At 42.6% G+C, this 288,358-nt stretch overlaps 1 protein-coding gene across 1 annotated transcript; it reads right to left on the bottom strand.

The window, feature by feature from the left end:
* Positions 1-41,374: 41,374 nt before the first annotated feature.
* LOC124607136 (leucine-rich repeat and fibronectin type-III domain-containing protein 5-like) lies at positions 41,375-239,215 on the bottom strand. The gene is made up of 4 exons (XM_047139344.1): positions 239,146-239,215; positions 157,223-157,523; positions 122,962-124,986; positions 41,375-41,750 (listed from the first exon to the last, which is right to left on the bottom strand). The coding sequence occupies exons 2-3, from the start codon at positions 157,505-157,507 to the stop codon at positions 123,040-123,042; spliced, it is 2,232 nt and encodes a 743-aa protein (XP_046995300.1). The 5' UTR covers positions 157,508-157,523; positions 239,146-239,215; the 3' UTR covers positions 41,375-41,750; positions 122,962-123,039.
* Between the last annotated feature and the right edge of the window lie 49,143 nt (positions 239,216-288,358).

Here is a 288,358-nt window from a genome sequence, read left to right on the forward strand (position 1 = left end):
GGCTGTCTAAACACCGGAGAGAAGTCCATTTCAAATTTCGAGGATGTCAGTGGCTTTTAATTGTAAATAAAAAGGATATAGCAGATAAGGTCACAAACTGGTAATAAAAGAAACGATGAAAGATCGACAACAGAATCACACGTTATACTGTTAACAGTTAACAAACCTGATACAATTAAAAAAAAACTTTGTATACAGCACGGAATGAAGTAACTATATTTCATAGAATTTGCTCTGCATTGTAAGCAGAATAACAGTACAAACGTGATGAACAAAGATATTATCCATGCGGCACTGCCTGCATCAAGACGTTTAGTCGCGTTCAACGGCCCATGTACCACGCTGGACTCCAGATATATTACATCCAGGAAAACTTCATTCGGCTCTCATTATTGGAGTACCGAACGTCAGCGTTCTAATAAATGAAAGTTGTCCGTACTTCACTCTGTCACATACGTCATATCAGCTAAAATTAACATTTAGATATCCTTAACTCGATCAGTGGGCCTGGTGGAGATCAGCCGGCGGCGTCTGATCGTGAACTTGAGTCAGCCGACTGTAGCGTGACGTTGCATGGCGTAATATCAAACTTCTCCAAGTTGTGATATGAATAAATACTGTTCCTCTTTCCTCTCTTTTCCATCGAGAGTATACAGGCACATGTTTACCTGAAAATTCAAAAAGAGGCACTAAATTAGCAGTCTAGTTTACACACTCAAAATCTGGAATAAATCATAATACGAGGGTTGGAACTTAAATAGTGGCAACTATTTATTCGCAACCGATAAAAAGATTTACATGTTTACACCTATTACTGTCTTTCAGAGTAGTCACCAGCGTTGTGTAGAACCCGTTGCCAACGATGTGGAAGGCACAGTATACTGTTAGCAGAGCCTGTTCTGTTGATGGTGCGAACGAGGCGGTCTACTGCCTGTCGAATCTCTGGAACAGTTCTGAAGCGAATGCCAAGAAGTGATTCCTTCATCTTCGGAATCAAACCAAAGTCAAAAGGATTTAAGTCCGGGGAGTGTAGTGGATGGTACAGTACTTTCCAGTTCCATCGACCGAACAGAGCAGCCACAGCTTGCGCTGTATGCTCCTGCGCGTTGTGCAAAATGATGGGTGGGTTGTGCAGAAAGTGTCGCCGCTTGTTTCACAAAGCTGGTAGCAGGTGATGCTCCAAAACGAACAGTAATACTGTGCATTGACGGTCTGCCGTGGAGGAACGTAATTCGTTAGGATAACACCATCACAGTCGTACACGAGAATCACCATAACTTTAGACCGCTCCACTCGCACCATCAACAGAAGAGGCTCTGCCAACGGCATACTACGCCTTACACATCGCTGGCAACGGGTTCTACACAACGTTGATGACTACTCTGAACGCCAGTAACAGGTGCAAACATGTAAATCTTTTGAATCGGTTGTGAATAATACTCGTCGGTCTCTGTCAGTCAACAAACAAGGTCGGGCCGGCCGCGGTGGTCTCGCGGTTAAGGCGCTCAGTCCAGACGGTCGCAGGTTCGAATCCTGCCTCGGGCATGGATGTGTGTGATGTTCTTAGGTTAGTTAGGTTTAAGTAGTTCTAAGTTCTAGGGGACTGATGACCACAGTAGTTAAGTCCCATAGTGCTCAGAGCCATTTGAACCATTTGAAACAACGTCGGCCTGTAGGCTTTTGTGTTGTACGTGTTCCTTCACGTTTCAAATTCACTATCACATCGGAAATAGCGCACCTAGGAATGTTTAGGAACGTGGAAATTTCGCGTACAGGCGTATGACAAGTGACACCCAACCACCTGACCACGTTCGAAGTCCGTGAGTTCTGCAGAACGCCCCATTCTGCTCTCTTACGATGTCTAATGACTACGGAAGTCGCTGATATGGAGTACCTGACAGTAGGTGGCAGCACAATGCACCTAATATGAAAAACGTATACTTTTGGGGGTGTCCGGATACTTTTGATCACATAGTGTATGTAGGTCTCCCAGTCGCTGGTTATCAGCGTTCATTTCGAAGCGGGACGCATCACTGAAGGCAACTGTACTCCAGTCAACAAGATTCCAGGTCGGGGACGTTTCTGGAGATGCCCTGGACAATGCTGGGATACCAACCTGACTGTCGCTCGTCATTCGTTTCGACAACCAGGAACGACGGTTTGTGGTGCCATTTCTTTCATCACCTCTTTGGTTGTCATCCGCGCACCTTGCAGCACAGCAGTACATCGACGATACTCCACGCCCCGTTTTGTTGACCTTCATGGTAAGTCATCCTAGGCTTACATTTCAGCAAGATAAGGACCGCCTGAACACGGAAAGAGTTGCCCTTGCTTGTGTTAGTGCTTGCCAAACCCTTCCTTGGCCAGCCAGGTCGCCGGGTCTCTTCCCAATTGAGAACTTTTGAACCATTACGGGCAGGGCCCTCCGGTTATCTCGGAATTTTCCCGATCTAAAGCGCTTGTTGGACAGAATTTGACACGATATCCGTCAGGAGGACACACAACAACTCAGGTCGAATAGCTGCGTGCATAAGGGCCAAAGCTGACCTACACGCTGTTGAGCTGCTCAATTTGTGAAGCTCTTTCTCTTGATCAAAACGTCCATTTTTTCTGAAATTGTAATCATTTGTTTGTCTGTACATGTTCATCACACCTACCGATTTCCGTCACATTCGTATAATTCCATCGTTGTGCTTCGTTTTTATGCCTCAGAGCGTATTACGGCAATTCACACTTGCAAGCAGTGGTCTCACTATACATTCCTGCATGTTGCAGCATAGAAATGTCCATCAAAATGAAATATAAAAGTCTTCGAATTAGTGCAGGCAGTGTGACTATTCAAGCTTCCCCGGCGGATGTGTTGTAAATAGTCTTCACGGGTTTGCCGCCGCCGGTCCTGGAACACCATGTGGTTTGTTTCGCAGTCTATTCGAGCACACTGCTCAAAGCTATGTCACGCTGACGCCAGACTGGTCAGACAGCTTCTCCTCCAAAGTGCAGCGCATAGACATACCTCCTATATGCAACTAAGACTTCGGTGTTTGTAGCAGACGAAATCCCTGTGCAGTGAGTCTTTGCATCTCGCCAGTGACCAACAAATGGCTAATGATAAATGATCTGTACAGTGTTTTCTAACGCACGGCTTTCAGTATTACCGTTTATAAAGTACATTTTTTATTTTTTGTTATTGACTACTTGTCTAAACTAGACTAAGTGCTTCGCTTTAGAATGAAGAGTATGCTGTTATGAAGCTCCTAACACGTCATACCTCTCTGTCAGGTCTGAGTACCTGTCTGCTATACATTTCCACTCTTATCTTCTCGCTCTTTACGTTCAGAAAGACCGATTACCATATAATCGCTTATATACTGAAATCGGTACTAACTATCCATTGCGAATTGTTCGCTTACTGTTGTTCAGTGGATGGGTTTGTTTGAATTCCTTTGTGCTCCTGTCAGACTAATTAAATTTCATTTCAGTGTGTTGTCGCATTATTACGCGAGATTTTTCAAAGTGTTTTTCATTGGCCTGTCACTACCAGCCCTGAATAGTTTCTAGGAATCGAAAAAGGTTGCTACTCTGGGATGACTGTTACAGGGTGACATGTTTTACCGTATGCAAACAAAAACGGCTGTAAGCAAATACACGAAATACTACATATGTTTGAAGTTCTGTAGCAGTATCGCCCCAGGCTTCCCACTTTATAATTTGCGGGTTCGTAGTGCCGAAGGGTAGTGGAGTTCTCTGCTCAGCACGTTGTCTCGCAACATCTCGCGAACGTTGAACGAGATTCACGTCCGCCTAATACACAGGCCACTCCATTTTCGCGAACTCCTCTCTCCCCAGTGTCTCAGCAACTTTGGCAGGAATGTGTCTAGGGACACCGTCTTCTATTAGAAGTACCAAGTGAAGTGGCGTAGTGATTGTGAGACGGGAATCCTATCCTGGAAAATTTGGAAATTTTTGGTAAGTTCCTTTGGAACCAAACTGCTGAGGTCATCGGTCCCTACGCTTACACACTATTTAATCTAACTGAAACTAATTTACTCTAAAGACAACACACACACCCATGCCCGAGGGAGGACTCGAACCTCCGATGAGGGGAGCCGCGCGAACCGTGGCAAGGCGCCTGAGACCGCTCGGCTACCCCGCACGGCCCTATCCTGGAGGCGCAGGATCCAGATCCCTGTCCGGCTGTTCAGATTTAGATTTTCGTAGTTTCTCTGGCTCAATGGTTCCTTTGTAAAGACTGCAATTAACTTCCCCATCCTTATGCAATCCGAGCTGGTACTCTGTCTCTAATGACCATTCTGTCGACAGAACCTCAAAACCCTAATCTTTCTTTTTCTATGAAAATGAGTAAAGGTTCACTGTATCCAGATAAAATCGAACTTTCCATCCTATGATGTCGTTACAGCACATTTCCTCTGTGACCATCCATGCGAAAAAGGTATTTCTTTGAGAAATACGCGGGGACGGGGGTTCCAGCTGTTAAATTTATCCATACCTCATGCCTTTGTTGTGCCCAGTGCCATGGACACTGACTCGCAGACCCGTAAACAGGGAAGTAATTGAGGAAGTCATTACATATGTTCATAATCGATTAATGAAGAGGATTTATTCTTTTACTAAATGCAGTTTTTATATTTTCCTTGTTACTGATTTTCGTCGTCGCTTCCCATTCCGAAAATTCCTTAACAATTTTAAAGTCTCAGGGGGAGGAGTTTTTGTAGCGTTATGTGAGAGGGAGGGTAGGTTGCTATGGAAAACGGTTCTTAAACGATTTAATCAGTCACATTACGTCAATAGCAATGGTCGCCATTGGCATACATCTGATAATGGGAACACTGTCTGGAAGCATACATTTAGTGAGATGATCAGTAACAAATTGTTACATTACACAAATAAACAAATCTGTGGACTAAAGACGCTCTCAAACTGAGTATACTATAAGCTGAACATCCTAAAGGCGACTTATATTACTATACTCAGTAATTTAATGAAAATAAGATCAACATGACAAACCGTCAGCTGTGATTATTAAAAATTTGAAATGAGAGAATATACTTTATCCTTCAGCGTCAGCCTGGAATACATACTTGAGCAAGTCATGTTACCATTTCTGCCGTTCGAAACGATCTTCCTCCGTCCCCTAAGAAAGGCGGTGTCAGCTGGAAAATAAACTACCCCGCCTCCCTCCGCCTCCCCAAGCTATCTGTCTACTGTTTCTTTCTTAGTCACAGCTATTTTCATTATTTAACTGAAGTACTTTCGATCAGTTACGAGTTCAACATTTGAAAACCATACTGCATCCTTTCTCCATCGTCGTTTCTATCTTTATTACTGACTAGCTTAGCATCCACTGCTTCGCTCGCGTGGACTGTATGGTCTGGTCTGCACATATTTTTTTGTTTTTTTCTTGTTTTTCCTTAATCGAATTTTGTTGTTGTTCACAAATTGGAACATCTAAACTTTTCAATCTGCATTGTCTTTTCCAAATGTACTTCTGACCAAAAAGCGACATTTGCAGCTGGAGTCAGCGACCTTTGTAGATCCTGCCTTTTGAGTTCTTGTGGTGATATTTCCGTTGAAAATTTCATCCCTAACACATATTTCTTTAGAAGTCAAATACAAATTTTCACAGATTTAGCTTTAAAAATGTTTTAATATAACGAAATATTCTAATAAAATTTTTTTTACCCTATTTGACCCCTTTAGGACTCGAATTTCCAAAAGAACTGCGCAGGTATTTTTTATTTCCAAACGAGAAGCCAACAACAGTTTTCATGGATCTAGCTTCGAAAATGCTTCTATAATGAAACATTTCTATAAAAACTTTCATTCCCTGTTCCACCCCCTTAGGAACTGAATTTTCCAAAAACACTGAAACACACGCATTTTATTTCCAACTGAGAAGTCAAATGCCAGTTTTGATAGATGTAGCTTTAAAAATGGTTAGTAATTCTTTAATAAAGATTTATTGTAAAAAATCTATCACAGACTGTTTCATATCCTTAAAGATTAAATTTCTAAAAATGCTGAAACACATTTTTTTTGAGCTTTTCGTAGGCAATTGTCTACTGTTGTTAAATAATTTGGAAAAGGCGTACTTGTGCCATTAGCTGAAGAATTTTATGTTTAATCTCTACCGGCTTCCATTCTTAGAATTACTTTCAAGGAGAAAAAACATTGTACATCAAAGGATCAACCGTACATTCCCGTCATATATGAGCTGTACGAATGTAGAACATATATAACTGTCATAATAGTGTGTCTTAACATAGTCCATATAAACACACTGTGTTTTGGCAAAGTTACAATAGTGCACATTTGGTGATAACTCCACACTTAATTATTGTGTTATCACCAAATATGCACTACTGTAATTGTGCCACGGCACAGCGTTTTTGTATGGACTGTGTTAAGACAGACTATTACGACAATTATATATGTTCTACATTTGTATGGCACATATATGAGGGAAATCTATGGTTGATCCATTAATGTACAATGTTTTTCTCCTTGAAGATGATTGTAACAATCGAAATCGGTACGGAATAATCATAAATTGTACAGCCGACGGAACAAATATGCCTTTTCCGAACGTAATTCTGACAGAGAAACCGAATACTAATTTTCGTAGTTCTAGCTTCAAAATTGTCTTAATAGCGACATACTTTCAAAAAGCTTTCATCAGCTATTTCATCCTTCAGGGGTCGAATTTCGATAATTCCCTTCTTAAACGATGCCTACAGTATAAGATCAGCACCCTCTTCAAATTTCATGTTTCAGTCCTTAGCAAGTTTGGGCTGGGCACTGATGAGTCCGTCAGTCAGTAGGAATTTTCCATTTATATATGGAGATTACATTACACTTTTGATCAGTGCCTCATAGCCAAATACAGGCCATAGAGGTCAACGACATGTCTCCTGTTCCACCCTGGCCGGCGCTGCTGGGGGAGGGGAGGTGGGGGTGGGGTGTGAATCACTCTCGCTACGGCACCGTTAAAAACATGAAAGCGGCCCCACACTCTGTCGCACGCAGCCGCTGCTTCCACCGTATAGGTCACCGACTTTGATCCACCCTGGCTGAAAGCAGCTTGCAGCGCTGCGAACGGGTCGCCTTACATTAAACTATTACGCGATACGCCACACCATGCTCTACCATACAGTCTATCGACTTCGTAACTGTGTTATTACGAGTGCTCGTTCTCAGAACATAATGTTACTGCTTATGAATCACAGTTTACAATACCTTTCTTTGCAAACTATCCGATGTTGCACCTACCCAGCAGCAAGAAATCGCTAACTGAAGTGTCCATACTCTGCTCTGGAGGCTGTCTAACCGAAAGGCGTGAACGTTGAAATGATTTCGCGGAGCGGATTTGGAGCTCTCGAAATCGGGAATCAGCCGGCATCCCTCGCGACGGCAGGATGTGAGTAGTCGGCGCTCTGGGATTGGGCTGAGGTTTCAAAAGTGTTGCGTGTATTGATCCTCACTGATAAATAGTGCTCTTCTTCTGCTACGGGAAACTGATACGATTGGCAAGTGCGTTTCACATATTGAGGTGTAAAGTGCTCAGCTGCTTTCCGACTTTTGTGAGAAAAGGGTGCGACTCGATGAGTGAGCTCTTGTTTGGTCGACAGAAGGTCCCATTTGAGAAGGTGGAGTCATCAGCGCCTCACATAAAATGCTTCGATTCCCTTTTGTTCCGGTTTTCCCACACTCCATGTTTCACTGTTGTGCAATGATGTGCTGAAAACGTACATTCTTAGAAATTTCTTCCTCAAATTAAGGTCTATGTTTGATACTAGAAGACTTCTTTCAACCAGGAATGCTCTTTTTGCCAGTGCTAGTCTGCCTTTTATGTACTTCTTGCTTCGTCTATCATGGTCTGTTTTGCTACCTAGGTAGCAGAATTCCTTAGCTTCTCCTAATTAATGCTAATCAATTCAAGTTTCTCTCTGTCTCTCATTTTTGCTACTTCTCATTACTTTCATTTTTCTTCTATTTACTCTCAACCCGTATTCTGTACTCATTAGACCGTTCATTCCATTCAACAGATACTGTAATTGTTCTTCACTTTCACTGAGGATAGAAATCTTATCAGCGAATCTTATCACTGATATCCTTTCATCTTGAATTTAAATCTCGCTCTTGACCTTATAGAATAAAATAGATTCCATTTGTTCCAGTGAAAACTTGTGGTGTTTTAAAGTGTGTTATCCTTTTTAACTTTAGAGTGTTACCCTGTTTTTCCGACTGATAAGATACTAGCAACCGGTTGGAGACAGTGTAGTAACCGTTTGCAGTTCTCGTGTTCCAACCCAATGGTCACAGCTGCGAATTTTTTGAAAGCAACTGGATAGCTGCAGGGCATTGACTATTGTTATTGGAGTAGTGACTATTTTAACCCTGTCTCTCAGGTGAGAGAGAGGCTGCCGACCGTAATTTAGATTGATTGTGTAGCAGTGCAGATAATTAACCCGCGTCCTCTAATGTTCCCAAGTAAGTGTGAGGAGTAAGAGCGTGACTCGTCGGACGTCACGGAAGCTCCGTGCAGTAGACGGGAAGCGGCGTTCCAGGCCACCACGACGTCGGCAATAATTACTGCGAGCTCCACTGGCGACAGGTTCGGAAGTTCTGTCATTAACACAAACCACCGGGGAAGAAATGTTCGTTTCCTAATCGGCACAAGGGTTCAAATTTCTTTGACGTGATGCCGTACAGAAGAAAGTTCGTGATAGCCAAGGTCTGTAATTGAGACGTTGGTTGGCAACCGAGTATGCAGTTACAGACACGTTTTGATTGATTTCGTATAAGTCTAAGATAGATACACGGTCGGAATTCCACTGATAAGGCGTGAAGAAAGACGTGACGAATGTGTATCAAAGTCAGCTTTCCTTATTCCTACCCCATCCTTAGAGCAATATAGACAAAGGAGGACTTCTTTTGGGTCGTAACAGTTATGGCTGTGAAGCTAATTCTAAAAGTCATATTCAAAGTGGCGTTGAAGTAATGTGCGAATCAAGTAGGTACGCAGTCATATCGTTCGAAGTTGAAGACTATTTGACTGAATCTGAATGTGAATACAATACACCCCCCCTCCCCCCTCTCCTCTGACAGGGGCAGTGAAAACTACGTCAAAATATTCCAACTATAAGATAATTGTTCTGAACACAGCTATCATCAAATGGAATTAATACATCTGAGACATCGTTATGTAGCAGTGTGATTGACGAAACGTTCAACGGAATGTTGTGCGTTCCAGTGAGTATTGCTATCATGGGTGAGCCATGGCGGCTATCTGGATATCGACCCTGGCAACCTGTTTTGATCTTCGGTCGTGTGTTGTAACTCGAGCGCGAGGTGGCGCGCTCTGGTGGGAAGTGAAGGCGTCGCTGGAGAGAGGTGAGGGCAGTGTCTCGCGCTGTGGTCATCAATTTAGCCGGCGTTGGCAGAGCTTGCAGGGTGTTGTGTTTGCTAGCCGGGGAGACTAGGCGCTTGGAGATCTTTGACAGCTGTTGCTATGTGGACCTGGCTCTCTTATCTACCAGTTGGAGAATTTATGCTCTAGAACGTGGACTCTTGGAAATGATTTAAGGTGATTTTCCTGTGCTTACGTCGTTTTATTCGAACATGTTTTCTGGCCTCTAAATCTACAGGTGTGTTTACCCTGTAATTGTTTTAAGTGCAGTTTGCTGTTTGGTCCTGAACTCTGCGTTCGTATTCATGATATATTGCGCGGATCGGTGCTACGATCCGTTAAGTTCAGAGTGGTTCTGAGTAATAATTCAGGTTACCCGCGCCTGTGTTCGATTTGTTACACTGACATTGTTACCTTGAATATCTGTGAACATTGTGGTTATTTTTTGTTTCACCCTCTCTCACAAGGGAAGCTCCCTATCGCACGCCTCTCAGAGTTAGTGGTAAGGTGGCTCAGTGGAAAGCCCCTCAAAAACTGTACACAGCTCTAGGATGAAAACAAGAAGAAGGTGTACTGAACTGTGAGAAAAAGCAAAATAGAAACAGTGAGTGGTTGAAGGACAAGAAGTCCAATATAGAGTTGCGTAAAACATCAACGGCGTCGTGGTTAAGTGGTCACGGTGTTCGACTGCCATGCGGGCGAACCGTGTTACCTCGTGCTAGTTCCTTTTTTTTTTTTTCTTCCTCTGTTCACTGTATTCAGATTTGTGTCTGTGTCGTTCTTTAACGTCTGTTTGCAACAGCGAGGTGTAAGGAAGGGACTTATAATGACAGTTGATTCTGCAGAGCTACTCTATCAGCAGCAGAACGGAAATGGGCTTCGAATGGGAAACGCAAACGTTTGATGACAAGGCGTCAAGTCAACCGAATCTTCCATCGGAAAACACGTCTGGTATGCCATTCACGGCATTAATGACAGTATATGTGTCATGTACTGAAGAACCAAAGAAACTGGTACACCTGCCTAATATCGTGTAGGGCCCCAGCGAGCACGCAGAGGTGCCGCAACACGACGTGGCATGGACTCGACTAACGCCTGAAGTAGTGGTAGAGGTAATTGACACCATGAATCCTGCAGGGCTGTCCATAAATCCGTAAGAGTACGAGGAGAGGGAGGTCTCTTCTGAACAGCACGTTGCAAGGCACCGCAGATGTGCTCAATAATGTTCATGTCTGGGGAGTTTGGTGGCCAGCGAAGTGTTTAAGCTCAGAAGACAGGTTATCACCTGAGCCTCTTACCACTAAATCTAGGGGGTGCGATGGGGAATTTTCTTTTGCAGTACTGGCATTTAGTCGTTTTCAGGCAGCACTGTGTGTTACCGAGCATAAGTCGTATTCGGCAGCATTGTTATTGCGCCAGATATTTCCAGGGGAGCTTTGGGTGTTGCCTCTGCAGCGGAAAGCAATGATTGTAAGGCAGATTTATAACTGGATATTTAGTGAATTAGTTTTTTGGCAATATTGATGTGGCTTTCACCCGAGCGTTTTAAGATTTAAATTTCTTGTTACCTTGCTTTGAATTTTGTCTCCTGTTTGTTCGTGATTTACATTTTGTACACTCAGTTGAAATTGTGTCACCGCATATGGGTTCCTTGGGTTTTTCTTGGCTTAGGTGTGTTAAAATAAATTGATTGCATGAAGTTGGGCTGTCCGTAATTTAATATTTACAAATGCATGTTCTGTACTCCGGGTATCTACGATAAAGTTGAATGATTGTGGGCCTTGTACTGCACTGCGCGGGTCTGAGTGTATGAGCCTGGCTGCGGTTTGTGATCCTTGTTTCGCACGCCCGCAGTCTGTTGGTACAGTCTTTGCCCCCACGGCGGCTGCCGAGCGGTTGCGCTAGCGTGGCATTAACCTGCGTCTGCCGTCGTGCGCGACGGTGTTATCGGAGCCCACTCTGTGCACGGAATTTATATACAAGAAGCTGTATTCGCTTTGTACTACCCCTCAAAGTCTTCGACACAGATTTGGAGTGTCTGCTTTAATAGCTTGTGCTCTCCAGTCAGTCATTAAATTCTGTGTTAAACGAAAGAGTTTTAATTCAGTGGATTTCCATACGTTCGGATTGTATATTGAGATTGGTATTTTTTTTACAATTGTTGTATTTTTGTATTTCTAAAAGAAAAAAGTTCATATATTAATGCTTTTCTAAAAACGATTGGCATGAAGAATTTCGCCTGTGGTAGTCACCAAGAGTATGGGTGTCTGTTGTCGCCGCTAATAGCGATTATCACGATTGTTCAAAATTATTTTAATAAGCAGCGGTTGTGAGTCCCTCATTTTCCTAGATCGAGTTCTTGCCCTTTATTGCCATCATCTTATTCTTTCTAGGGCCAAATTATTATTTGTATGGTTGCCACCGCTTGGGGCTTGTTATCTGTTGTAAATAAATTTTGGAATTGTCATTATTTGTTCAACCTTTTATTAATTGCTAAAATTGTTATTAATTGGTTCATGTGAAATGAAATGTCACTTAATGATCTCTTGCCCACTAAGGGGTTGTTGCTGAAGTCATTCAAACAAAGTTCATAACCCTCTACTCAGCGGTCCAGCTGCCACCGTTTTTCACTTAGCGATCCCCTCTTACTTGTTTTTGCCACCAAGGAACGCCACCATTGGTTTCCGATAGTCGTTTCAAAATTAATAGGCAGAGCCATGAAAGAGGTGACGCTTCAGGATGGCATACAGTGCCACAACTTGTCAGCTAGCTATGACCTTGCTGTAGTCCTTCTCTTGACATCACGAAACTACCACTTTCGTTTTTTCAGAGACAGAGTCATCCACTGTCCTCACCCCTGAAATCGACAGGCCATTGCAGCCGCTGCAGGCAACCAGCTCACTGGAGTCCCACAGTTCCATCTGGACATCATCGTCCCAACTGCCCCGGCCACCAGTGCAGGACCTGTCTCCTCCAGGGTATTCGAGAGATTAGTTCATGAGCCCACGCGAATAGTAAACGGTTGTGAAAGCACACTTGACCTCTTAGCAACAAATAGTCCTGAGTCAATAACGAGCATCAAAACGGATACAGAGATTAGTGAGCACAGGGTTGTCGTAGTGAGACTGAATATTGTAACCCCCAAATCCTCCAAAAATAAACGAAAAATTTACCTATTCAAAAAAGCAGATAAAAATTCACTTGACGCCTTCTTGAGAGACAATTTACACTCCTTCCAAATTAACAATGTAAGTGCAGACCAGATATGGCTTGAATTCAAAGAAATAGTATCGGCAACAATTGAAAGATTTATACTAAATACATTAACGAACGACGGAGCTGATGCTCCTTGGTATACAAGACGGGCCAGAACATAGTTGCAGAAACAACGAAAAAAACATGGCAAATTTAAACAGGCGCAAAATCTCCATGACTGGCGATCTTTTACAGAAGTTCGAAATTTAACGGACTTCAATGCGAGATGCTTTGTCTCGAAACCTGGCAGAAAATCCAAAGTGATTCTGGTCGTATGTGAAGTATGCTACCGGCAAGACACAATCAGTGCTTCCCTGCGCGGTAGCAATGGAGGTACTATCGAAGACAGTGCTGGTAAAGCAGAGTTACTAAATACAGCCTTCCGAAATGCCTTCACAAAAGAAGACGAAGTAAATATTCCAGAAATCGAATCAAGAACAAGTGCCAACATGAGTAACGTAGAAGCAGATATCCTCGGAGTAGTGAAGCAACTTAAATCACTTAATAAAAGCAAGTCTTCTGGTCCACACTGTACACCAATTACGTTCGTTTCAGAGTATGCTGATGCAATAGCTCCATATTTAACAATCGTTTGCAAGACGAAAGATCCGTACCCAAAGACGGGAAAGTTGCTCAGGCCACACCAATATTCAAGAAAGGTAGTAGCAGTAATCCAATAAATTACAGACTCATATCATTAACGTCGATATGCAGTAGGATTTTGGACTAAAGCGCCTAGAACCGCTCGGCCACACTGGCCGGCAAGACAGTCTATCGACACGCAGCCAACACAGATTTAGAAAACATCGTTTATGTGAAACACAACCAACTCTATGGGTAGATCACATAACTAATGAGGAAGTATTGAACAGGATTGGGGAGAAGAGGAGTTTGTGGCACAACTAGACCAGAAGACGGGATCGGTTGGTAGGACATGTTCTGAGGCATCAAGGGATCACCAATTTAGTATTGGAGGGCAGCGTGGAGGGTAAAAATCGTAGGGGGAGACCAAGAGATGAATACACTAAGCAGATTCAGAAGGATGTAGATTGCAGTAGGTACTGGGAGATGAAGAAGCTTGCACCGGATAGAGTAGCATGGAGAGCTGCATCAAACCAGTCTCAGGACTGAAGACCACAACAACAACAACAACAACTAACTCTTTACTCACATGAAATGTTGAGTGCTATGATAGGGATTTTAAATTGACTCCGTATTTCTGGATTTCCGGAAGGCTTTTGACACTGTACCACACAAGCGGTTTGTAGTGAAATTGCGTGCTTATGGAATATCGTCTCTGTTATGTGATTGGATTCGTGATTTCCTGTCAGAGAGGCCACAGTTCGCAGTAACTAACGGTAAGTCATCGAGTAAAACAGAAGTGATTTCTGGCGTTCCTCAAGGTAGTGTTAAAGGCCCTTTGCTGTTCCTTATCAATATAAATGATTTGTGAGACAATCTGAGCAGCCTTCTTAAATTGTTTGCAGACGACGCTGTCGTTTATCGACTAGTCATCAGACGATCAAAACAAATTGCAAAACGATTTAGAAAAGATAGCTGTATCATTCGAGAGCCGTCTCTACGAAGTCGCTGCCGTGCTTGTCTGACTTACGGCACTTGGAAATACTATCCGTGGACTAAAAATGTTCATGGTTCCTTACTGTTGTTGTGGCTGACTTGTGAACTTGTAAAATTTTTCCTTTTGAACTTTTCAAACATCTGCACACCAGACTTAGCGATATTTGCTCCCCACAGGACTGAAACTTTATTCATTCGGTATATATAAAAATTCTGAGCGTCCTGTGAGACTCTGAGTTTGATAATGTGTCTGTTTAAGGAGCGTAGACCTCGTTGACAATCTATCCGGCCTTGAGAAGTACTCGTGGCTATTCCAAGAAGTGACTTATTTTATGTCTTGTTTTCACCACGTCGGAGTAGAAAAATGGTTCAAATGGCTCTGAGCACTATGGGACTAAACATCTGAGGTCATCAGTCCCCTAGAACTTAGAACTACTTAAACCTAACTAACCTAAGGACACCACACACATCCATGCCCGAGGCAGGATTCGAACCTGCGACCGTAGCGGTCATGCGGTTCCAGACTGTAGTGCCTAGAACCGCTCGGCCACCGCGGCCGGTCGTCGGAATAGACGTGCCACTTGCTTTTGGCCAATACAGCTGTTCCATTATTGCTACCTGAGTATTTTTGTTTGCTTCTCTTTGGCGGACTTATCACAATCCCCATCAGCTTCTGATTTCTGCACCTAATTTGCGGCTGAGGTATCCCCTCTTTTAATCATAAAATTCCGTAGATCCCTCGAACAGAAAATGGTACCGATTGGTGGGAAGATAGCAAATCTGCCTACAGATAGAGTAGCAGAAGTGATCCACAAAACTACATTCTTGACATCCATTTGTTGTAGACTCTTAGAACCTATCCTGACCTCAAACATAATGAGGTATCTGCAATAAAATGATCCCCACCACCACCGAGCGTGGATTCCTAGTCACTGATTATATCAAATCCAGCTGTTCTCACATAACATCCTGAAAGCCGCCGATCTAGGGTTCAGGTAGATGCAGTATTTCTGGATTACTCAAAATCATTTAACACAATACCACACCTATACTTATTATCGAAAGTACGATTTTGTGAAGTATAAACCGCATTTGTGACAGGATTGAGGATTTATCTTTAGGAATGAGGCAGGATGCTATCTTTGATTGAGAGTTTTACACACGCGCGCCCCAGTGAAATGTACTGGGACTCGTTTTGTTCATACTGTATCTTAAGTACTTGTCAGACAGTATTAACAGTAACTAACCCCAAACTTTTAGCGGTTGATTCAGTTATCTACAAGGAAGTACCGGAAAAAACGAGGACAAATATACAGTCAGATCTTGACAACGTTTCATTGTGGAGCAAAGATTGGCAGCTTGTTTTAAATGTTCAGAAATGTAAAACTGTGCACTTCACAAACCACAGGAAAGTTGAATTCTACGATCACATCAGTGAGTTGCAAATGGAATCATTCAACTCATACAAATACCTATATGTATCATTTTGTGGATATGTGAAATGGAATGATCACTTAAGCACAGTTTTAGATACGGCAGCTAGTAGAGGTTGGTTCAGTGAGAAAATGTACTGGGAAAATGTGCGTCCCAGCTTAGAATACAGCTCAAGTGTGTGGGACCCACATCAAACAGGAATAATAGGCGATATTGAACTTATACAGAGAAGGGCAGTTTTGTTTGACCCAGGGGAGAGCGGCTCTGAGAGGCTGGAAGAACTGAAACAGCGACAGAATATAGACAAAAATTATTTCGTCAAGGCCTACTTACAGACTAACATAATGGAATTTTAAGCTATGTTCCCGTGCTTAAAGTAAATAATGATGGACTGAAAAGGAACCGCCTTGTTGCAAAAGAACTTACGAAGTTTCAAGAACCAACTTTAAGGGTGAAACTAGGAATATACTGTTACCCCCTACGTATCGATCCCGTGGGTATCACGAAGACAAGATTAGATAATGTCAGCGCGCTCACAGGCTTTTAAGTAGTCATTCTTCCTACGTCCCATACTTGAATGGAATGAGAAGAATCCCAAATAACTGTCACAGTGAGGGGCATCCTCTGCCATCCTTGTCACAGTGCTTTACAGAGTGCGGGTATAGATGAAGGCTAGGGTGCTACAGTATTCCTCGGTTTCCGAAACACGTCCGAAACATATCCGGATTGTCGCTTGCTGAATAACATACAAGTTTATAGAATGTAGGGCCAGCTTTGTGAATGAACTGGAGACTACCTGTTACATAGGTCTCCGTACGATCTGCAGTAGTTTTAATTATCACCTGGAAAAAAATGACGTTACGTATGTCCTGGTACACATTGTTATCCCTGCGCCACAGTACTGTAGCACACCGCTAGTGAGGCAAAATAACATGGCCGAGGCCATTGGTAAAACGGAGATATTGTAGAAATTCGTCTGCAGCATTTGAAAGGAGACATCGCTGCAACAATCGACGCTGGACTGATGCAAATGGACGTCAACAACGCATCATATGACAAAGTGGTTAGGCTACGCAGACGCTTCCAGCAGCGTCAAATGATTCTGAATGACGAAGAACATCTGCCTGTGAAGAGGCAGCAATCGCAAGAGGCGTCACTGGTGCCAGAACGCTGGCTTATCACTATTGAGGCGATGGGATGAGTTTTTAACATTTTGCGCTACTTGTTGAACTTGACAAATGTTTAACGAATGCTGGGTGTATATTAAGACACAAGATCAGAGGAAGCAGTTGAAACATGTGGATTCACTACCACCGAAAACGGCGAAGATCCAACCATCATATAAAAAGGTGATTCTGAGAATTTTTTTTGGACTGGCGTGGGTTAGCAGATAATCATCGAATCTCAATGTGAAAGTCCACTAATATCGATAGAAGGGCTTTCTAGAATGAAATCAGGTCGGAGGTATACGTGTTTGAAGAAGGTTCCTTTGAAGTTGAAATATAGTTCGGTAAATGAGAATGCACTGGGTGCAGTGAGCTTAATTCATTGAAAAGTGAGGGCAATTAAAGGCAAAATAGACGAATTGCTAATACATCTTGACACTGACTTTATTTATATCTCAGAGCATCATTAACGTAACAAAGGAGTACAGGATGTTCCAACGACCGCACGCGCGGGTGGTGTTTGCAGGCTACCGGATCCACGATGGCCAATCGAATGGGTCCCGCGTCAACGCGTTAAATGCCCCGCTACGCGCCTTTTCGGCCAGTGTCATTCGAACAGTGAAACAAGCATCACGAGTGTAAGTGTGAAGTCTGCGGACGCAACAACAGCAGCAACGAATTATTCCATTCCATAACGATTGTTCCTTTACGATTCTTATGTGCGTCCAGAGTCTGCTCATACACTTCAGCGATTGTTTAACGGATGTTTCGAGGTGTTCGAATTACGAGTCGTGATGGAATACACAAATAAGTGAACAGTTTCGTGAAACGGGAAGTTTTTCATGACGAGAAGAGTAAATGACGATGTACAGTGCTCATAGAAGCTCATTTCGACGATATCGCCTACTGTCTGCAAAATTCCCCTAAAAATTTTCGTGGATGTCTTGCACAGCAAAGGTAAATTTCAAGCACATCTGCACAAAGAGCTGCTAAGTTACTTGGGCTAAGGTCCTATAAAGCAACAGTAGCGTAAGAAGTTAAACCTGGTTATCCTGTGCACAGGGTCAGGTTTTGCGGATTGGCATGCCGGTGAAATGGATCCTTATCTCATTCTGTTTTCAGACGAGGCTTGGTTCCCTTTACATAGGTATGTTAATTTCCAAAACTGTCGAAATTGGATCGCCGATAGACATACTTTACTTCATGAAGACTGTCTTCACGATCAGAAAATAGGAGTGTAGCGCGCAGTTAGTGGTGACAGAATAATAAGTCCAACTATTTTAATGGCACATTTAACAGTGTAAGATATATGCAAAACGTTTGGCAAGCGTTTTTTAATAAATTGAGTTAAATAGAGCGAAGCTTACCGTGGGCTGATACGACCAATGTTTCTTTGCAAGCAGTTCACGATATGTTCCAGGACAGAGTCACTGGTAACAATATTTGGCCTTGTCGAAGTCCAAATTTAGCCCCGTGCTATTTCTATTTGTGGCGAGCACTAAAGGGTAAAGTGTACGCAATACATCCGCATACGTTACATCGTGTGACGAATAATTTCTTGAGTAGATGACAGAAGTGCGGGGAAAACAATGACAGACAGTTCCAGCATCTCGTTACATGTCAGGGGCGAGTATAAAATTCATTTGCATGTATTTTAAATTTAGTACTGCGGTAGTAGATGGGCGATACGGCGTCTGATTTGCTGCACAACGAAGCGCTCACCGATTGCCATCTACTACGCTGTGCGTTCGGTCATCAGATAAATGGATCACTAAGTACTAAGGATTCCTCTCGAGGAATCTATGAAAGGAGGATGTCTTACTCAAAATTGTTGACACATCAAAACACTGCAAAGATCGAATATTTGAATTTTCAAGGAATAAAAATTTTCATTATAGGGTCCTATATACCACCCAGTTCAGACTACAGAATTTTCCTCTCCAGATTTGACGCTGTACTAGGCTCAGTTATTAAGAAAGACGTGAGGATGATTTTGTGTGGTGATTTCAGTACAAATTCTCTGACATTCTTCAGAGAAAAAGAGTGTTAATGGGTTTACTTGAATCTTAAAACCTATTAGAGACAGAATGTTTTGCAAACAGAGTTCACGGAAGTGGTACAATCATAGACAATATATTTATAGATTGTTCTCTAGTCCATGGCCACAGTGTGAGAAAAATATAGTAATGACCTATCAGATCAAGATGCACATATAGTAAAACCGAAAGGAATCAAGGCCGAATTGTATCCCAAAGTAGTAAACAAAAGATTTAGAAATATGAGTCTACTTCCAACGCAGACAATCTCAAAGGTTTAACTTGGCTAGAAATCTACATTACCGGCGACTTGAACGATAAATACATTTCTTCAAATCTTTATCAGCTTCTTTAATAGCACTTTCCCAATTAACAAAGTGCGGGCTCATATGAAGGGCAGTCATAGCCCTGTAAAAGAATGTTACTACAGAGAGTCCTGCTAAGTTCTAAGGAATCTTATCAGACAGGCTAAAACAATACGTTACACCAAAATTCTTAGAACAAAATTGAAACTATATGGTTTATTGCGAAAGAGATATTGGGGCAGAATGTTGGTTTGAGAATATAACTGTTGTGGAAGATATTTGATAATCGCTTCTTGTCAACAGTCAGTGAGTTGAATCAGTATCGTATTGGTACAGTTAACTATGCAGAACACTTGAAAGCTGGAATTCCGAGACAGGAAACAAACAAAAATGATGTTAAATCAATTATTTCATCACTGAAGAGTAAAGAAAGTAGAATTATGCAGATCAGTGCAAGATGCATTAGTTGTGTACACAGTCACCCATTCAATGTGTCTTTCAGGAGTCGTAAATTTCCTGGCACACTGATATACTCGGTAGTGAAACCACTACATAAAAAAGGTGAAAGAGATAATGTAGAAAACTGCCGGCCAATTCCTTTGCTACCACTGTTTTCAAAGTTTTCAAGAAATAAATGTGCAGGAGAGTAGTAATACATCTCAGAGCACAAAATCTGCTGTTAAACTATTAGCTTGGCTTCAGAAAGGGACTATCCACAGGAAATACTATTTGCACTGTGTACCACTTAGGTTACTTTCAGAACATGCTAATACAATAGCTCTATAATTAACAATCATATAGAACCGTTCGCTCAACGAAATATCAGTACCAAAAGACTGGAAACTTGCACAGGTCAAACCAATACTCAAGAAAGGTAGTAGGAGTAATCAACTAAATTATATGATTCTTGAGTTTCTCCTGGCGTATTTGATAATCAAAATATCCACGGGTGTGCTGCCGGTCTATAGTGTCCAACGGGCACAATATTTCGGCGATCAAACATGTCGCCATCATCAGGTGAACTGGGTTAATCAAGAGTAAATCGAGCAAACGTATAGTTGTGACGACCACGGCGGACAGAGCCATCACACCGACGTCATCTCAGACGTCGTCGCAATCTGTTCCACCGCGCGACCGTGGCGCGGGGCGCGGACGACGGAGGGAGCGCGCCGCGGGCGGAGGGTATTTAAATCGGCCGCCGCCGCGATCGAACCTAGTTCCCTCTGAGCAGCCATAGCGTACGGATCTCCGTGCCGGCACGTTCACAGGAGCTCAGTCCGTCAGTTCACCTGATGATGGCGACATGTTTGATCGCCGAAATATTGTGCCCGTTGGACACTATAGACCGGCAGCACACCCGTGGATATTTTGATTAACTAAATTATAGGTATATATCGTTAACGTCCATATGCAGCGGTATTTTGGAACATATATTGTGTTCGAACATCATGAATTATCGGGAAGAGAATGGACTATTGAATCACGGTCAACACGGATTTAGAACACAACACAACTAGCTCTTTACTCATATGAAGTGTCGAGTGATATTGACAGAGGATCTCAAATTGATTCCGTATTTCTACATTGTTGACAAAATTCCCTTAGAACTACTGACAGCCTTGGGAGAGCCAGTCCTGACAAAACACTACCATCTGCTGAGCAAGATGTACGAGACAAGCGAAATACCCTCAGACTTCAAGAAGAATATAATAATTCCAATCCCAAAGAAAGCAGGTGTAGACAGATGTGAAAATTACCGAACTATCAGTTTAATAAGTCACGGCTGCAAAATACTAACGCGAATTCCTTACAGACGAATGGAAAAACTGGTAGAAGCTGACCTCGGGGAAGATCAGTTTGGATTCCGTAGAAATATTGTAACACGGGAGGCAATACTGACCCTTCGACTTATCTTAGATGATAGATTAAGGACAGGCAAACCTACGTTTCTAGCATTTGTAGTCTTAGAGAAAGCTTTTGACAATGTTGACTGGAATACTCGCTTTCAAATTCTCAAGGTTGCAGGGGTAAAATACAGGGAGCGAAAGGCTGTTTACAATTTGTACAGAAACCAGAAGGCAGTTTTAAGAGTCGAGGGGCATGAGAGGGAAGCAGTGGATGGGAAGGGAGTGAGACAGGGTTGTAGCCTATCCACGATGTTATTCAATCTGTATATTGAGCAAGCAGTAAAGGAAACAAAGGAAAAATTCGGAGTAGGTATTAAAATCCATGGAGGAGAAACAAAAACTTTGAGGTTCGCCGATGACATTGTAATTCAGTCAGAGACAGCGAAGGATCTAAAAGAGCAGTTGAACGGAATGCACAGTGTCTCGAATGGAGGATAAAAGATGAACTTCAACAAAAGCCAAACGAGGATAATGGACTGTAGTCGAATTAAGTCGGGTGATGCTGAGCGAATTAGATTAGGAAATGAGACACTTAAAGTAGTAAAGGAGTTTTGCTGTTTGGCTAGCAAAATAACTGATGATGGTCGAAGTAGAGAGGATATAAAATGTAGACTGGCAATTACATGGAAAGCGTTTCTGAAGAAGAGAAGTTTGTTAATATCGACTACAGATTTAAATCTCAGGAAGTCGTTTCTGAAAGTACACTCCTGGAAATAGAAATAAGAACACCGTGAATTCATTGTCCCAGGAAGGAGAAACTTTATTGACACATTCCTGGGGTCAGATACATCACATGATCACACTGACAGAACCACAGGCACATAGACACAGGCAACAGAGCATGCACAATGTCGGCACTAGTACAGTGTATATCCACCTTTCGCAGCAATGCAGGCTGCTATTCTCCCATGGAGACGATCGTAGAGATGCTGGATGTAGTCCTGTGGAACGGCTTGCCATGCCATTTCCACCTGGCGCCTCAGTTGGACCAGCGTTCGTGCTGGACGTGCAGACCGCGTGAGACGACGCTTCATCCAGTCCCAAACATGCTCAATGGGGGACAGATCCGGCGATCTTGCTGGCCAGGGTAGTTGACTTACACCTTCTAGAGCACGTTGGGTGGCACGGGATACATGCGGACGTGCATTGTCCTGTTGGAACAGCAAGTTCCCTTGCCGGTCTAGGAATGGTAGAACGATGGGTTCGATGACGGTTTGGATGTACCGTGCACTATTCAGTGTCCCCTCGACGATCACCAGTGATGTACGGCCAGTGTAGGAGATCGCTCCCCACACCATGATGCCGGGTGTTGGCCCTGTGTGCCTAGGTCGTATGCAGTCCTGATTGTGGCGCTCACCTGCATGGCGCCAAACACGCATACGACCATCATTGGCACCAAGGCAGAAGCGACTCTCATCGCTGAAGACGACACGTCTCCATTCGTCCCTCCATTCACGCCTGTCGCGACACCGCTGGAGGCGGGCTGCACGATGTTGGGGCGTGAGCGGAAGACGGCCTAACGGTGTGCGGGACCGTAGCCCAGCTTCATGGAGACGGTTGCGAATGGTCCTCGCCGATACCCCAGGAGCAACAGTGTCCCTAATTTGCTGGGAAGTGGCGGTGCGGTCCCCTACGGCACTGCGTAGGATCCTACGGTCTTGGCGTGCATCCGTGCGTCGCTGCGGTCCGATCCCAGGTCGACGGGCGCGTGCACCTTCCGCCGACCACTGGCGACAACATCGATGTACTGTGGAGACCTCACGCCCCACGTGTTGAGCAATTCGGCGGTACGTCCACCCGGCCTCCCGCATGCCCACTATACGCCCTCGCTCAAAGTCCGTCAACTGCACATACGGTTCACGTCCACGCTGTCGCGGCATGCTACCAGTGTTAAAGACTGCGGTGGAGCTCCGTATGCCACGGCAAACTGGCTGACACTGACGGCGGCGGTGCACAAATGCTGCGCAGCTAGCGCCATTCGACGGCCAACACCGCGGTTCCTGGTGTGTCCGCTGTGCCGTGCGTGTGATCATTGCTTGTACAGCCCTCTCGCAGTGTCCGGAGCAAGTATGGTGGGTCTGACACACCAGTGTCAATGTGTTCTTTTTTACATTTCCAGGAGTGTATTTGTATGGAAGTGAAACATGGACGATAAATAATTTAGACAAGAAGAGAATAGAAGCTTTCGAAATGTGGTGCTACAGAAGAATGCTGAAGATTAGATGTATAGATCACATAACTAATGAGGAGGTATTGAATAGAATTGGGGAGAAGAGAAATTTGTGGCACAACTTGACTAGAAGAAGGGATCGGTTGGTAGGACATGTTCAGAGGCTCAATGGATCACCAATTTAGTATTGGAGGGCAGCGTGGAGGGTAAAAATCGTAGAGATAGACCAAGAGATGAATACACTAAGCGGATTCAGAAGGATGTAGGTTGCAGTAGGTACTGGGAGATGAAGAAGCTTGCACAGGATAGAGCAGCATGGAGAGCTGCATCAAACCAGTCTCTGGACTGAAGATAACAACAACAACAACATTTCTACATTTCCAGATGGCTTTTGACACTGTACCACGCAAGCATCTTGTAATGAAATTGCGTGCTTATGGAATATCGTCTCAGGTATGTTACTGGATTTGTGATTTTCTGTCAAAAAGGTCACAGTTCGTACTAATGACGGAAAGTCATCGAGTAATACAGATGTGATTTCTTGCGTTCTCCAAAGTAGTGTTAAAGGCCCTTAGCTGTTCCTTATCTATATAAACGATTTAGGAGCTAATCTGAGCAGCCGTCTTAGTTTGTTTGCATATGATGCTGTCTTTATTGACTAGTAAAGGCATTAGAAGATCAAAACAAATTGCAAACCGATTTAGAAAAGATGTCTGCATCTTGTAAAAGTTGGCAATTGGCCATAGTTTATGGAAAGTGTGAGGTCATCCACATGAGTGCTGGAAGGATTCCGTTAATTTTCGGTTACACGATAAATCAGTCATATCTGAAGGCCTTAAATTCAACTAATACCTAGGAATTACAATTAAGAACAACTTAAATTGGAAGGAACATATAGAAAATATTGTGGGGTAGGCTAACCAAAGACTGCGTTTCATTGGCAGGACAGGGCCCCGATAGCTGAATGGTCAGCGTGATGGACTGCCGTCCTAAGGGGCCCGTGTTCGATTCCCGGCTGGGTCGGGGATTTTATCCGCCCACGGACTGGGTGTTATGTTGTCTTCAGCATTATTTCATCCCTATCCGTCGCGCAGTTCGCTCAATGTGGCGTCGAATGTAATAAGACCTACACCAAGGCGGCCGGATCTGCTCCGTAACGGGCCTCCCTGCCAATGATACCAAACGTTCATTCCCATTGGCAGGACACTTAAAAAATGTAACAGATCTAAGGAGACTGCCCACACTAACCTTGTCCGTCCTCTTTGAGATTACTGCTGCGCGGTGTGGGATCCTTACCGGATAGGATTGACGGAATACATTGAGAAAGTTCAAAGAAGGGTAGCACGTTTTGTATTATCGCGAAACAGGGGACAGTGTGTCACTGAAATGATACAGGATTTGGGGTGGACCTCATTAATACAAAGGCGTTTTTCGTTGCGGTAGAATCGTCTCACGAAATTTCAATCACCAATTTTCTCCTCCGAATGCGAAAATATTTTGTTGACGCCGTCCTACATAGGGAGTAACGACGTCATAACAAAATAAGGGAAATCAGAGCTCGCACGGAAAAATATAGGTGTTCGTTTGTTCCGCGCTGCTCGATGTTGGAGTAAGAGAGAATTATTGTGAAGGTGGTTCGATGAACCTTCTGCCAGGCACTTAAATGTGATTTGCAGAATATCCATGTAGCTGTAGGTGTTCTTTAGTATATATTAGGCATTAACGAGGCTGCACTATAACTTGAGAATAGTAGTTATTTTGTACGATTTGAGAAAAGCATTTGATTGTGTAGACCATACAATACTTTTGCAAACATCGGAAAGTTATGGGATTGGGGGAAAAGCTCACAATAGTTAACTTCATAAGCAGAAGATTTTCCTCCAGTATCAACAAATAGGGAAGAGGTCCGATCCCGACTAGGGTCATGTAAGGTGGGAGAGGGAGTGCTACAGGCATCTGTTCTGGTCCCATTGTTTTTCTCGATATACCGGATGCCTCTCCTATGAGCTGTCAGGCGCATTTAGTGTGGTGTTTCGCAGATGTTTCCAATTTCGTTTTTGCATTGAATAGCTGGAGTCAACCCAAACAATTACAGCTCGTCACGTTTTTCATGTTACGCCTGGTACCACCAGAAACCGTAATTTTACGTGCCCATTCGATAGATCGCTCGCAAATTATTCTAGTCTGATATTCGTTTTAGCGCTGTGTAATAATAGGGAGAGCAAAACACGGAGAATGAACAGCAATCCAGCAGCGAATCAGTAGTGCGGCATACTTGGCAGTAGCAGTCAGCACCAGCCAGGGCATTGCCGTCACTGGTGGAGTGCCGGTTATTCTTCGAATTTTACTGTCCCTGTTAATACATATCGATAAAATAAATATCACACTAGACTAATTTGGGACCGCTCTATCGAATGGGCCCTTAAAATTCTGCTTCAAAGATCATTTTGCTTGTAACAGGAAACAAACCTACACCTTACGTTGACATTGGCCGTTGAATGAAAGAAGTTATGAGCAGTATTTTTTTGGGCTGACTCCAGGTACACAATGAAAAAGCAAAATTGCAAATATCTGCCAAAACACCAGAGAAAATTCGCCTGACGACTCTTGGGAAAGACACCCTCATATGTGACGATCGACAAATAACTAAAAACAAAATTCTTTGCAGATGACACAAGTGTTTCTGTGAAAGATTTAGGACGTAATATAAATTGTATAGCTAACAGGGTGGACTGTAATATCAGCACGTGTTTTTCAGAAAATAGATTAACACTTAAATGTAACAAAACGAAATGCATGCAGTTTCTGACATGGAACTGTTATAAAAGAGAAGGCTTTCTTGGAAGTATCATGTTCTAGATCTTGTGGAAAAACTCAGTGCTGCTACCTTCACCATACGAATAATCTCCACTGTCTCTGACGCTGAAACGCCAAGGCCCGTTGCCTTGTTTGCATTCACTCTGTTATCGCGCATGGTGCTATATTTTGGAGCAACTCTGTACACTTACCAAAAATTTTCTCATCCCATACACGGCCGGTCAGATTGATCTGCAGCGTCATTTCGCTAACTTATTGTAATGAAATCCAGACCATTAGCTGCTTACGGGCGTTGACAATTAGCAACGGGGACAGTTGAAAATGTGTGCCTCGACCGGGGCTCGAACCCGGGATCTCCTGCTTACAGGGCAGACGATCTATCCGACTTTTTTTTTGTTCTTTGTATTTAGAAGAAAGGTTAAGGAAAGTAAAACCTAAGTTTCTAGCATTTGTAGACTTAGAGAAAGCTTTTGACAATGTTGATTGGAATACTCTCTTTCAAATTCTGAAGGGGGTAGGGGTAAAATACAGGGAGCGAAAGGCTTTGTACAGAAAGCAGATGGCAGTTTTAAGAGTCGAGGGGCATGAGAGGGAAGCAGTGGTTGGGAAGGGAGTGAGACAGGGTTGTAGCTTATCCCCGATGTTATTCAATCTGTATATTGAGCAAGGAATAAAGGAAACAAAAGAAAAGTTCGGAGTAGGTATTAAAATCCATGGAGAAGAAATAAAAACTTTGAGGTTTGCCGATGACATTGTAATTCTGTCAGAGACAGCAAAGGACTTGGAAGAGCAGCTGAACGGAATGGACAGTGTCTTGAAAGAAGGATATAAGATGAACATCAACAAAAGCAAAACGAGGATAATGGAATGTAGTCGTCTTAAGTCGGGTGATGCTGCGGGAATTAGATTAGGAAATGAGACACTTAAAGTAGTAAAGCAGTTTTGCTATTTGTGGAGCAAAATAACTGATGATGGTCGAAGTAGAGAGGGTATAAAATGTAGACTGGCAATGGCAAGGAAAGCGTTTCTGAAGAAGAAAAATTTGTTAACAGCGAGTATAGATTTAAATGTCAGGAAGTCGTTTCTGAAAGTATTTGTATGGAGTGTAGCCATGTATGGAAGTGAAACGTGGACGATAAATAGCTTAGACAAAAAGAGAATAGAAGCTTTCGAAATGTGGTGCTGCAGAAGAATGCTGAAGATTAGATGGGTAGATCACATAACTAATGAGGAGGTATTGAATAGAATTGGGGAGAAGAGAAGTTTGTGGCACAACTTGACTAGAAGAAGGGATCGGTTGGTAGGACATGTTCTGAGGCATCAAGGGATCACCAATTTATTACTGGAGGGCAGCGTGGAGGGTAAAAATCGTAGAGATAGACCAAGAGATGAATACACTAAACAGATTCAGAAGGATATAGTTTGCAGTAGGTACTGGGAGATGAAGGAGCATGCACAGGATAGAGTAGCATGGAGAGCTGCATCAAACCAGTCTTAGGACTGAAGACCACAACAACAACAACAACATTTTGTCGTAGCGGATGTCATATGACATTCGTTGTTCATCCTTTTACTCAGTCTTTTTATTACAGAGAGCAGCCAGCTTTCTGACCGAGCACGCTGAGCTACCGTGCCGGCCCGGACTGAGCCATCGAGGACACAGAGCGTGTGACTGCAGGGACTATCTCTGGCACGCTCCCCGTGTGACCCACATTTCCAACTTTACTGTTCACACACTTCATTTGCGTAAGTCGTTGTTCAGGTGTCTCGGAATTCTAACCCTGCCGTCCCTATACATATATTACATAACAGGATATGATGCTAGTACTGATTCATTAATAGTTTGCATCCGGATGTGCTGCAGAGTTGTTGTTTCCATTTTATGCACAATGTTTCTCCAGGTGCTGCGAGTTTTGCTGTTATTTGTATTCATTGCCTGGATCCCAATCGGACTGTGTGTTAGCCTCACGCCGATATTTAGAGCCGAGTTCGATTCCCGAAGCCCACAAGTCCCTCTGATCCTCTTTTGTTTATCATAGCTCGTTCTGAGATTCCGTGAAACTCAAATTCTTTCCGCATTTTCCAACTCTGGCGGCTGTGATGGTTTTCGACATTTTAATAAAGTAAGTACCGGACCCCAAGCGTTATTTAAATTGAAAACGCCGTCTTTGTTTATTAGGTTTCCTGATTTCTTTATTTCAGTAGACTCCTCAGTTGTGGTGTTCCATAAACTTGGAGTTTACACCACGATACTGGTCTCATCGTATGTGATTTCATGACTATATTCGAGGCAGTGGTCGGCGACATCTGACAGCTTGCTTGATTTAGTCGACTGTGTCGCTCCTTGCGTCTCTCCTCGACTGTTCTGGTAGTCTGCCCCACGTAAGACACGCAGCATTCGCATGGAATGCGATACAGTCCCGGTCTTCTGACACCTACATCTTCTTTAACATTACCAAGAATACTTTTTATCTTAGTTGGTCACACTGGATGCCATGTTTCCGTAGGAGCCTACCGATCTTTCCGGATATTCCAGCATAAGGCAGGTAAGAGATTTTTGACTTCTCTTCTTCGGTTTCTGTGTTACATCTCCCTCAGGCGCTCTTGACTTTGACTGCATCGCTCGTTCAATTTGATGATCTGAGTACACATTCCCTTGAAACACTATTCGTAGGTGTTGCAGTTCTTCCATAATGCTCTATGGACCAGAGTCTTCACAACCGAATTTCTTTGTGACGGATGGTGATAGCTAGGTGCTTGGAAACATAGGTCAGTGTCTTAACCAATACGCCGAGGAAAGGTAGCCGACACTTTTTTTCAAGTCCCATCACAAATTTTATATTATGGAGGACGTACTTTAAATGTTTCAGGAACTCTTGAAGCCTTTCCGTTTCATGTGGCCACACTACAACGTGTCGTCCACGTACCAGTAAGAACAAGTTAGTTTTAAGTTGGCGGATTCTAGGGCCCTTTCTTCAAAGCGTTCCGTGTATAGGTTCGCTAAGACAGGTGGTGACGAAGTACTCATAGCAACGCCATCGGTTTGTTCATAATATTTTCAGTCGAACGGGTAGGTGTCAGAACGTTTCCACAATGTTGTTTGAAACAATCGTCGAATTTTTCCTCGGTTGTTTACAAGAATGAGAAGTTGAACTCTCCTAAAGAGGGATATTACATCGAAACTCACCACAGTATCCGCATTCTGGAGACGCAGTTGACTGAGGTGATGTACATATTCAGCGGAGTTGCGGATGTGGTATTCGCACTTCCGCCACATATTCGCTGAGAATGCATTTAGGGTATTTTGCCAGCTGGTACATAGGTCGCCAATATTGCAGACTATGGGTCTTAAAAGAATTGTGTCCTTGTGTACCTTAGGAAGGCCATATTGTTATGCTGGCGCTACTGCTCGTGTTTTAGGATCCTTAATGATATTACCTCGCAAAGCTGACAGAACGTATGGGAGCACAGCATTAATGAATTGCACCGAGAAAACCTGAGACATCGCAGTACTGATTCATTCAGGAGAAACTGCAAGATTCATTCATTGAACACATGACAGAAAAAACGATGTATACTTGGATAACACTTCTTTAATTATTGTGCGGAAGTGGTGTGCACTCTTCAATAGGTTTAATTTACAAAACGCTTTCAGCAGAACTGAAAATTATTGAGTGATAAACGCTAAATATTCAAATCCAAGTTGATAGGTTTCCTGATGGTTGACTTCTTTTATTCTGTATTGGAGTTCCTAGCCACAGTTTAGAACTTTTTTCTGTTATATGTTATTATTCATACTATATCTTCTCTGTTTTTTGTGTTGCAATTCCAGAAATAGTAGATACATTTGGAGAAGACGTATGTAATGAAAACGGAAAAATACTCAAAGATTTTTTTACCTTTAATCATTTAAAAATTACCAATAGGACCTTTAGAAAGAAAGACGTACACAAATTTCCCTCGTCAGCAAGAGGATATGGATCTGTTATAGATTATATTATAATAAATGAGAAATTTCCTGGACGAGTTAGAGATACCAGAGTTTATCGAGGAGTGGATATTGGATCACATCACTTCTTACTGGTATCAGAAATTGACATCTATACAAAATGGAGAAAACCGAAAAAACCATTAAGGTATAAAAGGAAGAACAAATTTTTAAAGTTTACCTTGTGGAAGATAGCAGCATCAGAGATCTCCATCAAAACCGGATGACAAAAACATCAGCAAATTTAGAAACGGTTCAAAACTTGGAACAAGAATGGAAAAAACTTAAAAACAGCCACATCGAACATAACTAATTGCTTACTGGAGAAGAACAGGAAATACAGGAAACGTAGAGGAGTCAGGATTTGGACGCCAGAGATGGAAAAAGCAATTAAAGAAAAACAAGAAATTTTCAAGACCAACATAAATAATCTAACTAATGATAAGATGATGGATATAAGGAGAAGAGAAATAATGCAAAATGCATAGCTCGGAAAGCACACGCAGAATCATGGGAATGCTTTATTAGCGATATAGAGCATGAGTTACATGACAGACCAACTATTGCTTATAAAGTGATGAAATCACTCAACAGACAACAAAATGATCGTACACGTGTTAATAATACAGGAGAGTTCGAATGGATAGCTCATTATAAAAAAATTGTGGTATGATGATACTTTGATTGAGACATTACCTGAACTAAATGCCACAAAATGCCAAGACGTTGTTCTGTGAGAGAGCTAACAGAAGCTCTAAAAGTTACAAAAAATAGGAAAGCCCCTGGTTTAGATGGTACTAATAAGGAACACTGGAAATATGGGGGGTTATTTCTGCACCTAAGACTTCTTCAGAAGTTTAATCAATGTTGCAGAAATAAGAAGAGAGCAAAAGATTGCCTGAGAGCCAAAGTAATATCTATCTTTAAAAGGGGCCATGAAAATAAATGTAGTGACTGTCGAGTTGTAGGCCTTCTGGATTCAGCCTATAAATTATATGCCCAAATCCTGAATTCAAGACTTAAAAATATCTGAAGAGCGATCAAGTTTTAGAAACAGACGATCAACTATTGACAATGTTTTTACATTTGAATAAGTTATAGAAAGGACACGAGCAATGGGGCACCCATGTCACTTTTGCGGATTTTGAGAAAGCTTTCGATAGCGCAAATAGTGAAATGCTATGGAATATCGTGGCTGAACGAGGTTATCCGTCTCACCTCACAAAATGCTGTTAAGAGTCTATACACAAACACGGAAAGTGTTACAGATGTGGGAAATATAACAACATAACCAATGGACATAAACAGATGAGTACGACAAGGACGCCGTGATTCTCCAAGATTCTTCAGCATATAGATATAGATGAAGCTATCAGCAAATGGAAAATGCTGAGTTCTTTTAGATCGTGACACTAGATTAAATGTAATTTTATTTGCAAATGACTTAGCTCTGATACAGAGAATGAAGAAGACCTTCAGATGGGAGTCTGTAAATTGCAGCATATAGCGTCAAATTACAATCTAACATTGTCGATAGATAAAACGAAAGCGATGGCATCTCAGGGCAGACAACCAGAAATATCTAAAATAGTCCTGAATGATAAAATCTTGGAGTAACTAAAACATTTTAAATATCTAGGATGCATCACTTATGATTATAACCATGATGTGGGCTGAAAATCAAATAAGTTTGCAGAAGAAAGCCAGGAAAGAAACCCAGCTGAAGTTATAAAACAGTAGCAGTGTCAGCTCTTACTTAAGGGAGTGAAGCATGGGCAACAACAAGATACCGAGAAAGTAGAATAAAGGCTCAAGTAATGAGATATCTAAGAAGCGTGGAAGGATGTACAAGGGGAGATCGGAAAAGAAATGAAGATTTAAGGAAAGATGTTGTAGGAATATATAAGCTAAACGGGAAAATAAAGGGAAATAGGAGAAAATGGAAGGAACATGTAGACCGTATGAGTGGAGAAACGTCCTCAGTAAAGGATCTAAATTATAAATGCACTGGAAGAAGAAATGTAGGAAGACCATGCAAGAGACATATATCGTAACAGGCGATGTACGCAATACATTAAGTGACGAAGAAGAAGAGGAAGAACATTAATTCTTTAATTGTGTGTCTATAAACTTTGTAATCATTATTCTGTAATATATGTACAGACTAGTTCCAGGACCAACCAGCTTTGGCTCGAATGGTCCACAGAACCTGATAAATAATAAAATGAAAGGGATGTGTTTGCTCCATCCAACGTTCCCAGTTTACAGGGGACAGTCGCACATGTTACATCTCCGAAATACCCCCCCCCCCCCAACCAAATCTATCTGATATGGCACCCACTGACTTGTTCCTCATTCCTCAGATGAAGAATCCATTACGTGACTGGCATTTCCAGAATGACATCTGTGATATTGCCTGGGTATCGCGGTGGCAGACCAAAGTCGGCAATGCGAATCGATACCACAGACATTGGGACTCACTGCAATCCACGACAACCAATGGGAGACACTCCAGAAGACACAGCATAGCAGTGCCATCACGCTGAGGTCAGTACACTGTTGAGCACCCAAGAGCTCAGGTCCAGTTCGAGACCTCAGCTAAAACAATCAACATCAGCATGTAAGACACTGGCAGTTAAAATCTTTGATCAAATGTACTTTCGTAAATGTTGCATTTTGTACTGCAACAGAATAGCTTGTTAATCTGTGCGTCAGTGATGCTTCCATTGTCAATGACTATTGTACACTCATGTGACAAAAACCATGTGATAGCGATATGCACATATACAGATGACAGTAGTATCGCATACACTATGTATAAAGGGCCAGTGCTTGGTACAGATGTTATTTATACTCAGGTGATTCATGTGAAAAGGTTTCCAACGTGATTATGGACGCACGTTGGAAATTAACAGACTTTGAATGCGGAATGGTACTTGGAGCTAGACGCATCGGACATTCTATTCCAGAAGTCGTTAGAGAATTTAATATTTAGTGATCCTCAGAGTCAAGAGTATGCTGAGGATACCAAATTTCAGGCATCACGGACAACGCAATGGCCGACGGCTTCCACTCAACACCCGAAAGCAGCGACGTTTGCGTAGACTTGTCTGTGCTAACAGACAAGCAACAGTGCGTGAAACAACCGCAGAAATCAATGTGGGACGTACGACGAACGTATCTGTTAGGACAGTGCGCTGAAATTTGGCGATAATCGGCTATGGTAGCAGACGATCAACGCGAGTGCCTTTGGTAACAGCACGACGCCACGTGCAGCGCCTCTCCTCGGTTCGTGGCCATATCGGTTGGACCATAGACGCCGGGAGAACGTGGGCTGGTCAGATGAGTCCCGATTTCGGTTGGTAAGAGCAAATGGTAGTGTTAAGAGTATGGTGCAAATCACACAAAGCCATGGACCCAAGTTGTCAACAAGGCACTGTGCAAGCTGGTGGTGGCTCCATAGTAGTATGCGCTGTGTTTACATGGAATGGAGAAGATCTCCTGGTCGATCTGTACCGATCACTGACGGGAATTGCTTATGTTTGGTCACTTTGAGACCATTTGCAACCCAGCCAAAGATGGATTTTTATGGATCACAATGCGCCGAGCCACAATATTCGCGACTGGTTTGAAGAACATTCGAGAGAATTATTTGGTCACTGTAATCGCCCGATATGAAACCCCTGGAACAGTTATGGGACATAATCTAGAGGTTAGATCGTGCACAAAATCATGCACCGGAAACGCTTTCGCAATTATGAACAGCTGTAGAGACATTATGGACCAATATTTCTGCAGGGGACTTCCAATGACTTGTTGAGTCGAGGTACAGCACTATTCCAGACAAAAGGAGATCCGACAAGATATTAGGAGGCATCCTTTGACATCTGTCAACTCAGTATAAGTCATCAAGAAATCTTTTAGCAAAGTATTGTGTCAAATTTAAGTAACTCTTTTATTCAGTTACATTAAAAAGTGAGCTGATACACTGACGGAAAAAAATCGCAGCACCAAGAACTGGTTATACAACATAAACGAAATTTGTCAGGCGTGTTTCTGCATCTGAAAGAAGATATCTGTTCAAATTTCGCGCCAGTCGCTTAAGAGTGGCGGTCGTAGCGCTCTATGAGGATACAAATTAGGTTTGTTTTAACGCTATAGCGGTCCTGAGCATTAGTTACCTTTGAGATTGCACTTGGTGAGTTGATGTTAGTCACGACTGCCTTTAAGGCGACAAAGACGCCATTATCAACATATCATTGAGTTTGAACGGGACTGTGTAATAGCGCTACGAGAAGCTGGGGGTTCCTTTTGCTATAGTGCAGAAAGACTTTGGAGGAATGTAGCCACTGTACATGATTGCTGGTAGCGGTGTCCACGAGAATCTACGGTCGCAAGAAGATGGGGCTCCAGACGGCGACGTGGCACTACCGGAGGAAAGACCATCGTGCTCGGCATATTGTACAGCATCTGGCTGAAACCAGTCTGTCTGGGTGCTAGACGCTCTGGACCTTCACCTGCAGTTATGGTGCGGAGTGCGGTTTCATACGACAGCAGGAGTACTCTTGTGGTTATCCCGCTCACCCTGATTGTGCGTCACTCTGGTGGTTGGGGCTGTTGTGCTACCGTTCATGAACAGCATTCCAGGGTGTTTTCCATCATGCTCTACAGAACGTCGATATGTTGGCTTGGCCTGCTCGATCTCCAAGTTTGTCTGGAATCGAGCACATATGGAACATCATCGGACCACAACTCCAGCGTCATCCACAAACAGCATTAACCGTTCCCGTATTAACCGACCAAGAGCTACGGACATGGAGTTCCATACCACAAATTGACATCCGTCACCTATTCAACACAATGCATGCATGTTTGCATGCTGGTACTTAACATTCTGGCGATTACACTGGTTGTTATTGTACCAGCATTTCACACTTGCAATAGCTTATCTCGCGCTTACATTAACCCGTGATCTTGCAGCTTTAATGACTTGATTATGTTATCTAGACAAATGTATTTCAGGAACTTCCCTACATTAATTATTTTTTGTTGTTTTAACTTTGTTCGGTGAGTGTATTTCATGTGCTCTAGTTTGATGAACTTTCTCCGGGAGCAATCAAAGAACTCACATTTATTGCCGGACGAAAAAGCTTCGCCTGGTCACAACAACGTCCATTTGATTTTCGAGGGGAAAAGTTTTCCGAACAGCCAAAATGCAGACTGTTACAACCAAGATCTGCACCAAGTCAATGATCTTCGAGAAAAAAAAATGACATTGAAGGGTCGACATGCATAGAAGTACTGACACCACTGGAGGTAGCTTGATTCTTTCGAGGTGATGATTGGAACCTTATGACCAGTTTCGTCCATCGTTCTCAACGGAATGAAATCGTCAGACAAGAAAGTAGGGCGTGCCACAAACTAGCGTTCTGGAATTGTTACTGTTTACGAGATATATAAACAAACTCGTGAGTAGTTTTGCGAACGCCGTGAGGCAGTTCGATGGAAACTGGCTAAGAACATGTGTAACCTGACAGGGTGAAGTCTGAGGAATTCAGTCTCTCGAAACATGAGCTCTGCGAGGATGTGTCGGTGGCAGTGCTTACCTATGAGCACTGGTAAGTGGTTTTACAGCTCTTGGCCAGTTGCCATCTTCGCAGAGGGCGACGTTTAATACAGTGATTTTTCCGAACTTGTTTTCAGGGCGTAATGTAAAACTAGTAGTGACCATCCGTGATCAGAATAGCGATGGAATGATTGAAGGCTGACTGATAAGACTCTTTTCGACTACAGGCAGTTTAACTTCTAGGTTCATTTCGAGATGATCTAAGGCACACAGAAATACACACATCAAAAAAAGTTTTTCATAACCTCGGTTCCGAGAGTTCCGGAACCTGTGCAGAAAATTGGAATAGAGATCAACATAAATATCATTTCCGTCCTTGTTATTGCTCATGAAAACTACACATTGCATTTTGTACCACCATACAGCGAGACCTTCAGAGGTGGTGATCCAGATTTCTGTACACACCGGTAACTCTAATACCCAGTAGCACGTCCTCTTGCATTGATTCATGCCTGTATTCGTCGCAGCATACTATTCACAATTTCATCAAGGTACTGTTGGTCCAGATTGTCCTACTCCTGAAATGCGACTCGGCATAGATCCCTCAGAATGGTTGGTGGGTCACGTCGTTCATAAACAGCCCTTTTTAATCTATCCTAGGCATGTTCGATAGGGTTCATGTCTACAGAATATGCTAGCTACTCTAGTCGAGCGATGTCGTTATCCTGAAGGAACTCATTCACAAGATGTGAACGATGGGGGCGCGAATTGTCGTTCATGAAGACGAATGCCTCGCCAATATGCTGCCGATATGGTTGAACTATCGGTCGGAGGATGGCATTCACGTATCGCACAGCTGTTACGGTGCCTTCCATGACCACCAGCGGTGTACGTCGGCCCCACATAATGCTACCCCAAGCAGCAGGGAACCTCCAACTTGCTGCATCCTGAGTGGTCCATTCGACATGTTGTTGGACCCATCTGTACCGCGCTGCATGGTGTCGTGGTTTCAAAGATGGGCCTCGCTATGCACGTCGGGAGTGAAGTTGCGCATCGTGCAGCCTATTGCTCACTTTTTGAGTCTTAACACGAAGTCCTGTGGCTGCACGAAAAGCATTATTCAACATGGTGGTGTTGCTGTCAGGGTTCCTCCGAGCCATAATCCATAGGTGGCGGTCATCCACTGCAGGAGTAGCCCTTGGGCTGCCTGAGCGAGGCATGTCATCGACAGTTCCTGTCTCTCTGTATCTCCTCCATGTCCGAGCAACATCGCTTTGGTTCACTCGGAGACGTCTGGACACTTCCTTCGTTGAGAGCCCTTCTTGGCACAAAGTAACAATGCGAACGCGATCGAACCGCGGTATTGACCGTCTAGGTATGGTTGAACTACAGACAACACGAGCCGTGTACCTCCTTCCTTGTGGAATGTCTGGAACTGATCGGCTCTCGGACCCCCTGCGTAGAATAGGGGTTGCTCATGCATGGTTGTTCAGATCTTTGGGCGTGTTTAGTGACAACTCAGGACAGTTAAAGGCACCGTGTCTGTGATACAATATCGATAGTCAACGTCTATGTTCAGGAGTTCTGCGAACCGGGGTGACGCAAAACAATTTTGATGTGTGTAGAAAAAAAAAGTCCGCAGATAATGCTCTTGTATTTTTAGGTTTTGCAACGCCAGAAGAATATAGCAAAATGGAGGAAGATCTGAAGATAGCCTTTAAAATGTGCAAGGATTCGCAGTGAAACTTCTAACACCCAGAAATGTAACATATTGTACGTAAATAAATGAACTGTTACTCGATTGCAAAGTTGGCCAGCGATCGCTGCAAAACAGTCACAACCGTAAACTGTGTAAGATCATGCGTCTGAATTAATTTAAGTTGTATCCAGGACGAAAAACAAATTGTGGAAAGTGTAGGATCAAGACCTAGACGCATTGTAAGACTGCAAAGGAAATGTAATTCATCCATGAATGAGGTAATTTTAAAAACCACCTTTCAATCGATTCTTGAATATTGACTACAAGTCAAATTAACAAAGGGCACAGGGAAGAGTCAACACGGGGTCGTTTAGTGTGCGTGAGATGTCACGGAGACAGCAGACGCTAAAAACAGAAGCGTTGCGAATGTTCGAGAGGGTTAATGTAACGTTTCCGGAAACACACGTCCACGGAGAGCCAGGGATCATACTACTTCCTCCTTCACCCTCTTACATTCAACCCTTCCCTCCCTTCCCAAATTTCATTTCATTTCTTGGCTCTCACCTTTCTCCTTCAACTCACTCTCCATCACTCTACTATGCTCTTTGCCCACTCATACTTGCTTCTCCCTCTCCTATCTACTCATAAAAAAGCAGTTCCATCATTATTCCTTCATTAATTTTACACACTATATAAATACAGAGCAAAATAATCAAACAGAATAGCATACTCGCGATGAATTACAGAGAAAAGAAAGAAAAAAAAGAACAAAAAATATAGGTCAAAGACAACTAATGGGAATGTTAGCAACACTGCAAAACACAATACACACTTGGAGTATACAAATAAACAGTGAACAGTGGTATAAGGAAAAGTATGCTGTGTGAAACGTAAGAAATGCATAGTTCTGCAAAGCAGCGTAAAATTAGACCACATGTATCAGTGTCTAACGTAGAAAGGAACGAAAGACGTGTTAGAAGACGACATTTCCTGATGTAGGCGAAAAACCAAGCAGAAAAGACCATAAGTTAAAACCAACAGTTTGTTGACGAACTAGGAAACAAATTAGACTGTAAATATGTTTAATTACAGACCACTGACGACAATTTGCTTCAATGAAGTGAAACGTGTCTGGTAAGAAAAACACCCTTTTTCTTTTAGTAGTAACAAAAATACCCTAAGGAATCTCAAGAAATAACCTTGGCGACAAAATCAGAGAAAATCAATCTTGACTAGTGACTTGACGACAGTTGTTGTTCTCTCACATAATTTGTGAAAAGAAGGGGGAGGGAGGGGCGAGGAGGGGGGGGGGGCAGTGGTACACAGTTTATTCTCTGTTATGCACCCCAAGGTGGCTTGCTTAATTCAATCGTTGATGTAGATATAAAATGGAACGGTCGCTTTCATTTGTTAGTTCACTAGCAGTTCCTGTATGAGTGACTCTAATTCAATGTGTCTGCTATTATTGAAATACTATCTTACTCCCCGCGGTGTTACCCTAGGTAAAACACAATGTTCGAATTTATAAAGAAATGTTAATGCCGAAACTTACTATGCACACATATGTACGAGGGCAGTTCAATAAGTAATGCAACACATTTTTTTTCTGAAACAGGGGTTGTTTTATTCAGCATTGAAATACACCAGGTTATTCCCCAATCTTTTAGCTACATAACACTATTTTTCAACGTAATCTCCATTCAATGCTACGCCCTTACGCCACCTTGAAATGAGGGCCTGTATGCCTGCACGGTACCATTCCACTGGTCGATGTCGGAGCCAACGTCGTACTGCATCAATAACTTCTTCATCATCCGCCTAATGCCTCCCACGGATTGCGTCCTTCATTGGGCCAAACATATGGAAATCCGACGGTGCGAGATCAGGGCTGTAGGGTGCATGAGGAAGAACAGTCCACTGAAGTTTTGTGAGCTCCTCTCGGGTGCGAAGACTTGTGTGAGGTCTTGCGTTGTCATGAAGAAGGAGAAGTTCGTTCAGATTTTTGTGCCTACGAACACGCTGAAGTCGTTTCTTCAATTTCTGAAGAGTAGCACAATACACTTCAGAGTTGATCGTTTGACCATGGGGAAGGACATCGAACAGAATAACCCCTTCAGCGTCCCAGAAGACTGTAACCATGACTTTACCGGCTGAGGGTATGGCTTTAAACTTTTTCTTGGTAGGGGAGTGGGTGTGGCGCCACTCCATTGATTGCCGTTTTGTTTCAGGTTCGAAGTGATGAACCCATGTTTCATCGCCTGTAACAATCTTTGACAAGAAATTGTCACCCTCAGCCACATGACGAGCAAGCAATTCCGCACAGATGGTTCTCCTTTGCTCTTTATGGTGTTCGGTTAGACAACGAGGGACCCAGCGGGAACAAACCTTTGAATATCCCAACTGGTGAACAATTGTGACAGCACTACCAACAGAGATGTCAAGTTGAGCACTGAGTTGTTTGATGGTGATCCGTCGATCATCTCGAACGAGTGTGTTCGCACGCTCCGCCATTGCAGGAGTCACAGCTGTGCACGGTCGGCCCGCGCGCGGGAGATCAGACAGTCTTGCTTGACCTTGCGGCGGTGATGACACACGCTTTGCCCAACAACTCACCGTGCTTTTGTCCACTGCCAGATCACCGTAGACATTCTGCAAGCGCCTATGAATATCTGAGATGCCCTGGTTTTCCGCCAAAAGAAACTCGATCACTGCCCGTTGTTTGCAACGCACATCCGTTACAGACGCCATTTTAACAGATCCATACAGCGCTGCCACCTGTCGGAAGTCAATGAAACTATACGAGACAAAGCGGGAATGTTTGAAAATATTCCACAAGAAATTTCCGGTTTTTTCAACCAAAATTGGCCGAGAAAAAAAATGTGTTGCATTACTTATTGAACTGCCCTCGTACCATCACAAAAGTTACTTCTTGGAGTTAATGAGGCGCGAACAACTTGCGGTCCAGTAAATCTCAAGATATGAAAAAGAAAAAGAGCCTCACCAGATGTTAGGTGATGGAATAAACTGACAGAACACATGTCGCTCAAAATTCTCTCGTTTACTTATGGAAAAAAACCTAATCCCTATGCTAAACTTAATGTTTTTATTTGATAATTAACTTTCATGGATGACTTTTTAGCGACGCTACCCATTGCACGGGAACGACGTTTTCTTTCGGAATCAAAGGTAGCCTACGTATTAATTCATGATATAGGCTACCTCCATTTACAAGTTCATCCAAATCCGTCCAGTCCCTTCAGCGTGAAGCATTAACAAACATACTAACTCGACGAAGAAAGGAAACAAGCAGTTTCTACTTTGGTGCACCGTAAATTATATGATGTCTGTATTTGTAACAACGTCGCCTGGCCTCACGTGTATGCCTGTTACCAGTGGATAAGCTCGCATATCATAAATAAATCCAGCTCAGCGGCTAAACTGCAACGGGCTTGTGTGCAAGTATGGGTTAAACACTTTGAGGATTGTATAAGCATTGTATTCATTACGTTGAATCGTATTGTGTAGAACATATTAAACAATAAAAGCATTTTCACAAGTACGGCACAGTTAGAAAATAAAAGAGTGAACAGCTTCTTCTAAGAATAACTGTTGTTCCACTGGTAAATACTTTTACAACTCTTGGCCAGTTGCTGACAATTCTCTTCTTCGGAGAAGCTGACATTTACTAAAGTGATTTTCCGGAACTTGTTTCCAGTGCGGTATGTAAGCATTCCAAATTTCTTCCAAAGCCGTGCAGCCGTTTCAGCGAGAAGGAGCAACAAACATACTCACTTACGAACTTTCGAATTTATAATATATATGGAAATATTAGGCAGGTTTTTGGAACAAAAATTTTGTCGACTGGATGAAGGATTATACCAGTAATAGTCGTTTCAACTCACAGTTCACATACATCGGGCTGTTCTGGTCCACTATTGGTAGTCAATTTTTTCTTTGCAGGCAAGTATATATTCAATTAATTCGCTGTTTTTTAGCTTAAAGTATCCAGTAAGTTGTTACAAGCCATTAGTATGAAACACATTTATTGACATTTATAAAAAAATCAACTGCCGAGTTACTCGCGCATACTGAGTTCAAAAAAAGACCTTGTAACTTCAATACTACATCGCTGTCACTGTCCAGACGAGCCCCTGCACATTATGACACTGAAAGTAAACAAGTTCAGTCCTATGACCAGTCGAAGACTGACTACAGTTTGAATACGTGGAAGCCAGATTTCCCCCTCCGTGGGTGCCTCCGTTTGCTCGCAAAGTGAGCTCTCTCTTGCACGTTCTGCGAAGAGAGAGCGAGTAACGCCACGGTGACAGAAGGGACAGCCATCCTTCTTCCTGGCAGTCGCCGCATCGGCGAAGAACTGCGTTCCACAACGGTGCCTTGTCTGCTGAAAAAGAACAATTATTTCTGTATCACCCAGGTTTCAGTAGTAATACAATAATACATCCAGAAAGAATGTTCACTCTGCATCGGAGTGTGCGCTGATGTGAAACTTCCTGGCTGATGAAGACTGTGCTGGACCGAGACTCGAACTCGGGACCTTTGCCTTTCGCAGGCAAGTGCTCTACCATCTGAGCTACCCGAGGACGATTCACGACGTGGTAGTAGCGGAATCAAAGCTATGCGGTCGGGTCTGAGTCGTGGTAGCTCACATGGAGCCGGTACGGTGGCTTAACGTTTTCGGTCAGAGGGTTCGCTGCACTCTGTAATAAAAAAAAACTGAGTGAGCGGATCAACAATGGACTTGAACAGGTGTCATGGGACGTCCGCCCCGGACATATGCAACGAACATTAATAAAAAAAAAACCTAGATCAGAAGAAAAAGATGGAAGAACACTTGTTTGCGAAAGGCAAGGGTCTCGAGTTCGAATCTCGGTCCGACACACAGTTTTAATCTACCAGAAAGTTAAAATTTTTTGCTGTGCATGCAATAAAACTGTCGCATGCAGCACCGACTTTTTAATTTATTTTTTCTTTACTATCAACTGTATTTGTGACACATTTTGTAGATAGTATTCACATATGCCACTGAATGGACCAAAAAATTAGATCACTGTATGACAGTTCAGAACATAGTGAGACGCGTGAAAAACTAATGCACCACGCAAGATGTTTAAATTTATTACTTCGTTGCTACTAACTTTATTCGCAACACTTTTCACAGACAGTATACAAATCCGCCGCTGAATCTACCTATAAAAATATGTCATTGTATGACACATAATTCAGAAGATATGACGTCATAAACACTGAGAAGCGCATGATGCATTACGTTTCAATTTCTTACTTTTTTACTACTATTTCTACAGTAGTCATAGCACATTTATCAGATAGTAGGCACATGTAACACTGGATGTACCTGCAAAATTATGTCATTTTACAACACATATTTCAAGACATACGATTTGATATCCACTGAACTGTGTGAAAATGGCGGCGAAATTAGCTAGAGATACATGTGAAATGTGTGTGTGAAATACAGGGTGTTTCAAAAAGAATATACTTATTTCGAGTGCAGATATTTATTAAAGTTTAAGACATACGAATATGAAACTTTACAAACATATTTACGAACCTCTCAAGTTCAGATTACGGATGTTCAATATGTCCTCCATTAGCGACACGAACAATATCACATCGATACTAAAATTCCTCCCATACACGAGCAAGCGTGCCCATCGTCACTGATGTTATGACAGTACGGATTCGGTTCTTCAACTCTTCCAGGTTCTATGGGAGTGGTGGAACATAAACGTTGTCTTTAACAAAACCCCACAGGAAGAAGTCAGAGGGTGTCAAATCTGGTGACTGTGGAGCCCAGCTGAGACATGTTAAGTACCAGCTCCTTGACGACCAATCCAATGGCTGGGTAGAGTTTCATTCAGATATTCACACATTTCGTGACTCCAGTGAAGGGGTGTCCCGTCTTGTTCAAAAATGAAGTTGTCTTCGTGGGGCCTCGGAAACAACCAGTTTTGTAACATAACCGAGACCAGTAACCATGTTTCAACCAAAGAAGAATGGGTCGTAAACAGATAATAGGGATATCACACAAAACACATTGACTTTGGGAGAATCTCGTACATCTTCAATGGCTACGTGTGGGTTCTGTAGGCCCCAAACTCGAACATTGTGTTTGTTTACCTGACCACTTAGGAAAGTCGCTTCATTACTGAACACCATGCATTGTGCGAAAGTGTTATCATTGTCAATAGCATCAAGAATCTCGATACAAAATGTCACACGTTTGCGTTTGTCATGAGGACGCAGAACTTGTAACAGCTGCAAATTGTACGGCTTCGTAACCACCCGACGTCTCAAAACACGCCAAATTGTTGTGTTAGACAGTTGTAACTCCCGACTGGCACGACGAGACGACGAGTTGATTTTGAAGGACTACGTAGGAAGGCAGTTTTAATTCGTGCATCATTTTCTTCAGGAACACGAGGGCGGCCAGTTCTCTTTCCTTTACATACACATCCTGTGTCTAGAAACTGTCGATACCATCTGCGAATGTTCCACCCATTCGGTGGATCAATTTGGTACCTCAATCTGAAACGTCTTTGCACTGTAATCGTGGAATTGCACTTCGAAGACTCGAGAACATAAAGTGATTTCTGTTGCGGCATAGCCATTTGAAACATATGACGGTTACCTAGTGAAACAGAAGACAACTGACAGCTAGCGGCTATTAATATAAACTAGACTATGTATTCTTTCTCCAATAGCCGAGCCGAGGCGCAGCGATCGATAATTTGGACAAAATTATACTTTGTAATACGTATATTCTTTTTGAAACATCCTGTATGTTAAACGTATGTGAAATAAACAGAAGAGGGAAGCCATCGCTGAACGCCACAGAAAGCCACTCAATGTCCCATGCAGGTCTCTGTTTTCTGTGGTTTGGTGTCAGCGGTAAGCGGCACATGGCAACTCGAGATCTCAATCCAACTCATTGTAACCAATTATCCGACAGTTCGTGGTGACACCATGTCTGTAACGCATGCCTGGATTTCTGCTATTTTCACCCACCTATACCTCAGAGCCAGGTGAACAATCCTACGGTCCGCCTGCGGTGTAATGATGGGGGGATTATAGCTTAGTCGTCTTGCCACACTGCTGTCTTGAGCCCATCTCGACACCACTGTTCCACAATCAATTCGCTTCAGCCAAGTGTCTTTGCGATATGTTAGCATGACGGTGTTATGTCCTCTTGCCAATGATCTGATTTATCTCAGAGTCCAAAAGATGAGAAAATGCTGCTCTCGGCGTGCTATGTTGCGATCTCCATCTGAAAAGTTCCAATAACGCTAGACAGTAATCGCACCCAATAGCCTCCATGTACTCACCCCATTCTCCATCTGTAGGAGTAGCTTTCTTCTGCACTGAAGATAGAGGAAAAATACTTGCATAACAATGAAATTTTGATGAACATATGTTGCGCACATGGAAATACTGGAGTATTAGTTTGGTAGCGATCATAATGCGGTGTCGTCCAGAGATCGCAGTGTCACACCAAAGTCGGCAATGCACATCGATACCAGACAAATTAGCGAGGTCTGGCTGCATGAGCAACAACGAATGAGAGACACTCATGAAGATCATGGCCTCTCTCTTAACATAGCAGCACACTCGCACAGAGGTCAATATCGAGTTGAGCATGAAAGCGCTCTGCTCCAGTTTGAGTCCTCAGATGAAGCAGTCCACACCATCGAGTAGGACTAAAGAGTTAATGAAAATGAACTTCTGTAAATGTTGAACATTGTACTTCAAGTTATGCTTTACTACTCAGTGAGGGTTGTAAATTATCAAGCACTCTCCTCCGGCGAATATTTTTATCATTCACACAATAAAGTGAATAAATATTTCATATGTTTATGTTCCAATAACCCATGTCCCAGAGCAGTCAAAGGACCCACAATTATGGTCGGGCGATTGTAATGTCATCTGGTTATAACACATCACGTAAAATATTCCGTTTCCGTCAATGTAGCGAGATCGGAGTTGTGAATTCCTAATCTTAATACTAGGGCTAAACCAAGACTGAAAAATCTACTAAAACAATTTCACGAGTATAGTTCCTCCAGCTATACGGAGTGATGTTTCCTTCACCGAACGTGTCACATACGTAGGTCCATAGCGTTTAGAGAACACGGACGTTGACAGAGGGTCTCTCTTCTTCGACCACGCGCAGCAGAAGAAGCAATATTTCTGGTTTAGTCATTAAAATTCGATGTATGTACTATTTACAGTGCGACTGTGACATCTAAACAATGTTTTTTTATCCTTTGCTCGCAGGAGTAACACCAGTTTTCATTCCCCTTTGGCTCATAAGATTTAAGTAATGAAAAAAAATAAATCGAATAAAAAATGTTTTTAGCCCGGATCCACAAAAAAGAATTGTAATTCTATAAGACTTAGACGTCGAAATTTTTGCACTATTTGTTCTCCGCTATAAATCTATCTTGGAGAAATTGCGTTTAATACGTTTCACATTTCTATATTGATGTGCCATGACATGATAACTGGTCGTATTTTGTACGAGAGAGTGTTGTACCTAGACGACAGTGTACCTAGGAACTCACAATCTTTTATGGTCGGTACTTCGGTCTGCTGACTGATTTTAGAATCACATGGAGCAATACTCTCAAGAGACAGCCATAAGCAGTTACCGCCATTTTCTACAATTTTTGTTCTTGTTGTTTTGGGCAGTATGTGTAAATATTTCGAGTTCTACTTGTTTAAATGCTGTATGGTTTATTAAAGCTATTTGGAAGAGATAATTAATTCTTCATTTACAGAATTTTGTGTAAAACAAGTTATATAACTTGATGACGATGAAACCATACTTCATCGGTCGTACACTACGTTTTACCTTGAAACGGCATAAAGTCTTTTACCATGGATCAAGTGATATTTGCAAATGAACTGAGTTTCTTTAATTTATTAACAATTTTACCTGTCTCTAAAACTGAAGTTTGTGTTAGTTTCCAGTAGCTTCTATTTCAAAACGTGTTTAACATGGAACTGGTATTTGATAGTATTACTGCACAATTTGATTTCACTTATTGATTCTTGGTCTGTAGTAGAGTAATAATGTAACATACGGTCGACTAAATACATTATTGACAAGATTTTTCTCGACTGAAAAGCTTTTAAATTTCAATCGACTATTTGTTGCTAGGTACATGACCACATAGCACCTTGAAACATGTTTTCACATATTCCGGAGCAATTTTTGGAATTTCAGAAAAAGACTGCAGCACATAAAAGGTGATTGCCATCAATTAAAAGTAGAATAAGAAATTATTTTACACTTCCATTACAGGAACGGCCAGAGCAAAAGTCTGAAAATTGTTCCAACCTACAACATTCTCCCATATCAGTTCGTAAAGAATATCCTCGACAGCATGAGTAGATAGTTAGCACACCTCAAAGTTTTTCAGCAAACTGAGGGAATTCCGTAACATCTTATAACTTATTTTTCTCACTAATGCACGATGGGCTCTTTATAATCACGTTCAACTATTGTGTTTGAAGAAATCAAACCTCAACTGTAATAGAACACTGAGGTGACGAAAGTCATGGGATAGCCATGTACACATATACAGATCACAGTAGAATTGTGTACGCAAGGTATAAAAGATCTGTGCATGGGTGGAGCTGTCATCAATACTCAGGTGATTCATGCAAAAATGTTTACGACGTGATTATGGTCGCACGACAAGATTTAACAGACTTTAAGCGTGGAATAGTAGTTGGAGCTAGACGTATGGGACATTAAAGTTTGGAAATCGTTAGGGAATTCAATATTCCGAGATCCACAGTGTCAAGAGTGTGCCGAGAATACCAAATTTCAGGCATTATCTCTGATCACGGATAACGCCGTGGCCGAGGGCGTTCACTTAACCAGAGCAGCAGCGTTTGCGTAGAGATGTCAGACAAGCAACCGCAGAAATCAATGTGGGACGTGCAACTAATGTATCCGTTGGGAAAGTGTGGTGAAATTTGGCGTTAATGGGCGATGAGAGCAGAAGAGCGACACGAATGCCTTTGTTAACAGCACGACATCGCCTGCAGCGTCTATCCTGGGCTCTTTACCACATCGGTTGGACCCTAGACGACTGGAAAACCGTGGTCTGGACAGATTAGTTACGATTTAAGCTGGTAAGAGCTTATGGTAAGGTTCGAGTGTGGAACAAACCACACAAAGCCACACAAGTCGCCAACAAGGCACTGTGCAAAGTGGTGGTGGCACCATAAAAGTGTAGGCTGTGTTACATGAAAATGCACGGATCACTGACTGAAAATGGTTATGTTCTGCTATTTGGAGACCATTTGTAGCTGTTCATGAGCTTCATGTTGCCAAACAACAAAGCAATTTTTATGGGTGACAATGCGCCATGTAAACGGGCCATAATTGTTCGCGATGCTTGAAGAACATTCTGGACAATTCGAGTGAATGATTTGGCCGCCCAAATCACCTGACATGAATCCTACCGAACTATTACAGACCTAACTGAGAGGTAACGCGTGTGTGGTGTACTTCCTTTCAGCCCCATCGACGGGACGAGGTTCTCCTCCCTCGGCTTCGAATAGGCCACAGCCCTATGACGCATGGCTTCCTGCTCCGGCGAGAAGACCCTCCAATGTGTGGTGCTTGCGGCGTCCAGGTCACTGTGCGCCACGTTTTATTGGATTGCGTTTTATTTTCTGACCAGCGGGCCGCGGCTGTATTGCCAGCGGACCTGCCAACTCTTTTAGGACACACTCGGACGAATGTGGCTAAAGTTTTAAAGTTCTGTGCCATGTCAAATGTTTTTACAAAGATTTTAGGGAGAGGATTTTAATTTGCTCACTGTGTGACAAGCTCGCCCATATTTTATGTCAGTAGCCAGCCAGTGACAATTTCAGTGGCATTCTTGTTGCTCTGTTTTCCCTTTCCTTCGGTTTTACTTTCTTATATAGCATTTTCTTTCTTTTCGTGCTTTCTTTGCGTGTGTGCTTCAGTTTTCTTAGGTCTGATCACATTCGTTCCTTTTAATGTGTGTCAGGGCGCTGATGACCTCGATGTTGAGCGCCCATAAACTCCAACACACACAAACACACACGTTTCGTGCACAAAATCCTGCACCGGGGTGACTTTCGCAATTATGGCCTGCTATAGCGGCAGCAAGGCTCAATATTTCTGCAGGGGACTTCCAACGATTTATTGAGTCCATGCCACGTCGAGCTGGTGCACTACACCGGGCAAATGGTAGTCCGACGCGTTATTAGGAAATATCCCATGACCTCTGTCACCTCAGTGTGCATCCATTGGCTGAAAGACTTCTCCTCTAAGAAATTCATTGGTTCCAACAACTTTTTACCAGCATTCATCTTTCGTCGTATTCATTTGTAAGCGTGACATGTTAATTTTTGCACGGACGCTATAATGATATCCTACTAGCGAACTACAACCACAATGTTTCATGTGTAACAAGTATTGCCATTTGGACACCATTTTAAATTTTAAGGATTCTCTAAGTTTTCTGAGTCTCACATTTAATTTGACGCTGTAATGGCAACCCTACCAAACATACTTGAGGGAAGGTCCTTCAGTCCACTAAACATCTTGGGGTGCCATAGTCACAGGTCTTGGGGAGCAAACAGGTCACGTCTGCTCAAATTTTTTGAAGGTATTGTACGATGGACTATGGACGCGTGGTTTATGGATCACTGCGAACTTCCCCAGCGTAGTCGAAACAACCTTGGCAACATGTGAAGACACCATTTATCGTCACCAGTAACGATACGGGATAGAAATGGTCGGTGTTGTTCAATTGACCACGAACAAGCAGAGCTGCACATATGGACACCCGCTGATTTTTCTGGTTTGGGCTTAGAGCATGCGGTACACATACATCCGATTTTTGAACTTTTCCCACTGCATACAAATGTCGCGTGATAGTGGAATGATCACAACATCCAGTACTCGAGTACACTGACGTTGATAATTGTGGATTAATGCGTGTAAATGAACTTCATCAAACCGTGAAGATCTTCCCGAATGTGAAGGTTCACTAATGTCAAAACGATCCTCTTTAAAACTAGAAAACTATTTTCTTTCCGTGCTCTATCAGGTGACATTATCTCAATAAATGGTGCAAATGTTTCTACCTGCTTCCGCTGACGTCAAGTCTCTACTGAACACAAACAGGAGAATATGTCGGAAATGTTCCGACTTCTCCACTTGGCACTTCATTTTCTAGCGTCCACAACTCTACTCACTATCTCAAAATTATAAAATGACAAAATGTAAACATACAGCAACAGTGAACTACAAATAAAAAATGACAATCGATGAATAAACCCATAGTAACCGGAATACCGACATGCAAAACAAAAACACTACGAACTAATGCACCAACATAATAGTAAACAAAAGGTTTAGAGATAGGAGTCTACTCTTAATGCAGCCAATCTCGAACGGCTATCTTGGCAAGGAGCCTAGAAAACAGACGACTTGAACGACAAATGTAATCCATTTCTTTTAATCTTTATTAATTTCTTTAATAACTCCTTCCTATCGCAAAAATGCAGGCACATATGCAGTACTAATAAACAACCGATTTCGATAACTCATGGCTAAGGAATGTTATCAGACAGGCTAAAACAATACATTACATCAAAGGTCTCGGAGCATGGGCCAGCACATGTTTCGAATACGTTGCAGAAGTTCCGCTGGGAAGCCCGTACATATCTTCCATACAGACCCAATCTGTCCCGATGCGAATTCCATATTTTCGGAGCCGTGAATGAAGTATTCGTGGCCGTAGATTTTCTTCAGACAAAGAGGTGCTCGCTTAGGTACAGCCATGGTTCCCTAGGCGACCGTAAAAATTTTTCCATGAAGACATCGACTGTCTCTATTCTACATTAGGACATGGAATGAATGGTTAGGCAAGCAGGGTCGTAACTTGTGGTGACCTGATTGTGTTACCATTGCCGCTTTCACCTGGTCTCATTATTTTTCATAATTGTTGTCAGATATATTGAAGCAATTCCCATTATATATTCTCCAACTGATGTTTTACATTTGAAAATGGCAACGTAGTTCGTTGAAACCGGTAACGGAACCCCTTTTTTTAAAAGAAAAATTTCACTATCGTAATGTCAAATAAGCATTTAACTTATATATGACCATATTGCATAAACTGCCCATTTGCTAGACTTTGTCGTAGTGCGTCACTTGCAAGTTAGATAAATACTTTCTGTTGCAGATATGGCCCTTCCATTTCATATAATCTCTCGTCCCCAGTAGCATATATCTCCAAACGAATGTCGTGATTTGTTTTCTTCAAGGCCATAGCTTTATTTATTTTATATATTCAGACAATTTATATTAAAAAATCTAGAACACATGTTTAATTTTTAATTTATTTTATTTATTTAGATTTTTCATTTAACTGTTTGGACCATGTGGGAGAAAATGTTATTCAGAAGGTAATCTACTGTAGGATGTATGAAAATTTCATTTCAATCATGATAGTCAACTTGGTTCAACTGTAATTTGCTGAGCTTATGTCTCACTTTTATAAATATTCTGCAGTCACATAAAATATATGTGAGGTTATGTTTCATGATTCTAGATTTAAGAAAACGATTCCTTAGTAATCTGCAGTTCCGCTGGGAAGCCCGTACATATCCTCCATACAGACCCAATCTGTCCCGATGCGAATTCCATATTTTCGGAGCCGTGAATGAAGTATTCGTGGCCGTAGATTTTCTTCAGACAAAGAGGTGCTCGCTTAGGCACAGCCATGGTTCCCTAGGCGACCGTAAAAAATTTTCCATGAAGACATCGACTGTCTCGTCTCACAGTGAGATACATACAGTAAGAGATATGGCGATTGATTATGAAATGTCCGCCCCTGGTAGCTGAGTGATCTGCGCGACGGAACGTCATACCTAACGGGCCGGTTTCAATTCCCGGCTGGGGTCGGAGTTTTTCTCCGCTCAGGGACTGGGTGTTGTGTTGTCCTTATCATCATCGTTTCATATCCATCGACACGCAAGAATCCCAAGTGGCGTCAACACGAAAGACTTGCACCAGGCGTACTGTCTACCCGACGGGAGGCCCTATCCACACGGCATTTCCATTTCCATATTATGAAATAATAAACGGTTTAATTACTCTTTTTCCGCCTTTCTCGTTTTCATTTGACTGCCCCGTATACTAAACCGTGGCGTTTCTCATTTCGACCACTGAGTGAAATGGAGTCTTTCTAACTTGACTGCTGAAATAACACAGTTTATGACAGGACCATTCAATGTTTGTTGCTTGTAGGGTGAAGACTTAAGTTTAGCACATTTTCATTGTGTGTGTTTTACGAGGGCAGTTCAATAAGTAATGCAACACATTTTTTTTTCTCGGCCAATTTTGGTTGAAAAAACCGGAAATTTCTTGTGGAATATTTTCAAACATTCCTGCTTCGTCTCGTATAGTTTCATTGACTTCCGACAGGTGGCAGCGCTGTATGGAGCTGTTAAAATGGCGTCTGTAACGGATGTGCGTTGCAAACAACGGGCAGTGATCGAGTTTCTTTTGGCAGAAAACCAGGGCATCTCAGATATTCATAGGCTCTTGCAGAATGTCTACGGTGATCTGGCAGTGGACAAAAGCACGGTGAGTCGTTGGGCAAAACGTGTGTTATCATCGCCGCAAGGTCAAGCAAGACTGTCTGATCTCCCACGTGCGGGCCGGCCGTGCACAGCTGTGACTCCTGCAATGGCGGAGCGTGCGAACACACTCGTTCGAGATGATCGACGGATCACCATCAAACAACTCAGTGCTCAACTTGACATCTCTGTTGGTAGTGCTGTCACAATTGTTCACCAGTTGGGATATTCAAAGGTTTGTTCCCGCTGGGTCCCTCGTTGTCTAACCGAACACCATAAAGAGCAAAGGAGAACCATCTGTGCGGAATTGCTTGCTCGTCATGTGGCTGAGGGTGACAATTTCTTGTCAAAGATTGTTACAGGCGATGAAACATGGGTTCATCACTTCGAACCTGAAACAAAACGGCAATCAATGGAGTGGCGCCACACCCACTCCCCTACCAAGAAAAAGTTTAAAGCCATACCCTCAGCCGGTAAAGTCATGGTTACAGTCTTCTGGGACGCTGAAGGGGTTATTCTGTTCGATGTCCTTCCCCATGGTCAAACGATCAACTCTGAAGTGTATTGTGCTACTCTTCAGAAATTGAAGAAACGACTTCAGCGTGTTCGTAGGCACAAAAATCTGAACGAACTTCTCCTTCTTCATGACAACGCAAGACCTCACACAAGTCTTCGCACCCGAGAGGAGCTCACAAAACTTCAGTGGACTGTTCTTCCTCATGCACCCTACAGCCCTGATCTCGCACCGTCGGATTTCCATATGTTTGGCCCAATGAAGGACGCAATCCGTGGGAGGCATTAGGCGGATGATGAAGAAGTTATTGATGCAGTACGACGTTGGCTCCGACATCGACCAGTGGAATGGTACCGTGCAGGCATACAGGCCCTCATTTCAAGGTGGCGTAAGGCCGTAGCATTGAATGGAGATTACGTTGAAAAATAGTGTTATGTAGCTAAAAGATTGGGGAATAACCTGGTGTATTTCAATGCTGAATAAAACAACCCCTGTTTCAGAAAAAAAATGTTGCATTACTTATTGAACTGCCCTCGTATATTAAGACAAGAGGGGAGAACCCACTTCAGCAACTGATCCTCTGTTCTAGCAGACAAATGTGATACGGTGCTTAAGATTATGTTAATTGCCCTTAAATTATCTAGGAGAAGGTTTTAATAAGTTCTTAGCCGTATTAGCCCTATTAGCTGTGTAAGTAGGCTGTTTAGGTTTTTATGTTGGTAACGCCACGTAGCGCTCTGTATGAAAATCACCGACTGTGCTGTGTGCAATCTGTGGCTGGGTGGACTCATTGTTGGAATATTCGCTATTGTAGTGTTGGGCAGTTGGATGTGAACAGTGCGTAGCGTTTTGCAGTTGGAGGTGAGCCACCAGCAGTGGTGGGTGTGGAGAGAGAGATGCCAGAGTTTTGAAAGCGGACGATCTGGACGTTTGCCCGTCAGAAAAAGGAAATTTGTAAGACCGAATGTCATGAACTGATATATACATTATGACTTTTGAACACTATTAAGGTAAATACATTGTTTGTTCTCTATGAAAATCTTTCATTTGCTAACTATGCCTATCAGTAGTTGTGCCTTCAGTAGTTAGAATCTTTTATTTACCTGGCAGCATTGGCGCTCGCTGTATTGCAGTAGTTCGAGTAACGAAGATTTTTGTGAGGTAAGTGATTCATGAAAGGTATAGGTTATTGTTGATCAGGGCCATTCTTTTGTAGAGATTGTTGAAAGTCAGATTGCGTTGCGCTAAAAATATTGTGTGTCAGTTTAGTGATGATCAGAATAAGTAAAGAGAGAAATGTCTGAGTTCGTCCAGTTTTGCTCAGCCGTTTGAAAATCAAATAATGTAAGAGGTTTTCCAGGACAGTCACGCTTAATTTTTCCAAGGGGACGTTTCAGCTGGTTCATTCTCGATTTTTTTTTGAAAGTGACCAGATAGACAAACTGTCCTGATTTATTATTTTAGCCTTTATTTTGTTGATTGGTTCCGAACGCATATTTTAAAATTGAGAAAGCAGACTATCTTACATTCTGCGGGACTTGGTATTATTGGGTAGATGAAGGAGAATGTAAATGGAAAAAGTCTGATGGAATTTTTAGGTGAGGATACATTCGATGAATATTTAGTCTTATGATTTTTAACAACATTCGTATCATATTAATTTAACAAAGGTGCTAATAACCTTGCTGTTAGGCGCCCTAAACACACACGCGCGCGCGCTCACACACACACAGACACACACACACACACACACAAACACACACACACACACACACACACACACACACACACACACCTATATGTCTGCATGATTGCATGATTTCACAAGGTTCAGTAATGACGCACAAACACATTAATTCGTTTATTTATTGCCGTAAGTGTTTATACTATCGATACTCTTTTTGGGAAACCCCGCGGAATTAAAATTATGGTCGTGTACATTTCCTCAGCACCTAATACATGATAGAATTTTCAGCTGACCCGTGCAATTCCCACATCCAACCAAACATTTTATGTTAAGTAGGTGCAATAACACTCTGTGACGGAGACATATTGTCGAACATTCATGTTTAAAGTTAAGAAATGGAACTACCGATATTTTATTACAGAGTCGCATTTAATCATTTGTTATTTTGCACCACTTACTGTTGGTGTTTCCACTGCGATCACAAGTAGTCATGTAATGTTGATTGGCCTGCGATATCCTCTTTATACATGGTTTTCCCGTTGTCAGAAGTTATCAGTGTGTACACAACTGTGGACACTGCACGTGTAACGCCAGTGATATAAATATATTGTAGCAAAAAATTGATCAAACTGATCCGTGCGATCCCATCATGCAGGTATAGATGAACAAGGGAGCGGTCTCAGACGCCGTTAAATTTCGGTTCTGTGTCCATATTTTTCCCCACTTCGGTGTGTAAGAAAATATATATCTTCGCGAAATACATTAGAAGTTATCCAGTTAAAGTAACAGTTCTGTGAATTTAGATCGCAAATATTGTGAAACACTGAAAAAACAATGGAAAGTATAGCGCAGAGGTCTGTGATTTAGGACTGTTCAAAGAAAAGAAATATTTTTCGGGCTCGGAGACCGGCATGTCGGATCATGCTGCTTTCTGACGTTTCGTCGGTAGCTCTTCTGAAAACTGCTGGAACGCTCTGGGGGTGTCCACCTGAGGCATTACCGAAATATCAGGAATCACTGCGGTCAATATTTCTTCACGTACGATAAAATTATACAAAAGCACTAATTTCATTTACTACATTAGTTAGTTCTAAAATTCTGAACCCTCTCTAATGTTGTTGTAGGCTGAGTTACCGGAATAAGTAGTCGCTGGCCTCTTGATGCAGCATAAATCTGGAGACGCTCAGTAGCTCGGTACGGGCTTTTGTTGAAGTTTCGAGAACATACCTTCACCGAGGAGTCGAGCAGTATATTGCTCCCTCCTACGTATATCTCGCGAAGAGACCATGAGGAAAAAATCAGAGAGATTAGAGCCCCCACAGAGGCATACCGACAATCCTTCTTTCCACGAACAATACGAGACTGGAATAGAAGGGAGAAGCGATAGAGGTACTCAAGGTACACTCCGCCACACGCAGTCAGGTGGCTTGCGGAGTAGGGATGTAGATGTAGATGTAGAGTACCTATGTGACAGAACGCAAGGTCTCTCTCACAATTGTACACTAGTTCTGTGAGACTGGTGTGGTCTACAGTTCGTTAGTTCGTACGGTTTTATTATTGGCTCTCGTTTTGGATTTATGGCTAGGAAGGCTGAAGAAGAACCTGTTGCAGTTTCACAACTATTGAATCTCACACAAGGAACTTATGAACAAAGATACAAAAGTAAGATACACTTCCGAAATGAAAAATAGTACACTCTTTTAGAACTTTCCCGTTCACTCAAGATTTATTGTTGCAACAGTGGAGTATATGAAATGCGTATGTATACAGATCAATAGCAGAAGCAGTTATGAGGTGGCAGATATCGAACATGCTGAAAAACCCATATTAGTGCGTGGTGTAGTCTCCACGGGCGGCAATGCAGTCGCTAACTCTAGCATCCACTCGATCGTACAGACGGCGAATATTGTCCTGGGATACGTTACGCCACGCCTGCTCGACCTGTTCACTTGGTTCTGTAAAGTTGGGGGTTGACGAGTCACACAAGTAACTTCTTGTCCAATCATATCCCACACGTACTCGACTGGAGCCAAGTTCGGAGATTGTGCTGGCCAGGAGAGCTGCTGGGCCTCTTGCGAAGCACGTAGAGTTTCACGGGGTGTGTGGGCGAGCATTACCCTGTTGGAAAAGGATATCACCTTCCTATTGCAATAATGGCACAAGAACAACGTTCTGCACGTACCGAGCGCTGTTTAGCGAAGCCTTCAGAAACACCAAAGCTAAACGAGAGTTATAGCCTATCGCACCCCAGACCATAAGGCCTGAGGTGGGACCAGTGAGTCTTGAACGAATGCACTTTAAGAGACAGCGCTGAATAGGTCTTCATCGTACGCTCAAACGACCATCACTTGTGCGTAGGCAGAATCTGCATTCATCGCTGAAAACCACTGCGCGCTATGTTATCCTCTGACGACACCTGTCGAGCCGTGCACGTCGATGCTGTGGCGTGAGAGGAGAACGGTTAGAGGTGTGGGTGCCGTAGTCCTACCGCTAACAAACAGATTTCAACAGTTAGTGTTGACATGTCTGGGCTCACTATCCCTGTTATCTGTGATGTGGTAGCTGTACGGTCTGCCACTGTTGCCCTTACAATACGACGATCCTAGCGGGAATCTGTGCTGCGTGGACGTCCAGAATCTTGTCTGTGGATGTGAGAATGTTCGCGTAACCACTGATACCAACACCGTTGCACAGCAGACTCTCACGTCCGACTTGTATGACTGTTTCAGAAAGAGCCATCCCGCCACTTGGAAGGCCACAATTTGCCCCTTTCAAACTCGCTCAGTGGACTGTACGAAGCGCGAGTGCCTCTCCGTGGTGTGCTTCTCTGCCTGCTACATACGTTTCCACTACACTGAGCTTTCCGGCTGTGAGCATTCTCCATTGAAGGATAGACACAGATAGTGCTTTGGTAGCTATGCGACTACGCTATGTGTTGGCGGACGACTTTGAAACCATTACCAGTATATCTTCTGTTTCCCAGGTGGCACATCCGTCATAGAATCAAAACTGACATTATCTTTCTAGGTGCACTAATTTTTTTTTCCTGCAGTGTAACCCCGAAAACCTGAATAACCACTGGAGGCCTGCACTCAACACTTTTACGTGGCATAGCACTACTGTATTTTTTCCATCGTTACATATCAACTGAGGACCATGTCAAGATAACCATTTATTTCTCTTTTCCTTCCTCCGATTCTCTTTCATTTTCTCAGAATGGGCTCTTTTCATCTCATTTGACCCTTTGACACCAGTTGTTCTTCGTTTCTTTTAGCTTACAGAAAACCTTTGTATTTCTTCACCTCTAGTCTGATTCTTTATATAGTAAGGTCTCCTATTCAACCTGCATTTCTTCTAAGTTCTTTTTAATTTTGCCTCCCCACCCAGTTTCTTTGTCTGTTTAACTGTTCTGGAAGAATACTTGGGTAGTCTTTGTTAATTTGTCTTCCTCCATTCTCTCTAGATGTCCATAAACTGTAACACATCTTTTCCACGTCATGTCTGTTATTTTAAGGCAGAATGACTGTATTTCTTTATTTGGACCAAAAAACCAATTGGCATCCTTGTTCTTTGTTGAACCTAACATTTTTCGCTGGATTCTTCTTTGTATCTTTTCCAGATCTTCTAATACCCTTTTGCATCTGGATAAAATTAGTGCTTCCGATCCATAGAGGACTACTGGTTTTACAACTGTATTATAATGCCTTAATTTAATATCTTTAGAAAAACATTTTTGTTGTACGTATTTGTTACATCATGCCTGCTCTTTTCATTTTTTAGTCTTGATTTTACCTGCTTCTTTTTCACTTTTCATATTCATATTTTCTCCCATATATTTAAAGTTGTCTGTTTTCTTGTTGTTACCATACTTGATTTTTAAAATTCTTGTTGCTGTCTTTTCATATGATATCTGTAGATCTGTCATCTCCGTTATCTCCTTCAGAAGTTCTGGTCCTTTCCTTGCATTCTCTGAGTTCCCTCTATTATTATCAGATCATCTGCGAAGACCAAACAGTTTATTTTTTCTTTCCATTTAACTAACTTTACATAGTTATAAACATTTTGTTCTTATTCCTCTGTTTTACATTCACTTACAAAAAAATAACACTGAAAAGCTGTCTTCTTGTCTGACTTCTAATACAATTTGGTGGGGACTAAGTTGTTTCGAGAAGTTTAACTTTAGATACTTTCAGAGTTTTCCTGTCTACTGCAAATTCCTTCAGGGTTTGAAGGAGGGAGTCACTGTCTATTGAAACACATGCCTTTTTAAAATTAAGAAATATTGGCACAGTCTTTTAATATGATATTTTCATATAAGTAATTATTTGTTTAAAATATAGAATTTTTCTCTGGACAGGATCCGTTACTTCTAAATCAAGTTTCATACCCTCAGATTTGTTCATCTAACTGAGGATATGAAATGTCCAGAAGAGCTTTCAACAAGATTGTGTATTCAAAGGGTAGCAGTGAAATTCCTCATAATTATTGATATCTGTTTTGTTCCCCATTTTATAAAGAGGGTGAATTAATGTGACTTTCTAGTTTTCTGGAATTGTTTCATTGTTCTGAACAATGCATAGCACTGCTATTATAACAGCACTACTATTATTATTGTTAAATGCATAACTTTTTGAGATCTTCATTGAAATCCTACCATCTTATCACTGCTTTTCTCTGCCTATTTATACTTCTTTGTGTCCATTTTCTGTTGTCTCCTGCCTCAGAATCCTTGAATTCTGTTGCTCTCTGATGCTGTTTCTGCAATTTTCGTTGTCCCTCTTGGTACACAGAATGTTATATGTTGATGACCACTGATTTAATGTACTGTACCTCATATAATATTACAATTTCTGGTGTGTTGTATCATTTGTTTCTTATTTACAAAATTTTGTAGTTGTTAATGAACTTAATATATTTATTGTATTTAATCCTTCTAGTATTATCAGTACTCATAAATGATATAATCTGACATAATTACCATAAAGGATTGTGACTATAATATAAGTTAAATGTTTATTTGACATTACAATAGTGAAGCCATAGTCACAATACATACAACCAAGAAACCACCTCCCCCTCTTCCCTTTCCATACAGTAAGTATAGTTTACTCACCACCCCTTTCCCTTACATTCTCCCCCATCCTCCTCTCCCCCTTCCTACCTCCTTCAGATATACAACACATCCAGCACTATATGCTTCTATATATAGTGTTCTGATGTGATACATAGTTATTATATCTAGTAAATAGGATTTTAATTTGTTCTTATAATTGTCTGTGTGAAAGACTGTAACAAATGACAGCTTAATGGGAAGCATGGCACTGGCATTTTGTAATTTGTGTACAACAATATATTAGTTGATATAATGCTGTATTGAGAAGAAACTTAGTTTCTTTGGTATAATACCAATGTATACCAGAATTTCGGTTTTTATACCAGTGTTTGTACTAAACATCAGTGAAAATAGCAAAAAATAGCTACAGGTTTTAACAAGAAATATCTTTTGCATAAAATAGTCCCAAAGTATGCAAAAATCAGTATAATAATAAAAATAAATTAGCACAGTCAGTTAAAGCTAGAAGTGAAAACTTTTGGTTAACTTGCAGATAACAGAATTTTATAAACAGCACTGTATTTTAACAAAGAAAGTCAGTAAATGTAGGAATACTTTTAAAAAATTATCTATCACAAGAACATTTCATTGCAATACAATGTGTTATATGCATGAAAGTGAATAAGTCTCTCAGACCAATACAGAAAAGACATGATAACAAAATTAAGTCTTTGTTGTTAGTAAATAATTGTATGTATGAAATACAGCAAGCAAATAAGAATAAGTTTGAAGATAGAATGATTAACCTTACTGACATCACTTTTACTGAAGAAGAGTTGAAGCTGATTGATAAAGGTTTACAATATAATATCCCAAAGAATTGGGCAGAAACAGTATTAAAGAGACCATTGCAGAGGTAAAAATAGCAACAGAAATGACTAAATAGAAAAATCTGGAAACAACTAATATTGGTGTACAGGTAGCTACAGCAATCAATGCTGAAAGTAAGAATTCCCTAAGTTGAAATACAGAATAAACTGTTTTAAAAACTAATAATAAAAAGCTTCATGAGAATAAAATATTAGCAACCAAGGCAGACAAAAGCAACACCATTGTTTTGATTAGTGATCATTATTACACTAAAAAAACAGAATAATTCTTTTCAAGTAATGACATTATAGAAGTTAACAAAGAACCAACTAATAAGTTTCATACAATGCTTAAAAAGCATTACTTTTTACTGATGGAGAGAAGAAAATACATGATTGTGTCACTCCCTAAGTTAAGATCACAGGTTAAAGCATGTAAATTAGACAAAATGATCAGGCCGATTGTGAATAATATGACATCACTGAACTATGAGTTAGATAAAATACTGAATAAAAAATTAAAAGAGTTGTATACCATACAACATCATACTAATGTGAAAAACAGTTTAGAATTAATACAAGCTTTGAATAATATTAAAACTTTTCAGCAGTCATGTCTTGCATCTCATGATATTACCAATTTATATACTAACTTTCCAATTGCAGAGACAGTTGCAGTTATTAAGGAAAATAAGAAAGCAGCACCTGAGGAGATTATTGAATTAACTGAATTTCTACAAAAGTCATTATAGTACAATTATTTTCAATTTAATAAGAAAATTTGTATCAAAAATAATGATTAGAAATGGGTAACTGTCTGGCTGGAACACTTGCCGATATTTTTGTAAACCATGTGGAAAATGCCTTTTTTGAGCAACATAAAGAAATAGCACAAAAAGTAGTGTACTATAAAAGATATGTAGATGATATTATAATCAGGGTAAATGGCACAGAGCAAGACATGGTAAGTGTTAAGCACAGTATTAATAAAATGCACAAAAATATGCAGTTTATTCTAGAGTTACAAGAAGGCAATTCTTTGGATTTTCTTGATCTAAGTATTAAGAAAGTAGGTGATTCCCATTTGTACAGCATCTACAGGTAACCGACAAATAGTGGCGTGATTATAAATGGAACATCCTTTCACCCTGCAAATTACAAAAGAATCTTTTTTTAATTCTATGAGTTACAGGTTAATAAGAACACCACTTCCAGAAGTAAAGATTAAAAAAGAATTACAAATTTTGAGACAGATTGCCAGTAATAATGGATATGAAAGAGTTCTAGTAGATAAAATATATAATAAAAATAAAGATTTAATTGAAAGTAAATAGGAAGAGGGAAATAAACAGAACAATAAAGATAAATGTTCTTATGTTTCAATGACTTACAGAGGCAAGGTTCCTGAAAAAATTGATAGGCAGCTTAGAAAGAATAAAATCAAAATAGCTCTCAAGACAGATAATTTATTAAAACACAAGTTACAACATAGTATTAGCAGTAATGGAGACAAGTATGATAGGTCAGGAATACATAAATTGGAACATTCAGATTGCAATTCACTGTATATATGACATATGGGTAGAGCATTTAAAATTTGGTTTAGGGAGCATCTGTATGGGCGAAACAACACTGGGTTGCATTTAAAAAGTACTAAACTCACGGTGGGTGACATCAGGCAAAATATGGCAATATTACATAGGGAAAAAAGGGGCATGGACTGGACTTACTGGAGAATATTAATATATACAATTTCCACAAGAAAGAGTGTGATAAAATTTTAAATGAACAGGCTGATTGCAAATATAAGAACATTTTACATTTCTTGATGAGGTTATATAGCAATATGTACTAAGCACTAATTTGCTATAACTTTGAAAATGGTTAATGAAATGTCCTTCTTCATTTTGGGTAAATTAAAAAGGGCAAATAGTCTGAATTAAGCAGTAATTAGTTTACCACTTTGTATATCCTTAACATTATATATTTGCTCATCAGTACATATACACCATGTTATGGCATAATATAAAAAAAATTTTGGTTGCTTACTTTGTATATTTAGGATCAGGTTGTCTTTGTGTATGGCAAAGTTAGATAAAATGCACTTTGCAGTTACGTGATAGTTGGACTTTTAATTGCTTTCAATACTTACGTTTTTATGGTGTTTATCCCATTACATAAGGTAAAGAGTCGTGCGGGTTACATAGCCTACCATGTTAGATGCTGTGATTGTCTACTACACATAAATAGCGTTGTGATAAATTACTTTTATATGTACCTGTTGTGTTAATTAATATCTTGTACATACTCTGTACCTATTTTCGTAGGTTGCTTTTATCATTATTTAAGATTGCTGGAATGTAGTATCTAGAATGTAGCTTCAGGTTTGCAGTAACTATGATGTTGTTGTCTACTGTTACTGCCCTCTCATGCCTCGGGGGCTCATATAAAAAAAAGCTATTTTACAATTGTATACGTACAATTACATACTAATAGTATAGTCTTTTAGTTTCTTAATATTAATTTTGATGGATATATATATATATATATATATATATATATATATATATTAATATAAAAAATACACATTTCTGTAACTCTCCTCCTCTTCCCCCCTCATGTTTTTTATACAATCAAGAAACCTCCCTTCCCTTTCCATGCAATAAGTATAGATTACTCGCTGCCCCTTCCCCTTACATTCTTCCCCCATTCTCCCCTCCTCTCCTCCCCTCCCACCTCCCCCATTCAAATACACAACATATGCAGCCCTTTATGCTTGTGATATATAGTGTTTTGCTGCGATATATAGTAATTATACCTGGTAAATAGGATTTTAATTTGTTTTTGTAATTGTCTGTGTGGAAGATTGTAACAAACGACATCTTAATGGGAAGCAAGGGACTGGCATTTTGTAACGTGTGTACAACAATATTTTGGTTGTTATAATGCTGTATTCAGACGAAACTTCGTTTCTTTGATATCATACCTTATCGACTATGCTTTGCTATCCAATTTGAAACTGTGAACAATGTATACCAGTGTTTTGGTTTGAATACCAGTGTTTGGTTTGTGTTTATATTTCAACTAGAGGCTAGTTTCGTCAACACTTGATAGTGGCGCCATCTAGCGCCCGTTATTGTACATTATGTAGGTCCTACTTTTTTTCTTTTGTTTCTTTACTACGTTCATACCTTCTACTGAAGGAATGGGTTACCAGGCAAATGGAGCAATGTTATTATAGCAAGTTAGTAGTGTGTCAGTCTTACATGAGAATAAAGTGTGTTTTGAGATTTTTTTTGGAACGTAGTAAAATCATGTGCTGCAATCTATATGGAAGCTTGCTGTGCTTGATACAATTAAAGCGAGGTTATTATAAGTGTTTATCTCATGGGAGTTTGCGCCATGATAATGATTAAATATACATATATGTGTGTAATTTTCAGACTTGGAATTTATATCAGCCATACGATTGTTGTGTCACAGCAGGACGCATTGCAGAACCGCTTTGAAATTTTCACCCTGGTTTAGTTTTTATCTATTCTACACTAGGACATGGAATGAATGGTTAAGCAAGCATGGTCGTAACTTGTGGTGACCTGATTGCCGCTTTCACCTGGTCTCATTATTTTTCGTAATTGTTGTCAGATATATTGACGCAATTCCCATTATATATTCTCCAACTGATGTTTTACATTTGAAAATGGCAACGTAGTTCGTTGAAACCGGTAACGGAACCCCTTTTTTTAAAAGAAAAATTTTATGTAATGTATCTATGGCTTCACTATCGTAATGTCAAATAAACATTTAACTTCTATATGACCATATTGCATAAACTGCACTTTTGTTAGACTTTATCGTAGTGTGTCACTTAAGCAAGTTAGATAAATACTATCTGTTGCAGATATGGCTCTTCCATTTCATATAATCTCTCGTCTCCAGTAGCATATATCTCCAAACGAATGTCGTGATTTGTTTTCTTCAAGGCCATAACTTTATTTATTTTATACATTCAGACAATTTATATAAAAAAATCTAGAACACATGTTTAATTTTTAATTTATTTTATTTATTTAGATTTTTCATTTAACTGTTTGGACCATGTGTGAAACAATGTTATTCTGAAGGTAATCTACTGTAGGATGTATGAAAATTTCATTTCAATCATGATAGTCAACTTGGTTCAACTGTAATTTGCTGAGCTTATGACTTACTTTTATAAATATTCTGCAGTCACATAAAATATATGTGAGGTTATGTTTTATGATTCTAGATTTAAGAAAACGATTCCTTAGTAATCTGCAGTTGCCATGTGCGAAAACGTCGCAAGGGAATTTCTTCTCTACGTGACATGTCTGGCATATTTTAAAGTATGAGCGATAAGGAGATCATCTCAACTTATAAGTCTAAATGAGATGCATATAGCAGTGATAAATGGAGGCGGGAGACATCTCTCAGGATCCGACAGAAGCGAGCAAACGCACAGTGTCTAAAACGTTTGATGACATAGAAAGATAATGTGGTTTCGTAAGCAGAGTATCTGTTGACTTGGGCTCCTTCACCGTTCAGTTATTCCAAGATCAGTATCACCAGACAACTGAAACGCATTCTTGTGCTCTATCGGCTTTTGATGACTTTCACTGTTCGTCAGTACGAATTTTCTAACCTCTTGCTTTATTCCAATTTCTACAGGGGTCGCATACGGTGGGTACTCGCCCACCTTGCATTTATTATTTATTGTTCGTATGGGTGGATGTCATTCCTGTAGCCACTACGTCATATAAACTGAAGATACGAGAAAAAGCTGTGTGTGCACACTGCCTGCGAATTATGTAAGTTTGCATGGATCTGTTTTCGATTGTGCATTATGTCACTAAAGCGGAGATGATGTGAGAAACCGTTGCCAGCAATCGTTAATCCAGGGCAACGTTTCCGATCTGGTCTCGCTCAGCTCCCTGTCTCGCAAGCTAGTGCTCTAGGTGTTACGTTACACGTGGATCTCCTGCGTGCCAATCCGACTGTAGCCTTCACTTTCAAATTCTTGTTCTCTGTCCGTGAACATGTTCATACTTGACCTGTATCTCAAAAAAAGTCAATCGATTCCTTCACTTTGAAGAACATGTAAAAAGGTTGTACATAAATGCTGAGAATAATGACGTCAGGCCCCGGTGCTCTCTCCTCGCTGTTGTCATCGCCATTTGGTTTATTTTCCTCTCTCTGCATGTATTCAGATTCCTGTCTTCCTCTACAGTTTTTACCGTGTATAGCTCCCCCTAGTGCCATGAAAGTTATTCCCTAATTCATACCTCTGGCATGGGTGTGTGTGTTGTCCTTAGCGTAAGTTAGCTTAAATTAGATTAAGTAGTGCGTAAGCTTAAGGACGGATGACTTCGGTAGTTTGGTCCCATAAGACCTTATCACAAATTTCCAATTTTTCCTGATATCATAACACATTTCCTATCATCCATCCCTTCTTCTTGCGAGTGTTTCCCATATATTCCTTTCCTCGCCGATTCTGCGGAGAACCTCCTCATTCCTTACCTTATCAGTCCATCAAATTTTGAACATTTTTCTGTAGCACCAAATCTAAAGTCCTTCGATTCTTTTCTGTTCCGATTTTCCCACAGTCCATGTCTCACTACCATACAATGATGTGTTCCAAACGTACATTCTCAGAAACTTCTTTCTCAAATTAAGACGTATGTTTAATACTAGTAGACTTCTCTTGGCCCGGAATGCCCTTTTTGCAAGTGCAAATCTGCATTTTATGTCCTTAGAATGCCTTAACGCAATCTACTTGGTGATCATCAGTTAAGAGGTTTTGTATGCCCATCCTATTAGCAGGGCGTCTCTGGGATAACTGCTGTTTACTATCTTGACAAAAAATAAAAACACCTACAGCCGTCCTTATGATTTTATTTCATTTTGTCGCTACCAGTTTCGACGATTCATTGCGTCATCTCTAGGCTGTTTTGATGCGGTACAGGTGGATACGACCCCATGCATAACCCATCAGTTGCCAACCTTACTGGATTCGCAGATAATCTGAAACTGACGTGGCAGCACTCAAACCATCAACTGTCACCTGGGGACAGTTAGCATACTAGGGATCAAGAATTGCAACTGTTTTTCGCCTGCTATCGTTCGTATCCACGAAATGGACCGTCGCTGGCGGAATTGCTTCACGGTCGCCGCCATCGGACACGGCTCCATCTACTCCACCCTCCTCAACATCCGGCGCCGAAGGAAGGCCACAAGTATCGCTACGCGCCGCATGATATTGTGTTTTTCAGAGTTTTTGGGGGCAGCAGACGGTGGGCGCGAGGCGTGATCCTTCGTCGACTTGGAGCATGCATGTATCTTATTACCGGCCCAGACGGATTGCAGCGCCGATATCACAATGAAACTCGCCACTTTCGAGCACGGTGATCCTTCCGTGTCACCTCCCTTAGATTCACGGATCCCGTGGACCGCCCGGCCACAGCAGCCGCCAGAGGGTGTCATCACAACACCGCGGGACGACCCGATGGAGAAGGAGTGTTCGCCTCCTCCACCTCCTCTCGTCCTACTGATGGAATTGGGTCCGCCCAAGCCTCAGGAGGTGTATGCGTACCCTTCTGGTCGTCTTCCGGGGGACGTTTCCGCCAAAGTGAAGACCGGATGGAGGAGTATGACTCGAAGCCTGACGTCCACTGCAGCCACAGCTTCCAGTCCCTCAGAGCATCCACACTCCTGCCTCCCCCGCCGTTGACGAGCTCCCTTTACGACGACGGTCCGTCGCTTTGGGGGGGGGGAGGGGGGTAGGGGGGGGGGTAGGAATGTTACAGCGTGAAGGCAAGCGCCGGCACGTCGGTCGGGAACGTTAGAGCAAAGAGGGCTGTGAAGATGACGTCAGCCAATAGCACGCTGACCGATCCCTCTCTAGGACGACAACGCGACAACAGCGGCCTCTAGGCGAAGAGAACATAAGCACCGCTAATGACTGGTCGCGCCCACTTCTGCACATACATCAAGATCAGCGACCTGGATTCTTCACTTGTACTGGAATCGTCATACTGAAGGACACTGATTATTTTGCAAGTCGCCTTTTGCTTGCGACACAACTGTATTTCCCAAAGTTAAGTATTGTCATTTATTTTCTGTAATAAAATTCATTAATACGATTTGCTTAAATTGTTGTTAAGCGATCCGAGAAAGCAGGTTTCCTAGGCACCCCATATTTGACGAGTAGGCAGGATACAACAGAAGAGGTATTTCATACACCTCAAGATACAACCAAACTTACACCATCCACTTCCAGTGCAGATGATGTACAAGGGGCAGTCAAAAGATGACGAGGCAGATAGAAAAAAGTAAGTAAACTGTTTATAATTTCAGAAGTAATCGCCAGAACTGTTAGTACGTTTATCCCACTATGAGATAAGGCGGTAAACGCCTTCATGGAGAAAAGTTTGTGTTTGTATACGGAAACATGATTGTGAGCAACCATGCACGGGGAGAGATCAGGGCTGTATGGAGGATGTGTAAGGGCTTCCTGGTGAAACTTTTGCAGTGTATTCGGAACAGCCTTGGCAACTTCAGTTCTGTTTCAGGATAATGCACGCCCACATGCTACGTCGGTTGATTTGAGTACACTGCGGAAATTTCGCAGTGAAGCCGTTCACATGCTCCATACAGTCCCAATTCTACCCCTTGCGACTCACATGTTCGTGGAGCCCCGAAGAAGACGTTCGTGGCTGTCGATTTGCTTCGGACAAAGAGGTGCACGCCTGCTTACGATCATGGTTCCTTATGCAACCGGAAACGTTTTTCTATGTAGCACCGATCGTCTTGTGTCTCATCAAATCAATTGCAGTTGCGAATAAGGACAACTATCAGCTGTAGAGCCGAATCACGACAACGAAAATTTGTGCCGTAACGAGATTCGAACCCGGATTTCCCTCTTGTCGCGAGTGGTCGACGTTGTACTTGAAAGTCGTTTGCCAGATATTGGCAGATAAATACGATATTGTAGTGCCCGTGTTATTCTGAGTACGACGCTAAGTTGCCTTGGAAAGGCATTCATGCACTGCAATATCGTATTTATCTGCTGGGCAAGCGCCTTTCAAGTACAGTGTTTGATCTGTACCGGAATATACACAATGGATGTACGAGTACAGGTCGTAGACGCATGGTTGACGACATATGGAAGTTGGGGTGTGGTAGTGAGTCGTGCACGGAGAGCCAAATGGTCAGGCGACCGCTCACGATAAGCGGGACATCCGGGTTCGAGTCCCGGTCCGGCACAAATTTCATTGTCGTCATTCCATTCTACAGCCGATCAATGTCCTTATTCGCAATTGCGAATTCATTTGATGTGTTTCATAACGGCTGCAGTTGCCGCAGTGCCTGTTCCTTTGGACATGCATCCATGTTCAAATGGTTCAAATGGCTCTGAGCACTATGGGACTTAACTTCTGAGGTCATCAGTCCCCTAGAACTTAGAACTACTTAAACCTAACTAACCTAAGGACATCACACATAGCCATGCCCGAGGTAGGATTCGACCCTGCGACCGTAGCGGTCACGCGGTTCCAGACCATAGCGCCTAGAACCGCTTTGCCACCCCGGCCGGCTGCATGCATGTCCAAAAGAACTTTGCATCGTAATCAGAATAACGCAGGGACTGCAATATCGTCTTGGCTCACAGTGGGATAAAGGTATTAACAGTTCTGGCGAGTACTTCTGAAATTATAAACAGTTTACTAACTTCCAGAATGAGATTTTCACTCAGCAGCGGCGTGTGCGCTGATATGAAACTCCCTGGCAGATTAAAACTGTGTGCCGGACCGAGACTCGAACTCGGGACCTTTGCTGTGAGGACTGGGAGTGAATCGTTCTTGGGTAGTTCAGTTGGTAGAGCAGTTGCCCACGAAAGGCAAAGTTCCCGAGTTCGAGGCTCGGTCCGGCACACAGTTTTAATCTGCCAGGAAGTTTCATATCAGCGCACACTCCGCTGCAGAGTGAAAATCTCATTCTGGAAACTCCCCCCAGGCTGAGGCTAAGCCATGTCTCCGCAGTATTCTTTCTTTCAGGAGTGCTAGTTCTGCAAGATTCGCAGGAGAGCGTCTGTGAAGTTTGGAAGGTAGGAGACGAGGTACTGGCAGAAGTAAAGCTGTCAGGAAGGGGCGGGAGTCGTGCTTGGGTACCTACAAGGATTCACTACACGCGGCCGTAGGATTGTCTGCAGAGCATATGCCGATGACGTTGCATTTATTGTCAAAGACAACGACGAGATAGAGAAAGCACTCGACATAATAAACAAATATGAACAAGTATCTGGTGCGAAAATGAATAGGAATAAGTCTGGCATAATGAATATTGGAAGCGGATTAGGAGTTCCCATTCATGGGCCAATAAAGGAAATTGTCACCTTGACATGTCTTGGAGTGGAGTACACAAGAAGTATTCGGCAGACCATCGCAGTTAATTACAGAAGAATCCTCAACACCATCCGTGCCTGTATACGTCAGCACAATCTCCGTACTCTTGATGAGATACAAAGAGTGGCTCTCGTCAACATCTATTTGTCCTTTAAATTAAATTACGTGGCTCAAGCCCTGCCAATACCGAGGGAAGTGGCGAACAGGATTTTGGCTGCTTTTGGCCATTTCGTCAGCCGCGGCCACATCTTCAAAGTCAAGTACCAAACATTGACTCTACCGACTGGGAATGGTGGATTGAATCTCACAGACGTGTACAATAAAGCAGTGTCACCGCATTCTTGTTAAATGAAATAGCGCCGGTCAGCCAGGACGCCCCAATAGACGTTCACCACATCCCAAATGAACTTTACCACCTAAAACATTTCTTCGTAGAATATAGCTACATTGGACTGGGAACACCCGAGAAAGATGTCATCAAAGTCAAGAAAATATACCAAAACTTAATGAACTTTCAGACCAAGAACATCATAGAACAAAAATACGTCGGTCACTCTTGGCATGATATCTGGAGGAACATACACCACCCGTATTTACCAACAAAAGTGCGGTCATTGTGATACTACTTTGTGAATAGGAAATTTCCAACGAACTCCAGACTACATTCCATTCACCTGGCTGATTCCCCTTTGTGCACCATTTGCAACCTGATTGATACAGATGATCATCAATTTGTCTGTGGAAATGCGAATAATATATGGTTGTCAATCAGAAAAAAATTAGCAACTATGCAGAGAAAACCGCCGTATTTGATAACGCCAGCGTGCCTTTTATACACGGAAGAGGAGCTATACCCCACCTGGAAGAAAAATGCCGTCAACTGGTTGAAGGGACACGCGGTATTTTACCTGCTGTCCAGTAAAGAAAGGAGCGAAGGAGATTTTTGGACGTACATTTCCGACCAGCATCACAAGCTACTACGCATGAATAATTATTATGATACATACGCCAACTTCCTCAGAAGAACAGTCATGTGAACTCCATTTTCGATGATGCGATTCAGAACATGAAGAAACGAGAGACAATTTGATCTTTGAAAAACAAATACGATCAAGTGACGAACATCACTATCTGGTTTAGACTTGGATTTTTTTTTCTAAAATGCCAAGGAACCTTTGTTTTATTACTTTTAAATGTCAGTTGAAAAATATGTACTACTGTGGAATGTTATGACTAATAAAAAAAAATGGTAGAGAAAAAAAAAAAAGTTGGTAGAGCAGTTGCCCGCGGAAGGCAAAGGTCCCGAGTTCGAGTCTCGTTCCGGCACACAGTTTTAATCTGCCAGGAAGTTTCAGTTTGCTAACTATTTTTTCGATCTGGTTCCTTTTGGCTTGACTACCCCTTGTTAGTGGCGTTGCCTTCTTAACGTGCATGATATATTTTATGGGACATTTTTGTCCACCCTATATATATTCTTTGTCGTTGTATCTTTGGTTCCTTGATGTTGCCCGCTCCGTTTATTTGTAAAACGCACGTTTTTAACGTCCGATGCCTGATTTTGGAGCAATAAGAAATGCTTTTAGTCTTGTGAAGGGACTAAACAGGCAGTGAATGAAACAGTTCGTTAGGATAAATTACTTTTGACGGGAATTTGGAGTCATAGTGCACCCACAAGACAAAAACGAGGAGCAAAAAGTGTAGACATTTCAAAACAATAAGCCTGATGACTCATCTCTTGAAAATATTTCTAAAAATTACTCACAAAGAATGTATAAAGTCTGTAAAGAAAAAACGGCACCTACACAGTTCGGCTTCAAAAACGGTGTCGAAGAATTTTAAGAGTGCTACGGACACACAAAATTATTGACAAAGTAATTCTACACAAAATGAAGAAAGGAAAGGAAGTCCTAAACACACTATAATGCAGGTAACGACAATGTCTCGCCCACGTAATGAGGGATGTGAACACGAGGAAGAAACAGGACATCTTGACTCGGAAACTTAAGGACAGAGACTTTACACACGAAGGAAGAACTTTTTCGAATAAATTGAATTGATATAGCTGTGATGGTCACTAGCATCCGAAACGGATAGGCACTTCAAGAGGAATAAGAATGGGAAAGGAGTCCGCGTGCCATTGTTCCCGTTTGTGGTCACCGTAAGCCTACTGAAACCCTGTACATTTAAGTTTTTCCTGCGAGCAGTAGTGTCAGTTGCTGTGTGGAGTCACACTAGAAAGCAGAGGCCTGGCTAAGCCTAAGACAAATGAGTTTCCGCAGGTGCGGCAGGGTTTGCAATCTCATTACTTTTCCTGCTCAACGCTCGCTGATCTCCTCGGCTTACAGCTTCCTCTCCCCTCTCAAAGCGCTCCTCCCACAGTGGGGTGAGAGGTTTTACTGAGGTCCGCGTCTCTCAGGATACAGACGGGCGAAGGCGAGGTGCCGCCCCTCAGACAAACAACATTTTAAAGTCGTCCACGATGGTTTTCGCCTACGTAAGCAGGGAATATTACCGTGGCAGGAGGCTAGTTACTCCACATCTGGAGAAACGTTTAACGTGTTGGGAGACCCTTAAGGCTAACGGATTTAAAACCACCAATGGCTGCAGTAAGGTACGAACCCAATGAGTATTGCCTTCTAAGTTATTGCAGTTTTTTTCCTATGAGTGAAATGATTTATAGTCTGATTAGAATTGCTTGATAGTTGATATCTAACGCGTTGGTGCTGGTTTTATCCAGGCAGAGCGCTCAATGTCACGCACAAGCTCCTCGCTGTTGCAAAATTACCACAACGGTTGGTCACTTCACTTCCAGTTCCTTGTCCGGCATTCTTTTTTGACGTGTTTGAATCTCCAATCATTGGTCTGGCACTGTTATTTCATCACACACGAATAACAGAAGTCCGCAGTTCGTGGTCGTGCGGTAGCATTCTCGCTTCCCGCGCCCTGGTTCCCGGGTTCGATTCCCGGCGGGGTCAGGGATTTTCTCTGCCTCGTGATGACTGGGTGTTGTGTGATGTCCTTAGGTTAGTTAGGTTTAAGTAGTTCTAAGTTCTAGGGGACTGATGACCATAGATGTTAAGTCCCATAGTGCTCAGAGCCATTTGAATAACAGAACCCCCCCCCCCCCCCCCCCCCCCGCCCCCACACACACAAACACACAAAACGATGCTATGAAATACACTCGCTTCATATACAGCACTAGCCAAACACTGCTGGATGCTTCCGCACAAGACACGATTCAGCGTCACGTATACATTTATAATCACAGTTATCTGCTTACAGTAGATAAGCTTAGAGCGACGTTGGGTGAAAAAAAAATGATGGGCCATATGACTCTGAAAACTATGGGACTCAACTGCTGAGATCATCAGTCCCCTAGAACTTAGAACTACTTAAACCTAACTAACCTAAGGACATCACACACATCCATGCCCGACGCAGGATTCGAACCTGGGACCGTAGCAGTCGCGCGGTTCCGGACTGTAGCACCTAGAACCGCTCGGCCACCACTGCCGGCTTGACACTTGGTAACACCGCCCTTTTGAAGGCTGGACTGCGACTGGATCTCCACGTTCCTAAGTATGGATTGGAACCAAGTGTTGTAGCGTAGCGCAATGGATAGCAACAAATCTCCCGTGTAGAAAGTTATAGGTTCGAATCTCGTCAAAGATAGGGAAATTAGTCGGTCGATGTGGCCGAGCGGTTCTAGACGCTTCAGTCTGGAACCTCGCGACCGCTACGGTCGCAAGTTCGAATCCTGCCTCGGGCATGGATGTGTGTGATGTCCCTTTGTGCTCAGAGCCATTTGAAGCCATAGGGAAATTATTTTTATTTCCAAAGCTAATCAAAAAAATTTGATTATTATTTTTATTCAGTTAATTGGTTTAAATACAGTTTTTTGTTTCTAATTCCTTGCCACACCATTTTCATCATTGTCTTAACTTTTTTGATTTGCTCTTATTTTCCTTCCTATCACCTTTTCTTCGTCTGGAATCTGTCTGTATCGCCTATAATCTGCATCCAAGCGCCAACCAGGAGTCCTCATCAGTCGATAATGCGTCATCCTGTGCAGCCGGCGTGAGGTTAGTTTTTTGTAGCCGATGCCAGCGAGAAATTACAGTTTACTTTTAGCGCTGAAACCGATTTTTTTCTGTCTTGACTTTGCTCGTAGAGGTTAGCTTTAATCGCCGTGAACAAAGCGATCTGATTTTAGTTCTGCCGCAGATTGGCGACTGTCGTTTTCTCGGGTACATTGCACATGTCGAGGTTGTGTTAGGTTAGGGCACGAGTTTAAATTCAGGGCTGCAAAAAGCGTCGTTTGCCGCAGTTGCCATTGGTCATTTAAAATCAGCTGCCACAGAGCATCTCGCATTTTCAACAAACCTCGCGGCGGCCACGGCAACATTGCTCGGGGCTGCACATTAACAGCATTTGTGAGGTGGCCCGCTGTGTTTGTGCGTCACCAATAACCGAGCGGTAGCCGATGTGGCAACACTGTAGCGACAAATGACAGATGTTCACTATCAAGTAATTTTAATTGGACTCTACGGGCACCATTTGGACGATGTTTCAGTAACATAAATGGCTACAGTCCCACTATAAAAGAGGTTTGAAAGAAATCGTATCCGTCGCAAGAGAGATGTGTGACATATACAATTTCCACTGTGGAATCCATTCACGCCTCCTACGACTTTTTTGATGCTATGCAAAGTCGCTTGACTAGAAAAGATTGTAGGTCACACCTGTTCACGGTAAGGTGCACTACAACGGATGCAGAGACCTGCAGACGAGTATCGTCAATGTCATTGTGTTACTAGTTTCTACTGCACATTATAAGATCGAGGATTTTTATTTCGCTGAAGAAACCGAAGCTTCTCTCAAAGAATGGGCGTGTGTTGGAGAAAAATCATTTGTTTTAAACAAAGTTGGAGTTTTTCAGCGCAGTGCCTAGCAAATGGTCGATGCCAGTTAATAGCTACATCACGTTTTCCTAGATTTCAGTAAGGTGTTGGATGTTTTACCATATTGTTGACCAGTAAGCCCGATGCCATCCTATGGAGTGCTCTCTCTAATTCCTACATATGTCTATATATAAAAGGCAATGTCTCAACTGACTCACTCACTCACCGACTCATCATTGCCCTGCCCAAACCACTAAGGAAAGAAAATTTGCAAAGGGTGTTTATTTTATACTATAATTTTTCAAAAATTCCTTCCATAAGGGGTTGAAACAAGGGATGAAATGTTTCTTCAAAAACAGCGTTATCAATGCAATTTTGAAGCTAGAGCTACGAAAATTGGTATTTGGTTTCTCTGTCAGAAATAAAGAAATACGTCTTTCAGCATTTTTCGAAATTTGACCATTATGGGGGTGAAACAGACGGTGATTTTATTAAACAAATAGTTATTTAAGCCCTACTAAAGTATTTTAAAGCTACATATATGTATACTGGTATTTGTCTTCAAGGTTATAAATAAAAAAAATACGTGCTTCAGCGTTTCTGGAAATTCAACCCCAAAGAGAGTGAAACAGGGGATGAACGTTTTTATGAGAATATTTGATTATATTAAAACAAAGCTAAATCTTTGAAAATTAATATATGACATCTAAATATGTATGTGTTAGAGGACGAATGTTTCTCTGAAAATATCAGTACGAGAACTCAAAAGGCAGGATTAACACACATCTCCGACTCTAGCTACCAGAATCCCTTTTTGGTCAGAAGTAAATTCCGAAAAGACCATGCTTTTATGCCCTTAATTAGCGTGAAAAGTTTAGAAGATGCTACAATTTTTGAGCAACATAAAGATTCGATTAAGGGAAAAAAAATCAATGCAGACCATACAGTACACGCGAACGAACCAGTGGGCGCTAAGCTAGTACGTCCATAAGACCCTCTCTTGCATCTAACCATACGTTCTCGATGTTTTGTGATTATCTGGGTCTTATGTTTAGTATGGACTGTATGGACACTCAGAAATTATAAAGACAGAAATCGTAAAAAAGTAGTTGCATTACCAGAAAAAACATCAATACTTATTTGTGAAAAATAGACTGACAAAGATAATTTACAAGGAGGTTGTTGTTGTTGTTGTGGTCTTCAGCCCTGAGACTGGTTTGATGCAGCTCTCCATGCTACCCTATCCTGTGCAAGTTTCTTCATCTCCCAGTACCTACTGCAACCTACATCCTTCTGAATCTGCTTAATGTATTCATCTCTTGGTCTCCCTCTACGATTTTTACCCTCCACGCTGCCCTCCAATGCTAAATTTGTGATCCCTTGATGCCTCAGAACATGTCCTACCAACCGGTCCCTTCTTCTCGTCAAGTTGTGCCACAAACTCCTCTTCTCCCCAATTCTATTCAGTACCTCATCATTAGTTATGTGATCTACCCATCTAACCTTCAGCATTTTCTGTAGCACCACATTTCGAAAGCTTCTATTCTCTTTCTGTCCAAACTATTTATCGTCCATGTTTCACATCCATACATGGCTACACTCCATACAAATACTTTCAGAAACAACTTCCTGACACTTAAATCTATACTCGATGTTAACAACTTTCTCTTCTTTAGAAACGCTTTCCTTGCCATTGCCAGTCTACATTTTATATCTTCTCTACTTCGACCATCATCAGTTATTTTGCTCCCCAAATAGCAAAATTCGTTTACCACTTTAATTGTCTCATTTCCTAATCTAATTCCCGCAGCATCACCCTACTTAATTCGACTACATTCCATTATCCTCGTTTTGCTTTTGTTGATGTTCATCTTATATCCTCCTTTCACGACACTGTCCATTCTGTTCAACTGCTCTTCCAAGTCCTTTGCTGTCTCTGACAGAATTACAATGACATCGGCGAACCTCAAAGTTTTTATTTCTTCTCCATGGATTTTAATACCTACTCCGAATTTTTCTTTTGTTTCCTTTACTGCTTGCTCAGTATACAGATTGAATAACACTGGGGAGAGGCTACAACCCTGTCTCACTCCCTTCCCAACCACTGCTTCCCTTTCATGTCCCTCGACTCTTATAACTGCCATCTGGTTTCTGTACGAATTGTAAATAGCCTTTCGTTCCCTGTATTTTACCCCTGCCACCTTTAGAATTTGGAAGAGAGTACTCCAGCCAAATTGTCAAAAGCTTTCTCTAAGTCTACAAATGCCAGAAACGTAGGTTTGCCTTTCGTTAATCTTTCTTCTAAGATAAGTGGTAAGGTCAGTATTGCCTCACGTGTTCCAATATTTCTACGGAATCCAAACTGATATTCCCTGAGGTCCGCTTCTACCAGTTTTTCCATTCGTCTGTACAGAATTCGCGGTAGTATTTTGCAGCTGTGACTTATTAAACTGATAGTTCGGTAATTTTCACATCTGTCAACACCTGCTTTCTTTGGGATTGGAGTTATTATATTCTTCTTGAAGTCTGAGGGTACTTCTCCCGTCTCATACATCTTCCTCACCAGATGGTAGATTTTTATCAGGACTGGCTCTCCCAAGGCTGTCAGTAGTTCTAATGGAATGTTCTCTACTCCTGGGGCCTTGTTTCGGCTCAGGTCTTTCAGTGCTCTGTCAAACTCTTCACGCATTATCGCATCTCCCATTTCATCTTCATCTACATTCTATTCCATTTCTATAATATTGTCCTCAAGTACATCGTCCTTGTATAGACCCTCTATATACTCCTTCCACCTTTCTGCTTTCCCTTCTTTGGTTAGAACTGGGTTTCCATCTGAGCTCTTGATATTCATACAAGTGGTTCTCTTTTCTCCAAAGGTCTCTTTAATTTTCCTGTAGGCAGTATCTATCTTACCCCTAGTGAGATAAGCCTCTACATCCTTACATTTGTCCTCTAGCCATCCCCGCTTAGCCATTTTCCACTTCCTGTCGATCTCATTTTTGAGACGTGTGTATTCCATTTTGCCTGCTTCATTTACTGCATTTTTATATTTTCTCCTTTAATCAATTAAATTCAATATTTCTTCTGTTACCCAAATATTTCTACTAGCCCTCGTCTTTTTACCTACTTGATCCTCTGCTGCCTTCACTACTTCATCCCACAGAGCTACCCATTCTTCTTCTACTGTACTTCTTTCCCCCACTGCTGTCAATTGTTCCCTTATGCTCTTCCTGAAACTCTGTACAACCTCTGGTTTAGTCAGCTTATCCAGGTCCCAACTCCTTAAATTCCCACCTTTTTGCAGTTTCTTCAGTTTTAATCTGCAGTTCATAACCAATAGATTGTGGTCAGAGTCCACATCTGCCCCTGGAAGTGTCTTACAATTTAAAACCTGGTTCCTAAATCTCTGTCTTACCATTATATAATCTATCTGATACCTTTTAGTGTCTCCGGGATTCTTCCATGTATACAACCTTCTTTTATGATTTTTGAACCAAGTGTTAGCTATGATTAAGTTATGCTCTGTGCAAAATTCTACCAGACGGCTTCCTCTTTCATTTCTTAGCCCCAATCCATATTCACCTACTATGTTTCCTTCTCTCCCTTTTCCTACACTCGAATTCCAGTCACCCATGACTATTAAATTTTTGTCTCCCTTCACTATCGGAATAATTTCTTTTATCTCATCATACATTTCATCAATTTCTTCATCATCTGCAGAGCTAGTTGGCATATAAACTTGTACTGCTGTAGTAGGCGTGGGCTTCGTGTCTATCTTGGCCACAATAATGCGTTCACTATGCTGTTTGTAGTAGCTTACCCGCACGCCTATTTTTTTATTCATTATTAAACCTACTCCTGCATTACTTCTATTTGATTTTGTATTTGTAACCCTGTATTCACCTGACCAAAAGTATTGTTCCTCCTGCCACCGAACTTCACTAATTCCCACTATATCTAACTTTAACCTATCCATTTCCCTTTGTAAAATTTCTAACCTACCTGCTCGATTAAGGGATCTGACATTCCACGCTCCGATCCGTAGAACGCCAGTTTTCTTTCTCCTGATAACAACGTCCTTCTGAGTAGTCCCCTCCCGGAGATCCGAATGGGGGACTATTTTACCTCCGGGATATTTTACCCAAGAGGACGCCATCATCATTTAACCATACAGTAAAGCTGCATGCCCTCGGGAAAAATTACGGCTGTAGTTTCCCCTTGCTTTCAGCCGTTCGCAGTACCAGCACAGCAAGGTCGTTTTGGTTATTGTTACAAGGCTAGATCATTCAATTATCCAGTCTGTTGCCCCTGCAACTACTGAAAAGGCTGCTGCCCCTCTTCAGGAACGATACGTTTGTCTGGCCTCTCAACAGATACCCCTCCGTTGTGGTTGCACCTACGGTACGGCCATCTGTATCGCTGAGGCACGCAAACCTCCCCACCAATGGCAAGGTCCATGGTTCATGGGGGGGGGGGGGGTACAAGGAGGTAGGTTTGGATTTTTGGCCTGGCAGTAGAGACTCAGGAACATGGGGAAGTGCTGGAATACCAGTAACTACTAGAGGAGTAAGAAAGAATATGAAGTTATCATCAGATAATCAAAAAGAGAAAGGATCAGAAATGGCAGTAGGAGTGAGCATTTGATTTGCTGTTTCTCGCAGAGATATGGCTATACATTTAAATTGTTTCCTGAAAGCTTTACAACATATCCTACATTTGATGATTCCATGAACAGACATGCGTCTGAATGGTGTCAATGTTTCGACAAATTGTGGTTAGATTTTAAATTATGACAAGTGCCAAGGCGCTTCGAAATTTATCCAATAATAAGTTGACATCACGTTCGTTAGACACATCTGAAAAAAACTTGCAATTTCTCGCCTGGAATTGTGTGTAGGATGCAAGGTACCTGGTCTCTGATGCACACAGCAGCAATGGAAAAATGTCTGAGAGTGCATATTTAAGGCAACAGTTAAGTGAGATATGTATTTCGATTATGATAAAATGATAGGTACTTGAAGGGTGGCGAGCGAATGAGGGGCATACAAAAGTGACTGGTTTCAAGAATTTTTGACTACAAGAAATCCGTTTGTTGTACCGGATGTGGAATAATCGACAGAAACGAGCGGAACATTAAGTGTGTTCCAAAGAAGTGCGAGAGAGTCGCTTTTTAAGGGGACCAAAAATGGCGTAATCACAGGGATAGAGGTGCGGACTGTATGGAGGGTGGCTGAGAGCCTCCCATGTGAATTTCTGCAAGAGCAACGCGACTGTGTTGGCAGCATGAGGCTTTGCAGGGTCGTGGAGCAGAATGACCCCATGGGTGAGATTGCCTGGTCGTTTTGATATGATCGATTGGCGAAGGATGGTCAAGGTTTGCGAGTAACGCTGGGCATCCACTATTATCTCTTGCTGCAGGAAGTGAATCAAAAGAGGGTTCATCTTGGTCCCCTTAAAAAGACTCTGAGGGGCAAACGATTCACCTCGGACGACGACGTCCAGTAGTACGTGCGGAACTGGTTAACTTCGCAGCCCTGGGAATTTTATGAGACAGCCATTTACCGCCTTGTGTCACAGTGGGTTAAGTGTCACAACAGCCAGGGTCAATACATCTAACATACAGCTACTGGTTTCGATAATTATGCCTCCAGCTCGTTTCTTTTCAAACGCCCCTTATAGAATTAATTGACTTTTGTGAAAGTTATTATTTCGTTTTTCAAAAGAGAGTTCTATATCATCTTTGAAAAGACGCTACTCATTCTGTTTAATATTGTAAGAAGTACAGGTGGTTAATAAATATAATATACCAACAGGAGAAATTATATTGAATAGAAAGCTCCATGTTTCTGGTACCCAATCTGTAAGAAGAATCCGTAAGAATCCCATACTGGATCTGTTGAAGTAACTACATACCATTAATTCTGTCAGGTAGACGTTAAAGGCATAGATACCATCAGTGGGAACATATTTTGCACTTTTTGTTGGTACGAGATAAGCAATGGGGTGGCTACCCGCTTACGGAAAAAATACTAATTGTACAAAATAATTTGATTAGAATTTTAGAATTATGAAAGAGGTACACACAAGAACATCTTGTGAATTTTGTTCAGACACATTAGCTACCACCGGAATTTCACACTACATTAATACTCTGATCAATCGGAATCCTGTCCAGGTAAAGCATAATAACTGCTTTCAAGAAGACCATATTAGACGGAGAGGAAAGAACGGATACGTGGGACGATTACAATGAATGCCTCTACCAGGGGAAGAAACTGTCTGGTGACGTGATAGAAGAAGAGCTGAGTCGATACTTAAGTGTATGGAAGGTAAGTCACTATTATAGCCATAGTTTGTCTTTGAAAGGCTTGCGTACTAATAAGGCGGAAGGCATAGATAACATTGCTCCGCAATTACTGAAATCAACGAGGTATCAGACATTCGGAAAAAAATCAGCACAATCCCGAAGATAGCAATGACAGATAAGTTTCACACAATCCGCTTGACACCTCATACACTCCATTTGCTAAGAAGGATAATGTACAGAAGAATGGAAAAGAAAACTGACGATCAGTTAGATGGCGATCAGTTTCACTTTAGGAAAGGTAAACGGACCAGAGAGGCAATCCTGACGTTGTGCTCGATAACGGAAGCAAGACTGAAGAAAAATCAAGACACATTCACAGAATTTGTCGATCTGAAGAAGTGTTCGACAGTATACAATAGTGCAAGATGTTCGAAATTTTGAGAAAAGTAAGCTTAAGTTGTAGGGAAAGACGCGTAATGTACAGGGTGACTCAAATGAATGGGAGATTTTGGAATGTGTTGTGGCAATGTTGGGTGGCAGGTGGCGCCGAATGAGACATAGAATGCTGCTCGCACGATTTTGCCATTTAGGAAACAGTAAACACGGAGCCTTTGCGGGAAAAGTCTATTATCAGAATGGAAGTGTTGAGACCGCGCCTCGACATTTTCGGCGTCATTTCAACATCGGACGGCGTGGTCCTGGCAAACAACACCTGGATTCTCAGTTTTAAAGCAACGAGTTCGGCACTGAAGAAGTAATCTACAGGGAGACCCCGAAATACTCGTACGGGAGACAGCATCGAGGCTGTGCCAACTGCTTTCGTAACAATCCTACAGCGTTCTGTGTGACGTCACGCAGAGTCTCTACAGTTGCATCGTAATGGCATATCCTGTAATGGCATATCCTGTACTATATATTGACATAAAAATATTTGTAAAGTAACTACGCTCATCCATTAGAATCCATTCCAGTATTTCTTGTTCTTTTGAGTCACCCTGTACAGTTTGTAGAAGAACCGTGAGGGAACAATAATATTGAAAGATCGAGAAGGAAGTACTCTGACTAAAAAATGTGCAGGACAAGGATGCATTCTTTCGCCCCCACCGTTCAATCCATACATCGAGGAAGCTACAGGGGACGTAAAACAAAGGTTCAAGAGGGGGGTTCAAATTCAGGGAGAAAGGTTATTAGTAACAAGATACGTCGATGCCATTGCTATCCTCGGTGAAAGTGATGAAGAATTACAGGACCTGTTAAATGGCATGAATAGCCGAATGAGTACAGAACACGGATTGAGAATAGTCGGAAAAACACAAAAGTAGCGAGAAGTATCAGAAATGATAATGGTAAGAATCTTAACACCAAAATCGATGTCACGAAGGAGACGAAGTTAAGGAATTCTGCTACTTTGGAAACAAAATAACCCATGACAGACGAAGCAAGCAAGACAAAAATGCAGACTAGTACTGGCAAAAAGGGCATTCATACCGAAAAGAAATTCACTAGCATCAAACATCAATTTTCATTCGAGGAAGAAATTTACGAGAATGTACATTTGTAGCAAGAGAAATGAAGAAAATCAAAATATTTGAGATGTGATGATGTTGAAGGGTGCTGAAAATGAGATTCACTGGTACGAAATGAAGGTACTCTCCGCAGAATCGTTGAGGAGAGGATCACACGGAAAAGACAAGAAAGAGAGACAGGATGATAGGACATGTTCTAAGACATCAAGGAATAACTTCCGTAGTTCTAGAGGGAGCTGTAGCGGGTAAAAAATGTAGGCGGTGTTGGAGAATGCAGTACATATAACAACTAATCGAGGATGTGGGTGCAAGTGTCACTCTCGAATGAAGAGGCTGGTACAGCAGAGAAATTCGTGGTGGGTCGAATTAAACGTCAGAAATGTGATGAACACCTCCTCCTCCCCCCCCCCAAGAAAAAAATGTGACAAGATAGCTACACCCACATCACGTCAGAAAATGCATACACCAGATCTGTCGCCACGGGGCCAAGTGTTGTGGTTCGTGACGCTTTAAAAGTGATCAACCACGTCTTTACGAATCTCCTTCAGCAGTGTTTCAACAAAACACTAGCTGTTTGAGTGCTGAAGGTGGAAATAATGACCCATCACTATTAAAAAAATGTACTACGACTAAAGCTACTTAGCCCATCCGGTTAGGCGTGCGCTCTAACGCACTGCTTTCCGGATAGTTAGGCGTGCCGGTCCCCGGCACGAATCCGCCCGGCGGATCAGTGTCGAGGTCCGGTGTGCTGGCCAGTCTGTGGATGGTTTGTAGGCGGTTTTCCATCTGCCTCGGCGAATACGGGCTGGTTACCCTTATTCCTTCTCAGTTATACTATGTCGGCGATTGCTGCGCAAACACTGTCTCCACGCATGCGTACACCAAAATACTCTTCCACGCAAACCTTTGGGGTTACATTCGTCTGGTGTGAGACTGGGGGCCGAACCGCACAATAACCTTGGGTTCGGTGTGGGGCGGCGATGAGGTGAGTGGACTGCTGTAACTTGTTGTGGGGTTGTGAACCACTGAGGCGGTATGAAACGCTTCGGCAACGTGAAATGAGCACGGACGAAGCCTCTCCGTCCTTTGTAGGTCCCCAGTTCAATACAATACAACATACTTAAATTTAACGTCTTATAGTCATTTAGATCACTAGAGAAAGAACTAGATGTTCCCATTTCCTAGTTACTTACATGATATAATCTGTTAGTTTGCACTTTATCACTCCTTTCTAATTTCTCCACATCACGTGTGCGCAACTCTTGTACAAGTGACGAGTTTATCAAGAATATGGATTGAAGACCATGTATGTAGCACTCTTGTACAAGTGATGAGTTTATAAGAATATGATTTGAAGAACACGTGTCTAACAGACCATTTTATTTAGAGTAGCAATTTTTCTTCCGAAAGTCACACTTCTGCAGAGAGTGAACACTGACCTTTTGTATAGCTGTGTCTCTGTGACGTTTCATTGTAAAAGTGGGTCGTTTTGTTTTCTATAGGTCAGCCGCTGCCAAATTCGCTTTTTAAATATTAACAATAGTAGCAATTTACCTGGAATTCTATACTTTCATTTATTGAGGCTATCAATTAATTTACCTATGCCTGCAACAGGTCTTACAAACGCATTTTGCAATGGTGTTATATAAGTACAATGTATGAGTTTACGATATTTTAAGCTTCATGAGGCGATATGAAACGCTACGGCAACGTGAAATGAGCAGTAGAGAAGGTGAAGGAAACACTTTTTCAGAAGATTCTGGGATAGCGAGGTGCATCTGTAAAGAAAATCGTGTCGTGGATGCTGCTAGTATTAACTATTGTGGAGTACTCCTCCGGTATTTGGAGTCCTCACCGTTTAGGCTTGACAGAATACAACGAACAAATTCAGAAACCCGAGGATAGGATCATAATAAGTCGGTACATACTTTACTGGAGCGCAACGGAAGCGTTCACGTTGCTTAACTGGGAATCTATTGAAGAAGTACGATGTTCTTCTAGTGAAACCCTATTTGGTAAATTTAGGTAAACGGCATTCGGGAAGGTTTGTGCAATAGTATTGCTGTCTCCATTGTATATCTCGCTTAAGATCCATGATAATTGGATAAAAGGCATGTAAAACAATTTTCCCCTGACCATTTGCGAATAGTGTAGGACACAAAGTGGCTGATATCGGCAAGAAGGAACCTCCATCACACTCTGTGCAATGACTTGTGGATTGTATGTATAGATGTATAGGGCAATTACAAAAATCAAGCTCGGACTGGCCGGACGAAAATCTGAACTTTGTCCCTTGCGAGGCCATGCTGGGCCTCCCATCTTTTATGTAGTTGTATGCCAAGCTACAAGAAATTCGCTTTCAGCTAATAATTTCGCTTCTTCTTATCCGCCTTATCTGACAGATGTTTATGTAAATACAATTAAATTTGCTGGCCACTGCACTAATTCTCATTTCACGTAAGACAGCCAGGTAACGAACTAGAGAGATTGTGGTTTGTAACATGCACGCTAACACTAGTTGAACACTTTATGAAGTCCGCTAACTGATACTGACGTGATAATTTTATCATCACACAATTTACCGTTACAGGGCTGAAAACCACTAGCTGTATAACCTTTTTCAATCTACATCGTCTTTCTACCAGTCACTTGAAACATGCAGCCGTCTTGGATGGTTTTCCAGTTTACGGTGGAGATAACTATGACTCGAAAATAAACAGCCACCACACGGCACTTCTTATTCCCCCAAGTTGTGCCTCATAATAGAGTTCGAACACTGAGACAGAAATTGAAAACTAATTTTAATTATAACAATGTAACAATAACTGCAAATAATGAACCAAAAGATTGTGCACCCTTAACTGTTTTGTCAGAAGCATTGACACATAGATAAAATTATATTTTATGAAGATAATTGCTCCGTTTTCCACAACAAGGTTCTAAATAATGTGAAGACACTGCTCATTCTGTCTCGTAGTGTGAGACATACATGTGTAAGTAGGCTGTTTATGTTTAGGCTGTTTATGTTTTCTTATTGGCAATGTTACGTAGCGCTCAATATGAAAATCACTGGCTGTGCTGTGTGCAGTCTGTGGCTGCTTTGCATTGTTGTAATACTCGCCATTGTAGTGTTAGGCAGCTGGCTGTGAACAGCGCGTAGCGTTGCGCAGTTGGAGGTGAGCCGCCAGCAGTGGTGGATGTGGGGAGAGAGATGGCGGAGGTTTGTAATTTGTCATGAACTGCTATATTTATATATGATGATATCAAGGTAAATACATTGTTCGTTCTCTATTAATATCTCTCATTTGCTAACTATCCCTATCAGTAGTTAGTGCCTTCCATAGTTTGAATCTTTTATTTAGCTGGCAGTAGTGGCGTTCGCTGTATTGCAGTAGCTTGAGCAGCGAAGATTTTTGTGAGGTAAGTGATTTGTGAAAGGTATAGTTCAATGTTAGTCAGGCCCATTCTTTTGTAGGGAATTGTGAAAGTCAGATTGCGTTGCGCTAACAAAGTATTGTGTGTCAGGTTAAGCACAGTCTCGTGTAGAATTGTTCAAAGGGGACGTTTCATATCGACTGACTCTGCAGTGGGTTTGCTCTGTTGTGACCCAATACTTGTCTGCATGTCGAGAGTCAGCACTGTCTTTCCGTTGGAAGGACAACACTACTTCTTCAAGACTGCATGGAAATCCACTACTTCCGTGTGCATTTTCTTTTACTGCTCAGACTTTGAGAAAAACACTGATATTCTACTGTAATGAATGATCAGGACTATCTTTATGGACTGTGAGAAAATTTTAGCATTTGACCAACATTGTATCAATAAGTGTGTGCATTTGATTTCTTTGTTATTGTAATTATGAAAAATTTTATCAAATCATTATTGACCACTGCCCAAAAAAAATTTTGTAAAATTTTTTGTGGGGAGCATGGGGGCTATGTAAGTAGGCTGTTTATGTTTAGGCTGTTTATGTTTTCTTATTGGCAATGTTACGTAGCGCTCAATATGAAAATCACTGGCTGTGCTGTGTGCAGTCTGTGGCTGCTTTGCATTGTTGTAATACTCGCCATTGTAGTGTTAGGCAGCTGGCTGTGAACAGCGTGTAGCGTTGCGCAGTTGGAGGTGAGCCGCCAGCAGTGGTGGATGTGGGGAGAGAGATGGCGGAGGTTTGTAATTTGTCATGAACTGCTATATTTATATATGATGATATCAAGGTAAATACATTGTTCGTTCTCTATTAATATCTCTCATTTGCTAACTATCCCTATCAGTAGTTAGTGCCTTCCATAGTTTGAATCTTTTATTTAGCTGGCAGTAGTGGCGTTCGCTGTATTGCAGTAGCTTGAGCAGCGAAGATTTTTGTGAGGTAAGTGATTTGTGAAAGGTATAGTTCAATGTTAGTCAGGCCCATTCTTTTGTAGGGAATTGTGAAAGTCAGATTGCGTTGCGCTAACAAAGTATTGTGTGTCAGGTTAAGCACAGTCTCGTGTAGAATTGTTCAAAGGGGACGTTTCACATGTGAACGGTGAATGCAGTGTAACATCAAGAAGAGTTACATATAACGGAAAACTCACGTTTCTGGGAACCAGCGATAAAACCGTAACGTGGAAAAATAATATAGTGAACCTACTGAAACGATCACGTCTGTAGCTACATTTGCATATACTCTGCAACCTTAGCGGAGGGTACTCTACACCAATTTTAGTCATTTCCTTTCTTCTTCCTGTTGCAAATACAGCGATGAATAAAAGATGGTCTACATGATTCAGTAAGAGCTACAATTCTCTCATATCATATATTTGTGGTTCAAATGGTTCTAAGCATTATGGGAGTTAATATCTGAGGTCATCAGTCCCACAGACTTAGAACTACTTAAACCTAACGTAACCTAAGGACATCACACACATCCATGCCCGAGGCAGGATTTGAACCTGCGACCTTAGCAGCAGTGCGGTTCCGGACTGAAGCCCCTAGAACCTCTCGGCCACAGCGGCCGGCTATCTTTGTGGTCTTGACGCCAAAGTTACTTTGACGACAGTTGATTCGGCCAGCTTCAAATGCCGGTTCTCTAAAGATTCCCAACAGTGTTCCTCGAGATATACGTCACCTTCCCTCCAGCGACTCCTATTCGACTTCCCGAAGCATCTCCGCAATACAGTACTTGCGTGTTGTTCGAACCCACCGGTAACAAATCTGGCAGCCCGTCTCTGAATTGATGTTGTCCGTCAATCCGACCTGGTTCAGATCCCAAACACTCGAACAATACTCGAGAATGTGTCGCACTGGCGTCCTATATGCGGTCTCTTTTACAGATGAAGCACAGTTTCCCAAAATTCTCCCAATTTAAGTCGACCAGTCGCCTCCCCTACTGCAATCCTTATCTACTCGTTCCGTTTAGTACTACTTTCAGTGTTACACCTACGTATTTAATCGACATGACAGTCAGGCAGCACATTACTCACATTACTGATACTGTATTAGAACATTCGCATTAACTTACATTTTTCTGCATTTAGACCTACGTGCCATTCATCAAAGGAACTAGAAATTTCGTTTAGCTCATCTTGTATCCTCCTACAGCCACTCAGCGACGACACCCTCCCGTACACCACAGCATCGTCAGCAGACAACCGCAGACTGCTGCCCACCCTGTCCGCCAACTCATTTATGTATACCGAAAATTACAACGGTCCTTTCACATTTCACTGGGACGCTTCTGACGATACCTTTGTCTCTGATAAACAGTCACCGTTGAGGTCAACGTACTGGGTTCTGTTACTTAAGAAGTCGTCGAGCCACTGACGTATCTGGGAATCTTGTCTGTGCTCGCAGCTTCATTAACATTCTGCAGTGGGACACTGTGTCAAATGCTTTTCGGAACTGTAGAAACATGAAATCTGACTGTTGCCCTTCATCCATGGTTCGCAGCATATCTTGTGAGAAAAAGACGAGCTGATTTGTGCACGAGCGATGCTTTCTAGAACCGTGCTGATCCGTGGACAAAAACTGTTTCATCTCAAGGAACTAAATTATATTCGAACTAAGAATATGTTCAAGAGTTCTGCAGCAAATCAGTGTTAACGATATGGTAATTTTTCGAGTCCGTTCTATTCCCTTCTGATATACAGGAGTCACCAACGCTTTTTTCCAATCGCTTGGGACTTTGCACAAGGCGAGAGATTTCCGATAAATGCTAGCTTGCCGTTTACGGCCCATACACCACCCATTTTGCTGGCTGCAAACCATCCCGTCTCAGTTTGATATTAAATGCTCTCATAATCACTCTTTCCACTTCAGCTTTTCCATTGACCGTGCTTTGAATTTTTTTTTTTTTTTTTTTTTTTTTTGCAGCTCTCCACTGCTCATTGTGCAACCCTCAGTTGTGAATGGTTTTCTCGTTAAGAACCCATATCCCCATTGTCTTAAGTCGAAACCTTTAATACACACTGACTGTAAAAGTCTCGTTTCAGGAATGTCTCAATACGAGTTAAATACATTTACTTTATCTTTGCGCAACAGGATACTTTTATTATTTTTTGCCGTTCCTTCGTTGTCCAGCTAACTTAAAATATAAAGCTCATTAGCTGTTTCCATGATTTTATTGTTAATTTGTTCTACTCTCTTTCGGATACGTTAGTCAAAAGAATTTTATTTATATTGTAACTGATTTTGAGGTCTACTTTCTAACCTGTTGTACTGTGTTCTTCCAGTCGCTGTGGAAGCTTTCCTGCTATACAAGTGAAGAGTAAAATGTGATCAACAAGTGGAAGGTGGCTTACGTGTGTTCCATTAACATGTACCCCTTTTTCATTTACCCACTTTAAGAAAATGCAGTCTCCTTGCTGGGATCCACTTTCAGTTTTAAATGCCCTCTTTCGGTGAAGGCCAAAGGGAGGCGTAGTAAATAACGTATATACTGAGCTGACAAAAGTTATGGGACGATGACATTAGATTAGAATAAATATACTTTTCTTTCCAATTCATCCAAAACAAAATTTTGAAGAAAATTTTCGGAGCAAAAAGGGATGACATTAGCGGAGAGTGGCGAAAACTGCATAACGAAGAGGTTCACGAACTCTATTCAAGCCCTGACATAAACGTGTTATTAAATCACGTAGGCTGCGATGGGCGGGTCACGTAGCTCGAATGGATGAGGGCAGGGCAGCGCGCAGAGTACTGGTAGAACGGACCTATCGAAAGTCCCATAAATTGCAGGGGATTGATGTCGAACGGTAAGAGTGCTCTTCAAATCAGTCGCGAACAATTACGGCCCAGTGACATGAAATCGTTGTTTGGAAACATGAAGCCCATGAAGGGCCTCAGATGGTCTTCAAGTAGCCGAACGTAACCGTTTCCAGTCAATGATCGGTTCAGCTGGTCCAGAGGGCAGAGTCCATTTCATCTGAACACAGTCCACACCATGTGCAACCACCACCATCATAAACAGTGCCTTGTTGTCCACTTGGGTCGATGGCTTCCATCGGCTCTTACCAACTGGAATCGGGACTCATCTGACCAGACCACGGTTTTCCAGTCGTCTAGGGTACAACCGATATGGTCACGAGCCCAGGAGAGGCGCTGCAAGCGATGCAGTGCTGTTAGCAAAGGTACTCGCGTCGGTCGTCTGCTGCCATAGCCCATTAACGACATTTTTGCCGCACTGTCCTAACGGATACGTTCGTCGAACGTCCCACATCGATTTCTGCGGTTATTTCACGCAGTGTTGCTTGTCTGTTAGCACCGACAACTCTACGCAAACGCCGTCGCCCTCCGTCGTTAAGTGAAGGCCGTCGGCCACTGCGTTTTCCGTGGTGGGAGGTAATGCTTGAAGTGTGGTATTGTCAGCACACTCTTGACGCTGTGGATCTCGATTCCGATTTCCGAATTGTAATGTTCCATGCGTCTAGCTCCAACTACAATCAGGGTTCCAAAGCCCGTTGATTCCCGTTGTGCGACGATAATCACGTGGTAAATATCTTTCGTGAATCACTTGAGTAGCGGGCCGCTGTGAGCGAGCGGTTCTAGGCGCTTCAGTCCGGAACCGCGCTGCTGCTACGGTCGCAGGTTCGAATCCTGCCTCGGACATGGATGTGTGTGATGTCCTTAGATTAGTTAGCTTTAAGTACTTCTAAGTCTAGGGGACTGATGAACTCAGATGTTAAGTCCCATAGTGCTCAGAGACATTTGAACCAAGATCGTTGCTGATCTGATCAATCATGCACAGAATATTGGTTCAGGCCTATGTGACTGTTAAAATCAGTCGTACCTTTAGCAGAATATTCAATAACGTTCTTTTATCCATTATCGTTTTCCTAAACTGGACAACACTTGGTAGCCAATGAAGTCAACAGCCGTTGGTAATAACAAATTCGTAATTATTCCGCATCGGTTCTAGTGGAGGCCTACGATTACTGAGAGGTCATTTCTTCAGTATTGTAAGTTTTCATCTGCGATATTTTTGCGTTATTAAATATAACATACAACGGATTACGTACCTAATATGCTACAAAACACTGCGCAAAACAACAGTATTTTTCGGTGCTCATGCCTTGGGTTCTGTTCGTGATAAAAACTTAGGGTCAAGTTTTTGGATGGCCTTTGGACTAGAGACCATTTGTATACTTAACAGAAGGGTCATCTTAATGTCACTATCCTACAGTACAGCGTTATTACACAGCGTTATATTACACAGTTCCTCCTGCTTAGGTAAATGGAGCAAATCGGTTGGTTCTTTTTGCATTTTATGTGATCTACGGTGAGACTGATGGACGTATAGAGGCGCCATTAGTTCATGGGCAGTTTCTCCGTAAACCCCAAAAAACATTTTTTCTTAACCATATTTTCGCCGTTACCAGCAGACCAAAACCCATTCGAGGATTCCAAGGGTAATGGATAGAAAATGGTTTAATTTTTACGATATATTCATAAGATCCCGATCTCGAACCACCTTGAAATTTTTTTTGATATTTGCATCCGTTTTCCAGAAACAGAGATTCTGAGTTGCCCTACTTCTACATGTAATATCCGGTATGAGGCGAAATATAAATAATAAATAACAGCAGAAAATTGCTCCAATTTTATCGATATATATCTGGGATCTAGAAAAATCACATCCCCGTTTTCAAAAATATTTATCCAATAACCAAAAACGGATTCCGAGACGGCTATGCACAGCAAATGACTGTAATTTTTATGACGTATTCAGTACTCCTAAGATCTTGCTCTCAGATTAACTTGAAAATTTTCTTCATATCTTTATTCGTTTCCGAGATACAGAGATTCAAAGTTTCTAGACGTAAAATACACATAGAAAACTTGATGTAAGGCGAAAATATAGTTCATAAAGTGACGTAGAACGGAGAAATATGCTGTAAAGTGTATCCGTTATTATCTAGGAACCCCATGTTGTAGCACTGATGCACATGGAAAAAATGTTTGTGCGTGAAACCTGGTCTGAGGTGTAAAATTAGTCTTGCGTTAATTCAGTTCCACATAAGTAAACTGTCTAAATTTTTCTGATCAGTACATTTCTTTTCGTATGTGTTACACGCCCTGATGTATCAGCGAAAAGTAGAGAACCAAAGGTAAAATGCCCCTATCGTAACACAAAAAAAAGCGAATATGTTCTTGTTTATTTATTAAAAGATTTAGAGTGGGGTACAAGCTGGCTCATTCTGCCTTCCTTAGCACCTTTAATAATTTTCCTAATAATTTTGGCATGCAAACATATTCGCGCTTTTTTATGCCCGAGAGAAGAAGACAATGGCAGTGGGAAAGGGATGGAAAAGTAATAAATACTGGGAGATAGTAGAAAGTATTTGTGTTAGAGAATGAGCGAAGGAGACAATGGCAGTGTGAGAGAAAATGTTTGTGCGCCGTGGAACATAGTTGACAATGACAGAACAATGCTAGGAACAGAATGAAGGAAACAGTGGCACGGGCGGAGGAATAAAGAGAAAGTGGTAGGGGTGAGAACCAGTGATAATGAGAGACTGATTGCAACTACGAAGAGAGGTAGTGATAGTGAGAAGAGACAGCAGCTGTGGGAAGGAAGAACAAGAGAGAACAAGAGGCAGACGGTGACAGGAGATTGTAGCAGAAGGACAGAACGAAGGGGACTGTTGGTGTGACATAGGAAAATATGAGACACAAAGAGATAATGACAATGAGTCAAGGCTGAATGAGTGAGAGAGAATGCGCAACTGGGAATGGATGCGTATGAGTGACTTACAGCTATCGACTATTGAGTGTGAGTGAGTTACAATTAGGGGTGCTCTTGGGAGGTTGAGGTGAGCTGCATAAAGGTGCTGATGGAGGTAAAATGAGGCAGCTAATATCCCACTTTTCTGTCAGAGTCTTTTAATTGTTCGGCAGGAACATATTCGCGTTTTTGGTGCTCCGATAGGAGCACATTTCAGCTCGTATGTTCTTTATGTCTTTAAATGTTGTGAAATCTTTGGTTTCAACCGATGTTCGTTACCTAATATACTGAAGCACCAAAGAAACGGGTATAGGCATGCTTATTCAAGTACAGAGATATGTAAACTGGCAGAATACGCCGGTGCGGTCGGCAACGCCATTATAAGACAACTAATGTCTTGCGCAGTTGTTAGATCGGTTACTACTGCTGAAATGGCAGGTTATCGAGATTTAAGTGAGTTTGAACGTGGGGTTATAGTCGGCGCACAAGCTATGGGACACAACAACTCCGAGGTAGCAATGAAGTGGGGATTTTCCCGTACGGATATTTCACGGCTGTGCTGAGAATATCAGGAATCCGGTAAAACAACAAATCTCCGACATCACTACGGCCGCAAAAAGATCCTGCAAGAAGGGGACCAACGATGACTGAAGAAAATCGTTCAGTGTGACAGAAGCGCAAACCTTCCCCAGATTGCTGCAGATTTCAATGCTGGGCCATCAACAAAATCCAGCGTGCGAACCATTCAACGAAATGGGCTTTCGCGGCCGAAGGCCCACTCCTGTACCCTTGATGACTGCACGACACAAAGCTTTACGCCTCGCCTGGGCCCGTCAACACCGACATTGGACTGTTGATGACTGGAAACATGTTGTCTGGTCGGACGAGCCACATTTTTGAATTGTATCGAGCGGATGGACGTGTACTGGTATGGAGACAATCTCATGAATCCATGGACCCTCCATGTCTGTAGGGGACTGTCCAAGCTGGTGGAGGCTCTGTAATGGTGTGGGTCGTGTGCAGATGGAGTGATATAAGACCCCTGAAAGGTCTAGATACAACTCTGACAGGTGACACGCACGTAAGCATCCTGTCTGATCACCTGCATCCATTTATGTCCATTGTAAATTCCACCGGACTTGGGCAATTCCAGCAGGCGCCTTGTCACGGTTGGCACGGCTGCCCCGCGAAGGGTGGTTCGAGTCCGCCCTCGGGCATGGGTGTGTGTGTTGTCCCTAGCGTAAGTTAGGTTCAGTGAGATTAAGTAATGTGTAAGCCGAGGGACCGATGACTTCAGCAGTTCGGCCCCATAGGAATTTACCACCAAATGCTACCAGCAGGACAATGCGACACCCCACACGTCCAGAATTGCCACAGAGTTTGGCTCCAGAAACACTCTTCTGAGTTTAGACGCTTCCGCTGGCCGCCAAACTTTCCAGACATGAACATTATTGACCATACCTGGGATGCTTTGCAACGTGCTGTTCAGAAGAGATCTACACCCCCTCGTACTCTTGCGGATTTATGGCCAGCCCTGCAGGATTCATGGTTTCATTCTCTCCGGCAGTACTTCATACATTAGTCGAGTGTATGCTACGTCGTGTTGAGCTACTGCTGCGTGCTCGCTGGGGCCCTACACGATATTAGGCAGGTGTACCAGTTTCTTTGACCTTTCAGTGTAATGGAAGCGCACAAAACTACGCAGACATTAATTTGAATTTCGAAAAATAATATTTGTTTGTATTTGTTAATTTTTGTTATAAAATAAGACAAAAATGCATAAAGTATTATAGTGTTGGAGCATAAAACGGAAGACACAAGAGTCATTGCAATTATGATGTAGGAGTATTACCACGTAAACTTTCACGGACGGAAATGTCACAAATAATAAAATCTTCCAGGCTGTTATGCCGTGGTCGAATATCCCCGCACATTTTAGTAATTGTAATAGTATTACAGCCGTTGAAATCCAGTAAAGAGACCACTGTCTGGTATTATGACAACACAACAGAAGCTGGATTTCGTGGAGAGGAGTTTTGAGATCTGCAGGTCAGTAAAACGAATAGGTTTTAAGCTAGGTCTTATTTTACGTGAATAATATGATGACAAAATGTGAACAGTCCGATTTCGGCAAGAATAAAATAATTGCTGGGGTAAAAACTTAAAAAAGTTCGGTCTCACGGTCAGTAAACAGGTTAAAATTAAAGAGAGCTATGAAGGTCAATGATGGAATTGAACAAATAGAACACTTTCTGTATGACAGTCTGTTGTTACAGTCTAACAGATGTGTTAGAGTGAAACATTGTTCTCCTCCGTAGGTGTGTGTCAGAATCTTAAGGAGTACAGGAGCTCTAGTGGAAATGTTTACGAGCAGGTCGTACTATCGGGCGACGGCTGTTAGCCGCTCGTGGTTGGCACAACAACAAATAATGCATCAGCAGTGCGCCCTGGTCGTTGTCGACCTGAGAGCCCAATCGATGGGGTGGAAGCCTGTCGGTGCGCCAGCGACGGAACAATCAGCTGCAAGTACCGCACGTCGTATTATCAGCGCTTTCGATCGACGGCGATTCCCCTGCTGTTTTGCTCACTCCGTTGTGCGGAACGAGTGAGGGGTGACTGGGTTGGCTTTCAGAGTAATTGCGGCTGCGTCGTCACGCTCATTGCCAGGCGAGAACAAACCTGACGTATTGTGGTAGGCGACTGCACTCCTGCCAGGGCCTGCTTCATCACGTTGTCGCACCCTTGTACACGTCAGGCAAGTCATCGACTACGCACTCTGACACACGCAAACAGATGCACGCACCAGAAGCGTACTGAGATGACCCTGTGCTAGGGATGGGAAAAACCGACCGGTTAAAATCGGTGCCGGTATTTCAGTTCAGAATAACCGGTATTTTTCGGTTTTCGTTTGGTCTCGGTTATAACAGGTACTTTTATTTTTGCCTGGTAACTGGGTACAAAAACGATATATCAGTTCACCTCAGCAGAGGTGCTAAAATTTTGTTTTTTAGAAAAAACTTTTTTGTAAACTAGTTTGGAAGGAAGTTATGTGGTTTCTGAAAGAATGGTGTCGCCCTTGAATGATGCCGATGAAAGGAATCAACGTGCAGATCAAAATATTATATAACGATTATTTATGAAGACACAGGACAATAGCCGGCCAGTGTGGCCGAGCGGTTCTAGGCACTTCAGTCTGGAACCGCGCGACCGCTACGGTCGCAGGTTCGAATCCTGCCTCGGGCATGGATGTGTGTGATGTCCTTAGGTTAGTTAGGTTTAAGTAGTTCTAAGTTCTAGGGAACTTATGACCTCAGCTGTTAAGTCTCATAGTGCTCAAAGCCATTTTGAACCACAGGACAATAAATGTTGGCCGGTGGATTAATTCATTATTGAAATTTTAACTATTGCCATGTTATTTTTCCAGGTAAATGCTATATTTCATCAGAATTTTTTGAAAGAACCTTTTCGGTTTTGTCAGGAAAAACTCAATCATATTCAAATTCCCACTAAAAAGCAAAGATAATATTTGACTAAAAACGGATTTTTTATTCGAGATAATTAAAGGGAAAGAAAAATACAAATTTTACACAAAAACTTATTATTTACCCGTCATATCTATGAAATAATAAAATGGAAAAGAAATTTTGGCAACACTAATAAATTAAAAACCTAACAAGTAACTTAAAAACCTAACAATTCGTTGACAGTTTACAATAAAAATAGAAAGTAGCTGATCAACTGCCTAATGCTTTTATCTGCTTGTAGCTTTTGAATGCAGACAACTCAACATGAAACATAGAATTCTCCAATCTCAGTTTTTACCCTTTCGCACTGAGTAATCGCCGGCCGCTGCGGCCGAGTGGCTCTAGGAGCTTAAATCCGGAACCGTGCGACCGCTACTGTCGCATGTTCGAATCCTGCCTGGGGCATGGATGTGTGTAATGTCCGTAGGTTAGTTAGGTTTAAGTAGTTCTAAGTTCTAGGGAACTGATGACCTCAGGTGTTAAGTCCCATAGTGCTCAGAGCCATTTGAACTGAGTATTCGTAATTTTCGTAATTGCGAAAGTAGTATGATTCCTCACTGCAATATTATTTTTGAGCGGAGGTTTAAAAAAATTAGACCCAGTAGGAGAATACTTGTGAATTTTTTGTAGTATTGAAACCCTCTTTACTTTTCGAGAAAAAGAGCGAATGGTGAATGGACTAAATTTTCTTCAGTTTATCTACTTTATCTGGTATTGTGAGTCTATGTATCTTGGAAAGTATATTGAAAAAGTCTGAGGAAGGCAAAATTTTTCAATCTTTGCTCGATGTCTGCATTTATTGCTGAAAAATTAGCAATAAAAAGCCGAAAATCGATTATTTCAGAAACCGGTTATTTTGTGTGGTTTTAACAGTGAGGTTAAAATGGAAATGAAAAAAAAGGTATAACCGATAACCGATTGTTTCAGCGATGACCGCCATCCGTACCCTGCACCTCTGCTGGAACTGTATCCCCCCCCCCCCTCTCCTACACCTACATCCACTGTCCTGCGTCCTTTCTGCACTTTTTTCTAGTGGATTTGGCAAATTTTGTAATTTTTAAGCAGATTTACTAAAAATGTGACTTTTTTTAATAATATTATTTATATCTAAACCTTCATATATACTCCACAAGACACGGTATGGTGTATGACGGACAGTACCTACCACTAACAGTCATTCTCGTTCCTGTTCCACTCGCAAATGCAACAAAGGAAAAACGACTGTCTGTATGCCTCGATAAGAGCCCAAATTTTTCTTATCTTGGACCTTACGCGAAATGTTCGTTGGCACCGGCCGTGGTGGTCTCGCGGTTCTAGGCGCGCAGTCCGGAACCGCGCGACTGCTACGGTCGCAGGTTCGAATCCTGCCTCGGGCATGGATGTGCGTGATGTCCTTAGGTTAGTTAGGTTTAAGTAGTTCTAAGTTCTAGGGGACTGATGACCACAGCTGTTAAGTCCCATAGTGCTCAGAGCCATTTGAACCATTTTTGTTCGTTGGCGACAGTAGAATCGTTCTGCACTCAACTTCAAACACCTATTCTCTATATTTTCTCAATGGTGTTTCGAGAAAAGAACTTCATCTTCCTTCCAGGGACTCCTACTTGAGCTCAGGAAGCATCTCCGTAATGCTCGCGTGTTGATCGAAAGTACCAGTAGCAAATCCAGCAGCTCGCCTCTGACATGCTATGATGTCGTCCTTTTATTCTACATGGTGGGGATCCCAAATACTCGAGCAATACTCGAGAATAGGTCACGCTAGTGATCTATATGCGGTCTCCTTTGCAGATGAATCACACACTCCTGAAACTCTCCTAGCAAACCCAAGTCGTTATTCGCCTTCCCTACTATCGTTCTTAAGTGCCTGTTCCAATTCGTATCACTTTGCAACGTATTCGAACGCCAAAGGGTTTCTTTTCCTACTCATACGCATTAACTTACAGTTTTCTACATTTAGTGCAAACTGCCATTCACAAACCGGAAATTTTGTCTGAGTCACCTTGAATACTCCTACAGTCACTCAACGACTACACTTTCCCGTACGCCACAACATCAGCAGCCAAGAGTCACAGATTGCTGTTCGCCCTGGTAGTCAGGTGACTTACGCACACAGAGAACAAAAGCTGTCCTTCTCCACTGGGTCAATCCTGACGATAGCCTTGTCATTGATGAACTGTATTGATGAAAATTCTGCATACAACAAATTAAATGTAACACTATAGTATTTTTATTAAAAATTGAAAGAAAAATAAAATTATATGTTATACTATATGCCAGCTGCCGTACATTCATTTTAGTATGTATATGATATAGACCAGCTTCTATTTGCTCTTTGTAAATTATTAATAGTGCATAAGTAATTAATAGAAATAAACGAAGAAGGGCTCTAATTAAAAGCTGAAAAAGTTTTCGTGCTCAGGAATTATAATTTTAGTTTTCATTTTCATATTCTTAGCGAAGCAAACTATTGATAATATCACTGAAATCAAGATTAGCAGCTATATCGCGCTCTATTGACAAAGAGGATAGTCGGCTTTCACACGTACTCGAACTTAAGTAGTTTTTTATCATCTTTAATTTGTTGAAACTGTGTTCACATTACGCTGCAATCAGAGGTATTGCCATAACTATCATCGAAGCTATTTCGACGTTTGGATAAGCATCTGTTACACTATTCCTTGAAAAATAAATAAATAAATACTTTGCTTCAGCAGCCGCTCGACGAACTTTGGGATCCTGCTGTATAGTATAGAAGCAGCAGCAAGCGTTGTTAAACATTGCCGAGCCGTTTGAACGAAGTGCACTGTTTCCACATAACCATGTTAGCGATAAACGTCTATTCGCTAGTAGTCTTTCCTTTTCGATTCTGCTTGGACGAAATGACTGTACAAGTGACACTGTGACATCAGCGTGCGTTTGCAGTCGCGTGCCAAGGGGGAGGGTCCCTCTCCTAGGCACAACACGGGAAAACGAGGGCTTAATTATTAACCGATCTCTCGTTCTTGTTTTATTTTTCTTCGGCCAGTTTTTGCGCCCACTCTGTGCCTGCGTCCTAGGCGGAGCACTACTCGCTTCTCCCTCGGTATGGCCGTGGCACATATACATAGCAAGCTCATATTTTTAATTCGGACGAAAGATTTCCCATCTGAAGATTAAAATTAGTTTCAGACTTCAGATTCAATCCCAGGTTTTCGGGAAGTTTCCTTGTTTGCAAAGCAGATGCAGGAAGAGTTGGGATTGACTGAAAAAAAAAGTATAGTTCTGCACGTGACAGAATTCTAAAATAGCTCGTCGTGCTCTATTGTGTAGGGAAGTCTATTGAAAAAGAAGATAATTCATGAACAAGGAAAGATCTAAACCACCTCAATAATACTATGTTTGAAAAAGTAACCTTTACTTTACTGACTTTTTCTATTACACAGATCTATCAGTCCTACCTTGCAAGGATCTCAGATTGATGAATCGGTTGAATAAGCGCATTGTAAGTCGATTCTTTTGTGGATGAATTACATTTGCTTCAGATTCTTCCTATGAATCTCAGTCAGGCATCTATTTTTCCTACTATTCGCTTTATGCGGTAATTCTACTTAAAGACACTTTGGATAGATACTCCTAGATATTTTACGATAGTTACTCTTTCCAGCAATTTGTCATCAGCGTTGTAGTTGTACATTAGCGGATTTCTTTCCCAATGTGTGCGCGATATTTTACATTTATCTACGTTGTGGGTCATCTGCCACAATCTGCACCATTCATCAGTCTTCTGTCGGTCCTTCTGAAAATAGTTACTGTCACACTGCCTTAAGTTAACCCCGAAATTACCTTGACATTTTGTTCCGTTAAGAGCAACGTGTTGAGCTCTGTCTGCAAGGAACGCTTAAATCCAGTCGTAAATTTGGCCCGATACTCGGTAAACTCGTGTGTTTTTCACTAATCTGCATCAACCTGGGCGCCTATGTCTACAGCACTGTGGAACTAATGGAAAAACAGAGTGAGCTTAGTTTGGCAAGATCTCCGTTTGCGAAATCCATGTTGATTTCTTTAGAGGGGAAATTCGTTCTCCAAAAATGTCATAACATATGGGCATAGAACATACTCCATAACTCTACAACAGAGTGACATCAACAATATAGGTCTATAATTATCACCGACCGATCTTGGAGATGATTGTACGGATATCGGTCGAAATATTGGATGAAGAAATACTGTTGTACGCCTGAAAGGTGATGGAATATTCCATCTGCTCGGAAGCTTCAAGAAATACAACTTCTGATATGTTTATACGAACTGCAGACTACAAATCAGCACATGTAACATGGTTCGACGACCGACGAATTGACGATTTTGATTGTATATGACTTAGCATCCAGTTACTGCAGGTCATTTGCGGAGAAAGGAGAAATTGACAACAACATTAAGAAGTGATACAAACGTAAAAACATTGATACGCATAAACTTTGCAACGATCAGCACTCTAACGCTTGTACTGCACAAGTAAATTTTCATGGAAAGTTTGTGATAGTAGTCACAATACACAAAAATTCGTTTGGTGATTCTGAATTAATTATTAAACAACTTAATGCATTATTAAACTTCTTGACTTCCTATTGGAATGACGTAATATTAAGTTAAGATTTAAATTTAAATTTTGTAGAGCATATATGTAGTCTTGATAGGATCCCCAAATCTTTTCCTCTGACGGAACACTTCGAGAATCCCGATGGACCACCTCTTTTATTTTGAAGGTTATTAAAATTTTTAAAAAAATATGACAAAACTTTCTTATTCATCGATGATTTCAATTTTAAATCATAACATAGAAATCATGTTAAGATAAAAAAGTTGTCGAAATGCCGAAAAATATCCATGTTATTAACAGTTTTTCGTAGAGTACCTATTCACTTCCTGCGGAAGTGTTCCATGGGGCACTGTTTGGGAAACCCTACTGTACAGCTGAGCTTACTTCTTTTGTCATTTCATATAGTCTAGCTGAACGCATAAGATTTTCAACAAGTTTTATGAAAACAAGCGACACTGCTAATGACAGCATTTTATAGGCGTGTCATTTCATATAGTCTAGCTCACCACATAAGATTTTCAAGTTTTATGGAAACAAGCAACGCTGCTAATGACAACATTTTATAGACGACAAAATCATGGCGTAATATCCATTGTTAATGTTCTCTGAGAAACGATTGTCAACAGCTGATGTCTAAGATCAGGCTGCATGACATAAAAAAATGGAAAACGGCAAGAGTAATAAAAGAGCAACCGAAGAATTTTAGAAATACAAAGTGAAAAGATGTACACAGCACCAGGGGGCTTCCTAATAAATTAACCATTGAAAGCAAATTAAAAGCTCCTGAGTGGGGTTACAAATGAAATCAGAATGTCATCAAAAAGTAAGAGAAGGCTCAATCAACTAGCACACGTGGTGGCAGGGTTAAATCGCATTGCAGACGGTACAGTAAAATTCTAAATAAATTCATCAGAGTACCAAAATGTAGGAACTGTCATAAAAAATAACCTCCTTCAGAAAAAAAATGAGAGAGGGAAACGAAGAAATTTCTTTAAAAGTAGATAATGAACTAATCAAAAGTTGAGCAAATATTGCAGACATTTTTAGTAACTTTCTTATGTCAATAACTGATAATTTAGGTTTGAACACTTTCTAAGAAGACAATCCACAGTTTCTAAGCAAAGACTTTGAAAACAAATTTGGTAAAATTCAACTTCATCCCACATTTCCAAAAATAAGTTTACAGTGTAAGCGAGTCGCTGAAAAATAAATGTTTTTGTCGTTACGATGAAACCAGTAGTAAAATAATGAAATGATATTCAGCTCAACTTAATAATATGTTGATTTGCTTAGATAACGAACTTTTTCACAGTAGAAATTTCCCAGAGAGGCTTACGCGTACCAGGCACTTCATGGAAAAAGAGGCCGAACATTAGTAAGGAATTACTGCAACCATTACTGCAACCTTCTCCGAAAAATTTCGAAATCTTCACAGCAGACTACGTAAACACTTAGTGAAGGAAAACGTACTCAGTTGTAAACAGTTCGGATTTAGAGAATGATCGTCGACCAAAGAGGCTATATTTATTTTAATAGATGATCTATAGTACACAACAAATGATAAGTTAATACTATCGAGAATATTTTGTGACTTGTTTAAGGTTTTCGATTTTGTGAGCCATGATATCCTAAAAAAAAATTGAAGTATTGTGGAATAGCAGATACGGTAGGTTCATGGATTTTATTTATGTGAATGATAGAAAGCAAAGTGTTTCAGCTCGTAATTCGCTAAAAAATTCATAGTGATTCCGATTGCCCGAGCAAAATGCAGACGATGCACAGCTTCGGTGACATCGTAATTAAAACTAGGAGTACTATGGTAGTTTTGTTGTTATTGTACAAAGTAACTTGCCTCCAATGACTATGTAATAACTAACTGAGAAACCTGGCGATACCAAGACAACTATTTGAAGCTATGTCTGAGACATCGTACGCTTGAAATTTATTTTTAACTGAGAAAGTTTCTTTGCATACAACGTAGGAAGTAGTATGTTTGGGGACATGAATGAAGAGTGTGTATGCTTCGCTAACTCAGGAGAGAGCTATGTAGAGCTGGCATGCTAAAAGCAACTGATCCTAAGATCCACGCCAGAACCATTCAGACTTTAGTTTTGCTCAAGGTCATGGGGAATTTTACTTGTTTAAAATGAACAGGCACCAAAATTACAAAGTAAACTTAATAAATTCGTTTCTCCCAGCAAGGAATATAAATAAAACCTGTCGAAAGTCTAGGGTCATCTAAAAAACGAGGTCTCATGTCAAAGCTGGTACCTCACGACAGTACCACAAGTAAGGACAATTGATGCCTGACACAGCAACGAATGACAGACATCGGCAGAGACACAGCCTCAAGAGTTTCCGCACGCCACCACTGCTGGAAAAGTACTTACATCTGTCACTCAGTAAAAAAAAAAACTAACAACGTCATCTGTTGATTCTTTGGTGTACACCGAAACTAACAACGCCATCAGTTGGTTCTTTCCTGTACTACGCCTTGATGATTAAACAGCTGAACTAATAAACTGAGCAGACAATTTTAGATAACACTTTAAAATACGATAACTCGTTTTCTGTGTTCTGATTTTTAAGAAATAAAACCTGTACGTCTCCCAAAGCTACACTCAAGTTGTTTGTGAAAACCTCATCAAAATTCATCTAGTTGTCTTGGAGATCAGCGTGTTCAAACAGACAGACAGAAAGGCACGTTTTTACAGTTTTTTTGTTAGTGTAGTATAGATAGTCGTAGAAAAGTAAAATATCCATTGTGAACAGTTTTGAAACTGGTTAATATCCGGTGAAAATAATTACAATTGCAATCAGATAAATTTAAATTGTGAAACCACTTATATGAATAAGACGGAAAAGCGTCAGTCAATAATGTATAAAGATTATTAAAATTGTGTTGTGACGTACAGTATTTCCATGTCATGTTATTTATCAAAATACATATGACACTACTGATGTATTCTACAGGTTAACCTCCACTAGAAAACGGTCAAACTGCTATCTTGGTACGACATTTGGTTCAAGGCAAAATGGAAGCCTAAATTAAATATTTACCGTCTAGATTATCTGTATTATTGTTCTACAACAGCACAAAACTCGAGTGGCTAAAATAACAGGCTAAGTAAGCTGTGCAGTATTAATGGACACCTTCTTATGCATGAATGAAGCTATGTTACAAGTGGTGCAAAACAGAAATCACCTCGCCAGGAACCAGTTTAGAGGGAAAGAATATTTTACTTTCGATCTTGGATTATTACTTTTGATCTTGGATTTACCTCTGGTTTTGGTCCACAGGTGTACAAAGGAATCTTTCGAGGAAAGCTGCTACAGTACTAGTCGGAACCATGGTGCTCAGGCTCACTAAAAAAGTTTGCACACTGTATCTCCATAATCAACTACTAAATAATACCAATTTCTGTTCCAAGTTTCTCCACTAACGTCATATTTTCTGAACACAACTAACCATACCAATAATGGCGCAGTTTGGCGAGATTTTTAATACCTTGTGTGAGTCAAATTGCATATTTTGTTAGTAAGCAAGTATAACTTCGAAATGCACCAAATAAGATAAGTTAGCTTCGTGAACGTTGCTAGGTAAAAGACAATGATAGATAAGGTTTCACACAGATCTTTAATCGCTATCAAAATTCGAGGTTTGCACCAAAAGAAAATCATCTGTATTATCCACCAAAATACATAAATATTTTTTACAACAGTGCAAAACGCATATAGTTACTGTAGTTACGGTTATAGTTTAATAGTTCAATAACAGTATAAAGCATACGTAGCTTACATATTGGCACTACTGATGTTACTTACAGTTCGAAAAGCAACTGGTAATCAGTAAAGTTCGATCAAAAATGGTTCAAATGGCTCTGAGCACTATGGAACTTAACTTCTGAGGTCATCTGTCCCCTAGAACTTAGAACTACTTAAACCTAACTAATCTAAGGACATCACACACATCCATGCCCGAGGCAGGATTCAAACCTGCGACTGTAGCGATCAAGTGGTTCCAGACTGTAGCACCTAGAACCGCTCGGCCACTCCGGCCGGTAAAGTTCAATTATACATTACTTTAACGAAACCAAAAATTGTTTATATTACTTATCAAAATACATAAAGATTTGTTCTACAACCTTACAAAACACACAAGGAATTACTGATCAAACCTACAAGGTAAAGTGCACTTATCAATGGCAGTAGTGTGAACTTTGTACCTAACTTATTTATCAAAATTCACGTGGTTGTTTATTGGTAATGTTGATCCAGGCTGACATACAAGTGTACTTTTGGAAGGCAATACACTAATCTTTGTACCACAGTTTAAATAACAACCAGCCCCCAGGAAACTGTAAGAAATTGTTCCCTTACTTTGACATTTTGTATTCGGTTACTGGTAAGTATGAAATAAAACTGTAAAAAAATCGTCCCATAGATTTCCATTCTATATTTAAATCCTCTTTTTCTAAATGTTCCAATGCAATTTTTCTTAATTTTGTTTCTGTTATATCATAGAAAACTTTGATAGTGTAGAAAAATATGAAAATGGATGCTATTTGTGGTAACGAGACTCAGCTGACATGGTGAATACCTCCACAACAAATGCATGGTGGATACTATTGATGTAACGAGCAGCATTTTACATGGTTACTGACATTACCTCGATCATGGTGACTACCATCACCCTGAACACATAGTGTGATTAAAGGCAAGCAGCAAATAACATTTGTTAAAACTGCCTCAACGTCGTGATTTTATATTCAGTTACAAATAAGAGTCAAACAAACTCACAACAGATGTCACCCATTTTATATTCTGCTATACATAAGCACCAAACTAATTTGTAATAAACTGCCTCATTTTATATTTCTTTACAGGTAAGCATCAAACAAAATTGTAGTAAATTTCTCTATTTTATATTTGGTAACAGGTAAGGATGAAATGAAGTATCAAATTTCCCTACACATCAGCTGATTCCGTACTGACTAAGTATACATACACATCTTAGAATAGCCTCCCTCTTACATAATTATAACATCACTTCTGTTTATGCATGCTAAATTAAGAACATGTCTCAACTTGTATGAGAACTTGCTGAGTAACTATACTTATAAATTTTGGCACAGCTCCCCTGTGACAAGGGGGGCAGGTGGAGGTAACAGTGGGGCTACATGTGATTGATGTCAGATGGCTGTGCTAAGATGTGTACACAACTGATTAGTCAGTAAATTCTCACAGTGATTGAGATAAGTTCTAAATTTAAGAGATGTAACTGGAAGTGATTCATGATTATGTAGGAAAGGGATTGTGCTAAGATGTTTATGTATACTTACTCAGCAATGTCTCAGTTGATGTATGGGGCAGTTCATTACAGTTTTGTTGGATTCTTATCTCTAACCAAATGTAAAATGGTGCAGTTTACTATAATTTTGTGTGATGCTTATCTGTAGTGAATATGGCTTGTGGCACTCTGTTGTAATTTTGTTTGATGCTTTTATGAAACTGAAAATAAAATGCAGGCAGTTTGTTACAATTTTGTGAAACTTACCAATATCCAAAAATAAAATGGAGGTGATTTTTTTATATTTTTATTTGATGCTTGTCTGTAACCAAATATGAGATTTGGCAGTTTGTTACAATGTTGTTTGATGGCTATCTGTAACCAAACTTAAAATTGGGGAATGTGGTGAAGTTTGTTACAATTTAATTTGATGCTTACCTGTAACAATCCATTGTCTGGGATAATGGCAGTCACTATGATTCAGATATGACAGACACTTTGCCACTGACCCCATTACCACAATAGTATTCATCATATGTTTAGGGTGATGGTATGCATTGTGATTGACCTGGTCTCAGTCACCATGTTAATTGGTTCAAATGGCTCTGAGCACTATGGGACTCAACTGCTGAGGTCATAAGTCCACTAGAACTTAGAACTACTTAAACCTAACTAACCTAAGGACATCACACACATCCATGCCCGAGGCAGGTGTCGAACCTGCGACCATAGCGGTCGCGCGGTTCCAGACTGTAGCGCCTATAACTGCTCGGCCACTTCGGCCGGCACCATGTCAATTGTCTCTCGTTATACTCAATAGCACTGGAGGTAACAAGAGACATTTTTACACCACCAAACATTTTATACGGTATCATAGCAGCAAAACTAAGAAAAATGGCGCTTGACTCTGCAGAAAAAAATGCTCTGAATATAAAATGGTTACATAAAATACAAATTGATACAATTTCATTCTATACTTAGCTGCAACTCAAAATAAATTGTCGATATATAGGAACAAGTTGTTACAATTATTATGGGGGGCTAGTAGTTACTTCAAGTGTGGCACAAGAATTGAAATATTGTCATTGACAAGTCCACTCTACCCTGTAAGCTAGATTAGCAGTACCAGTAAGCAACCTATGTGTGTTTTGATAAAAAATGCATACTTCATTTGATGTCTTCAAAGTGTGGTAGAAAGTCTGAGGTACTCACATTGACAAGGGCACTTTTCAATACGTAAGTTAGGCTATTAGTGCGATTTGTGTTTTGTAATGTTGTAGAACAAATGTTTATGTATTTTGATAAAAAATATAGATAATTTTTGTTTTCTTTAAAGTGTGGTATAGTGAAAGAAATATCTTGTTACCGAGAGCAGCCCAACCTACAGTTAGATCGGTCATGTCAACTTGCAAGTAATGTGTATTTTTTACTGTTATAGAATAGTTATGACAGTAGTGCCACATGCATTTTGAACTGTTGTAGAAAATACTTTTATTTAGATAAATGGTACAGATGATTTTATTTTGGTGCAAATATTGAATTTTCGTTTGGAATTAGAGACCTGTGTGGAAATTTATGTATAATTATTTTTGATCAAGCAGTGCTTACGAAGCCAACATATCTTATTTGGTGCACTTTGAAGTTTTATGTACATATTGTGAGAACATACACTTTAAGTGATACAACACATTAAAAATCCCGCCAGAATGCATTATTTTCAGCATCATTGGTTATGCTCAACGTCAGAAAATGTGATATTGTGGAGAAACATGCTTTCGAATTGGTAATGCTTAGTAGCTGATTATAGAGATACAATGTGAACAGTTTTTAGAGAGCCTTGGCGCCATACTTTCGCAATAAATGTTGCAGCCCTCGTCAAAAATTGGCTTTGTACTCCTGTGGAGCATAGCCACAGGTAGATCTAAGATCAAAAGTAATAAAAAAAGTTATATTTTTCTTGGTGCATTATGTTCTTTCTCCCTAAAATGGTGCTTGGTCAGGTGATGACAGTTCCTCTTTTTTACCTGCAGTTACATAGTCTCATTTATGACTAAGAAAAAGGCTCTACAGTTATTGAATTACCTGCTTAGCATGTTATTTTACACACATGAATTTTGTACTGTTGAACAACAATAATACGTGCAGTGGTACGAAGGTCGAGATTTGTTCATTGTCTAGTTCAGATTAACCTGTGGAACAAATCGAAAATGGATAAAGGTTATAGCTGCATTGTCAATATCTTCACATATTTTTGGCAGACAGTTAAGACACGAAAATAGCATAGTTACAGTTGACATAAATGTTATCTCTTTTTGATAAATAGTACTTACATTTTATATTAGAAAATAACATTGTGACATTTGACATAAATATTGTGTTTGCTGACAAAATTTCCATATTTTTGGTAATAAAACATACATTTAGGACATGGAAATAATGAAAGCTGCACCATTGTCATGAATATCTTCACATAGTTTTGATAAATTATTCGGCTTGTTTGGACGCTTTTGAAGATGGCGCCGGTTTTCGCGATTCAGGTCATTCAAATACTCTTGAACATGACGAAATTGGTGGCTCTGCGGCTGGATATTGATTGGCTGTTTCGTTTTAATGAGTGATAAAATATTGGACTGTGATTGGGAGATCAAAATGTGTGTGTTGTCTTAGAGGATCTGGGTTGGATTGATTTGGGGAGGAGACCAAACTGCGAGGTCGTCAGTTTAGTCGGATTAGGGAAGGATGGGGACGGATGTCCGCCGTGCCCTTTCAAAGGAACCATCCCGGTATTTGCCTGAAGCCATTTAGGGAAATCACTGAAAACCTAAATCAGGATGACTGGACGCGGGATTGAACCGTTGTCCTCCCGAATGCGAGTCCAGTGTGCTAACCATTGTTCTACCTCGCTCGGTTTAGAGGATATCTATCGATTCATGAGTTTCAGCTTAAGATAGAGTTGAAAAAAATTGACCTTATAATAAAATTCTGGGCTGTGTTTGGGAGATCTAAATATATGTGTGTGTGATGGCTTAGAAGCTAGGTACATCAAAGGATCTGTAGACCCATTTACAATATCATGGAAGGTAAATGGGAACTAAGAACAAAAGAAGACCTGTAACAGTGGTTCTTAAAGTCACGCATTGGTCGAATATTAGATCAGAAGAGCCTACAGTGCTTTGAAACCTTCTTTTGAGCTGATAGATAACCCTTGCCCCCCCTCCTTACCGATTCCTCCTTTCTCAACCTGCTGAAAAACGCCCAAAGGAATCTCCAAGGACGCAATGGAAGAATCGAGTATTAACAATTCTTACACAAGTGGAACTAACGGCAGTGAAAGATGAAGTTAGAGACCGGCAATGATGGCCTACCCTCTGCAGTACACATCTTCTCTCTTGTGACTGCCTGACTTCCATTTTTATTGTGTTCTCTGTAATTTGTTCAATTTTTATAGTGTGCTGTTTATTTCTTTTTTAGTGTGGTTATTTCTTTTGTTTTCCTGCTGTACGCCTTAAAGGCTCATTAATGAAATAAATGATGATGATGATGATGGTTAGCTTAGAAGTTCTATGATCGGCCTATTTCCAAGACGGGGACTGGCTTAGAAGAGGGGAGGTACTTGATGATGTCATGCATATGCCCTTGCATGTAGGTAACCCGCGTGTATGACTGCATGGATACGGTAATACGCAAAGTACAGACGCAGCTCAGGATCAAAAGTGTACTGGAATCGACATAGCTGTACTACTGTGGTGGCAACTGAATAACTGACGAGACTTGGCAAAGTCAGGACATGCGGGGACCAAGCAGCAATCGGTATTGTAATTGTCAACTGTCGAAGCTGCGTTGGTAAAGTACCGGAACTTCAAGCGCTGATAGAAAGCACCGAAGCTGAAATCGTTATAGGTACAGAAAGCTGGCTTAAGCCAGAGATAAATTCTGCCGAAATTTTTACAAAGGTACAGACGGTGTTTAGAAAGGATAGATTGCATGCAACCGGTGGTGGAGTGTTCATCGCTGTTAGTAGTAGTTTATCCTGTAGTGAAGTAGAAGTGGATAGTTCATGTGAATTATTATGGGTGGAGGTTACACTAAACAACCGAACTAGGTTAATAATTGGCTCCTTTTACCGACCTCCCGACTCAGCAGCATTAGTGGCAGAACAACTGAGAGAAAATTTGGAATACATTTCACATAAATTTTCTCAGCATGTTATAGTCTTAGGTGGAGATTTCAATTTACCAGATATAGACTGGGACACTCAGATGTTTAGGACGGGTGGTAGGGACAGAGCATCGAGTGACATTATACTGAGTGCACTATCCGAAAATTACCTCGAGCAATTAAACAGAGAACCGACTCGTGGAGATAACATATTGGACCTACTGATAACAAACAGACCCGAACTTTTCGAATCTGTATGTACAGAACAGGGAATCAGTGATCATAAGGCCGTTGCAGCATCCCTGAATATGGAAGTTAATAGGAATATAAAAAAAGGGAGGAAGGTTTATCTGTTTAGCAAGAGTAATAGAAGGCAGATTTCAGACTACCTAACAGATCAAAACGAAAATTTCTGTTCCGACACTGACAATGTTGAGTGTTTATGGAAAAAGTTCAAGGCAATCGTAAAATGCGTTTTAGACAGGTACGTGCCGAGTAAAACTGTGAGGGACGGGAAAAACCCACCGTGGTACAACAACAAAGTTAGGAAACTACTGCGAAAGCAAAGAGAGCTCCACTCCAAGTTTAAACGCAGCCAAAACCTCTCAGACAAACAGAAGCTAAACGATGTCAAAGTTAGCGTAAGGAGGGCTATGCGTGAAGCGTTCATTGAATTCGAAAGTAAAATTCTATGTACCGACTTGGCAGAAAATCCTAGGAAGTTCTGGTCTTACGTTAAATCAGTAAGTGGCTCGAAACAGCATATCCAGACACTACGGGATGATGATGGCATTGAAACAGAGGATGACACGCGTAAAGCTGAAATACTAAACACCTTTTTCCAAAGCTGTTTCACAGAGGAAGACCGCACTGCAGTTCCTTCTCTAAATCCTCGCACAAACGAAAAAATGGCTGACATCGAAATAAGTGTCCAAGGAATAGAAAAGCAACTGGAATCACTCAATAGAGGAAAGTCCACTGGACCTGACGGGATACCAATTCGATTCTACACAGAGTACGCGAAAGAACTTGCCCCCCTTCTAACAGCCGTGTACCGCAAGTCTCTAGAGGAACGGAGGGTTCCAAATGATTGGAAAAGAGCACAGATAGTCCCAGTCTTCAAGAAGGGTCGTCGAGCAGATGCGCAAAACTATAGACCTATATCTCTTACGTCGATCTCTTGTAGAATTTTAGAACATGTTTTTTGCTCGCGTATCATGTCATTTCTGGAAACCCAGAATCTACTATGTAGGAATCAACATGGATTCCGGAAACAGCGATCGTGTGAGACCCAACTCGCCTTATTTGTTCATGAGACCCAGAAAATATTAGATACAGGCTCCCAGGTAGATGCTATTTTTCTTGGCTTCCGGAAGGCGTTCGATACAGTTCCGCACTGTCGCCTGATAAACAAAGTAAGAGCCTACGGAATATCAGACCAGCTGTGTGGCTGGATTGAAGAGTTTTTAGCAAACAGAACACAGCATGTTGTTATCAATGGAGAGACGTCTACAGACGTTAAAGTAACCTCTGGCGTGCCACAGGGGAGTGTTATGGGACCATTGCTTTTCACAATATATATAAATGACTTAGTAGATAGTGTCGGAAGTTCCATGCGGCTTTTTGCGGATGATGCTGTAGTATACAGAGAAGTTGCTGCATTAGAAAATTGTAGCGAAATACAGGAAGATCTGCAGCGGATAGGCACTTGGTGCAGGGAGTGGCAACTGACCCTTAACATAGACAAATGTAATGTATTGCGAATACATAGAAAGAAGGATCCTTTATTGTGTGATTATATGATAGCGGAACAAACACTGGTAGCAGTTACTTCTGTAAAATATCTGGGAGTATGCGTACGGAACGATTTGAAGTGGAATGATCATATAAAACTAATTGTTGGTAAGGCGGGTACCAGGTTGAGATTCATTGGGAGAGTGCTTAGAAAATGTAGTCCATCAACAAAGGAGGTGGCTTACAAAACACTCGTTCGACCTATACTTGAGTATTGCTCATCAGTGTGGGATCCGTACCAGGTCGGGTTGACGGAGGAGATAGAGAAGATCCAAAGAAGAGCGGCGCGTTTCGTCACTGGGTTATTTGGTAACCGTGATAGCGTTACGGAGATGTTTAATAAACTCAAGTGGCAGACTCTGCAAGAGAGGCGCTCTGCATCGCGGTGTAGCTTGCTCGCCAGGTTTCGAGAGGGTGCGTTTCTGGATGAGGTATCGAATATATTGCTTCCCCCTACTTATACTTCCCGAGGAGATCACGAATGTAAAATTAGAGAGATTAGAGCGCGCACGGAGGCTTTCAGACAGTCGTTCTTCCCGCGAACCATACGCGACTGGAACAGGAAAGGGAGGTAATGACAGTGGCACGTAAAGTGCCCTCCGCCACACACCGTTGGGTGGCTTGCGGAGTATCAATGTAGATGTAGATCTTTGTTAGTAGCGTTCGGAAGAAATAAGTGTCAATGATAGTTTGAGTGAGGGTTGGAGAATGCTCAAATGGCCTAATGGTAGAGGCGAATGCTCGGGATCTTCAGGAAAACGGAGTTTCTGTCCGGTTTGGCACTGATTTTCAATGGTATCTGTACATTCAGTATCCCGCAAATACAGCATATTTGACGATTTGCACGGGTGTAATTTTATGGCATCTTTTTTAGTGATTTCACTCACACAGAACCTTTCATTTCACTTCATTCCATTTAATAAATTTCATAAGCTGTTAGGGCAATTTTGAATTGTTAGGAACAATCTGAACGTAGTATTGAGACTGCCTTAAAAGCAGCGACAAAAATATGGAACACCCCGACAACTGCATGCTTAAATGTAAATGCAGATGTTAGCAAAGCCTGTAGGCTGCGTGGTTGTAGTTGATCACGAACAGCACCTTTGCATTGCCCTCAATACGTTTCAAGGGGCAGTCGTTTCCAGAACACAGGGTGTACAGGCTCCGGGACATCCGGGAAATCGGAGAAAAGCCCTCGAATTTTTTCATCCGGGAGAAAACCGGGAAAAATCCGGGAAGTTTTTAGAATTCCGGGAATTTTTCATTGTTTTAGACTTCAGTTAAATTTTTGTAATTTTGACTGGTAAGAAACGATAAACAGCAAAATGTGTCAAAGGCTTTAGGCCGAAGACTATGGAATACAACAATAAACCGCTGCCGACGAGCGTGACGCCGGCCTGTGTGGCCGTGCGGTTCTAGGCGCTTCAGTCTGGAACCGCGTGACCGCTACGGTCGCAGGTTCGAATCCTGCCTCGGGCATGGATGTGTGTGATGTCCTTAGGTTAGTTAGGTTTAAGTAGTTCTAAGTTCTAGGGGACTGATGACCACAGATGTTAAGTCTCATTGTGCTCAGAGCCATTTGAACCATTTTTGAACGAGCGTGACGTCACAACTGTTTATATTAAGTTCGTTTGAGCAATTGCCCGCGGGCTCACGCGCATGAGGAGTTGAGTTGCGTATGGGCAGTACTTTCTCCCGCTTCCGGCTACTTGAAGTGTGGGTGTTAGCTGTATCAGCAGTAGCAACAAGCAGCCAGATGCTACCCGGAAAATTTTTTCTGGCGCGCTGAAGCTGCCACACTGCCGCATGCGCATAGTAGTCTGGGTTCTAGTGGGGAGGGGGTTAGTCTCCACGGCCGACCGCGGTGGTGTAGCGGTTCTAGGCGCTCAGTCCGGAACCGCGCGACTGCTACGGTCGCAGGTTCGAATCCTGCCTCGGGCATGGCTGTGGGTGATGTCCGTAGGTTAGTTAGGTTTAAGTAGTTCTAAGTTCTAGGGGACTAATGACCACAGATGTTAAGTCCCATAGCGCTCAGAGCCATTTTAGTCTCCACATAAGCCGAGTTTACGTTTAGTGATTTTGCTGTTTCCTCTTCGTTTACATTTCTCACATAATAATTAGTATAAAGAAAACTTGTGATGTCTCTCCAAAATGAGGTTCACAAACTGTGTGTCGCTACGGAGACGAAAAATACCTGCAAGTACAATGGTTACAAAGTACAACTACCTAACCTCATTTCATGTAAGTTTATCTACGGGAGTTGGGCAAAAACATGGGAACACAGAAACCATACGGTGTAGGGAAGCGGTTGACATTTAAAACAGTTTCTAGCCTTCTCTGAACGGATAAATACAGGTCGAGAATGGTTTTCTACGGAATCTCACATAATACTTTGTGTAAAATAATGACAAGTTCAGTTAGCGGTGTTGGAGGTGTCTAGTGATCACGCACCCTTGTCTCCAAAGTGGATCACAAAGCCTTAATAACACTGACAGCTGGTATCTGTGAAGGCCAGGGAGATTTGACAATTCATCCTCGTGCTTAAAATATCAGTTTTGGACGATCAGAGCTGTGTGAACAGGGGTTCTGTTGTGTTGGAACAGGGCATCACTATGTGGGAGCAAACATTGTACCACGCAATGGACTTGATGGCCCAAAACAGTCACATAATCGTAGATAGTAATGCGGCAATGCAAAGGGACCGTGGGACCCTGATGAGCTGGGCAGCCACGATATGGCTGCCCAGCTCATCTCCCAATCCCGCCATGTTTCAATTTTGGGACGTAAACTCCGATATAAGTTGGAAACTGTGAAATGACGCATCAAACTAAATGAGTTTCTTCTACTGCACCTTAGTCCAGGTTTTACAGTTTCGGCATCGTGTGTCCCACTTACGGGAGTTTGTATCACTGATGAGTGGTCTTTGTAATTACAACTCTCCCTGAAATTCCCTGCTTCTGCAACACCCTTCGCGTTCTTTGGTGCTGACAGCATTCACGAGTGCGACATTCAGTTCTGCAATTAATTTTGCAACTGTCATCCTCTTTGGCGTAAAAATCACTTTGCGGAAACGCACAATGCAGGTATTTCACATTCGTATGTAACAATCGGCAGCACCCTTGCCTGTCTGAATGCCATCACGAATAAGAGCCCAAGAAGTCGTCGGAAATGCTCGCGGCCGAGTGCTCAGTAGCATCAGCTACTCTTTCTTTCCGTACGAGGTACCGTCAATTCGCGCAGTCGCTATTGCAAATGATGTCACCAAAATCAATCACTTCGTTAGCGGCGAGGAGCCTGGGCTATTATTTTTCACCACAATCCTCTTCACTGACCGTCTATCACGATCACTCAACACAAACATTCAACCGCGATGTGACCTAGCGGATGAAGTTTTTCCGCTTTCCCTGTGTGCGGCGTAAATCTTCGATGTAGTGGCTCTTGAAACAAAGAAAAACTTCGGCTGCTTTGGTCACGGAAGCACCTGCCATTCCAGCACCAACAATTTTTCCACCTTCGAATCCACTTAGCTCCGACATAATGCACTCACAACTGCACAGAATTCTGTTCCAGGGTCTATAAGCGGACAAGAAAAAAAAGTTCCCGAATTTTTCCCGGATTTCCCGGTTAAAAATGCACTTTTTCCCAAGTGAAAATACGCTACTTACCAAGGTGAAAAATACACTTTTTTTCATGATAAGTGACAGTATACTTTCTCTTGGAGCTGTAAAAACATCAATCCTTTGAATGATAAATGTTTTATATACCAGCGTGGATCTTCAGAGAACGAAAAAACTCGGCGAAGAAAATTTTTAGGAAGATCTGTGATGTGCAGCAATATTTATGATTTATGCTGTGTATTTTCATATTACGATACGCTGCCTATTTTTGTATTCATATTACGAAAGTATAGATTCGAAACAGCACGTTACTTTCCGAAGCATTGAAATCGAGACTGAAAATCGCTTTTGTAAACTAGTCATAGCTCATATCACGTGATCTCGCCAGCCAATGACAGCAGATATTCAGAGCATAGGACAAGTGACGCAGTCAGCCGATAGCAACATCACTGTTAAGTAGTGTGAACACACAAATAGGAAAAGTTAACGATTGTAATTACTGTACATAGTGTAGCTACAACAAAACTTAAGCTTTCACGTATAATATTGGTCTTGAAGATTAATAAGCTACAAGAAAAGCTATGTTTTCACATATAATATTGGTCTTTTTTGAGTGTGTAACACTTTTAAGATACATCACATAAATGTGCCAGTAAAATTTTAAGTAATGACGTTAATGTCTGGTCTTCTGGGCTCGAAATTCTTAAGTGGCTAGTCTTCAATGTGTTAAGTTTTAAATGAGAGTCAAACACCCTGTGATTTGAAAAACATCATTGCACATTCGCACACGTAACATAATTCATCTTGCATAAAAGAAAATTTACTTTGAAACTAACGCTTTTCAAAGCACCATTGGCTACATTTTCCCACCACCTGTTAGAAACAGCTTCGTTTCAGCAGTTGCCAGTGAACGCCAGAAAACAGGCGTTACTCCGCGTGGGCAGCTACGATGACGTAGGAAGCCCATATTTTCGTACGTATTAAGTATTAAGAGATCTTACATGACGTCATTAAAGAAACAGGGTACTCCAAGAGCATCAGAATTTTGTATACAATACTAAAATGCATAATTCGGCTTAAAGTGCACATTCATATGTTCATATGTTCAGAATCACAATGAAGTAGGTCCCAAACTGATATTAAGATTTCAGTGCTGTTTTCGGGACGGAAATTTTCTTGGGGTACCAGTACTGTATTATCCCATGTTTGGTTCATTATTATGGCATAATTCCATACGTGCCAGACGATGAAAATGTGCACTTGAAGTTCAGTGATCAGTTGAAACTAGCCAATAGTGCAGAATGAAACACTTCGCTTGTAATAAATTGACTGACTCTGGGGAAAAGATTAATAATAGTGACATTTATTTAGCAAGCCGACAAAAATAACGTCAGTGTTCTGCAAGACGATTGACTGCCAAAAACGTGTATATAAAATAAAATCAGAAAACTGAAACTTATAACTTATGTTAGCCTTCCGTAATCATGTGAATGTATTTTAATTCACTTGATAGCTTCCAAGGACAGAAAGCCTGTATTTATCCGTTCAGAGAAGGCTAGAAACTGTTTTAAATGTCAACCGCTTCCCTACACCGTATGGTTTCTGTGTTCCCATGTTTTTGCCCAACTCCCGTAGATAAACTTACATGAAATGAGGTTAGGTAGTTGTACTTTGTAACCATTGTACTTGCAGGTATTTTTCGTCTCCGTAGCGACACACAGTTTGTGAACCTCATTTTGGAGTGACATCACAAGTTTTCTTTATACTAATTATTATGTGAGAAATGTAAACGAAGAGGAAACAGCAAAATCACTAAACGTAAACTCGGCTTATGTGGAGACTAAAATGGCTCTGAGCACTATGGGACTTAACATCTGTGGTCATTAGTCTCCTAGAACTTAGAACTACTTAAACCTAACTAACCTACGGACATCACCCACATCCATGCCCGAGGCAGGATTCGAACCTGCGACCGTAGCAGTCGCGCGGTTCCGGACTGAGCGCCTAGAACCGCTACACCACCGCGGTCGGCCGTGGAGACTAACCCCCTCCCCACTAGAACCCAGACTACATCACATGATTACGGAAGGCTAACATAAGTTATAAGTTTCAACTCCCGTAGATAAACTTACATGAAATGAGGTTAGGTAGTTGTACTTTGTAACCATTGTACTTGCAGGTATTTTTCGTCTCCGTAGCGACACACAGTTTGTGAACCTCATTTTGGAGTGACATCACAAGTTTTCTTTATACTAATGCAAACTTTGTAAAATTTGGTGGCTGTGACGCTGATAACGTACTAGTAGCTGAGACATTATGTTTTGTGAATTCAGGCTTTATCGAAGAATTTCAGTAATGAAATCGTCTGCGGTTATAAGTCGAGTAATGTTATTATACACTGTCACAAATATGTGTTCACAGAACCACCATAAGAACCTAGCTCTCTCGAATAAGAAGCTTCCTGAGTTTCGAGCAGCTCATCTCTAATTTATTTTGTATTAAAAAGTTCAACAAAATTTACATAACATCGAGAGTCTGCAAATTTATGCGGTTCAAGAATATTCTGGTATTAATGACGCAGTCGAACGAGCACAAATTGTGCATTTACGTGGATTTAATCAAGTGTTAATTATTATAGCTAATGAGCATGTTACTTGTGCAATGGGCGTAAATGCTATATCGAATGAAACGAGACTGCAGTCGACTCGGAATAACAAAAAATTATCTGTAATTAAACCTATAAACACAGTCACAGAAATGAATAGTATTTCACCATGAACATCTTGACCGAAAGCTATCAGATGGATACTGAAATATTTTCCCGCCTGTAGTTTACTTTGATTATAATTTCATATTTATATCATTTTCAGTATTTTCACTACAGAAGAAGGCCATCCCTACATATGAAGAATGGCGTGGTTATACGATGACTACTGAGTAGGCCTAACGTTTCTGGTACTTATCAGTTAACGACTGCAACACTAATCAGAAGACGTGCACGTTGAATTTATCGCCTTATATCGAACTTTGGGAAAGATCGAATCATAGTCGTGAGGGACATGGCATCAGATCACACCGACAGTTTGCTGTTCTGCAGGATAGCAGAATGAGTGCTGGACCCCTGATGAGATACACTCAAGACAAGAGAGCAGCAAAGAGAATAGGCAAGGATCCTTCCAGAATGACCACACCGCGAGAAGATAGTACGATTATTCAAGTGCGTGTGACGAACAGTCGGATGTCAACAGGTCAAATGCGGGACAGTTTACCTGCCGAGCGTCACCACGAATTGTCGGGAACAATTTACTGGAAGCTGGATTGAGACCACAGGTTGGGCAGTTCGCATTTGAAATCGCGAAGTTGACCCCGCCCAGGCAGGAGGATTTCCCCTTTTCTCTTACATTGACGGGAAAAGTCGCAGCATCAAAAAGTAATTAATGTAGAGTAATGAAATTTTGGGAATACAGTAGATAACGTATTTGATTAACATTGCAAGATCGCAGGTTAATTGAAGTGCGAGAAGCCATGTCAACTGCAGAATGTTGGTACATTAATAACTGGAGTAACCGCCATATTGTTGAACAAAAGCATGTACATGTTCACGGATTGTGTCGTGCAGGTGACGGATGGGATTTTATGCGATAGAGTTCCGTACCCCGTTGCACTTGGACGGTCAATAAAGGCACGGTTAACGCTGTTTGTGGATGAGACTGGAGTCATCGTCCAGTGATGTCCCATATGCGATCGAGAAGGCCCAGGTAACGTGTCGACATTCTGTAGAGCATGTTGCATTAAAACTGCGGTATGTGGGCGAGCGTTATGCTGGAATGCTTTTCATTAATGACAGCACAACAGACTGACGTGCAGTTTAGCATTCAGGCTGCGTGGCATGGGATAACCACGAGAGTGCGCCTGCTATCATACGAAATCGCACCTCTGATCATGACTCCAAGCGCACGTACAGTGTGTCTAGCTGCAGGTTCTCAACTGGTCCCTTTCTAACCAATACACTGCCGTCACTGGCACCGTGGCAGGCACAACCAGCTTCATCAGAAATACTACAGACCTCCAGCCTGCCCTCCAATGAGCTCTCGCTTGGCGCCACCAAAGTCACAAATGGCGATGGTTCAGGGATGGTAGAATGGACGGCACATGACGTGTGGCTCAGAGGTGTCTCGAAGTAACCGATTTGTAACAGTTCTTTCTGTCACTGTAGTGCCAACTGATGCTGACATTGCTGCTGCAGACGCAGAGCCAAACGGCGAACGCGATGGACTCCCCTCTCGGTAGTGCCAGGTGACCGCCCGGAGCCCGGTCTTCTTGCGACTGCACGTTCTCATGCTCACCGCTGCCAGCGGGGATAGCATTCATTTCACGCTAGGTGAGGAGAATCCTACGTCATAATGACGTAACGCTATGTCATCGTGACGTAAATAACCTAAATCGACTAAATGAGTACGTATATCGATCTTTGCAGTTGTACCGATAACGTCAAAGCTAAATGTAAATACATGTGTACAAACGAAGTGGCAGGATTTGTGTGATATGCTCATACCAGCTGAATGAATTGTTAAATGTAATCCCAACAATTTGCGATGTTATTTTGTATTTCATGAACATAATTAATGTCTGAGCGAAGGAGCCATAACGAAATCTAAAAAAAGCTTGTCATTCTTTTTAAATCCGATGAATCGTGCATAAATCGTGTGGACAGAAAAGTGAAGTAATTAATTATTAAGCTGCAATCCAAAGAATGTAGGATGTTATTGTGTGTTTCGTGAACGTAACGAATATCTGAATGAAGGAATCATAACCATAACGAAAGTTATTAAAGTGTCTAGTCATGTTTTCAATCCGATTAATATTGAATAAATCATGTGGATAAAAACGTGAAATAGGAAGAAATTAAAGTGTTTCGTACTTTTATAAAATCCGATGAATTGTACATAATTCATGTGGGCAGAAACGTTAAACTGAGAAATTGAAGTGGTCCTGAAGATAATTCCGAATGTTGCTAGAAATTTAAACCATCTAGTTCCATTTAATTTTGCCTTCGTGCTGTAAATCAACTAAGAAAGATAGTGAAATCTTTCAGACTATCTTCATGGATCTGCTGGAAAGTTCTCTCATCTCCGTTAGAGCCCATGTTCAGAACGACGTACACGCTAGCAACACCGGACAATAGGACAATGAAAGCACATAAACAAATAACAATGCAGATCCAACACGCACACAACAGTCGATATACTCGTGAAACTCATGATGACGCGTGCCTACGTCAGTATGACGTAGGGCTCTCCTCACCTAGCGTGAAATGAATGCTACCCTGCCAGCGGTCAAGTACAGTGGCTACATTCCTGCCAAGTCTTTCTGAAATATCGCAGAAGGAGCATCCAGATTCTCCTAGCCCTATTACACGACTTCGTTCAAACTCATTGAGATGATGATAATCGCGTCTTTGTCGTCTCATATGGATTCTTGATTAAAACCAACTCACGACGTCCAGTCTCAGAGGTGACAAAAGCCCACGACTGTTACAAAGTGTATTTAAAGCAATTCTGGTTTGCATCCTCACAGTCGCGCTACTAGCGGCACCCTTACGCGACTGATGGCGAAAGGCAAATAGGCAGAAACTTTCCTTGGCTACCAAATTTCTTTTATGACACACAACTGCTTCTTGGTGTTTTTTTTATACTTCAATGTATTAACTTTTCACACAGGACATTTTATCGTACGATGTGTCGTTTTCGAGATATTTAGTTGTGTTTCTGGTGTACCTAAAGAATGGGTTGTTAAACGGGTCACACCAATAAACAAGAAGGGAAATAGAATTAATCCGCTAAATTGCAGACCCATATCACTGTCATCGATTTGTAGCAGAGTTTTGGAATATACGCTGTACACTGTGTTCCAAGATTGTGAAATACCTTCATGAAATGATTTGTCCGTGCAGTATTACCCCAACTATACTACTAGATTCGTGATTTTCTGACAGAAAGGTCACAGCTCGTAGTAACTGACGAAGAGTTATGAAGAGAAACCGAACAGCTGCTGTTCCTAATCTATATAAACGATAAAGAAGACGATCTGAACAGCTCTCTTGGATTTTTTGCCGATGATGCCTTCGTTTACCTTATAGTAAAGCCATCAGAAAATCACAACGAATTGTAAAATAATTTAGACATGATATCTGAATGCTGCGAAAGGTGGCAACTGACCCTGAACAACAAACATGTGAGATCCTCCACGTGGGCATTAATAAAATAAACCTGTTAAATTTAGAATACACGATAAATCGCACAAGATTGCATGCTGTCTTTTCAAGTAAATACTTAGGGATTATGAGTATCTGAAAATGGAAACATCAGACATAAAATGTTGTGAGGAAGAGTAACCCAAGATAGTGTTTTATTGGAAGTTAGAAGGTGTAAAGACACTGCCCTCACTACGGTTTTCCGCCCTCTTATGGGTTCCTGCTGCGTGGTATTGGGTATTTACAGATAAAGGCGCTTTTTGTCGTTGTGAAATGTTTTTAGGAAATTTCAGTCACCATTTTCCTCCTCCAACTTCCAAGGAGAAATGACCATCATGATAAAATAAGAGAAATCAGAGGTCCCACGGAAAAAATAGGTGTTATTCGAAGTGCTTTTCGAGAATGGAACAGTGGAGAAAGAGCTTTAGAATGGTTCTATCAACTTTATGCCAAATACTTATGTGTAAATTGCAGGTTAATCGTGTAGATGTAGAAGATCGGACAAGATAGGATGAAACGTAGGAACACATTATAGCAGCCAAATTTGTAAAGAGGGTTGTCCAGAAAGTAAGCTCCGATCGGTCGCGAAATGGGAACCACAGTGAAAACCAGAAACGTTTTATTTGCAACAGTTAGGTACACCTTCCACCTACTTCTCTACATAGTCGCCGCTCCAACTTCGAGTTTTGTCGTAGTGTTGTATTAACGTTCCAATATCCTAATATCCTCGTCATAGAAAGCAGCCGCCTGTGCTTGCGGCCAGTTATCTACACTGGTCTGCAGCTCGTTGTCTGTGGAAAAATTTTGTCTTCATATCCAGCGGTTCTTGTGAGCAGAGATGAGACTCAGGGGTAGGCAATTAAGGACTGTATTGTGGGTAATCAAACACTTCTCATCGGAAACACTGCAGGAGCATTTTCATTGCCCCTGCAGTGTGCGGCCGAGAATTGGCATGAAGAAGGAACTACTCGACAGTTGTGTTATGTGGGCTGCATGACACAGGCGAAATCTCTAACTGGGCCCTCATACTTGGCGGGAGTCGCTATTCCCTACGCATCTTTGCGTGCTCACTATTCACTCAGAACTGAAAAGGCTACGCGACACGATCGACGGGCATACTAGAGACACTGCCCAACATATTTGTGCAAAGTTTTACCGGATTTTCCCACCGGTTTCCATTTCGCGACCGATCAGAACTTACTTTCTGGAAAACCCTCGTATATACCAAGTAGAAACCGCCATGCTTACCTGTACTAGTGGAAGCAACTTATGAGTTTCTGCAAGGCGTGAGCTGCACTTCCAGTTAGTCGAGGCCAGTAAATAGCCCTATTGTCGCCCTGCGTTGATATCTTCAGAGAAAGTGGTGTTAGTGGAGTCGGTGCACACGGAGCAGTTCGATGAGGAAGTACTCGGGCGGGATCCTGTGTGTGATGATCTGGTGGAGGGAGGTAAGGAGCTCTGCCGATTGGCGCCGTCCTGTCGCTGAAACATCCTCCTGACGCTGCCGCTCGACCGCCTCAGGAACCGGGCGACCAGTTGCACTGGTGATGCTGGTGGTTCGACATTGATGTAACTGCCGGAGCCAGTGCTCTGGCTGGAGCTCGGGCGACGAGGGTTCGGAGGTGGAGGCGGGGGCCACCAAGACGGGAAGGAGAGTCGCCGATCCGGGACCTTGGGCCTCCGTTGGATGACGGTCGTTTTGTCCATCTCCCAGACATCGTGGAAGATCCATGTCGGATGACGCCGCACCAGGAACACGGCTATCCCCGCCGACAGAATCGTCACCACGATTGACCCGATGGCTGTCATACCCGACACGAACGGTACGTCGCCGTTGGAGAGCCATGTTCGTTTGGTGTACTCTGCCATTGTCCTGTGCGGGTAGCAATTGTGGATGGATGTTCTCGTCTCTTCAGGTGGCAGAACGCAGATATTGTAGTCCACCTCAGGCTTGAGATTTTCCAAAACAACGGTGGGTGAGTTCAGAGGGCTTGTCTCGTAGCAGTCTGCGGTGTCCGCTTCCTTCCACACCACGAATCCACCAGCGACACTGTACGGCACTAAGATTTTGAGTGTACACTCGTCGATGTCGTGGATGAGAACCGAATCTTTTCTCCAGTCCTCCATCACATCGTGTTCCGAGAACTCTACGTGGTAGCATAGCTTCAGATCATCTGGCCGCTCATCTGGTAGCGGTGGTGTTGGAACCTTAACAGTGGTGAATGTAGAATCAGTTGCAGCATGTGTCGTGGTGGGGGCTTCGGAAGTGCTAAAGGGTGTAGAACTTTGTGATGAAGGTGTTGAGAGCTCGGAAGCATTGTCAGATGCCGTGGTTGAGCTGTGATCGATGGTTGAAGGTGGAGTCCCATCATTAGCTGTCGGTTCAGTTTCCGCTGTCGCGCTTGCGGATGTCCCTGTAGGTTCTGAGGTTCCAGTTATTGAAGACTCTGTCGTTTCAGGGGCAGTTGATGGCGGCAATAACGTGGAGGATATAGCGCAAGATTCCTTCAGCTGGACCAAGGCAGATGTCAGATTCCAGCCAGTGAAATGTTGTGGAGTTGAACAATTTGGTCTATCTGCAATTGTACTGACATGTGGAAGGAGCCACAGAAGGGAACAGTCGCAGTTCCAGGGATTGCCTCCGAGATATATTTTAAAGTAATCATGGTGATTTTCAAACGAGATTGACATATTTCTCAGTGTTGTTAATTTATTGTTATTCAGGGTCAACAGTTGACGATTCTTCGATGTCGGGAAGGTACCAACTAGCACATCCTCGATGCCAGACATCTCGAGGTTCAGGGTCGCCGCTGATACGGCGGTGACACCGACGTCCTCGGGCCGCAGTGTGCCCAACTCGTTGAGTTTGAGGTCTACGATCGCTGTGGTGCCCGCGAACGCTGGGAGTATCTGCCTGTTGCTGCTGTATATGGTTCTCAATACTTGCAGGCTCCACAGCTTAGGAAGCACGTCTGTGACATTCGGATCCACTTCCTGTAAAGCGTGGCAATTATCAAGAGACAGGGTTCCAACGTTGCGGAGTGGACGGAGTGCTGCTGTCTGCAGTTTTTTTAAGGGGAGCCCACTCAAAATCAGCGTTTCCAGGTTGGCGAACTGCGAAGTATTGAAGGCGTCATCGTGGAAGGCTTCGATCGAGCAGTTGCTGAGGGTCAGTGAACTGAGTGTCGCCCTCACATCCAGCCAGCCGGCTGCCAAGGTGCTGTTAGCAAATTCGACGTTACTGACCCCTAGTATCATGCTACTGGTGCAATCCTGCGAAATGACAACACATCACCTGAATTAAAAACATAAACTTGCTTCTTCAGCGCTATGAAATGTGTACGTGAGAAGCAATATTTGATAAAATACGCCTGTTGAACTGAATCAGCAATATAATGACAAGCATAGTGACTATTTCGACTGGGCTACTAGCAGCACGTCACGGCATTCATCAGCTAATGGAACGATCTCCAGTGTGAGGTGGTCAGGTTTGACATATGTCAAGTTACTCGTCTGTCACATTGTTAACTAGGAGACCAGAACGGTTTCAGGCGACCAGAGAGAACTGTTGTTTTTACGTTAAGTGATACCTTCTCTTCAACACTGTTTCGTTACCGAATTTAAATTCAGTAATAAGCGCAGAATTTGTCAGTTCGTAACTGTTTGAAAAGTTGCTAGTTAAAATGCTTTTGAGTACAAATTTCGGATTTTGAAACTAATACGTTTGTCTCAAATTACACAATATGTATTCCAGGCATGAGCTCAAATATGGGGATTAAGTGTCCAATAACTTACTCGTTGGGACCGTGTAATTCGATCTTAGTGGAGAACAAAGTATGACTTGAGCACTAATATTAACTATTAATTAATTAAAATTTTGATATTAGGAAGCTACGGCAGGAATTACTTTTATTTATGTTTTAAGTTGTATATTTTCCTCGCCGGCCGCGGTGGCCGTGCGGTTCTAGGCGCTGCAGTCCGGAACCGCCGGACTGCTACGGTCGCAGGTTCGAATCCTGCCTCGGGCATGGATGTGTGTGATGTCCTTAGGTTAGTTAGGTTTAAGTAGTTCTAAGTTCTAGGGGACTGATGACCTAAGATGTTAAGTCCCATAGTGCTCAGAGCCATTTGAACCATTTATATTTTCCTCACTTTCGATTCAGCTTCAGACCCGATGCCTTGTTTGCGATACATCCAGGCGCACAAACACAGGATGTAGTGATTAATTGGTCGGCGCTAAAAGGGAGTACGCTAGATCCTGATCTCAGTGTTTGGATTTATTTAGTTTTTCGCGGTTATTCACATGGGTGACTTGCAGACAAGCTGCCTCGCTGTGTCCATGATCCCATTATACATTACTTAGCGTAATTACTTGTTTACAGGCTACGAACACGTACAGGTATCGACTTTCGAGGTCGAAGTGCCAAGAATGTGTCAGTGATAATAGTTGTGGCGTCTGGGATTGTCGCTGAAAGGCACCTGTTGAACGTGTCGCTTTATCCTCAGTAATCCCTCAACAACAGACACAGTTGCAACGATTAGCGGGAAAGTGTATTGTTATACTTTATGACGGAGATTTATGGGGGCATTATATGACTGAAAAGTACGATAGGTTAGCATCCACAGCGCCGGCGGTCTTGGTTTGCACTGAATTTGGGTTGTTGAATGCCTACATCACTTCAAAGTGATGTATGATGATTAGTATTTCATTTTGGCCTGTGTTGAGGTTCACCGTCATTAATTTGTGAGTTGAAGGGGTGACTGACTCATGTTATATTTAAGGGGGGTAGGAAGTCAAACGGGCCGACTTGGAGCAGGAGAGGCACCACAGGACATTTTAATTTCCACTGTCTATACTTTTACAAATAAATTCATAAAACTTCGTCAGAATGACTCGGAAGGATTCAGGATTCACACTCATAGCAGTGGAAGTTCAAAAACATTACAAAATAAATTTTTTTCACATGTGAAATTTCATACTTTTTTTCATTTAGTATTGGCTGCATTTGTTGCTAGAGGTACACTTTTCTTCATAAGTAAGAGAGATTCTTCGGTTAATTTTGCACGGCATACAAACCATACTTACAGGTGTATGAAACTCTAGAATTTAATTTATGAAAAAATGAATAAGCTGCAACAATTTAAATTTCATGTTTAGAAAAAACTCAAATTTTATAGTTAATTATCTCAATTTTGTAAAATTCTAGAGTTTTGCATTAAGGAGTGCGTGTTTAATGAGCAGTGCAAAATAAATCGAAGAATCTCTCTTACTTATCAAGAAAAGTGTACCTATAGCAACAAATGCAGTCAATAGTAAGGGAAAAAAAGATGAGATTTCGCATGTAAAAAAATATTTTATTATGTTTTTGAACTTCCACTGCCATGAGTGTGAATTCTGAATCCTTCCTGGTCATGCTGACAAAGTTTTATGAATTTATTTGTAAAAGGATAGACATTGGAAATTGAAATGTCCTGTGGTGCCTCTGTTGCTCCAAGTCGGCCCGTTTGACATCCAGCCCCCCTTAACGAAACGTAAAAAGTACTATCCTAATAGGTCAGCATCAGTGAGTCACAACTGGAATCAGTCAGTTCATAGAAATTCCCGAGTGTAACAATTTTTTGAATATAATACACACTAATAAGGCAAAACATGACCACTGTCCACGGCGACGTTGGATGCCACCCGGTGGCGTTGCGGGCACGTGACACGGTAACGAAAGTATGTAGAACGAAGTGTTGTGCAGACACGGATGGGGGATCACCCTAGGGAAGATATGGACTGCAAATGGGGAAATCCATTGGGTCAAGCGACTTTGACAAACAGCAGATTATTACTGCACGGAGTCTGTGGACGAGTATTTCGAAAACGGCGAAGTTGATCGAATGGTCACGTGCTACTGTCGTGAGCGTCTACGTTAAGAGGTGGAAGCACAGTGAAACTACCAGTAGGCGCTAAATGGTTGGACTTCTACTACTCATCACATAACGTGGGCTTCGGAGGCTTGTCTGCTCTGTAAAATACGCAGATGGTGATTCGTGGCATGCCTGCCGAAAGAGCAAAATGCTGGTGCACGCACAAGTGCTTCGGAGCACACCGTTCATTGTACGTTGTTGAACGTAGAGCTCCACGGCAGGCCACTTCTTTCTGTTCCCACGTTGACCCAACGACGTTGTCAATTACGACTGCAGTGGGACGGGACCATCGGTATTCGACAATCGATCAGTGGAAACGTGTCGACTCTTCGGGTGAACCACATTTTTGCTACACTAGGTACCCCCATGAACCATGGACCTTGCCGTTGGTGAGGAGGCTTGCGTGCCTCAGCGATACAGATGGCCGTACCGTACGTGCAACCACAACGGAGGGGTATCTGTTGAGAGACCAGACAAACGTGTAGTTCCTGAAGAGGGGCAGCAGCCTTTTCAGTAGTTGCAGGGGCAACAGTCTGGATGACTGACTGATCTGGCATTGCAACACTAACCAAAACGGCCTTCCTGTGCTGGTATTGCGAACTGCTGAAAGCAAGGGGAAACTACAGCCGTAATTTTTCCCGAGGGCATGCAGCGTTACTGTATGGTTAAATGATGATGGCGTCCTCTTGGGTAAAATATTCCGGAGGTAAAATAGTCCCCCATTCGGATCTCTGGGAGGGGACTACTCAGGAGGACGTCGTTATCAGGAGAAAGAAAACTGGCGTTCTACGGATAGGAGCGTGGAATGTCAGATCCCTTAATCGAGCAGGTAGGTTAGAAAAATTAAAAAGGGAAATGGATAGGCTGAAGTTAGATATAGTGGGAATTAGTGAAGTTCGGTGGCAGGAGGAACAAGACTTTTGGTCAGGTGAATACAGGCCTATAAATACAAAATCAAATAGGGGTAATGCAGGAGTAGGTTTAATAATGAATAAAAAAATAGGAGAGCGGGTAAGCTACTACCAACAGCATAGTGAACGCATTATTGTGGCCAAGATAGACACGAAGCCCATGCCTAGTACAGTAGTACAAGTTTATATGCCAACTATCTCTGCAGATGATGAAGAAATTGATGAAATGTATGATGAGATAAAAGAAATTACTCAGGTAGTGGAGGGAGACGAAAATTTAATAGTCATGAGTGACTGGAATTCGCGAGTAGGAAAAGGGAGAGAAGGAAACATAGTGGGTGAATATGGATTGGGGGAGAGAAATGAAAGAGGAAGCCGTCTGGTAGAATTTTGCACAGAGCATAACTTAATCATACACTCCTGGAAATTGAAATAAGAACACCATGAATTCATTGTCCCAGGAAGGGGAAACTTTATTGACACATTCCTGGGGTCAGATACATCACATGATCACACTGACAGAACCACAGGCGCAGAGACACAGGCAACAGAACATGCACAATGTCGGCACTAGTACAGTGTATATCCACCTTTCGCAGCAATGCAGGCTGCTATTCTCCCATGGAGACGATCGTAGAGATGCTGGATGTAGTCCTGTGGAACGGCTTGCCATGCCATTTCCACCTGGCGCCTCAGTTGGACCAGCGTTCGTGCTGGACGTGCATGAACCATGGACCTTGCCGTTGGTGAGGAGGCTTGCGTGCCTCAGCGATACAGATGGCCGTACCGTACGTGCAACCACAACGGAGGGGTATCTGTTGAGAGACCAGACAAACGTGTAGTTCCTGAAGAGGGGCAGCAGCCTTTTCAGTAGTTGCAGGGGCAACAGTCTGGATGACTGACTGATCTGGCATTGCAACACTAACCAAAACGGCCTTCCTGTGCTGGTATTGCGAACTGCTGAAAGCAAGGGGAAACTACAGCCGTAATTTTTCCCGAGGGCATGCAGCGTTACTGTATGGTTAAATGATGATGGCGTCCTCTTGGGTAAAATATTCCGGAGGTAAAATAGTCCCCCATTCGGATCTCTGGGAGGGGACTACTCAGGAGGACGTCGTTATCAGGAGAAAGAAAACTGGCGTTCTACGGATAGGAGCGTGGAATGTCAGATCCCTTAATCGAGCAGGTAGGTTAGAAAAATTAAAAAGGGAAATGGATAGGCTGAAGTTAGATATAGTGGGAATTAGTGAAGTTCGGTGGCAGGAGGAACAAGACTTTTGGTCAGGTGAATACAGGCCTATAAATACAAAATCAAATAGGGGTAATGCAGGAGTAGGTTTAATAATGAATAAAAAAATAGGAGAGCGGGTAAGCTACTACCAACAGCATAGTGAACGCATTATTGTGGCCAAGATAGACACGAAGCCCATGCCTAGTACAGTAGTACAAGTTTATATGCCAACTATCTCTGCAGATGATGAAGAAATTGATGAAATGTATGATGAGATAAAAGAAATTACTCAGGTAGTGGAGGGAGACGAAAATTTAATAGTCATGAGTGACTGGAATTCGCGAGTAGGAAAAGGGAGAGAAGGAAACATAGTGGGTGAATATGGATTGGGGGAGAGAAATGAAAGAGGAAGCCGTCTGGTAGAATTTTGCACAGAGCATAACTTAATCATACACTCCTGGAAATTGAAATAAGAACACCATGAATTCATTGTCCCAGGAAGGGGAAACTTTATTGACACATTCCTGGGGTCAGATACATCACATGATCACACTGACAGAACCACAGGCGCAGAGACACAGGCAACAGAACATGCACAATGTCGGCACTAGTACAGTGTATATCCACCTTTCGCAGCAATGCAGGCTGCTATTCTCCCATGGAGACGATCGTAGAGATGCTGGATGTAGTCCTGTGGAACGGCTTGCCATGCCATTTCCACCTGGCGCCTCAGTTGGACCAGCGTTCGTGCTGGACGTGCATGAACCATGGACCTTGCCGTTGGTGAGGAGGCTTGCGTGCCTCAGCGATACAGATGGCCGTACCGTACGTGCAACCACAACGGAGGGGTATCTGTTGAGAGACCAGACAAACGTGTAGTTCCTGAAGAGGGGCAGCAGCCTTTTCAGTAGTTGCAGGGGCAACAGTCTGGATGACTGACTGATCTGGCATTGCAACACTAACCAAAACGGCCTTCCTGTGCTGGTATTGCGAACTGCTGAAAGCAAGGGGAAACTACAGCCGTAATTTTTCCCGAGGGCATGCAGCGTTACTGTATGGTTAAATGATGATGGCGTCCTCTTGGGTAAAATATTCCGGAGGTAAAATAGTCCCCCATTCGGATCTCTGGGAGGGGACTACTCAGGAGGACGTCGTTATCAGGAGAAAGAAAACTGGCGTTCTACGGATAGGAGCGTGGAATGTCAGATCCCTTAATCGAGCAGGTAGGTTAGAAAAATTAAAAAGGGAAATGGATAGGCTGAAGTTAGATATAGTGGGAATTAGTGAAGTTCGGTGGCAGGAGGAACAAGACTTTTGGTCAGGTGAATACAGGCCTATAAATACAAAATCAAATAGGGGTAATGCAGGAGTAGGTTTAATAATGAATAAAAAAATAGGAGAGCGGGTAAGCTACTACCAACAGCATAGTGAACGCATTATTGTGGCCAAGATAGACACGAAGCCCATGCCTAGTACAGTAGTACAAGTTTATATGCCAACTATCTCTGCAGATGATGAAGAAATTGATGAAATGTATGATGAGATAAAAGAAATTACTCAGGTAGTGGAGGGAGACGAAAATTTAATAGTCATGAGTGACTGGAATTCGCGAGTAGGAAAAGGGAGAGAAGGAAACATAGTGGGTGAATATGGATTGGGGGAGAGAAATGAAAGAGGAAGCCGTCTGGTAGAATTTTGCACAGAGCATAACTTAATCATACACTCCTGGAAATTGAAATAAGAACACCATGAATTCATTGTCCCAGGAAGGGGAAACTTTATTGACACATTCCTGGGGTCAGATACATCACATGATCACACTGACAGAACCACAGGCGCAGAGACACAGGCAACAGAACATGCACAATGTCGGCACTAGTACAGTGTATATCCACCTTTCGCAGCAATGCAGGCTGCTATTCTCCCATGGAGACGATCGTAGAGATGCTGGATGTAGTCCTGTGGAACGGCTTGCCATGCCATTTCCACCTGGCGCCTCAGTTGGACCAGCGTTCGTGCTGGACGTGCAGACCGCGTGAGACGACGCTTCATCCAGTCCCAAACATGCTCAATGGGGGACAGATCCGGAGATCTTGCTGGCCAGGGTAGTTGACTTACACCTTCTAGAGCACGTTGGGTGGCACGGGATACATGCGGACGTGCATTGTCCAGTTGGAACAGCAAGTTCCCTTGCCGGTCTAGGAATGGTAGAACGATGGGTTCGATGACGGTTTGGATGTACCGTGCACTATTCAGTGTCCCCTCGATGATCACCAGTGGTGTACGGCCAGTGTAGGAGATCGCTCCCCACACCATGATGCCGGGTGTTGGCCCTGTGTGCCTCGGTCGTATGCAGTCCTGATTGTGGCGCTCACCTGCACGGCGCCAAACACGCATACGACCATCATTGGCACCAAGGCAGAAGCGACTATCATCGCTGAAGACGACACGTCTCCATTCGTCCCTCCATTCACGCCTGTCGCGACACCACTGGAGGCGGGCTGCACGATGTTGGGGCGTGAGCGGAAGACGGCCTAACGGTGTGCGGGACCGTAGCCCAGCTTCATGGAGACGGTTGCGAATGGTCCTCGCCGATACCCCAGGAGCAACAGTGTCCCTAATTTGCTGGGAAGTGGCGGTGCGGTCCCCTACGGCACTGCGTAGGATCCTACGGTCTTGGCGTGCATCCGTGCGTCGCTGCGGTCCGGTCCCAGGTCGACAGGCACGTGCACCTTCCGCCGACCACTGGCGACAACATCGATGTACTGTGGAGACCTCACGCCCCACGTGTTGAGCAATTCGGCGGTACGTCCACCTGGCCTCCCGCATGCCCACTATACGCCCTCGCTCAAAGTCCGTCAACTGCACATACGGTTCACGTCCACGCTGTCGCGGCATGCTACCAGTGTTAAAGACTGCGATGGAGCTCCGTATGCCACGGCAAACTGGCTGACACTGACGGTGGCGGTGCACAAATGCTGCGCAGCTAGCGCCATTCGACGGCCAACACCGCGGTTCCTGGTGTTTCCGCTGTGCCGTGCGTGTGATCATTGCTTGTACAGCCCTCTCGCAGTGTCCGGAGCAAGTATGGTGGGTCTGACACACCGGTGTCAATGTGTTCTTTTTTCCATTTCCAGGAGTGTAGCTAACACTTGGTTCAAGAATCATAAAAGAAGGTTATATACATGGAAGAATCCTGGAGATACTAGAAGGTATCAGATAGATTATATAATGGTAAGACAGAGATAGGAACCAGGTTTTAAGTTGTAAGACATTTCCAGAGGCAGATGTGGACTCTGACGACAATCTGTTGGGTATGAACTGTAGATTAAAACTGAAGAAATTGCAAAATGGTGGGAATTTAAGGAGATGGGACCTGGATAAACTGACTAAACCAGAGGTTGTACAGAGTTTCAGGGAAGCATAAGGGAACAATTGACAGGAATGGGGGAAAGAAATACAGTAGAAGAAGAATGGGTAGCTCTGAGGGATGAAGTAGTGAAGGCAGCAGAGGATCAAGTAGGTAAAAAGACAAGGGCTAGTAGAAATCCTTGGGTAACAGAAGAAATATTGAATTTAATTGATGAAAGGAGAAAATATAAAAACGCAGTAAATGAAGCAGGCAAAAAGAAATAGAAGCGTCTCAAAAATGAGATCGACAGGAAGTGCAAAATGGCTAAACAGAGATGGCTAGAGGACAAATGTAAGGATGTAGAGGCTTATCTCACTAGGGGTAAGAAGATACTGCCTACAGGAAAATTAAAGAGACCTTAGGAGAAAAGAGAGCCACTTGTATGAATATCAAGAGCTCAGATGGAAACCCAGTTCTAAGCAAAGAAGAGAAAGCAGAAAGGTGGAAGGAGTATACAGAGGGTCTATACAAGGGCGATGTACTTGAGGACAATATTATGGAAATGGAAGAGGATGTAGATGAAGATGAAATGGGAGATACGATACTGCGTGTAGATTTTGACAGAGCACTGAAAGACCTGAGTCAAAACAAGGCCCCGGTAGTAGACAACATTCCATTGGAACTACTGACGGCATTGGGAGAGCCAGTCCTGACAAAACTCTACCATCTGGTGAGCAAGATGTATGAGACAGGCGAAATACCCTCAGACTTCAAGAAGAATATAATAACTCCAATCCCAAAGAAAGCAGGTGTTGACAGATGTGAAAATTACCGAACTATCAGTTTAATAAGTCACAGCTGCAAAATACTAACGCGAATTCTTTAGAGACGAATGGAAAAACTGGTAGAAGCCGACCTCGGCGAAGATCAGTTTGGGTTCCGCAGAAATTGTGGAACACGTGAGGCAATACTGACCCTACGACTTATCTTAGAAAATAGATTAAGGAAAGGCAAACCTACATTTCTAGCATTTGTAGACTTAGAGAAAGCTTTTGACAATGTTGACTGGAATACTCTCTTTCAAATTCTAAAGGTGGCAGGGGTAAAATACAGGTAGCGAAACGCTATTTACAATTTGTACAGAAACCAGATGGCAGTTGTAAGAGTCGAGGGGCATGAAAAGGAAGCAGCGGTTGGGAAGGGAGTGAGACAGGGTTGTAGCCTGTCCCCGATGTTATTCAATCTGTATATTAAGCAAGCAGTAAAGGAAACAAAAGAAAAATTCGGAGTAGGTATTGAAGTCCATGGAGAAGAAAAAAAAACTTTGAGGTTCGCCATGACATTGTAATTCTGTCAGAGACAGCAAAGGACTTGGAAGAGCAGTTGAACGGAATGGACAGTGTCTTGAAAGGAGGATATAAGATGAACATCAACAAAAGTAAAACGAGGTTAATGGAATGTAGTCGAATTAAGTCGGGTGATGCTGAGGGAATTAGATTAGAAAATGAGACACTTAAAGTAGTAAAAGAGTATTGCTATTTGGGGAGCAAAATAACTGATGATGGTCGAAGTAGAGAGGATATAAAATGCAGAATGGCAATGGCAAGGAAATCGTTTCTGAAGAAGAAAAATTTGTTAACATCGAGTATAGATTTAAGTGTCAAGAAGTCGTTTCTGAAAGTGTTTGTATGGAGTGTAGCCATGTATGGAGGTGAAACATGGACGATAAATAGTTTGGACAAGAAGAGAATAGAAGCTTTCGAAATGTGATGCTACAGAAGAATGCTGAAGATTAGATGGATAGATCACATAACTAATGAGGAGGTATTGGTTGGTTGGTTGTTTCGGGGAAGGAGAGCAGACAGCGAGGTCATCGGTTTCATCGGATTAGGGAAGGACGGGGAAGGAAGTCGGCCGTGCCCTGTGAAAGGAACCATCCCGGCATTTGCCTGGAGCGATTTAGGGAAATCACGGAAAACCTAAATCAGGATGGCCGGACGCGGGATTGAACCGTCGTCCTCCCGAATGCGAGTCCAGTGTCTAACCACTGCGCCACCTCGCTCGGTGAGGAGGTATTGAATAGAATTGGGGAGAAGAGGAGTTTGTGGCACAACTTAACAAGAAGAAGGGACCGGTTGGTAGGACATGTTCTGAGGCATCAAGGGATTACAAATTTAGCGTTGGAGGGCAGCGTGGATGGTAAAAATCGTAGAGGGAGACCAAGAGATGAATACACTAAGCAGATTCAGATGGATATAGGTTGCAGTAAGTACTGGGAGATGAAGAAGCTTGCGCAGGATAGAGTAGCATGGAGAGCTGCACCAAACCAGTTTCAGGACTGAAGACCACAACAACAACAGGTCGATGGTCGTCTCCACAAAAGCAGTCATCGAAGTGAACTGCGGCTCGATACTTACACCGCGCCACTGACGCCTGGTGGTGGCAGTATTATGCTATGGGAGACATTCTCCTGCCATTGCATGGACCTGTGGTAATAACCGTACACGCTGGCCACTGACAGCGTGCACCGGCATTGTGCTTTTTCGGCAGACATGCCACCTGTATACCTACAAGAATGATGTTTTCCCCTATGGTGATGCCATCTTTCAGCAGTGTAATTGTCCATGTTTCGGAGCCAGAACCATGCCAAAGTGGTTTGAGGAGCATTATAGTGAGTTGACGTCGATGTCTCGGCAACCAAATTCGCCTGATGCAAATCCTATGGACTCATGTGGGTCCCTATCTAGCGCCGTCACCATATAAGCAAATAAGTGACAGTTTAGCTTGTTAATCGTTGGTAAAGGAGATGCCAGACTGAGATTCGTTGGAAGAATCCTAAGGAAATGAAATCCGAAAACAAATGAAGTAGGTTACAGTACGTTTGTTCGCCCACTGCTTGAATACTGATCAGCAGTGTGGGATCTGTACCAGATAGGGTTGATAGAAGAGATAAGGAAGATCCAACGGAGATCAGCGCGCTTCGTTACAGGATCATTTAGTAATCGCGAAAGCGTTACGGAGATGATAGATAAACTTCAGTGGAAGACTCTGCAGGAGAGACGCTCAATAGCTCGGTACGGGCTTTTGTTGAAGTTTCGAGAACATACCTTCACGAAAGAGTCAAGCAGTATATTGCTCCCTCCTACGTATATCTCGCGAAGAGACCATGAGGATAAAATCAGAGAGATTAGAGCCCACACAGAAGCATACCGACAATCCTTCTTTCCACGAACAATACGAGAATGGAATAGAAGGGAGAAGCGATAGAGGTATTCAAGGTACCCTCCGCCACACACCGTCAGGTGGCTTGCGGAGTATGGATGTAGATGTAGATGTAGTTGTAGTGAAACTGAAGTAGATAATTCCTGTGAGTCAGCGTAAATGGAGGTTATACTTGACAACGAGAGGAAATTAATGATTTATTCCTTTTACCGACTCCCCTACTCAGACGATAAAGATGCTGAACAGTTCAAAGAAAAATTGTGTCTCATTTCAAATGTTCAAATGTGTGTGAATTCCTAAGGGACCGACCTGCTGACGACATCGGTCCCTAGACTTACAGACTACCTAAACTAACTTATGCTTAGAATAACCCGCACACCCATACCCGAGGGAGGACTCGAACCTCCGGCGGGAAGGGCCTCGCAATCCGGGACATGGCGTCTCTAACGGCGCGGCCACTCTGCGCGGCTGTCTCATTTCAAATAGATACCTCATTCACAGTTATATTTGATGGTGACTTGAATCTACCTTCATAATGTTGACGAAAACACGTGTTTAAAGTCAATGGTAGGCATAATAAATCGTGCAAAATACTTTATCAGAAAATTATTTTGAATGGTTAGTTCAGGAGCCCACTCTAAGTACAAATGGTTGCAAAAATACACTTGACCTCTTAGTAACAAGTAATCCTGACCAAATAGGGATTAGTGACCACAAGGTTGTTGTAGCTAGATTGAATACTGTAGCATCCAAACACGCACCAACAATAAACTCAAAATGCGTCCACTCGTATTTTAAAAAAAAGAAAAAATTAAAAAAATCGCTGGACACCTACCGAAGAGACAGTCTCCACTCCTTCCAATCTGGTTACGTAACCGGATGTGATTTGTATTCAGAGGAATAGTATCGATGGCAGCTGAGAGATATGTACTACATAAAGTAATAAGAGATGATACTGATCCTCCATGGTACACAAAATAGGTCAGAACCTTGTTGGAGAAGCAACATAAAAAGCACGCCAAATTTAAAAGAACGCATAACTCCCAAGATTCGCAAAGTTATACCGAAGCTAGAAATTTAGCACGAACTTCAATGCAAGATGCTTTTAATATTTTCCACGCCGAAGCTTTCTCTCGAAATTTGGCAGAAAACCAAGGAGATTCTGGTCGTATGTAAAGTACACCAGCGGCAAGAGCCAATCAATACCTCCACTGCACGATAACAATGGTGATGTTATTGATATCAGTGCCACTAAGCCCGAGTTACTTAACACTGTTTTCCGAAATTCCGTCACAAAAGAAGACGAAGTAAATATTCCAGAATTCGAATCATGAATAAGTGCCAACTGCGTAACTTAGAAGTAGATATTCTCAGTGTAGCAAAGCAGCTTAAAACACTTAATAAAGGCAAGGCGTCCGATCCAGTCTATATATCAGTCAGATTCCTTTCAGACTATGCTCGATACAATAGCTCCATACTTAGTAGTCATATACATCCACTCACTCGTAGAAAGATCCGTACCCAAAGACTTGAAAGTTGCACAAGTCACATTAATACTCAAGAAAGAAAAGAGGAGTAATCCGCTGAATTATATCACTAACGTCGATTTGCAGTAGGATTTTGGAACATGTACTGTGGTCGAACATTAGTAATCAACTCTAAAGAAACTATTTATTAACAAATAGCCAACACGGATTCAGAAAATATCATTCTTGTGGAACACAGCTTTATTCTCACGAAGTAGTGAGTGCTATCAACAACGTCAAACGGAGTCCATATTTTTAGATTTCCAGAGGGTTTCAGGTACCGTTCCTCACAAGCGACTTCTTGTCAAATTGTGTGCCTATGGAGTATCGTTTCAGTTGTTTGACTGGATTCGAGATTTCCTATATCTGGAGTTACCCAAGGAAGTTTTGTAGGCCCTCTACTGTTCCTCGTCCACATAAATCACTCAGGAGACAATTTGAGCAGCCCTCTTAAAGTGAACCATTCACATAAGTTCTAAAAGGAATTTGCTAAATTTCGGTTAGACGATAAATCACACAAACCTAAAGGCTGTAAATTCAATTAAATACTTAGGTATAATAATTTGCAAATTTGCTTCACAATTATAAATAACTTAAACTGGAATGATCACATGCATAATGTTGTGAGGAAAGCAAACAAAAGGCGGTGATTTATTAGCAGAACACGGAGAATATGTAACAGGTCTACTAATGAGACCGCCTGCATTACGCTTGCCTGTCCTCTTCTGGAGTATTAGTGTGCAGTGTGGAATCCGCCTCAGATGGGATTGACGGAGGACACCAAAAAATTCAAAGAAGGCCAACTCGTTTTTCACTATCGAAAAACGGGGGAGAGAGTTCCATGGATATTGTGCTCCAGTCAGGATGTCAGTCATTAAAACAAAGGCGTTTTTTCGCTCATGGAATTTCAATCGCCAGCTTTCAGCTCATAGAGTGAAAATATTTTTCTGGTGCCCACTTGCACAAGAAGAAATCATCATTATAACAAAATAGGAGAAATCAGCGCTCGCACGGAGAGTTTAAGTTTTTTTTTCTCTCGCGCGTTGTCCGAGAGTTGAACGGTAGAGAAGTAGGTTGAAGATGGCTCAATGAACCGTTTGCCAGATACTTAATTGTGAACTGCAGAGTAATCATGTAGATGTAGATGTAATTTTCTCGTCCTTCCTGTGTCCAATCAACTGCTTCTCCAAATTGATTCCTTCTGTACTGTAGTCATACGTGTCTGTTTGGTGTGACTACTCACATTCGACAATAATGTAGTTAGAAAATCGCTTAATCTAAATAAGACACATTTACGAAATTCCACATACTCGTTAGTAGACATATTATCACTGTTTTGGGAGAAAAACTGAGTGATATGACGGACGAGTTAGAACAGTACCGAAGGCGAAACCGCCTGCGGCTGTTTGGCGTAACAGCGAATGAGGCGGAAGAACCAGACAACTTGCTCATACTGGTTAGAAGTCAAAAATTAGTTACTGAAGTAAGAATGGCTGACATTGACAGGAGCTATCGGCTGGATCGAAGAGTATCAGGTGCAACTAAACCTCGGCCAATAATTGAAAAGTTCATCTCATACCGAAAAAAGGCCGAGGTTTTTGGCCAGGAGGAAATATTAGTAAAGGCAGGGCTTACAATAACTGAAGATATGATAAGCAATGGCTAATTATGTTGTAAAATGCCATATACCGTTTGAGCCTTCAGAATGTATGGACTCAGGGTGGCCCAGTAATTATGAAGACCGCAGCAGGAAAGAAGATACACAAAAATATGACAGAACTGAATAGCATTAAGTGAAACTACTTGACGCAAAGTATATAGTTAACATAACTCATCTTGGTTTGCTATTAACCTAGTGTAACAACCGTTATTCTCTGACCATTCTCATGAAATTTTATATTACCTCTGTGTTTGTAGCTTCATCTGTCGGTCTTACTACATTAACCTTGACTGTAGCCATTACTTAATTTTAGTTACTGCTGACACTATTTTTCTTTAGCCCAAAAATTCTCTACCTTTCTACAGCAATAGCACTGTGATTATTACTCTTTTCCTTGGTTGCGTTACTCACACAACTTATTGATTGTCTGGTCTAAATTGCCAACTACAAAAATCACAACCTGTGTTATTAATATTTTAGTAACTTATAATTCAATTTAGCTTTCTACCCTAATTTGTAATTATTAAATTACTTTGCTGGCGGCTTCAGCTCCGTAAATCATTTCTCTTTTTCTTTCAACCCTGAACTGTAAAATACAATAATTAGGCCTACATTTCACCCTGAAGACAGAGAGCTGTTTGTCTCACAGTCGTCATTATCTCTACCGTATTTCCTCACAACAAATACTGCTAATTCCCATACGTCTGTAATCTCAGAAAATCTAAACTTTGCTATCTCTTCTACTTCAGGGGTCGTAAGTAAGAATCTCTTTGCTGCGCGAAATCTCTATCACCCCTGAGGTAAGCCGTTTCCAGAAATGCCCCTTATCTCCTGCAGGCTATGCGGTAGCGTGCGTTAGAGCCGGTAACAGAGCATTATTTGCACATTACAAAGCAATGAACCTTCTCTTCTGACAAATAAACTTTCACGTAAGACTCCAGTCTGAAACGTGGCTTAACACACACAGGCCCTCTGCATCTGTTTATCCATACATTTCTTAGGTTCGATAGACCAAACGCGCGAGATGGGGGTGTCGGTGCGTGTATACGACCTGACTCCAAACACAAAGTCTTAACCACGTCAATCCCTACTGAAGAAAGACAGGCCGAATTCATGGTCATTGAAATAGGTGTACAGAGTCAGAAGTGCTTAACTAAGGTGTTGCCTACAAGCCGCTATAAATCAGATCAACGACTTACTTTTAGTCAGAATTACATTCACTTTAATGACAGTACGAAGGTGTCATCGTAATAATGGGAGACATGAACACACAATTCTTGAGACACATCCTCCACAATAAAGCTAAGAAGATAGTGTAATTGCAACGACGTAAACATTCTTACGTTCTTTCATTACAACCTACACTCTATGAGTCGCACATTCATTCACTTCGCAACGAAAAAAAAAAAAAATAGACGGAGTAAGAGATATAGGGCCAAACTTCGACTCCATGTCTCCCAGAAGAGTAGAAAATATTCCTGGTCTGTGCCTCCTAACACTCAAAGCTCAAATCGCATCACATTAAACATAAACACTGACGAAAAAAATCGCAACATACAAAAATTAATGTAGAGTAATGAAATGTCGAGAATACATTTACCTACGTAACGTATTTAAGTGATTAACAATGCAAGATCGCAGGTTAATGTAAGTGCGAGAAAAGCATTCCAAATGTGAAACGCTGGTGCAGTATTAACTACTAAAACCGCCTGAATGTTGGATGCAAGCATGAAAATTCGCATGCATTGTGTTCCACAGGTGCCCGATACCAGTTTGTGGGATGGAGTTCCAAGCCAGTTGCTCTTGGTTTGTCAGCAAAGGAATGGGTAATGCTATTCGTGTATGACGCCGGAGTTGTCATCCGATGATTTCCCATAAGCGCTCGGTTACTGATACAATAGCTCTATATTCCGCAATTATGTACAATCGCTCGCTAATAGAAATAGCCGTACCTAAAGACTGGAAAATTGTTCAAGTCACACCAATACCCACAAAGGGAAATAGGAGTAATCCGCTGAATTACAGACTTATAACACTATCGTCGATTTTCAGTAGGGTTTTGGAACATTTGTTAAGTCCCATAGTGCTCAGAGTCATTTTTTTTGGAACATTCACTGTGCTCGAACATTATGACTTACCTCGAAGAAAACGATTTATTGACACATAATCAGCACGGATTCAGAAAATATCATTCTTGTGAAACACAACTAACTCTTTATACTCAGGAAGTAATGAGTGCTATCGACAGGGGATGTCAAACTGATTCCATATTTTTAGATTTCCAGAAGGCTTTAGACACCGTTCCTCACAAACGTCTTCTAACCAAACTGCATGCCTATGGAATATCGCCTCAGTTGTGCGACTGGTTTCGTGATTGCCTGTCAGAAACGTCACAGTTCGTAGTAATAGACGGAAAGTCATAGAGTAAAACAGAAGTAATATCCCCAAGAAAATATCAAAGGCCCTCTAGTTTCCTGATCTACATTAACGACATAGGAGACAATCTGAGTAGCCCACTTAGATTTTTTGCAGATTATGCTACCATTTACCGTCTTGTAAAGTCATCAAATGACCAAAACGAATTGCAAAATGATTTACATAAGATAGCTATATGATGCAAAAAGTGGCAATTGATCCTGAATAAAGATCCTGAATAAAGAAAAAAAAAGAAAAGAAAAGAAAAGTGAGTACTAAAAGAAACCCGCTAAATTTCGGTTACAAGATAAGTCACACAAATCTGAATGCAACTAAATACTTAGGGATTACAATTACAAAGAACCTAAATTGGAACTATCACATAGATAATGTTGTGGGTAGAGCAAACCAAAGACTGCGATTCGTTGGCAGAACACTTAGAGGGTGCAACAGGTCTACTAAAGAGACTGCTTACACCACACTTGTCCGCCCTGTTCTGGAGAACTGCTGTGTGGTGTGGGATCCGCATCAGGTGGGACTGACGCATGAAAAAAAAAAAAAAAACTTGAACAACTCCGTCTACAGGCCACAAGTGGCCCATCGGGACCATCCAACCGCCGTGTCATCCTTAGAGGAGGATGCGTATAGGAGGTTCGTGGGGTCAGCACACGGCTCTCCAGGTCGTTATGATGATATTCTTGACCGAAGCCGCTACTATTCGGTCGGGTAGATCCTCAATTGGCATCACGAGGCGAAAAAGTACAAAGAAGGGCAGCTCGTTTTGTATTATCGCGAAATAGGGGAGATAGTGCCACAGACATGGTACGTGAACTGGAGTGGCAATCATCAAAACAAAAGAGTTTTTCATTGCGACGGGATCTTCCCATGAAATTTCAATCACCAGTTTTCTCATCCGATTGCAAAAAAACATTCTGTTGGCACCCACCTACATGGGAGAAATGATCATTACGATAAAATGAGAGAAATGGGGGCTCGCTCAGTAAATTTAAGTTCTCTTTTTTCCCGCGTGCCGTTCGAGAGTGGAACGGTGGAGAGACCACTTGAAGGTGGTTTATTGAGCCCCCTGCCAGGCACTTTATTGTGAATAGCAGAGTAATCACGTAGATTTAGATGTAGATGTTGAAGACGGATCTGGTGATCGACCATGTCAAGGTGACATGTCCATACTTTTTAAAACATTTTGAGTTACAATAGCGGTATGCAGTCGAGTATTATGCTGTTGGAAAACATCCCCTGGAATGCTGCTCATGAATAGCAACACAACTGGTAGAAACACCCGACTGACTTACAAATTTGCAGTCGGCGTACGTGGGATATCCACGAGAGTGCCCCGGTATCGTACGAAATCACGTCTCAGACCACAACTGCAGGTGTAGATTCAGTGTGTTTAGCACGCACATAAGTAGGTTGCAGGCTATTACTGGCACCGTGATAGAACCAGCTTTCATGCTTTCTCCACCATGCCCTCCAATAAGTTCTCACTAGACACCACTGAAGTCGTAAATGGCGGTGGTTTGGGGTTATTGGAAGCCACGCTACAGGGCGTCTAGCTCAGAGCTGTCGTTGAAGTAACAGACTTGTAACAGTTCTTTGTGTCACTGTGGTGAAAGCTGGTGCTAAAATTGCTGCTGAAGGTGCAGTATGATGCGTCAGAACCACACGCCGCGCGGAGTGGCCGCGAGGTTCGAGGCACCATGATACGGATTGCGAGGTCCCTCCCGCCGGAGGTTCGAGTCCTCCCTTGGGCCTGGCTGTGTGTATTGTTCTTAGTTTAAGTAGTGTGTAAGGCTAGGTACCGATGACCTCAGCAGTTCGGTCCCTTAGGACTTCACACTCATTTGAACATTTGATTACACTGAACACGATGGTCTTACGTCTCGGTGGTGACCGGTGGCTGTTCGGAGCCCGATCCTCTTACGACCATACGTTCTCGTGACCACCGCTGCCAGCAATCATATTCAGTGGCTAAATTCCTCCCCAGTTTTTCTGCAGTAGCGCAGAAGGAACATCCACCTTCTCGTAGCCCTTTACGCGACCTCATTCAAGCTCAGTGAGATGTTAATAATCGCTTCTCTGTCGTTTTAAAAGCATTCTTGAGTAACATCAACTCACCAAGTCCAATCTTAAACTAACTAACGCTAACGACCGTTTATTTAAAGCAATCCTGATTTGCGCTACTAGCGCCACTCTGATGCGACGGATGCGAAAATTCAATAGACATCATCTTTCAGCTGTAGAAACACGCCTGCAAACTTCTGTTAATGTCACGCAAGTCCTCCTTGGTGCTGCGAATTCCATCTGTGTAGATCGTGCCGCTCTACAGCTGACTGCTCATAAACTTCGTAGTATCAAATAATCAGATAGCCCTAAATCGATGACAAAATTTACTAATAAACACTCTACTTTATACGACAAGTACGCTTACATACGTATAAACTGTGGAAGAAAAGTGCCTGCTCCTTTGTTGAGGACTGAATTACATCAAATTATGGTCAATAGAAATACTGCTTGTAAACTTTTCAAGGCAAATTCCAGACCCGAACGTTACAAAGAACACAAAAAGCAGCAAAACCTGGTATAGCAAATCGTTCTTAATGCCAAAATCTTGCACTCTTGTTTATTTGTGTGCCGTGATCAGACAGCCGGGACTTTTTGAAAGAATCTCCGCAGCTTGGGTGATGGAAAGCCAAAATAAGAAACTGATTTTCAAGTCCCAGCTGACGAGATGAATCAATTTTTCTGAGCACCAGTCAACCTCAAAATGACAAAAAACTGTCGTCCGCAAGAATCCCCCTACTAAAAAACTAACCACTATGCTTTCACCAAAAACTTGTAACGACAAATAAAACAAGGATAGCTAGACTGATGGAAATAATCGAAACACCAAGAAGGAATTGTGTGACACAAACGAAAGTTGGTAGGCGTGTTTTCATATCTGGAAGATATAATCTGTTCAAATTTTGCGCCAGTCGTATAAAAGTGGTACTACAATGCAAATCAGGTTTGCTTTCAGCACACGGTGTAACGGTCGTGGGCGTTAATTAGCTTTGAAATTGGATGCGGTGAGTTGATGTTAGTCAACAGTGCCTATAAGATGACAAAGGCACCATTTTTTTCCTTTATTGTTATTTAACACCTTTACAGAAGGTGGGCTGGCAGCAGCATACTACACCGCTCTTCAGCCACAAGTTTGACAAATGAAAATACAATGAAGACACATAAGATATTGAACAAAGTGGCGGGCAAAAAACAGAAGACACAGAAACAAAGAACACGAAGCCGTTCACACTCGACGAATAACACACTAAAAACTGTCAGCACGGCGCACAAACACTGACGACTTCGACGGCACAGGTGAACGAAGGAGTGTGACGGCGAAGAACACTAAACACAAATATGATGGCAGACACACGAGAAACTGATGGCGATGATCTCCAGCGCGCGAATGCCTACGTAACGTGTGCGAGTTCGGGGACCTGCCGAGAGGTGAAAAAGGGGGTGGGGGGGGGGGGAGAGGGGAGAACAAAGATGCCGATGGCAGAGGGGATGGGGGGAGGAATGAAGGTAAGGGGGTAGGGGAAGCCCAGAGGAGGAGTGAGGAGAAAGGGAGGAGGGAGGGAAGGGGGAGAGAAGGGAGAGAGGGTGCCGGAAGAAAAAAAACACAGGAAGTGGGAAGGGAGGATCAAAGTTGATAGGAAGGGTAAATGGAGGGGAGGAGGGCATCATCAGTGAGGGGGAGCTGGCAGAAGCCACCTCGGGAAAGGGTAAGGAGGGTGGAGAGATGGAGAGCAGGTGGGACGTGGAAGTACAGGTGCGGCAGCAGACAAGGGTGGGAGAGGATGTGAGAGACAAGCGGGTGAGGGGGATCTACTTTACGGGAAGTGCATAGGATCTATATCCATTCGAGGAACAGGAGGAGGTGGGGGAATGGAAGAAGATCATACAGGATCCGCATGGGGGAGGGGAGACGGATACGATAGGCGAGGCGGAGTGCATGCCATTCAAGGATTTGAAGGGATTTGTAAAAGGTAGGAGGGGCGGAGATCCAGGCAGGATGGGTGTAGCAGAGGATAGGGATTTATAAGTGTGGAGGATGGTGGAGGGGTCCAGACCACATGTACGGCCAGAAAGGAGCTTGAGGAGACGGATCCGGGAGCGTGAAAGGCACCATTATCAACACCTCATTAAGTTTTAAAGAGGTCGTTCAATATGGCTACGAGAAGCTGAATGTTTCTTTTGCGATAGTGCAGAAAGACTTGGCAGGAATGTAGCCAACGTACATGACTGCTGGCAGCGGTGCTCACGACAATGTATGGTTGCAAGACGACCGGGCTCTGGACAGCCACGTGGCACTACCGAAAGCGAAGACCACCGTATTCGTCATCTGAAGTAGCAATTTGGCCAGCAGTTGGCACCACTGTGGAGTAACGAACTGTTACAAATTGGTTACTTCAAGGACAGCTTAGAGCCAGACTCCTGTAGCATGCATTCCACTGACCCCAAACCGTCACTATTTACGACTTCATTCGTGTCAAGCGAGAAATTGTTGGTGGTCAGGGTGGAGGTCTGCAGTGTGTTATAATGAAGCCATTTCCGCCTCTCCGTGGCAATTATGGATTTGTGTTGATTAGAAGGAGACTAGTTACGGGCCTGCAACCAATCTGTCTGCGTGCGATCGGGGTTCGATTTCGTATGGCAAAAGGACTACTCTCATGAACTCCCAGGCACCCTGACTGAAAAACTGTACGTCGACCTGTTGTGCTTCCATTAATGAACAGCATTCCAGGGGGTATTTTCCAACTGGATAACTTTCATCTACGTACCGCTGTTATGACCAAACATGCTTTACAGAATGTCGAAATGTTGCCTGGGACTTCTCGATCACCAGATCTGTCCCCAGACGAGCACATATGAAACATCATCGGTCGACAACACTAGCATCATCCGTAAACGGCATTAACCGTCCCTTTTCTTGACCGACCAAGTGAAACAGGCATGGAACTCCATCCTACAAACTGACATCCGCCACCTGTACAACATAACGGATGCTCATTTGCATACTTTATTCAACATTCTGGCAGTTACACCTGTTGTTAATGTACCAGCATTTTACATTTCCAATGGCTTATCTCGAGCTTACATTAACCTATGATCTTCCAATGTTAATCACTTAAATACGGTACCTAGACAAGCAGTTGCTGACAAGTGTGAAAATTACCGACTATCAGTTTAATAAGTCGTGGCTGCAAAACACTGACACGAATTCCATACGTAATAACGGAAAAAGTGATAGAAGCTGATCTCGGGAAAGGTCACATGGGACTTCAGAGAAAAGATTCAAAGCGGACCCTACGACTTATCTTAGAACATAGGTTAAGGAAAAGGAAACCTGCATTTGTAGCATTTGTAGATTCAGAGAAAGCTTTTGACAATGTTGACTGGAATACTCTCCTTGAAATTCTGCAAGTAGCGAGGCTAAAATATAGGGTGCGAAAGGGTATTCACAACTTGTATAGAAACTAGTCGGAAATTATAAGAGTCGATGGGCATGAAAATGAGAAGCAGTGGTTGTGAAACGAGTGAGATAAGGTTTTAGGCCATCCCCCTGTGTTAGTCAATCTATACATCGAGCAGGCAGTAAAGGAAACCGAAGAAAAATTTGGAATTCGGATTAAAGTTTAATGAGAAGCGGTAAAAACCTCGAGATATGCCGATGACATTGTGATTCTGTGAGGGACGGCAAAGGACTCGGAAGAGCAGTTGAATGGAACGGACAGTGTCTCGAAAGGAGGATATAAGGTGAATATCAAGAAAAGCAGGACAAGTATAATGGAATATAGTCGAATTACATCAGGTGGTACTTAGGGAATTAGATTAGGAAAGAAGATAATTAAAGTAGTAGATGAGGTTTGCTATTCGGGCAGCAAAGTACTGATGATGACCGAAGTAGAGAACTGACTAGCAGTAGCAAGAAAAGAATGTCTGAAGAAGAGAAATTTATGAACATTGAATATAGACTTCAGTGTTAGGAAGCCTTGTATGAAGGTATTTGTCTGGAGGTAGCCATGTACGGAAGTGAAACAAGGACAATAAACAGTTTAGACGAGAAGAGAATAGAAGCTTTTGAAATGTGGTGCTGCAGAAAAATCCTAAAGATGAGATGGGTAGATCACGTAACTAATGAGGAGGAAATGAATAGAATCGGAGAGACAAGAAACTTGTGGCACAACTTGACTAAATGGTTTGATCGGTTGGTAGGACACATTCTGAAATATTAAGTGATCACTAATCTAGTATTGAAGGGGAGTGTTGGGAGCAAAAACAGTAAAGGGAGAAGAAGAGATACAGTAAGCAGATTATATTGTCGCCAAGTGTAGGAAGACTTCCACTTGTTTCTATGCACTCAAAAAGTTTTGGTACGTATTTCCACAGAATATGAAATGGAAACTTAAGCAATCACCGTATCTAACGGACCCCCATTATTGTGATGTAATTCACCATGGCATGAATGGTGAAGACAATAGACGTTTATAACGCTTATAGTGTTTGTGTGCGTTACACTTGCAACATTCGTCTATATGAGCATGTCAGTGCTTTATGCGCCCTCTTAGGGTGGTTGCTGCCAGACACGTGATGTGAGTACCATACGCCACGTCTACTTCACCGGCTCCTCAGTGAGAAAGGACCTCAGTACCTTGCCTCAAGGATTAAACAACTTTCCTGTCATTATAATGGAAGCACAAGGTCTCAAGTTGACCGACTTCCTTCTATTATCCTGATTGTATTTCCCCAAAAATTAAGGGTTATGGTTAACTTCACCTCTGTAAAATAGCAAAGCCAATGCTTCTGTCTTTTCCTAGTAGCAGTTCTTTCTCTTTTCCTCTCTCTATGAGACACGCCACCTCATGTTAATTGTGTGTTATGACGTTTTCCTTTCTGTCGCTCTTCCATCACTTTCTCTCACGATCGTTGTTGCTAGCGTTCATAATTAAAACTTAATCTCCTGTAATTTCTGTTTTATTGTTGTACCTCTGATGAACAAATATAAACTGTGTTCGTTTAATCTGTGCTATCGTAATGTTTAACTTCTAAATGTAGTATAACATGCTTATCGTAATATGATATCTAATCGAAAGTACCTTGACACACCCCTGTAATGTAGAATTTGACAATTAGATTCATGAGTAGCTGACGTGCAGGTATAAGGGGAGGGGGAGTCTTTTGTGTTGCCAGTAGACAAGCAGTAGCAGCAGAATGGGTCAGACAAGAGAGCTCAGTGACTTCGAACATGGACTGTTATTGTTGTTGTGGTCTTCAGTCCCGAGACTGGTTTGATGCAGCTCTCCATGCTACTCTATCCTGTGAAAGCTTCTTCATGTCCCAGTACCTACTGCATCCTACATCCTTCTGAATCTGCTTAGTGTATTCATCTCATGATCTCCCTCTACGATTTTTACCCTCCACGCTGCCCTCCAATGCTAAATTTGTGATCCCTTGATGCCTTAGAACATGTCCTACCAACCGGTCCCTTCTTTTCGTCAAGTTGTGCCACAAACTCCTCTTCTCCCCAATTCTATTCAATACCTCCTCATTAGTTATGTGATCTACCCATCTAATCTTCAGCATTCTTCTGTAGCACCACATTCCGAAAGCTTCTATTCTCTTCTTGTCCGAACTGTTTATCGTTCATGTTTCACTTCCATACATGGCTACACTCCATATAAATACTTTCAAAAACGACTTCTTGACACTTAAATCTATACTCAATGTTAACAAATTTATCTTCTTCAGAAACGCTTTCCTTGCCATTGCCAGTCTACATTTTATATCCTCTCTACTTCGACCATCATCAGTTATTTTGCTCCCCAAATAGCAAAACTCCTTTACTACTTTAAGTGTCTCATTTCCTAATCTAATTCCCTTTGCATCATCCGATTTAATTCGACTACATTACATTATCCTCGTTTTGCTTTTGTTGATGTTCATCATATATCCTCCTTTCAAGACACTGTCCATTCCGTTCAACTGCTCTTCCAAGCCCTTGTACATGGACTAGCGATTGGATATTACCTGAGGAACAAATAAATCCATCAGAGAGACTTCAACCCTTATAAAGCTGCCCCAGTCCACTGTTGGTGATGTGATTGTGAAGTGAAAACGCTAAGAAACAGTCACAGCTAAACTAACACCAGGCTGACTTCATGTACTGATGGATAGAGATAGTGGAGTACTGCGCAGGGTGGTTGTAAAAAATCACATGAAATCATCAGAAGGCATCACCCCTGAATTCAAAGTGTTATCGATCCAATTACCTTAATGGCGGTACGTATGGAGTTAAAAGGAGTGGTTGAACAACTCCTCAAAGGCCACAAATTCCTGTAGTCAATGATAAGCGACGCTGGGAGCTGTAAAGAAACGTGCCGCTGGACAGGGGATGACTGGAAACGAGTAATGGGAATTGATGAATCGCTATATATCCTGTGGCAATCTGGTTTTGCTGTGTCTGATGGGCCGTTATCATGGAGCAGTATAACTTTGTGTTGCCTATATTTAGCGAATGATCGGAGAACTTCATGTGTCATCACATGTAATGCGACCGAGCAATTGAACGCCTCGATCCTGTGGCAATCTGATTTTGCTGTGTCTGATGGGCCGTTATCATGGAGCAGTATAACTTTGTGTTGCCTATATTTAGCGAATGATCGGAGAACTTCATGTGTCATCACATGTAATGCGAGCAGTGAAGTACGATGGAGGTAGCCTTACGGTATAGGGCTATTTTTCATGGTTAGGATGTGGTATCCTTATTGTGCTTAACAAAACGCTAAGTGGGGGAGGATATGAACGCACTTTACAGCATTAGAGCTCTGTCCTGGATGCAACAGGGGAACAATTCGGGGATGATGATTGTTTATATCAGAATGTTGAAATGCAGTGTCATAAAGCAGCATCTGTGAGGCTATGGTTTGTGAACAGTTACATTCCTGAAATGGACTGGCCTGCGCGGAGTCCTGACCTGTACCCACTGGAACGCCTTGGGGATGAGTTGGAGCGTCGACATCGCTCCAGACCCCACCATCTATCACAGCCTTCTTCGGTATCGGCTCTTGGAGAACAATGGGCTGCAACTTCTCCATAGATATGACACTTCATTGAGAGCATCCCCGGCAGAACTCTAGCCATCACAAAGGCGAAGGGTGGACACACTCTATGTTAATGTACACAAATAGGTATCTGTGTACTTTGGATCAGAGAGTTTATTTGTAATGTAAAATATGTACCACGTGTAGGAGTATGAAATCGGAATTTGGCTGCAATAATTACACGTCTGTTGTTTCAAACTGATAAACAATATTATATTCAAAATAATCTCCATTGCTATTTATATATTTCTCTCACCTTTCCGGTAGGCTAAGAATACTACGCGAAAGAAACAGTTCTTCTTTTGAAGCGAACCAGTAAGCAAGCCATTTTCTTACATTTTCATACGAACTGAAGCGTTGTTCAGCGAGAGAGTGTTCCAGTGATGCGAATAGATGATGATCGGAGGAACCAAGTCTAGAGACTAAGACGTGTGCCCTAGTATTTTCCAATTGAACGCCTCGATCCTTTCCCTGACCCATTTTGCTCTGCCTGATGGGCCGTTATCGTGGATCAGTATAACTTTGTGTTGCCTTTTTCCATATTCCGTTCGATTTACACGTAATTCTCGATTTAAATGGATCATTTTCTGTTGGTAGCGATCAGCGTTAACAGTTTCAACAGGTTTTAGCAGCTCATACTAGATGACACACTTCTGATTTCACCAAACACAGAGCACTCTCTTCTTTCCAAAGCGATTTGGTCTTGCAGTGGATGTCAATGGTTTGCCGGGATTCACCCTTGATTTACGGCGTTTAGGATTCTCAAAATATATCCATTTTTCATCACCTGTTACTATTCGATGGAGAAACGAGTTCCTTTTTTATCTGGTGGGCAGAATTTCACAAGTGGTCTTTCGATTTGCTTGCTGTCTTTCATTCAGTTCGTGTGGAATCCATTTTCTCACCTTCTGCGCCTTTCCTATAGCTTTCAGCCGAAGAGAAACGGCTTTCTGCATCACATTCAGTTATTCCGCGAGTTCCTGTTGAGCCTGAGTATCATCTTCATCCAACAAAGCCAGTAATTCGTTGTCTTCGAACTTTTTCGGTGGTTTCCCGCGCTCGTCGTTTCTCATGTCAAAATCATTACTTTTGAATTTTTTGAACCACTCGAAACACTGTGTTTTCCCAAGAGCATGTTCGCCGAAAGCATCGACAAGCATTAGATGCTATTCTAGAGCAGTCTTCTTCAAATTGATAACAGAAAACCAATGCAGTCCGCAAATTGTAGTTCGTAGGCACATAACTCTCCATGTATACGCATTTAAAACAATACCGATATACGGAACTTCGGTTAGTGTGTGTTGACATTCGTCGTCAGCCGTTACAGGAAGCAGATGGCGCTGCAAACACGGTCTCACGGGCCCTACATTGACGGCTATCACCATCTATAGGGAAATTTCGCTTTCATACTTCTACGCCTGATAAATTACCTGGTTGGATATAACAGAGGGCCCGAAAGTCCTAGTCTTGTCAGATGAAGTAAATGCATAAACAAATAAATGAAAAAGTAATCCTTCCTTTCCTTCTTATATTGCTGTATTATATTGATGTGGGTATAGATCGTACTGAAACGCATCTGACACTGTGATCATGTTCCATTTGACTGATGAAGTCATCCATTTTTAAGGTATGTGATCATTCAGACTTGGCATGTAGTAATTCCATGGAAATGTCTTGGTCGCTAAATACTTTATTTATGATTCGTTTCGAGTTATCATCATCAGATAACTGTGGCTAAAATTAACACAGAAGACAAAATTAGAGAAGCTTATTTATAAATACTGGAAGACCAATGTAACAACAGGAACGAAACTATACGTTGAGTATAAATTTTTACAATATGGTTAGCAAAACCTCATACAAGTTAGCAGTACAAGAAAAATTTACACTCTCAAGTGCAATTGCTGTTAAGCGTATTTTCAAAATACGTTACGTTGAGACGTCACATGCCAGACTGGAGGCATCAGACTCGAGAACCGAATTACCCCATCACTTGGCTCTTTCCTCGCTCATCTCACCCTCACCCTTACCTCCTACATCCACCTCATCTGCCCCTTCCCTGACTTTAGTGCCCCCCCCTCCCCCTCCCCATCTCGTCTATCTATCTATGTCTACCCCCGTCCGTCCTGACACGGTTAGACATTGCTCATCTGTGCTCAAGACGTATCAGGGGTCGCATTTCACTCCAACTGGACACGCCCAACACTATTACAGAGTCTCCAGCAGCTTCAACAATGCCCTGTTGATATACAGGCTTCATGGATTCAAGAGGTTGCCTCCATAACCGATATAATTTGAAACAAGGCTCGTCCGATCAGGCAACATGTTTCCAGTCATCAATAGTCCAATGTCGGTGTTGACGGGCCCAGGCGAGGCGTAAAGCTTTGAGTCGTGCAGTCATCAAGGGTACCGGAGTGGGCCTTCGGCTCCGAAAGCCCATATCAATGATGTTTCGTGTAATGGTTCGCACGCTGACACTTGTTGATGGCCCAGCATTGAAATCTACAGCTATCTGCGGAAGGGTTGCACTTCTGTCAAGTTGAACGATTCTGTGGTCCCATTTTTGCAGTATCTTTTTCCTGCCGCAGCGATTTCAGAGATTTAATGTTTTACTGGATTCCTGATACTCTCCCTACACTCGTGAAATGGTCGTACAAGAAAATCCTCACTTCGTCGCTACCTCGGAGATGCTACGTCCCATCGCTCGTGCGCCGATAGTAACACCACGTTAAAACTCTCTTGAATCTTGATAACCTGCCATTGTAGCAGCAGTAACCGATCTAACAACTGCGCCAGGCACTTGTCGTCTTATACAGGGTGGTCCATTGATCGTGACCGGGCCAAATATCTCACGAAATAAGCTTCAAACGAAAAAACTACAAAGAACGAAACTTGTCTAGCTTGAAGGGGGGGAACCAGACGGCGCTATGCTTGGCCCGCTATATGGCGCTGCCATAGGTCAAACGGATATCAACTGCGGTTTTTTTAAAATAGGAATCCCCATTTTTTATTATATATTCGTGTAGTACGCGAAGAAATATGAATGTTTTAGTTGGACCACTTTTTTCGCTTTGTCATAGATGGCGTTGTAATAGTCATAAACATATGGCTCACAATTTTAGACGATCAGTTGGTAACAGGTAGGTTTTCTAAATTAAAATACAGAACGTAGGTACGTTTGAACATTTTATTTCGGTTGTTCCAATGTGATACATGTACCTTTGTGAACTTATCATTTCTGAGAACGCATGCTGTTACAGCGTGGTTACCTATTAATACCACATTAATGCAATAAATGCTCAAAATGATGTCCGTCAACCTCAATGCATTTGGCAATACGTGTAACGACAATCCTCTCAACAGCGAGTAGTTCGCCTTTCGTAATGTTCGCACATGCATTGACAATGTGCTGACGCATGTTGTCAGGCGTTGTCGGTGGATCACGATAGTAAATATCCTTCAACTTTCCCCACAGAAAAAGATCCGGGGACGTCAGATCCGGTGAACGTGCGGGCCATGGCACGTTGCTTCGACGACCAATCCACCTGTCATGAAATATGCTACTCAATACCGCTTCAACCGCAAGGCGAGCTATGTGCCGGACATCCATCATGTTGGAAGTACATCGTCATTCTGTCCTGCAGTGAAACATCTTGTAGTAACATCGATAGAACATTATGTAGGAAATCAGCATACATTGCACCATTTAGATTGCCATCGATAAAATGGGGGCCAATTATCCTTCCTCCCGTAATGCCGCACCAGACATTAACCCGCCAAGGTCGCTGATGTTCCACTTGTCGCAGCCACCGTGGATTTTTCGTTGCCCAGTAGTGCATATTATGCCGGTTTACGTTACCGCTGTTGGTGAATGACGCTTCGTTGCTAAATACAACACATGCAAAAAATCTGTCATCGTCCCGTAATTTCTATTGTGTGCAGTGGCAGAACTGTAAACGACGTCCAAAGTCGTCGTCATGCAATTCTCGGTGCATAGAAATATGATACGGGTATAATCGATGTTGATGTAGCATTCTCAACACCGACGTTTTTGAGATTCTCGATTATCGCGCAATTTGTCTGCTACTGATGTGCGGATTAGCCGCGACAGCAGCTAAGACACCTACTTGGGCATCATTATTTGTTGCAGGTCGTGGTTGACGTTTCCCATGTGGCCGAACACTTCCTGTTTCATGAAATAACGTAACTATCCGGCGAACGGTCCGGACACTTCCTTTACGTACTACACGAATATGTAATAAAAAATGGGGGTTCCTGTGGTGTCACTGCCAGACACCACACTTGCTAGGTGGTAGCCTTTAAATCGGCCGCGGTCCGTTAGTATACGTCAGACCCGCGTGTCGCCACTATCAGTGATTGCAGACCGTGCGCCGCCACACGGCAGGTCTAGTCTACAGAGACTCCCTAGCACTCGCCCCAGTTGTACAGCCGACTTTGCTAGAGATGGGTCAGTGTCTACATACGCTCTCATTTGCAGAGACAACAGTTTAGCATAGTCTTCAGCTACGTCATTTGCTACGACCTAGCAAGGCGCCATATTCTTGAAGAATGTATTCTGAACAGATAATATTGTGACTAATGTACCGTCAAGAGCGACGTTCATCATTAACGGATTAAAGTTAAGTATCAAACTAATTACGTCCGCTTTCTGAGTTCTCATTCCTTGTCATGTTCCAGACCTCACGTCAGTACAGTTCTTCCCTCCTCACGCCAGCCTGCGTGAGCTAAAACGCGTGGATTTCGGCCTCCACTCGTAACACGGTGTTGGCTCTTCTGCTAACACAAAAGTTCCTATTTAAAAAAACGCAGTTGATATCTGTTTGACCTATGGTAGCGCCGTCTAGCGGGCCAACGATAGCGCCATCTGGTTTCCCCCTTCAAGCTAGACGAGTTTCGTTCTTTGTAGTTTTTTCTTTTGATGCTTATTTCGTGAGATATTTGGCCCGGTCACTATCAATGGACCATCCCGTATAGACGTTGCCGGCCGCAGCGCCGTATTCTGCCTGTTTACATATCTCTGTATTTGAATACCTATGCCTATACCAGTTTCTTTGACGCTTCAGTGTATAAGCTTCTCTAATTTTGTCTTTTGTGTTAATTTTGTCCTCAGTTATGTGATGATCATATACTTATAACGCGTCATAAATAGAGTGCTGAGCGTTCAAGAAGTCTCCAAGGAATAACCATATGCCACTGTGATTAGAACTATGTACGATGCAACTATGAACGAAGCACAGTCTGTACACAGGGTGTTACAAAAAGGTACGGCCAAACTTTCAGGAAACATTCCTCACACACAAATAAAGAAAAGATGTTATGTGGACATGTGTCCGAAAAAGATTACTTTCCATGTTAGAGCTCATTTTATTACTTCTCTTCAAATCACATTAACCATGGAATGGAAATACACAGCAACAGAACGTACCAGCGTGACTTCAAACACTTTGTTACAGGAAATGTTCAAAATGTCCTCGTCGTTCTAGGTCTTCCCCAGTCGCGAGTCATAGGCTGGAATGTTCCGTGCTCCCTAAGACGCCGATCAACTGCTTCGAACGTCTTCCTGTCGGGACAACTTCGTTCTGGAAATCTGTCTCGATACAAACGTACAGCGCCACGGCTATTGCCCCGTGCTAATCCATACATCAAATGGGCATCTGCCAACTCCGCATTTGTAAACATTGCACTGACTGCAAAACCACGTTCGTGATGAACACTAACTTGTTGATGCTACGTACTGATGTGCTTGATGCTAGTACTGTAGAGCAATGAGTCGCATGTCAACACAAGCACCGAAGTCAACATTACCGCCAACTGGCGGTGAATCGAGGAAGTACAGTACATACTGACGAAACTAAAATGAGCTCTAACATGGAAATTAAGCGTTTCCGGACACATGTCCACCTAACATCTTTTCTTTATTTGTGTGTGAGGAATGTTTCCTGAAAGTTTGGCCGTACCCTTTTGTAACACCCTGCAATATGTGAAGTCATTTCGATATCGTACATTTGCTCCAGAGGTATTCGTTTTTAATTTTTCATTGTTATGCTGTAATAATTCGTAGCCTGCGTTGTTGTGTGGGACAGAAATGGGTTACCTTGTGGTTTTCCAGAAGTTCTGAGATGCTGGAGCTCAGGAGTTCGGCTTTCATATTTTGGCACGTAACTTGGCACGTCGGCTGGATGCCGCAGGACTGTGTCCGGAAGCTGCGCACGGCGACGACGTCGGCTACGGGTGGGGCGTCGATGTCGGCGCGTCTGCCGCCGTGCGGGTGCGTCTCCGAGTCTACGTCGTCGTCTCTGTCTCCGGAAGGAGCCATCAGCTGGAGCAGCGCCACCAGCCCGAGCAGCGAGATGGCGAGCCAGCAGGCGGCCACCAGCATCCACACGCGCCGCCTCCTGCGGTCACCAGACACATGCTCACACTCCTCTGCCCTCACACTCTGTACGGCGAGCAGCCGACCTAAGCCGTTTTCATTTTCAATAAATAAATACCTAACCGGAACGAAAAGCACTTCTATCATAGCACAAAAAAGGGGAATGTGCATGGGAAGAATTATGGATGTAAAAGAAGGGAACTAACTTTTCGACTTGTATGGTAGCGTCAAAGAAATTTATATCAAAACATCTTGACATATTCGCGACCTTTTTGCATCGTGGCAAGTAAAGTAACATATTACACTGCCGAAAAAAAAAAAATTGTAAGCCTGGAAAGACGACGTAGATTTTGATGCGATAACGGCATGCCTACTCGTGAAATGTTCGTACGGGAAAAACCTCATCGCTACCTCGGAGAGGTAGCTGATTTTATTTTAAATAAATAAATACCTAACCGGAACGAAAAGCGCTTCTATCATAGCACAAAAAAGGGGAATGTGCATGGGAAGAATTATGGATGTAAAAGAAGGGAACTAACTTTTCGACTTGTATGGTAGCGTCAAAGAAATTTATATCAAAACATCTTGACATATTCGCGACCTTTTTGCATCGTGGCAAGTAAAGTAACATATTACACTGCCGAAAAAAAAAAAAATTAGTAAGCCTGGAAAGACGACGTAGATTTTGATGCGATAACGGCATGCCTACTCGTGAAATGTTCGTACGGGAAAAACCTCATCGCTACCTCGGAGAGGTAGCCGATTTTATTTTAAATAAATAAATACCTAACCGGAACGAAAAGCGCTTCTATCATAGCACAATAAGGGCGAATGTGCCTGGGAAGAATTATGGATGTAAAAGAAGGGAACTAACTTTTCGACTTGTGTGGCAGCGTCAAAGAAATTTATATCAAAACATCTTGACATATTCGCGACTTTTTTGCATCGTGTCAAATGAAGTAGCATATTACACTGCCGAAAAAAAATTAGTGAACCTGGAAAGACGACGCAGATTTTGATGCGATAACGGCATGCCTACTCGTGAAATGTTCGTACGGGAAAAACCTCATCGCTACCTCGGACAGGCTGCGTCCCATCGCTCGTGCGCCTATAGTAACACCATGTTAAAACTTTAGATGTACTTACGAGGGCCACTCCAAAAGAAATGCACATTATTTTTGTAAAAATACAGTTTTCATTCTGCATGTGTGAAGATTTTACAGTGTGTAGATACATCCTTCCTGCTTGTTTTCAAACTTAGTTCAACCTGTTCCCGTGAGTGGCACCGTCACAGCATGTCTTCAAGATGGCTGCTACACTTGACGTTCGTCCTTCGACCATAAATATAATAGACTAACCCTGACGTCATTTTCGTGACTCCAACATCTCTGGGCTGAAGTCACGTGAATGTTGGCAAAACATGCTTGTTTCGTGTTGCGCTTATGGCTGTACTCAGCGTTTTGTCGGGGGAAATGGCATTACATTTCACGTGTAAGTGTTACTATGATAGTGCAGATGCGTTTATTGAAATCTGCTGAAGTGACTTTTATATGTTTTTTACACTTGAAATAGAGTATCACGTAAATTAAAGTGTTGAAAGTGATGCCTGTAAAGTCAGACTCATATTACGTTTTGGAAAGTATCTGTGATAATTCGGTTACAGAAGTAAGTATAACTGTTTCTCGTTCCTACTCATAGGTTCCCTAAGGATGAAAACCGAAGGTAGCTTTGGATACAGGCCCTGAAACGGAAAAACTTTAAGCCATCTCCACATACGGCTTTTGCTCGAAGCACTTCGAGGAGACGTGTTTTGATAGGTTAGTTACTATTTACAATGTATATTTATAATTTATATTTACAGTGTCTGTCATTTTTAAACCTGATGTTTTATAGGGCAAAGACCGGAGGGAACTGGCTAAGTAGTGATGCTATCCCGACACTTTTTGATTTTCCCGAGCATATGAAATCGAAGAGGCCTAAGCTCCGTAAATCACACACTAGAAGGCGTTCGTCAGATGATGCCTCGTCTTCTGAAATCTGTGCTTCCAATGCCTGTAAGTCTGAATGTAGTTAGAATGTGTGTGATAACTGCGATTTAGTAAAATATTGTTTTAGAATAGAACTGTAACACGTTACGTTAAGTGCCATTTCGGACATGCTTCGCCCAGTCAGTTGAGAAATGTGGGGAAAATGCGATACAAACATAGGATGGCAGACCGCTGATTTGAAATCCCTCCACGTTTTGCCAACAGTCACGTGGTTTATGTTGGAGCCACACCAGCCCTATAGCTTCTGTACTGCAAGGCCAGTGTACTAGTATCTATGGTCGAAGCGCTCGTCATAAGCAACGTGCTGTCATAGAATTCCTGTGCTGTGAAAACGAGACAGTGGGAAACATCCACAAGAGGTTGAAAAAGGTGTATGGAGATGCTGCTGTCGATCGCAGTACAGTTAGTCGGTGGGCAAGCACGTTACGTGATGAAAGCGGCACGGCAATATTGAGGATTGTCCTCGCAGCGGCAGGCCTCGTACTGCACACACTCCAGACAATGTGCAGAGAGTTAACGAATTGGTGACTGCTGACAGACTCATCACGGTGAACGAATTGTCACACTACGTTGGGATAGAGGAAGGAAGTGTTTGCAGAATACTGAAAGTGTTGGCATTAAAAAAGGTTTGTGCCAGGTGGGTTCCCAGGATGTTGACAGTGGCACACAAAAAACCAAGAAAAACGCTATGCAGCGAACTTTTGGAACAGTACGAGAATGGTGGAGATGAATTTCTTGGAAGAATTGTGACAGGTGATGAAACATGGGTCCATCTTATTTCACCAGAGACGAAGAGGCAATCAATGGAGTGGCCTCATGCAAATTCACCCAAGAAAAAAAATTCAAAACCACACAAGTTATGGCTATGGTGTTTTTCGATTACGAAGGACTCTTGCCTGTGGACATCATACCAAGTGGAACCACCATAAATTCTAATGCATATGTGACGACACTGAAGAAACTTCAAGCTCGACTGAGTCGCGATCGACCACATCGGCAAAAGCAGGATGTTTTGCTGTTGCACGACAATGCACGGCCACATGTCAGTAAAAAAAAAAAAAAAAAAAAAAAAAAAAAAAAAAAAAAAAAAAAAAAAAAAAAAGGATGCGATCACAAAACTCGGATGGACAACACTGAAACACCCGCCTTACAGTCCTGACCTGGCTTCATGTGACTATCATCTCTTTAGGAAAGTGAAAGACTCTCTTGGTGGAACAAGGTTTGAAAATGATGACTCTCTGGTGCACGCTGCCAAACAGTGGCTCCAACAGGTTGGTCCAGAATTTTACCGTGCGGGTATACAGGCGCTAGTTCCAAGATGGCGTAAGGCAGTTGAGAGGGATGGAAATTATGTGGAGAAATGAAAATATTGTCCCTAAAGGATGTATCTACAAACTGTAAAACTTTGAAACATGTAGAATAAACGATGGATTTAAAAAAATAGTCTGCATTTCTTTTGGAGTGACCCTCATATTATGGTTTCAACGTTGTCTGCCAACAGCGTAATTCCACACCTACCAGAATGTCTTCTGTGTTCACCCTTTAACAGGGAATGCTCACAGCCAGACGGCTTTGTGTGGTGCAGATGAGTGAAGCAAGAAGGCAACCATGCCAGAGATGCAATCGTGCTTCCTACAGCCAACTGAGCGAGTTTGAAAGGAGCCAAATTGTGGCCGTCCAAGAGGACTTTTCCGAGAATTGTTGGACGTGCTGCATCAGTTGTCAACGATGCTGGTATCAATGGCCACGTGAACGTTGTCACACCATTACACGAGGTTCTGGACGTCAACGCAGTAGAGACGCCCGCCAGGATTCATCGTATTGCAGGGACAGCAGTGGCACGTCGTACAGCTACCAAAGCACAGATATGAGGGCTTGTAAGCCCAGGCGTGTCAACATGAGCTGTTGCGAACCGATTATTAGCACTGGGGCTATTGACACAGCCACAGCATCGACATGCACGGCTCGATTGGTGCCTTCAGAAAATCACTTGGATGATAGAATGGCGCGCCATGATCTTCAACGATGGATGAAGATGATGCTCGTCTGTGCGTACGACCCAGACCTGGTGAGCGCTGTCTCGTACAGTGCACTAATTCAAAGCATACTGGCTGCACCCCAGCCCTTATGGTCCGGGGTGAGATAAGCTACAACTCCCGTACAGCTTTTGTGTTTCTAGTGGGGACGCTAACCAGCGTTCGGTACGTGTAGAATGTTGTAAGGTCCTCTCTGTATCCATTCTTGCAGCAGAAAAATGACATTTTGTTCCAACAGGAAACGTTCGCCCACAAATTGCCCGTGAAACTCAAAGAGCACTGCAAGAGCTGCGGCAAATTCCCTGGTCAGCACGATCTCTAGACTAGTCTCCAGTTGAGGGCTATGATGGACGAGAAGTGGCTCGTGCGACTCGTGAACCAACAACCGTTTCTGAACTACGTAAACATGTCGGACAGGTGTGGCATAAAGTAAATGTGGCAGGACAGTATTCGCCTTCTTTACGGTCGACTGGATGCCAGAGTCGTAACGAAAAAGGGATAAAGCGAGGCTGTCTTGACGGAAGCAACATTTCTCCACCAACAGCTATAATATGGTGTGACCGAGCTGCTGCTGCGTGAGATGCAGGAGAAGTCAAATCAGTTACATCTTAGAGCTTCACTCCAACAATTTATCTCACAACTCTCGAAACATTTGCTTCCAAATTCCTCAACAGGTACGAGGCACTATTTTCCATATTTCCATGTTGCCTTCAGCAGCTCTGTCCTTTACTAACTCGTTTCACGACGACCACTCTGTGCATACCTCGACAAAAGATGTTCAAATGTGTGCGAAATCTTATGGGACTTAACTGCTAAGGTCATCAGTCCCTAAGTTTACACACGACTTAACCTAAATTATCCTAAGGATAAACACACACACACACACACACACACACACACACACACACACACACACACACACCCATGCCCGAGGGAAGACTCGAACCTCCGCCGGGACCAGCCGCACAGTCCATGACAGCAGCGCCGAAGACCGCTCGGCTAATCCCGCGCGGCGCCTGCTCGACCCTACGTCAAAATAACAGATTTGCTTTTGCACAGGTTGCCTTATAGTAACGTTGCAACAGGACGCTCTAATGATATTTTATTGAGAATTAAACATTTTTTTCATAATAGTGAATTTTCCAGAGGAGAAATAAACCAAACAAATATATAAATAAATACAAGTACGTTCTCTTACGACAGTAAGACAGATGCTCGATTGGCTACATAAATGAACGGAGATGATCACATGTGTTTCATAATTACCCGAAAATAAGACAATTTGGTCTCGATATGCATACTAGAAACGTGAAATTAGTATCAATATAAAATAAAAATACAGCTGCGAGGAAATTGACTTTTACTGGAATAAATACGCGATATTGGATCATTCAAGTCACAGAGAGCTGACCAAGAATTGTTACCACAGCAGAACTTTAAGTGTCGGTGTTATATCTTGCGGGAGATGATATGTCAATAAGCGTCCTTCAGTTTGCCCACGAAATGCTTACTTCGCCGTATGCTGTGTGAGAGGTATCGGTGGAGCAACAGCAGATACATTTTTGTCGTACATAACCTATGTCAACAAGGGACCGAAGGATTTTTTATTCGGAACTCACAGTCAGTTGTTTCAGTGGACTGTCTAGTGTTGTGATACAGTTTTTCGGAACAGTCCTACAATATGCGTAAATTGACAAACATTCGTATTAGAGATCCATCCTCGACCTGAATAATTGGTTGCAATCAGAGAAATGAATTGATATTAAGTTTACGAGTAATTATCAGTTTCCGTAGTAATCTAAAACAGAACTGCATGCTAGCTGGACATAACGGAATGTTTTTGGAGGTACACAGGCAGACACGGGCACATAACCAAATGTCGGAACAGTCTGGAGTCCTTTTACAACCTTAGAGATTCACTCTGAAGATTTGACTTGTGTAATCATGAACAGTTTGCCTCTAGAATCCAGAACAGGTCTGACATATTACCTGAAATAGTTCCTTGTATTGTCTTCATTGCTTGTATTCTATGTTAACCAATCTCACAACAATCACTAGATACTTGCGCTATTATTCTCGGTTTTCCCCCGACCTTCATGTTAGATTCGTCAGGTTTGCGATGTCAAGGAATGCTTGTTTCTAAATAAGTATTAAGAAGTAATTTTTGAGAACATTTCTCGTGGAGAAACAGCGGTCTGGCTAAAAATACTTTAAAATGGATTAAAAAGAGTCTTCTTCTAATAATTTTCGGGTATGCAGCCGGATCCCGTCGACATTCTGCCACGATATTTCGGCCCAGAGACGTCCGGCCATCATCAGGTGAGTACACAACTACTGAAGAGCCCAGGTGCAGTCGCGGTATTTATGCCGAATCTCGCGCATGTGAAATGTACTGGCATCCTACAGCGCATGCGTCAGATGATGATGATGATGATGATGATGATTATTAGAAGAAGAAATACGCCGGGAAAATTTCAGAAGTCACATAAAAAGAGTCTTGACCGCAATAAAATATTTATTTCCAATGCTTACCGGTTTCGGTCAGAATGTGACCATTTTCAGTCCATTTTTACCATGATAGTAGGCGAGGCGATGAACGGAGCAGATTTCATGACTCCACGACCGTCAACTGCTCAAGCTGCTGCAGTCAACATTCGTGGAGTCATGAAATCTGCTCCGTTCATCGCCACGCCTACTATCATGGTAAAAATGGACTGAAAATGGTCACATTCTGACGGAAACCGGTAAGCTTTGTAATAAATATTTTATTGCGGTCAAGACTCTTTTTTAATCCATTTTTGAAGTTTATTAGGAAGTTGTCACAGGTTGCCATTATTGCGTATGAAGTATTAATTGTGATAATTGTGATAGAGAGTATTGGATTATCATTTAACCTTAATTGTTAATCGTCTGACTTCTGACATTTAAATAAACCCCGAAATTTTACTGCCCGGAGTCGGCCATTTTAAATTCTTAGAACTGAGAGTAGGTGGAAGGCTTTCGTTGAAGTATCGCGTTAAAGACCTTGTTCAGAATCTGGATGCTACTACCTACAGTGTAAGAATGATTTCCACTCACTCGGACATTCGAACGGCAAGGCTTGATTACTTACACTACGGCAGCGTGTGGTGTTATGTTTTGGGGCAACTGTTTGAACTCACCGAGAATAGTCATAGCTCAGAAAAGTGCCGTCAGACAGATCTGCGGTGTCGATTGCGAACTTCCTGTGGGTCACTGTCCACCTGTCTCGGAATTCTGATCTACGGTGTGTTCAAAAAGTCTCTCCACAGAGCCGTAGTTTGGATTACAATTTCTAGGCGTCGAATTGTGGGTCCCATATTTTTCAACGAAGCAATAAGCACACAACAATACTGCAGTGGTATCCTGTACCCATTTATAGGAGAACTTGTGTTAAGTGAAATACTGAACGGTTATTTTCAACAAGATGGTGCAACCGCGCATACAGCTCGCGTTTCAATGTCAGTGCTTGCTGATGTTTTTGGTGACCGCATAATTTCACAGGGACTGGCCTCCAAGATCGTCTGACCTATCACCCCCTGACTTTTTCTTCTGGGGTGCAGCGAAAGCAACAGTCTATAAAAACTGTCCAAAATCCATCGATGAACTGAAAACTGCAATAACCACTTTCACTGCTTCTGATACAGAAGAAATGCTACAGCTTGTGTTTGGAAACATGATTAGACGAACTGAATTGTGTATTCAACAACAGGGTGGACACTTTCAACATGTAATGTGAAAATTGGTAACAATGAATATTTAGTACATTAATAACTTGTATTTTACTGAGTTTCATTTCAGTATATTCACTGCGGCATACGGTACGCGCGGCTAACAATCATACTACGGAGAGACGTTTTGAACTCCCCATACTATACCTGCACATATACAACAACGGAAAAAATAGCAACACCAAAAAATAATTAATTTAGAGTAATGAAATTTCTGGGAATACATTTGTCTAGGTAACGTATTTAAATGACTAACATTGCAAGATCACAGGTTAACGTAAGATCGAGTTAAGTCATTGGATGTTGAAATATTTAACCCTTTCGTGAGCCGTGGGAAACATTCTTCCCACTACAATGAACCCGCTCCTAGTCCCGTGGGATTCACAGTTCCCACCTCTGTACGGTGCTACCACCTAGTGAACAGTATAGGATACGGCTTCAATCGGAAGTTCCCGCCGTTTTTGCTGTACCTTCGCGCAGAGGCATTGTATAGCTGAGTGTTGCTCTGTAGAGGAGCCTTTCAGTGCTGTTTGCGTGACATTTTGTGATTTTTTCCTCAAAGCTATAGTATAAGGTAAATACTTTTGATTTACCCAAATTTATGAAGGAAAATGTAAAGTTGGAACGAGGAGAATTCCAGTTTGAAACAAAAGGAGCCATTTCTGCAGTAAAATGGATGGATAACCGTCCAGTCACTTTCCTGTCCACAATTCATGGGCCATGAGAAATAGCAACAGTGAAAAGGAAAAACAAGGATGGTACTAGTACAGAGATTTCTTGTCCTGATGTTGTGGCAGAATACAACAAAATAATGCGTGGTGTCGATAAGTTTGATCAATTACGAGAAAGGTATGCTATTGGCAGACGTTCTGTAAAATGGTGGCACAGAATATTTTATTTCATGGTGGACGTTGCTGCCGTGAACAGTTTTATCCTGTGGAAAATAAGTAAAAGAGAAAGTGGAGAGCATGATCAGCTCACATACAGGATCCATCTAGCCAGACAATTTATCGCTGGCTTCTCATCCCAAAAAAAGCGTGGACAAAAACCTGTCTTTCTGGCAAAAAGGGGTAAAGTACCTGAAGATTTTCGTCATGTGGCTGTAGGGGAGCATCAAACCATTTTAGGAGAAACCTACTAGACGTGCCGTCATTGTCGTACCAATGACGCGGAAAAGAGCACTCGCTGTGTTTGTACATATCGTCAAATACCACTTTGCATAGACCCATGTTTCAGAAAATTTAATGGCAAGTAATTGTGAACAATCAGCGTAACACGAGAAGTAAATTTTTCAAATAAATATGACATATATTGAAAAAGTTGTTTTTGTCATTTAACTCCAAGGAAGGGCAGTGGGAAGAATACTTCCCACTTTGTTGTGTGACATTGAAAGGTGGCTACACTGAGTCACAGCGCCAGAGATTGCGCCAAAGAGTTTTATTCCGCCGCCTCCACTGGTAGTGCTTGTTCAGAAGTTGTGGTGGTTAGTGCTTTGCTGAGAGGATGTTGATAGCTGTACTATTTGAGGCCATGTCGTGTGCAGTTGTTTTGATGGGCTAGACAGCAGATGTTGTTCGAATGGAGATGTTGTAATGATCAGAGTGTACTTTTAGTCAATATATATGAAGGTAAAAAACATTTTTTTTTTTTTTTAATTTCCTAACTAACAATGCCTCTTGGTCACAGGTTCAGTCAACAAAGCATCTGGCTTGTGTTCATGTATTAGACTGTAATTCGGGTTTCTATATGCAATTATAGTATTTCAGTTTTATTTAATTAATTCAGTGTAAATGGTATTTAAAATATCTTGTCTTATTGAGGAAGAACCGTGCCAGATGTGTACGTTGAATCACACTTCCACACACAGAACAGTTACACTTGTGCTTTGTTGTTCGTAGTTTTTGTTTCGTAGCTTTCATAGTTGCTGGGGACTTAATTAATTAATTGTGGTGACGGAAATTTCCTTTCATTCTTTGTTGTTATTCTATGCAGTCAGATTGCGTACTAATACTAGTCAGGGCCCACCGGTTACGAGACAGCGTAACCGAACAGACAGCTACTAAATCGAAAAATTAAAATTATTTGCATCATATTTAATTAAGCCCCCATGCAACATCACTTTCACAATTGGAGCAAATTTGATATTCTGTATGACTAGTATAACTATTATCTGTTCTCCATTCATTAAAAAAACTGCTCAATAATTTTGCCCACGAAATGGTTAAGAACCTGTGTAACCTTCAAAATGTTGAATGCAAGCATGAAAACGTGCGTGCATTGTGTTGTACAGTTACAGTGTGTCAGTTTGTGGGATGAAGTTGCATGCCTGTTGCAGTTGGTCGGCTCGCACGGGAGCGATTAATGCTGGTAGTGAATGACGCTGGAGTTGTACGATGATGCCACATATGTGCTCGATTGGGGGCAGATCTGGTGGTAGAGCAGGTCAAGGCCAAGTGTCGACACGCTCTGGAGTCTATTGTGTTACAGCAGTAGTATTTGGACGACCGTTGTCCTGTTGGTAACATCCAGTGGAACGTTGTTCATGAATGGCGGCACAACAAGTCGAATCACCACACCGACATACAAATTAGTAGTCAGGGTGCGTGCGAAATCCGCGAAAATGCTCCTGCTGTCATACGAAATTGCACCCCAGACCATAGCTCTAGGTGTACGTTCAGTGGATTTCAGCTGGCTTTGTAACCAACAAACGGCCATCACTGGCACCGAGGCAGAATCAGCTTTCATCAGAAAACACAACAGACCTCCACCATGCTATCCAATGAGCTCTCGTGTGACACCACTCAAGTCACCAAATGGCCGTGGTTTGCGGTCAGTACACTGAACGACACAAGGCGTGTGGCTCGGAGCTGTCCTTGAAGTAACAGATTTGTAACAGTTGTAGTGTCACAGTGGGGCCAACTGCTGCTCAGACTGCTGATGCAGATATACCGAACACGATAGTCTTACTTCTCGGTAGTGCCACGTGGCCGTCCGGAGGCCGGTTTTCTTGCGCCCGCACACTCCCATGATCATCGCTGCCAGCAATCGTGTACAGTGGCTACATTCCTGCCAGGTCTTTCTGCAGTATCACAGAAGCAACATCCACTTCTTGCAACCACTTTGGCACGACCTCGCTCAAACGCAATGAGGTGTTGATAGTGGCGTCTTTGTCGCCTTGAAGGCATTCTTAACATCATGCCCAATCCGAAAGCTAACTTACGCTCACGATCGTTAAAGCGTGTATTTAAAGCAAACCTGATCTGGATCCTCATCTACATCCACATCTGCATCTACATTTATACTCCGCAAGCCACCCAACGGTGTGTGACCTCCTCGGGAGGTATAAGTAGGGGGAAGCAATATATTCGATACCTCATCCAGAAACGCACCCTCTCGAAACTTGGACAGCAAGCTACACCGCGATGCAGAGCGCCTCTCTTGCAGAGTCTGCCACTTGAGTTTGCTAAACATCTCCGTAACGCTATCACTCTTACCACATAACCCTGTGACGAAACGCGCCGCTCTTCTTTGGATCTTCTCTATCTCTTCTGTCAACTCGACCCGGTACGGATCCCACACTGATGAGCAATACTCAAGTATAGGTCGAACGAGTGTTTTGTAAACCACCTCCTTTGTTGATGGACTACATTTTCTAAAGACTCTCCCAATGAATCTCAACCTGGCACCCACCTTACCAACAATTAATTTTATATGATCATTCCACTTCAAATCGTTCCGTACGCATACTCCCAGATACTTTACAGAAGTAACTGCTACCAGTGTTTGTTCCGCTATCATATAATCATACAATAAAGGATCCTTCTTTCTATGTATTCGAAATACATTACATTTGTCTATGTTAAGGGTCAGTTGCTACTCCCTGCACCAAGTGTCTATCCGCTGCAGATCTTCCTGCATCTTGCTGCAATTTTCTAATGCTGCAGCTACTCTGTATACTACAGCATCAGCCACGAAAAGCCGCGTGTAACTTCCGACACTATCTACTAGGTCATTTATATATATTGTGAAAAGCAATGGTCCCATAACACTCCTCTGTGGCACGCCATAATGGCGGTACTAGCACCATTCTTTTGCGAGTGCGTGAAATTGGAGTAGACATCATCGTTCAGATGTAGAAACGTACCTATCAGCTTTCGTTTATGTCACACATCTCCTTCTTAGTGTTGCTATAGTTTCCGGTCAGTGTAATTTAGATTACTTAGTAATTGTCCGTGAAAGTAACTGATAAATTATAACTCCTGCAGAACGAATCACGGTGGCTGGAGTTACTATACTAGTTTACGATGATGATAGCCTGTCTGATGTTCATTTGGCACTGACGCATTCTCGTGAAGTGCGACAGGTTTCAAAGTCCATTTGGCTGGGCAACAACTGGGCACTAAAGACAGTCAAAGTTCGACACTAGAATACTAGTACTGAAGCACCGTGTCTGCTGGAGGTCACGTCGGAAGAGGTGAAGTTCCCTTGGTGATGACTGGCTGCTAGTAATGACTGCGGTGCCGTATCCTCTGGATTCGGCTGTTGCTGAAAACACATGCTGTAGATACTGGTGGTCGCTCTGCTTCGGAACTGCTTCCAGTGGCTCAGCGGACTGAGCTGGCGGAGAGCGGCCGGCCGCCGTCTCGTATATGTCCGGCAGTGTGATGTCTGGCCGATGCTGGGTTGGCTCATGATTCGCGAAGTAGTGCTTCCGATTGTGGCGCTATTGTCTGGGACGCATGGACTGTTGGTCTGAGGCTGGCTCCTCTCATGTCGAAGCTAGCGCCACTAGTTTCTGTGATGCCAGCTGGCTTCAAAATAGTGTCTTCGACACAATCCAGATTGTTGTGGCTGATTTGGCGTGCCCGTTGTACTGTTGCTGTATGTGTCTACCAAGGAAATGTCTCCTGCGGAGCCAGAGCATGAGCAACCTGCAGGTCATGCCTGTAGTGCTGGTAACAGTTACAGCAGGCGAAGGCTTGGATACATCAGCTACATTTTGTGCTTGACTTCGATTGGCTGGAAGACTTAAAAGTTAATGAATTTCGTGGAGCAGTTTGGAACTCGCGAACTTGTGGAGTCGGCTGGCAGCCCTCGTGGGATGTAGAAGTCGTGTGTCGTCAGCGACGGAGGTTTTGTTCTTATAGTGTGTTTCAGAAGCTGGGAGAAAATGGTCCTTCATGATCAGGGTTAGGTTAGTGTTGTTTAACGTCCCGTCGACAACGAGGTCATTAGAGACGGAGCGCAAGCTGGGGTTAGGGAAGAATGGGGAAGGAAATCGGCCGTGCCCTTTCAAAGGAACCATCCCGGCATTTGCCTGAAACGATTTAGGGAAATCACCTTCATGATCAGCTGAGTTATTTCTTGCAGTACGTAAAATCGTGAGAATCCGAAAGTGCATTTCCACAGGCGGGCAGGGACAGCGTGTTTAGACTGTCGTATCACGTATCGATATCACCCCACGGCATATCAAGGCTGGAAAAGGAATGGCAAGTTTCTGACTGACGCCGACAGCGGTCGCACGGGATCTGCCTTTTATCGCCACAGTATAGGACGTTCTGCGGTAGGCGATCAGCCCACTTGGGTTTGGAGCCACTACACTACGACGCCTTCGTTTATGCATCATCCTTGTTCACATTGTGATAGCTGGACTCTGACTCTTTCAGCATTATTTGGAGAAATAAGTTAAGTAATTCTTCTGTTTACTGTATTAACTTTCTCGCTATTCATTTCTGCTCCTGTGCAGCTTTCCTACAACAACAGTTGCTGTACCACTTTATAGCCGGCGTCTCCTTAGCATTGAGTACAAAATCGTACACAACAGAGTCACTCCCGTTTCTAGGTGAGTTGGGAAACGCTCAACAGGCAAAGACTTCAAATCAAATCGTAAACGCAAGTACTTATCTGGATGGTGGATTCAGTGAACATGCCTGACTTGGCACATGTTAATTCTAAACAAATGATACCATTTATTGCCATAGAAATTTTGAGTGTGTGTCTCTGCATATTCTATGACCTATTGAAGTCTAACGGTATTCCAGGTTTGTTGTTGTGGAGAGTATCGCCAGAAGTTGTGAGGAGCCAGCTGGAAGATGAAAGAGTGTAACGTCCAGCCGACATCGATGTCCTTAGAGATGGGAGCCAGTTGGAGGTGGTGAGAATCTTTCTGACAGTAATTGGATTGCTATAGGAAATTAGACTGAGGTGACAAAAATTGTGGTATAGCGATAGGCACACATAATGGTGGTAGTCATATCGATGCATTTGAGATGTGGCGCAACAGACGAATGTTGAAAATTAGGTAGAGTCTTAAGGTAAGGAATGGGGAGGTTCTGCTCAGAATCGGAGAGGAAAGGGAAATGTGGAAAATACTGACAAGGCGAAGGGACAGGATGATAGGACTTCCGTTAAAAGATGAGGGAATAATTTCCATGGTAGTAGAGGGAGCTGTAGAGGGTAAAAACTGCAGAGAAAGAGACTGAAATACATAAAGAAAATAATTGAGGACGTACGTTTCAAGTGACACTAGAGGCGACAGAGAAGCGATTTTAGTCATTATAGGAAGCCAGTGGCTGATAAACTAACATAACTGAGCACAGATTTCCAGCGAAAATTGGAGACCTCTGCCTACAGCCCTCCGCGCAGTAGAAGATTTTTTTCAAAACCCGAGGTTTGAGGTAAAACCACAGCAAGAATCGCCTCACTGTGACCCGGGTTCTACTGCCACCAAGATGCATGCGTGTGGCTGAAATAGACCGTCTCCAGAGGACAGGGTTATGCCATTTGGACGCCACGTTGAGACAGTTTAACTGACAGTTATAAGCACCAGCAAATCGATAAGACATTGCCAGTTTTTCTGATAGGCAATTAATGGTGTTGTTGTTCGCTATCTGTTACAATTAGGTAATCCGAAATTTCGATGACAACTCATTATTACTACCCGCGCGAAGTGGTCGAGTAGTTTGAGGCGCCATGTCACGGATTGCGCGGCCCCTCCCGCCGGAGGTTCGAGTCCTCCCTCGGGCATGGGTGTGTGTGTTGTTCTTAGCATAAGTTAGTTTAAGCAGTGTGTAAGTCTAGGGACTGATGACCTCAGCAATTTGGTCCCCTAGAAATTCACACACACACATACACATACACACACACACATAATTACTGTCGCATCTGGACCACCGCCACTAAAGTAATTTGCCACGTTCGACTGCCATGTGCCATCACTACACAATATCCCTCTCGCTCGCCCCCCCCCCCCCCCTTAATTAAATGCTTCATTTCCTGATTTTGCACGTGTTCTTTGATTATTTATACCTTTAACTTTTCTTAGTTGACTGTGGGTTGTCTTCTGGTCCAGTATCAACTATCTCGTATCCTGTCACTTTAACTACCTATTTTACTGCCTTTTATATCTTGCTCAATAGTAAGCTTTGTTATTGATATATTTGTGTGTCTTTTATCAAAATACGTATGTTTGATTGAGTCTGTAGGCCACTGTTATTTACGTAGAGCTGTGCTATTTTCCTTCTGTCCGTGTATCATCCCGTCTGATCTTCTTCACTGTGATTGTGATTACGAAGTCGAACTACGGCCATAGCAGGAAATGAATTCGATGTTTTAGGCAATGAGTGGAGCAGTGCGTGCTCGTATCCAGGCTACATAGCTGTGGACGTGGTTTCACCTCAATACTAACAGATATGTGTGTGAAGTCTGACTTGAATTTTTCGAAGCATTACAGAGTCATGCATTATATATCACTCCTTCCTACTCTGTCCTCCCCCATACCAACCTCATTAAATGACATCAAGACTTTCACTCAGAAAAATGTGGATTCTGCAGAAATACTGCTTCTTTTTTATTTTTTTTCGGTCATCACTTTCACGGTCACATCCCACACTTCAGGGTAGTGTCTTACTATTTTAATAATATGTTGCATAGTAATCACACGTGTACTGTTCGGTTGAAACCACATCAGGCATTCCAGAGCTGTGCTAGGACACACACGCGCACACACACACACACACACACACACACACACACACACACACACACACAAATTCGGTTTACGTATGCAGCGTGATCAGAAACAGTCTGGAAAGTTTGTAAGGTTGCGGAAAAGGTTGTTCTGAGAAACAGTTGTTAAGAAAAAAATTCGATTCGTTGTGCCGTTTCCGAGCTACTTAGCGCCACCCAAATTCAAGCAGCGTGCCAGAGACAGTGTCGCCAGTGGTGTTCTTCTTTGGTTTTCCTCAAACCGCACAAACATAGTCTTTGATCACCTAGCTTTAATAGATCACTTTCTAAAAAGAAACATTTTAATTGGTAATGGGTATTTGAACAAGTGATAACTCAAGAACACACATGCCATTTTAGTTCGTGCAAGTGCTTGAATTTGCGCTTGCGACGGCCTGATTGTTCAGTGTTAAATAACTCAGAAACGGTGCAACGTACCGAATTTTTTTCTTAACAATTATTTCTTGGCACAAGCTCCCCTGCAGCACCCTTACAAGATTTTCAGATGGCTTCTGATCAATGTGTATAGATGTTTTTGTAGGTGTAGACGGAACCATCTGGCTTCTGTCGGTTCTGGACTCCTGATAGCGGGATGACATAGAAAAAGTATAAGAGAGTGCATCAGACATTGGAGCCTTATTGAGTTTCACGTCTTTTTTTCAACTGGCAGAGCCTGTTTTGGTAAGGATAATCGCACTTGAAGGCCAAATAAGAACGCATCACAGGAGATCGAATTTCCCGTCTGTCGTAGTGGTCACACGCTGTTCTTGCTTTCTGAAAATTTCAATAGCAGGGTATCTGAATTCTGCGTTTCTTTCTGTGATGCATTCGACGGTAGGAGTAGCTGTTTGGCAAAGGTGTGACTCGGCTTTTGTCTATCGACGACAAGCCAGTCTCCACATATGGCACATGCTTTGTGTTGTGTCGCGTAGGCTCGTCCCGAACGCTCTATCTTCCGTTGGTGATAAGAGCTGACATGGGTGTCGAGATACCTAAAGATACGGTTTACACGCTCATTTTGTTCTCTAAAAGCGTAGGTGGAGTACCAGCTGTTCGCAGGAGAGAAAAATCCCCCTCGGTTTCATTTACGAAACCAAAAATGCTATCTGTTTCTGACTTAATCTGTCTTACTTCGATTGCCATGTACTGCAGAAAATTACAATTCCCTAAACATAAACTGATGGATCATGCGTGTACGTGCGTGCTTGTGCGCACGCCCGCACGTGCAATTTGTGTGTGTGTGTGTGTGTGTGTGTGTGTCAGACTTCACGTGTTTCTCTAATTATTGGCAGTGTGCTGAGGTGTTTGTCAAATAAACCCTGTGTCAAACGTGTTTGAGAGAAACTTTGATTGACGGCTGATTTGACAAACAAGTTTGACCGTTTACGCATGTATTTGTCAAACAAGAGCCAGTTGCTTGTCGAACTATTATCTGCAACTTAATGATATGTGACAAAGGAGGAAATTTCGAAGATTTAAAATTTTCACGAGCATTGCACCACGTACATTGTCCATGAGTATCTAAGTGCTTTGCGACACGATGCGCATAACACGACAGCTGCTTCAAAAGAAACGCGAAATTTGGCAAACTTGGCTGTTACATCTGCTCGCTTGTTCCACAAACCCATTAATAGCAAATAGCAAATTTGACAGCCTAGTTTTATCGTTTATGAGGACTTTAAGCCATCCAGTCCCTATAGGTGTGAAGGTGAGAATAGGGACAAGGGTAACATGTAAAAATACTCGAGAATGATCGATACTGACGCCGAAAACAAAATTTCCGATTTTTGAGGTTGATTGGTGATAGCGTCGATGGAATATAAGTCCAAGTTTAGTCCAACAGACCTTTGAATACATGTTTGCAATTTTTTGCAAAAACAGAGTTATGCGAAATTTCGAGAAAAAACTGTCTCTGCAAGGAATAGTGTTTCTCTATCAGTCTGATAAATCGTTCGTCTTCATATACACACATACATCTGCGTTTACATATAATGAATGGATGAGAGGAAGTGATGGAAAGAGTATTATAGTCTAAAATATTGTGTAACTTTTTCAATGAAAGTTTCACTTATGAATTTATTAACCCTCGCTCCTAAAGCGAAAATCGAGCGTTGTTGGTAATCAAGTTATTTGTTAAATTGATGTTATGATTTCATTTATAATTTCTGCACTGTTCTAACAGTCTACTTTTAAAACCAAGTTATCAAAATTACATTGATGTTAACACATGCGTAGATTTAATTCCTTTTCTTATCTAAAAGAAGACTGGGACAATTAATTAATTAAGTAATTCTTATTAGGAAACAGAAAATCAGAGCTTCTACAATGGAACTGATTTTCGAGCTGATACAGAGAAAACGATACCAGACCGATGTAGACAATGTAATTCTGCGGGGTTTGAAAACTCGCGTTTACGCCTATTTGACTGCAGTCCCGACAACTGCTGAAACTACCTTAGTACTACGAGTGAGAAGCCGATTTATGTACGGTAAGTGTTGTCGTGTATGCGAAACGTGGAATGTACACTACCTAATTGTTGGCAAAGATAGCACGATAGTCACCCAGCATTTTAGTCACTTACGCGGTGAAAGGAAAACAGATTGTAAATATTTTAACGAAGGATAAAAGCAGCCAACAGGTTGCACAAATTTTATTGCACTGACCTGGTTTCCATACCAGCTAAGGGTATCTTCATCAGAATAAGTTAGAGTTGCTTGTCTTTTATAATTTTCTCCTTATGTCTTTATTTTTTGTCATACTCAAGTATCTTAGGCTATGACGAAAGATAGAACATGGAATCTAAAACACCCGAATTTATTGGTGTTCAGACATGTAACTGATCACAATAAATTGATGGTTTACAAACTGAAAAACTGAAAATCTGTTCACAACTGGAGTTTACAAAATATGTGTGACTAGTGTAGGATATTGTTTGCTGGAAGCTAATACTCATACAATAATTACGACTAGGGGGATAAGTAGTGGAATACCTACAACCACTTAGAAGTGGATGTGGAAAGCTATATAATCAAAGAAGACTTATTTTCCTACCTATATCAACAAAGGCTTCAGAATTACCTGGTTGTGGACTTGTAAAATTCCATATTGGAGAAGGGAGCAGAGTTTCAAATCTACAATGAAGATACCTGCAACGGATTGGCTAGAAAGAAGAAAATAAGTGTAATAAGAAAAGATTTACACATGTGGAATGAAGAATTAAATCAAAATATAGCAAAAAGACTAAGAAGGAAAAAAATATTACACAACACGCCAAGGATTGTGCAAGCCGACTTCTGTCTTATGACGTGTGGCAAGTAGTTCACTCACCTTTTTTTCTGTAGCATAAGCATAGAAGACGATAAAGGATTACGCACGGAGTTGTGGTGGCCATTGTTGTAAAATTAATTGACGACAAGAAAGAAACAAGAGACCGAGAAGACAGCAAGTCAGGAGAATGTCTTTCAACAATATAGAAAATTAGAAAGATAACTGTGTGACAGTATAGGATACAGTACAACATGTGGGATTTCGGTTACCCTTCTCACATTACAAAAAAGAAAGGAAAGGTTCTTAGTGGGCTACCGCCATGAATAAGCTTTAAGGTAGCAGTTTCTCGTATACTGTCAACAACAAACGGAAATGTAAACTCTGTCAAAACTTAATAGCTTTAATACTGCTAATATTTGCAGCCATTTCTCCCAACTCCGATTTCAGTTATGCTTTATCTAGTACATACAGATAATATAAATATACAAAAAGACAACTATGTAGTTATAAACAGTTAGAAAATGAAATGAGCTGTCAAGAATCGCTACAGATTTCTTTGCAAAAGAAGTACAATTAAATATTTTTTTTGCATATTATAGACCACTGAAAATGCCTTCTATGAATAGGCGAAACATGTTTAGTACATACAAATAAAATATTCAGTTGCAAAAGACTGAATTTTTTATCTATATGATGCATCATAATTATTAAGGGGTTTTTACATGGTTGGAAGATTGGACCATGGTGCACTCAGTCTTATGATGCCAAATGAGGAGTTATCTGAGAGAGAGAGAATTTATTTATTCATTTCTCAAGTAAGGACCTGCTGCCTGTTGCTATATAGCAGTTCGTACATTTTGTGATTTCACACGTTATACAACACAAATTCAGTTTTATTACTATTACACTTTTTAAAGAATGTAACCAAATTTCAAATTAAAAAATAAAAAAAAAATGTTAAAAGTACAAACGTATGTATAAAATTTGTTTAAGCGGTTTCTAATTTAGATAATGATAGTAAATGAGATACATAATAGGTTGTGGATGTATTTTATGTTAAAATTAGAAGTGTATTTAATAGAAGAAATAGGAGATGGCAACTGGACTTAGATATGGTGTGACTGTTCTTCTCGTTATATGATCTGTGTATACAGTTACATCTGTTATATATGTTGTCTTGACTATGGTAATAATTTAATAATTTTTTTGATAATTCTGGGTCACAATCATAACATATTTCTTTAAAGCCAGTACCGCCATTAGACTGTTGTTTATTTACAGTGGAACATTTAGACTTACACAATCATGATTTCGGCTTCAAAGTGCCATTATCAAGTGTTTTCTGAAAGCAGGTTAGACAATAATAGTGAAACACATAACAAATGATATAACCGTATAAGAATCCATATTTAATATGCTTAGTTACAAGTGTTATAAATTGTCTAAGATGGCATACTGTCGTATTAAAATACACTATTAGACACATTGTCTAAGAGTCGATATTTCTGGGAGAACCTACTGCGTTTTTCATTACTGAACACACCATCTTGATTGAATGACAGTTGGCTAAGTGGTCAAATTGTCTTGGTCAAAGAATTTCCTGTTACGAGCAGGTGTTCGGTAGGATAGGAAAGGTTAGGAGCAATTTATTTTCTTTGGTAGTTGTTACACCTTTGCAGTACCTGTTTATCTTAGTGTACAATGAAGTTGCCTGTTCATAAACACGAACTGTAACAAACACCTCAACAATATTCACTGCATCCATAAATATAGCAGTCCAGTTAGTCACTGACGTTGTTTAAAGTACTTAAACCGCTTGAGTATGAGACAGGCGCCTACATCCACATGATGGGAAGAAGGTTCCCCAGAACACACTGTCTTCTTCTGCGGGCAGTACGCGAACAACAGACATACAGTACACTCAGACAACACAGAAAAGTACGTACATATATACATAATAATAAGAGACGAAGAACATTGAACACAACTAAGTGCATTAACAAACAGCGTTTCAAAAACAACACATGTAGATCACTTGCGGATACGACATAACAGACATGCTTATATGCAACGTAGCAACAGTCTGCAGAGGTTGGAAAGCGATACCGACAGTGACAGCGAAAACAGTTAACACTAAAGAGGAACAGGAGGAGAGAGACGAGATGAAACAGTAAATAAGACAACTAGAGTTATGAATCAGACATAGCTGAGTAAATGCACTGACAAAAGTACGTACCAGTCAAATAATATATGAGGATGGCGAATACTAGAGTAAATGTAGTGTAAGGTGCTGGCGATCTAGCCAAGAAAGGACCCAATGTTATATACTGATAAGTACCTAATGTTAATGCAAAGAATTAGCAATAATATTTCTCTACAACTAACTAAAATTTTTTGCTGTGACTGGCAGTCAAAATCCCGAAGAAACAATCCCGAGACATTCACTGCCACCCACAGTCGGTGTTGGCACTAACAAATCTCTCCTGTATCCTATCATCTTTTTACATTCTTCTTAAAACAAAATTTTTTTATCTATATTTCAACCTCAAATTATTATTGTTTTAAAAAATATTCTTTGTCAAATGATGTAGATAAAAAAACCACAATAAACATGACAACCGAAGACTGTAAAATGTAGGATCTGTTTTAAAAATCAGGTAACAGGTCTTTGAATTTGCAATAAATAAATATGGCAGGGTAACAGTGAGTGATTAATTGGTTTATTTTCTGAAGATGCGCATAATTAGACACAAACATTTCTTGTTTCTTCGGAAAAATGACATAAAGACTACATTTTTCGGTCAATACGAGGTAAAAAGATTCTTCCGATCTGCAACGGACGTGCCTGACGGCCTCCGTACTGCGTGTCTGCTAGAAATGGCGTGTGGTTGTGTAAAACCATAGGGGAGGGTGTTGTACCTCAATACACGTTTTAGACTTTGGCCTCCAGCCAGCCCTGTAATAGAAGTTTTGCATATTTTGTTATTCCTTTTTCAAGTGATATAATTCACCATTAATGTGCTGCAGTCTTTTTCTGAAATCACAAAAATTACTTCGGTTAAATGAGGTTTTTCCAAGGTACAAAATGATCATCTACTGAGAAAATCCTGTAAGTACTGCGTGTAACAGTCGATATGCTACATTCTTAATCTGCTGCACACCAATAATCAGTAAGTGAAATAAAATTAAGGAGAAGTATTATCAAAAACTATTAACAAGTTAAATATAATTTGAAATAGAAACTATTTGAAAGTGACAAAAATTTCCTCCTTCAAGACTGGTGAAATTGTTAAGACAGTAAAAAAGTTCGGTTCATTCCCAAGTATCGTATGTTCCATGCTAAAATACCTTCTCCTGTTTCAAGGTACACGACCGTCGAAGTGTGACTTAATTGTTCACATGTTATCTACAGAGTTCTAAAAATTTGTAGCATGTTACTCATTATAACATTCTACACCTGAAACATTAACAACACGTTCCAAATAACTTTAATATACTATACACCACTTAAGTGTCTAGAATGCAAGATACTTACAAATGCTGCGCAACAGACGACCTAATGTCCAACAACAAGAAACACTGGACAAAATGGCGGAAACTGCTTATGACCGTCTCCAGTGCGCACCCCGAAAACGTCACTAGACTATAGTACCGACCAAAAATCATTGCGTATTCCTGGATACACTACTCTCTAGGTACAACACATTCTTCCCCATCATATCTACGAAAGGCCAATAAATGAACGCGTCGAAGAGCACGACGTATAAGAGACCAAACGGAAATTCACAGGTAACGGAACACCGAGACGAACGTGACCAGGTTATGGACCTTAAGGAAACAGGTGCATTATCCAAAGAAACTAATATTTATAAATGTAAAGTCCGTAAAGCAGTTGAAATATCAAAGAATGAGTACATTTTTAATAGAGATGATGGCTACAGGCTTCCGTTTTTGTGGCTACCGGGAATCACGAAAGTAAACACCCAACCATAGTGAGCTAGGAACATTAAAAACTACAACAAGAATTTTGTATTCCCCTTCTCTTTTCAGTGTTTATTCAATGACGACAGCCCACTAACAGCAGCCTGAAGATAATGAGCTTCTCTTTGTGGGGGACGACAGTCATATAGAATTTTTTGAAAGAAATTTCCGCTATTTTACTGTTAATTGCACATTTATATCATGCAATCATGATTTCGACTTTGTTAAAATATGTCTGACTTGTCTGTGACATAACATCGTCGGAAGATAACTCACAGGCGGGTCAGACATATTTTAACGTTTCAACACGGACAATGGCTGCAAACATTTTTTTACTCAGTAATATCACTTTCCGAGAATTGTGTGAAATGGCCTTGTAAAGCGAACGCAACACTGTCTTTCGGCAGTGGTCAGCCATCACCGACAACAGCGGACTCCTGACGATAATCCTAGCAGAGGAATTGAAACGTCAAACAGTCCAGAGAAAGATGACGTGGTCTGACGAATCAGAGGATCTAATCTAATTAACGAGTAGCTGCTCCAGAAGCTGATACATTCTTTGCTTTACCCAACAACTGGCCTCCGCTTTTATACTGAAGACATTTACAGATTCATTAAAATGACTTCAATATAAAAGATGAGAGTGGACGTGGGCTGAAATAAAGTACGTAACAGCAACTGGAGCGGGTGGTGGCCGAGCGGTTCTAGGCGCTTCAGTCTGGAACCGCACGACCGCTACGGTCGCAGGTTCGAATCCTGCCTCGGGCATGGATGTGTGTGATGTCCTTAGGTTACTTAGGTTTAAGTAGTTCTAAGTTCTAGGGGACTGATGACCTCAGATGTTAAGTCCCGTAGTGCTCAGAGCCATTTTTTGAACTGGAGCGGCTATTCATTATTTCAGTACACAGTTGAGGAACAACGCGTCATACATTGCATTACGAACGCTCGCAAGAACACCACATGACGAGACGAGCGCGTGGGCGGCCACGCAAGGCCGAAAAGAAAGTATGAGTCCACTAGCAATCAATTAATACGAGGTATGTCCACAAAGTAAGTTCCGTTTGCTTATATAAAACAAACGTGTACCGATACAGAAAAAATATTTACTGTACAAACATCTACAACTATTAAACTACTTTTCTTCATAGCTTCCGAAATTTTTTAGGCACTTGTCAAAGCGTGGCACAAATTTTTATATGCGTTCTTCATAGAAGGTTGCCGCCTGTGTATTCAACCATGTGGTAACATCTTCTTTCAGCTCGTCATCCTCGTAGAAGTGTTGACCACCAAGGAAAGATTTTAGGTGTAAGAAGAGATGAGAGTCGCTAGGAGTGAGGTCCGGGCTATACGGAGGATGATCAAACGCGTCCCAGTAAAATTCCCGTAAGAGTTGTTTGGTCACATTCGCCGTGTGAGGTCGGGCATTATCGTGGAAAAAAAAACAACACCTTTTGACAGTAATCCTCGGCGCCTGTTCTGTATTGAGCCGCCCAATTTCTTAATTGTCTCGCAGTAACCACCTGCGTTGATTGTTTGGTCTCTTGGTAAGAAATCAATCAGCAAAATGCCTTTTCTGTCCCAAAAATTTCAATTGATTGCTGTTTTGTTTCAGGGGTGTCGTACGATACGCAAGTTTCATCCCTCTTGACTACCCGAGAGAAAAAACCATCGCCTTCTTCATAGTAGCGTGTCAAAAACTGAAGTGCACTTGCCCATCTGTTGTTTCTTGTGTTGTTCAGTAAAAATTTTGGATACCCAATGTGAGCAAAGTTTTCGAAATTTCAGTTTTTCAGTAACAATTTCATGAATTAGCGCTCGTGAGATTTGCGGAACTTCCATAGCAAGGGCACTAAGTGTAAACTTACGGTTGTGCTTAATCTTCTCTTCAATTGTGTGAACCAGTTCATAAGTAACCACAGACGGGCGTCCACTTCGTTCTTCATCGTGCACTCGATCACGTCCTTCGTTGAACAGTCTGACCCATTTTCTAACAATTGAATCACTCATAGCATTTCGTCCGTAAGCCTCGCAGATTTGACGTTGAATTTCCATTGGTTTAACTTTCTTTGCATTTAGAAAACGAATCACAGATCTGATTTCACACGCAGCGGCATTTTCTGTTACAGCTGACATTACAAATAAGCACTACAAAGCACACGTCAGCAGCAGCGATCTGAAAATGGCGTACATGTCTTCTCCTTGAGTCAGAGTAACTACCGCGCATGCTGCGATCGTAGCGCTGCCGCTGATAGAAACAGAAACGGAACTTATTTTGTGGTCGACTTTCGTATTTAACCGGGTGACAGATTCGGATCTTTTAATAAGGAACAAGCCGCTGCTGTATCCATAATTTGCGTATAACTGTTACCTAAAAATTCACCCACGAAGTACAGCATCAAATTACGCAGAGGAAGGGATCACTATTACAATAATTCCACACATGCAAAGGAACCGAAATTGTAAACTGATTTCGGCCTCCATCATTTTGAGAGGAATTATTAATTTGTTCAAGATGGTAGCACCCGTTAAGGAGATTCGATTTTGAACGGAGCATATTCTTGTTCTTGAGATGAATACACGAAAGCTTGCTGTTCTGGCGATTGTAGCGGCGACAGGGCAAGGAACCTGTGGGACAAAAGGAAGCGGCCAGCTCTATGGTGTAGCCTTGGCGTGCCTAGTAGGTTGGCATCAGTCCCTTTTTTGTGGGCGTAGGTGTCCTTGTGTGAAGCGCCGGCCGGCTAACAAAACCCCTGACCGCCGCAGCACCGGCCCGTTCTGCAAGATCTTCTCAGAAGGACCAGCGGCTGCTCTCTCGCCCGCAACCGTGTCTTACCTGTAGGCGCTCCCCACCATGCCGCAGTAGAGTTTAAATGTCTATTACTGTGGGCAGAGTTTAGTAATCATGCGCGGTTTCGGTCGCCGTTTCGGTCATTCGGCGATCGCAAGTACTTCGCGTTACAAGAGCAAAGCACCAGCACCAGCCAAGCATTAAGCTTTACCTAAGTCTGCCACCCCCGCCCCCTCTCCTTTTGTTGCCTAAACATCTATACCTGGTTATCATGGTTCAGCATTCTCTCTCTCTGATGTGTTCTCAATTAAACTTCTCTTGTAGCAGAACACTCATTCTAAGAGGAACGTTTAACAAGTAATGCAACACCTGTTTTCTCAGCTAGTTTCGGTTGAAAAAAATGCGGAATTTGTTGTGAGACATCGTGGAATATTCCCGCGTCATCTCCTATAGTTTCATGGAGTTCCGATAGATGGCGGCTGTGTACGTTGCCTTCAGAAAAGCGTCTGTAACGGATGTGGGTTCCAAGCAGAGAGCTATGATTAAGTTGCTTTTTGTGGAAAACCAGAGCATTGTAGATGTTCATAGACGTTTGCAGAACGTCTACGGGGACCTGGCAGTGAACAAAAGCACGGTGAGTCGTTGGCGGAGAGTCTGACATCGTGCCGGCCGGCCTTACACAGCTGTGACTCTTGCAAGGTTGGAAAGGGCGGGCACACTCATTCGAGGTGGTCGATGGATCACGATTAAAAGTTGCGCTGTTCTACTGGACGTCCATTCGAGGGTTGGATTCCCTCTCTTCTTCATCGAAGAGTTTCACTGCCTGGGCTACTCTCAGGGTGCGCTTTCGACGTGGAAGATCCTTGCCGTGTCGTCTGTTTGCCGCCGCCGCCGCCGCCGCCTGCCGGGGCTCGTCGCCCGTCGCCCCCGCCTGGTCGCCGCCTGCCGGGGCTCGCCGTCCCCGCCTGGTCGCCGCCTGCCGGTGCCCGCCGCCGCCGCCTGCCGGTGCTCGCCGCCGCCGCCGCCGGTGCTCGCCGCCGCCGGTGCTCGCCGCCGCCGCCGCCGCCGCCGCCGCCGCCGGTGCCCGCCGCCGCCGCCATCCGGTGCTGCCTGGTCGCCACCATCGCCGCCGTCCTGACCCTGGTCTACGGCCGTCTTCGTCTTCATCCGTCTTCGTCTTTGTCTGTCCCCGGTTTCTGTCCTCTCCTCTTCGTTCTGTTCGTTCTTGTTTCGCTCTCCCGTCATGTCCGCCCCCACCACCACTGTCACTACTACCACCACCGCCATTGTCTATACCTCCCCTTCCGCCGCCTCCACCACTATAACTTGGTGTGCCCAGTCCCACCTCCCTCCTTCCATTCCACCTCTCCTCACTGTCCCTTCACCCTCTATCTTTGTCGCCCCCTCTCCCGCTTCTTCCTCCCGCTCCTCTCGTTCTGATCCCTTCCCCCCACTCCCCCAGCCTGTAACTGCAGCTCCAGCTCGGGTGGTGGCCCGTCGGGCCACTGCCCACGCCCAGCTTTCCCCGTCACCTTCGCCATCGCCGCCGCCTCCGCCGCCGTCATCGTCATCGTCGCCTTCACCGTCACCGTCACCATCTCCGGCGCCGACTCCGGCCCCGGGACCTGCCCCTCCCCGCCACATTCCCGTTGTTCCCATCCCCCACACCTCCTCCACCGCCGTCAAGCGCCCCGGTGGCACCCCTGCTTCCTCTGCTTCCAAAAAGGCTGCACCTCGTCCTCCTTCCCCCACCCTTGATGCCATGGAAGTCTCCCCGCCTGTCCCTGCCCCCTCATCCTCCTCCTCTCTCCCTTCCTCCTACCGCTACCTCCTCTCCCGTCCTGATCCCTCTCTCCTTGAAGCCCGGAACCTCACCCTCTTCCTTCGCCAGCATTGTCCTGGTGCCCCCATCTCCCTCCTCACTCCTCGCCGAGATTCTGTTCTCATCTCCTCCCCCAGCCCAACCCTCCATACTGACATCCTCTCCCGTCTCCCCATCACCCGTTTTGGTCCCAACGCCTCCCTTACCCCTGCTCCTTCTCCATCTCCTACCCGCCAACCCCAACCCCCGCGTCGCCCGCCGACCCTCACCGCCGTGATCACGCGGCTCAGTCCGTCGATCACGGAGGAGGAGGTGTTGGTGGAGCTCCAGGCCCATCCCACGCTGGAGGTGCGGGCGGTCCGCCGCATTTTCAACTCGGCCGGCCCCACCCGCCTTATGCGGGTTTTCTCTGAGGACGCCCCCTCCATTGACCGTCTCCTGAAGGAGGGTGCCCTCCTCTTCCACCAGCGGTACAAGGTCGACCCTTCCCGTTCCCCTCCTCAATCCCTGCGCTGCCAGAGGTGTCTGCGCTATAATGCGCACCCCACAGCTGAGTGCCGCGAGGCCCCCACCTGCCCGCATTGTCGGCAGGCGCACTTCCTCCGGCAGTGCCCTAACCTCCAATCCCCTCCCTCCTGTAATACCTGCAATCTCCCTCATCCCACCTACTCCCAAAAGTGTAAAGCCCGACCCCCTCCAACCACTCCTGAACTCACCGTACCTGTCCGTCCTCTGGACGCCCCCACCCCCCCTGGCAATTCCCTTCGTCCCCCACCCACCGCTGAGGACATCATCAGGTTCCTCACCATCGTCCTCCAGAATGTTCATCCCTTTCAGCGCCCTCACACCCTCCAGCAGATCTCCCTTGCTGCCCGTTCCATCTTCCAACTCAAGATGTACGCCACCTACTCCAACAACCAGGCCCATTTCACCTTCTCCCGTCTTGACACCCTCGTTTAAATCCCAGTCATGGCGCGACAGCAACGTATCCTTTTCAACAACATACGCTCCCTTCCTGCCAACAAAAACCTGTTCCTGCACACCCTTGCCACCCACCGCGTGGATGCCTTCCTCCTCAATGAAACCTTCCTGCAACCCCAACACACAGTCCACACTTCACCCTACCTCCTCCACCGCTCCGATAATCCCCTCCCGATTGCGCGTGGCGGAGTTGCCATTGGTCACCACCGCCAGATCCCCGTTCGGCTCCAACCTCTCCTTCCCGACCCCACCGAACACCTGATCCTTAGTCTCTTCTTCCCCGGCCTTACCGTTACCTGCGCCACCATCTATGTCCGCCCCAACGCTCCTATTCCCTTCGACTTCCTCTCCCACGTCGATCGTACCTTTTCCTCCTACGTGATCGCCGCCGACCTCAACATCCATAGTCGTTCCGCTGCCCAGTTACGGCGATGGCATCGGTTCCTCTCCACCCTTCAAGGTGACCTCGTCCCCATCCCCCGGCATACCCGTCCTGAATCCAACTCCACTCCTGATGTTATCCTCTCCTCCCCCAACCTCCTTGGCCGCATCACGGTGGATGTCCTGGAGCCTATTGGTAGCGACCATCTCCCTGTCCTCCTCACCGTTTCAGACGGTCGTCGCCCTCGCCCCGACCCTCGTACTGACCCTCCCCCTAAGTATGTCCACGACTATTCCCGAGCCGACTGGAATGCCTACCGGGATACCCTTTCCACCCAGGTCGATAGCCACCCTCTCACCTACCACCACCCTGACGATGTCACCCATGCCGCCTCCTTTCTCCAGCGGACCTTGTCTGAGGCCGTGGAGGCCCACGTTCCTACTGTCGCCATCCACCCCCACCGTCCTACCTTACCCCCACAGGCCGTTCTCCTCCTCCGTGAATCCCGTCGTCTCTACCGTGCCTTCCTCCGCACGCGTGACCCGGACACACTACGCCGCCACCGGCAACTCCAGAGACACGTTCGTAATTTGCTCGCGGCTAAGAAACGCCGGGACTGGCGACAGACATGCACCCGTTTAAATGCAACCCTACCAATCAACTCGTCCAAGTTCTGGTCGGCCTTCCGTCGCCTTACCGGAACTAAACCCTCCCCCTATTATCCTCTTCTCCATGATGATCACCCTTTCCCTGACTCCCTTAGTAAGGCCAATCACTTTGCCTCCTACCTTTCCGATGTATTTTCCGTCCCCGATGATCCCCAGTTCGATTACTCCCTCTTCCCAGATATCCGCGATCGAACTGACACCTCTTCCCCTCCCCTCGCTCCTGGCTTCCAGTACTTGGACAACATTACACACACGGAACTCAATGCCCCTATCACTACACAGGATCTCATTGATACACTCCGCACAAAACGCAACACCGCTCCTGGTCACGATCGTGCCACCTACCGTCACCTTCGTGAAGCTCCTGTCTCTTTCCTCTCCACCCTGGCCAGGCTCTACAATGTAGTCCTGTCCACCGGTTACTACCCCGACCTGTGGAAAACCTCCCGTATCCTCATGTTCCTTAAACCTGGCAAACCGCCGTCCGCCGTCTCCTCCTACCGTCCCATCAGCCTTACCTCGGTCTTCAGCAAGGTCCTAGAATCTATCCTCACCCGCCGCATCCACCAGCATCTCCGCCAGCACCGCCTCCTTCCCGTCACCCAGTGTGGCTTTCGGCCATCCTTCTCTTCCGACGATCTTCTCCTTCACCTCACTCATCTCCTTTCCGAACAGCTTAATTCCCGTCGCTCCGCCATCTTCCTCTCACTTGACCTCGAACGCGCTTATGACCGCGTCTGGCATTCCGGTCTCCTCTTCAAGCTCCAAACCTTCGCCCTTCCCATTAACTACGTCCGTCTGATCGGTTCCTTTCTCTCCCGCCGTCCTTCCTATGTCACCATCCATAACACCGATTCCTACACCTTTTTCCCCTCCGCCGGTGTGCCCCAAGGCTCCGTCCTCTCCCCCCTTCTGTACCTTTTGTACACAGCGGACATGCCGCCGCCGTCGCCCCCTGTCCACCTCCTCCAGTTTGCCGATGACACCGCCTTCCTTGCCCTTGCCCCCACCCTGCAACGCTCCCAACGCCTTCTCCAATCCCATCTTGACCGGTTCACCGCTTGGTGCAACCAGTGGTTGCTCAAGGTCAATCCCTCCAAAACCCAGGCGATCATTGTAGGCAAAACCACCCCTTCCTTCCGCCTCCTTGATTTCTATCTCACCGTCTATGGCCGTCCTATCGCCCTCACTCCCACCCTTAAGTACCTTGGCGTCACCCTCGACCGTCGCCTCTCCTGGACTCCTCATCTCCAGACAATCCAAGCCAAGGCACGTTCCCGACTCTGTCTCCTCAAGCTCCTTTCCGGCCGCACGTGGGGTCTGGACCCCTCCACAATCCTCCACACCTATAAATCCCTCATCCGCCCTATCCTTTGTTACGCCCATCCAGCCTGGATCTCCGCCCCCCCTACCTTCTATAAATCCCTCCAAATCCTTGAACGCCATGCTCTCCGCCTTGCCTATCGCATCCGTCTCCCCTCCCCCACGCGGATCCTGTATGATCTCATCCCCTTCCCCCACCTCCTCCTTTTCCTTGAAAGGATACGCATCCTGTACACCTCACGTAAACTTGATCCCCCTCACCCGCTCGTTTCCCCGCTCCTCTCCCACCCCCGCCCGCTGCCGCGCCTGTATTCGCACGTCCCACCCGGTCTCCATCTCTCCACCCTCCATACCCTCTCCCAAGGTGGCTTCCGCCAGCTCCCTCTCCCTGATGATGTCCTCGTCCCCTCCATCTACCCCTCCTATCAACTTTGACCCTGCCCCACCCCCCACTTCCCGTGTCCTTTCCTTTCGGCACCCTCCCTCCCTTCTCTTCTCTTCCCTTCTTTTTCCATCTCCCTGTCCCCTCCCTTCCCCCTCTTCCCCTGGGCTTCCTCTCCCCCTTCCTCCCTCCCCCCTATCTCCCCTGCCCGTGGCATCTCTGCTCTCCCCTCTCGCTCTCCCACTCCCCTTCCTCCTCCTCCTCCTCTCTTGGCAGGTCCCCGGACTCGCACACGTATAGTGAACATTCGCGCGCCGGAGATCGTCGCCTTTTGTGCTTCGTGTGTGTGACGTCATATAGTGTTTTTGGTGTCCGCCGTCCCACTCCTACGTTCACTTGTGCCGTCGGACTCACCAGTGTTTTGTGCGCCGTGCCAACGTGTTTTCAGTGTTGTTATCGTCACATGTGAACGACTCCGTGTTTTTTATGTCTCTGTGACCTCTCTCTTTTGCCCGTCACTCTGTTCATTGTCATTCACCATGTTTTATACTCTTGTAAACCGCTATGGCTGAAGAGCGGCGTAGTGTGCCGCTGCCAGCCTACCTGAATTGTACAGGTTTTAAAATAACAATAAAGTAAAAAAAAAAAAAAAAAAAAAAAACTGGACGTCTCCGTTGGTAGTGCTGCCACACTCGTCCACTAGCTGCGTACTCAAAGACATGTGCCCGGCGAGTTCCTCGCCACCTAACAGGAGATCATAACGAACAACAAAGGACTGTCTGTGCGGAATAGCTTGCGCGCTACGAAGCAGATCGTGACAATTTTGTTTCGAACATCATCACTGGCGATGAAACATGGGCCCATCACTTCGAACCGGAAACAAAATGGCAATCCATGGAGTGGGGCAACACCACCTCTCCTCCGAAAAAAAAGTTCAAAGACCTACTCTCAGCGTTAAAGGTTTGGCGAACATCTTCTGGGATTCTGAAGGGCTTATTCTGCTTGATGTCCTCATGGTGCAACGAACAGCTCTGGAGTGTATTTTCATACCCTCAGGAAACTGAAGAAACGCCTTCAGCGTGTTCGTCGCCACAAAAATGCAATCAAACTTCTCCTGTCCATGACAACACGAGCCCTCAAACAAGTCTGCGCACCCAAGAGGAGTTCACAAAGCGTCATTGCACTGTTCTTCCTCATCCACCCTACAACCCGGTTCTCACACTTTCCGACTTCCATCTCTTTGGCTTAATGATGAATAAGCTGATATTGTTAACAAGAAACGACAGTAAACCCACTTATTGCACGAACTGCCCGTTTCTGTGGCAAAAATACCCTTTGAGAATTGGAAGAGTTACCCCAAAATATAATACCACATGTCATAAGCGAATGTAATTAAGCAAAGTAGACTACTTTTCGTGTCGAACTATCTCTTACTTCAGATATCGTTTTAATAGTAAAAATGGTAGGATTAAACCTTTGAACAAGAAAATAAGCGTTGGCGTTCTACGAAGTACATCTGAACACGTAGAAATTTTAACTGTTCACTTTCGTTAATCATATGCCCATTCTACGTCAGGTTTTGCTGGATTGTGTCAGAAATCTTAAAAACTGAGTCTTACCACGATTTAGTCTTAGTTTATTTTTTACAAGTCATGAACTTAGGTCTTGAAATATGCTATTTCAAACAGTGCCAACGTTGCAAACAACAACGTTTACTTCCAAGCTAGTGTCATCAGCAAACACAAATATTTTAGAATCACCTATAATACTAGAGGGCATATAATTTATATAAATAAGATACAGGAGTGGCCCCAGCTCTAATCCCTGGGAAGTCCTGCCTCCCCCCCCCCCCCCCCCCCCAGATTTAACCGTGCCTCACTCCGACTCCACATCATACCCATTCTCAATACTGTGAAGAATTACCTTTTGCTGTCTGTTATTAAAGCGAGAGGTGAACCAATTGTGAACTACTCCCTGTATTCGTCGGCCAGTGTGGACGAGCAGTTCTGGGCTCTTCAGTCTGGAACCGCGCGACCGCTACGATCGCAGGTTCGAATCCTGCCTCGGGCACGGATGTGTGTGATGTCCTTAGGTTAGTTAGGTTTAAGTAGTTGTAAGTTATAGGGGACTGATGACCTCAGATGTTAAGTCTCACAGCGCTCAGAGCCATTTGAGCAATTTTACTCCCCGTATTCCATAATTGTCCCACTTCTAGAGCAGTATTTTGTGATCAACACAATCAAACACCTTAGTTAAATCAAAATAAATGCCTAGCGTTCGAAACCTTTTGTTTAATCCATCAAATACCTCACAGAGAAAGGAGAATATAGCATTTTCGGTTGTTAAACGACTTCTAAAACTTAACTCTACATTTGATAGCAAATTAAGTGAAATAAAATGATCAATTATCCTTACATAAACATCCTTTTCAATAACTTCATTGATTCAACAAGACGTTGACTCCGACGGCGATCAGTTGAGTGGCACCATGCAAAAATACGGGCCCCTCCCTCTCCCCCCCGCCCCCCCCTCCCCCCCCCCCCGCGCGCGTAGTAAGGTGCCGTAAGGTCGTCGCATTGACCGGAGATTACGTTGAAAAATAGGGTTTTGTAGACAAAAGAGTACGGAATAATATAGTGTATTGGAAGCCTGTAAGAAACCAACTGCTCACAGAAAAAAAAGTGGTGCATTACCTACTGAACGCCCCTCGTACACGTTGTTTTTGTGATTGTGCAAACGTCAGAGGAAGCTGTCGTTGGTTAAATGTGCCTGTTCAATTACAATTTCAGATTACATTTCTGTTGTATATTTAGTAAATCTTTTTACTATTAGGGTTGCAATTCCTACCTCCTTTCCACAGTATCCATAAAAATCAGTGGTCCCCTTCAATTAGGGACTCAGCCAGTGACTTTTCACAGTCTGATACTAGACGGAAATTATTCTGAGATCGCGATTGCCTATTGATATTTATCTCACTCGGAAACTGGGGGAAGCTCTTTTCATTTATGCACCCAAGCACTGTGCCAGTTGTCAGCCTATGTGGCCGAGCGGTTCTAGCCGCTTCAGTCCCGAACCGCGCTGCTGCTACGGTCGCAGGTTCGAATCGTGCCTCGGGCATGGATGTGTGTGATGTCCTTAGGTTAGTTAGGTTTTTAGTAGTTCTAAGTCTAGGGGACTGATGACCTCAGATGTTAAGTCCCATAGTGCTTAGAGCCATTTTAACCACTGTGCCAGTTAGTTTAGGTAGTAGCTGCAAACCGTGTTTACCAAACATGGAGAAACGTATAATGAATTACAAGATGTTACCACCACAACCCACCTACCCTTTGGGACCCAGTGTGATGGAGCAGAACTGCTTATTTCTTCGGAGTCACATGGCACACTCGCTTAATGTGGCGCCAGCGTGGTGAAAGCTCTGGGTGATCTGCTGAACCATACTTCAACGTTATCGAAACAGTTCGGCGTCATATCGTGCAAGTCACTTCTGCGACCGATCCTGGAGTTCACCGCCATGGTTTGGGAGATCGCAGCTGCTCAAATGGCGCGTTCATCTGTCAAGGGACTGCAGCAACTCACAGGCGCTTCTCGCCGGAAGTATAGTTATTAGAAGACTGCAAGATTATTTTACTTGAAAATATGTCAGTTCCAGACAGATCGCCTTATTTTGGCACTAGGCCACAAAATCCTGTGTAATGTTGAGAAATACATCAGATATCTTTTGGAGACATCACGCTGCCGGCCGGAGTGGCCGAGCGGTTCTAGGCGCTACAGTCTGGAACCGTGCGACCGCTACGGTCGCAGGTTCGAATCCTGCCTCGGGCATGGATGTGCGTGATGTCCTTAGGTCCGTTAGGTTTAAGTAGTTCTAAGTTCTAGGGGACTGATGACCTCAGATGTTAAGTCCCATAGTGGTCAGAGCAATTTTTTAGACATCACGCTAATACCATATGCAGCTAAAGCAATTCATTGATGACTGTGTCTCGTAGCGCTACCAAACTACGGATACGATGATTGCTGCGTGTCCCCTGCTATTTCAAATACCACCTGAAATTTACTATGGAAATAAGATTGTGTGTTTTAGCAGGGCAGTCGAGATGTGACAGTGTGTCTAAGTGAAGCGGAGACCGGGGGAATACCGACGTACCAGGCAATACCGACATCATCGGTTTATCAGCCGCGTAGCGCTGTTAATAGGGATGTCAGTTATTGCTGAAACACCCAGGTTTTCGGTTATATAGTTTTTTCTTCAACGCTAATTTAACCCGAGTGTTAAAACCGCTCTAAGTCTACAAATACTGTAAACGTACGTTTGCTTTCCTTAAACTATCTTCTAAGAGAAGGAGTAAGTTCAGTTTTGTCTTGCATGTTTGTCCGGAACCAAACTGATTTTCCCAGAGGTAAGCTTATACCTGTTTTCCCTTTTTCTATAAATTATGACTTACTAAGCTGATTGTAATATTGAGACCTGTCAGCCCCTACCTTGGAACAGGAATTTTTATACTCTTCTTGATGTCTGACGCTAGTTGGCCTGTTTCAAGTACCTCGCAAATAAGGTGGAATAGTCATGTTAGGGCTAGCTCTTTTCAGGATCTCAATAACTCTGAGAGAATGTTGTCTACACCAAGGGTATTGTTTCGACTTAAGTGTTTCCAAGCTTCGTCAAATTCTTCTCGCAGTATCATATCTCCCGTCTCATGTTCATCTACTTCTTCTCCTTATAATATTGACTTCACGTTCATTTACCCTGTATCCTCGCTATTCACTAAGGTGACAAAAGTCATGCGATAACGATATGCATATATGCAAAAAGCAGAGATAGACGCATGGGGTGTTCCGTTTCGGAAATCGTTAGGGAATCCAATATTCTGCCACCCACAGTGGTTGGTTGGTTGATTTGAGGCAGGGGACCAAACAACGAGGTTATCAGTCCGATCCGCAGTGTCAAGTGTGTACCGAGAATACCAAATGTCAGGCATTGCCTCTCACCACTGACAACGCACTGGCCGACGACCTTCACTTAACGACCAAGAGCAGCGGCGTTTACGTAGAGTTGTGAGTGCTAACAGACAAGCAAGACTGCGTGAAATAACCGCAGTGTGGAATATACGACGAAACTTGGTGCTCACGGGCTATGGCAGCAGATGACTGATGTGAGTGCCTTTACTAACAGCACAATACCGCCTGCAGCGCCTTTCCTGGGCTCTTGACCGTATCAGTTGGACTATAGACGATTGGAAAACCGTGGCCTGGTCAGATGAGTCCAGATTTCAGTTGGTAAGAGCTAATGGAAAGGTTTAAGTGTGGCACAGACCGCACTATGCCATGGACCTAAGTTGTCAACAAGGCACTGTGCAAGCTGGTATTAGCTCCATAATGGTATGGACTGTGATTTGAGGCAGGAACTGAGGCATCGTAGGAACTGGGTCCTCTGGTCAAATTGAACCCATCGCTGACTGGAATGGTTATGTTCGGCTACTTGTAGACTATTTGCAGCCATCCGTGGACTTCATGTTCCCAAAAAACGAAGAACTTTTTATCAATGGCAATGCGCCATGTCACCGAGCCACAATTGTTCGTGATTAGTTTGAAGAACAGTCTGGACATTCGAGTGACTGATTTGGACATCAGATCATCCGATACGAATCCCGTCTAACATTTATGGGGCACGAGCGAGAGGTCTGTTCGTGCACAAAATCTTGTACCTGCAATATTTTTGCAATTATGGACTGCTATAGAGGCAGCTTGGTTCAATATGTCTGCAAGTGACTTCCAACGACTAGTTGAGTCATGCTACGTCGTGTTGCTTCACTATGCCGGGCATAAAGAGGTCCGACACGATATTAGGAGGCACCTGATGACTTTTGTCACCGCAATATACAGCCTTGCATTTGTCCTCTAGTCATTCCTGCTTATGTATTTTCCAATTTCTGTGAATCTGATTTTTAGACGACTGTATTCCCTTTTGCCTTCTACTTTTCCTCCAGTTTTAAGCTATTTTTAGACTCAACTTCTCGTGCGCTATCCATATATTTCTACTGTGGCCTGTCTTTTTGACTGTTTGGTCGCCTGTTGCCAAGTATTTCATCTCTCAAGACCAACTATTCATCTTTTGTCGTATTACTTACTCCTGATTCTGTTCAATGCGGCCATGTGCATTCTCAAATGCCCTCAGACTCTTTCATCTTATTCAGGTTCCTTCCTCATAATTTCCTACCTTTATGCTGTTTCCTCAGTATCATTGTACAATCCATAACGAATTAATTCGCCAGAGTCCATATCTGCATCTGGAAATATTTTGTAGTTTAAAATCTGGTTTCGAAATCTCTGTCTTACAATTATACGCAGCGCAATAACAGAGCGTATCACTTTCTCGAAAACCGTAGTAGTCTCACGTTGTGACATGTAAGTTTAAAATTTGGCTCAAAGGTCCTTACAAACTTTCTCTGTATTTGTGCACAAGTGTGGTGCCCTGTGACGTCACCCTCCGGCTCACCGATCCATCAAAAAGCAAGATATCGACACATGGGAAATAAAGGCCATAGCTGAGAAGTTCATGTCAGGTGTAAGGTTGATTAATGACGACACGTTGGCACAAATTTCACCTTAATTCTGTCCAACGCCACCGTGGACATGCCGCACGATGGAAAGGTTGTCATATAGCTCCACTCCAAGTTTAAACGCAGCCAAAACCTCTCAGACAAACAGAAGCTAAACGATGTCAAAGTTAGCGTAAGGAGGGCTATGCGTGAAGCGTTCATTGAATTCGAAAGTAAAATTCTATGTACCGACTTGACAGAAAATCCTAGGAAGTTCTGGTCTTACGTTAAATCAGTAAGTGGCTCGAAACAGCATATCCAGACACTACGGGATGATGATGGCATTGAAACAGAGGATGACACGCGTAAAGCTGAAATACTAAACACCTTTTTCGAAAGCTGTTTCACAGAGGAAGACTGCACTGCAGTTCCTTCTCTAAATCCTCGCACAAACGAAAAAATGGCTGACATCGAAATAAGTGTCCAAGGAATAGAAAAGCAACTGGAATCACTCAATAGAGGAAAGTCCACTGGACCTGACGGGATACCAATTCGATTCTACACAGAGTACGCGAAAGAACTTGCCCCCCTTCTAACAGCCGTGTACCGCAAGTCTCTAGAAGAACGGAGGGTTCCAAATGATTGGAAAAGAGCACAGATAGTCCCAGTCTTCAAGAAGGGTCGTCGAGCAGATGCGCAAAACTATAGACCTATATCTCTTACGTCGATCTCTTGTAGAATTTTAGAACATGTTTTTTGCTCGCGTATCATGTCATTTCTGGAAACCCAGAATCTACTATGTAGGAATCAACATGGATTCCGGAAACAGCGATCGTGTGAGACCCAACTCGCCTTATTTGTTCACGAGACCCAGAAAATATTAGATACAGGCTCCCAGGTAGATGCTATTTTTCTTGACTTCCGGAAGGCGTTCGATACAGTTCCGCACTGTCGCCTGATAAACAAAGTAAGAGCCTACGGAATATCAGACCAGCTGTGTGGCTGGATTGAAGAGTTTTTAGCAAACAGAACACAGCATGTTGTTATCAATGGAGAGACGTCTACAGACGTTAAAGTAACCTCTGGCGTGCCACAGGGGAGTGTTATGGGACCATTGCTTTTCGCAATATATATAAATGACTTAGTAGATAGTGTCGCAAGTTCCATGCGGCTTTTCGCGGATGATGCTGTAGTATACAGAGAAGTTGCTGCATTAGAAAATTGTAGCGAAATACAGGAAGATCTGCAGCGGATAGGCACTTGGTGCAGGGAGTGGCAACTGACCCTTAACATAGACAAATGTAATGTATTGCGAATACATAGAAAGAAGGATCCTTTATTGTATGATTATATGATAGCGGAACAAACACTGGTAGCAGTTACTTCTGTAAAATATCTGGGAGTATGCGTACGGAACGATTTGAAGTGGAATGATCATATAAAATTAATTGTTGGTAAGGCGGGTACCAGGTTGAGATTCATTGGGAGAGTGCTTAGAAAATGTAGTCCATCAACAAAGGAGGTGGCTTACAAAACACTCGTTCGACTTATACTTGAGTATTGCTCATCAGTGTGGGATCCGTACCAGGTCGGGTTGACGGAGGAGATAGAAAAGATCCAAAGAAGAGCGGCGCGTTTCGTCACAGGGTTATTTGGTAACCGTGATAGCGTTACGGAGATGTTTAATAAACTCAAGTGGCAGACTCTGCAAGTGAGGCGCTCTGCATCGCGGTGTAGCTTGCTGTCCAGGTTTCGAGAGGGTGCGTTTCTGGATGAGGTATCGAATATATTGCTTCCCCCTACTTATACCTCCCGAGGAGATCACGAATGTAAAATTAGAGAGATTAGAGCGCGCACGGAGGCTTTCAGACAGTCGTTCTTCCCGCGAACCATACGCGACTGGAACAGGAAAGGGAGGTAATGACAGTGGCACGTAAAGTGCCCTCCGCCACACACCGTTGGGTGGCTTGCGGAGTATCAATGTAGATGTAGATGTAGATGTAGATGTAGATGTAGATATCCCTTCTTACCCACATTACACCCCTTCTTTCGGCACCCCTGCGATAGAGGTAAGAACTGCGAAACCCAGTGATGAAATCATGCAGTTTTCTTATGCATGGCCGAGGAAAGCAGTTCAGTCACATTGCCACTCAGAATAGAAACGAAAAGGGCTTTCATGGTGACAAAGGGCGTCAATGGAACCACTCCTTCCCTTGAGAACGACAGTTCGCAGTTGCGTTCAACATTGGACACTGCTGACACACAGCAGGACGACTCTGCCCTACTCTAAGGACATCGTGGGAATCAACCCCACTGAACGACATCTGATCCCTTTGGAGTGTATTGGGATCGTAATTTTTGCTCTGGTATAAAGGGTGGAACACCTAGGGACCGTTCAAAAGCATTCTACAAGATTTGAACGTGATCTGAAGCATCAAAGAGTGTTTATACTTTTTCAGCCTTCTTTTTTGCACTGTCCTGTGGCGTGCTAATGGAGGGGTGCAACATTGACTTTTGTATGAATAAAACGCTAAAGCTTCCCTCTAAGACCCCCAGCTGGGCAACACCCTCAGTGACACCCACACCTTTGTTGAGCACTTTCAAATTGTACCTCTCACAGGCTTTGACACCCACTCAGCTGATTGATGCCTCTCAGCTGCTACAGTGCCTGAATGCAGCCAACCCCCCTAAAGTGTGGCCTTTTCATGTGTGTGTTGACACCTTGCTGTTTGATGTGTCACCCAAGCTCGAGGGTTATGGCGCAGGGCGACACCATTTTGCACCATTACAGAGTATAGTTGCAGTCACCTTTGAGCCAAATTTCACTTATGCATCACAAGGGAAGACAATCATGGGGTTTCAAAAAAGTGCTCTTTTGTTTGCACAGTATATTAGTCGAAACCTTCTAGTGTCTTCAGGGTTCTTTCCACGTATGCATCCTTCTTCATGATTCTTACACCAAGTATTAGTAATGATTAAACTGTTTTCAGTGCATAATGCTGCCAGGCAGGCCCTCTTTTATTCCTTTCGTCTGGGACCATATTCTCCTACAGTTTTACCTTCTTGCCCATTTCCTATTTTTGAATTCTAGTTCACCATCACAATTAACTTTTCATTTTACTTGACTCTTCGAATAAAGGGCGTATAAGAATGGTTATTGGTGGTTTACTAACTATAAATTGATCACTTGCCTTAATAATTTTTTCTCATCATACAAGTTTTCAATGTCTTCAGCACCTGCAGAGCTAGTAGGCATATAAACCTTTACTCCTGTGACGGGTATTGATTTTGTATCCGTCTGGGGTACTGCAGTGTGTTGACTATACTTTTCTCTCAGTGCGGCAAAATTTGAGAGTGCCAAATTTTTGGCTAAAAATCCAAAAAATATCCATGTATTGGATTTATCGTCCGACGTTATCAGTGATATGATGTTCAAGTCACTTTAATATACAACCATTTCCTTAGTTGTCTCGTAATTAACATTCAAGTGTGGCATGGATGAGCGTTTTCAGACGATTAAACTTACACCAAGTAACAACCAAAATGAAGGACTTATTTCTGCAAGGAAATTTTTATTTTCTCACTGGCAAGTTTTCGGTTGCTTAGAACATCATTGAGTGAGATCAGATGTCATCTGACGATAGCCTAAAGCCGCCCGGAGTGGCCGTGTGGTTTGAGGCGCCCTACTACGGATTGCGTGGCCCCTCCCGCCGGAGGTTCGAGTCCTCCCTCGGGCATGGGTGTGTGTGTTGCTCTTAGCATAAGTTAGGTTAAGGTAGTTTAAGTAGTGTGTATGTGTAGGGACCGATGACCTCAGCAGTTGGTCCCTTTAGGAATTCACACACATCTGAACACCTGATAGCCTAAAAAGACGGAAATTCGTTTCTGAGACCTAAGAATTGTTGCAGATCAGCCCAAAACTATTTTAGTTCTTATTATTACATTCTATCAATCAGTGATGGGTTTATTTTTTTATCGTTGCTAACTGTTAATTAATATCTCAGAACGAGTTCAGTTCTTATAAAGTTAATTGCCTTCATGTTCAATAGGCACTTATGTGATGGATCTTATTTTTCTTTTGTGAACAAATGGTTAGTGTGTCGACCCTGTAAATCACTGTTTACAGGTTCAAACCCATTTAAAATTGCTGTCGGTTTTATCCCTTGAGAATCATTGTTGTCTTCCATTATTTTCTAGTAGAACAAGAAAGGGACATTAGTAATGGCTTGCGGAGTATTTTTGAAGGTACAGATAGAGACAAGCCGTGTAGTGATAACGCAATGGATTCAGAGTTCAACTCCCCAGCCAGGCATCCTGATTTAAGTTTCCCACTGTGTGACATCAGGTAAATTCCGGGATTATCCTGAGATAAACACTGTTTCGTTCCCTTATCCTTTCCCATCCGAGCCACTGTTTCCATTTTTTTAATATCAGTGGTCAGCCAACCGTAATCCGTGTAAAAGTTTTAATTAATCTTATTTTACTAAAAATTAAACTCCGTCTCTGACGGCGAAACGGTACCGACTGACCACCGTGTCATACTCAGCCGAGAGGCGTCACTGGATGCAGGTATGGAAGGGCATGTGGTCAGCACACCGCTGACCCCGCCCTTGTGAAGGTCTAGTGAACCCCGCTTGCCAACAAGACTCATCATATCCGGTACGGATAGTGCTAGCCAAGCGCGACATCGTTTAGCTTCGGTGATCTGACGGGAACCCGTGATAGCACTGAGGCAAATCCGTTGGCTAGTCTTAGTTTGCTACTTTATTTTAAAATTTTACCCTTTGGCTATCGCAGAATTGTGAAACTTTGAGTATGTCTGAGAGTGTCTTTGTGTTTGTGCGTATGCATGATCTACCTTACACAGGTCTAAGTGAAGCTGTCTGTGTGTGTGTGTGTGATTAGCCTTACGCAGATCCGTAAGTTTTATCATTTATCAGAGTGGTTGGTACTTTCTAGTTGTCTTTAGCAGTGGTCAATCAGCTACAATTTCAAAGTTTTTATACGTAATATTGCTTGACATTTTGTTGAGAATTATTTTATTCTATGGACATTAATGATTTCAATGAATTTATAAGAAAAAATTACTTTTTTAAGCTTATTCGTCGGCTAAAATTATTTATGGTCATTAATAACTTAGGTGCTCAACGCCCCAATCTATGAATGGTAGTTATCTCTAAAACAACCGGTTTTCGATTATTTAGTTTTATTTTTCAAGCCAGTTTAACCTTACTGTGAAAACAGATTAAAATAACCAATTTATGAAATTACCTATTTTCGGTTTTTTACTCCAGTTATTTCTTGTAATAAACGTAGGAATCGAACAAATAGTGAAAAACTTTGACACTCTCACTTTGAAGATACATAGACTCAAAATATTAAATAGGCAAATAAAATAAACTTATTCCTTCCACAGTTCGTTGCTTTTCTCGAAAAGCACTAAGTAGTTAAATACTAAAAGTAAAAAAAAAAAAAAAAAATAGTCACCAGCATTCTCCCAATGAATGTTAATTTTTTGAAACGGTTCAAAAATCATGTTGTAATCGGGGATCGTACTACTATTTGAGTATTACGAATAGTTAGTGCTAATGAGTGAAAACTGTGGTTGAAGAACTCAGTTTTTCGTTTTCAAGGGCTACAATCAGATAAAGACCTGTCATGTGGACACAGGCAGAAGATCAACTACCTTATATTTTTATTGCATACTATGAATGGATTGTTGTTACGTTTTTAATTTATTACTGTTACCATAACTTCCTGCCTGTTTCATTATTTAATGGATATGACAGACAAATCTTCAGCCATTTAAAACAAATATAGTATTGTAGTTCATCGCTACGCCACTACGCAAAAATATTTCTAGCGTTGGTGCCATTCTACAATACAAGGGACGTGTGGCTACGACAGCGAGAAACTACGGTGTAGAACAGCAGGGGCAACTCTTGCACCCTGCAAATAAACGCTTTCCTACAGCCACGACACACAGTAACAGGAGCCTCATTGGCTCAGAAATGCTGTACCAGTTCTTATGCCGTGTTTGTTACTCGCTTCTGTCGGTGGTTTTATTAAAATAGCACTGATCGCTTTTCCGATTTTCTATAATAACGGAATACTTCAAACCAATGTAAATTTTACGAATAAAAGTACTCCTTTTTTTTAAAAAAAAGTTTATTTAAAAACTAAAAATTTCTGCACTGTTGCTAAGGCTAATTCCTATTTCGTTTTTTTAAAATCGGTTATTAGTTAAAAATAAGAAACACATCTTATAACCGAAACCAAACAAATATTAAAAAGTATCAAATATTCAGAATTAAAATACCGGTATCGGTTTTAACCGGTCATTTTTCCCCATTTCTATCTCAAGCCCAAACAGCAGCAGAAACAGCAGCTTCACTTCTAATGACGACGCTTTCGATGGTACGTCAAGCTCCAAAATTCCTTCTGTCGTGCATTAGATTCCGTAAGTAAAAAAGAATGCAATTAACCTAACCTGTTGTTAAAGACAGAATTGTTGCTTTTCCAAATGTCTTCTGTTCGCATAATGAATCAATGCAACATTAAGCTGTTGCAATCTGTCCCTATAGGAGGAAGGTAGGACATGTAAGATTTAACAGTCCAGTGAGATGAAGGTTAGAATACAAGAAAGTAGATTAGTGCAAGGAACTGGACAAAGCGTTTTGAAGATACGAACATATTTAAACTGGCGATACAGCATGTTTGGTTTGATTTAGGACGGCATCAAAATAGCTGGGGTAAAACAACATTTACCGAAATATACATCAACCACAACTAGGATTTAGAATCCTCATTTGTCGATTTTGCCAAGTCAACCTAGACCTCGGACTACGTAGCAGAGTCTGAACCACAACGTAAATTACATAAAAAAAGAGTCAGCTCTATTTACACTCGTACGACATAAGTCACCACAACATTAGTGTGTCATATGTCAAAGCCAACGCCCGTTATCGATAGGCTCAATCCAGCCAGGTGTAATTTCGTCTCAGGGTTCGTTTGAAATATTTTCAGGACAGCATATAAACCCTAAACGAGTGTTTTCGAAAGCCTGTCCTCCAGAAAGCTACTCCAGCAAAGCAGCGACTGCCGCTCATTGACTGTTCCTTGACACAGACTGGGTTCTGAATAAGGCGAGGAAGCTATTCGGTGTCTATCATGCTGTCTGCTTAATGACAGACTTTCTAGCAGCTATACTACCGGGAGTGGGAGGAAGGTTGTAATAAACGGCTTCATAAATTCAGAGCACAGCAGAGCCCGCATACGAGACTGCAACGCGAGTATGATGATAAATAAGTACTGTATGAAACTGCTCCGTCTGGTGGGACCGAGTTGATTAGCTCGGTGCAGGATGTGTACGCTGCGCTACGGGCAGTATGACGCTAGGGGCACGGTGCGAGCCTGCCCTGGACTCGGCTGGCAGGTGGCTTTGTAGCGACCGCCTTCCCCGGGGCTCACAAATCACGCTGCCAGCCGCCGTGCCTGGCTGTGCCCCTCGGGACGCTCCCGTGAATAAGTAACCGGGCCTAATCTCGTCGTCGTTGTGGCCCTGCTAAAGTTTAAAAAGCGTCCACAGGTCAGACACCTGCTACACTCACAGGCTGTTTCCTCAGCTCAACAGGGCACGACCAACTGGGAGGAGCAAAAAAGCGTGTTGGAAGTAACACGTCTGTCATCTGTGTAATTCAAACGTTCTTTGAGCAGTCAATAAAGAAAAATAACGAGAAATTTGATAGGGGAATTAAAGTTCAGATATAAGAAACAAAATAAAATTAAGATTTGCTGATGACATTACAGTCTATGTGACTAAACGACTGTGCCGGAACTGGGCCACGGTACTCCGCAATATTGGCAGGTTCCCTATCTGACAGCTTTCAGGAGCAACAAAAATATGATTATCAATATTTTTCTTAATTACTGTCCGAATTTCAAAATTTAAAATGTTGCCATAATCTAGCCATTAAGAAGTATAATCTTACTTTAGAAGTTTAACACAATAAGACAAGTGTTACAGTTAGAAACTGCTTGATTGTGTAACTGACGGCGCGCAATTCCCGGACTTTATTCGTCCACTATTTGAGAATGAGAGCACTTAGCAACTTCCAACAAACTTTTCACGTAACTCCAAACTTTTTCGAAACTTTTGCTCGCTGTTACCCCCCCCCCCCCCCCCCCCCACAAAATGAAGAAAGGAAGAAGTTTATCAGTGACTACATTTCCTCTGATCACACAGTAAAACGGCATCACCAGACATGACGTTGTTTCAATTCATTCCGTCTTTGCTACTAACTTTATTCGCAACGCAATTTGGAAACAGGACCCATATATACGAGGAAAAACCGACCAGTTAAAATCTACACTGGTATTTTCGTTCTGAATAACGGGTATTTTTCGGTATTTGTTTGGTATAGGCTTTAACAGGTATCTTATTTTTTTGTGACAACCATGTAAAAAACCCGTTATATGAATTAGCCACAGTACCAGAGCTGTTTCTTATTTTAAAATAAACTTTCTTTCTTTTTTTTAAAAAAGTCATTCTTATTTGTAGAATTTCCGTTGTTTTGAAATATTGTATTATTATAGAAAATGGAATGACTCTAATAACAATCCCGACAGAAACGAGCAACAAAGACATGGAATAAACACTGGTACACCATTGCTGGGACAATAATGAGCCAGTTGCCATTTGGTGTGACCTATTAGATGCGAAACGTGTACATGCAACGTCCAGGACTTAGTCTGTCTGGTCTGTATGGTAGTTTCTGACTGACGACGTCGGACATCTGTTGTATTACAGAATGGCTCCATTCCTACACTGAAGGTCTCTTACGAAGTGCGGTATCAATGAAGTAAAATGCTACATTTGCTTTAAAAGAAAACAGGAAAAGCCACAACAGAACTGTGACGTCAAGTAAGGAGAAAGAACTTAACAATTCATTTACAGTTTACAATAAAAATAGAACGTATCTAATATGCTGCCTGTGTCTACATAATATACCTTAGCCCTTGAAAACGGACAAATTAACACGAAAAACAGAATTCGTCAAACACAGTTCTCACCCTTTAGCACTGACTACTGGTAATGCCAAGAAGTAGTATGATCCTCGATTACAAAAGGGCTCTAGAGTAGAGTTTAAAGAAAAACTAGAAGCACTAAAAGAATACTTGTAATTTTTTCGTAGTATTCCGCCACTTACCACTTCTCGAGAAAGGCGACAAACCTTGGACAAACTATATATTTTGTCCCACCACTTATCACTTTTGGAGAAAAATAATGAGCCATGGGCAGACTATTTTTTCTTTTATTTGCCTACTTAATTTAATACTTTGATTCTATGAATCTTGAAACTGAGGAAGTCAAAATGTTTTAACCTTTTTTTCGTTATCTACACTACGTGATCAAAAGTATCCGGACACGTGGCGGAAAATAACATACAAGTTCATGGCGTCCTCCATCGGTAATGCTGGAATACAATATGGTGTTGGTCCCTTAGCTTTGATGACAGCTTCCACTCTCGCAGGCATACGTTCAATCAGGTGCTGGAAAGTTTCTTGGGGAATGGCAGCCCATTCTTCACGGAGTGCTGCACTGAGGAGAGGTATCGATGTCGGTCGGTGAGGCCTGGCACGAAGTCGGAGTTCCAAAACATCCCAAAAGTGTTCTATATCACTCAGGTCAGGACTCTGTGCAGGCCAGTCCATTACAGGACTGTTATTGTCATGTAATCACTCCACCACAGGCTGTGCATTATGAACAGGTGCTCAATCTTGTTGAAAGATACATCGCCATCCCCAAATTGCTCTTGAACAGTGGGAAGCAAAAAAGTGCATAAAAATCAATGTAGTCCTGTGATGTGATAGAGTCACGCAAAGCAGCAAGGGGTGGAAGCCCCGTCCATGAGAAACACGACCACACAATAACACCACCGCCTTCGAATTTTACTGTTGGTACTACGCACGCTGGCAGATGACGTTCACCGGGCGTTCGCCATAACCACACCCTGCCATCTGATCGTCACATTGAGTACCGTGTTTCGTCACTCCACACAATGTTTCTCCACTGTTCAATCGTCCAATGTTTACGGTCATTACATCAAGCGAGGCGTCGTTTGGAATTTGCCGGCGTGATGTGTGGCTTATGAGCAGCCGCTCGACCATGAATTCCAAGTTTTCTCTGCTCCCGTCTTACTGTCATAGTACTTGCAGTGGATCCTGATGCAGTCTGGAATTCCTGAGTGATGTTCTGGATAGATGTCTGCCTATTACACATGACGACCCTTTTCAACTGTCGGCGGTCTCTGTCAGTCAACAGACGTGGTCGGGCTGTACGCTTTTGTGCTGTACGTGTGTATTCACGTTTCAACTTCACTGTCAAATAGGAAGCAGTGGACCTAGGAATGTTTAGGAGCGTAGAAATCTAGCGTACAGACGTATGGCCCAAGTGACACCCAATCGCCTGACCACGTTCTAAGTCTGTGAGTTCCGTGGAGTGCCCCATTGTGCTCTCTCACGATGTCTAATGGCTACTGAGGTCACTGATATGGAGTACCTGGCAGTAGGTGACAGCACAATGCACCTAATATGAAAAAGGTATGTTTTTGGTGGTGTCCAGGTACTCTTGGTCACATAGTGTACATTCATTAGAGGAAATATTAGGAGTAAAATAACCCGAAACTCGGTTATTTCAGGAACCGGGTATTTTGAACGGTTTTAAAAATCATGTTAAAATGGCGTTGAAAAAAACGATATAAACGAACACCGGTTGTTTCATTGATAATCGGCATACCTAGTTCAGGAGGTATGTAATCATAAATATTTAGTTAAGTGAAAAACTAGAGTTTTTTCTTGAAACTGCGGGCAATAAAACTTCCACATCAGGCATGACGTTTTAATTTATTACATCTTTACCACTAACTCTATTGATAACAAGAAAAGCAACTGGAATCACTCAATAGAGGAAAGTCCACTGGACCTGACGGGATACCACATCGATTCTACACAGAGTACGCGAAAGAACTTGCCCCCCTTCTAACAGCCGTGTACCGCAAGTCTCTAGAGGAACGGAGGGTTCCAAATGATTGGAAAAGAGCACAGATAGTCCCAATCTTCAAGAAGGGTCGTCGAGCAGATGCGCAAAACTATAGACCTATACCTCTGACGTCGATCTCTTGTAGAATTTTAGAACATGTTTTTTGCTCGCGTATCATGTCATTTCTGGAAACCCAGAATCTACTATGTAGGAATCAACATGGATTCCGGAAACAGCGATCGTGTGAGACCCAACTCGCTTTATTTGTTCATGAGACCCAGAAAATATTAGATACAGGCTCCCAGGTAGATGCTATTTTTCTTGACTTCCGGAAGGCGTTCGATACAGTTCCGCACTGTCGCCTGATAAACAAAGTAAGAGCCTACGGAATATCAGACCAGCTGTGTGGCTGGATTGAAGAGTTTTTAGCAAACAGAACACAGGATGTTGTTATCAATGGAGAGACGTCTACAGACGTTAAAGTAACCTATGGCGTGCCACAGGGGAGTGTTATGGGACCATTGCTTTTCACAATATATATAAATGACCTAGTAGATAGTGTCGGAAGTTCCATGCGGCTTTTCGCGGATGATGCTGTAGTATACAGAGAAGTTGCAGCATTAGAAAATTGTAGCGAAATGCAGGAAGATCTGCAGCGGATAGGCACTTGGTGCAGGGAGTGGCAACTGACCCTTAACATAGACAAATGTAATGTATTGCGAATACATAAAAAGAAGGATCCTTTATTGTATGATTATATGATAGCGGAACAAACACTGGTAGCAGTTACTTCTGTAAAATATCTGGGAGTATGCGTGCGGAACGATTTGAAGTGGAATGATCATATAAAATTAATTGTTGGTAAGGCGGGTACCAGGTTGAGATTCATTGGGAGAGTGCTTAGAAAATGTAGTCCATCAACAAAGGAGGTGGCTTACAAAACACTCGTTCGACCTATACTTGAGTATTGCTCATCAGTGTGGGATCCGTACCAGATCGGTCTGACGGAGGAGATAGAGAAGATCCAAAGAAGAGCGGCGCGTTTCGTCACAGGGTTATTTGGTAACCGTGATAGCGTTACGGAGATGTTTAATAAACTCAAGTGGCAGACTCTGCAAGAGAGGCGCTCTGCATCGCGGTGTAGCTTGCTCGCCAGGTTTCGAGAGGGTGCGTTTCTGGATGAGGTATCTAATATATTGCTTCCCCCTACTTATACCTCCCGAGGAGATCACGAATGTAAAATTAGAGAGATTAGAGCGCGCACGGAGGCTTTCAGACAGTCGTTCTTCCCGCGAACCATACGCGACTGGAACAGGAAAGGGAGGTAATGACAGTGGCACGTAAAGTGCCCTCCGCCACACACCGTTGGGAGGCTTGCGGAGTATCAATGTAGACGTAGATATAGATGTAGATAACACACTTTGCAGACAGAATTACATGTATCACTGGATGTACCAGCAAAATTATATCATTGTATGATGCATAGGTTAGGAAACATGATGTCATAATTTATGCGTCAGAAACTGGCTTTTTCTTAAAATCGCGCGCAGTGAAACTTCAACTTAACGCATGATGATTCTCTACTGCGAACTCTATTCGCAACAAACTTTTCATGCAGCATGTACACATGTCACTGAATACTTGCAAAATTATATCATTGTATGACGTATAGATCAAGAGATATGACGTCATAAATATTGATTAAAATGCAGCGCAAATTAACTAGTCTGTATTCATCCACTGTTACATAAAGAGAGCACTTATTGACTTTTAACAAACTTTAAGCATAATGTCAAACCATTCCCCAACTTTTTCTTGCTCAATGCTTAAAGCAAATATTTAACAAATTAAATGATTTGTAATCAGACGCTTGAAGTTGTTTTATACATTGGAATTCGATTCTTTAAAGAACCGCGGATTTACTTGCACTTTCAGAAAGGGCTAAGAACTTAGAAGATCAGCTAAATGGAGTGAAATGCGTCTTGAAAAGAGGTTATTAGATGATCGTAAATAACACTTGTCATCAGACAGGGCAAATGTTCAAACTGGGCGAGGACGACGCAGGAAATCGGCAGTTTCTTTTCAATGTGACCATCCCAAAATTCTTTTTAAGCGGTTCAAGGAAATCATCATCATCATATTCTTCTTTTCAGCGATCACAGGCCCTGTAGATCAAACGCTGCTTCAACGATCTTCTTCTACCTCTCGCTGTCTCTCTCCACCCTGCGGGGGGTTCCTAATGCTGGGACGTCCTTCTCGGTGTGATCTGGCCTCGGGCAAGTACAGAAAGGGCAACAGCCTCAAAAGGGTGCGGGGCAAAGTCAGGACATGCGAGGACCAAGCAGCAATCGGTATTGTAATTGTAAACTGTCGAAGCTGCGTTGGTAAAGTAACGGAACTTCAAGCGCTGATAGAAAGCACCGAAGCTGAAATCGTTATACGTACGGAAAGCTGGCTGAAGCTAGAGATAAATGCTGCCGAAATTTTTACAAAGGCACAGACGGTGTTTAGAAAGGACAGATTGCATGCAGCCGGTGGTGGCGTGTTTGTCGCTGTTAGTAGTAGTTTATCCTGTAGTGGAATAGAAGTGGATAGTTCCTGTGACTTATTATGGGTGGAGGTTATACTCAACAACCGAGCTAGGTTAATAATTGGCTCCTTTTACCGACCTCCCGACTCAGCAGCATTAGTGGCAGAACAACTGAGAGAAAATCTGGAATACATTCACATAAATTTCCTCAGCATGTTATAGTCTTAGGTGGAGATTTCAATTTACCAGATATAGACTGGGACACTCAGATGTTTAGGACGAGTGGTAGGGACAGAGCATCGAGTGACATTATACTGAGTGCACTATCGGAAATTACCTCGAGCAATTAAACAGAGAACCGACTAGTGGAGATAACATCTTGGACCTACTGATAACAAACAGACCCGAACTTTTCGACTCTGTAAGCGCAGAACAGGGAATCAGTGATCATAAGGCCGTTGCAGCATCCCTGAATATGGAAGTAAATAGGAATATAAAAAAAGGGAGGAAGGTTTATCTGTTTAGCAAGAGTAATAGGAGGCGGATTTCAGACTACCTAACAGAGCAAAACGAAAATTTCTGTTCCGACACTGGCAATGTTGAGGGTTTATGGAAAAAGTTCAAGGCAATCGTAAAATGAGTTTTAGACAGGTACGTGCCGAGTAAAACTGTGAGGGACGGGAAAAACGCACCATGGTTCATCAACAAAGCTAGGAAACTACTGCGGAAGCAAAGAGAGCCTCGCTGCAAGTTTAAACGCAGCCAAAACCTCTCGGACAAACAAAAGCTAAACGATGTCAAAGTTAGCGTAAGGAGGGCTATCCGTGAAGCGTTCAGTGAATTCGAAAGTAAAATTCTATGTACCGACTTGACAGAAAATCCTAGGAAGTGCTGGTCTTACGTTAAATCAGTAAGTGGATCGAAAACAGCATATCCTGACTCTCTGGGATGATAATGGTATTGAAACAGAGGATGACACGCGTAAAGCTGAAATACTAAACACCTTTTTCCAAAGCTGTTTTACAGAGGAAAACCGCACTGCAGTTCCTTCTCTAAATCCTCGCACGAACGAAAAAATGACAGACATCGAAATAAGTGTCCAAGTAATAGAAAAGCATCTGAAATCACTCAACAGAGTAAAGTCCACTGGACCTGACGGGATACCACATCGATTCTACACAGAGTACGCGAAAGAACTTGCCCCCCCCCCCCCCCCCCCCCCTTCTAACAGCCGCGTACCGCAAGTGTCTAGAGGAACGGAAGGTTCCAAATGATTGGAAAAGAGCACTGGTAGTTCCAGTTTTCAAAAAGGGTCGTCGAGCAGATGTGCAAAACTATAGGCCTATATCTCTGACATCGATCTGTTGTAGAATTTTAGAACATGTTGTTTGCTCGCGTATCATGTCATTTCTGGAAACCCAGAATCTACTCTATAGGAATCAACATGGATTTCGGAAACAACAATCGTGTGGGACCCAACTCGCTTTATTTGTTCATGAGACCCAGAAAATATTAGATACAGGCTCCCAGGTAGATGCCATTTTCCTTGATTTCCGGAAGGCGTTCGACAAACTTCCGCACTGTCGCCTGATAAACAAAGTAAGAGCCTACGGAATATCAGACCAACTGTGTGGCTGGATTGAAGAGTTTTTAGCAAACAGAACACAGCATGTTGTTCTCAATGGAGAGACGTCTACAGACGTTAATGTAACCTCTGGCGTGCCACAGGGGAGTGTTATGGGACCATTACTTTTCACAATATATATAAATGACCTAGTAGATAGTGTCGGAAGTTCCATGTGGCTTTTCGCGGATGATGCTGTAGTATACAGAGAAGTTGCAGCATTAGAAAATTGCAGCGAAATGCAGGAAGATCTGCAGCGGATAGGCACTTGGTGCAGGGAATGGCAACTGATCCTTAACATAGACAAATGTAATGTATTGCGAATACGTAGAAATAAAGATCCTTTATTGTATGATTATATGATAGCTGAACAAACACTGGTAGCAGTTACTTGTCTAAAATATCTGGGCGTATGCGTACGGAACGATTTGAAGTGGAATGATCATGTAAAATTAATTGTTGGTAAGGCGGGTGCCAGCTTGAGATTCATTGGGAGAGTCCTTAGAAAATGTAGTCCATGAACAAAGGAGGTGGCTTACAAAACACTCGTTCGACCTATACTTGAGTATTGCTCATCAGTGTGGGATCCGTACCAGGTCGGGTTGACAGAGGAGATAGAAAAGACACAAAGAAGAGCGGCGCGTTTCGTCACAGAGTTATTTGGTAAGCGTGATAGCGTTACGGAGATGTTTAGCAAACTCAAGTGGCAGACTCTGCAAGAGAGGCGCTCTGCATCGCGGTGTAGCTTGCTGTCCAGCTTTCGAGAGGGTGCGTTTTTGGATGAGGTATCGAATATATTGCTTCCCCCTACTTATACCTCCCGAGGAGATCACGAATGTAAAATTAGAGAGATTCGAGCGCTCACGGAGGCTTTCCGGCAGTCGTTCTTCCCGCGAACCATACGCGACTGGAACAGCAAAGGGAGGTAATGACAGTGGCACGTAAAGTGCCCTCCGCCACACACCGTTGGGTGGCTTGCGGAGTATAAATGTATATGTGCGAGGTCGGCTCAATGGTCTTGTTACTTGTAGAGTGCCTTCAAATGAGCTCTAGGAAGTTCTGGTGGTTTCCATTCTAGCCACATGACGAACCCACGGCAGTCTCTCACTTTTTAATTTCTGGACGATAGTGAGTTGCTTCATTAAGTGATAAATTTCAGTGTTCTTTCGAAATCTCCATATGTCATTCTCCAACACAGGTCCCCAGATTTTTCTCATATTTTTTTTCGAAAAAATTCAGCATTTCCCTTTCTTCTCTAGTAAGCGTCCAACTCTCCGAACCATACAGTACTACTGGGCACATGACGGTGTTATATATCTTCGTCTTAGTGATCACTGACAAAGCCTTAATTTTGAGTGGGCTGCTTGGAGCGTACAGACATCTTGATCCTGAGGCTATTCTCTCATTTACTTCCAGAGCTATGATGTTTTTAATGGTGAAGTGCGAACCAAGGTATTTAAACTGATGAACTTTTCTGAATCTAGAATGGTGATCAATTTCAAAATGTGGATTTGGGTTTATGACTCGACGTGTTTCGATATACTCTGTTTTCTCTTGATTTATTAAGTCCCATTTTTCTGACACTATGCCTGAGAGATCTATACATGTTCCTCAGCACTTCTTCTGTTTCGCTGAGTAAGACAACATCATCTGCGTATGCCACGAGTTTAACTTCACTGTGTTCGAAACGGAGACCGTTGTACAGCTGTAAACTGCTCTCTCGAACCACATTCTCTAATGCAGGGTTGAAGAGAACACATGAAAGAGCATGTCTCCATGTCGTAAGCCTGTTTTTATTGGGAAGTTGGGGGATATGGATCCTCTGAAGTTTACTACTGCCTGTGAGCCATCCACGCAGAGTTGTATCATCCTAATGATTTTACTGAATATCCTGAATTATCTTAGTGTGTTGTAGAGGCTACTTCTGTGGATGATGTCATAGGCTCGCTGAAAATCAATGAACAGACAGTGTTTTTGTTAAATTCCCAGAACTTCTCAAATATTCCATTTTGTTTCCTTTCTTGTCTATGGGAAAAATTATTGCAGTATTCCGGTTTTCAGGTAATGTTGCAGTTATCCAGATCATTGTTATTTGATTAGATTAGAGATTAGATTAGATTAGTACTTGTTCCATAGATCATGAATACGACACTTCGTAATGATGTGGAACGTGTCAGGTTAATAAAAGGTGTCTATACAAGATATTACATTACACAAAATATTACATGACACTTCATTTTTTTGTGGGGGTTGGGGAAATTGCCCACTTATTATATCCAAAAATTCATCTAATGAGCAGAAGGAGTTGCCATTAAGAAATTCTTTTAATTTCCTTTTAAATGCTATGTTGCTATCTGTCAGACTTTTGATGCTATTGGGTAAGTGACCAAAGACTTTTGTGGCAGCATAATTTACCCCCTTCTGAGCCAAGATTAGATTTAACCTTGAGTAGTGAAGATCAACCTTTCTACTAGTGTTGTAGCCATGTACACTGCTATTACTTTTGAATTCGTTCGGATTGCTAATAACAAATGTCATAAGTGGATATATATATATTGTGAGGCTACAGTGAAGATCTCTAGCTCTTTAAATATGTGTCTGCAGGATGATCTTGGATGAGCTCCAGCAATTATTCTGATTACACGCTTTTGTGCAATGAACACTCTTTTACTCAGTGATGCGTCACCCCAGAATATGATGCCATACGAAAGCAGAGAATGAAAATAGGCATGGTAAGCTAATTTACTGAGATGCATATCGCCAAAAGGCTATAAATTTATAAGGTTATAAATATTATTGTGTATTTTGTTTCCACCCTCTTTTAACGTCTCTGCTGATATCTGGTTTTCGCCTGCAGCCTTGTTGTTTTGCGGCTTTTGAATCGTGTGCACCACTTCCTGTTCTGTGGTACTGTATTCGTCAATATCACTGGTGTTACTCTCGATCATTTCGTAGTTGAAGGTTATGTGAGGGGCAGTGCCATTTAGCATGTAGCTACGTACTGTGTTTGTTTGTGTACATAGCTTAGTAATGCGCGTTATAAGAAGCAATCTGATGTGAATACCACAAGGCAGTGCACTCAGCCCCAGCTCTGCATTTAGCTACTCTTGGTCCACAACATAATCTTCTTGTAACACCTCCATCTGAAGATGAGCCTGCAGTGTCTCGAAAACATGTTCATGGTTGAATAAGTCGTAAAAAAGCGACTGGTTGCATATTTATTACCAGATAAATGCCAACTTAAATCACAGTCGTAGTTTTTCATCCACAGTGGATATACTGAAATAATGATAATTGTCTTTACAGAAAACAAAATAAATAAATAAACAACTGATGTTCATTGTACATCTATTGCATGATCAATACGCTTTCCTTGGTTTCTAGAGGGTGGAAACGGTACATGGTGGCCAAGCCACTGTTTGCAACTCCTGGCCTCTTTGCCCCCCCCCCCCCCCCCCACACCCTTTGGGCGCCAGGAAGGTTTCTTTTGGGGGGGGGGGGGAATCGCTAATGTTCCTGCATAGTAAGCAGGAGACCCGCGTTCGATTCCCAGCCTTGCTACTAATTTTCACTCGCCGCTTCAGCCTCTATACATAAAATGACGTATTTCATTAGTTTGCAATTTTCAGTTAGACGGTGATATTCACTTACATTCCGGAGAATGTTATTATTTCTCACGTTGGATTCGAGTAGTTCTCCACACGCTATTTACAAAGATACCCGAATCAATGTTCTAGCTAAACGTGTTTCCACGCTACGCCAATTTACAAATTTACACAAAGCTAATTCGTAACGATCACGCGCATGGGTCTACACTGCTACGATAATGTCACAGGCGAAACAAATACTACACGATAAACACCTATAGACATGATCTATCTGTTATGTGCTCAAGCACTGTTTACGCTTCATTAGTCTCGTTGTCATTAGCGATTCAAATTTGACGGTATTTTGTCACGCAAGAAAGTTCGACAAAAAAAGAGAGAGGTTGACGGAACACATCCGCATCATTGTGTAATGTGTGTGTGTGTGTGTGTGTGTGTGTGTGTGTCATAGAGGCAAGGAGGTGAAGGGAGAAATTGTACAGGGAAGCTTCAATATAGTAAGTATGGAAACAGAGTGCGTAGTTGTGCAGTTGAAAGACTTCTACGCAAGTTAGAACAGCCTGGAACGTTGCATCAATACAGTCTTTGACCTAATGACTATTGCAACTGTGAGTTTGACTGTAGATGTACCCTTAAAAAAAGGAAGTCCACCAGAATGCAGAAAATCCGACACGTTGTTCCTAAAGCTGTAAGTGAGAGAAATGCAGCCGGCAACAAATCCAATCCACATTTTCTTGTTCTATTTGCACCGGTAACAGAGTCCCTATCACGGACTCTGACTTTCAACCCAACCGCATCTCAGTATGTGAGAGTTTGGAGGCCAGTTCGTTCGAGAATGGTCGTTCCACACTGAAAGCATCTTGCAGATGTAGAAACACGCTTACCAACTTTCGTTTATGACGCACAACTTTTTCTTGGTGTCGCGATTTTTTTCTTTTACGTCAGTGTAGTTTCGGAACTGTTTTACTTTAACAGTCATATGTTTCAGCTTTTTTTTTTACGTTGATAACATTAATTGCTCTTCTTCCGAGAATACCCTCATCTTTAATATAGAGCCATTACGTTGCTACCTGTTGCCTATCGTTAGATATAACGGACAAAGCCCCGTTCTAATAAGCACTCCATCGGCGGCTAATGTTTCAGATGCACCCACCATCCCTACAAGAGTTCTCTTTATCCGAAATCTTAGATATGTGTTTTCGTTCTACATTCATACTCATAAATTGAGGATAATTGCAGAATGTGGTGCCACACAACGTGGCACTACACAAAACTGGCGCTAATAGCATAGGCACATAGGGAACACACACGACACAGATCTGTAAGTCCACGATATTGGTGATAAGTTGAGAAAACCGTCCCGAAACGCATGTGCTACAAACCGTTGCTGTTTCCTGCACATGTACCCCGACATCAATATGGGATATGATCACCATGCACACGTACACAGACTTCACAACGGGTTGGCATACTCTGGATCAGGTGGTCAAGCAGCTGCTGGGGTATAGCCTTCCATTCTTGCACCAGTGTCTGTCGGAGTTCCTGAAGTGTTCTAGGGGTTTGAAGACGTGCAGCGATACATCGACCTAGAGCATCCCAGACGTGCTCGATGGGATTTAGGTCTGGAGAACAGGCAGGCCACTCCATTCGCCTGATGTCTTCTGTTTCAAGGTACTCCTCCAAGCTCGGTACTCCTCCATCAGGAGGAAGGTGGGACCCATTGCACTGAAAAGGCGGTCATACTGGTGCAAAATGACGTCCCGATTCACCTGACCTGTTACAGTTCCTCTGTCAAAGACATGCAGGGGTGTACGCGATCCAATCATAATTCCACTCCACACCATCAAACCACGACCTCCATACAGCAAAAACTAAGGACGTTAAGGTGTTGGTATCTGGTTCCTGGTTCACGCCAGATGAAGACCCGGCGAGAATCACTGTTCAGACTATACCTGGACTCGTCCGTGAAAATAACCTGGAACCACTGTTCCAATGACCATGTACTGTGTTCTTGACACCAGGCTTTACGAGCTCTCCTGTGACCAGGAGTCAGTGGAATGCACCTTGCAGGTCTCCGGGAGAATAAAACATGTCTGTTCAGTCGTCTGTTAACTGTGTGACTGGAGACAACTGATCCAGTGGCTGCGGTAAGGTCCCGAGCAAGGCTACCTGCAGTACTCCGTGGTCGTCTGCGGGAACTGATGGTGATATATCGGTCTTCTCGTGGTGTTGTACACTGTGAACGTCCCATACTGTAAATCTTGCACACGTTTCCTGTCTGCTGGAATCGTTGCCATAATCTTGAGATAGCACTTTGTGGCACACGGAGGTCCCGTGCTACGACCTGCTGTGTTTGAACAGCCTCCAGTCGCCCTAGTATTCTACCCCTCATAACGTCATCAATATGTGTTAATTGAGCCATTTTCAACACACAGTCACTGTTAGTACGTCTGTAAACGTCTGCGCATTTACTCGCAGCACCGTACTCTGACATGCACCAACAAACCTTTGCGTATGTGGACTGCTGCCAGCGCCACCGTGCGACGTCCGCAGGTCAAATGCACCGCATGGCCATACCCCGAGGTGATTTAAACCCGCAAACTGCCCACCACAGTGTTGTTTCACCATGTATCAGCATTATCCTTAATTTATGAGCATGAGTGTATTTTGATATAAGAGGAAGTAAAGAACGCTGTTAGCGGTGGAGTGTGAAATGGAGCGGAGTTTTGGTACGACTCGGCAAGTTATCAGCAACAATCATCCACGTAGAGCGTAGCTTTCGTAGCAGATGCGAAATCGCCTGCAACAGCGGCACGCGTCTGCCGGGCGTGTCCCTATCAGTGTGTCATATGGCTGCCCAGATAACATAGCGTCACCGGAGAATTGCTCGCTGTGATGCAAGTATCTGGTCGCTACCTGTTGTCAGATAACCGGACGGGTCTTCTTATCTCCACCTACTGGACTAAGTGCTTCATAAATGTACAAATTTACAGTGATTTCAGACCCTCGACTTGACGACAAAGTGTATTGATTACGGATCTTATCAGCAATGCGGCTAGGCACTCAGCGACGACGGCGCATACCCAGGAACCTATATTTCACTGTCATAATACTGGAAAAATGAGTCTCAATCTGGGAGGGGAGATCATGTACACATTGTGCTTTGGTATCAGTTCGTCAGTATTTTCGCGTGTTTTGGACCTCCAGCAATTCTGGCCTTCGTGGGAGGAAAATATAGTGGATTCCGGAGTATTTAAAACGATTTATTAATTAGTACGAACGAAAACAATGCGGAGTGGCGGTGGACAAACAAGACACACTTTAATGGGTGATTCAAGTGTGATTACACACGGCTGTGTACTGCGTCACATCACTACACAAACGAGTGAGTAAACGAAGTGCACCCAGAACTTAAGAAATTGGTAGTGTAATGATTCATTATAAGCTTTCTGTATAGGTAATATTCTGTACATGTAAACTTCGGATGAAAGTTGTTGAATAATTTTATTATATTTATATGCAGCTATTGCGCCTAGCAGTTGGGCTTAAGCTCTGGGAGACATTGAAATTAGTTTAATTTTCTTTCAAAAGACCCGAATTTCTATAAAAATAAATTGTCCAGGACGCGAAGGATACTTGAGCTTCTGCCAAGACAAGGCGTGAATTGCTCGCTTAAGCTATATAATATTTTCTCCTTGATTGAATCTCACATTTTTTGTAATCACTTGGTCTCATTCAATGATATTCTTATCCACTCAGTATAACAAACAAATGATACAGCGTGGCTGTAATCAAGTTTTAGTTAATGCAGTAGTGTCGCAGATCCATGTTAGAGGACGACCCGTGTGTTTATGGTCACTATTGCAAGGGGAAAAAATTACAACGCACTTATTAAATAATAGTAATAGAGGAAATAAAGACCCAAAGCAGGGTTAGTGCGTTTTGTCAGTTGCCCGATAAAAATGCGCGGGAGGGCTACACACGCGGGAGACATTGTTCGCCATAGAGAGGTTTACTAATAAAATTCCGAGAGCGTACGTTCCAAGATGGTTCATGAAACGTATTGTTGCCCCCGACATACGTCTCACCAAATTGTGAAGAGGGGAAGATAATGGGTATGAGGACCAATGCGGAGGTTTATCGACCGTCGTTGTGCCTCCGCACCAGGCACAAATAGAACGGAAATGGCTGGAAACGATAGTGGTGTATAAAGTACTCTCCGTCACACACCGTAAGTGGCTTGCGGAGTAAAGATGTAACAAAAAATACTGTATACCAATATTAGCCGCTTTCCTCCCTGTTCCCTCCGTGTGTGGATCGAGGCAAAATGGATTGTGCGCGTTCTTCGGTCATGTGACTTACTCTCATCTATCTTATTCTAATGATCTCTACGCGATACAAGTGACAATAGCAACAGAGTTCCGCCACAGCCTTCCTTGAATACAGGGTACTTTACATTTCCTGAACAGAACTAGCGAGGACCCCGTCACTTTTCTTTCAAGGACTCCCGCTGAAGTCCCCCGAGTATCTTTGTTATACTTTCGAATAGGCTGTGTACCTGTTACGATCATAACAGCGCGCCTCTGACTTCTTTCGATGCTTCCTGCAACGCCTATTTGATAAGGACTGCTAGTTCTGTTGGTGTACTCTACAGTACGTCACGCTACGTCGTGTTGGTCGAAGAGGGCCTATACAGGATGCTTACAAAAAGTGTCACATATTCAAAACGAGGTAGAATTGAAGAAAACTAGAAGAAAAGTTTCTATAATTACATCTGCGGAAATCAATACCTGTTGAGACATAAGCCAGTCTGTTTTCTAATTCAATCTGCCTGTAGAATTAGACATTACAGGCAGCGCTGCAGATGGTTACCAAGCATGCTGACACTTCTTTCAGCCTTTGTTCGCAGTGAACCGAGCAGGGTGGCGCAGTGGTTGGCACAATGGACTCGCCTACGGAAGGACGACGGTTCAAATCACCGTCCGACCATCCAGATTTAAGTTTTCCGTGATTTCCGTAAATCGCTGCAGCCAAATGCTTGGATGATTCACTTGAAAAGGGCATGGTTTATAGCCTATCCCATGCTTTCCTAGTAAGAGCTTGTGCTCCGTCTCTAATGTCGCCGGGACGTTAAACTCTAATCTTCATTCGTTTCTTCCTTGTTCACAGTAAGTCACGCAGTCTTTCAAGTAACCTGGCTACATACAGATTGCATCACAAGCATTGGTCACTTTCTGCTGTAACGCCATCACATTGTCCTTGGATTAGGCATACAACAATACCTTTAAGTGTATCCGTAGCCAGAAATCCAACGGATTCAAGTCCACTGAACGGGGAGTCCATGATACCCGACCTCCTCGAACTGTCGCCCATGAACGTGGTATCGAAGTAGTGTCGCGTGATCCATAGAAAATGGGGTGGTACCCCGTCGTGCATGAACCGCGGAAGTTGCCTTTCTTCGACGATAACGTTCTCCAATAGCTCTGGTAGTTTATCACTCAGAAACCGGTGATACGCAGCACCTTCTATGAGTTTGGTAAGTTGTACGGCCCTAGGCGTCAGTTACCGAAAATTCTTGCCCATACAGGGATAACGAAGCAATCCCAATGCCTCACCTCCATAACTGACTGATCTGCGTTTGTCATGACGTGGGTGTTGTGGTAATTCCTCTTGTGAATCATGCCCCATCTTGTAACACCACAGCTCTAATGCTGTACAGATTTATTTTGATTTTTTTTTTGCTTTGGTTTAATGTTATAACATTGAGTATCTGTAAATGTGTTCGAATCGATAACATAAAATTGTATACTCCTTGCTTTGTTAAAACTGTGATGTGGTTCGATTCTATGAAATGTAGTATATCTGTCATTTAAATTCTTTGTCTCATTTGGAGGGAACAAAAGTTACTATATATAATAGTAGTTTCTGTGTTAATAATTTTTTGTAGAAATGCAAATATGTGCAAAGGTTCTGTTTTATTTAAAATGTTTGTTCTCTGCTGTGTAAGCTGCTAATCTTCACTTAGGGTTCTTAGTTATTCTGTATGTAAAAATTGTTGTGGTTCCCCTCGGGAACGGAACTGTGTAGCGCGCGCAAATTGTGGTTGGCATAGGTAGAAAAGGTGGAACAAGAGTCAGTCGGGGACGAGCTGCCAAACTGTGCACTGCCATGTGAGAGTTGTATATTGTGCTGGTTCCGAGAGAGGTTTTTTCTGCTACTTTCCAATTGCCTCGGATGGATGGATAAATAGCTGGAACGATTCCGGAAAAGGTATTCATCATCGTCACCAAGAAGGGCCAGAGTCCAGCAATTCTATCTGCAAATCCGCCTACCAACATACAGTTGCCACCACATTGCGCAATCACTGTAAAGGAGTGCTATGATAATGTACAGTGAAGGATCAGCTTATTGGGCGATTTAGTATGCACAAATATAAGGTAACTTATAACTGAATTTATGTACCTACCTTGATTTTTTCCCTATCACAACACCTCTCAGGTTCCTCTCCATTTGAATTATGATTACCGAGTGTCCTATTTTGTGGAAAAAATGAAAGCCTCGAAGTTAGACAGTTAATTACATGATGTTGTTTGATCTTTGATGAGAAGGGAATATTCAGATTTACTGTGGATTTAGTGAAATTGTAGGAGGCAGTAAATGTAGTTTTGTGCAGTTTAAAGTCACCTATTTAATCATTTACTTGAAAGTAGAAGACTGTGGTAATAAAGACAATTTGCAGTTTCTTTTAAAGATTAAAAGCTCTTAAAACTGAGGCTTATAAAGTTTTGCTTAGTAGATGATCACATTGATATCTGTAGTAAATTCTAAAAGGTGAGTCAGTTTCTTGCAATTTTGTCAACATTGTGTTTCACTGTAGTAAAAGTGGAAAACTGCAACAGTAGAAAATTATATGTTCATGATTGCTAAGTGTTTGTCTCTCTTATGCATTGGAAGTGCATATTAATAGTATAACAGGATCCACAGTTTGTCTATTATGCTAAGGCTAGGTAACAAGTAATGGGAAGATCACTATTTATGAAAAGCATAATTTCTTTATTCAAAAGATAGTGAGAAGCAACCTGTTAGTGTATTCCAATTAATTTTCATTTTAAATAGTAAAGTGTTTAACTGAAAGATAATTAACCTATGTCCAATTTACGATCCTGCAGTGAATGTTAATAGTAATGTCATAAAGACCATTCAGTTTGAACAAGCCCTGAAAGTCATAGTGTATTTCGGTATCTGTTATATTTTTGCCAATAGTTTGTGCTGCTCTTGTTGTTAGCTTCAATCTTACCGTAAACATATGTATGTGTCAGAGTTCATTGCACTCGCGTGTGGCCAAGTCTAGGTTGTGTTTGTCCGTTGAAGTTACTCATACCTATTTTCTTAAACGAGAACGTTAATCTTTCTCTTGCCTAATTAGGCTGGCGACCGTTTTCCTTATTCCTTAAACAGTATAGCTAGGCAAAAATATTGTTTTTTACTGTCTGAATATTTACTTAATTCTGAGTTTCATTTCCGATAAGCCATCTCCGTTAGGTACAACACGGTCAGCCTAGCAAAATTCCTCTCAGAGGGTAACACTGCTCTGTTGCTTTATACCATAATTACTTTAACAAGATAGTTTTATTTCACGACCTGCCTCCAACTTGTAATGTTATGGTATAGCAGTAGCGTACAGGAGTGTTATAATCTGTAGAGAGAGAGAGGGAGAGAGAGAGAGAGAGACAGAGAGCCCATAGGCGAAGTCCAACGTGATTGGCTGACGTCATGTTCCATCCGCGGTGGTCTCTATCAGACTTTCTGATGTTGGAATCTTGTTTTCAAGACTTGTAAAGATGACTGCAATGCATAAGGAAATATTTGTGAAGAAACCATGGCGGTTTTGAAGCCAGCATGATAACGTTTGCACGGTGTGTATCTGTGAAACTGTCATTCATTCTGCAGATATTCAAGAATGATGCCAGGTTGTGCTGCTTCTCAACGTGCAAATGGAAACGAAAGTGGATTTCGTATGGTCGTTCTCCGTGGAACGGGAAAGCGGGTCTTTTAACAGAAGAAAAATCTATCATATGACCTCCGTGAGAGATACTTGTCACGAAATATGTTTGGTTATTTACTCATAGTAACTTCCGAAGTTTCAAGAAGTTTCAAGATGTTTCTGTAAACTTCATTTAACAAAACGAAATATTACAACATATTGGTGTTTTTAAGTCTTATTTTCCTTTAAAATTTTGTGCATATAACCACCAGGTTTTGTGAGGGCTGTAAGTTGCTCTCCTTTCTCATAACGTAAAGCTTCGACAACACCTTTGTCATGAGTTACTCGAATTTAGAACGTCAGTATCACTTTTATTACGATTCGGAACACGAGGTTTGTTGCCGTTGCGGTAATACCGCTGATTAATTGCTAGCATTTTTTCCGCGTTTGTTGTTGAAGTATCTTTTGCTCATGCGCTGTGTTGAAGTATTTTCTGCTCATATGCTGTTCACCGTAAATAAATGTCCACTTAAAGCTTTTTTCTGCTGAAAAAACGTCTTGGCGAAGTTTTACAATCTCATGACATACCCGATCTGTAGGTTTATTGCGTAAATCGGGACATTAATATTTGTGATAGGATATAGACCGTTTTCTTGTTATATTTGTTCTTTTATTTCGTTATTATATAACAGTAATATATATTACATGGATGTTTCAATAGAGCAGCAATTCAGAAGTGGCTCTTATTCTTAAAATTATCCATGAGTGGCACTCAGGCTGAATCTGTAAACGATTCTGCAGAAAGGACATATGATTACATTTTCTTATGCCGTCAATAAATTGTCAAGCGTTAGAAATTGACGCTGCTTATGATTTTATTTTATTTTATCTGGCGTTGTGTATGTTTCATTTTTAACCTTAACCACTTGACATGGAAAACAAATCATTTAACATCTCAACATGAGTAGTCGGGCAACAAGGAAGTCACCCCAAATCTAAGATAGCAACCGTCACCCCAGGGGCGGCGTCCCCCAAAGTACCGTTATCCAAGATGGCTCCCGTGACGCAAGTACATGACGTCAGATGATGACGCCATTGTCGTAATTCAAGATGGTGTAAAGATAAAGCAGTTGGACTGCCTCCAGTAACCTAAGTCACATCGTCATAGGAACTGGCCGGAAGTTTGAATTTTGTTGGGGAGATAGGTCAATTAGGCTACCTATACTAACCTAAGAAAATGTTTGGAAAGAAAGGGCACTTGGGCTACCTCCACTAATCTCTTCCTAGGAGCTGATCATAAGTCTTTATTTAAACAATTACAAGCAGTACCGCCATCAATTGTCTTCGCCATCCTCTTGGAAAATTTTGCTGAGTGGAGTTGGTATGGTGTCACCCCCACTAGAGGCTGCTCATTTAATTCGAATGAAATTTGTATCAATTTGTTTAAATTTTTATAAATTTCTTTAAATGTCTATAAATTTCTTTAATTTATTTAAATTTGTTTAAATTTATTATCTACCTACAGCATTAGTGTTGTGTTACCACCACAACTGTCTGAGATATCGATAGCTGTATTACATGCACTCATTCAGCTCTGGACATAAGTTTTCATTTAAACAATTATACGCAGTACCACCATCAACTCTGTTCATTAAATTTTGCTCTAACAGCTGAGGGGGGGGGGGGGGGGGTAGTATGGTCTTTCCATTCAATTCGAATATAATTTATTTAAATTTATTATTTACATCATTAGCTTCATGTTGCCACCACAAGAGGCTGAGATATCGATAGCTGTATTACATACACTCACTAATGCTTGAACATATGAAGAGTACAGTTATGCTTTTCACGGAGGCAAGTGACCTAGTTTACCACTACCACATTGCTTCGCGATATGTCACGTTGTCGTCTGGCTGTATGTGTGTGTCGCGTGCTGATAATATGAACAACAGCTGACTAGCCTACTTTCGCACCTGCTGACGTCTGCCAGACACAAACATTCTCACTTTCTCTAAGAACACTCCCTCCTGCTAGCCGCCCATGCCTGCGTCACCTGAAGTCCGGCAGGGTCATCATATGCCGAATGTCCCCAAAACAGGAATCACACAGGTGTTCTTAACAGCTTCTTCAATTGATATGCTTAATAATATCGAGAAAACATTTCCAAGTATTGAAAGACTATTATACACTTACTCCAGCTCTAAAGAGTTCCAAACATGTAACACTTCACTACAAAAGTGGCTGAGATATCGATAGCTATATTACATGCACCGGACATAAGTCCTTAATTAAACAATTAGACACACTACAACCATAACTCTGTTCACGAAATTTGTTCCAACAGCTGATGGGAGTTAGTATCGTGTTTCCATTCAATTAGTATATAATTTCTATAAATTTGTTTAAATTTATATAAATTTCTTTAAATTTATTATCTATCTACAGCATTAGTCTTGTGTTAGTGCACAAGACTCTGAGATATAGATAGCTGTATTACATGCAATGGACATAAGTCTTTATTTAAACAATTAGACCCACTACCGCCTCAAATGTGTTTGCCATCCTCTCAGAAAATGTGCATGAATTTTGCTGATGGAGGTTAGTATGGTGTTGCCCCAACTAGAGGTAACTCATTCATATAGGCAAGAAAAAGTGTTCGCTGCACTTCCAAATACCTAGTTTCAACTACTTTTCAAGGTCATCCAACCACATTTCCTACATACATCGAATTACGGATCTCAACTAGTTCATTACACTGATACAAAACACTCACCATGCCAGTAGTCTGGAGGGGACAAAAATTGGTGTGAAAAAGTGAAGCAGCCTGTTCTGGGCTGCTGGTGAAAGGAGGGAGTGTACTTTACCTTTTTTTCAACAATTTATTTAGCTACGCATTTCACCTAATTTATTTATTACGCTGATGCAAAATTGTTTAAATAGAGACTTACGTCCAGTTCCTAGTGTGAGATTAGTGGAGGTAGCCCAAGTACCCTTTCTTTCCAAACATTTTCTTAGGTTAGTATAGGTAGCCTAGTTGACCTATCTCCCCACCAAAATTCAAACTTCCGACCAGTTCCTATGACGATGTGACTTAGGTTAGTGGAGGCAGTCCAACTGCGCTAGCTTTATGCCATCTTGAATGACGTCAATGGCGGTATCAGCTGACGTCACATGACGTCACGTACTTGCGTCACAGCAGGCATCTTGTATAATGGTACTCTGGGGTGACGCCGTGCCTAGGGTGGCGGCCGCCATCTTGGATTTGGGGTGACGTCCTTGTTGCCCCAGTACTAATATGTATTATATATCGTTGTTCGTGTAGTGATTTGTCTCCTGAAAGATCTTAAAGGCACAAATATCTAGCTGAAAGATAGTTTTTAGAGTCACCACACGACTTGAATGCACCATAAACAGAAATGACTCTAGTTTCATTTATTATCAGTCTAGCAAAGACCCAATAGGTCAAAAACCGTTTAGTAGTTTATTTTTCGCAGTTTGATCTTGCGTTTTGTCTCAGACAGAGATATTTCACCGGAGTTCACATTTCGCTATTCCCTCTTCATACGTTCCGTCACACTATGGATGAAACATGGCCGCCATGGTGGTGTTGACCACTTTCTCACTGTATAAAGGCTCTATGGTACACAAGTTCCTTTACAGGTGTTGGGAAATAAATGAATAAAATCATGGTCATTACTCGAAATACAAGAGGTGCGCAAAAGTATGGAGATACCGCGAGAATTCCACATCTGAACGTAAATGCAAATGCTAGCCAAGGCTGGAGGTGGCGCCTACGAACAGCACCTGTGCAGTGTCCTCCATTCGTTGCGAGTGTCAGTCTTGGTCAGCACAGTGTTCCATATAGCTGTGAGTGCATTATGTCGGAGACAAGTGGTTCAAACTCGGGCGTATCGAAGATTTATACCACATACAGGGAAAGCGGAAAAAAATCATCCTCTGAGTTACAACGCGGCCTAAATATTGTGTTGAGTGGTCCTGACAGACGAGCACTGAAGAGGATTGTGACGAAAAATAAGAAGAAGACTACTACAAAAATCTCTACAGCCCGGAATGTCGCACACGCGAAGCTTGTAAGCATCAAACCAACACAAAGAGAACTCCATAATCTGCGAATTACCGGGTGAACTGAAATTCCAAAACCACATATCGGTGATGCAAGTGGCCATAACAGGAAACCGTGGTGCTGAGGATATAAAACTTGGACAATGCACCAAAGGAATGGTTTCGGATAAGTCTGGTTTCACAAAGTTTACAACTTCCGGCCGATTTTGCGTCTCCCTTGCACCATTGACAGCAGACTGCTTGCTGTCAATTGAAACATGGCGGGGGAGAGGGAAGGGGGAAGTTTGGTGATGATTTAGGCAGCCATATCGTGGTATTCCGTGAGCCCCACGGATACGCTGCAAGGTCGCATTAGTGAGAAGGATTATACGACCTTTTGGCTGATGAGGTCCATCTCATGGGACAATACTTGTTCCCCAGTAGCGATGTTGTGTACCAAGACGACGGAACAGCCGTTTACACAGCTTGCATCGTCCTTGATTGATCTTGTGAGCACAAGGATGAACTGTCGCATCTACCCTGACGATCACAGTCACCTGATACCGTTATTGCTGAGCCTCAGTGGTCTACTTTGGAGAGAAAGGTGAATGATCGCTATCCATCTCTATCTTGGTTACCTGTACTCGCCACGTTATGTAGAAAGAATAGTATTAATATTCCCTTGAAAAGCCCTATTTGTGCTTTCCGAGGCGATTGAAAGCTGTTTTGAATGCCATCAGTTTTCCTACACCGTATTAGGCATGGCAATCTGTTGTATTTTTGGTGTTACCGTATTTTTGTCACGCCTTGTAACATGCAGAGCAAAATAATATGTTGCCTAATTCCTCGTGGAAGTTGCGTTCTCGTAGTTTTAACAAGAAATATCTCGTTTATAAACAGTGCATCTCTTCGCCACTGGACTGACGCTTGGCGGAGCTCATTACTCACCTTCGGATTTTCATCTGCATCTACGTCTACACTTTGCGTTCAACTGAGAAGTGCATGGTAGAGGGTATGTTTCACTGTACCAGTTACTAGGGCTTTTTTCCATCCCATTTATGTATGGAGCGCGGGTAAATTATTGTTTAAATGCCTTTGTGCCTGCTGCAGTTAATAAAATCTTATGATCCCTATGGGATATATACACTATGTGATCAAAAGTATCCGGACACCAGGCTGAAAATACAAGTTCGTGGCGCCCTCCGTCGGTAATGTTGGAATTCAGTATGGTGTTGGCCCACCCTTAGCCTTCATGACAGCCTCCACTCTCGCATGTATACGTCCAATCAGGTGGTGGAAGGATTCTTGGGGAATGGCAGCCCATTCTTCAGGGAGTGATGCACTGAGGAGAGGTATCGATGTCGGTCGGTGAGGCCTGGCACGAAGTCGGCGTTCTAAAACATCCCAAAGGTGTCCTGTAGGATTCAGATCAGGACTCTGTGCAGGCCAGTCCATTGCAGGGATGTTATTGTCGTGTAACCACTCCGCCACAGGCCGTGCGTTACGAACAGGTGCTCGATCTTGTTGAAAGATGCAATCGCCATCCCCGAATTGCTCTTCGAGAGTGGGAAAGCAAGAAGATGCTTAAAACATCGATGTAGGCCTGTGCTGTGGTAGTGCCACGCAAAACAACAAGGGGTGCAAGCCCCTTCCATAAAAAACACGACCACTCCACAACACCACCGATTCCGAATTTTACTGTTGACACTACACACGCTGGCAGGTGACGTTCACCAGGCATTCGCCGTACCTACACCTTGACATCGGATGGCCACATTGTGGTCCAATGTTTACGCTCCTTAAACCAAGTGAGGCGTCGTTTGGAATTTACCGGCGTGATGTGTGGCTTATGAGCAGCCGCTCGATCATGAAATCCAAATTTTCTTACCTCCTGCCTAACTGTCATAGCACTTGCAGTGGATTCTGATGCAGTTTGTAATCCCTGTGTGATGGTCTGTATAGATGTATGCCTATTACACATTACAACCCTCTTCAACTGTCGGCGGTGTCTGTCAGGCAACAGACGAGGTCGGCGTGTACGCTTTTGTGCTGTACGTGTACCTTCACCTCTCCACTTCACTATCAGAAGCAGTGGACCTAAGGATGTTTAGGAGTGCGGAAATCTCGGGTACATACGTATGACACAAGTGACAACCAATCACCTGACCACGTTCGAAGTCCGTGAGTTCCGTGGAGCGCCCAGTTCTGTTCCCTCACGATGTCTAATGACTACTGAGGTCGCTGGTTTGGAGTACCTGCCGGCAGGTGGCAGCAAAGAGCACCTAATATGAAAAAATGTATGTTTCTGGGAGTGTACGGATACTTTTAATCACATAATGTATGCAGGGTGTTGTAGTATATTCCTACACTCATTATTTATAGCCGGCTCTTGAAACTTTGCCTGTAGACTTTCTCGGGATAGTTCCAGTGTATCTTCAAGAGTTTAGAAGTTCTGTTCTTCCAGCATCTCAGTGACACTCTCACGCCAGTCAAACAAATCTGTGTCCATTCGTGCTGTGCTTCTCTGTATACGTTCAACATGCCCTGCTAGTTCTATTTGTTGCGAGTCCCACACACCCCTAGACCTATGTTGTAGGACGGATCGCTAAATTCATAGGATACTACGTTTTTTCGTTTAGTGACGTGTACGGTTTTACGTATTTGAACAGTTAAAGCAAGCTCCCAGTCTTATCAAGGTATGAATGAATATTTGTAGAGCTTCGTCCAGAGTGAGTTTCGTCGAAGATAACTGCATCATCTGCGAAAAGTGTGAGGTTTCTATCAATACTGTACTCGAGATGGTTGATATATAACATAAGCAGCAAGGGCCCCAACTCACATCCCTCGGATACACCGAAAGTTTCTTCCAAACCTGTGATGACTCTCCATCCAAGATAACATGCTGCGTTGTCCCTACCAAGGATCCTAGATCCATTCACATATTTCGCCTAATACTCAGTATGATCGTACTTTTAATAATACACGTAGGTGTGGTACTGAGTCACATACTCTTGGAATTAGAAAACTGTTACATTTACCTAACTTTCTTGATCCATGGCTTTCAGGATGTGAGAAAAGTTCGAGTTGGGTTTCACATGACCTATGTTTTCGAAATCCATGCTGGTTGACATGCAGCAGGTTGTTCTCGAGATACTTCACTATGTTTGAGCTCAGAGTATGTTCTAAGAATCTACAACAAATCGATGTCAAGGATATTAGAAGGTAGTTTTGTGGATCACTTATGCTATCCTTCTTGTAGACAGGTGTTGTAATGCAGCAACCCTGCGGGTTACAAAATTTTTCCTTGCAATTTTCTTTTCAGTGTATTTCTTGTATGAATCAAAGTTTGTAAATAAGTGTACTAATGTTTGTACAATGAAATGGTAAGTTATCTCATTGCGTAGTTAAATAAATGTTAATTGTAAGCTAATTGTAAGTAGACACGCTGGCTTAGTCAGGACGATGCGATATTGCCAGAGAGTTTAGCGAACTGGCAGTTGCACTCTCTCTGGACGCTCAAGTGCGCCAGAAGTTGAGTACAGTGCAGGGCAGACGGTAGGAGATTGTAGAAAGACACATGAGTCGAATCGTGCTGAGGACTTTTTTAAATTGAGAAATTCCCGTAAAACAGCGGTCTACTGTGTGTAATGGCTCGACGGACATTTGGTGTGGACAGGTGGAGTATATCGCATTAAATGGGCACAGCATAGCTACCGAAAGAGGAAGCAAATTTAACGTGAAGAGTACTGTGAGTCCAATTTCATTTGTTACAGAGCTACAAGATGAAGAATCTATGCCACACATCGTAAACGAACAATGCCTTACACTGTACAGACTACCTCTCAGCCTGAAGTACGAAATAATTACTTGGTGAGACTTGTATACGACTTGCAAACGTTGTAGTTCGTTTTGTGTTTGAATAATGCCGAGTTATACCAAAGTGATGACCTTCACTTTTACAAAATACCTATCTAGTATCCATCCTATCCATTATTATTGATGTGAGAGACTCCTAATGATTACCAAACTATTACAGCGTTTTTTTTAAAGAAATAATGGTAATTAAAACTTCAATAATTTACAAAACAATAACCAACGTAAGTCATTTAGTCTAGTAAACACTAATGTGAAAGACAGTACTTCACAAAGTAAAACTCAGTAAGAGATATCTTTTTACTATGGTGTTTTACGCAGCTGCAATCAGTCAGAAATGACTGTTAACGTCTTGAGCCAATAATAGTAGTTACTACCCAAAGTGATTATCAGTAATTGTTAATAAGTAGTAATAAAGCCTGAAGTTACAAGAAGCCGATGAGTCAGTAAAATCATATCACGAACTTTGCCGTTCTTTTAAATCGAAATTTTGACTTTGCAAATTACGTAACTCTAACTCATAGCTATATCTTTACATAAATTTAAAGCTAAATGACAGCGTTCAGTAATGAATAAACATAAACAACCTTCTGAGTTAAATAACTGTAAGCATTACGTCGAGTGCCGTCACGAATTTTTTAATTTACGTAACTCTTTACTGGTGATGAGATGTTGTTGTTCTTTGATTATTACTAATTGAATTTCATGAGGTGCTACCTAATTGAAAGGTATTTGTTCACTGTGACATATCCATTTTAAATCACGCTAGAGCAATATTTACCAGTTTTGTGCTTTTTTCGCCTTTCAAGAAAGCTAAGTGCTCTTCCGCAAGTTTTTCGCGATTAGCAGACAGTGATTATAATGACAGTAATTTTGCTCACGGAGTGAGATGGTGACTATTAATTTAATTCATTAACTAAACTTATAAAATTTTTCCAATTTAACTAACTACTGTAATTCCATCCAACCAAATTTTGCATTCATTTAACCTTAACCGAGTTTTTACTTCTTGTCGTAGCTGCAAGAACAGAGTTGTTTTGTTGTTTTTTTTTGAGGAAGGAGACCAGACAGCGAGGTCATCGGTCTCATCGGATTAGAGAAGGACGGGGAAGGAAGTCGGCCGTGCCCTTTGAAAGGAATCATCCCGGCATTTGCCTGGAGAGATTTAGGGAAATCACGGAAAACCTGAATCAGAATGGCCGTCCTCCCGAATGCGAGTCCAGTGTTTAACCACTGCGCCACCTCGCTCAGTGCAAGGACAGAGTACTGGATAATCGGTTATAAATGCACTTACGTTTCACGGATTTCATTTATTCTTCGGAGTAGGTGCCTTTTCCGCGCAACAGGGAATTTTAGGTACACGATCCATTTAAATCCTATTGACCGAAAGTGTAGTGGGTTATTGTAGTGTGACCCGTGCTTGCTTCCAACAACTGATCACAGTTATTTGTTCGAGGGATCTACGGTAGATTACATTTAACAGAAGGGCTAACACAGGCGCGAGTTGGGTATAAATCTGGTAGGGATTCTATATTACTATGTAAGTAATCTCCTACGCGGGTGATATCCATTTTTGTGGAATAGTTCCAAAGAATCTCAACTAAGCATATAGTTTCTCCGTAGATAATTGTATAAGGTCTTTCCCGTTTAAATAGCTCATGAGACATACTCCTAATTCTGTAACTCATTCTAGTGAACGAACACCAGTCCAGCAAGACTTCTGTAGCTTATTATGGGCAATACGTTATTTTTGTAAATTTTGGGCGTCAGTTGCCCTTTCTACACCAAGCGTCAGTCCTCTGCAGCTCTTCCGCCATTTGATTAAAATTTTGTGGTGTTCCAGCTTTTCTCCATACAACAGCGTGTGGGAGGAGTCATAGAGCTTCCGATGTTATCCACCAATTGGTTCGTGTACTGCATCGCGATTGATAACGGCCCCTTTAAACTTCCACGAGTTACACCAGAATCTACATTTAAGTTTGTGATTTCACTTCTTGAGAACGACATACTGAGTTCCATCCGTATCTATATTACCCAAATCGCCTTGTGGTGGATGACAGAGGTTACATTGACTGTCAATGTCTCTTTCCCCCTTTTGTATTCCAGTCACGAATGATGTGTGGGGAAAACAATTGTTGATAAGCGTACGTGTGTGTTCGAATGTTTCTAATCATATCTCCATGGCTTTTTGTCAGATAAGAGTAGGAAGAAGCAATATCTCGGTTGAATCTTCCAGGAACGTACGCTCTTGGAATTTTAGCAGTAAACGACACCGTAACGCTCAGAGATTCTTTTTTAACGTCTGCCACTGGAGTTCAGTGACCATATCCGGTGATACATTTACATTTTTGGGCTTGCTAAATGAATCCCCGACGAACGGCACTTCTCTTGTTTGAGGCTTCTCTATTTATTCTAGCAATACTATCTGATACCGGTCTCAGATTGTGTACTACACTTCCTGCGGATTTTTTCACTGAATCTCAGTCTGGTCTGTGCCTTACCAGTAACTCCTCCTTAAATCGCTTTGTACGTATCGCATGCTACCAGACATTTTATGAATGTGACTGCTTCCAGCATTCATTCTACAGTTTTGTAATCATACAGTCACGAGGCTTTCTACCCATTTATATGTAAAACATTATACAGGGTGTTACAAAAAGGTACGGCCAAAATTTCAGGAAACATTCCTCACACGCAAATAAAGAAAAGATGTTATGTGAACATGTGTCCGGAAACGCTTAATTTCCAACTTAGAGCTCATTTTAGTTTCGTCAGTATGTACTGTACTTCCTCTATTCACCGCCAGTTGGCCCAATTGAAGGAAGGTAATGTTGACTTCGGTGCTTGTGTTGACATGCGACTCATTGCTCTACAGTACTAGCATCAAGCACATCAGTACGTAGCATCAACAGGTTAGTGTTCATCACGAACGTAGTTTTGCAATGAGCGCAATGTTTACAAATGCGGAGTTGGCAGATGCCCATTTGATGTGTGGATTAGCACGGGGCAATAGCCGTGGCGCGGTACGTTTGTATCGAGACAGTTTTCCAGAACGTAGGTGTCCCGACAGGAAGATGTTCGAAGCAATTGATCGGTGTCTTAGGGAGCACGGAACATTCCAGCCTATGACTCACGACTGGGGAAGACCTAGAACGACGAGGACACCTGCAATGGACGAGGCTATTCTTCGTGCAGTTGACTATAACCCTAATGTCAGCGTCAGAGAAGTTGCTGCTGTACAAGGTAACGTTGACCACGTCACTGTATGGAGCGTGCTACGGGAGAACCAGTTGTTTCCGTACCATGTACAGTGTGTGCAGGCACTATCAGCAGCTGATTGGCCTCCACGGGTACACTTCTGCGAATGGTTCATCCAACAATGTGTCAATCCTCATTTCAGTGCAAATGTTCTCTTTACGGATGAGGCTTCATTCCAACGTGATCAAATTGTCAATTTTCACAATCAACATGTGTGGGCTGACGAGAATCTGCACGCAATTGTGCAATCACGTCATCAACACAGATTTTCTGTGAACGTTTGGGCAGGCATTGTTGGTGATGTCTTGATTGGGCCCTATGTTCTTCCACCTACGCTCAGTGGAGCACGTTATCATGATTTCATACGGGATACTCTACCTGTGCTGCTATAACATGTGCCTTTACAAGTACGACACAACATGTGGTTCATGCACGATGGAGCTCCTGCACATTTCAGTCGAAGTGTTCGTACGCTTCTCAACAACAGTTTCGGTGACCGATGGATTGGTAGAGGCGGACCAATTCCATGGCCTCCACGCTCTCCTGACCTCAACCCTCTTGACTTTCATTTATGGGGGCATTAGAAAGCTCTTGTCTACGCAATCCCGGTACCAAATGTAGAGACTCTTCGTGTTCGTATTGTGGACGGCTGTGATACAATACGCCATTCTCCAGGGCTGCATCAGCGCATCAGGGATTCCATGCGACGGAGGGTGGATGCATGTATCCTCGCTAACGGAGGACATTTTCAACATTTCCTGTAACAAAGTGTTTGAAGTCACGCTGGTACGTTCTGTTGCTGTGTGTTTCCATTCCATGATTAATTTGATTTGAAGAGATGAAATAAAATGAGCTCTAACATGGAAAGTAAGCGTTTCCGGACACATGTCCACATAACATATTTTCTTTCTTTGTGTGTGAGGAATGTTTCCTGAAAGTTTGGCCGGACCTTTTTGTAACACCCTGTATTTGTTTATGTTGAAGGTCGACTTGGAATCTCTGAACCAAGCGTCGATGTTACGTAGGTCTTCCTTTCTAGCGTTGCGACTTCTCATTACCCAACAGCATTATTCGGGAAAAGCTTCATGGAACTTCCGATGTTATTCACAAAGTCGTTAATGTATATTGTGAAAAGCAATAGTCTTATAACACCCTCTTGGAGCACGCCTGAAGTTACTTTTACATTTGAGGAAACCTCTGCACTGATAATGACACATTGTGCTCTGTCGACTACTAACTTTGCAATCCAAGCACAAACTTGGTATGATACGCCGTAAGCTCGTATTTTATTCATTATGTGGCAGTGAGTCAAGGAACACGGCATCTACCTGGGCGCCGGTGTCGATTGCCTTCTGGGTCTCGTGGACGACGAGAGCGAGCTGGGTTTCCCACAATCTCCTACTGAGGAAATTATCGGTATTCAGAAACATCAACAAGCAACTGACGTCAGCCGCATAGGCCTACAGCTTTGTCCGTCTGCTAGACGACAGTTCCTGAAAACCGGAAGACCTTAACATTTTTCCATTCACTGGGAACGTTTTGATCCTGCAGCGAGCCACGGTACACCGCTGCTGGAAGGAGAACGAGTTATTTCTCTTATTGTATGTGGAATTTTATGGGCCTCACATCAGATCCAGTCGCCTTTCTTCTGTTGAGCGATTTCATTTGATTTTCTACCCCGCGGTCTTTTAATTCGATATCTGTCATTTTGACGTTCGGGCGATTATTTAAATGAGGAGGCACCACCGTACGATTTTCTTCAGTCAAAAAATGTGGGCTAGTAATTTAGTACTTCGGTCTTCTCTCTGTTATCCACCAACTCGATGCCGTTATGGTCACGAAGTTTCTGGAAAGATGGCTTTGATCTGGTTCCTTAATTAATAAAGTCCAAAACTGCAAGCACGCGCTCATTTCACTCGCAAAACAGATTCGAAATTCAGTAGGCAGGTATTTTTTCAACTAAGTGACATTGCCTTCCGGAAGTCACGATAGAGAACATCGACTGTGTCGGAGGCCTTCACTGCCTCGTGCACCTCTTAGACGAACAGAGAGAGAGTTGAATATTACAGGCTTGCTGTTTCCGAAAGTTAATTAGTTGCTTATTTACTTACTTACTTACGTTTTCCATAAATCATGTGAACGATTCTTAAGTAGAAATTAGGCAATGGAACTGAAGGAATTGTCCAGGAGAAATCATTTTAAATTAGATTTAAAATTTGCTGTCAGACATTTTATGTTATTGGGCAACTGATCAAAAAATTTTATTTCTGCATGTTGAACTCCTGTCTGAGCCACCGACAGCTTTAGCAAGGGGTAATAAAGGTTATTTTTCCCTCTACTTTTGTAAGTATGTGCATCACTGTTCTCAAATTGTGACTGATTATTTACGACAAATGTCACCAGCGAAAATATGTGTTATGAAGAGGCAGTTAAATTGTCTAGCTCCTTGAAGAGCTACGTATGTGATGTCCTTGGGTGAACCACTTATTATTCTTAGTGTTCTGTTATGTGGAGTCAACATTTTCTTTCTAAGCAATGAGTTATCCCACAAAATTATTCCGTAAGATGTTATTGAGTGGAACTGCACAAAATATGTCATCAGTTTGATTCGTTTGTTACCAAGACAAGCAATTATGCGAAGAGCAAAAGTAGCTGAACTTAATTGTTTGAGAAGTTCAGCAAGATGCTTGTTCCAGTTGCAGTTTTTATCAATATGTACACCCAAAACTTTGGAGCATTCTAACGTACTTATTTACTCCTGCTCAAGTGCTACATCAATTGTTGGTGTTACTGTTTGTTTTACAGACCTGACTGTAATATGTCTTTTCAAAGTTTAGGGAGAGTCCATTTTCAGAGAACCACTTTGGAAAATATCATTTACTAACTCCTCTGTTGCTTTCTGTCTAATGAGATTTATTGTAGCACCAGTATGACCTGCAAAAAGTACCGATTCTCCTACTGAATGGTAAGTGGAAAGTCATTCACATATATGAAGAATAGGAGTGGTTCCAAAATTGAACACTGTGATATTCCCTTTATGATTTTAACCTAGTGACTAAAATTTTCTATCTATGCCGTCGTTGTCTGATTTATTCAGGACAACTTTTTGCATTTTGTTTTTCAAGTGTGATTCAAAGAAGCTGACAAACAGAATGTAAAAGATAGTGGTGAATAATTCAGGATGTCGGAAAGATGTTCATTTCTTCAGAAGAGATATTTTCTTTCCAAGGAACTCACAATACGTGAATATAAAAATTATTATTTAATACAGAAAATGGGAAGGACCTGCCCTCTTTCCCAATCGCATGGGACCCTTGAACGCATGGACGCAGGCAGCCTGGGTGAGGTGGCGAACAGCACCAGGAGTCACCTGTGAAGGATCATCTGAAGTCAAAGATCTACCAGACTGCCATCCGGCCTGTTGCTCCCTGCGGCACCGAGTGTCGGCCAGCTAGAAAAGAAGCAGAACGACGGCCGGGGCCATGGAGACTATGCCATCACTCGATTGGGTCACGTTTCCAATGATACTATCAGGAAATGTTTTGCGGTCGCACCGATCCAGAATAAAATGCAAGAAAGCCGTCTGCGATGGTTTGGACATGTGCTCCGCGCGGAGGACGATATTACACCAAAGGCAGCATACACAATGGAAGCCACGGGAAAGAGACCCGAGGGACGGCCAAGGCAACGATGGGCTTGTACTCTGCACGACGACGTCAGTAAATCTACACATAGCCGAAGAGCGAACAAAATGGAGACAGCGAATCCACTCAGCAGATCCTGCCACCAGGCGGAACAAACGCTAAAGAAAAAGAGAAGATAGGACGCTTCTTTGCTGCAACGACTTACGATAAACAACAGGTAGAAGGAGAGAGAGTTATTTTTTATATACTGAGGTGATTTTCATGGGAAAGCGATGTGAACATATACACAACGCGGTAGCATTGGGCAATGCATTGGGGAGCTGTCATTTGAAAGCAGGTGATTTATGTGAGAAGTTTCCGACGTAGTTATGGACACACGAGTGAAATCAACAGATTTTGAACGCAGAATGTTAGATGAAGCTAGACGTATGCGACATTCCATTTCGGAAATCGTCATGGAATTCAGTATTCTGAGATCCACAGTGTCAAGACTGTGCCGAGAATAACAGATTTCAGGCATTACCTCTCACCACGGACGTCGCAGTGGCCGATGGCCTTCACTTAACGACCGAGAGCAGCGGCGTTTGCGTAGAGTTGTCAATGCTAATAGACAAGCATCGCCGCATGAAGTAACCGCAGAAATCAAGGTGGGACGTACGACGAACGTATCCGTTAGGGCAGTGCGGCAAAATTTGGCGTTAATGAGCAATGGTAGCAGACAACCGACGAGAGTTCCTTTGTTAACAGCACGACATCACCTGCAGCTCCTGTCCCGGGTTCCTGTTCGTATCGTTTGGATCCTAGACGACCGGAAAACCGTGGTCGCGTCAGATGAGTCCCGATTTCATTTGGCAGGGGCTGTTGGTAGTGTTCGAGTGTGGTGCAGACTCCACGAAGCCATAGAGTCAAGTTGTCAACAAGACACTGTGCAAGCTGGTGGTGGCTCCATAATGATGTTAGGTATGTTTATATGGAATGGACTGGGTTCTCTGGTAAAACTAAACCGATCAATGACTCGAAATGGCTATGTTCCGCTACCTGGAGGCCATTTTAGCCTTTCATGGACTTCATTTTCCCAAACAATGATGGACAGTTTCTCGCGATTGGTTTGAAGAACGTTCTGGACAGTTCGAGCGAATGGTTCGACCACCCAAATCTCCAGATATGAATCTCATAGACCATTTATTGGACATAATCGAGAGGTCAATTCGTGCTGTGCGGCTGGTCCCGGCGGAGGTTCGAGTCCTCCCTCGGGAATGGGTGTGTGTGTGTTTGTCCTTCGGATAATTTAGGTTAAGTAGTGTGTAAGCTTAGGGACTGATGACCTTAGCAGTTAAGTCCTATAAGATTTCACACACATCTGAACATTTTTTTCAATTAGTGCACAAAATACCGCACTGGCAACACTCTCGCGATTATCGTCGGCTATAGAGGCAGCTCGGCTCTACATTTCTGCAGGGAACTTACAACGACTTGTTGAGTCTAAGCCTCTTCAAGCTGCTGCAGTACGCAAGGCGAAAGGAAGTTGCACACGGTATTAGGAGGAATGCCATGTCTTTCGTCATGTCAGTATTATCTATATAACATCATGCGGTTGTCTCATACTGGTTGCTTTCTTCGCTGTAAGAGGAGTGAATGTTCGAAATGTTGACTCTCAGTAAAAAACATAAGGTCACTGAAAGAGGATCGATGGAAAGATGTTTAACACAAAACGGAGAGTTCGTTTAATCTGTGCTACAGAAATGAAGACATGGCATTATACTACAGCAGATTTATTAATTTTTTTGTACCAGTTAGCTGCGTTAGATGACGTAGATCCCTTGTGTCCTCCCTGTAGCTCTGATTTGTCCCTAGATATTCCGCATTTTTTCAACAATTTAAGAGACTTCACTAAAGACCTTGGAAAAAGACATTTGATAGATGTTTTCAAAAGATGAAGAGATGAAGAAATACTTTGCATGTAGTGAATATTATTTGGAGAGAGCAAAATTAATAAATATCCATTACGAAACTAAAAAGTACAGGCAGGTGCAGCAAGTGCGATTACACGTACCTATATGCTCCATTTCCTGCTGTTGATGTCTTGGACAGCGACGCGCTGCAGTTACTCAGCTTAAGTTGGGCCAATGTTTTACTCGTCCTCCGCGGGTAAACGTGAGTATGACTTCGTTTATTGTCAGTATTGTCAGTGGCCCCTATCTGATTTAAATACATCACTTCAGGGTGTCGACAGCTTGCTCTGTGATTTGACAGCCAACGCGCACGAGAGAAATGTGAACAAGTTTTCCTCCTTCTGAGGTGCATTTAATGACGAGCGAATCATAAGCTGTGTAGATAACGAGAGCTGTTATGTGTTATCAAAGACCGTATCTGCTTGTTTTAGTCTAGAAAGTACTCCACAGCAATAAATGCCGCTGCTTCGTTTTCTTGAGAATAGATCGAACTTCGAAGGAATTCCTGGAAGCAGCAGATTTTCTGATAACATAGTGCTGCTAGCAGGAAGAATTTTTTCAGCTGAAATCAGTGATAATGAAAATAAATTATCTGCGCTGAAGGTACCAGGGTCGGCCAGAATATTTTTTTCTTAGCCAACAACACTCGTATGAATGCGAAACTTTACGTATGCATATTTGAAGTTTCTAGAGTGTGTACCCAAATTTTCCGTTTCCTCCGACACGCAGCGCAGCGCGTCCTCATTGAATTTCTCATTGCGGGGAAAGCAACTGTTGGCAACATTCACAAACGTCTGTGTGCAGTTTATGGAGCATCTGCAATGAACAGAAGTGCTGTTAGTCTCTGGGAAAACGGGATGAGGCCATTACGAGAAGGCGATTCGGCAGAACTCCAAGATTTGCAGCATTCCGTGAGGCCGTCCACGGCTGTCGCTCCTGAGAAGACGCAGCTTGCTGATGTGCTCGCTCGCGAGGACCGACGCATAACGAACGACTCGGCAGCTGGCGCTGAAGCTGTCAGTCAGCAACGTTAAGAGTGGACGCAACTAATAAAGCTGGTGATCCATTTAACGTGATAACATTCGGCCTTTCACAGGTTTAAGGACTACATAACACTTCCGTAAATATGATTGGACTATGTTACCTCGTCCACCTGACATAGTTCCCCCAGACTTACTTTTTTGGGCTGTTAAAGGATGGCATTCGAGAAAACATTTTGAGGATGACGTGGAGGTGATTCGCATAGTGAAGAAACAGTTTCGTGACTAGAACAGGAGTCCAACAGGGCACACACGCTCTTGTGTCTTACTGGACGAATACCACAGAATGGGAAGGACATAACGTGAAAAAATAGGATTTGTGGAAGAAACGACATTCTTTCTTGTGTGTTCGTTTCATTGTGTTCAATAAATAATTATTGAAGAAACAAATTGTGGTGCATTGCTTGCTGAGCGACACGATACTTCAGAAATCAGAAACAGAGGAATTAATATTAATACTACCGCTGAGCTGTAGTGCTAGTGCCTTTGCAGCCAATGAACTTGAAATTAATACTTCTTACCAAAAATATCCGACAATGTTGAAAACGTAAAAAAGGACCGACACCCAGTTGTGGTTCCGATCAGAAGAATTATATGACAAGGTGTAATTTGCCAGACTCGCAGCACGAGAATCCTAAGGAACGTTCGATGGTTACATTCTTATTTCATGTCTTCTGACATAGTTCATTTCGGCGTGGTTCCTCGACGTTTCATCTTAGATGGCAGCGTTAAGTAAATTTGTGTTCGATGGTCGTCTGGTACACAACGTGAACTTCAGACACGTCTTTCAGGAAATCTTCCACAACTCCAGTTAACTATTTCATGTTTTTATTATTTCATAACCAGTTTCAGGGCTAAATGTTCATCTTCAAATGCTCGTGATTATCATGGTGACGGTGATGATCATCATCATAATATAGCTTTAACAATTGTAAAGGGACCATATGATATGGAAGTGAAGGCCAAAATTACATGTACTAGTTGAAACCGAACGTTGCCACCGTATTAACCATCATATGTAAGAATTCACTCAAATCTAAAATGAGAGGCCTTCACCACTGTGTAACAGCCAGATACTGATCTAAATATTTCATAGACACGCCTTCGTATTTATAGAGTGGAACTAGTTGTTCCAAGTTCAAAGTGTTTCAGTGAGCGAACGACCAGCTATGGTTGTTTGTGGTGACTGGTCGCCAATGATGTAACCGAACATCTTATTTTTTGTTATATTTTTATACTGAGGATCAATTATCAGTCTCTGCACCAAGAGTCGACCAGGTCTTCTCCATTTCTTTACAAGCCACATATGTATATAATGTATATACGAGAACACCACCCACGAACGCACTCTCGGAGCTTACGGTGGTATCCATCAAATCATATATATATATATATATATATATATATATATATATATATATATATATATATATATATATATATGAGGTGGGCAGAAACATGAAAACATAAAAAACGCAGCACATATCCATGTCTATACGATGTAGGAAACGCTTTGACGTTGAAAAAACATTCCAGTCTTCTGGTTGTGTGGTTTTCAAGGGATCTTATACCACTGCTGTTGGTAAACCTTTCGGGGTATAAGGTCGTGGACCACAACCTTATAACCCGAAAGGTTTAGCAGCAGCAATGTCATCCGGTCGTGAAAGGTGTCATTCTATCCTCATAATCTTATACCATTCTTCAGAAAAACAGTGAAAAGTTCAGATAACGATGACGCAGGTGGGTAGCGATCGTGCAACCTTCTCTCCGAATCAGACTACCAAGCCTCAATAATATTGAGATCTGGTGACTGTGGTGGGCAGGGGATACGACAATTGATTCTCGTGTTCACAAAACCAGTCCTGGACGATGCGAGCTGTGGGTACAGGGGCCTCTCGTCTTGGAACACCTCATCACTACTGGGGAACCAACATTGAACCGTCGGGTGGATCTGATCAGCCAAAATGGTCACATAATCATTGTCTGGAATGCGACCATGCAGAGTACCCTAGGGGCAGATGAAATACCACGATATGGCTTGGGCAGCCGAACCTTTACAGTTTTACTCTTTGGACGAAAACTCGGCCTGGAGGTGGAGACAGTGTGCAACAAGAATCAGCCTACCAAATCACTTTCTTCTAGTGCCCCACAGTCCACTTTTTATGGCTTCTGCACCACGTTTTACTGTTACGGGCATTTGTAACACTGATGAGATGGTTTGAAATTCCAGCTCACCTAGCACTTCCCAGCTTGTGGAGTTCCGTTCGTGTTGTTTTCGTGCTGACAGTCTTTGCGAGTGTGGCATTCAGTTCTACAGTGACTTTTGGAGCTCTCGTCCCCGTCTTTGTGACAATCCTCTTCAGTGACTATCTGTCACGATCACTCAACACTTTCTTTCATCCCCGTTGTGACTTAGCGAATGATGTTTCTCCACTTTCCCTACATGTGGCATATATCTTCGATACGGTGTCCCTTGAAAACGGAACCACACCCCATTACAGCAACAACAATTTGCCCACGTTATAATTCACTTGGCTCCGACATAATGTACTCCCAACTACACAGGACACTGATCTGGACACGACTAATACTAGCAACGTATTTAGGATGTTGCACAGGTGCCATTCATGGTCAAATGCAACAGCGCAACCTGCAGGCTTGGTTAGCATCTGCTTTTATTTTCAAGCATGCATTTCTCGCGGTGTTTCCATATTTTTGGCCAGCTCCTTTATATATGTCGCTCTAATAGCTTTATGACTGTGAGACAGGGCTCAAAATATTTTACGTATGAGACTTTCTCACCGTTAATAACGACTTATTGTTTTTTATCTGCTGGTAAGTTCTTAAGTTAACAAAAAATTTTGTCCGATATTTCGTAAACTGGATATCAAGGAACAAGGCATAAACCTGAGCGACGTTAACTACTGGCTTCTCGATCTTACTGACGAGTGAATTTGTATGATCTTTGTCTGTGAAATCCGCGTTGATCCCTCCAGACGAGATTATCGTTCTGGAAAAACGTCACGTGGTGCAAGAACATCATAACTGTACAACAGATTGACGTTAGCAAAGTGTTTGTAAAAGTACTTAACAAGTTCGGAAATCGATATAGATGCATTCATATGACTTACCGCTGGGTTATTGTGAAATTTTTAGTGAAGTCCGTCAATCTTTTACCTGATAACAAAACAAGCTGAATGCGACTTCCATTGGTTATGTGGCACACATCTCATCAGGTCGGCTTCTTGTCAAATTCGCTGTAGTATGGTAGGCATAACGTTCAATTCCACCGTAGATTCTTGGTCTGAGCTCTACTGTAGAAGCTTGTAATGGTGGTGCTGGCACATATCCTCGGTAAAATCCGACAAGGAAAAATGAAGATGTGCCCGGTCCCGTGAGCGCCCAGTTCTGTTCTCTCACGATGTCTAATGAATGACTACTGAGGTCGCTGGTATGGAGAACCTGGAACTTGGCAGTATGTGGCAGCACAATGCATCTAATATGAAAAAAGTATGTTTTTAGGGGTGTCCGGATACTTTTGATCACATAGTGTATCTATGGTCACAATTTTTTTGTCATTAGAGTATCGGTTTCCGTCTATAATTACCATCTTCAGATGTGTTTTCTAAAAACAGTATGTTAGGACATGTTTTTATAAAACAGATCTGTAGACGTTAATTATAGACCGAAACCGGTAGTCTGATGACAAAAAAATTGTGACCATAGACGTGAAGTAAGGGAAATTTATCCTTCACAGGTGTCACTCAGCGTAAGACCCTGTTCACGCCACTTATATATCCTACAAGTCCTGGTAAGAAAACTAAACACAAACGATACTAATCCACTCTGCCAGCTGTTGTACCTGTGACAGAGAATTTCACCTCCAGTCATTTATATACGCGCCCCTAGTGTGTACTGCTGCGAAGTTACATTGACATCTAGCTGCGTCATCTTCGTACTTCACTTTTTGTCAGGCAGTACGTACGTTTCTGTTATGGAACTGTTTACCGGCATAATACTGAAGATGACCACAAAATGAGAAAAAGAAAAGCAAAGAAGGATTCATTTCTCATTTCAATGAACGGTAGTGCACCTAAGCAAATTCCGACGCAATTATCTCGGACTTCCATCAGGTTAACTGCCATCCAGAAGGAAAGCTAAGGATATATATTCCTTTTCAGAAAATTCACCGACCCTTCCCAATTTGAACGGATCTTTACACACCAACGTAATACTTCCACATTTTAATGAATTTCCTTCAGAGAACGCTAAAAGTAAGTGAAACTGATGTGATGTCCGTACTCGGACAATAAGTAAATTAGGAAAAATTGTTTGGAAGTCAGGCACATCACACATGTACGCCCCCCCCCCCCAACACACACACAAACAAGCGAGAGAGAGAGAGAGAGAGAGAGAGAGAGAGAGAGAGTATGTAGATACGTACAAAGGCTTTACAAAACTGCAGCTTATAATAATACTATACGAGGTGCATTCAAGTTCTAAGGTCTCCGATTTTTTTTCTCCGGACTGGAAAGAGATAGAAACATGCGCATTGTTTTAAAATGAGGCCGCGTTCATTGTCAATATGTCCCAGAGATGGCAGCACCGTACGGCAGATGGAATTTTACCGCCAGCGGCGAGAATGAGAACTGTTTTAAATACTTGAAGTGGCGACGTTTTCCTTACTTGAACAGCGTGCAATCATTCGTTTTCTGAATTTGCGTGGTGTGAAACCAATTGAAATTCATCGACAGTTGAAGGAGACATGTGGTGATGGAGTTATGGATGTGTCGAAAGTGCGTTCGTGGGTGCGACAGTTTAATGAAGGCAGAACATTGTGTGACAACAAACCGAAACAACCTCGGGCTCGCACAAGCCGGTCTGACGACATAATCGAGAAAGTGGAGAGAATTGTTTTGGGGGATTGCCGAATGACTGTTGAACAGATCGCTTCCAGAGTTGGCATTTCTGTGGGTTCTGTGCACACAATCCTGCACGACGACCTGAAAGTGCGAAAAGTGTCATCCAGGTGGGTGCCACGAATTCTGACGGACAACCACATGGGTGCCCGTGTGGCATGTTGCCAAGCAATGTTGACGCGCAACGACAGCATGAATGGGACTTTCTTTTCGTTGGTTGTGACAATGGATGAGACGTGGATGCCATTTTTCAATCCAGAAACATAGCGCCAGTCAGCTCAATGGAAGCACACAGATTCACCGCCACCAAAAAAATTTCCGGTAACCGCCAGTGCTGAAAAAATGATGGTGTCCATGTTCTGGGACAGCGAGGGCGTAATCCTTACCCATTGCGTTCCAAAGGGCACTACGGTAACAGGTGCATCCTACAAAAATGTTTTGAAGAACAAATTCCTTCCTGCACTGCAACAAAAACGTCCGGGAAGGGCTGCGCGTGTGCTGTTTCACCAAGACAACGCACCCGCACATCGAGCTAACGTTACGCAACAGTTTCTTCGTGATAACAGCTTTGAAGCGATTCCTCATGCTCCCTACTCATCTGACCTGGCTCCTAGTGACTTTTGGCTTTTTCCAACAATGAAAGACACTCTCGGTGGCCGCACATTCACCAGCCATGCTGCTATTGCCTCCGCGATTTTCCAGTGGTCACAACAGACTCCTAAAGAGCCCTCGCCGCTGCCATGGAATCATGGCGTCAGCGTTGTGACAAATGTGTACGTCTGCAGGGCGATTACGTCGAGAAGTAACGCCAGTTTCATCGATTTCGGGTGAGTAGTTAATTAGAAAAAATCGGAGGCCTTGGAACTTGAATGCACCTCGTATATTGCTTGTCTCTGATGCGCACCTGGGGCGGATAATTAAACCGTGTTTTATCACTAGGGACCGTCCAAAAGCATTCGACAAAATCTGAATGTGATTCAAAGCAGTAAAGGATACCTATGGTTTCGCAACCCTTCTATTTTCCGCCTCCTGCGGCTTGGTTCAAATGGCTCTGAGCACTATGGGACATAACTGCTGAGGCCATCAGTCCTCTAGAACTTAGAACTACTGAAACCTAGCTATCCTAAGGACATCACACACATCCATGCCCGAGGCAGGATTCGAACCTGCGACCGTAGCGGTCGCGCGATTCCAGACTGTAGCCTCTAGAACCACTCGGCCACACCGGCCGGCTCCTGCGGCTTGATCACGCAGCAGCGCAACATTGACATGTGCGTGAATAAAACGGTAAAGGGTCCCTCTAAGACACCCCAGTTCGGCTCGATGCCATCCACGTATCTTTGTTGAGCACGTTACAAATGTACCATCAGAAATTTCGACACCAAATCAGAGTGTCGGCTGCTCTAGTGCCATAGGGATTGGCAAACTCTTCGATACTATCTGGGTGGGGTTTTCCTTCCTTTAGGCGGTAGAGCAGCCTCTAGACTGGTTTGGTGTTGATGTTTCTAACACCTACATTTGTAACGTGCTCAACAAAGTTGCTTGGATGGCACCAAGGGTGTTGCCAAACTGGTGTTTCTTAGGTGGACCCTGTGTCGTTTTATCCATACACTTGTTAATATTCCACTCCCTCGTGACGACGTACAGGAGGGCGGATAACAGGAAGACTGAAGAAGTGTAAGTACTCTTTGCTGCTTCGAATCACGTTCAAATTTCGTTGAACAATTTTGAACGGTTCCTGGTGGTTCCAGTCTGTACAAGAGAGCAAGAATTGCGGTCGCGCTGCACTCAAAAGGGGTGTAATCACGTTCGGGGGTGATGCAGACCGACAACGCCCTTAAAGAAGGGTTGAAATATCCCCTGGCCTCAGCATTGTCAAAGATTGTCAAGAATATCTTCCTATTGCCCGTTGCACTACGAATTGTTTTTTCCAACCTCGAAACGTCTGGGAATCAACGACCGAGAGAAAGCAGTGGTTACATTGACGCCCTTTATGCTATCCCATGAGGTGTTTTCGTGGCGATTCTGAGTGGCGATGGGTCTGAAATGTTTTTCTCGGCCCCTCATTTAAACACTGAGTGTTGCGATTCTCACCTAAATCGCATAGACGTCCAAAGAAGGGAGTGAAACTTGGGTAAGAGTGGCTGTGACGATATTTTCATCGTGTGGCAGGTCCACAGAGGCGTTGGGAAAACTTGTGGTGAAATTTTGTGCCAATGTGACATCATTAACCCAATTTACGCTTCACATGAACTTCCGAGCTGTGGCCCTTTTTTCGCATTTGTCGATTTTTCGCTGTGTGAAAAGTCGCTGAGCCGAGTGTGACGTCGCAGATCACCACGCTTTTTGGCCATTGCAGAGGAAGGTTGTAGGCACCGTTGAGCCAAATTCAAACTTATGCGTCGCAATGGGAGGCAATTGTTGCGCAGTGTGATTACGGTCGAATTCAAACCACTGCTTTCGTGTAATTTGCGGCTAATGTGTAACAGCAGGTAACCAATATTCGTCGCAGTTTGTCAAATGTCAGAAAATTCTTATGTACGTGTCTTAATATCAAAGTTCATTTCCAGACTGTTGCTGTGAAAAATTTCTTGAACAAGCAACCTGCGTCCTGTGAAATACATTAACAGATTAGCTTTCTGTGATGTTACTGTCGTTGGTCAACTGAAGTCTGACAAATTTAGGGTGAGATGTTTCGAGTTTTGTGTTATACCATAGACAGCGTAACGACATTGTTCGCAGAACCATACGTCCGACTGTGAAGACTGAAGCATGAAAAAGTACTAAGAAATTTGAAATAAAATTGTGTGGGTAAGTACAGTAGTGAGTTTTGGGTGGTTCACTTTACCCTGGTGCGTGACTGCAGGTAAGATGTTAATTCTTTTGCCGTTCATTTTTGTGTCTTGGGATTTTATATTATGGTGCAATCAATGTCAGTAAGAAATGTATGTATTGTGTTCAGTGATCAAATTACTCGCATTTATGGTTCATTTCGTAGAACTGATAATGCTGAAATTAGATAATAAGAACTCGAACGCAACGAATCACAGGCAGATATTGTCAGAGCAAAAATATCGCTGGATACTTATAGTATTATAAGAAGTGTTGGAATGGTGGATGGATTGTTACAGCTTATGATTTTGCCGAGACAGACGTCTTTCTGACTCGGGGAAGGGTAAGAGGAGTGAACGCCGTGTCGCAGTCGATACACCAGTTCCCACCAGATCGCCAAAGTTAAGCACCGTCGGGTGTGGCCAGTACTCGGATGGGTGATTGTCTCGGTTCGCCGGTTGGCGACTCCTAGGGAGGTATTCGAGAGGAGCAGGCTATATGTCAGCACCGAGTTTCAGCCTCTTTCTTCTCACCTCATCGTCATCCAACACATACATGACACAAACACGTCACCTACACGTAACATTTACACTTAACAACAGTGAAACGTCGCCTTAGTGCTGGAAAACCTCCTACGTTATTTGTCTTTTAAACAGCTGAGCAAAACTGAACGAACTCAGACATTTCTCTCTTTACTTATTCTGATCACCTCTTAACTGACACACAATATTTTTAGCGCAGCGCAATCTGACTTTCAATAATCCCCACAAAAGAATGACGCTGACTTACAATAACCTATCTTTCGTGAATCACTTACCTCACAAAAATCTTCCTTACTGGAACTACCGCAATACAGCGAGCACCAATACTGCCAGCTAAATAAAAGATTCTAACTACTGAAGGCACTAACAACTGATATGCATAGTAAGCAAATGAAAGATTTTGATAGAGAACAAACAATGTATTTACCTTAATAGTGTTCAAAAGTCATCATATATATATCTATCAATTCATGACATCCATCTTTCGAAATTTCCTTTTTCTGGTGGACACACGTCCAGATCGTCCGTTCTCAAGACTGGTATCTCTCTCTCCACACCCACCACTGCTGGCGGCTCACCTCCAACTGCGCAACGCTATGCGCTGTTCACATCCAACTGCGCAACGCTATGCGCTGTTCACATCCAACTGCCCAACACTACACAAGCGAATATCCCATCAATGAGTCCAGCCAGCCACAGACTGCACACAGCACAGTAAGTGATTTTCATATAGAGCGCTACGTGGCGTTACCAACATAAAAACCTAAACAGCCTACTTACACAACACACAACGTTCACATTTCGCGAAGAAAAGGTGGCTGTAGATATGAAGGATAGAAAACATTTTCCCAACTCAGGCGCCCGAGCATGGCCTTCGGGACGTTCCACTCATTCATGCAATACGATTTTTTTTTAAGGTAAAGGGAGGAAGCGATCGTGAAGTCGTTAAGGAACCATCGGTCATTTGCATGTTTGCATGCAGTCACTTATCATAATCACGGAAAATCTGTACCTGTTTGTGGGATGCATATTTTAACCCCTCTCCGCTCGAATTATAGGGTGGTATAGATTTACAAAAAGCTATTGACATGTTGACTACATTTACTCTTTGCAATTGTAGTGTTATCAGGGATAAAGTAGGTGGAGTCAAAGGTTGTCTACAACTTCAGCGGACACCAGACAGCACTGTCGAAAAGCCTGAGATGGAGACGGCTGTTGAAACGGAAATCAGAAGAGAGTGTTTTTCACTCTGAAATTTGAAAATTAATGAAGTTCCACGGAGAATAAATAAGGACCGTAAGGTTTGGTGATGACATCGTAATTCTTAAAGGATGACCACGGTCTTGGAAGACTGTACAGAGCCTTGAAAGAGGCTGCAAGTCGAACAGATGGGTTCTGCTGTTTGGTCATTGTAATAAATGGTTCAAATGGTTCAAATGGCTCTGAGCACTATGGGACTCAACATCTTAGGTCATAAGTCCCCTAGAACTTAGAACTACTTAAACCTAACTAACCTAAGGAAATCACACACACCCATGCCCGAGGCAGGATTCGAACCTGCGACCGTAGCAGTCCCGCGGTTCCGGACTGCAGCGCCAGAACCGCACGGCCACCGCGGCCGGCTGTAATAAATGATAACGGAGGAGTAGAGAGGATATAAATTGTAGAGTGGCAATACGAAGAAATTGTTTTGAAGGATGTAATTACTTTAATATGGAATATGAATTTAGGTGTTAGGAAATATTTTCTGAAAGTATTTGTTTCGAGTTAAGCAATGTACGGTAGTGGAATGTGGACGATACTCAGTGCACATAAGGATAGAATAAAGGTTTCTGAAATGTGGTGCTACAGGATAATGCTTCAGATTTGATGCGCCGATCGAAGAATTAATGAGGATGCACAGGGTATAAATGAGGTGTAGACGGAGACCCAAACATGCTTACAGTAAACAGATTCAAACGGATGTAGGCTGGAATAGTTATGCAGAGATAATGAGAATTATGCAGGATAGACGAGCACCGAGAGTTACTCTAAACGTCTCCCAATTCACGAATACAACGTTGACATCTTCTTAAAGACTGTGCCACCTTGTTCGGTTTATTATGTTATGTGTTCTGTAGAGAAAATGAGCCTAGCATTCCCCTGTTGCGGAGCATCCCCACAAAAGTCTTACTCCGAACGATACTTTCGAGAAGTTTCCTTTAATTTATGTCTATGGCCACAATCTTTTCTGTTTAACAGATTACCGGTTTCGGTCTTTAATGACCATCATCAGATCTGTCTCATAAAAACGAAGTCCTAATGCACTGCAGCCATAGTGGCATAGTCAACTGTTAGATGCGGAATCAGCACCAGCATCGTCAAATACATATAAATCGACCAACTGTGCACCGGGTGAGTGATGATAATACCCATATAGCACCAAAGTTTACGGTCCTTTTGCCTTTCGCAGGGAGCATTTCGAACAGGATTCGTCATGAATGAGATTTTCACTATGCAGCGGAGTGTGCGCTGATATGAAACTTCCTGGCAGATCAAAACTGTATGCTAAGGTCCAGAGTTCGAGTCTCGGTCCGGCATACAGTTTTGATCTGCCAGGAAGTTTCATATCAGCGCACACTAAGCTGCAGAGTGAAAATCTCATTCTGGAAACATCTCCGAGGCTGTGGCTAAGCCATGTCTCCGCAATATCCTTTCTTCCAGGAGTGCTAGTTCTGCAAGGTTCGCAGGAGAGCTTCTGTGAAGTTTGGAAAGTAGGAGACGAGGTACTGGTGGAAGTAAAGCTATGAGGACGGGGCGTGAGTCGTGCTTGGGTAGCTCAGATGGTAGAGCACTTGCCCGCGAAAGGGCAAAGGTCCCGAGTTCGAGTCTCTGTCCGGCACACAGTTTTAATATGCCACGAAGTTTCAGGATTGGTCATATTTTGCGGAAATATGATATGAAATTTGTTTTTAGACCACCATCTAAGATCAGGGTCCTTCTGGATCCCGTGAAGGGCGATATTGATTTGTGAAAGGCGGATATCAACCATATTCCTTGTAGTTGTGGCATGTCATACATTGGTAAGACTATCAGGGCTGTGGAGAACTGGAGAACAGGTGTACTGAGCATAATCGGCACACACGCTTATAACAGACGAGCAAATCCGCCATTGCAGAACGTTATTTTGGCATCGGACATCCAATGTAATCTAACAGGACGGATATTCTGGCATGCACTTCCAGCTGTTGGCAGGATGTATTAAGGAACCTGCTGAAATTAAATTAGCAAGTAACGTAATGAATAGAGATGGAGGCTTTTATTTAAATTGTGCGTGGAATCCTGCTCTCTCAATGTTCAACAAACAGAGGGGGAGAGTTTATACTATCTCACCCATTGATTATTAATTCCACTATCGATAACTTCTGACGTCGGTCGTCTTTGTTTTGTGATGGCGCTAGTGTTTACAGTGTGTGTGTGTGTGTGTGTGTGATAGCGCGCGTGTGTGTGTGTTATCTTTACCGATGTTTTAAATTCGCTTGCACAGCGCTTACTTGCTGCAGTTTTGCCTTGGAAATGACAGGATGTGCTCCTGTCTAAATATCGGCTGTTGTTGATGACGTCACCCGGATGCATTCTCTTAAGTTATTTGAGCTCAGTATACACCGATAGAAACTGAGGTCTCGTAATGAGTTACTTGTTACAATGACAATACTTGGCCGTTGCAGGCCAGTCCATGGACGTCAGAGAGAACATTGTGTGAAGAGTTCGATTTCTTTCCATTGCGGGCAAAATTTGCATTTTTACGAAATACCGGTAGTATCCTAATTAACAAAGAAACAGACAAGTTTCAGCCATGGCCCGTGATTGAAAACGTAATAGGTGCTTGAAGAGGCACTGGGATCTTTTGCTACCGATGTAAGACGTTACATCTAACGCGCCAATGACGGCCAAGAAGGATCGTCGAGCAGGGTACGTGTCAAGACCTCCAAGATAACCATCCTGATGTCAAACCTCTGGAATTTTTTCTCTTGGATCTTATAAAAAGTGAAGTGCAAAGCATTCCCGCCGATACGGAAGGACTGTAGCTGCAAATTTATAACCGTGGTCATGGCAAGATTAATGAGGTGATCCGATTGTGTTTGAAAGAATTCGAAATTCACAACAGAGGCGAGTGCAGTGGTGCATCAAAATTCGGGAATGACATGGCGAGCATCTTGAACAGGTATGAACGTACAGTAAAGTGAAGCATACAGCTTACAACACTATTGACGGTGAAGCTTCTTTAGGATGGAAACGTCTGCTTGGATTGCGCCTGGGGTAGTTTTTTTTAAAGAGGAGCGGGCCACATACCGTCTTTGGCTTTCATCCTACTCCTTCTATCCTTTTTTTCTCATTACCAACACTTGAGACAATATTCACGTATTGCGAAAGAAACACATTATTGTTTGCAGAATCTACTCCTCGAAATCTCCCAACCAAAAATATTACACATTTTACTGCAGTTACACAAATTCGTACTTAATAGATATCATCATAGGGTAGACTTAGTTTCCGAAGTATTCAGACTTGAAGAATGTGAGAAAAACGCTACGCTGTTCTGAGAGTGGGTCAGAAGCATTTTCCTACCAATAACACTCCACCGCATATAGTGATAGGCTACAGGGATTTGACACCATTCATGCCAGACATAAGCATGGAGGACGCCGGCGTTTTTTCTTTTCTGTGCTGAAACGCTTCTATAACGAACTGAGTACTTTTAGTAAACCATCACTCATTCAGCATTAAGCATACCATGGAAGATTATTCAGAGGTAATGTAGGTGCCTCATTGCAAGATATTTGGATTACAACCACTTCATACATTCCTAGCCTTGATGTTTGACTATTCTGTAGTCATATTGGTATTGACCACTGGAATCGACTTGACATTGTACAGATTCTGAACGCATGCTTTTTGAATCAGTGTACTTTATACTTGTGTTGTAAGGAGACCATAACGTCAGTCACCTCAGATATCACCTCGCATTATTATTAAGACAAATTTTTTTAATTCTTAATACTTAAATTATATTTGAATTTGTCTCTGAACTCAGAGTCCTATTGATTTAAGTCTTTGGTTACAAAAGAACCACGTAAGAAAAACAAAAAATGATTCAGAAAAATATTCCGTGAGTTCTTGGGTGGTATTCACTTGATTAGAGCGTGACAGGTAGGTGGAGAGATAACCAGTGCTGAAGGTACGCCAGCGTGGCGGTCTGGGGGTGACGACGGTCACATAGGTATGGAAAGAGGTAGGCCACAAGGCAACAGTTTAAGGCATGCGGTCACGGACGGGAGTAAGTGTCTGTGTGTGAGCAGAATTGAAAAAAAAATCAATCTCTGTACAAGATCATGTCGAGGGTACAATAAAGGCGCGAATATCAAGAGTGAATAATAGGTAAAGAGCTTTATTCATTGCAATGTTCGCCAAAGTATCTTATGTGATTGACAAAGACGGTACAGTTGGTACTATTTGTGAATGTCGCCAGAAGCTAAGAGATCAGTAATAATAATTCATAACTCAAAAAAATTGTGGGCTTCTAATATAACCTTCGCTCAAATACCACGTTAAGAATCTACAGTGATAATGATAGGAGCGAAGCACTCAATCTGAATTCGTTGCAAAATACAGTTAAAACATAGCACATTACTGGCTAGCTCCAGAACCCATTTCGGGCGCAGAGGACAGACCAAAACACATTTTCAACATGCGAACATTGGAATACAGTAATTAAGACCACAGATCGCATGTCACAGATTCTTTCATTGATATTACGCAGTCAGATTCTGAAAAAATAAATCTGTTGCACAACATAAATTAAATGTGAATTGCTTGACTTATGTTCGTGTCACGAGTCTTCTTCTCTTGTTACGTCATCATCTCAGAGTAGCACTTCCACCGTACATCCGCAGTTATCTGTCCTATGTATTCCGATCCCTCTCTTTCCCTACGGTTTTTACCCTGTGCAACTCCATGGTTTGCCAAGGAGGCTATTCCCTAACGTATTATCATCTCGTCTCTTCTTGTCACAGTTTTCCATATGTTCCTTTCTTCGCAGATTCTGCTGAAAACCACCTCACTCCTTATCGTCAATCCACCTAATTTTCTACATCGTTCCACAGCAACATCTCTCAAAGACTTCGATTCTCTTCTTTTTTGGACTTAGACCAGTCCATGATTCACTTCCCTGCAGTTGTGTGCTCTAAACATGTGTTATCATATTAAAGCCCATGTTCCATTCTTGAAAGCTTCTTTTATCCAGGAATGCCCTCTTAGTCTGTGCTACAGTGCCTTTTAGGCCTCCTTGTTTCGTTTGTCATGCGTTTCTTTGATTTCAAAGCAGCAGATTTCCTTAACTTCATATTCTTCGTGCTCACGAATTTTGATGCTGAGTTTATCGTTAATCTCATTTCTGCTAATCCTAATTTCTTTCGTCTCTCTTTGATTTAATTTTAATTCATATTCTGGTGGTGGTGGTTAGTGTTTAACGTCCCGTCGACAACGAGGTCATTAGAGACGGAGCTCAAGCTCGGGTTAGGGAAGGATTGGGAAGGAAATCGGCCGTGCCCTTTCAAAGGAACCATCCCGGCATTTGCCTGAAACGATTTAGGAAAATCACGTGCTAATCACTGCGCCACCTCGCTCGGTTTCATATTCTGTATTTATTAGACTATTCATTCTCTTCTGCAGGTCCCGTAATTCTCTTTCAGTTTCACTGTGGACAGACAGGAGTGTCATTAGCGAATGTTGCCACTGATATCCTTTCCCACAGAATTTTAGTCCACTCTTGATCCTTTGTTATATTTCCGTCATTTCTTCTTAGGTGTATAGATTGAACGGCAGGAGTGAAACACTGCATCCCTGTCTTACACACATTTTAATTCGAACATTTTGCTCTTGCTCTTGCTCTTGACTACAAACAGTAAGAAAGAGTATTTTATACTACAGCTTTAATATTCGGTAATAATTGCTAGTTCACGCTTGAATTTTGACGACAGGATAAAACCAACAATTTTATTTCAGTACTGTAGTATCTGACTTTCTGTGTCAACATCGTATTCAGCTATTGGAGTCGAACTATAGTGTTGCTAATAAACGGCGAATGTTCCACACTACACTACGACCTGACAGCTTTTTGACTGCCAGTCGCGTGCCCCTTCACTACGCTGCAACCTTTACTTAAACGAAATGGGAATACTGCTTTGATCTAAGCACTACACACAGCAACACACTTGCTAATTAATCACCTTGACTCAGGTTTTTTCTAAGTTTCCTAAATCGCTTCAAATTAATGTCGAAATGCCTGTTTTGTCATACTATGGCCCACTTTCCCGCAGATTCACGTCTCTCTGTGGTTGTGTTCATTGATAGTATCTGAAAATTTAACAGGCAATTTATTCTAATTATTCTTTATTTGCTACATCATTTTCATCAGTTCTATATTTTTCGAATGGAAAGTTAAGCAAAATTTTACAAAGATTTTGTTCTCATTATTCTTCGAAATGGAAACTATTAATAGAATCACAATAGTCTTTGGCCTTCCTTATTCCAATGCAGATATTATTCCCTTGCACACTAATCTCCTCGTTAGTAGCGTAATCTTGCAATAAAACTGTTCTGATACACCCCTTAAACCGCAGCTGAGAGTTCCAGGAAGAGATCCTTTTAACCACTTTTTCCTCTCCTCTTTCTTCTTCCATTCTGAGTGAGTCATATTTCCCGAAAGACCTGTGCGGCGTTTCGATAATTTAACAAGGCAATCGGTAAGTGTTGGAATTGAGTTCATTGATACTCTACATATCTTTCAGTATCCACATGGTAAGTGGGTGTTTATCCACAAGAAAATCAAGTAAAACAGAAGAATAAAACAGCCAAATCCAGCTAATTGTTTGATGAGAACGAAGTCTTTCGCGACGGAACTGGTGTATAAAACATTCTCGGACTTCTTGTCACGTCAGGTTAGGGCAAAACTCGAGCTTTCGACGATTGCTTCCACCGTCTTCCTCAGGAGCAACTGACCGTCAAAATCTCTGCTCTAGTGTCCTATGTAGCCCACAGACGGCTTCTGATTGGTCGGTATTTACGTCATGCTGTCGCAGATGGTATTAACATATGAGCTGGTGGCGCAACCGCTCCTGCCGTAGCGTAAACATTTGCGATGAATATCCCCGGCTCTTTCTGCATCGTGAGCTCCCTTCCATGCACTGCTAAGATTATATCCGCTGTCACTGTTGAAAATTTAGTCAAATGCAGAAGCCATATATGGTCTGTATAAGGCCACTACAGCAGCAGTTTTGACAGTCAGTTGTTCCTGACGAAGACGATGGAGCTAATCGTCGAAAGCTCATTGTCTGATGTTAGAAATCTGATGTCAGGAACCTACTTGTGTATGTAGAACGTAGCTTGCTAGTACAAGTTGCTCTACATTTAGCTTTTCGCGGCTGGCTAGACCAAATTTCACACCACCCGTTTCCATGATAAACTGAATCTCAGTACGGAAATTAAAACCCGTTTCCTCTGGGAAACGGAAAGTACGATGATTGTGATCCGATGACGCAGAGGAGACGTAGTCACATGGGGCTATTCTTGGGAATTAAAATGAAGGTGGCATATGGCTGATAAAAAGATATCAGCCGGATTCATTACTGGAAATTTGATTGAAAGAAACAAAAGAAAAGAAAAGTAACTAGGAGTAGCTAACATGACAATTGCAATCCGCTCTGATCGGCATATATGGCAAACGCAGTTACACTTAAGCTGTCCCATGGAGGAGATGTGATTTAGTCTAACTCAGGTAAAAAGAGCTCTCTTTAATAGAAGAACTACACAGCTCATAACGAGTTCTAAACATGGACAACAGTTCTGAAGTTCTGTCGTTCAGGGAAACTACTTTATGGGGATGCAGGTGAGCAGCATTTTATAATAAGAACATATCTCGATAAGATATGGAGAGGTTGCAGGCAGAACAGACAAGGAAATAACCTTGAGGAAACACTTATCGTAAGATAATAGGAGCTGCTAGTATGTGCGACAAGATATCCGTGGTTGGTCAATACGACGATGGAGACAATAGAAGGAAACAGCTATTGTAAGCGAAATAAAATATATTACAGTACGAGCGGAGGTCACTGAGGTACCAAATGGATTATTAAAGTGTTCAGTTCGTGTGAAAACAATACTGCAGTGAATAGTTAACACAAATTATACATTCGAGAAGCGAATAATTGTCGCATTAAGCTAGAGAATTATGAAACATTGAAGGGAGTTTTACGGTCGAACTACAATGTTACTTAGCAATCCGTGGCCTCGCACGCACTGCTCGTAGTGCAATGTTCACATAATAACGATAAAAAATCGTTTCAGACAATGGCATCAGATTCCACACACTTGTTTAGAAACGCGTGTTACTGATAGGGGCTGTAACACCAGGATTACAAACAAGTTATTGAAATTTCTTTCGTTTACAAGTCAAAATACGCTCAACAAATAACACTGAAAAAGCATGCGTTCTGACAGACACACTCAACAACTCTCATAATAGTGGACACAATATTATTTTCCTTTTTCAATAAGAAACACATTTGCGTTTTGGTCTAACTAATGGTGTAGGAACGCTTACTGATTCCATTTCACTCAAAGCACACAATCTCGTAAAATGAGAGAAGCTACATGCTCCATAAATGACGGTTACTGTCGGCTCCTACTAAGAAAATTATATAAAACATAATGTTGTTTATTTACATAGGATTTTTTCTGCGTTTTGCTCTTCCCAGTGAACTGATTATTGTCTGCTGATTTCGTTGATTCGAAAACGAGAACCGGTCTTGCAATTATTCACAGAACTAGGAGGTTAATTGAAGTAGTTACTTTCTACCATACTTTTCATACCCTTCATACCTACAACGTGTTGAGAAGTAACTAACATGATAGAGAATTAATTACTTATGCGGTTGCGATCTATTGTGAACTGTGCAATAACGACGCATACGTGATGCTTTTCTGACGTGACGTGCAAAGGAGGATACTGATTTTATATTTATATCCAGTACCCACGACAATGCTTCAGTAACGTGAACATTATCAATTGAGTTTAACATAAAACTATGAGATGAAAACAATTAAAATGCTTTAACACAAATAATATTTCCATTGATTCTGATCTTCTCTCATTTTGTAGAAATCGACTGTTTGCTTTAAAAATCAAATGTACTGATAGATGTAATCATTTAAAAAGTCATAAAATTGAGGGAAAATGAGATCAAAACAATTAAAATGTATTAATACAAATAATATTTCCATTGATTCTGATCTTGTCTCATTTTGTAGAAATCGACTGTTTACTTTAAAAATCAAATGTACTGATAGATGTAACCATTTAAAAAGTCATAAAATTTAGGGAAAATGCTGGAGCAAAGGAATATTAATTGCATAAAGTACCGAGACAATTAAATGAAGAAGTATCGATTCCTGATAAAAAGGCAAGTGATTTTCGTGCACATTAATGTGTCACTGAAATTAAAGATGAATTCGAAAAACATTTCAATACAAAAATATCAAAATTACTAAAGAGTATCGTAATTAACTATCATAACAGCCAGAGTCAATGTAAAGGACTGTCCTAATTGTAATTACACTATAAGTAGGTACGCAGCTGAGGCAGATGGGGACTGTATTTCGAGTTTGTTTTTCACTGTGGGTGGCATTTGGATTTTGTATTTCAAATTCTGAACTTTTCGTCACTGTACATTATATTACGAAATTTTTCGAGTATGTTAATGAACTTGTTTGGATTGTATGATGACACGCCTTACGTTAACGAAGAATAAATGGTAAGCAAGAACATGTGTCAGTGTATTTGTCAACATCTGGACATTCATATTGCACAACATAAAGTTAAGTACAAGTTTGGAAACAGGTGATGTAACGGTCTATCACCCAGGGTATGAAAGTGATGATGTAATATTGTTACAAACGCATAGAAAAGAAGCACTAATAGAGACAAAAGACACTTCAATGGTATTGAGTTGTTTCTTTATTAATACCTTTTTGTAGATTAGCTCGTGTGGAGGATATGTTAAAGTGCATGACTTTGGATTCAAGGGGAACCCGTCGCTGTATAATGCACTTCTTGGTTCAGCCATCCTGTGCAATCTCGTTTCTTCTATTGTATCTTCTCCAAATTAGACCGCAGTAATTTATTACTCTTCATCGTCTTTGTCTCTGTTTCGTCGATTTCCAACACCAAGGTTTGTGTGAAGAAGCCTATCTTATCGGTGCAGAAGTTGTTGAAAAATATTTCGAGTTTCTGCACTATGTCACCCGTGAATATTAGCGATAATAACTCTTAATGATGCACATTTACTCTTATCGTGAATTTTTTCCCTCATCGTTTACTGCTTGTCCGACTAACAAGTTAATAACAAACTGACGAACTGCATTCCTATCTTACGTAATTCTTAACATTATATTTTCTTTCTCATGATTCTTATTTTATTCCAACAAAAGGAACTGTTTTATAGCTGTATATTACTTAATATGGATCCAACTATGAAATGAAAAGTGAAACCGAAACTGAAACCTGGAAAAATATGGATGGAAAAGATCCAGAGTACAGCAAAGTGCGTGAAGAGCTACGACAAGAAATCAAATGTACGCAGAGTTCCTCTGAAGCATACCTATTTAATGATGACAAGAATATGTTTTTGATACGCCACTCATAACACATCACAGCTAGTATTTACCGTCTGTTCTAAAATATGTTACGCAAGTCATGAAAATTGATGAAGCAATGAAAAATTCGATCACACTTGAATTATGAAATAAATTCATAAGAACTCGGTGAACACCTCATCCCCCCCTCTCTCTCTCGCACACGCACACACACACACACACGCACACACACACACACACACACACGGACAAGACGAGCGGACTGAAAGCTAAAACCTAAAACTTAAGTTCTTAGGCTTTGTCCAGACACTACAGAAGTTTATAAAAGTTCAAACCTAAAACTTAAGTCCTTAGGATTTGTCCAGACACTACAGAAATTTATAAAAGTTTTGCACACTCCTGCCTTTGTCAGATAAAACGAGCTATCAGGTCTCTACTTAAAATTGCTTGTGGTCTCTCGTCAAGTTATTAATTATAGTTAAAATCTGGCATGCCGTTATTTGATGAGCGTATAGCTTCAGTCTAGCTTCTGTCGTAGACGTTTGTTGTTTAGCATGTCGTTGCAGAGGACAGCATAGTTACGAACACTTCGTATTAGGAAAGGCTTGTGTGTTGTGGATTGTGGCCCGGTTTAATGTCAGGTAAAGTCAGGTATGACATTAAATACGTTTACTGTGACAAGAGTGCAAATTATATCTTCTGGTTTCTGAGTTGTGGTTCGTCTAAGTCAGGGATGTCATTAAAAACGTTTAATGTGGCAAGAGTGCAAATTATATCTTCTGTTTTCTGAGTTGTGGTCCGTCTAATGCGACTAAATGAAAGGCTGTTTTTATTGTGCCATACGGGTTCCGTTTCTGTTTATTTGTGAACCATCTTCAGTGGCCTGTAATATCGTTTGTTTTCGTATATAATGTTTACGTTATCTAATAGTGCCAGATTTGTTAATACTTTACAGCTTTTTGTTATTCATTTGTTGTTAGGTCAGAAATAGCTTTTTGTAACAGAAGCATCGTGATGTCACATTGTTGTTTGTTTCTATTTACCTTTTGCGATCGTATTAGTGCATATGTGCCGACCTAGAACTTCACTTAGAAAATTTGCTTAACAAAAATGGTTCAAATGGCTCTGAGCACTATGGGACTTAACATCTATGGTCATAAGTCCCCTAGAACTTAGAACTGCTTAAACCTAACTAACCTAAGGACAAGACACAACACCCAGTCATCACGAGGCAGAGAAAATCCCTGACCCCGCCGGGAATCGAACCCGGGAACCCGGGCGTGGGAAGCGAGAACGCTACCGCACGACCACGAGCTGCGGACATTTGCTTAACATTATTCCGCAGTACGGACTAGTAGAAACTTGCTACAAATCCTATGTTTCATGAACATGTAGTTTTGGTTATTGTAGGGTGCATGAGTGACTTTTTCTTTTAACGGAATTGCTAGTACGCATGCTTTTATAAATGTAATGATGATCGGCGCCATCGTCTTGCAGTTATACGTTCAATTATGTATCAGATTTAGTCTGAAACATATATAATATAGGTGCGTCTGAAAAGATAGCGAATGGCCTCAGAAAATAAAGGAAACAAGAGTTACAAACAAAATACCTTTATTGGCCTTTAAAGCAATCGCCATTAGCTACCACACGCTTCTGACATCGGTTAGAAAGCTGCTGGAAACCGCCAGAAAATGCTTCTTGTGGAACCGCCCGGATCAACGTGGTGACGTGTTGTTGGATATCCTCACCATTACAGGAGATGTGATCTGGCGTTACGATCCGGGGATCAAGCGACAGTAAATGGTATGGTGTTCATCGGCTTGCCCGCCTTCGAAAACAAACTCGGAGGACGAAACAGGGTCTTAAGACGATGTTGATCGCCTTTTTGGGTGGCAAGGATTTGATCAATCATGAATTTTCTATAGAGAAGTTGGAAAAAATATGAACACCATGCCACTGAATTTCGCTTGGCCTTCGGATGAGTTTTGTAGCACCAAGTCTTATCTCCTGATATCCAACAAAGCGTGACCACGGCGCTTCGAGCGATTCCACAAAAAGAGTTTGCTGGACTTTTCAAACAGCTTTACAACCTATGTCAGGTGTGTGTTGTAGGTAGTGGTGATTACTTTGGACGCCAGTAAAGGTATTTTGCTTGTAAGTGCTCTTTTCTTTATTTTCTGAGATCATTCGCCTAACCGTTCAGGTGCAACTTGTATTTCTTGTAAGTTTATGAGTAAAGGGCCTTTTCCGTGTCCCTCGTTGCGTTCGGATCACGATATATGTGTTGTGGTATTCAGTTCGAAGATTAGTTTGATGCAGCTCTCGACGCCAATCAATCTCGAAGAGACCTCGTCATCTCTGCTTAACTGCCGCAACCTGCTTCCTGTAGTGAAGCCTTAGGCTCCCTCTCCAATTTTTGCCCCACACTTCCTTCTATAACAAAACGTACAATTCTTTGATGTGTCCGGATGCGTCTAGTCCACTGATATCTTCTTTTAGTCAGATTCTGACGTAAATTTATTTTGCCACCAATTTAGTTTATACTTTCTTATTAGCTATTGCCGGCCGGGGTGGCCGAGCGGTTCTAGGCGCTACAGTCTGGAACCGCGTGACCGCTACGGTCGCAGGATCGAATCGTGCCTCGGGCATGGATGTGTGTGATGTCCTTAGGTTAGTTAGGTTTAAGTAGTTCTAAGTTCTAGGGGACTGATGACCACAGAAGTCCAATAGTGCTCAGAGCCATGTGAACCATTATTAGCTATTCAAGTTATCCGTCTAATCTTCAGCATTTTTCCCAAGAACCACATTTCAAAACCCTCTATTCTCTACTTATATGAACTGTTTACCGTCTACGTTATACTTCTGCAGTCCATACAAATACCTTCATCAAAGACCATCTAACATTTAAATTTATATTTGATGTTACCAGATTCATAATCTACAGAGACGGTTTTCTTGCGTTTAAATTCTGCACTTTCTATCCTCTCTACTTCGACCGTCGACTTTAAGGTTGCTGCCCAAATACTGAAACTCATTTGATAGTTTTAGTGTCTGATTATCTGATCTGACTGTATCACCATCACCTGATTTAATTCGACTACATTTCATTACCCTTTTTTTTGCTCTTTTTAATGTTCATACTGTGTAATAAATACTGTTCAACAGTTTTTCGAAGACCTTTGCCGTCTCAGAAACGGTTATAATGTCATCGGCAAACCGCGAAGTTGTTATTTTCTTCTACCTGAATTTTAATTCCATTTCCAAACTTCTCCTTGGTTTTCGTTGCAGACCGTACAACATGGGGAATAGGCTACCACCTTGCCTTACACTTATCTCAAATACTGGACTCCCTTTCATGTCCTTCTACACTGATCACTGCAGTCGGATATCTGTAAAAGTTGTAGGTAACATTTAGCTCCCTGTATTTTATCCCTGATACTTTCAGAATTTGAAAAGAGTAATCCAGTCAACAGTGTCAAAATTTTTCGCTAAATCTACAAATTGCACACTAGTAAGCGGCCTCTTCTATTGGGTGAATCAAAAAACTTCCCACATTTACTGTATTGCTCAGTTTGTCCCATTTCTATTATACACAAATTCTCTTGTGGACATCCAAATGCAACACCGCTGCTTAACCATTCCCCCCTCCCCGTTTCACTCTTCGTCACATACTTTCACTGGTCCTTTACATTCCTCGGCCTCCATCCCTCATCCCCCTTCTGTTTCTCAATCATCCTGTTTCATACTCACACCTGCAAACTGCAACCAGGCTAGTCCGTTTATTTATATCCACACCAAGAGATCGAAGCCATGAGAAAAAATGTAGGAGAGGGTACGGAATTTGATGCGATGAGGAGTATGCCACATCTCTGTAGCTTGTCATTTTCTAAACCAGCGAAGTCCTGAAGGGCGCTACACTCTAGTGGGCTGTTGATGCAACTCGCTCGGCTGGACGAAGAAGGCAAAAGCTGCCGCTGAGTCAGTGTAGCGAAATGATACGAGTTTTGCCACCGTTTGTTTTAATTTTTCTGCTGTGAATTTTGAGAAGTAAGACCGACTGTTAATTTATTAGTAAATGCATTTAAAATAATACAATAGTCATACGTTTCTTTAACCAGAGCTACAATATTTAATAAAATCCAATGCTAATTATTTTTTGTAAAGCATTTAGTCAATCAATGTACGCTGGATTAATATGGCGCATAATCGTTGTATATGTCTGTGGTGTGCGTACTGTAAGACCTACGGTACACACACCATCAGATTATTTGACTTTTCGTTCTAACGAAGTAGGCGAGTGTCAGCAATATGTCTCGTGGTCTTATCATGGCGTGTTTATCTTCTGCCGTTAGGACAGACGATAGAAATGCCACTTGCACGCTTAGAGTAGCAGATTGACGGTGACCAACTTTAAACAGAACTTGATTAATTTTCACACACATTTATTAAAATAATAACAACATAAAATTACTTAACTTGATTCTGGATGTTATTTACAATTGACAAGCTGAAGTTCCTTTGGTATTGGTACGTTAATCTTATTCTCACATATCTCTGATACTTGACAAAGTGTCTATACATTTATCTTCATGGCTATGTACAGGAATATGATAATCTTATTAGGCGCAGACTGAAACTTGACTATAGACTGGTACAGACTAATGTAGACTGGTACAGACAGGTGCAGATAAATGCAGACTAATGGAGACTGACTAATCAGAGGTCTGTTCACTCGTTATAATACCTCGAGCGTTCAGGTATCACTGCGCGAGTGTGATCCGTGAGGAGAAAAGGTTCTACGTTAGCAGCAATCTCATTGACTGCGTTACATATTAATACGCGGATCGGCGGAAGCAGAATTTGGTCCGTCTCTAAGACAGCGCCATCTCGTAGTGCGGAGACGGACGAGCACTGTGCCTGCGCTGTTGTGCTTAGTGGGGCGCGCTCTATTGGGAGAGTTGTGTACGTGCTGACTACGCGGAACTATGTACACAACAATGTCACATAAGGCCACGGTCTAATATGTTTATTTCAACTATAACTACACTGTTCCACAGATAGCAACAAATTTTGACGAGTACGCACTACAAAGTAGTGTTGAAATTCTAGAAGAGAAGCAGATGGTAAAAGAAAGTGTGAAATTCGGAAATCAGCAAATACTTTGATAAGTAAAACGGGTCCTGCTAAGACAAAGAGCCAAAATTAATAGAGAGAACTTGAATTTTCATCATCTAATCCGAATAAGAGCTAACTTGACCAACTTGTGTGACGTCAGTGAACTATAATTAGATTGAAAATCGTCGAAGAAGAATCCAAACATTATCACAATATTGTACACATTTTTCTTAAGTTAACAGCCTCCGACATTCTTACACCAGCAGATTCATGCCATCCGTGATCATAGAAGACTACATTTGTTAATTAAATGTTTCTCAGCGTCGCTAAATTTTGATCAGAGGAAGAAGATGAGGATAGGGAAATTGACACCATTATTCGCACAGGCAACACAAGTGGTTACAGGGAAAGTGACATTAGAAAGATAGATGAAAAAGTGTATAGGAAATTAGAAAATAAAAATCCTTTTTTAGGTGATAATACGAAGTACATATCTCTGCCGTATTATGGATTGCTGTGTGAAAAATTTGCAAATGATTTCAGAAACCATAACATACAGGTAGGTTTCCGGACGAATAGAAAAGTTTTTTTTTATTTTTTTTTTTTTTTTTATTAGAAACCCTTACCTCCTCCCCCCCCCCCCCCAAAATATATATTTTAACGCGGGAGTGTATAAGATAAAATGCTTACCTTCCAGCTGCTACTACATCGGGAAAACGGGTAGAGAAATTAGAAAACGGTTTATGGATCGTTGTTACACAGGCAACAACAGCATAGTTGTGGGCACATCTACGAGACAATAACCATAAGCTAATAGAAATGGAAAATTCACTTATTATATCGCACGTTGAGAATAAGGATAATAATTTAGATATATTAGAAGAGTTACAAATTTTCATTAACAACCATTCAAATCCATATTATTTCACTACCGAACAAACGGCAAGTAGTCGAAACTGGTTTTTTAGAATATTAGATGGATTGTTTCTCGAGCGAAATGAATGAGACAATTACCTTTCCTAGTCACTTTGGGAACATAAGATTTAATTCAAAGTCCCTTGTTGCTTCACCTGAAATATCTTCATGAAATAATAAACTTATTACAGCAACCCGATGTGAGCACTGTACTCCACTTCCAAAAGTAACCAATCCAGGACACTGTACGTATGAACTTAATGTTTGCTTTGATCTTAGCTTAAAATACATATTTACAGAGCAGCCAAACAAGTTATCGGCAGACGTGCAGCCGTTTTATAAAGTTTTTCCACAACTTTTCCTTTTCCAGTTCAACGAATACAGACAATTTTATTCCGTAATGTATGTTATTCAGTAAATTCCTTGTAAAAATTGCCAGTGATCCAGATTGTGGATCACAGTGGAACTTCTGGTTTTTCGTATACGTGTATGCTAGCTGTTCACTTGACCAGTACCTTCCGCGTAAGCCACGCGAAGTCGTGGGGCCCGGCACACATATGCGTGCTCCAACGCCTTCTAGCGGGTGCCTTGTCTTTTCTTGCAGGGCAGGCAGTTCGGCTTGACACTGCAGCTCTAGCCTTATGCCTGTTAGAAAGATGGCGTAATGTGTCGCCGAGACTGGTCGCTCAGTAACATAACAACTGGAAATTTAGACGGCTGAAGTTGTTTTGATTCGACATTCTACACCGAACAGCCGAGGTCCCGCAACCATATGTATAAAAGTAGACATGCGGAGACTTATGCCTGTTAGATTTCCTGCTGGCGTTAGGTTTTTAATTGATGAAGCTTAAGCTTCAATTTTCGATAATCGTCTGGTATGTCAAAGTCTTGTTGTACATATGTACTCTGTGGTATATTCAGAGATTCACATTTTATTATTCTTGAGTGTCATTTCATTGTAATGACCATTATAAGACTCTTCTAACGTCTAGCATATGTAAAAAGAAGTTTTGTCTTTTTATCAGGTCAGCAGATGATTGAATGATCCCGGAACATCCTGGCAGATTAAAACTGTGTGCCGGACCGAGACTCGAACTCGGGACTTTGGCCTTTCGCGGGCATGTGCTCTACCAACTGAGCTACCCAAGCACGACTCACGCCCCGTCCTCACAGCTTTACTTCTGCCAGTACCTCGTCTCCTACCTTGGTAGAGCACTTGCCCGCGAAAGGCAAAGGTCCCGAGTTCTAGTCTCGGTCCGGCACACAGTTTTAATCTGCCAAGAAGTTTCATATCAGCACACTCCGCTGGAGGGTGAAAATCTCATTCTTCATTATAAGAAACAATAAAGAAATTCACAAGAAACAGTCAATATTTTTGAGCAACATTACAGTCCATTTCATAGTCAATAAACTAGATGAGCTGGCCGGGGTGGCCGAGCGGTTCTAGCCTCTACAGTCTGGAACCGCGCGACCGCTACGGTCACAGGTTCTAATCCTGCCTCGGGCATGGATGTGTGTGATGTCCTTAGGTTAGTTAGGTTTAAGTAGTTCTAAATTCTAGGGGACTGATGACCTCAGAAGTTAAGTCCCATAGTGCTCAGAGCCATTTGAACCATTTTTGAAACTAGATGATATGGGTACCTTTTCGAAGCAATAAATTTGTTTAGTGAGTGATGAATTTGGACAAAAATATATCTATCCCACTCGTACTGGAGCCATTTAGAATGCAGCAGGTGGGACCGTCCTCATAATTGCGAAGCCCATATACAAAAGCTGCTCCCTGCATGATAAGCGAAACTGAGGAAATCGCAAAAAACTCGTCCCATCCAAACTACTAAAGTTAAAGACCTCATTTCTTTTTTGAAAGTAAGTAAAACAAATTAATTACTCGGTATTAACGGCTGAAATCTGCAATTAAGTTTTACATGTTAAATGTTAAATGAAGTACTGACTGAGCGGTTTTCGCACCTGATTTATGCTGTTAACAGGTTTCGTAAGCGTATCGATCCGATTACGGAACAAATATTTGGTTGCAGAACCCGCTATTCGGTGATGTGTTAGGAATGACAGAAGGGATGGAATTTAATTATTGGGAATATAAACAGACTACGTTTTATTTCAAAGAGAAGTCTGAAAATTCTACAAAATTGGCATTTAAAAATACGAAGGTGGCATTATTTTACCACGAAAAACTGAGTTATTCAACGTCAAAAAGAGAACAAAAATGAATATTCAACATGAGGGTTTTTTTTATTAAAAAATTGACCATTTTGCTTTCGACATCATACGATATTGTAGAAAATAAAATAAGTTCCAAATTGCTTCCTAGTAAAACATCGATAAAATTTTAGAAAACGATGAAATAGGCGGAAAGTTGCATCTTAGTTAAAACAGAGACAAAAAATTCTAGAAAATGAAAGTGGCTGAAAACTGCTTTTAAGAGACATCGACCTCAACACTGGCATCAACTCAAAATCGCTTCTGGCTTCTTCCTCGTTCTAGGGATTTGCAGCGGTAGGAGTGACTCTAGGAGTGCCTTCTTGCTCGTCTAACATCTCGGTGTACAATTTGCGTTTGTCGTGAGTCACCCAGTATTCACTAAAGTGGAGTTCCGAAAGCTTTTCGACGTCTCCAAGTTTGGCTCCTGAAAGATCTACACCAGCTGTGATTGGCGCAGGTCCGTTTCCTTTGCTTAAATGATGCTCTTCCTCTCTCCAGCTTCAAAATTATACATGGGCTCTGCACGAAGTAGACAAATCTTCTTGTTTTTGCTTTTCCTGAAAACGATTTTTTTCGCTTTTTGAATCTGGTAATGCCGGCTACCAGTCAGTTTGATTAAGCCTTCCACGCATGTCTTAGCAATTAGTGTCAACAATTTTCATTGAATAACATTACTTTAATAATAGTTTTTATGTTCTTACCTTTCTATTTTCGAAACATTTCTTTTCCACTAATCGGACGCCACTTCCTTTTCCGGGAGGGACCATCGCCCTCTGCCTCGTTCGATTTCTTGGAGAATTTCTACCATTTTTATTACTCCCACTTAGTCTGTACCATCTTCTGCGTTTAAACCGTCCACAAAATCAGTAATTTGCTTCAAAAAAACTCACGCAAATACGTAGGTACACATCCTGCGATCAGTTGCTATGTGTCTATCCGCCCCGTGAGGTGAGTGGTCAGCGTGACGGGTTGCCGTCCTACTAGCCCGGGTTCGATTCACGGCTGGACCGGGGATTTTCTCCGTTCAGGGACTGGGTGTTGTGCTGTATTCATTATCATTTCATTCCCCTGCGCCTCGCAGGTCGCCCAAAGTGGCTTCGAATGTACACTACTGGCCATTAAAATTGCTACACCAAGAAGAAATGCAGATGATAAACGGGTATTCATTGGACAAATATATTATACTAGAACTGACATGTGATTACATTTTCACGCAATTTCGGTGCATAGATCCACCTCTGGCCGTAATAACGGCCTTGATACGCCTGGGCATTGAGTCAAACAGAGCTTGGATGGCGTGTCCAGGTACAGCCGCCCATGCACCTTCAACACGATACAACAGTTCATCAAGAGTAGTGACTGGCGTATTGTGACGAGCCAGTTGCTCGGCCACCATTGACCAGCTGTTTTCTGTTGGTGAAAGATCTGGAGAATGTTCTGGTCAGGGAAGCAGTCGAACATTTTCTGTATCCAGAAAAGCCCGTACAGGACCTGCAAAATGCGGTCGTGCATTATCCTACTGAAATGTAGGGTTTCGCAAGGATCGAATGAAGGGTAGAGCCACGGGTCGTAACACATCTGAAATGTAACGTCCACTGTTTAAAGTGCCGTCAATCCGAACAATAGGTTACCGAGACGTGTAACCAATGGCACCCCATAACATCACGCCGGGTGATACGCCAGTATGGCGATGACGAATACACGCTTCCAATGTGAGTTCATCGCGATGTCGCCAAACACGGACGCGACCATCATGATGCCGTAAACAGAACCTGGATTCATCCGAAAAAATGACGTTTTGCAATTCGTGCACCCAGGTTCGTCGTTGAGTACACCATCACAGGCGCTCCTGTCTGTGATCCAGTGTCAAGGGTAACCGCAGTCACGGTCTCCGAGCTGATGGTCCATGCTCCTGCAAATATCGTCGAACTGTTCGTGCAGATGGTTGTTTTCTTGCAAACGTCCCCATCTGTTGACTCAAGGATCGAGTCGTGGCTGCACGATCCGTTACAGCCATGCGGATAAGATGCCTGTCATCTCGACTGCTAGTGATACGAGGCCGTTGGGATCCAGCACGGCGTTCCGTATTACCCTCCTGAACCCACCGATTCCATATTCTGCTAACAGTCATTGGATGACGACCAACGCGAGCAGCAATGTCGCGCTACGATAAACCGCAATCGCGATAGGCTACAATCCGACCTTTATCAAAGTCGGAAACGTGATGGTACGCACTTCCGCTCCTTACACGAGGCATCACAACAACGTTTCACCAGGCAACGCCGGTCAACTGCTGTTTGTGTATGAGAAATCGGTTGGAAACTTTCCTCATGGCAGCACATGGTAGGTGGTAGGGGTAAAATACAGGGAGCGAAAGGCTATTTACAATTTGTACAGAAACTAGATGGCAGGTATAAGAGCTAATAATTTGCATATCACAGCATCTTCTTCGTGTCGGTTAAATTTCGTGTCTGTAGCACGTCATCTTCGTGGTGTAGCAATTTTAATGGGCAGTAGTGTAATAAAAGCAGCACCAACGGGGCCGCAAGGGGCCTCCCGGCTAATGAGGCCAAACGCTCATTTCCATTTACCGGAGTATATTTCGACAATGCATCGGCAGCGAGAGCTTCATTGTTACGCACGTGTTCGCTACAGCGCAGCCAGCCTAATTATGAATAAGAAAAATATCCCTTATAATCATAATAACTGAAATTCAGCTTCGAACGTCTAGATTGGTAAGTCTGTTGTCAGTAGGCGGGCTTTGGATCCGGACATGGCACGGCGGCCACCGTGCCTCTTCAACTCGGCGAATTTTGCAAACGTTGGACGTTTAGCCCGCTTTGTACCCGAAGACAACGTGCAGTTAGCGGCTTTTGCAACTGAACACGATTTTCTATAACCATTTTCAACGGTTTATAGGGGGTTTTGCACCCTGAAGCTTATTCCATCGTGTAGGCGCTGAAAAAATCTATACGGCAGTGTGATCAACTCAGAATCGACAAAAAATGCATTTAGTGGCTCTTTTGTCTGGCCTATTCAATTATATATGTGGCACATGTTTACGGAAACAGTGAATTTCTCAAATTTTGATCGAACTTGTTGAACGCTGGACTCTTTGCTTTATTTCTAAAGTTTACATTGATATGTTCTATCTTCAGATTAAGTTTAATTTGAATCATATACCTTGTTAAAAAAAGGCTGTGTTCCGAATTGAACCACATAAAGCAGAAATTTAAACATCTTACAATGTGTTAACCTCAGCTGAGGCTTCAGTTTTCCCACCATGTTCCAGTAAAATGGCGCTACTCATGAATTAGGATAGATTTGCTTGATACACAAAACATAGTCACATAAAAATTATTTTATATTAGCACTGAGTTACGCCTCACGGATGGAAGTTCAGAAATAAAATTCCAACATTTTGAGAATACAATCTTTAATAACAAACGTCCCCTACGTGCGCAAAATTACCCATCATTCCCTAAATCCTACCTGAAGTAGCACACACTGACATCAGAAGGGAAGTGAACGCCAAAAACACAATTTTAAGTTTCCACCTCCGATGTACATTTGATATATGCCCACCAAACCGTCCACCAGCGCCTCTACTCGAGGTAAAGCTCTGTACGCTCAACCAATGATATGAGTGAGTCAGCTCAACAGTCCAGGAGAACTGTCGAACACACATCAATCATCTGCTAATTTCATTGGCGCCTTCCGAAGAATCTTCATTCCGACGCGACATGGATATCACTGTAGACCTCGCACATGGGTATCTAGATCTAGAGTTGGAAGAATAAGATGGGGCTTCCCGTGACAATCAACTCCGTGTGTATGTGGGGAAGAAGATTCAACGACGCATCACATGAACTGTCCATTATATCTCGCAAGAAGACCTGACGCCACCAATCAAATGGCTCAAATGGCTCTGAGCACTATGGGACTTAACATCTAAGGTCATCAGTCCCCTAGAACTCAGAACTACTTAAACCTAACTACCCTAAGGACATCACACACATCCATGCCCGAGGCACAATTCGAACCTGCGACCGTAGCGGTCGTGCGATTCCTTATTCCAGACTGAAGCGCCTAGAACCGCTCGGCCACACCGGCCGGCTGACGCCACCAATCCCAAATAGCCTTCTTATGATCGAAAATAATATTGATGAGTCCCATATCTGCGGGGGAGAGGGGGGGGGGGGGGGTAGCAACCGGGTTACTTGCCCCGGGCGGCAATTTCGGGGTGCCAAATTCATATTCTTGAAGAAAAAAAACCTTGTTTCACAAAGTGCCTAGCATCCAGCGCACGTTGGTCTTTCGATTATCCATATGATTTTGAAATGCAATCCAGTTGATTTTTGAACTATTTGAACACATTCCAAGTTATTTCTGAACGAATGGTAAACTGATTTTTGAATGCGTGTATAGCGTACGTGACGTCTCTGCCAGGGGAATCCCTGTTGCATCTAGGAATAAAAAAGTTTGCCACAGACAAAAGGGGACGGGGCTATACGAGCTGAGTCGAATAAACCCGAACGGGTGAACGCCAGTCGCTGTTTATGTGATTGATTGGGTGTGCAAATGATCAGTGTTGTTGTAATTATTAGCGAAATCCACAGATTCAGACTATCAGAATGGAAATGAACGACTAACACGAATTACATGTAAGAAAGATTACATACACATTGTCGCCTCGGTATATCTGAGAAAATGAAATTCTGACAGAAAATTTTTGTCAGAACGCTTCACTACCAGTAGTACAGCCCCCAGCTAGCAGCCAATGTATGTTATGTTCCCGGAATAGGGCGGAAAACGAGTTGCACGAACACATAATAACGCCTAACCGGAGAATAAACGCGGGATAACTGAACCTGCGTTTCTGGCAGGGTTAGAGAAGTTAACCAAAGAATAAGTTCTGGCAATGGCGGAATAGTTACAGAATTAGTGATGGCAAGACTGTTTGTTAGAACGAGGAAGGGGAAGAAACGGGGACATCACACAAATTATATGGAAGAATGTGAAGATTCCAAATTTATATAAAAATTTCGAGCTACTACTTTCGATCTCATGCTTGAGAAACAGGAGCATATGAATGAATTTTTTGTTTTGTAGTAGGTCTCATAGACATTTGATACTGGTGCTTCGTGGATTATGTTCTATAGTGTTATTATGTAAATGAGGTACATAAAAGTGACCATTTGTGCCAAAACAGTGTCGCTTATTTGGTGTGTGCTACGATTACTGCAGTATTAGAAAGCCTATTTCGTTTTATCTAGTAGACAGTGACGAAATGGACATAATCAAATCGAGAAACCACAGCAGCCTTGGGTATTATTCGTATTAACAGCATTTTCTGTATTAGACAACGACATTTTGATTTTTCATGTAGCAAAACATTTGACGAACTTTGATGAGGTAATGATTCTTTCGCAGAAAGAATGCAGCAGCCTTCCCGCCGGAGATTCGAGTCCTCCCTCGGGCATGGGTGTGTGTGTTGGTCTTAGCATAAGTTAGTTTAAGTTAGTTTAAGTAGTGTGTAAGTCTAGGGACCGATGACCTCGGCAGTTTGGTTCCTTAGAAATTCACACACATTTGAACATTTTTGACTGTAGCAAGATCAGAGAGAAAGAAATGCTCAGTTAAGGATTGAAGAAATTTATACTGTGTTGCTTGTCTCTTGTCTTTATTGGTTTTATGCTTCCTACATTTAGTTTAATGTCAAACAAAACAGAAAGTTATTGGCTAGTAGGGAATAAAGAGTGCAAATTTTTTGAAGAGTTCTTACTCTCCTGGTCACAAATAACCTCACCCAATATTTATTGTGAGTTTCTTTAAGGGGTGTAGGATGTCAAATTTTCCGACTAGAAGCAGGAGAGGCGTCAAAGTACATTTTAATTTCCACTGCACTGAATGTATGTTTGATAACTCTCATTACAAAATATACACGTTTGAATTCCACAGAGCGAAGTGCAAAAAATGATTCAAATGGCTCTGAGCACTATGGGCCGGCCGGCAGCGAAGTGCAGTGAGGCGCAATAAAAGAATGCTGTATGAAGAGGCGTGGTACTGCACTTTAGTGCACTTAAGAGCGAATAACTTGTCTTACATTTTCACGAACACATACGTTTCATACATCAAACTATGCAGAAAGATGTGCTCTACAAAATGAACATATTTTTGAAAATACCACAGATCCGGTGCTGTTATTGTTTGCTTACGATATACTGTATTTCTTTACTGTATTTCGTGCTTCAAGATTTGTTCAGTGTTATGTATATTTTAAGTTTGTATTTTTTTATGACGATCAGGACACTTATAAGTAAATAAATAATGAACCCTTTGACCATCTCTCCCCTCAGGTCCTTCCTTTTTCAGTGCATTTGTAGCGTTCAAGAGTTTCCCAATTACGTTGTAAAGATTAATGTATTTTGAGAATATTAGACTAAAGGCGGGTATTGAACATATACGGAGAAGTGCAACACTAATGCGCACAAGATTTGTTTAACTCGCGTGGTAGCGGCAGCCTCACGCAATACTGATATAATCTGTACTGGCAGATGCTTCCCTCGAAAACCTACTTACAAGTTCCGAGAACCAGTGTTAAGTGAGGAATTCGGGAATATGCCAAAGTCCCCCACTTATATCTTCTTTGGAAGGGTAAAGACAGAACAAGAGTTAAGACAGAACTAGAGTTCTTACAGTCCCCACAAAGACTTTAAGCTCTCATTCAGCCATCATTCCAATCTCAAATAGAACTGGAAGAGAGTCTAACGTGTGATATTCTCCCACGCACTTCGCTGTGGATTGCAGAGAAGGATGTAGATTTAGATGTGGGTGAATGCCCCCATAACTCAGTTTCGTACAACAGAGTCTCGCAAACCGTCTTCCATAGTCATACTCCACGGAAAAATAAGTGTAGCTGTCTTATTAGGTTTGCAATGCTGTAAATATGCGTGCAAATCAGTAGCAATGGGTGAGTGATAGTTGATTCTTCACAGTACCTTACAAATGCAAACGCCGATACTGGAACTCGCGTTGTATTCCAGTTCTAACTAAAAAAATAAGAGTTCGTCAGCCTGCCGAGTTAATTTCGGATCGTGAATGAAGCGTGAAAGAAGTATAGCTTACGCGTTCATTAGCTATGCTCCAGAAATATCTCAGATAAATGTATGGACACACCCACTAACATTCGGGAGGACGACGGTTCAATCCCGCGTCCGGCCATCCTGATTTAGGTTTTCCGTGATTTCCCTAAATCACTCCAGGCAAATGCCGGGATGATTCCTCTGAAAGGGCACGGCCGACTTCCTTCCCAATCCTTCCCGAATCCGATGAGACCGATGACCACGCTGTCTAGCCGGCCGAAGTGGCCGTGCGGTTAAAGGCGCTGCAGTCTGGAACCGCAAGACCGCTACGGTCGCAGGTTCGAATCCTGCCTCGGGCATGGATCTTTGTGATATCCTTAGGTTAGTTGGGTTTAACTAGTTCTAAGTTCTAGGGGATAATGACCTCAGCAGTTGAGTCCCATAGTGCTCAGAGCCATTTGAACCATTTTGAACCACGCTGTCTGGTCTCCTTCCCCAAACCAACCAACCAACCAACACCCACTAACAACGACTCTCTGTCAGATCAAAATTACTTAATAGTTAGTGTCCTATGCCCAAATCCATTACAAGTTTTAGTTGTTGCCATGAAGCGTTAAAACTCTCTTGGCAGATAGTGGTGATTTACCAGAATAATGATTTCCTATTGTTACTGTGGTTTACTGGCCGTAAACAACACTATTTTATTTTGTACGTGTGTGTATTTTCGCATATATGAGTACGCCGCAGAAAAAGATAACGAAAAAAGTCTCGTTATTTTTGGTCATCCTTGCATAAAGATCGAGAATTCGAGATGTTTTCAAAATGGTTCAAATGGCTCTGAGCACTATGGGACTTAACATCTGAGGTCATCAGTCCCCTAGAACTTAGAACTACTTAAACCTAACTAACCTAAGGACATCACACACATACATGCCCGAGGCAGGATTCGAACCTGCGACCGTAGCGGTCGCGCGGTTCCAGACTGAAGCACCTAGAACCGCTCGGCTACAACGGCCGGCTCGAGATGTTTTCATAACATCTTCGCAATTAGTGAAATTGGTTCTTTTAAAATTAAATGTAGACACTGAAGGGTGGCACGTACTCTATCTGATCACCACATACCACTATGTAATGCAAAATTGACAACTAGATGTCATTAGGGGTGGGTGGACCCGTCTCTGTAAAAGGAGGCGGTGAGTATTGTATTCCCAATAGAAGAGCTATAACACCGGAATGGGCTGGCCAGAAGCTCTCAGTGACTTCGAACGTGGACTAGTTATTGACCGTCACCTGAGGAACAAACACATCAGGATTTTTTCGTTTTTAGGAAGTAGGTCTCTCATTGTGCTTAAGAAAGAGCTAAATGCCGAAGGATACGAACACATTTCATAGCACTGTGTACTGCCTACATTAGAGGAACAGTTCGGAGAAGATGATCGTTTCTATCAGTATGAAAACGCATCCCGTGATAAAGTAACATCTGTGAGGCTAAGGTCTGTGGACAACAACATTCCTGAAACGAACTGGCTTGCACAGAGTCCTGACCAAAAGCAGATGGTACGTCGACTGCCCCAGTATGCTGCTATTAGGAAGAAAGAGCTGCTGCTTCTCCACGGACATTCAGGCATCTCACTGAAAGTGTCTCCAGCAAAGTTCAAGCCGTCATAAAGGCGAAAGGTGGACGGGCACAGCCCGTATCAACGTCCACTAATAGATGGATGGATGCTTATCGTAAGTTTACGTGCCACTGACAGCCCCTCCTCTCTTTCGCGCCCATTCCGTTCTAACGGGGCGAGGGTAACAGAATAACGACGAGAAAAGAAACACAGCTGACTAGCTCGGTCTAAAATGTCTTGTGAACAGTGAGTACTTTTTTTCACATCCATAACCCCGCATACACGTCTTCTTCCCGATGTATAGGTACAGAAATTTTTTAGACAAAAGTCATCTTGTATCCGCAAAATGAACGCAACAGTTAATATGAGTCTAAGAAGATGGCAGTCCACCTGTCCATAAATGTTGCAATATGAGACCTACGTTGTGAGTAGCGGTCTTCAAGTGACCTTAAATTATCGTATCGTGTCAGCATTCAACCTGCCAGAGAGGAAAACTACACAACAAAGACTAGTATCAGCGCTGGAGATAAAAGCCTGAGCCGATTTTTTCCTTATAACATAGCGTGAGATAGTTTCAGACAAACATTTCTATACGAAAATGTAAGCGCGTCCTTGGGCGAGTTCGCTAACGGACGTCTCTGGTGTGGCGCACGATTCGGAGGTATGCCGGTTCGAATCCTGGTGGTGGATGTAATTTTCCCTGCCAATATTTGGCCGGAGTGGGGAGAACAGCTGGTGGCGTAAAGTAACCATCAGTCTTTACGCCAATATCCTGGATTAAATTCCAAACCTGTCCATAGTGTTTTGTGAAGCGAGGGCATGTGACACTGTTGATGAGCTGGCCGTTGAGTCGTATATTGTACACATCTACACTCACCAAATACGCGTACTACATTACCCTCAGATATCCACGAGCAAACGGCACTAGTCAGATAATGTACTAAAGCGAAGTTGTGTACACCTTCTGTCTGTGAATCGGGAGAACATTGTTTTGTGCATTATATTATTTTAACTGTTTGTGCATCGCATTCTATGAGGAAGATCCACCCACAAAATGTCGACATGAGGCTGGCGTGATCCTACTCAGGCAAGGTAACAGTATCTTGATAAGAACCATCCCACACGTCTGATTTCAACCGCAATAAAAGAAAGAAATGTATTTTTTAATCGCATGCCTTTGTTGTACACGGCATATCGTTTAAAAGTAATATAAGACTGTACTACATATGTCCCTATCATATATAAGAAAAAATACTCACAGTTATTATTGATATTACTCTTCTGCTAACTGATATTCGCCGTAGATGAGTAGATTGTACTCGTACTAGCCTTCAAGTGACGGGTCTATATTTTCCTTTTTTCCAGCAAGTGGAAGAGTCACCTTACCCAGGCACTAATACAGGAGTGTTAGTGTTAATTTTGTACTACGTTTTTAGTAGCATCATATTTACGAGAACGATGCGCTGTACTAGGTTTTAGAACAAGTGTTGAGAAAAAGAAGTAGTTTACAGTATTAAAAGAATAGCATGATTTTTTAAAAAAACCTATTGCTGTTTATATCTTCGAAACTATTAGAGTTACAAGGACGTCAATCGTGATGGTTAATGTCTGTCTGGTAGCTTAAACATTTGCTTGATAGTTTTTTTTCTTTCTGTTGGACGAAACGCTCCTTGGGGGTGATCAAGATGAACGGCAGACCCTACTTGTATAACTGAATTAATAGATAAAGGCTGAAGCTCTACAGTGCTGTTTGCGGATGATGCTGTTGTAGATAGAGAAGTCACAAAATCACAGCGAAATGCAGGAACACCTGCAGTGGATTGGTACTTGGTGCATGGATTGACAGTTGAAGCTCAAGATAAATTAAAGTAACGTGCGAGGGGCTTTAAATAGTTAATGCAAAACATTTTTTTCTCGGCCAGTTTCGTTTGAAAAAATGCAGAATTTGTTGTGTTCATATCAAAATGGTTTAAATGGCTCTGAGCACTATGGGACTCAACATTTGAGGTCATCAGTCCCCTAGAACTTAGAACTACTTAAACCTAACTAACCTAAGGACACCACACACATCCATACCCGAGGCAGGATTCGAACCTGCGACCGTAGCGGTCGCGCGGTTCCAGACTGAAGCGCCTACAACCGCTCGGCCACAACGGCAGGTCATTTCTTGTGTTACATCATGGAATATTCTCTCACCAGAGATTCATGAAGTTCCGATATGTGGCGGCGCCGTACGAAGCCTTCATGATGGCATCTGTAACGTAGATGCGTTCCAAGCAGAGAGTTATCACTGAGCATCTTTTGGCGGAAAATCAGATCGTTGGATGTATTCATAGACGCTTTCAAAATGTCGAGGGAGAATCTGCAGTGAACAAAAGCATGGTGAGTCGTTGGGCGAGGCGCCTGTCATCATGGCGGAGAGGTCGAGCAAACCTGTCCGATATCCCGTGTGCGGATCGGCCGCGCACAGCTGTGACTGCTAAAATGTGTTCGTCGCTATTAAAATGCAAACAAATTTCTCGTTCTCCAAGACGACGGGAGGCGTCACACAACTCTGCGCACCAGAGAGGACCTCACAAAACTGCATTGGACTCTTCTTCCTCATCCAGCCTACACCCCGGATCTCGTAACATCCGACGTCCATCTGTTTGGCTCAATGGAAGGTGCACTCTGCGTGAAGCAGTATGTGGATGATGGGGAGGTTATTGATGCAGCAAGACGTCAATCGGTAGAGTGGTAGCATGCGGACATAGCGTCTCTTCTAGTGAAAGTGGCGTAAGGTAAGCACATTGAACGGAGATAATATTAAAAAATAGGGTTTTGTAGCCACAGGAATGGGTAATAATATGGTGTATACGAATCCTGAGTAAAAGGAACCAGATTACAGAAGACAAACGTGTTGCATTACTTATTAAATGCTCCTCGTAGGGTGATGATGATGTTTTGGTTTGTGGGGCGCTCAACTGTGCGGTTATTAGCGCCCGTGCAAATTCCCAACCTTTCCTCAGTCCAAACTCGCGAGTTTCATGAATGATGATGAAATGATGAGGACAACACAAACACCCAGTTATCTCGAGGCGGGTGAAACTCCCTGAACCCGCCGGGAATCGAACCCGGGATCCCGTGCTCAGGAAGCGTGAAGGCGACCGCGAGACCACTAGCTGCGGAGGCCCCCCCCCCCCCCCCCCCGTAGGATAGGCAGATGCCAGACTGACGCAGTGGCAGAATCCTCAGGAAGTGTAGTGCTATATGAAGGAGGTACAGTGCACGTGCTTTTGGGACCCTTGCCAAGTAGGTTTCATGAATAAATTAGAGAATATCCAAAGAAGAGAAGCACGTTTCAAAACAGATTAGTTTAGTAAGAGCCAAAGCGTCGCGAAAATGGTCACCCAACACCAGTGGCACACGCTGCAAGGGAGACGTATATCTTCACGATAACGTTCGTTGTTAAAATGTCGAAAGAATACGTTCCTAGAGAAACCAGCCAACATAGTTCCTCCTCCTGCGTGTGTTACGCGGAAACATTAGACATTCGAACTCGCACGGAGGCTTACCGTCAATTATTTTCATCGTGCACCACAGGGACTGTAACAGGGCAGGAGAGATGCACGAAGTATCCTCCTCCACACACCATAAAGAGTATAGAGGTAGATGCTGACGTAGGTATAGCCGCGCGGGATTAGCCGAGCGGTCTCGGGCGTTGCAGTCATGGACTGTGCGGCTGGTCCCGGCGGAGGTTCGAGTCCTCCATCGGGTATGGGTGTGTGTGTGTGTTTGTCCTTAGGATAATTTAGGTTAAGCAGCGTGTAAGCTTAGGGACTGATGACCTTAGCAGTTAAGTCCCATAAGATTTCACACACATATGAACATTTGGACTAAAATTTCAAAATGTCTTAGAAACATTGTAAACAAAACAGCGACACGAGCACATTATAATGCGGGCACTGTAACGTGGCAGCCGGCTATGAGTATAAACGAACGAGAACTTGGACCGCTGCGGGTAAACGAGCGGTGTGGGTAACAAGCTTTGTGCTCAAAGCATTTGGTAAAAGCTATCGCGCAATTGCGCGATGGGGTTGACAGTGTTGTAAACATGGCTGACGTCACCTGTATCTGAGGCAGTAGTTCAAAATACTCCCCGCCAAAAACCGCCACGTTAAAGTGTCCGCGCGGGTGAGCGAGCTCGCCGGCCGCTGCAGCTACCTGTGGCGGCGCACTGCATCGCCGGCGGCCCCTGCGCCCGGGGCTTTGTCAGCAGCTGCGCCGGCCTCCGGCCCAGCCGCAGCCAGCTTGCAGCAGAGGGCGCGCGCCGCGCTGACGTCGCCACACTTGTGAGCCGGACTGCCCGCCTGACGCCTGCGCCCGCTGCAGCTGACACCGACACCGACGGCTCGCCGTCCTGTGTCGCGCCGTATCAGATAGTGTCGCAGCCGCGGACACACTCTCCCGGCCACATCCAGCTAATCCTTATCTGCCGCAGCTCTCTCTCTCTCTCTCTCTCTCTCTCTCTCTCTCTCTCTCTACGTCACACAACGCCCACCTTTGACGTCTTTGCGAGGCATTTTCCTCCTATTACATAAATTAAAGGTACAGCTAAACGACTGTGCTATATCTAATACTGAAGCCAGCTAAATTAAAATAAAAAGTTTTCTATTATCACAAACGGCAGTGCAAAACACGTTAGTTTTTCTAATCAAGCAAAGAACAAGCTTTCTCAGCACTGAGTATACTGTATCTACATTTACATCTTGTGTCCGCAGGTGTCTTCAGTGTGTGGCAGAGGATACTTCTGATACCACTATCATTTTCCCAACTGTCCGGTTCCATTCTCGAATGATATGTCGGATGAACGACTCCGTAAGATTGTAACGCCGGAAATGCATATCCTCCTACTTCGGTCTATTGTACTATAATTTTTTTTCCTTATTTTGTTACCTGAAGATATGACAAAAAATGGTTCAAATGGCTCTGAGCACTATGGGACTTAATATCTAAGGTCATCAGTCCCCTAGAACTTAGAACTACTTAAACCCAACTAACCTAAGGACAGCATACAACTCCTAGTCATCACGAGGCAGAGAAAATCCCTGACCCCGCCGGGAATCGAACCCGGGAACCCGGGCGCGGGAAGAGAGAACGCTACCGCACGACCACGAGCTGCGGACGGAGATATGACATTTCTGTGTCTTTACATATTGTAATTGTTCTACTATTTATGTCGATGTATAATTGGTTTGTTTTGTAAATATTATTTGTATTTTTACGCTGGGTCTGGCCTAGGGAAAACTATGCTATCGAACGATTACCTCGATAGGTCGTGTGGAGAACCAAAGTGTTTATGATCTTTGGTAGTGTTACTTCTGCCGCACGGAGCGCGGGCAGAGAGAGTCTGGCTGGAGCAGGGCGATGGAGCAGGTGTGTCGTGTGACGCTCCCGCGAGTTGCCGCGCTTTCGGGGTTTGGCAGCATGTAATAGCGCTCGACTTGCTATGATGGTTTATGACACGGTGTCGCGGACGCGAAGCATTAGCTGGCGCACATCAAGAGCCCGTTTCGCCTGGTGACCGTGTCGAGAAGAAGGCGCGCCAACATCCAGCTTCTGCAACAGCGACGGCCGACAATGAGTGACTGTCGCCACCTCCCCGATCGACGACTACAAACCTTCAATCAACCAACAAGGAAGACTAAAAGCACGTAAAGTGTTAGAACTGTATAGCAGACCTCAGCTTTTCAAACTGTTGCATCACAAAAATACAGCAACTTAGCATGAAACTGGGTTGCTCATTGTCCCAATTGCATTACCAAGCAGGGTCCCTTCCTTTTCTGGAATGAACCCGAGTGTCGTTGAAATTCATACGCCAGCATTAAAGTAATATCATTCCATTTCACTGCTTTAATTTCAAAGTTAAGTTAAAGTACTCATAGCTGGCTACAATATTTAGATTACACAAGCAGAAATTAAGAGTGCGAGTTTTGTTACCGTATTTTAGCTTACCTGTGACTGCAGCTCAGCTTGGTATGTGCTAAATTTTACTATTGTTAATTGTTCAGAATCATTTAAGTCAAGTTCAAAGTTAAATCTCTTATTTCTAAATTGCATAGATTCAAGTAGCTTTTGAAATGATTGTTGAGGCAGACCAAGACTAACCTTATTTTACTGAATTTCGTAGTGCTTCAGAAACAAAGCTCACTATTAATTTCAGTCACTAAAATGACTTTCAATTTTCCGGTTTTATTCATTCTTTTGCTAAATTAAGTCAGAGTGTAGCGAAATTTATTACTTCTGATAAACATTCAGTTTTGACACAACACGTGTCAACCTTCAGTTGCCACGCTTTTAGTGCTAAGTATATGTGCATTAATCTTTCACTTTCAGTTATTAGCCGGCCGCGGTGGCCGTGCGGTTCTAGGCACTTCAGTCTGGAACCGCGTGACTGCTACGGTCGCAGGTTCGAATCCTGCCTCGGTAATGGATGTGTGTGATGTCCTTAGGTTAGTTAGGTTTAAGTAGTTCTAAGTTCTAGGGGACTGATGACCTCAGATGTTGAGTCCCATAGTGCTCAGAGCCATTTGAACCATTTCAGTTGTTATAGTAGTTGTCCATAGGACTGGCGACCGTAATTTTCCCCAATTCTCAAATATCTAATTAACGCCAATTAATTGTTAACGTAACGACCGCACATATACTTTCTTTATTAATTTTACCCTTTCTCCAAAATTAATTTCCACCAATTTCATTTGCATTTTTCTTTTCATTTAGATGTAACACTTTCCTCCCTCTTTACCAATGAATTAACTTCGGTGACGATTGCTTTTCCCAAATTTCCATTAGGTGCAAGCGGTTTAATTTTTCACTGTCACTAAGGTCGACAAGTGAGGGAGAGGTTACAAGATCTTCACTTTCTCTCATTTTCTCGTGGTCGTAATTTCGCGAGATGATTGCTGGTCGACGGGATGCGGACTAAGAGTAGCGTTTTTGACTAGTAAAGACTGGAAAGTAGCACAAGTCACACCAATTTTCAAGAAAGGAAATAGGAGTAACCCATTGAACTGCAGACCCATATCACTGACCTCAATTTGCAATAGGATTTTGGAGCATATACTGTACTCGAACATTATGAATCACCTTGAAGAAAATGACTTAGTGATACATAACTAACACGGATTCAGAAAATATCGTTCTCGTGCAACACAACTAGCTCTTTATTCCCATGAAGTAGTGAGAGCTGTCGACATGGAATCTCAGATCGATTCCATATTCCTAGATTTCCAGAAGGCTTTTGATACCCTTCCTCACAAGCAACTATTAATCGAATTGCGAGCATATGGAGTATCGACTCAGTTGTGTGACTGGATTCGTGACTTCCTCTCAGAGAGGTCACAGAATAGAGTGATAAATGGTAAATCATCGAGTAGAACGGAAATGATATCTGGCGTTTAGCAAGGTAGTGCCAAAGACCCTCTGCTGTTCCTGATTTATATAAGGATTGTTTGCAGATGACGCTGTAATTTACCGCGTATTAAAATCATCAGACGATCAATTCCGATTACAAAATGATCTAGAGAGAATTTCTGTGTGGTGCGAAAAGTGGCAATTAGCACTAAACAAAGAAAAGTGCGAGGTCATCCACATGGGTACTAAAAGAAATACGATAAATTTAAGGTATGTGATAAATCGCACAAATCTAAGGGCTGTCAATTCGACTAAATACCTAGGAATTACAATTACGAGCAACTTAAATTGGAAAGACCACATAGATAATATTGTGGGGAAGGCGAAACAAAGACTGAGATTTGTTGCAGAACACTTAGAAGATGCGACAAACCCACTAAAGAGACAGCCAACATTACACTTGTCCGTCCTCTGCTGGAATATTGCTGCGCGGTATGGGATCCTTACCAGGTAGGATTGACGGGGGACATTGAAAAAGTGCAAAGAGGGGCAGCTCGTTTCGTGTTATCGCCCAATAGGGGTGAGAGTGTCACTGATATGATACGCGAGTTGGGGTGGCAGTCACTGAAACAAAGCCGGTTTTCCTTGTGGGGAGATCTATTTACGAAATTTCAATCACCGACTTTCTCTTTCGAATTTTGTTGACACCCACCTACGTAGGGAGAAATGATCATCATAATAAAATAAGATAAATCAGAGCTGGAACGAAAAGATTTACGTGTTCCTTTTTCCCACGCGCCATTCGAGAGTGAAATGGTAGAGAACTAGTATGAAAATGGTTCGATGAACCCTCTGCCAGGAACTTAAGTGTGAATTGCAGAGTGACCATGTAGATGTAGATGTAATCGAAACGTCCTGCGGTGTCGGATTAGATCCCAGCCACTGATTAAACCTTTGTACAGGGTAGTCAGAAACAGCCGGAAAAGCTTGTAAGGCTGTTGCATGGGAGGTTGTGCTGAGAAATAGACTGTCGAAAAAGAATTACACACCCTTTCAGAGGTTTCCAGTTCACTCGAGATTTATTGCAATAGTGGATATGGGATACATGAAATGATTACATTTGCAGATCAATACCACAAGCGGTTGTGAGGTTGCAGCTACCTCTTGCTGTAGCCTACACAGGTAGCCATGCAGGTGCTAATACTGGCATCCAGTCTATCGTACAGATAGCGAATACTGTCCTGGGCTGCGTTATTCCACGCCTGCTCGACCTGTAATTCTGTAAGAGTTGTTGGTTGACGAGTTGCACGAGGCACTTCTCGTCTCATCATATCCCACACGTGTTCGGTTAGAGATACGTCCTGAGATCATACTGGCCATGAAAATTGCTGCACGGCTTGCAGAGCACGTTGAGTTTTAGGGGCAATCTGTGGGTGAACGTTATTCTGTTGGTACAACACATCACCTTCCTTTTGCAAGAATGATAAAGCAACAGCCTTAACAACATTCTGCACACACCAAGCGCTGGTTGGCGTCCCCTCCAGAAACAATAAAAGTGAACGAGAGACCTTAAGGTGTAGGGTGGGGCCAGTGAGCCGGCTGTTGTGGCAGAGCTGTTCTAGGCGCTTCTGTCTGGAACCGCGCTGCTGCTACGGTAGCAGGTTCCAATCCTTCCTCGGGCATGGATGTGTGTGATGTCCTTAGGTTAGTTAGGTTTAAGTAGTTTTAAGTCTATGGGACCTCAGAAGTTAAGTCCCATAGTGCTCAGAACCATTTGAACAATTTGGGGCCAGTGCATCTTGGACGATTGCTTTCTACGAAACAGTACTTACCAGGTCTACGTCGTACACGTAAACGATCACCAATTGTGTGCAGGCGGAATCTGCTTTCATTACTTGAAGATAACAGCGTACGATTCCATCCTCCAAGAGATGCTCTGAAGGGAACAGGCAAGCCGTGCATGCTGAGCTGCGCCGCAAGTGGAAGACGCCTGCAGGGTGTGTGTGTGCCCATAGTCCCACTGGTAATAACTAGTTCGCAATATTTCGTGTTGACACATCTGGGCTCACAAGCCCTCTTATTTGTCCTCAATAGCTGTACAACCCGCCATTGCTTACATTACGACGATCCTGGCGGACGTCTGTGCTGCATGGACGTCCAGAATCTCGTCTAAGAGTCTGAGAATGTTCACGTGACCACTCACACTAGCATCGTTGCACAACTGACGCACCACATTCAGCTTGTGTGTCGGCTGTAGGAAGCACTAGTCTCTGTCACATGGTTGCCTGCTTGCTTCACGCGTTTCCTCCGCAATGAGCCTTCTAGCTTTTTTTTTCTTTATTGTGATTTCATTCTCCTGTCCCACATGGGAAGGGGAGGGCTGTCAATGGCACAATCCGCCGCTCTTCACCCGAGTGACATGACAACTAATACAAGAATAAAATGTTACATTTAAAGCGATAAAAAAGGTGGACGTAAAACAGAGTAAGGGGAGATGATGGAGGTAAAAATACACTGACATGGAGACGTTCATGGGGGAACAATTAAAAAAGGACATAAAGTTAGAAAATACAGTTGACGATTCATAGAACACAAAAAAGACACTGAAGTTACATGCACAGGTTAAAAGTTGGCGACAGCATTAAAAACACTCCAGAACAACACACTTTAAACCCACTTGGAGCACACACATAGAAGAATAAAACTGCCACGTGGGACCTGCCGAGAGAGAGGCCTGAGAGGTTGGAAAAGGAGGGGAGAGCAAGGTGCAGCAGGGGAGGAGGTGGGATGAAAAGAGTAGGGGCATCAGTGGGTGTACCAAGAGGTAAGAAACAGATGGGGCAGGAAATGAAGAGGGAAGACAGGGCAGGAGGGAGTACAGAGACACTGAAGGGGAGCACGAGAGAGGGAGGGGGAGTGGGAGGAGAAAGCTGCTCAGGCGAAGGGAAGGGGAGGAGATGGAGCCGTGAGGAGGAGGCAGGAGGAAGATGGGGCTAGAGTTGGTAGGAAGGGTAGATGTCAGGGTGAAGCTTATCATCCAGGAGGGGTAGATGGTGGAAGTTGCGTTGGGAGAGGCGGCGGAGAGTGTGGAGACTGAGAAAGGGTGGGACACAACGGTAAAGATGTGGCAACGGGCTGGAGGTAGAGAGGAAGGGAGACACCATGTAGTGAGGGGGATCAAGGCAGCAGACAATATATAGTGTGCGGATGTGTTCAAGGAAAGGAGAAGGTGGGGGAAGGGGATGAGGTCATAGAGGATGTGGGTGGGGGATGGGAGGCAGATGTGGGAGGCAAGGTTGAGTGCATGGCGTTCGAGGATTTGGAGGGATTTATAGGACCTGGGAGGAGCCTAAATCCAAGCAACGCTGGCATCACAGAGGATGGAGTGGATCAAAGATTTCTAGGTGTGAAGCACGGCGGAAAGATACAGACCCCATGTCCGGCCGAACAGGAGTCTCAGGAGCTTTATGTTGGATGGTAAGGAGCAGTCGTGGCAGTCAAGGGTGAGGCCAAGGTATTTGAGTAGGAGTGAGGTGGATAGGACAGCCATAAATGGTGAGGTAGAAATCATGGATAGAGCGGGTTGTGGGGCCTATGATGATCGCCTGGGTCTTGGAGGGGTTGATAAGGAGGAACCACTGGTTGCACCAAGTGGTGAATTGGTCAAGGTGGGTTTGGAGGGTACATTGGGATCATTGAAGGGTAGGATAAAGGCCTAGGAAGGCGGTGTCATCAGCAAATTGTAGGAGATGACAAGACAGAGGTTTGGGCATATCAGCAGTGTACAGGAGATAGAGGAGAGGGGAAAGGAGCCTTGGGGCACACTGGCAGAGGGATAGGAAGTACGGGGGTTGGAATTGTGGATAGTCACATAGGAGGGACGACAGGAGGGGAAGGAAGCAACAAGACGGACGAAGTTGATGGGGAGAGCATAGGTCTGGAGT

The sequence above is a fragment of the Schistocerca americana genome, chromosome 3, assembly GCF_021461395.2.
Source record: "Schistocerca americana isolate TAMUIC-IGC-003095 chromosome 3, iqSchAmer2.1, whole genome shotgun sequence".
NCBI classification, from domain to species: Eukaryota; Metazoa; Arthropoda; class Insecta; order Orthoptera; family Acrididae; genus Schistocerca; species Schistocerca americana.

What these genes read in the sequence shown, in the direction of transcription:
- LOC124607136 (XM_047139344.1), bottom strand. Translation starts at nt 157,507, where the DNA reads ATGCTGGTGGCCGCCTGCTGGCTCGCCATCTCGCTGCTCGGGCTGGTG. An exon ending in AACTTCTGGAAAACCACAAG is followed by an intron (nt 124,987 to 157,222) that starts GTAACCCATTTC and finishes GTCATTTCGCAG; the next exon opens with GATTGCACCAGTAGCATGAT.